This window comes from Schistocerca americana, chromosome 2, assembly GCF_021461395.2.
Source record: "Schistocerca americana isolate TAMUIC-IGC-003095 chromosome 2, iqSchAmer2.1, whole genome shotgun sequence".
NCBI lineage: Eukaryota > Metazoa > Arthropoda > Insecta > Orthoptera > Acrididae > Schistocerca > Schistocerca americana.
The window spans coordinates 236,864,742-237,153,099 of NC_060120.1; the positions used below are offsets into that span (position 1 = coordinate 236,864,742).

General features: G+C 41.1%; 2 protein-coding genes across 8 annotated transcripts in view; one reads left to right on the plus strand and one right to left on the minus strand.

Annotated features, from left to right (window-relative positions):
• The window catches only part of LOC124589075 (phosphatidylinositol N-acetylglucosaminyltransferase subunit Q), a 103,394-nt gene extending 64,194 nt beyond the window's left edge, over positions 1 to 39,200 (plus strand). The window contains exons 6-9 of one of the 4 annotated variants that reach the window (XM_047131527.1): positions 4,125 to 4,410; positions 4,516 to 4,597; positions 37,391 to 37,711; positions 38,879 to 39,200. In XM_047131527.1, the coding sequence (XP_046987483.1) occupies positions 4,125 to 4,327 (203 nt within the window). In that variant the 3' untranslated portion in view covers positions 4,328 to 4,410; positions 4,516 to 4,597; positions 37,391 to 37,711; positions 38,879 to 39,200. Of the gene's footprint in view, positions 1 to 4,124; positions 4,411 to 4,515; positions 4,766 to 37,390; positions 37,712 to 38,878 lie in introns of those variants that run through there. The other 3 variants (XM_047131526.1, XM_047131528.1, XM_047131525.1) reach the window with 3 other exon arrangements.
• A 10,825-nt stretch (positions 39,201 to 50,025) lies between these two features.
• On the minus strand, positions 50,026 to 210,867 carry LOC124589120 (nuclear distribution protein nudE-like 1-A). Of its 4 annotated transcripts, XR_006976000.1 has the most exons (10): positions 210,412 to 210,432; positions 210,220 to 210,314; positions 174,520 to 174,694; positions 146,606 to 146,742; positions 116,140 to 116,267; positions 109,550 to 109,699; positions 75,593 to 75,693; positions 71,585 to 71,676; positions 57,486 to 57,571; positions 50,564 to 50,603 (listed from the first exon to the last, which is right to left on the minus strand). XR_006976000.1 is itself a non-coding variant. In XM_047131530.1 (9 exons), exons 1-9 carry the CDS (start codon positions 210,789 to 210,791, stop codon positions 50,537 to 50,539), a joined length of 942 nt encoding a protein of 313 aa, XP_046987486.1. In that variant the 5' UTR covers positions 210,792 to 210,867; the 3' UTR covers positions 50,026 to 50,536. The 4 variants fall into 4 exon arrangements, 3 of the variants coding, with proteins under 3 accessions (XP_046987486.1, XP_046987485.1, XP_046987488.1); XM_047131530.1 differs by lacking the exons at positions 71,585 to 71,676; positions 210,412 to 210,432 and adding an exon at positions 210,789 to 210,867 and having other exon boundaries at positions 50,026 to 50,603; XM_047131529.1 differs by lacking the exon at positions 71,585 to 71,676 and having other exon boundaries at positions 50,026 to 50,603.
• Positions 210,868 to 288,358: the final 77,491 nt, after the last annotated feature.

Below are 288,358 nucleotides of genomic sequence, written 5' to 3' on the forward strand. Positions count from 1 at the left end.
CAGATAAAATGAAATATAAGAAACATATTCAGGCGACAAGTCGTTAGTTTAAATAAAGAAAATCAAGAATGTAACACTGGAATTTGCTTAATTTTTTATCTCTTCCAGGAGCTCCTCGACAGAATAGAAGGAGTGAGCCATGAGGAAACTCTTCAGTTTAGACTTAAAAGTGTTTGGGCTACTGCTAAGATTTTTTAGTTCTTGTGGTAGCTTATTGAAAATGGATGCAGCAGAATACTGCACTCCTTTCTGCACAAGAGTCAAGGAAGTGCATTCCACATGCAGATTTGATTTCTGCCTAGTATTAACTGAGTGAAAGCTGCTAACTCTTGGGAATAAGCTAATGTTGCTAACAACAAACGACATTAAAGAAAATACATACTGTGAGGGCAATGTCAAAATCTACATAAATGATTTAGGTGACAATCTGAGTAGCTGTCGTAGGTTCTTTGCAGATGAAGCTGTCGTTTGCTGTCTAGTAAAGTCATCAGAAGACCAAAACCAACTGCAAAATGATTTAGATAAGATATCTGAATGGTGAAAATTGATGATTGACCCTAAGCATTGAAGAATGTGAGGTCAACCACACGAGTGCTAAAAAGAATCCGTTAAACTTCGGTTACACGATAAATCAGTCAAATATGAAGACAGTAAATTCAACTAAATATCTTGGTATTACAGTCATGAACAACTTAAATTGGGAAGAACACACACAGAATATTGGGGGGGAGGTGAACCAAAGATTGTGTTTTATTGGCAGAACACTTAGAAGATTCAATAGATCTGTTAAAGAGACTGCCTATACTACACTTGTCCACCCTCTTCTGGTATACTGCTGCATGGTGTGGGAGCCTTACCAGATAGGATTAATGGAGTACATCGAGAAAGTTCAAAGGAGGGCACATTTGTATCATTGAGAAATAGGCAGAGAGTATCACAGTCATAATATAGGACTTTCATTGTGGCATGATCTTGTCACAAAATTTCAATCTCCAACTTTATCCTCTGAACGTGAAAATATGTTGGTGATCCCAACCTATGTAGGGAGAAATAATCATGATAATAAAATAAGGGAAATTAGAACTTGCACAGGAAGATATAGGTGTTCATTTTTTTCCTGTGCTGTTCGAAAGTGGAATAATAGAGAATTAGTGTGAAGATGTTTTGGTGAACCCTCTGGCATGCATTTAAGTGTGATTTACAGAGTAATCATGGAGATTTAGACGTAGAAACACCCAGGAGAACAGTGAAAAAAAAATGCATAACTGGTTCATAACCAACAGCTTTATCTGTAATTTTACAGCAGTTCATGTTATTTGTATCAAATAGAAATTTCACTCCAAAAAAGTACAACACAGAATTGCTTGTCAGAACTTACCATAACAAGGCGCAGTACTGAATGTGCCGATAGACATATACAGGGTGTATCATAATCAATGGTGTAAATGCATACAGTTGAAAGTGCACAAAACTAGAAGCAAAAAAGTCTCAGTAAACATAGGGTCAAAAATGCATACCTTAAAAACCACAAGCAGTTTTTCATCTTCGATACTTTGAAGCAAATGTCAGGAAGTGTTTCTGAAAGTATTTGTATGGAGTGTAGCCATGTATGGAAGTGAAACATGGACTATAAATAGTTTGGACAAGAAGAGAACAGAAGCTTTCGAAATGTGGTGCTACAGAAGAATGCTGAAGATTAGATGGGTAGATCACATAACTAATGAGGAGGTATTGAATAGGATTGGGGAGAAGAGAAGTTTGTGGCACAACTTGACTAGAAGAAGGGATCAATTGGTAGGACATGTTCTGAGGCATCAAGGGATCACCAGTTTAGCATAGGAGGGCAGCGTAGAGAGTAAAAATTGTAGAGGGAGACCAAGAGATGAATACACCAAGCAGATTCAGAAGGATGTAGGTTGCAGTAGGTACTGGGAGATGAAGAAGCTTGCACAGGATAGAGTAGTGTGGAGAGCTGCATCAAATCAGTCTCAGGACTGAAGACCACAACAACAACAACAACAACAACAACTTTGAAGCAAATCTCTTCTACTCCAAGCTCTTTTGCTTTCCATATTTTTGGAAGTGGTAATATGGACCAAAACAAAAAAAAATGTCCAGTAAACATGTGCTCTAAAATGGATGCCTTAGGAGCTATGAGCACTTGTTCATCTTCAGTACTTTGGAGCACAACTCTTCTAATGAACAAGTGCTCATAACGTTTAAGGTATGCATTTTAGAGCACATGTTTACTGGACATTTTTTCTTGTTTTGGTCCATATCACCACTTCTCAAAATATGGAAACCAAAGAGCTTGCAGTAGAAGAGATTTGCTTCACAATATCGCAGATGAAAAGTTGCTCGTAGCTTTTAAGGTACGCATTTTCAACCCTATGTTTACTGAGACTTTTTTGCTTCTAATATCATGTACTTTCAACTGTATGCATTTACACTATTAATTATGATACACCCTGTATAGATACTTTTATATGTATTCAATATAATGGAAGGAAACATTCCACGTGGGAAAAATTATATATAAAAACAAAGATGAGGTGACTTACCGAACAAAAGCGCTGGCAGGTCGATAGACACACAAACAAACACAAACATACACACATTTAAATATGTCTGCTTGTGTCTGTATGTGTGGATGGATATGTGCGTGTGTGCGAGTGTATACCTGTCCTTTTTTCCCCCTAAGGTAAGTCTTTCCACTCCCGGGATTGGAATGACTCCTTACCCTCTCCCTTAAAACCCACTTCCTTTCCTCTTCCCCTCTCCTTCCCTCTTTCCTGATGAGGCAACAGTTTGTTGCGAAAGCTTGAATTTTGTGTGTATGTTTGTGTTTGTTTGTGTGTCTATCGACCTGCCAGCGCTTTTGTTCGGTAAGTCACCTCATCTTTGTTTTTATATATAACTTTTATATGTATTTATTGACAGTAAGAAATATTTCTCTCTTGAAGATAAGCACTGGCCAGGAATACTGTCTCATAATTTTAAAAAACTTGTATTATGCTGTTATGAACAAATCAATATAACTTACCAAAAGCAGAGATCAGTAAGAATACACTGGACGAGGTTCAGGGTGTGAAGTGCATGGCCATCCAGAAGGATAATGATCTGAAGTAACACCAGTGTATGAACAAGGTATCTCTCAGTGTGGTGACCAGCAGACAGACCTGATAGCATATTTTGTGCACTTCCATCTGGTACTCTCCTATGCATAATCTTTGGGGATAATGCAGCATAATGAAAAAAGTATTTATTCTACAGAATGTGCAGTAGAAAGTTGATAAATGAACATCTTGCAGAAACCTCTTCGGCGACCTGAGTCTTACACTTGTGTGTCAATACAGGTAATCTCTAATGGTATTTATAGTTAATAACAAGAGTGAATTTAGGGACTCTGAAATTCACAAACGGACTACAAGAAGTAGAAATAATTCTAATGTTGATTGTGCATCCCTCTCTGAGGCTTAGAGTTATGTACTTTGCTACAAAAGGGTGCTGGTAGACATCAGGCATGAAACAAAAAATCTTCAAATACTAAAAACCAAAGAAAAAAAGACTAGATTGTCATTCCTGAGACAAATTATCAAAATATTTGGACTCTGCATATCACTGATATTTGTACTAGAGATTGTCTTTTTAGTATATAGATGGTTGATAGCGGTCTGCATAAAGTTATGTAAAAGCTTTGTTTGAAGTATTAGATAAAAGCAGCAGCTGAGTAGTGAGGTAGAGGGGCACAACTGTTTTCAAAGGAGCCATTTTTCTGCTAGTATAATTATATAAATTAATTTGGAAGTAGTTCCCATAATTATCCGTGTGTGTAGGTTAGCATTAGTAATAATTTGTTATTAGTATATTTTACAGAAGTAGTCATCAGCAATTGTCTCTGTGTGGTTATGTATAACAAGACTCATTCCACATTACCGAAGGCTCTGTGTACATGAATGAATTAATGAATGAACCACAGCAAATTAACTTTCTGCCTCTGTTGTATGTATGGATTTACAGTGGTGTTGAACATTTTATGTATAACAAGTAGTTTTCACAGTGTTAAATGATAATTGATATGTTTTTTATTTTAGTTTTATTTTATTTAATTTTTTAAATTTCAGGCTCCGTGCAGGTTTCAGTATGTACAGAAATATCTGGAAATGGTCCTCTCTATCTTGCTGTTGAACCAGTAATAGGTTCTTGGTGGTCAACGGTAGTTCGCGGTGTTCCTGATTCGCTGCAACGTCCACCACCTGTGCAGTGGAGTCAGCTACTCAAACACTTATGCACTGGAAGATTGGTATATCCTGTTTATATTTTCTGAAACAGATACTATGTATCTGTTATTAATGACTGAAAGTGATGATCCTGATTACAAAGACAGTACCCATCGTCTAATTTTGGAGAGTGAGTAACTGACTTATCTGAATTTCATAAAGTTCCTTTTTCATGTATAAAATAATCAGTATTTTATGAGACACTATGTGAGTTGTTAAGTCTCTGTCATTGCAGGAAGATAAGAGCTACACAGAACTGAGAAAAAAGGAACTACCGCCCACATATGCAGCTCTTTAGCAAGCATCACAGACTAAGGGTGTGTATCATTAAATGTGATGAGGTGTGATAAACCAAATTATAGATTTTGTTTATGTTTATACTGTAGAAATTAAGTTCTGTATACTGTCTACAGGACAGGAATCTATCCTCATGAGATGAAAAAGGGAATGAGAAAAGATAAATAAAGAGTAGAAATTATATGTTACATTTTGTATGTAAATACAGTCTGTGATAAAATGTGTACTTATGTTCTTCCAAAAGCTTTATTTGTAAACAGGACTACATACATTATTTAAACATCTTCCATAGTCAAAGTGGTGCAATGTAACTGAAGATAATCAAGTAGAAGCAGACATCATCATTATGTATACTCCAAGATGACTGATCGCTCTTTTAACTCATAAAAGAGAGTCTAGCAATGGAAAGTCCATGGAGGAATAACAACAGTATCAGTATGGGAAGAATAGCATACTACCCACCATATAGAGGAGGCATTGAGTTAGACAGGGGCAATGAAAAAGAATACTACAAATGTTCAGTTTCAGATGCAGAAAACACACAGGGGTGTGGTGGGACTGGGGGGGGGGGGAGGGGGAGGGGGTCATTACGGGAATCTTTGCTAGCCCCTGTCCTCCTCCTGCCTATCCCATTCCCCGCTCACCACGTCCCTCATCCCTGCACTCTCCCACAGGGAGCACTAGCATCTTCCTCCACTTCTACCATGCTATTGCCCCATGTGTTTTCCATACCCCCATTAGCTATTTCATTTAGACTGCTGCTCACCTCAGACACAGTTACAGTCAGGCTTTAGTGCCCGGACTGTGGCCATGTTTGTATGAGTTGTCCACGTATGAATGTTTGTGTGTTTTCTGCTTCTAATAAAGGACGTTATTCAAAAGCTGAACATTTCTAACAGTCTTTTTCATAGTGGCTGTCTGCAACTCAGTGCCATTCCTATGTGATGCGTAGCAATCTCTTATTTCCACAAAGACACTCTAGAAATGACTGTGTTCTATGAGAGAGCAATATGCTGCTTAGGTTCTTAGCAGAGAAAGCAAATATAACTGCAATATTTCCTGGTTGTACCATGACACCCTGAGTGCTTGCTGGGTCTCCATGATACCAGTTGTGTACGAAGGGAGGCAAATGCAATATACTGATCATTTGAAAATGGCATAGGGTGAAAGTAAGTTGTGACAATAAATATGTTTTGTGCAACTGGAAGTCAAGGCCTATCCGACTTGGGTGGCCCTGCTGGTAGCTACGCTACCATCGGCATAGCCCTTGACTTCATTGAAGCATGCAAACTGGAGGTGCAATATAGTAGTGTCTGTGAAAATTGCAACACCAAGAAGAATATGTTTGATTAAATTGAAGAACTTCATAATAAGAATTAAAAGGAAATGGAAAGATTAAAGTTAGCTGAGCTGTGTAGCTGAGGTGTTGAGTAGTAGACAAGTGCAAATGTAAGATAAAACTTTAGTAGACAAGTGCAAATGTAAGATAAAACTTGTAGCTAAGCCTTGAGACAAGTGATCTTATTGCAGAAGTCCATTATGACCTTCAGTTCACTCATATCCTCATTTCACCAGAGCACATTTCCTCCCAAATACATCTTCATCCCCGCCCCAGTCACCCGCTGCAATACCTCTTCTGTGTGGTTCTTAAAATTTACTAACCTAACCACTAAAATGTCTATTTCTACATATAATCCAATCAAAATTACTTGATAGTTTGTCTGACACTTGCCACTATAGTGTTGCCTCATCTGCTGCCAGCTAATGCTTGGTTATAGGCAACACACTAAAAGGCAGGTCACTTCACACAGGCTGTTAATGTGAAATGCAGAGCAATGTTGGAAGTGGCTGCCACAAGGTATGATAGAAATTGGAGATGCTCTGTTGACAGCTGATTTTAAGTGAGACTGAATTGTGGCAGATGATGGATTTTGTAGCACTCATGTCCTAACCCAACCACAACCTCTTGATGTGCAATGTATCCAAGCAAATGGCAGTCAGCAGTCTGTGGCAGAAATGTAATCATGATCATTTTGTTCCAGGCATTAGCAGACTTGATGCAGAAAAGTTTCAGAATATGTTTGTTCCATCTTCCACAGCAATGTTTTAATTTTAGCCATAAAAGCAAACAAATTTCTTACTGTCATTGGTTACTTGAAACTATCCTCATGCAGGCTTCACAGGATGCTGCATTGCCAACCAATGAGCAGTCCTGGCTGGCACTTAGCTGCAGATTATAGGTGACACAAGCAGATTCCAGATGAAAAAAGAATGATAGAAATAAAAATAAGAGCAAATGAGAAAGTCAATATGATGAAAATGACATGGAAAAACATTAGAAATAAGAAAAATTACATTTAAACCAATTAACTGAATGAAAAGAATAATCAAAGTCTTTTGATTAGATTAGAAAAAAAATAAAAATTTAAATTTAAAAAAAATTCACTGCATTTGATGAGATTCGAGCTTTCAACGTTCTGCACGTCAGGTTTATACGCTAAGCACTACATTGCACCATTATTCTGCAAATGCTGTTGTATTTATGAGTCTGGTGTCCCACCCACAGAAATTAATTGTCAGCCTTCAAACATTTGGTTTGATGCGATGTTGTATGAGGATAACCTAATGTAAGCTGATCTCTGTGATTATAAAAAAAAAATGTATAATTGACTCTGAATCATATCTTGTGCAAAAAGATCCAGTAGTGTCTGGTTAGTGCTGTTTATGAAAAGAGTGTATTTCATTAGCATTGTTGCATGTGTGTTTGAACTTCGTTTTTGAAGTGGATATCTACATCTACATGTATACTCTGGAAACCACAGTGAGGTGCATGACATTATGTGTGATGAAATACGAAACATAAGGGCCAGACCCATGATTTGTGATTCAAACACATCAAGAAAGAAAGCCGGATGAGGAATTGGAAGTGAACTAATTGTTGTGGCAGTTTGGCAACAGCGAACAGTTCGGGCGGGCATAACGTTGAGCACTGTGATTGGAGGGAACCAGCTACAATGCATGAAGTAATTTTAATTGGGATTTAGTTACAGTGATCGTATGGAAAGGATCTTGGCCCATGTTGATAACACTGCCCACCCAATGCACGCAGCTTAACTTAGTACACCAAAGACACCAACTACTTCCAGAATTTCCTGTGTACCATCACCACCTTGCTTCTTGCTTGTCACTGTTGACACCACCTCCCTATTCTCTAGTATCTCTCACACATTTAGTTTTGTTGCCATTGAGCTCTCCCAATGTTATGCTGATCCCAAACCCATCACTGCAGTTCTTATACAAGTGACAAACTATAGCCACCTACAGATGGCATGTGTGCAGTGATGACCATCCCCCTCGCCCAGAATGTTTCATGGTCTTGCTAAGGACTTAGCAACAAATGCTACACCTGCTTCCCTCTCCCCCCCCCCCCCCCCCCCCCTTCCTCCGAACATTTCATAAACAAATATGCACTCTATTTTCTCCCTGCCCACCTACAGAGGACCACTTTTATTACCAAATACCACTTTGGACTGGAACAGGTTAACCACATCCTTTGCCAAGCCTAGAATTTGCTTTCACCATGCCATGAAATATGATTCACAAAATTCCACTGCCCACACAATCTATGAACTATTCTGGTGCATCCTTATACCACATGTAAGCCCACCGATTTGCCAGACTGGTCTGTCATAACTTCTTTTGGTCTCTTTATGCCCTCAAAATGGTATTCTGGTGTCCAACTGATATTCTGGTGCCCAACCAATCTACAGAATATCCTGGTCTATTTGGATGCACCATACTTCCAACTCCATGCCATATGTATCATAGTCCTGTATAAGATCGAGGTGCAAGACCTGTCCCATTCACCCAGGCAGCACATCCTATTCCAGCCCTTTCACAGACAATTTTTACCTAATCAGACACTGAGCCATGTTGTGTGTTAGCTCTACTCAAACATCCCTTATATGTGAGCATGACTACAAAACAGCTGATAGAGCAAATGAATTACCACTACCGAAACTCTGGCCAAGAAGTAGTTAACTACTTATTGACAGGGCATTCTGCTGAACACATTGTGCTCAGATTCAATGAATCCACCTTCAAATGTCATTATGTAGTACATGTAACTTTTGCTGCTGCACCAGGGAGAAGACACTGGTGCCACACCTCAATCCCTTTTCTCTTGGTGCTGCTCCCTACCCAGCTCTGTTGCTCCTTGCTTAACCTCTCGCCCTACTCGTATCACAAGTGTCAGAACAACGTAGCTCTTCCTCCCTATGCTCTGAAGAAGTATGTTGTCTGAAATCTTACCTGTCTGTCCAGTCTTGTTTATGGTACTTGTCTGCTGCTCAGTACGTCTACTGTATGGAGAGTGGTTATCTTAACTCTTTCTTGTTTGCATTTCACACAGTAATTTCTGGTATCATAATTATTATACTAAAAATTAGATAAATGATGGTACACAAATGATTAGGAACACAGAATTGTACATGAGCACTGATTTTAAGGATTCAGATTCCACATGCTGCACTCAGAGCCTATAAATGTTGTGTCATGGTGTCAAAGAGGACCTGGATATGTTGCTGGACAATACCTTCTCCCGCCCCCTCCCCCCTCCAAATCACAACACCCCTCCCACCACCCTACACACACACAAAATTTGCACAAAACCCCACAAAGTGTCAACAGAAATACAGTTGCTGACCATACTTTTGGACCATTGTTTCTTGCATTTTTCATAAATGTTGATATAAGTTGCTCTGCCTATCTTTAATAACAGTTATTAATAAAAGCTAAGCTGCTAATTTCCATGGGCATATTTCTTTAGTTCTGCACAAATAATTGTTATATTCTCCAGCTGGGTGGGATCTGCAGATTATGATTGTGAATAAAATGAGTTACTTCATCTTCACCACAGGGTACTTATAAATTTCATGATTATACCACACCAGAAAAATTGCCCTCGTTGTTATTTGTAGCAGGCTGATATCTTTCCGACCTCTGAGGGTAACACATACTGTATGTCATAGGGTCATTTGTTTTCAAACATAATGCTTTAACAGGTAAAAAGCTAGTACCTTTAACAAGTAATTGTGTTATATAGCTAGAGAAGGCCAAAATGCACGCTATAAGCTCACGCAGGATGGCGTGAGGTCTGAAACAGGATACGTAATGAATGCTATAAAGAAAAGTACGTAGCTGCTGGAATACTTAACTTTAATCCACAATTGGTGAACATTGGTCTTGTTACTGTACATGCTTCATTAGATACCTAGCAAAGGATAATTGGCGCCTTGCTAGGTCGTAGCAACTGACTTAGCTGAAGGCCATGCTAACTATCTTCTCTGCAAATAAGCGAGGCTTCGTCAGTGTTGCATCGCTAGCTAAGTCGTCCATACAACTGGGGCGAGTGCTAGTAAGTCTCTTGAGACCTGCCGTGTGGTGGCGCTCGGTCTGCGATCACTGACAGTGGCGACACGCGGGTCCGACATGTACTAATGGACCGCGGCCGATTTAAAGCTACCACCTAGCAAGTGTGGTGTCTGGCGGTGACACCACATTCCTCCCCCGCAAATCGGCAAACGGTTGTAGTATAAGGCTTCCGCCTGCCGTGGGAAGGACCCCATGTTGACGTATGCGATGAGGTGGGAAGCCTAACAACAGGCAAGGCTGTGCCACCCGCACCCTGCCATTCGGTCCGAGGGGAGCTAGGAAATGCCTGAAAACCTAGTCCAGGGTGCACGTCAACATGCGGTGTATGCGCCCGTAAAGAGACAGGAGGGGCCAAAGGGTCGACCTCCATTGCGTCAGGGTACCCGACGCGTGAAGATGCCATGTGGTCCGGAGTGGGCAAGAGGTCCATGGCGGAGGACATCTGGTCACGGGAAGCGATCGGAGGCACATGACCCAGGGAGGCGCCCGGCGGTTGCAGCGACGCGTCCACTGCGGGCGGCGCCGGCGCGACGCCATGGGGCAAAATGGAAGGAAGCGTCGGTAACACCTGGGGATGAGGCGAGCCAGTAGATGGGTCCCCAGGGCGCTGACCGGACGGCACCGTCGCTGAAAGCAGACGGGGAGCGGCAGAACCTGTGTGACGACAGAGGCGCAGCTGATTTAGATGCCAACGCATCTCACCAGAGGCCCCCAAAACCAGATACATAGCGCAGCCGAGGCAGCAAAGAATGCACCCCGCAAGCCAACGCCGTGAACCTCGATAGTTGCGATAGTATACAACGTCGCCTGGAGCAAAAGCAGGTGGCTGCCGCTGCACAGGAACCTGATGCGGCGGATGCAGCAAAGACATCAAGGTTCGATGAGGACGACCGTGGAGCAACTCAGCCAGCGAGCGACCATCTCGGGGCTGAGAGCGATACGAAAACAAAAAGAGCAATAACGCGTCCTCCCGAGAATGCGACTCTTTCAACTTCAACATCTGTGACTTGAAAGTCCGGACCAGTCGTTCAGCGGCACCGTTTGACTGAGGCGAAAACGGCGTGGATGTCTGATGTTGAATACCATTGGCCTTGCAGAAGGACTGAAATTCTGCGGACATGAATTGTGGGCCATTGTTGGAAACAATAGTCTGCACACGTTCAATCACACCTTGTGATTCCAAATCGTGTAAGGTTCTTGCGACCTCATCACGCAATGCGTGGGGAACATTGCGCGCTCTGAAAAATTTCGGTTGCGCGTGTACTTTCAGTTCCAAATGTGCTTCATAGTTCTTAGCGCAACCAAGGCCCGGTGCAAAAACGTCTGCAAATTCTTCACATAGACGAGAAACACTGGCTGAAGGCACAGTCTGGTTCACTGATAGGACCTGATTGACTATTGACAAGTTAAACAACTGAAATAAATCTAAACCAAACAAGTTCACAGCAGAAGAAGAACGAAGGACGTAAAATGACACAAGTTTTGTTTGTCCCTTGTATGTTGCAAGAAGGCTGCACTGTCCTAACACAGGGAGATGCTGTCCTGGATATGTAGGTAGCGTAACATTTGCGGCACGCAACGGAGGTTTGCCCAGTTGTTTGTACGTGTCTTTATTGATCAGTGAAACTGCAGCTCCGGTATCGAGCTGGAATGGTATCACGTTGCCATTTATGTCCAAGTCTACAAAAAGTTTATTGTCCTGCTGACGACAAGAGCGACTGTCTCGTGCAATTTGAACAGACACTGGTACAGAATCACTTGCTAATTGACGTGATTTCCGGCGACGTCGACGCACACTTTTTGTGGGACGAACACAGTCACTGTTAGAGAGATTAGCACTGGGCGGAATGGAATTAAGTACATGAATTTCCATGGGGGAAGGTTCACGAGCCTGAGTATTCTTGCAGCGCGAAGCAAAGGGCCTGGAATGGTTTTTAGTGTCCATTCTGAGCTTTTTCTGGCAAACACTCTGAACATGTCCTTTTTTATTACAGAAAAAGCAAATAGCTTGGCGTGACGGGCAATCCTCACGCGAATGTCTAGTAGCACACCGCGGGCATGATTTCACTGCATTTGCTTGCTGGCGCGGGACACGTGGCTGCGCGGACGTGCGCGAGGGCTGTTTACAGTTCCGTGCAGCTCGCCCGGCGGGCCGGTTAATGTGACACACAGCTGGCGAAGTTTCAAATGATTCCTGAGCAAAGTCAAGTGTGTCTTGCCTATCCAATACGTCTATCACTTGTTGAAGGGAGGGATTGACTAGTTTCAAAATTTGCTCCCATATACGAACATCGGAAACGTTCTGTGCAATTGCATCACGTACCATAGTATCTGAATAAGGGAGTCCACATTCACACTCAAAAGCACAATCCCTAGTAAGGCCTTGCAAAGTTGCAACCCACTCCCGATTAGTTTGACCAGCCGTACGTTTTGTACGAAAGAACGTATACCTTTTTGCAACTACATTAACTGATTCCTTTAAATAGGCATCTAAAGCAGACAAAATTTCTTCATAGGACAAAGTTGCTACGTCGCGGTGGGGAAATAATTTCACTATCACACGGTACGTCTGGATGCCTACACAAGACAATAAGTGAGGCTGCCACTCGTTACCTTGAATTCTGTAGGCGGCGAGATGAAATCCAAATTGGTGTGACCACTCCGTCCAGCTTTCCATTGCCGCATCATACGGTCGAAACTGGGGTGCAACAGCATGTTGTGGCTGCGATATTGGTGAAGCGGCGGCTGCCGCATCGGTTTGCATTGCACGTTGACCCTGGACGAGCTGTCCAAGGGCATCCAATAACGCCTGCGTCTGCTGATTCTGCAAGCGATAAAATTCGGACAGTACATCTGGAGATTGTGGCGAAGCCATGACACAAATAAATTAGAGCAAGACGAACGCGAAATCCTCTTTGAAGCCTCGTCGCCACTTGTTATATAGCTAGAGAAGGCCGAAATGCACGCTATAAGCTCACGCAGGATGGCGTGAGGTCTGAAACAGGATACGTAATGAATGCTATAAAGAAAAGTACGTAGCTGCTGGAATACTTAACTTTAATCCACAATTGGTGAACATTGGTCTTGTTACTGTACATGCTTCATTAGATACCTAGCAAAGGATAATTGGCGCCTTGCTAGGTCGTAGCAACTGACTTAGCTGAAGGCCATGCTAACTATCTTCTCTGCAAATAAGCGAGGCTTCGTCAGTGTTGCATCGCTAGCTAAGTCGTCCGTACAACTGGGGCGAGTGCTAGTAAGTCTCTCAAGACCTGCCGTGTGGTGGCGCTCGGTCTGCGATTACTAACAGTGGCGCCACGTGGGTCCGACATTTACTAATGGACCGCAGCCGATTTAAAGCTACCACCTAGCAAGTGTGGTGTCTGGCGGTGACACCACAAATTGTTCTAATAAATAAGTTAAGTGATATATTAAACAATGGAAAATCCAGGATGGAAAGTAACAATACCAGAGAAGGAAAGTTGCTATTCAGCATATAGCGGAGATGCTGAGTCACGATAGGCATAACAAAAAGATTCACACAATTATAGCTTTTGGCCATTAAGGCCTTTGTCAGCAGTAGACACACGCGCACACACACACTCACACAAATGCAACTTGCACACACATCTGCAGTCTCAGAGAACTGAAATCACACTGCGAGAAGCAGCACTAGTGCATGATGAGAGTGGTGACTTGGTGGGGGTAAGGAGGAGGCTGGGGTGGGAAGAGGGAGGGATAGTATGATGGGAGTGGCAGACAGTGAAGTGTTGCAGTTTAGATGAAGGGCAGGAGAGAAGGTGCGGAGGGGGGGATGGGGTAAGTAGCAGAAAGGAGAGAAAGAAATTAAAAGACTGGGTGTGGCGGTGAAATGATGGCTGTGTACTGCTGGAATGGGAACAGGAAGGGGTCTGGATGGGTGAGGACAGTGATTAACGAAGGTTGAGGCCAGGAGGGTTAAGGGAATGTAGGATGTATTGCAGGGAGAGTTCCCACCTGCGCAATTCAGAAAAGCTGGTGTTGGTGGGAAGGATCCATATGGCACAGGCTGTGAAGCAGTCATTGAGATGAGGGATATCATGTTTGGCAGCGTGTTCAGCAACAGGGTGGTCCACTTGTTTTTTGGCCACATTTTGTCGGTGGCCGCTCGTGCAGACAGACAGCTTGTTGGTTGTCATGCCTACATAGAATGCAGCACAGTGGTTGCAGCTTACCTTGTAAATCACAAGACTGCTTTCACAGGTAGCCCTGGCTTTGATTAGAATAGGTGATGTTAGTGTCCACACTGGAGTAGGTGGTGGTAGGAGGATGTATGAGACAGGTTTAGCACCTAGGTCTATAACAGGGGTATGAGCCATGAGGTAAGGGATTGGGAGCAGGGGTTGTGTAAGGATTGACAAGTATATTGTGTAGGTTCGGTGGACAGCAGAATACCATGGTAGGAGAGGTGGGAAGGATAGTGGGCAGGACATATCTCATTTCAGGGAACGGTGAGAGGTAATTGGAATATAATTCAGTTGCTCCAGTCCCGGATGGTACTGAGTTATGATGGGAATGATCCTCTGTGGGATTTTGGGAGGTGGTGGAAGACTGGAAAGATAAGGCACGGGAGATTTGTCTTTGTACAAGGATGGGAGGATAATTACGGTCAGTGAAGGCTTCAGTGAGACCTTTGTATATTTTGAGAGGGGCTGCTCGTCACTGCAGATGCACGGGTGGCTAGGCTGTACGGGAGGGACATCTTGGTATGGAATGGGTGGCAGCTGTCGAAGTGGAGGTATTGCTGGTGGTTAGTATGTTTGATATTGACAGAGGTATTGATGTAGCCGTCTCTGAGGTCGAAGTCAACATCTAGGTAGGTGGCTTGTTCGGTTGAGTAGGACCACGTGAAGCAAATGGGAGAGAAGTTGTTGAGGTTCTGGAGGAATGTGAATAAGGTGTCCTCGACTTCAATCGAGATAGCAAAGATTACATCAATGAATCTGAACCACGTGAGGGGTTCAGGATTCTGGGTTTTTAGGAACAATTCCTCTAGATGGCCCATGGATAGTTTAGCATAGGATGGTGCCATGCGGGTGCCCATAGCCGTACCGTGGATTTGTTTGTAGGTAATGCTTTCAAAGGAGAAGTAATTGTGGGTGAGGATATAGTTGGTCATGGAGACTAGGAAGGAGGTTGTTGGTTTGGAATCCATAGGGCGTCTGTAAAGGTAGTGTTCGATAGCAGTAAGGCCATGGGCATTAGGAATGTTAGTGTACAGGGAGGTGTCATCAATAGTGACAAGCAGGGCACCGTGTGGTAAAGGGATAGGAACTCTGGAGAGTCGGCTGAGGAAATGGTTGGTATCTTTTATATAGGAGGATAGGTTTCGGGTAATAGGTTGAAGGTGTTGGTCTACGAGAGCAGAGATTCTCTCCATGGGAGCACAGGAACTGGCCACAATGGGGCATCCTGGGTGGTTGGGTTTATGGACTTTAGGAAGCATGTAGAAGGTGGGAGTGCGTGGAGTGGTAGGGGTAAGTAGAGAGATGGACTCTGGGGAGATTTTCTGGGGTGGGCCTAAGGATTTGAGTAGTGACTGGAGATCCTGCTGGATTACTGGAATGGGATCACTGTGGCATGGTTTGTAGGTGGAAGTATCTGACAGCTGATGGAGTCCTTCTGCCACGTAATCCTTCCGGTTCATAACAAAGGTGGTGGAGCCTTTGTCTGCAGGTAGGATTATAAGGTCGGGATCAGTTTTTAGTTGGTGGACTGTGGGTCTTTCTGTGGATGTAAGGTTAGTTTGCATGTTTAGGGATTTGGGGAATGATGGTGAGGCAAGGTTCGAGGTTAAGAAATTCTGGAAAGTTAACAGGGGTTGGTTTGGAGGCAGTGAGGGTGGATCACAGTTGGATGGAGGAGTCAACTGAGTTAGGCAAGGTTCAATATTGGGCTTTGGTTGAGTCTGATTCGTCTGGTTGTTGGCGAAAAAGTGTTTCCACTGTAGGGACTGGGAGAAGGAGAGAGGGTTCTAACTAGTCTTGCATGGTTGAATTTGGGAGTGGGGCAAAAGATGAGGCCTTTGGAAAGGACTGATATTTCTGTGGGACTAAGGCTTCTGGAGGAATGGTTCATAACTGTGTTGCAGGTCTGTTTAGGGCCTGGGTTCTCTGTGATGGTGGGAAGGAGTTTTGGAGGGTGAGGTAAGTGTAGTAGGTCTGCGAGACAGGGTTCCTCAGCTATGAGGTGGCATGGGGGAGGTTTGGAGGTTGTTGTGGAAGTGGTGGACAGTGGTACTCCAATGTGGGAGTAGGAAGTGAGCAGGCTGGAGAGCTTTTTGAAGTGGCGTTGTGCTTGTTGCTCAAGTTCCTGCAGGGCAAGAGTTTCAATGTGTGTTATGGGTTCCAGGAATTTGCGATTACATACCAAGAGAATTTTGCGGATGGAGAGAAGGTACTGCAAGGAGGATTGGGCTTGGTTGATACGGTTTTGCAGGACTATGTTGGTGAGGGCTAAGGACTGGCGAAATCTGAACAGGTGGAGGTCATTGTGGAAGGAGGGGTGGCAACCAGAGACGGGTAATTTGATGGTAAGGCCATTACGCAAAAATACAGCCAAATACGAGCGAAAAGTGTGAAAAGGATGAAATGGATGCACAAGGGGAAACAAAAAAGATAAAATCTGCGGAAGACAATGATAGTGGAAGGCAAAAACTCACGAAAATTGGCGAGAAGTCACAAGGTTCAAAGTAGAGAATAACTAATCATTAAAAATATGTGTATGTTACTTTGGGTAGCAGGTTTAAGGGCAGATAAGTGTAATGAAGGGGGACAGCAGATGTGACTGGACAAGGTGGATTTAGTGGGTACAAACAGGGATAGAATGGATAAAGTGTGTTGGATGGGGAGGGGTTCGTAGTTAGAGATGTAAGATCATGTGGCACTGGAAAAGTGCTGGAGATAACATGCAAAAATACGGGAACTGACACAGGAAATGTGATCAGTTTGAAGGTATAGTCTTAATTATGTCGTCGGGAGTAATGTAGGATATAAGATGCTGCACCAACAATCAGCGTGGATTTGAGGCTGTCTGTTGCGCGCAGCCAAGATGGTTGATACAGTGTGGCTCATAAGTCGAGTGAGCAGTGCAGTTCGTAAGGCAATAAGAGAAACACTGGAAAGAAAAGAAAGAGGGATGGACATTGAGTATAGCGATGCAAAAGAAAGTAGTTACAAAGGAAAGCAGCACAGGGTTTCGAACAGCAAGGATTATGTGGCAGAAGGGCTCCGTCAGCTGTCAGATACTTCCACCTACAAACCATGCCACAGTGATCCCATTCCAGTAATTCAGCAGGATCTCCAGTCACTACTCAAATCCTTAGGCCCATCCCAGAAGCTCTCCCCAGAGTCCATCTCTCTACTTACCCCTACCACTCCACGCACTCCCACCTTCTACATGCTTCCTAAAGTCCATAAACCCAACCATGCAGGATGCCCCATTGTGACTGGTTCCTGTACCCCACGGAGAGAATCTCTGCTCTCGTAGACCAATACCTTCAACCTATTACCCAGAACCTATCCTCCTATATAAAAGATACCAACCGTTTCCTTGACCAAATCTCCACAGTTCCTTCCCCGTTACCACATGGTGCCCTGCTTGTCACTATTGATGACACCTCCCTGTACACTAACGTTCCTAATGCCCAAGGCCTTACTGCTATCGAACACCACCTTTCCAGACGCCCTATGGATTCCAAATCGACAACCTGCTTCCTATAGTCTCCATGGCCAACTATATCCTCACCCACAATTACTACTCCTTTTTCTGTAATAAAAAAGGACATGTTCAGAGTGTTTGGTACGGTTATGGGCACCCGCATGGCACCATCCTATGCTAACCTATTCATGGGCCATCTACAGTAATCCTTCCTAAAAACCCAGAATCCTAAACCCCTCACCAGGTTCAGATACATTGATGACATCTTTGCTACCTGGATTGAAGACGAGGACACCTTATTCACATTCCTCCAGAACCTCAACAATTTCTCCCCTATTTTCTTCACGTGGTCCTACTCAACCAAACAAGCCACCTTCCTAGGTGTTGACTTCGACCTCAGAGATGGCTACATCAGTACCTCTGTCCATATCAAACCTACTAACCACCAGCAATACCTCCACTTCGACAGCTGCCACCCATTACATACCAAGATGTCCCTTCCGTACAGCCTAGCCACCCGTGGCCGTTACATCTGCAGTGACAAGCAGTCCCTCTCAAAATATACCGAGAGTCTCACTGAAGCCTTCACTGACCGTAATTATCCTCCCATCCTTGTACAAAGACAAATCTCCCGTGCCTTATCTTTCCAGTCTCCCACCACCTCCCAAAGTCCCACAGTCTGGCCACAGAGGAGCATTCCCCTCGTAACTCAGTACCATCCGGGACTGGAGAAACTGAATTACTTTCTCCGCCAGGGTTTCGATTACCTCTCATCGTGCCCTGAAATGAGAAATGTCCTGCCCACTATCCTTCCCACCCCTCCTACCATGGTATCCCACCGTCCACCAAACCTACACAATATACTCGTCCTTCCTTACACAACCCCTGCTCCCAATCCCTTACCTCATGGCTCATACCCCTGTGATAGACCTAGATGCAAGACATGTCCCATACATCCTCCTACCACCACCTACTCCAATCCGGTCACTAACATCACCTATCCCATCAAAGCCAGGGCTACCTGTGAAAGCAGTCATGTAATTTACAAGCTAAGCTGCAACCACTGTGCTGTGTTCTATGTAGGCATGACAATCAACAATTTGTCTGTCTGCATGAACGGCCACCGACAAACTGTGGACAAAAGACAAGTGGACCACCCTGTTGCTGAACACGCTGCCAAACATGATATACCTCATCTCAATGACTTCTTCACAGCCGGTTCCATATGGATCCTTCCCACCAACACCAGCTTTTCTGAACAGCGCAGGTGGGAACTTTCCCTGCAGTGCATCCTATGTTCCTGTAACCCTCCTGGCCTGAACTCTTGTTAGTCGCTGTCCTCACCCATCCAGACCCCTCTCTGTTCCCATTCCAGCAGTGCACAGCCGTCATTTCACCACCACACCCAGTCTTTTAATTTCTTTTTCTTTCTCTCCTTTCCGCTGCTTACCCCATCCCCCCTCCGCACCTTCTCTCCTGCCCTCCGTCTAAACTGCAACACTTCACTGTCTGCCACTCCCATCATACTATCCCTCCCCCTCCCCGCCCCAGCCTCCTCCTTACCCCCACCCAGTCACCACTTCCATCATGCACTAGTGCTGCTGCTCGCAGTGTGGTTTCAGTTCTCTGAGACTGCAGACGTGTGTGCAAGTTGCGTTTGTGTGAGTGTGTGTGAGAGTGTGTCTACTGCTGACAAAGGACTTAATGGCCGAAAGCTATAATTGTGTGAATCTTTTTGTTGTGCCTATCGTGACTCAGCATCTCCGCTATATGGTGAGTAGCAACTTTCCTTCTCTGGTTTTGTTAAGTGATATATTGTACGATCTTAGGTACCAAGAATGGAAGTTAATGTATCACTGTCCAACACACTCAGCATGTCCCACATACAGTGTACATACATTACTCAATATACTTTGTCCTTTTCAATTATTTTGTCAGCACCGCTAATGGTTTTGCCTATTTCCTCTTTTCCATTTTTTACACTGTCTAGTTCAAATGGTTGCAATGGCTCTGAGCACTATGGTACTTAACATCTGAGGTTATCAGTCTCCTAAATCTTAGAACTACTTAAACCTAACTAACCCAAGGACATCACACACACCCATGCCCGAGGCAAGATTCGAAACTGTGACCATAGCGGTCATGGGATTCCAGACTGTAGCGCCTAGAACCACTCGGCCACAATGGCTGGCCACTGTCTAGTATTAAGAGACGTTTTCCATTCTGATCTTCAGTCATAGTGCTTATTATACTACCTTTCTAACATCTTTTCTCCTTCATAACAGGTGGGAGGGAGGACTTAAGGTAAAATGATCACTCACTAATCATCTGATTGTCAATGGAACCTGAAACCCTGTACATACTTAGTTTCTTTCCTAAATGTAGAAAGAGTGTGATCACTGATCCTCACTAACTTGCTATAGTACATTTGTAGTTGTCTAAGTCAATAGTTGCTAAGTGTACTGTGTTTATACAGGGTGGAGTGGAGCAATTTCCTTATATATTTGAATTTGGCACCCTGGAGTGGCAGATGCTCCGAGGAGGGTGGGGATAGTCTTATTCGTAAAGTTGCAGCTCTGCTTGGTTTAGTTAGCATCATGGAGTGGATGAAGGTGGTGCATGTGTTCATTCTCAAGGCATACTTTTCGAATTGTCACTCTGTAATGGGACACCCTCTTCTAGCATTGTCTTTTGTAGTAGTAGTAGTAGCCGATACCAGGATTAATCTCGAATCTCGTACAGTTGAACATTATCTCAGCTGTTTCACTAAAAGAATTTCATATGATTTTGTGTACAATGTATTGTATTTCAAACTAAAATATATAAAAAGAAATTAATTTGTTACAATCAATATGTACTAATGATTAAAATTACTCTTCTTTTAGAAATATTTGAAATTATGGAATTTTTGGCATGCTTAAAATTCATATTATTAATTGCACAATCTAACGCAAATTATTAAATTTATTTTATTTCTGGATTCATTTATAATATTATGTTATAACTTGGTGATGATTCTTTTTTTGTCAAGAAAGTATGTAAACTCCTTTGCTTTGTAAACTCTTTGGAATATTGTGGGTACTGCAGAATGTAAGTAGTAGTGGGAATGCCTCTGAAGGAGAGAGACATTTTTATATGATCAACACTAACAATGTAATTTGGAATGTCGTTGTTGTGGTCTTCAGTCCAGAGACTGGTTTGATGCAGCTCTCCATGCTGCTCTATCCTGTGCAAGCTTCTTCATCTCAAAGTACTTACTGCAACCTACATCCTTCTGAATCTGCTTAGTGTATTCATCTCTTGGTCTCCCTCTACGATTTTTGCTCTCCACACTGCCATCCAATACTAGATTGGTGATCCCATGATGCCTCAGAATGTGTTCTACCAACTGATTCCTTCTTCTAGTCAAGTTGTGCCACACATTCCTCTTCTCCCCAGTTCTGTTCAGTACCTCCTCATTAGCTATGTGATCTACCCATCTAATCTTCAGCATTCTTCTGTAGCACCACATTTTGAAAGCTTCTATTTTCTTTGTGTCTAAACTATTTATCGTCCATGTTTCACTTCCATACATGGCTACACTCCACACAAATACCTTCAGAAAAGACTTCCTGACACTTTAAATCTATACTTGATGTTAACAAACTTCTCTTCTTCAGAAGTGCTTTCCTTGCCATAGTCAGTCTACATTTTATATCCTCTCTACTTCAACTATCATCAGTTATTTTGCTCCCCAAATAGCAAAACTACTTTAAGTGTCTCATTTCCTAATCTAATTCCCTCCGCATTGCCTGATTTAATTTGTCTACATTCCATTATCCTGATGTTTGTTTTGTTGATGTTCATCTTATATCCTCCATGCAAGACACTGTCCATTCTGTTTAACTGCTCGTCCAGGTCCTCTGCTGTCTCTGACGGAATTACAGTGTCATTGGCAAACCTCAAAGTTTTTATTTCTTCTCCATGGATTTTAATTCCTACTCCAAATTTTTCTTTTATTTCCTTTACTTCGTGGTCAATATATAGATTGAATAACATCAAGGAAAGGCTACAACCATGTCTCACTCCCTTCCCAACCACTGCTTCCCTTTCATGCCCTTCGACTGGTTGCTGTACAAATTGTAAATAGCCTTTTGGTCCCTGTATTTTACCCCTACCACCTTCAGCATTTGAAAGAGGGTATTCCAATCAACATTTTCAAAAGCTCTCTGTAAGTCTAGCAACACTGGAAATGTAGGTTTGCCTTTCCTTAATCTCTCTTCTAAGATAAGTCGTAGGGTCAGTGTTGCCTCACATGTTCCAACATTTCTATGGCATCCAAACTGATCTTCCCTGAGGTCGGAATATGGAATATTAAATGGAAATTGTAAGAATGGTGTGATATTTAATAATGTGACAAAGAATAAAATTCAAGAAATATACAGGCAAATCTTCATCAGTTATTTAGTCATCAGGAACCCACTATGTTAAATCAAAATTTCAACCGCAAGAATGTACCCCTAGATGTAAGAAGTGGAGCCAACAACAAGAAGAGAAAATGAAGGTAAGTAATAAGTTAGTATTTTGTATGTCTTACACCCCTCAAAGCTTTTGAAACTAATGAATACACTAAGGAAAATTTAGTAGCAATGTGTGGGAGGGTAAGATTACAAGTGTGGGTGTCAGCCGGTATCTGTTGACTGATAACGAAGTATTGTCTGTTGCATAAGAAGAAAAGAAAAAGATTTGTATCATTTGCAGTTTATATATTAATGAAGTCCCAATCAAGTAACAAAAGAAGACCTGAGAGCTGCCCAACAAAGTCAGATCAACAGTGATGAGACAATATCAACAATGACGGACCGGCTGAATTGAAAGAGTAATTTACAGTGACGATGAAGGACATCAGAAAAGATAAGTACAATGTGAAATTAATTTTTCTTGGTGGACTTGTGTGATTGCTAGGAAAATGGATAGAGATGAGGATAGTGGTGATGAAGTGAAAGCTGTACGACATAGTGTGTTTGAACCAAATGAAAGTGTAGTCAGCAAAGAAACAGTGGAAACTGATATTTTGCTGTTGATTTTAGCAAAATTAGAGGAAATGAAGATGGATAGCAATAGCAAATTTAGTGCAGTCAATGATCAGTGAATGGAAATATAAACTGAAAACAATACCAAACAGACCAACATAGAAATCAGGTTTCAGAGCTAAAAATGGGTTTTCAGATGGATTAAAAAGTGTGAATGAAAAAGTCTACACATTAGAAGATGAATTTATTGTTTTGGAAAATGAATTAGTTGCACAATCCTCACAACAGGAGAAGAATGTTAATGACAGAAGGCAGTAGAGGAAAAAATCAAACAGAACTTTAGTATTTTAGATCAGAAAATTTTAAATGTTGAAAACAGTACACTAACTAATGTAAATGTTTTAGATCAAAAAAATTCAGTAGTTCAGGAAAATTGCATTCACAACGATCTGTATGCAAATAATGGTATTGCGTGGTCCAACATTCCAATCAAAAGTTTTCCATCAGACAATTTACATCCAGTGGATTTTCTACACTACTGTAGAGATAGTTTTATGTTGGGCCTGAGCGACAACCAGAAGATAAAATTTGTTAAAAGATGTTTTGAAGGCGAAGCTCTGTCTTGGGTAAATCTAAATTTAAGTCAGTGGGAAACATACCAAAGTTTCAAAAACGTTTTTTTAAATAAATTTTGGTCAGAAGCTGAACAAGGGAGCATTAAAAGTGAATATTTGAACATTCCAAATTTTAGGAATAGAGATAGTACACTGAAACAGTTTTGTAAGAATCAACTAACACACTTTGACAATCCATTTGACAAAATGACTTTGATTGATGCACTAAAGAGGAGATTACAAGAAAGATTGCAGTGGGATTTAATACACATACCTGATGATTGCCTTGAACAATTTTTACAACATGTTGACAGGCTGGACGGGGCAGTAAAAAAAAGCATGTACCATAACAATCGAAATAATAAAGATCACAATGATAACAACTACAGAGATAATGGTAATTCCTGTCAGGGTCAAATGGTAATAGACACAGAAACTTTGAACATCAGCAGAATAGCAACAATGGGGATAACTATGGGCAATATAACAGGGAAAACAGTTATAGAGGTAACTATTTGGGAAAAGGCAGTCCACCTCAATGAAGTTCCATAATTTTGGGGTGAGGAAACACAAGTAGTACAGGAACCCCCCCCCCCCCCCCCGAATTTACACTTGCATTTAGACAATAATAACAGTATTAGTAATGTGGCATAGGTATCTGAAGTTGAACAGAAGGAACATCAGATTTCTCATTTATGTTTTGATCAAAGGTTTTGGAATACTGTGTTTAATTATAGTCATGTAGATACTAATCACAAATCAGAATGTGAGAGTAATGAGACTTTTGATGTAGTGTGTACTAATGATTTCATTTCTTTGTGAGAAAACAGTGTTATTGATATATGTAAAACAGGTGATGACTGTATTGGATCTGAATTATATACTGGGTTTTTTCTCTAAATTGAATTAGGTGCTATTTTTTATGTAGATGTGAATGAGAGCTGTGAAATGACTGAGCTTAGTAAGTCTGAGACTGGTAGTATATTGCAAATGAGTGTAAGTGAAGTGTGTGACTTTGAGGGAAATGAGACTTGTGTTGATAATGATGTTGCTGATGAAGTAATTTTGGAACAGTATGTTGTTGTTGATGATGATGATGATGAGTATCAAGTTTTTGTGGAGTTTAAGAATAATGAAGTTTCAGAGTTATTTGTGAATACAGATAAGGTAAGTGATGTACATGATGATGTAGGTGAGAGTCATGGAATACCAGTCCAGTCAAAGCAGTTTTTCATTAATGTCATGCAGAGTAATGATCCAGACAGTAAATGTGAGTTATCTGTAAGCTTAGAGAAAAAGGTGAAAACCTTTTGAAATTTGTTTGGAACCAGGTTGATGATAACATAGATAAATGTGCACTCTGGAATAAGTTAGCTGTGGTTAGTTAAAATTTGTGTCTGAATTGGTGGAATGAAGTGAAAGCTGATCTGAGTAATAAAAAGTAATTTTGACGGTAATATATTTTGTGTTCCTTCTGTAATAAGTGAAGTTAGTTGTGCTACAGAACCAGTTCAGTGTGTTCATTCTTTACCTAACAACAATTGTAATGAAGTAATGCTATGATACCAGTAAAGTTGATAAAACCCTGCAAAAACAGTGTGGATGTAGCATTTGATGAAACTGAAAGTGATCTTTTACATGTAGTGTCTAATAACAGAGATGATGATTTAGATTTTGGATGTTCTTAGATTAAGATTGATCAGTGGGAAGGGAACTGTTTGATTGATACAGGTAGTCCAATTTGTGGTACGTCTGAACAATTCAGAGAAAAAACCCAGTATAGTAAGAATTTTGTGGAAATGCCCATTGTAAAGATAAGAGGAGCTACAGGTAAGTAAAGCAAATTGATAAAATCTCAGGTACTTTTAATGTTTAGTATAAAAGGCAAAACCTTTAAAATGGTTGTTTAGTGATCCCCAGTCTGCAAGAAAATATAATTTTCGATATGGATTGGATAGAGAAAACTGAGGCTTGTTTTGAATGGAATGCTGAAGAATTGTTTATTTTGGAACCTAAAAATAATACTTAATGTGAAAACTAATTTCTGTAATTTAAACTGTGAGAAAAGTTGTAACTATTTGCAAACAATTGTGAACCAAGGTGAGTGCCAGGTGTTTGATGATAAAGATTTTGATGAGACTGAGGATCAGGATTTTGAAAGTGTTGTAGATTCTAAAGTGAGGGATGCTATGATTCTTAATGACATACAAAAGGGAAAACTTAGGAACTTGCTATGGAATTTAGAAATGTGTTTAGTGAAAAAACAGGGAAGGTGAAAGGCTATCAGTGCATACTTTACCTTAGAGATCATCATCATTTCTTTCTCAAGTTGTATAATATACCATTTTCAAAAAGGAAAGATGTAGAGAAAGAAATTCAGAAAGTGGAAACACGGGGTGTAATTGGGAGAAGTAGGAATGCTTACAATAACCCTTTAGTTGTGGTAAGTAAGAGAAATGGTGGAGTGAGAGTTGTTTTGGACTCTAGACATCTTAATAAGTTTCTTATCAGATAGAATGACCATCCCAAGAACATGGACGAGCTGTTACACAAATTTCATCAGGTAAAATATGTGGGTATTTCGGACTTGAACTCTGAATTTCACCAGATTCCACTTTAAATTAATTCTAGAAAGTATACAGCAGTTTTGTATGGAGGTAAGTGTTTTCAGTATTGTGTGGTACTATTTGGGCTAGTATTCAATGAACTGTGGGTGAAGCACGATCAACAGGGACTTACACTGAGCGAAAATAATAGTGTATTGAGAATGGCTAGCTTCTAGCTGAAATCTAGATCTGCATAATAAAATTTAAAAAGGACAACTGATTGCTGCAATCTATAATTTACAAGTCAATATAACAGTCACTGAGTGTAATCGCTTTCGGAGTGGAAGGTAACCTGATGACTTTTGAATGTGTTTTCTGAAAACTACATTGAACAACTGGTTAGACAACCCACATTCAATGGAAATATTTTAGATCTTGCAGCTACAAACAGGCCTGATCTTGTTGACAGTGTCAGTGTAGAGCTAGAGATTCATGACCATCATGTCATCACAGCAATGATGTTTACTACAGTTGGTAAATCTATCAAGAAGGCTAAGAGAATATTTATTCTAGAAAAAGCAGATAAGCAGTTGTTGGAATCCCACTTAGACAGTGAATGGACTTTATTTGGTTCCAGTATGATGGACATAGAGGAATTATGGGCAAAGTTTAAACTGATTGTAAATCAATCGCTGGAGACATATGTGCCGAGTAAGTGGATTAGGGGTGGAAAGGACCTTCTATGGTTCAATAATCAAAACTGGGAAATGCTGAGGAAACAGAGATTGTTGCACAATCAGTTCAAAAAAGAATTCATAGATATTGATGGGAAAAAATTAGCAGAATTTCAGGTGTCTGTAAGAAGACCAATGCGCCAAGCATACAACATCCAGTGTCATATCTCAGCAAACGATCTTGCCGACAACCTGAGAAAATTCTGGTCATATGCAAAATCACTAAGCTGGTTGAAAGCTTCTATCCTGTCACTTGTTGATTAGTCTGGGTTGGCAATAGAAGACAGCAAAAGGCAAGCTAAAGCTTTAAATTTCATGTTTAAGAAATCATTCATACAGGAGGATTGTACAAATTGCGAAGGTCCATGCTGATGAAATGCAGCTTCTTGCAGTAAGGCCCTGGTGCTGGTCAGATGACAACCTTGCAAAATTTCAAAAAGACTAATGTTTCCACGCTACTAATAGAAAGTCCATGTACTGTACAACAACTTTCTTTACTGTGCATGTATCAGTGTGTGAACATCAAATTACTCCATTAACAAAAACGAGATGTTCTCAAGTCAGATACGACATTGCTTGTGAACTAACTGAAACATTTTACAATCTTCCATTTATTCTTTGATTGTTGAGAAGCCCCTTGGCAAAGAACTTCTCCAGGAGGGTCCCATGGCACAGTGCACAGCATTGCTGACTCTGAGGAAGCACTGTATATTAATCAAGATGTCATAAGGCAACCTCACATCACTGCATGATGCTCCAAGTGTACCTTAAACATACAACAACATACAAAACATTTTACAATCTTCCATTTATTCTTTGATTGTTGAGAAGCCCCTTGGCAAAGAACTTCTCCAGGAGGGTCCCATGGCACAGTGCACAGCATTGCTGACTCTGAGGAAGCACAGTATATTAAGCAAGATGTCATAAGGCGACCTCACATTACTGCACGATGCTCCAAGTGTACCTTAAACATACAAATTCCCACCAAACAAAAATTGCATCATACTAAGATATCAACTATCAAACGCCAATTAAATGTTGGCCAAATCTCGTTCCAAAGACCTGCGCTTACTCAATCACACAATATTGATGAGGGTACAAAGGTTATCCAAGGGGTCATTTTTTTTAAATTATTAACAAAACTAATTCATTACATAAACAAAGATCCATGACTCAATGTCTCTTATTTGTCTCTTCTGTATACATGTAATCCTTTTCAACTAACCGTATGCGTTAAATGTGGCATTTACACCACAAATATAATAGTTCTTTTTGCACGATATGTTTAGACTTATATGTGGTAATTATGGAGTATCAATCAAATAGAGATTTGATTAATGGACCTCAAAGAAGTTCAGTAGTACATTGGATCTCAATTCTTAAATATTATTACTTGCCACTTTTTGAGATTCTAACTTATTGTCTGTAAATTAGTTTCTTAATTAGATTCAGCTTATTTAGGGATCATTACCATCACATCAATTCACTTCAGTGTACAACATTTCCAGTGGGTCAACTTTCACTGTTTCCAAGTGGCTAATCCTTTCTTATCCTCTCTGATAGTAGCTAAATATTTACATGTGTGTTCCCATATGAGAAAGAGTCTTGTTCTCTATACTTTTATTTCAGTTGTCAATACTAGAGAATAGTTTCTTCCCTTTGTAGGAGGAGGACCTTGTTTTCACCACCAGTTATATCCTAAGAACTAACTTACATTAAATTAATCAAGACTTTACTGACGCCTCCACTAACTCTGACAGTAGCATGATTTGACTGGAAATCTTTCGATCCAACTGGTGCCTGTGGATTATTATAAATCCTGCCCTCACTTAGTCATCCTGTTAGTGAACTGGTGGCGATGACTTCAGCAGGGTCTGAGCAGGTACATGGGGGCAGGGGTTTGTTAGTTATTGGGAGTTCCAACATTAGGTGTATTATGGAGCCTCTTAGGAAGATAGCATTCAGGGATGGAAAGGAAACCAATAAGTACTTGGTACATCTGCTGAGGGCCCTAATCCGAGATGTGGAGGCGGCCTTGCCTGCAGCTATCGAGCATGCAGGATGCAATTGTCTGCAAGTTGTTGTTCATATAGGCACCACTGATGCAAGTTTCATGGGTTCAGAGGCCCCCCTCAGGCTGCTAACCTCATGCACAGTGTGCAAGCAGAGCTTGCAATTTGTGTAATTGTTCCCAGAATTGACCGGGATCCTTTGATTTGGAGCTAAATGTAGGGTCTCAGCCAAAGGCTATGTCGACTTGGTGACAGTCTTGGCTGCAGATTTCTGAACCTGCAGTGTTGGATGAGGATTTGTAGGACTCCCTGTGATAGGTCAGGGATGCACTACACAAAGGAAGCAGATACTCAGATAGCAGTGTACTTGGGGAGCACACAAAGGAGTTTTTTAGGGTAGTTGGTAGTTTGAGGTACTCTGATGAACACTCGTCAGTTGATATTCAGATTGGGAAGTCAAATCATATTCAGGGTAAAGACACTTCAACTCTCAAAATTTTATCAGTAAATTGTTGAAGTTACTCATAACAGAGCTCCTGAATTTACTGCCCTCCAGGGAAGTTCTCCCACTCAAATTATGCTAGGGCCTGAGAACTGGCTCAAACCCAAAGTAGAAAGCTCCGAGATTAGCGAGTCATGAAACATTTATCACAAAGACAGATTAGAATGCTGTAGGAGGGGGACTGTTCATTGCAGTTATAAAAATTTTCTCTCTTTTGAAGTTGAAGCTGGGTGTGACAGTGAAGTTATCTGGTCGGGTATGACAGGTCTAGATGAAACCAAGTTAATTGTTGGATGTTTTTACTGGCCACCCATTTCCACTGTGATAGTTCTAGAGTCATTCAAAGAAAGTCTATGATCCAACTGGTGCCTGTGGATTATTATAAATCCTGCCCTCACTTAGTCATCCTGTTAGTGAACTGGTGGCGATGACTTCAGCAGGGTCTGAGCAGGTACATGGGGGCAGGGGTTTGTTAGTTATTGGGAGTTCCAACATTAGGTGTATTATGGAGCCTCTTAGGAAGATAGCATTCAGGGATGGAAAGGAAACCAATAAGTACTTGGTACATCTGCTGAGGGCCCTAATCCGAGATGTGGAGGCGGCCTTGCCTGCAGCTATCGAGCATGCAGGATGCAATTGTCTGCAAGTTGTTGTTCATATAGGCACCACTGATGCAAGTTTCATGGGTTCAGAGGCCCCCCTCAGGCTGCTAACCTCATGCACAGTGTGCAAGCAGAGCTTGCAATTTGTGTAATTGTTCCCAGAATTGACCGGGATCCTTTGATTTGGAGCTAAATGTAGGGTCTCAGCCAAAGGCTATGTCGACTTGGTGACAGTCTTGGCTGCAGATTTCTGAACCTGCAGTGTTGGATGAGGATTTGTAGGACTCCCTGTGATAGGTCAGGGATGCACTACACAAAGGAAGCAGATACTCAGATAGCAGTGTACTTGGGGAGCACACAAAGGAGTTTTTTAGGGTAGTTGGTAGTTTGAGGTACTCTGATGAACACTCGTCAGTTGATATTCAGATTGGGAAGTCAAATCATATTCAGGGTAAAGACACTTCAACTCTCAAAATTTTATCAGTAAATTGTTGAAGTTACTCATAACAGAGCTCCTGAATTTACTGCCCTCCAGGGAAGTTCTCCCACTCAAATTATGCTAGGGCCTGAGAACTGGCTCAAACCCAAAGTAGAAAGCTCCGAGATTAGCGAGTCATGAAACATTTATCACAAAGACAGATTAGAATGCTGTAGGAGGGGGACTGTTCATTGCAGTTATAAAAATTTTCTCTCTTTTGAAGTTGAAGCTGGGTGTGACAGTGAAGTTATCTGGTCGGGTATGACAGGTCTAGATGAAACCAAGTTAATTGTTGGATGTTTTTACTGGCCACCCATTTCCACTGTGATAGTTCTAGAGTCATTCAAAGAAAGTCTATGGTCAGTAGTGCATAAATACCCAGATCATGCAATACTAGTTGGAGGCAACTTCAAACCTACTGAGTATAGACTAGGATATCTATGGATTCATTTGCAGAGGGGCACAGACACAGTCTTGCAAAGTACATTTGAATATGTTTTCTAAAAACTGTATTGAGCAACTAGTTTGGCAGCTGACATGCTATGGAAATATCTTAGACCTTGTAGCTATGAACAGGCTGGACTTTCATCAGCAGCATCAGTATACAGACAGAGATTAATGATCATTATGTCATCGTAGTGACTATGGTTACAAAAGTTAATAAAACAGTCAAGAAGTTTAGGTGAATGTTTCTGCTGGAAAGAATGAGCAGATAAGCTGTTGTCAGCATCTCACTTAGAAAATGATTTACATCACTTAGTTCAAGTACGACAGGCATAGAGGAATTATACATAAAGTTTAAACAGATTGTAAATCGTGGTCTGGAGAACTATGTGACTAGTAAATGGACTGAGGACGGAAAAGACCCATCGTCGTTTAACAACAAAATTGGGAAAATACTGAGGAAGTGAAGGCTGTTGCACTTTCTGTACAAAAGATAATGCACAAAAGATAGCAGACAGGGTTTAGTAAAGATTTGTGCATCTGTGAATCTATGCACGAAGCATACAACTACCATTGTCATACCTTAGCAAAAGATCTGGCCGTGAACCGAGAAAATTCCGTTTCTATGTAAAATTGATAAGTGTGTCCAAGGATTCCACCCAGTCACTCATTGACTAGTTAGTGTGGCAGTTGAAGATGGCAAGATGGAAGCCAAAGTTTTAAATTTTGCATTCAAGAAATTGTTCACATATGAGAATTGTACAAACAAACTGTCATTTCGCCATCAAGCTAATTACTATTATGAACATGATAGTAATAAGCATCCATGGTGTAGAGAAACAATTGAAAGAATTGTAAACAAATAAGTCACCTGGTACTGATTCATTACCAATGCCATTTTACAAAGAGTGCTCTATGGTATTGGCCCTTTGCTTAACTTGAGTTGCGGAACAACAATTTGAGGCATGTGCCACAGAAATAACAACTAAATTCTATCCAATAATAGTGTTGGCTGTCTACAGGGCTCCTTCAGGTGACATAAAAACTTTTCTGCATTCAATGGAACTCCTTCTGTCATGGTTACTTTCAAAAGCGAAGGATATTGTAGTATTAGGTGATTTTAATATAAACTTTTTGACAGAAAATAAGAATAAAATAGACTTTGAGATTGTGATGAACTTACTCAATCTGACTTCAGTAATAAATTTCCCAACAAGAATTACATCCGAGTGCCAAACTATGATAGATAACGTTTTTTTAGATGTAAATAGACATCAGAACTATATTGTCAGGCAGGTTATAAGTGGGCTTTCAGATCATGATGGACAAATTCTCACTATTTATGACGTTAATCTGTTCAAAAAAGAATTTCCTCGATGGAAAGTCATAAGAGTAATTAATGAAAAGGCGAAAGGAACTTTCAACCACAGGTTGCAGCAAATGGATTGGTCTTTAGTATATAGCCATGATGATGTTGATACTAAATTTAACTGTTTTATAAATGAATTCTGTGCTCTTTTTGAAGAAATATTTCCCAAGAAATGGGTCAGAAACAGTGCTTCCAATTCTGTAAGCAAGCCTTGGATTACAAAAGGTATAAAACAGTCATGTAAAACCAAAAGGGAAACTTATGCTGCAATAAGATTCTGTAAAGATGTAGAAAAATGGGAACACTATAGAATATACTGTAAAATTTTGAAGAAACTAATACAGAAATCAAAAGCCCTTTATTATGAGAAGAAAATAGATAATTCTAATAATAAAATAAAAGCAATTTGGAGCATTGTAAAAAAAGAAACTGGAAGAGATGCAACAAGTAAACAAGATATAAATAATATCAGATATGAAGGTATCCTAATAGATAACCCCAAAAGGGTGGCTGAGATTTTTAATAAACACTTCCTATCAGTATCTCAACAGATTGGCTGCAAGCCCGATGTTGATGAAGCTGTAACTCTTTGTCAAGCTGTATATTCTAACACAATTTCAGAAATGCACCTTAATCCTGTCACTGTAGAAGAAATTCAAAAAATCATCATGTCTCTAAAAAGTACGAATTCTGCAGGGGTTGATAATATATCTAGTAACTTATTGAAATATTCTTGTGTGTGGATAAGGGACATTCTCTGTCATATTTTCAATGCTTCCCTTCAGAAAGGTGTTGTTCCCAGTAGACTTAAGTATGCCATTGTGAAGCCCCTGTACAAAAAGGAGGATAAAGCTGAACTAACTAACTATCGACCTATCTCTTTGCTGACAGCTTTCTCCAAAATTCTAGAAAAGCTAATACATGTAAGAATTACTGATCATCTCATGAAGAATGGAGTTCTCAGCAAAAGCCAGTTTGGCTTTCAAAAGGGCCGTTCAACAGAAGACGCAGTCTACGCACTTGCAAATGAAGTTCTAGAAACCCTTAATGAAAACATGCTAGCACTTGGTGTCTTCTGCGATTTATCCAAAGCGTTTGACTGTGTTGATCACCAGATTCTCTTGCAAAAAGCAAAATTAGTAGGAATAAGTGGTGTTGCAGGCAATTGGCTACAGTCGTACCTCCAAGACAGAAAACAAAAAGTTGTGTTGAATAGCTCGGGTGGAGTATGTGACACTTCCTCAGATTCTGAATGGAGTTCCATTACATGTGGAGTGCCCCAGGGCTCAATTCTTGGGCCACTATTATTCCTGATTTTTATAAATGATCTACCATCATGTACAAGCCTGCCGTGTAAATTTACATTATTTGCTGATGATACCACAATTTTTATGAGCAGTAGAACAGTCAACAATCTTGAGGAACTCAGTAATCACATACTCTCAGATATGGTTAATTGGTTCAAGGTGAATGGTCTCTCATTAAATTCCAGTAAGACCAGCTTTATTCAATTCTGTACAAAAACGGAAAAAGAGAGAGAGATAAGTGTGACATGTGGTAATCAACCAATAGTCAGAATGGAAACAACAAAATTTCTTGGAGTGCACATTGACAAGAAAATGAACTGGTCTTCACATATTATTGATCTCTGTAAGAGGCTTAGCTCTGCTACCTATGCTTTACGGGTTGTCACTACATGTGTTGAACCTAACACTGCAAAAGTGGCCTATTATGGCTATTTTCATTGTCTCATTGAGTACGGAATTATTTTTTGGGGCAACCAGCCATTAGCAAGGAAAGTGTTCATTGCACAGAAGCGAGCTTTAAGAATTATATGTAGATTGCGCCCAAGAGACTCTTGTAGAAATAGTTTTCGTAATCTTAAAATATACACAACTACATGCCAATATATTTTTTCTCTCATGTGTTTTGTTTGTAAAAATATAGATATATTTCAACCAAATAGTAATTATCATGAGCATAACACACGGAGGAAGAATGACATACACAGTGAACTCAGAAATTTGAGCTTGGCACAAAAGGGTGTCCATTACACTGGAGCAAAACTCTTCAATGCTCTTCCTCCCGAAATAAAGACAAAGATTCATAACAATAGCGAGTTTAAGAAAGCACTAAAAATATTTCTGCTAGAAAATGCTTTTTACAGTCTAGATGAATTTTTAACTAAATAAATTGGAATACTTTAATATTATATAATACAAGTTGACATAATGCCACTACGAATTTTATTTAACCTGAGATCTGTATCTGTGTGTGCTCCGTATCTGTTTTCTGTAGTGTTTTAATAATTCTAAGAAAATATGTATTTTCTTTTTCTATATTGCTGCCCAAAGAATTTACTGTATAAGTTTTTATATAATTATGTACTCAAATTTCTGTATATGCTATAAGATTATCAGACTGTATTTGTAAAAAACTGACTCGTTCCACGTCCTTGTGTATTCAACACAGTTGACCTATGGAACACGAAATAAATCAAATCAATCAAATCAAATCAAATCATGAATCTCTCACCCAGTGCAAAGCCCCAAGCAACTGAAAAAAGTGCAAGTTACTCATGTATACAAGAAAGATACAAGAACCTACCCACAAAATTGCAGACCAATATCCCTAACATCGGTCTGCTGCAGAATCCTTGAATATAGTCTCAGTTCAAATGGAATAAATTTCCTTGAGATCAAGACTCTTATGTTCATAAATCAGCATGATTTTTGCAAGCATCGCTTGTGCAAAACTCAGCTTACCCTTTTCTCACATGATATACTTTGAACTGTGGATGAAGGGCAAGAGGTAAATTCCATATTTCTAGATTTCAGAAAAGCATTTGACATGGTGCCCCACTGCAGACTGTTAATGAAGGTATGGATATACAGAATAGGTTCCCAGATATATGAGTGGGTTGAAGACTTCTGAAGTAATAGAACCCAGTATCTTGTCCTCTAAGGTGGGTGTTCATGAGAGACAAGGGTATTGCTGATGTATATTTTCTATATGCATAAATGATATGACAGACAGGGTAAGCAGCAGTCTGCAGTTGTTTGCTGATGGTGCTGCTGTGGTTTATGGGAAGGTGTTGTCATTGAGTGTCTATTGGAGGATACAAGATTACTTAGACAAATTTTCTGGTTGGTGTGACGTTTAGCAGCTAGCTCTAAATACAGAAAAAATGTAAATGAATTTGGATGAATAGAAAAATAAACCCATAACGTTTGGATACAGTGTTAGTAGTGTTCCATCTTGACATGGCCATGTCGGTTAAATATCTGAATGTAAATGTTGCAAAGAGAGTGAAACGGAATTAGCACGCAAGTATTGTGGTAGGAAGGCAAATGGTTGGCTTCATTTTATTGGGAGAATTTTCGGAAAGTGTGATTCACCTGTGAAGGAGACAACATATAGGACGTTAATGTGACCTATTCTTGAATACTGCTTGAGTGTTTGAAATCGACACCAGGCCTTATTAATGGAAGACACTGGAGCAATTCAGAGGTGGGGTGCTAGGTTTGTTACTGGTAGGTTCGAATAATGCGCTAGTGTTACGGAGATGCTTCAGGAACTCAAGTGAGAATTCCTAGAGGGAAGGCGATGATCATTTCGAGGAACACTGTTGACAAAATTTAGAGAACTGGCATCTGAAGCTGACCAGCAGAATAATTCTATTGCCACCGGAATAAATCTCATTTATGGTCCGTGAAGATAAGATTTGTGGAATTAGGGCTCATATGGAGGCATATAAACAGACGTTTTTCTTTTGCTCTGTTTCTGATTGGAAGAAGCAAGTAAATGACTAGTAGTGGTACCACGTACCCCCCCATCACATATTGTATAGTGACTTGCGGAGGATACATGTACATGTACATGTAGATGTAGATGTAAATGAAATCAGAACAGATTTAGAAAGTACCACTGATGTGAAATTCAGCTTGCCTTTTTCTCACATGATACACTACAAACCATGGATGGAGCACAACAGGCAGATTCCATATTCCTAGATTTCTGGAAGGCATGTGATGTGGTGCCCCACAGCAGACTGTTGAGAAATGTCTAAGCATACAGATTAGTTCCCAGATATGTGATTGCTTTTTAAGTAATAGAACACAATACATTGTCCTCGACATTGAGTGTTTTATCAGAGACAAGGGTATTGCCAGGTGTGCCCCAGGTGGCTTTTTGCTGATGATGCTTGGTGTATGGGAAGGTGTTGTTGAGTTACTGTAGGAGCATACAAGATGACTTAAGACAAAATTTGTTGTTCACTTGATGAATGGTAACTTCCTCTAAATGTAGGAAAATCTAATTTAATGTGGGTAAGTAGGAAAAACAATTATGTAACATTTGAATACAACATTAGCAGTGTGCTGCTTGACAAAGTCACATCAATTAGTCACATGGGGTAGTCATGCGGTCTGAGGCGCCTTGCCAAGGTTCGCCCGGCTCCCTCATCGGAGGTTCGAGTCCTCCCTCGGGCATGGGTGTGTGTGTGTTGTCCTTAGTGTAGGTTAGGTTAAGTAGTGTGTAAGCCTAGGGACCAAAGACCTCAGCAGTTTGGTCCCATAGGAGCTTACCACCACAGTCTCACATCGATTAAATATCTAGATGTCATCTTGCAAAGCAGTATGAAATGGAATGAGCTTATGGAGTAGGTAGTAGGAAAGGACATTAGTACAACCCGTTCCTTTTGAGTGTTTGGGATTCCCAGCACATCAGTGTAAAGGAAGATAATGAAGCTTTTCAGAGGCAAACTGCTAGATTCGTTACTGGTAGGTTCGATCAGCCCGCAAGTATTATGGAGGCCGGAGAACAATTCCACTGCCACCAACATACATTTCACAAAAGGGCCACAAAGATAAGTTGTGAGAAATTAGGTCTTATACTGAGGCTTTTAGATAGTCATTTTTCCCTTGCTCTATTTGCGAATGCAACAGGGAAGGAAACAAAATGACTAGTAGTGGTACCTGCTACCCTCTGCCATGCACCAAATGGTGACTTGTGCAGTATGTATGTAGATGTACTTCCTCCCTCATCCTTGTGTAATGTAGTGTTTTATTTTCCACACCTACATATGCTACATGAACTTGTGATCCTTGAAGTGACTGATCTCTCTTCCTCCCTCTCTTCCCTTGTCCCAACACATGCATACTTTCATAACTCATCTGTTCCTTTTCTCCTGCATTTCTGTATGTTTTTAATGTACTTGTGCATAGTTTCACACATTTATGCATGTTTTATGTGTTTGTGCATCTTTTTACCTGTCTCTGCATTTTTTTTTTTTTGCGTGTCTTTACATACTGAAATCCTCCTCCAATGGCATAACCATAAAAATTCCTTTCTCTGGACAATCTTTTCAGATTCCACCTGCCCCTGACCCTCACACATCTGGTACTGCAAAAACACATCTCCCTGGCACAGGCAACACAGAACAACCTCTGCCTCTCCACAAGATACTTTCCAGCACCTGGAAGAGCATCTCGGACACGACCTCTATAAGTTATTCAACCTGCTGATGTCTGGTCGGAGCTGCTGGTTTTAGCAGTCATTTGTGCGTGTGTGTTTGCTTGTGCGAATGTGTGTGTGTGTTTTCTTTTGCTGAAGAAGGCTTTGACCAAAAGCTGCAATGTGTAACAGTCTTTTAATTGTGCCTATCTGCAGCTCAGTGGATCATCTTTTTGGTGAGTAGCAATCAGTCCTTTTCCTAATATTGTTGATATTCTAACCTGGAGTTTCCATTGTTTGTTTTAACTTAACATATAGTGAGAAACTTTTGCAGCATAATGTTATCTATCTGTAGAAAGTTTGGTTGTAAGTGTCAGCTGAACAATTTCAGGCAGCTGCAGATGGAACACTGAATCTTCTATTCATGCAGCTGATGAAGTTATCCACTACATCACTGAAGCTATTTTAGAAGCAAGTTCATGCTCATTGATAACAGTGCTAGATGATGAAGTTTCTCGTAGCGTAGCCTAAAAGTTGATCTTAAATGATTTTTGATTAATGCTAATTTACTAAACCCTCTCTCACTTGGAAGTCACTGGTAGGGTAATGAAAATCCTGAGTGCAAAACAAAGTTCATAAAGCACAGCTTCTAACCTCAACTTATAAATTAAATCAAATTAATTATGCAAAAAAGAAATGGAAGCCCTTTGTTTTCTGTTGCCTTTGTCATATTGAAAAAAGTAGTTACACTCAGTGACTTAAACATTTGTAGTTCTTTGATAAGATTATCATTCAGGTCATCAGAATAAGTTTACATTAATTTCTCAATCGTATCACTTCCATCCAGTGTTGTATTTATTCTGATCAAAAGTGGCACAAATATCCTCATTTCTTCATACCAAGAACCCATCTGAGAAACAATCTTGTCTCTGACTATCTCAAAAACCTCTTTTTGAAACTGTTCTTCTTCAGTTTCATCTGGGAGTTTGTCACATTCTCTACTGCTGCCCACACCAGATTCATCAATGAAAGCTTTCCTTTTGCTTTCTTTCTTTTTTGAAAAAAAAAAAACTGTCTCATTCCCAATTTTAGTAACCTCTTTTAACTCTGATTAAGAATTCAAACCATAGAGCTATTACATTCTTATGTATGGTAATTATAAGATCTTCAACACTTTTCATTTCAGTATCAAGGGAAAAATCTTTTGGCTTCAGAATCAGACTTCATACTTTATATGATCCATTCAAGTGAATCAATGTTTCAAACTTGGAGAAATAATTGATTAACTCTTTATTTCTGCTATTCCAACACGAGACAAACTGTATTGACTTTTTGTGTATTTTAGAGCTTCTATTCTGGTAATTTTTCTGCTGTAAGTTTCACTTCCTTAATTTTTGTTTCAGAAAGGCCATGAAGAGACTGACTGCCAGTGCATTTTAATAATCCTTTCCATCACCATGGGCTGGCACAAAAGAAATTGTACAGCTGGTGCCGACAGCTGAAGAATATGCTGATTACTTCATTACTTCTTGTGGCATGCAATCCTATGAAGTTCAGAGTATGAACTGCACATGGAGAAAAAGCTACCATGGATAATGTCTCTAACTTTTTCTTGCACACTTTTTATTTGCCCTGCCATATTTGATCCATTATCAAAGCACTGACTACAACAGGGCTGTAAATCAGTTTCATTTTTATTAAATACAGCTATGATAGCATTACTAATTGCATCACAAGTCTTTTTCTGCAAATCAAAATATTCCAGAAACCTCTTATAAATTTCCCATTTATTTTCCTTCTTGTTAAAAAAAATACCTTAAAATCAGATCTAAGACACATCTGGAGTAACATCACAAAAACGTGAAAAAAAAAAAAAAACAGAGCTTTCTACCTTTCTTCTTAGATTGTCTTAGATATATTGTCCCCACACACAGGTAAAAGCTCATTCAGTGCTCTTTGAGATAAATAGTGAGCTATCTTTTCGTATTTTTTTTTAACATAAATTGTATATTCTCTAAAAAACGGTCATTTTTAGTCAAAAACTCAGTTAAGCCCAAGAAGTTACCATTATCTGGGTCTCTTAACTAGTGGCTACTTCCCCTGAAAGACAACTTTCATGCGACTACAAAGATAGTAACATACAAAAATTCTTTTTTACAGCTCACATAAAAAGTCTGAAAGTCTGTTTCAGCAACAGTTTCTGGAACATGGAATGCTACCGACTAGGCTTTGTTCATAACATCTCAATGCTAATTTCTAAGCAACATTCTTGTGAGCAGGAAGAATAGAGTATAGCTCTTTCCAAGTTGTGTGTGTGCAACAGAATTTTTCTGGCTGTCACTCCACAATAACCAATCGTACAATGGAAACTCCACATAGGAATACCAACAATGTAGGAAAAGATAAATTGCTACTTACCATAAACAAGACACATTAAGTTGCAGACAGGCACAATTAAACGACACTTACACAAAGCTTTTGGGCACAGCCTTCATCAGCAAAAGAGAAACAGAGAAGTACATCATTCATACATACAGGCTAGCACACCTCACAAACACACGACTGCCAAGAGCTGCTGGTGGTCATATGTGCGTGAAGTGCGCTGAGCAAGTGTGTGTGAATGGTGTGTGATTCTCAGTGTCTCTTTTGTTGATAAAGGCTGTGGCCCAAAGCTTTGTGTAAGTGTCTTTTAATTGTGCCTGTCTGTAACTTCTTGTGTCTTCTTTACAGTAAGTAGCAATTTATCTTTTCCTAAATTGCTGACACACTAACCAGGCTCTTTCTTATTTCACATTTGTTGTTAGAGCATTTGGAATGCAAGTGATGCTTGGTAAATTTTCTACTTCGTTTGTCTATACAGTACTGACCTGTTAAAGGTCAGTATTTGAAATGGCCATTCTAACAATTTTATCTCTATTGCTCTTATTAAATGGATGTGGCCATTGCCCAGGATCACTTAGATTCCAGTCACAGTCACTACATTCTAAGGGTTACTTACATTCAGTACTGGACTAGCTGTTGGCAAAAAGTAGCTACCTATTGGTTTTCTTAATCTTCTCTTGGTCTTTCACAAATTTTTCATTGCATTTAAATTTTCTGATCAGTTCTGTACATCAGATTTATGGGCATGAACCCACTTTATCGTGGAAATAAATAATTAAAATACCTACAAAAATATTTTACATGAATAAGGGAAGTTTTAAATAACAGTGAAAGTAAGAGTAATACATTGTTTTTTTTTTTAATTCTGTAATTTATTTCAGATTAAAAGCAATATAAAGAAAATTGCCTGATAGATTCAGATACCTGCAGTAATTGCACGAGCATATAAGCCTAACTTTTCCAAAACCAACAGCTTGCATACTGCCTTACTCCTAATGCTAACTGAATAAATGAAAATAAGCTTGCAGTTAAAACTGAAACACACCATGTGTACAACACTAGCTCTCTGACAATAGAGCCAAGTGCGAAAACAATGGTTGTCAGTATTGTTGCCAACACCACTTTTATGAAAATAGCAAAGCCACAATGCTATAGTCTCTAAATTCCTGTTGGCTTATTATCAATGGAATAAACACTAGTCTTGTCACAAAAGCAGTTTTAGACAGTTGCTCAATCCATATTTAAATAATATTTAATCTCTAGAAATGTTATGATTGTTTGTCGCTGACAAATTTGCCAATGCTACATGTGGAGATTTATCATTTAATTGGCATTAGTAGTGTTCAGTCATTGCCACAGGCGATTATCAATATGTATTGTAAAACTGATTTCAACATTTAGACAGCTATAGCTTGTCCAGCCACTGATTTCAGTTGCCTGAGACTGCAGTCATGTGTGTGAGTTGGGTTTGCGTGTGTGTGTGTGTGTGTGTGTGTCTATTGTTGACGAAGGCCAGTGGCCGAAAGCTTAAATTGTTAGAGTCTTTTTGTTGTGCCTATCTGCGACTAAGCATCTCCGCTATATTGTGAGTAGCAACTTTCCTTCTCATAATATTGTTACAGTCCATCCTGGATTTTCCATTGTTTGAAAATATGAGAGAAGATATACTATATATAAAAACAAAGCTGCTTGCTGCTTGTGTCTGTATGTGTGGATGGATATGTGCGTGTGTGCGAGTGTATACCTGTCCTTTTTTCCCCCTAAGGTAAGTCTTTCCGCTCCCGGGATTGGAATGACTCCTTACCCTCTCCCTTAAAACCCACTTCCTTTCGTCTTCCCCCCTCCTTCCCTCTTTCCTGATGAGGCAACAGTTTGTTGCGAAAGCTTGAATTTTGTGTGTATGTTTGTGTTTGTTTGTGTGTCTATCGACCTGCCAGCGCTTTCGTTCGGTAAGTCACCTCATCTTTGTTTTTATATATAATTTTTCCCACGTGGAATGTTTCCTTCTATTATAGAGAAGATATACTGTTGGAAAAGCCTTGATTTCATAAAAATATTTCAGACTGAAATGCCAAAAAAATAATAACCTATTCCATGAGAGACGTTTTGTCAATAAATAGCACCTGGCATATAGGGAGAGAGAGCTGGCTAAAGATGAGGTTGGCTTAGAGGAGACATGAGTAGAAATCGGCTGTGAGGAAGTAAGCCCATTTGTGCCAAGGTGTCTGTAGTTCTGAGGGACCTTTATCACGAAGTCTAAATCACTGACACCATGAGTATGAAATAATTGTTTAGGACACAAGCTGCACACATGGTTTATGCATCGGCATATGGGTCAAGGTTCAGTCTTCATATGAGAGGTAATCATTCAGTTAAGGATGTTGTAGATGGCAATGTAGAAGTGATAATCTGGCAAAAAATGTTGTATTGAATTTTTGAGTAATTTTAAACAATTCTGACGTATTGCACTAGAAATTTACTGAAGAACTCAAATAATATTTTTTGGACTAGGATCTGCCTGGTTTAACTCTTTCGTTGCCACGTTTGTCCTAGCAGTGCATCTGCCTTGGCAGCATGGTGTGCCTCACACCAGTCTCACATATATTTATTATTTCTGTCACACAGTGTACAGTGTGCCCACTGCACTAAATGATTATTGCCTGACAGAAACAAGTCTTTACACTCAAGGAAAAGGTTATATTTCATCACTTCTTTTGGGTATGGTACAGTTCAAAAGATGCATACCTTGTGGCTTTGATATTGGGGAAGGCTGTGACATTTATTGAATGGAACGAACCTACATTTGTGGGGCGGGTCAATATCACACTATAGCCAAAAGTTTACACATTGTATTTTCTATCAACTGCTAAAGAACACTAAAAGCTAACTCCAAGATAAAATCTATAGATAGCATATTTATCTGCTAACGTCACATTTTCTGACACTTTGTCACAACAAATTGCACTAAAAGATGTAGTTTTGCAGAGGCGTTTAATGCTGTGAATGATACCTTCACTGCATTCTTAATGTTTTTCATATTTTTAGTTCACCTAACATGTTTAATGTTTCATGTGTGCTCGATACGCAGCATTTATGAGGTCGCACGACGAAAGAGTGATGTTTCTGTGATGTCACGTGTCTTGTTCTGTGATTTTTGGATGAATAAATAAACGCTGAATTGTGATCAAATCAAGCAGTGATGAAGAAAATGATCTTCATTGGCCCATATTACCCAGCATTTTCACACATTGGTACAAACTCTCTCCTGAGAAATAGAGCTCTTATATACAAATAATGTCAGATATTACAGAACATGTTTCTATTAAATTAATAAAAAATTTCCACAAACGTTTCGAAAATGTGAAGGTGAATAAAAGAAATTTGGAGACCGCAGGAAGCGAACCCATGAACTTCCACATAACTCCCGGTTCTTGACTATACTGCCATAACCTCTCTGATATGTCATTAACTGACATTTTATTACAAAAAACTGTACCAAGAACATGTTTATAAATACTTGTACAAAACCAATCAAGTATGGGCTTCAATAAAACCCAATATGGTGTCTCTCAAGTTCTATTTGTGATGTACGTGTGATGAAGGACAGGCAGGCTGAAGCGATTAAGCCTTCGGGAGGCGCATAAGAGCTGTACTCTTGTAGAAGTCATGCCCCCAAACCTCTGCTACATACGGCTAAACCAGCATTGCAAGCACACACAATATCAACAGTTCCAAAAATATTGACTGTTGTTATGTAAATTTATGTGGAAAATAATTAAGATCCATCCTGATAATTTAAATTCTGTAATACATTATTGAGAAGTGTGTTTCAATATATACATTGTTGGGGGAAAAATTCACAACACCAAGGAGTGATGCCACTTAAAGAGAAGTTGGTAGGCATGTTTATACAGTTGAAACATGATGTCCATTCATATTTTGCACCAGTTGCATAAGAGTTTCACTTTTAGTGCCACTATGAGGATGCAAATCAGGTTTGCTTTAAATGCATGCTGTAACAGTAGTGAGTGTTAGTTACCTTTGAGATTGGACATGCTGAGTTGATGTTAGTCAAGAATGCTTTGGAGGTGACAAAGATGTCATTATCAACACCTCACTGAGTTTTAATGAGGTCACATAACAGAGCTATGAGAAACTGCATGCAGGGATGTGGCTGTTGTGCATGATTGTTGGCAGTGGTGGTCACTAGAATGTACAGTCGCAAGAAGATTGGGCTCTCATGGCCACGCGGCACTACGGAGAGGGAAGACCATTCTGTTCGGCATGTGGCTATGGCACATCATACAGCATCTGCAGCATTCGCACCACAGTGACACAAATTGGTTACCTCAAGGACAGCTCTCCACCCGACGTCCTGTATCGTGCATTCCACTGACCCCAAACCATCGCCATTTGCGACTTCAGTGGAGTCAAGTGAGGGTTAATTGTACAGCAGGATGGCGGTCTGTTGTGTTTTTTGACGAAACCTGGTTCTGCCTGATGAAATCTGGTTCTGCCTCAGTGCCAGTGATGGCTGTGTGTTGTTTAGAGGGCCAGTTGAGGACCTGCAGCCAACCTGTGTGCATGCAAGACACACAGGAACTACATCTGGAGTTATGGTATGGGGTGCGATTTCATATGACAGCAGGAGCACTCTTGTGGTTATCCCATACACCCTAACTGCAATTTGTACATCAGTCTAGTGATTTGACATGTTGTGCTGCCATTCAGGAACAACATTCTCAGGGGTGTTTTCCTACGGGATAACACTTGCCCAAATACTGCTGTTGTAAACCCAACATACTCTACAGTGTGTCGACATGTTGCCTTGGCCTGCTCAGTCACCAGATCTGTCTCCAGTTGAGTACATATGGGATGTCATCGGATGACAACTCCAGTGTCATCCACAAACATCATTAACTGTCCATGTATTGATCAACCAAGTCCAACAGGCATGGAACTCCCACAACCTGACATCCTGCATCTGTACAATACAAGACATACATCTTTGCATACTTACATTCAACATTCTGGCTGGTACACCGATTGTTAATGTACCAGCATTTCACATTTGGAATGGCTTAACTTGCAGTTACATTAACCTGTGATCTTGTAACGTTAATCAATTAAATATGTTACCTAGACAAATGTCATTTCCAGAATTTCATTACTCTACATTATTATTATTATTTTATTTATTTATTTTTGGTGTAGTAATTTTTTTTCCATCAGTGTATTTTGGGGTGGCTCTGACTCAGAACCTTTAACTAGGAACAGCATTTGGTTCAAAACGAGGAACAACACGCAATCACACATCAAATTGTTTATTGTAAATTACACATCTTCTCACAAGACTGTTTTCTTTTTCAGTTGATTAAATGCCTTTTGGAAACTGCCTTCCTCAGTTTGCAGAGGGCTTTTCTGTTTTCAATAAGTGGCCTCCTGGTTTTGTTCTTCCTTAGTGATGTTACTCTAAAATTTCATGAACAGCTCGCATGCTATCTGTCCAAAAAATTTCAAGACTGTATTAGCAGAAAAAAATAGAGAAAAGTTAAATGGTTTTAATGCTTCAGATCTCCTACATACTTACCCCCCTCCTCTCTCTCTCTCTCTCTCTCTCTCTCTCTCACACACACACACACACACACACACACGTGTATAATGTATGTAACTGTCAGAAAGGTCCTTCTTTGGGAGGATGGTCAGTTCAACTCGTGCCTCACATCTGCAGCTTCTTTGATTTGGCAAACCATCAGACATCCATTCTACACTGTCATAGGTTCATAGTTTATGGTTTCCTGTATACATGTGACTGAAGAAAGTGGATTGATTTCTATCACTCTTTCTGGTGTGTTCATGACTTCTAATTCTGAAATTTCTCCATTTCTGTTATATAAATTTTATCTCACTCTTGATGTTTGATTTTGTATATACCTGAATTTGTGTGGACTGATAATTTTGTTTACCCTGAGTGAACCTGTGCTTTTAGATTCCCTTTGGTTCAGCAGGCTATTCTAAGTCCTGTATTTTTCAGTAATGCATTTAATTTGTTGGATATATTTCCTGTGTATGATGTAGATATGTATAAGATTTTCTGTATTACTGGTGAAACTATGGGACCTCAAGAATACAAATTGTATCCCTAAGGGGCCCCATTATGTCCCTAACATTGAAACTCCCAGCTACCAGTAATCCTACCCTCTGTGAATTCCCAGATCTTGCAGGCCAAGAGGCTTCCTCTGATACAGGACAAGTGACTGCACCTGGCTCAGCTACACATAGTGTCTGAAACTTGTTTGTCAGGTGAACCAGTGAGGCCTTTTGATCCCCACCCCACCACCACCACCACCACCACTACCGGACAGACTTTCGATGTGCGCTCCACCTTGAGACAATGTCTAGCTCGATCTAGGGTCACTTTGAAACCAGTCATTAAAAAAAAGGTGCATATTGGAGATAAAATAATAACAAAAGATAATGAACTGTCCTGAAATGGTCTTTGCTTGTTTTCTTCTTTTAGCTTTATTTCGTATTTGTTGGGAAACAACAAAATTTTTACACTGGTGAATACAGTGCTACTCTGATTTAAGGTTTTTTTGACATTATCTTTAGGTTTTGCATTCAATTTGATAATTATAAAATCTACAGTACACTGATTTCAAATCTGTAGCATGCGAGAACTGTGCATTGCATTCTACCAGTGTCACAGTGAGTGTGGAGTCAAGAGAGCTCATTCAGAATAAACATTTTTTATTCAGAATGACTTCTGTACAATAGATCAATGTCGGCATCCTGATGGCCTGTGGTATCAAGGATGCTGCGTGCAACAATTGCTGTGGGGGTAAGAACAACAGTCGCTGTGGGAGTAAAAACCATCTATCCATCACAGTTCTAGAGACGTGATGTCAACCGAGATGTGTGAAGAAATGTCGCACCATGCATGAAGTTTTAACACATTTATTCTTTACTACACTCCTGAATTAGTCAACTTATGTAAATCCCTTACATGTGGCAGCACTTTTGACAGCTTTCAACAGTAAAGCACAAACAGCTGAAGGCAAAAGTAGTCTATGTCTGTAGAGCTCTGAAGAGGTGTTGCCATAAAAGCATTTACAAAATCACATTGTAGATACGCGAAGCAGATGCATCCAGTGTACAGAAATTGTCCGGGATATGATGCTAAAAAACCCAGTTCATTTTTTGTTTCTGTTTCTAATAGAAAATTGGCAAAATGAATATCCAGACAACGACAGCTTTATTGTGAAGTTTAAGTTGGAGTACAGCACTGGGAACCTTTTGACCACCATCCTGAAGAGTTCAGCTTCTCCCTTCTAGACATAAACATGGTCACTACCAGGAAACAAAACATTTCATCCACACATTTCCTTGTGAAAATTTCCCAGGATATTTCAGTTATCTGTTAGTGTAAAGTTCACATCTGAATTTGATGAATCAAAACTGTGAATCAGAGACCACAGCTCCTTTTTCTGCCACTTTTTCTTTGGAAAGCAAGTGCAAGAAACATGAACAATAATTTTCTCAGCCTACAGATGATAAATGGCCACGTTAATCATAACAAAAAACAAAACAAAAAAATTAAATTAATCCTGTCACTATTCATAAGTAATTTCTTATTTCAACATTTGACAATCTGCACTTGCACATCTTCAAACTGCTTTGTAACACACCCTTGCAATGTAATCCACTAAGTGTGAAAGGCAACTAAGAAAGCTTCTTGTGACATCTATTAGTGGTATTAATGAAGTTATTTGTACGACTAACAACAACATGAAGGACTGTATGTTTTGTTGTTTATTCACATTGTGATGAAATATTGAAATCTATATCCCACATTCGCACTATTAGTGGTATTGACTTCTGCCTCATGTGTTCACTGTGGTGACAAAATTCATGGGATACCTTGTAATTGGTGTCGAATTCTTTCACCTGGCATAGTGCAGCAACTCACTATAGCATGGACTCAACGTGTCGCTGAAGTCCCCTGCAGAAATAATGAGCTATGCTGCCCCTATAGTTGTCCATAACTACGAAAGTGTTGCTGGTGCAGGACTTTTTGGAAGAACTGATCTCTTGGTTATGTCCCATAAATGTTACATGGAATTCATGTCATGGCTAAATCATTTGCTCAAACTGTCCAGAAAGTTCTACAAACGCATTGCAAACAATTGTGGCCCAGTGACATGGCACTCTGTCATCTGTAAAAAATTCTATTGTTGTTTTGGAACATAAAGTCCATGAATGGCTGCAAATGATCCCCAAGTAACCAGAGGACCCAGTCCATTTCAAGTAAACACAATCCACCACCAGCTTGCTTGGGGCCTTGTTAACAACCTGGGTCCATGGCTTCATGGTGTCTGCACCACACTCGAACCATACTATCAGCTCTTACCAACTGAAATCAGGACTTATCTGATCAGGCCACAGTTTTCCAGTCACCAGGGGTCCAACTGATATGGTCACGAGCCCATGAGAGGCACTGCAGATGATGTGCTGTAAGCAAAAGCACTTGGGTCGATTATCTGCTGCTGTAGCCTATTAATGCCAAATTTTCTTGCACTGTCTTAACAGGTACATTTTTCGTATGTTCCACTGTGGTTATTTCATGCAGTATTGGTTGCCTGTTAGCAATGACGACTCTGGGCAAACGCCTGCTCTTGGTCATTGAGTGAAGGCTGTTGGCCACTTTGTCCGCAGTGACAGGTAATGTCTGAAATTTGGTATTCTTGGTACACCTTTGACACTGTGAATCTCGGATTATCGAATTCTCTAATGATTTCCAAAATGGAATGTTCCATTTGTCTAGCTCCAACCACCCTTCCGTGTTCAAAGTCTGCTAATTCCATTTGTGTAGTGATAATCACATTGGAAACCTTTCCACATTAAACACCCGAGTACAAATGACTACTACTCCAATGCACTGCTCTTTTATACCTTGTGTACACAATACTACTGCCATCCATAAATATGCATGTTGCTATCTCATGACTTGTCACCTCAGTGTATGTCACAGGCAGTTAAAAGGTTAAACATTACTACTCATTGCCTGTTGGTATGCTAATTCTAGCATTTGCTCTTCGTATTTTACAGTATTCAACTGAGCTAAGATTTGTTTGATGAAATTAGTCAAAACTGGTTTCCTCTATCAAAAGTGTATGCAGGCTATCTGCTGAATTCCAGTAACTTCTATTACTTCCTCTGTGTGCAATTTTATTATAACATTAATATTCAGATGTATATAAAATCAACTGCCCCTTTAAAAAATTACAGGTAGCCGGAGCAGACTGACTGCCCTGTAAGGAGAATTGCAGTGGCTGGAAATTCAGAATTTTTGCACTGTGAAAATTTGGCATGGGAAGCAAAAATAAGTTGCAGTTCTTACTGAGTAAGGCTACCAATAGAATCCTTTTAATCTGTAGCTATTACAATGAAAGGAACCCACAAGACAAGGTTCAGAGACTCTTGTTTTAGGTTAATGTAAAGGGAAAAAACAAAGGTTTGCTTCAAATCAATCATCTTTAATGAGAATAACAGTACAGCCTACAAATGAATATGGAGTAATGGCCACTTGTGTAAGCGTACTGCTTTGCTGTAGTGATGATCAATCACTGTAATTTAAAAAGCTAATTCGTCAGTTAAAAAAGAAACATGTCCAGCAAATGCAGAAGTAATTGTATCTAAATAAACAGCAAAAATCACATAAATATTAAAACATTACACTCTGAATAGGAAAAGAAACAAAAATTAATATCCAAACTCAAGAGATTTTTTTAAAAAGATAAAGCAAGCATGTTTAATTTTTAGACAGCACTATAGTTGCAATACAAGTACATTTAAAATATTTGTTTGCAGTGATTTATTATAAGTTTCCTTGGCTGAATTTGTACTTTCACTATTGTAGACACTTTCCTCTCCCCCCCCCCCCCCCCCCCCCCCAAATATGGTTTATTACCCTCCATTTGCATGGGATGTTATCTGATTATATCCTGATTTAATTTTTTGAGAGGGTCAATCCTTACCTTTCAAAAATATCACATAAGATTATCTGTGATCTTCAAAATTTATCACAAAATTACAACTGCCAGAGCTGCAATGTTGTTCACTTTATTTATTTCATATTTTTAATTTTTTTTTTTTTTTTTAATTTTTGCTTACAGTCCTAAATACTACTAGATTTCATCATACTTTAATACAATATTGTTAAATTTACATATCAATACTACCACAGTTAATAATGTATTTGAATTCAGTTATCTTAAACAAGGCAATAAGATTTTGCACAGAACAATCAGTACTGTCAAATCTTTCCTTCAAATAAAATATTATTATTATTATTGTGATTTTTTAAATTTTTTTTACAAAAAATTTCTGCTGCTTCACAGAATATATTTACAAACGATCATATTAAAGCTGCTTGTTGCGTACTTCTTGTAAAGGAAATCTGTGATGAAAACCCTGAATATAACTGAATTACTATTTCAGAGCAGAAGACTAGTGCAAAATTGCACACTGTAATTAACAAAATGATTGTAAATGTTTCTGAAGAAAGTACACATGTGCAAAAATTTGTGTGCGGGCAAAAGAACAGCCTGCAAAGATCTACACAGCTTTTGTCGTAGCAGCACAGATACTTCTTTAACATCTCAGCAGGCATTAGGATTTCATGCTCGCAGGTAGCTATGAATACTTGGTGATGCCGGTGTAGCAGTTCGTCCTATGCGCCTCCCTCTGAAATGAAAAAGTACATTCACTACAGCCTTATACACAAAGATACATCCACACAGAGGTTTAATCACATTTTTTATAGTTTGATATTGCCTATCAAATCTGTACACTACATGTTACTGTCTACACGAAATAACATTCAAATAGTGGGGGCAGATAATGAAGGAGTCTAGATAGTATAAAACCCTGAATTCTGAATTGTGTGTTAAGGGCTTATTTGACCTAGGTTATTGTATGTACATCTACTAGTGCTAAGCATTCACGGTTCTGTAAAATAATTAATGAAGTTTGTATGTACCTTTTCTTTTTCTTCATTCTATATTTTTTTTCCATTTCTGTTAACAATGCTTATCTTGTATTGAAATGGAATGGCTTTATGGGTACAAAAGCACTGTAATGTAATATGTCACAGTGGAGTTTTGGTCCATTAGGAAAATTAATACATGTGAAAATGTGAAGAGACTGCTGAGAAGTGATGGTGAGTTATGTGGAGTAGCAACCATGAGTGGAGTTGAATACCATGAATAAAATGGATTGTTGTCATGAGTTGCAGCGCCTCCAGTGGTGAATACTGTTGAAAACGAAATATCGTTACAAATGATTATTCATATCCAGCCGATTCAGATGCCATAGTTTCTTCATATCTGATAAAACAGGATTCCATGCTTTACTTAGCGAGTATCCATTATCACGATGAATGATATTATCTGCTTGTCTGATTTCGATAGATTCTTTTAAAACACAATCCCAGTACCACGAAGCATTTGCAACTACTTGCATCTCATTGTATAGCATCCTGTGTCCCTCTGTAAGGCAATGCTCAGCCACTGCAGATTTATCTGGTTGTAATAATCGCGTATGGCGATGATGTTCAATACGCCTGTTGTTGTCGTTATGAATAGTTTGGCCAATGTAAATTTTCCCGCACTCACACAGAATTTTGTAAACGCCAGACTTCCTCAAACCTAAATCATCTTTAACAGAGCCAAGAAGTACTATAATCTTAGCTGGTGGACGAAAAACACATCTGATCTCATAATTCTTCAAAAGTCTACCTATCTTGGTGGACAGATTCCCAGCATATGGAGGGAAAGCCACAGACCTAAAGGTGTCTTCAGAAGGTTCAGGTAGAGGTCCAAACTCAAAAGCACATCGAATCTGTCGATCCATATAGCCGTTATTATTGAACATGTCCTTAAGATGCTGCAGCTCCTGTGGTAAATTCTCAGCATCCGAGACAGCATATGCTCGTTTAACCAAGGTCCGAAGGACTCCTGTACATTGAAAAGGTAGATGGCAACTGGCAGCATGTAAATAGCTGTCAGTATGAGTCAGTTTCCTGTAAACACTGTGTCCTAGAGTTCCGTCTTCTTTTCTATAAACTAGTACATCCAAAAAGGGCAACTCTCCCTCCTTTTCAATTTCAATCGTGAATATGATGTTTAGACAGGATGATGATTAGACAGGAGGTTTCTCACCTTTTTCATCAGTCTTGGCTTCCACAAAGTAACATTTCTTCAACTGAACGAGCAGCTATTCAGTCTATTAGAGAGGACCGTGAACTGTTAATTTTACCATCAGACAAAGGTAATGCTATCATTTTAATCTCAAAGGCAAATTATGTGAATAAGATGTATGATTTACTTAAAGATATGTCATATCGTATAGTACAGAAGGATCCCACGGATCGCATAAAACGGACTACGATTTCACTTCTGAAGAAGTGTTCCTTACCTGAGGACACTATCAAAAAACTACGTCCTGGTGTGGCCGTTCCACCTAGATTATACAGTTTGCCAAAGATCCTTAAGGATGGGGTCCCATTGTGCCCTATTGTTTCTAATTTGGGTGCACCAACTTACGACTTAGCAAAATATTTAGTGTCGGCTCTCAGCCCTCATGTGGGTAAATGTAAACACCATATTTCCAATTCCGTGGATTTTATTCAGCGTTTAAAGTTGCTTCATCTTTGTCCCTCTGATTTACTTGTTAGTTTTGATGTGGTGTCACATTTTACTCGGGTCCCTCTTGAAGAGTCATTAATTTTAATTAATGAAAAACTTGATAAGGAAATGATGAAACTCTGGTGTCCACCTATTTTTTATTTGATGACAAATATTTTGAACAAACCGGCGGTGTCGCTATGGGGAGTCCTTTATCCCCCATAGTCGCTAATCTTTTTATGGAGGACTTTGAGGATATGGTCCTGAAAGCGTCTTTTTTGAAGCCTTCGTGTTTTCTGAGATATGTTTCTTGTTTGGCGACATGGAATAGACTCTTTGCACCGGTTATTGGACCATTTTAATTGTCTTCATCCAAACATCAAATTAACAATGGAAATTGAAAAGGGGGGAAAATTACCTTTTTTGGATGTACTAGTTATAGGAAAGAAGACAGCTATACACATAACAGAATGACAAGCGGTCACCGCAACTACGTCAGTCAATGTTACAGTGGTGATCGCTGCACAAGTCGCTGTAATTTCCTGGTGAAGTTCCTCCAGTGCGTGTGTAGCTTACATCAACAGACGTTACCTTTCATAGTCCCCCCCCCAAATTAAAGTCCCGAAAAACTGTCATCCAGGAAAGCTCGTATGGCTAGGTGGTGCCCCGTCCCGTTGGTAGAAGACCTCTTCATCAGCTCCCTAAAGCACATGTATACCTGGCAAAACTGATGTGCTTAATATTTCCAGGTACACTTCTCCAGTGACAGTAGTGTCCAAGAAAAAAAGTCCCACTAAGCCCCTAGATGATAGTCCACACCACACATGAACCCCTGGTAGATTGACCGCTTTATGCATATAAACATGCAGATTTTCAGGTGCCCAGTACGCATTGTTATGCCGATTCACAGTTCCATTAAGTTCACATTGTGCCTCATCACTCCACACAACCTTCATCACAAATTGTTCGTCATCAGTTATCATTTGCTGATACCACACACAAAACTGCATTCGGCGATCAGAATCATCAACATTAATCGCATGCAGTAATCATGAAATGTAAGCTTTCCATTTTGCAGCTTTCGGAATTCTAACTCCCACTTTACGTGCACATTGCGTAGCAAACTTCTGTGGAGAATTAACAAACATTTCCAACATGAGAGCTGATGAAGTAGGACTTGTAGTTGTACACTGTCTTCCTGATCTCCTTTTGTGAATATCATTAATTGTTCCTTGCAATTAAAACTTGTCAATGATGTGTTTAATTGTTAGGTGGGTTGACGGTTCTGTTTCAAACTTCCACCTCCACTGACATTGCACTTCAATGCCATTATCAAACTTGAAAAACCACTTCACGATACATTTTCGTTGCTCGAATGTCAAGCATGCTCCAGTCATCTTGTTTTTTCAATATCGAGATGAAAGTACTAACATATGTTGATCCAAAGACCATACTAAAACACAATCTTATCTCAAATCGAATGACAATATCGCTATCTCGACAGCGTCTGACAAAAAGTGTATACATTTTTCTGGCAGACTCTATATTAACCATGCCTCTTTTCTGGCTCAGGTGGTGATTTGAGAGTTTGTACAGGTATCGGTCCATGTGTGTCGGTTTTTGACACATGTTTGTTCCAGGTTTTCATCATCCTTTGTGACAAGCACATCTAGAAATGGTAGTTGTTTGGCCTTTTTCTACTTCCATGGTAAATTTTATGTTGGCATAGAGGCTATTCAAGCATCTCAGCAAGTCACCATGGCTCCACACCTTAGGTTTACAAGGTGCCAAGTCCAGTGCCTGTGCTTCAAATTGTTCCATGAAGAAGCTACCACCACAGCTTTTCACAGAAGTTGCCATTCCACATGAAATAGCTTGTGGTGAGACATGTATGAAAGAGCTTGGTGATGTCTTGCGGGAAAATGAAACCACTGTGCTCCAGAGAGTCAATGAGTGGCAGTTCGGCAGTTATATTAGAAGTACAACAGTCAAACACCCGGTGAAGTGACACATCGGAAAAAGAAATGTTGGGTATGGCTTTCCTACCATACATTCCCAAATTGACAGACAGAATCGGCCGTATATTGCGCAAACACGGCGTAACGACTATTTACAATGTTGGTAACATACTGCATACCATGCACATGCAGAAAGGTTTAAGTTGGAACGACTGGACGATCAATCAACACCATGATCACAGAACATAAGCGACATTGCAGGTTGGGGCAGGTGGAGAAATTGGCTGTGTGAGGCTTACATGAAAGTTTTGGGTGTAGAGAAGAGCTATCACATGTTTGTTCAGAGAAGCTATAGAAATACACAAACATGAGAAAAGCTTTAACAAGAAAGAAGAAAGCCTCAAGGTAAATGGATTCTGGATTCCTGTGCTGCAGCTAACGACCATTGGAGGTAGTAAGAGGAGAACTGCACTGGAAATGATGTGGAGAAGCCCTTGGACGTTTATGTGAAATGTACATATAATCTGCAGCCATGAGCTCACCTCCATTCCACTACCAGCAATGGAGGGTGAAGTTTTGACAATGCCACCTGCTCATCCTGCCGAAACGTCAGAAAAATCATCCGTCAAACCTTGGCTGAAGAACCCGAGACAGAAGCCTATAGGCATTTAGTCAAGAAGTGGTGGTCCCAAAAGCCTTTAACAATTTTGTATTGTCAAAAGTATTCACATATCACTTATAAACCTGACTCTTTTAATTCACCATCATTTAAAATAGTTATACTTTGAACATAATAGTATCAACTGCCCCAATCCACTTTCCTAAAAGAAGTTACCGTATTTACTGGAATCTAAGCCGCAGTTTTTTTCCGGTTTTTGTAATCCAAAAAAACTGCCTGCGGCTTAGAATCGAGGCTTGCTTTGCAGGCACTAAGATAAATACTGCATTTTCATACATTATCCAACGAAGTAAATACAAATTCCGTATTGTTCATCTTCGAATGTAGCAGCATTTCAATGTACTACGAAAATCCGACTGGCAAGACTGTTTGGGGTTTTTGTCAATATGGCCAACTCTACATTCTGAATTTTTTCCTACCTGTGAGAAGAGATGGTTGCTAATAGGAACTTTTATAAATTGTGAATCACATGCAGTATGAATAATACGAATATAAACATTTTGACATGTATTCTTTCATGTTTGCTGCTACCTCATTTAAATCCTGTCTGCCTAATAAACTACGAAACTAGAGTGAGACAACAGCAAATGCGGAAGAATATACATATCATGTCATGTTTATATTCGTATTATTCTTATGCCTAATAGTGATACAGTCAGAAATAAAGCACGGCAATTGAATAGATTTTTAAATCTAAGATGACTCTAATTTCTGTGCGGAAAGTAATGTGCTAAAGAAGCGTCTGCAAAGATTTTCAAACGGAGAAAAATTTTAGCTAAACTCTCGTTCAGAACATCTTCTATCATACTCAGTCTGTTATTTGGTTCTTGTTGATCATTATCAAAGAAAGCAGCAGTGTAAGTAACAACAAGTAGCAGTCTCTTTGCCATTGTTTTACTAATGAGACAATTCCTCTCTCTCTCTCTCTCTCTTTTCTCTCTTTTTTTTCATTGTAAGCGGTGGTAGTGCGCACAAAAGCAAGCCATGCCGCGAGTGGCGACAGGCCGTAAACACTCATTATCAGAATGTGACAAACAACGCATGACACGGTACAGTAATGCATTTTCAGCTTAGAGTGACGTAAACACCTATAACGAAGAGAACGGCACTTATGAGATCAAAGAAAAATAAGCAATCAATTCAAACCAGACGAAGCACGTGAAAAAGGAAAGGTACCCGAATAAATATGAACGAAGCGTCTGACGCATAGCAATGGCTACCTGGTAAAGCTTAACTGCTAAGCTTACGACTCGAACCAAACTACTGTAGCTGTATCGTCATTCATTCGACCTAAATTGTGTCTCATATTAAAATGGACCAACTTTGTTTCGATTTGGAGGTGCGGCCTTAAACTTTTCTCTCCCCTTGAATTTCGAGTCTTAAATTTCAGGTGTGGCTTAGATTAGGGAAAATTTTTTTCCCTTGATTTCGAGTCTCATTTTTGAGGTGCGGCTTAGATTCGAGTAAATACGGTACCCATCAATCCTGTTGTTGTCGTCATGGTCTTCGACCCAAAAACTGGCTTCTCACAAATGGTGAGCAAAAGAATTCCGTAATAGAAAATAAATGGCTTGTTATCCATGTTGTTATTTAATCTCTGTAGTGGGGTTGAGAAAAAAAAAAACCACTGTGGACATCTCATTAAGGCTGAAGTAGAAGAAATCATGAATAAATGTTGCAGGATGCTGGTAGGACTGTCAATTTGGACTAGTCAGAAAAAGAACAAGTCCATAAACAGCTACCCCAGAGTGTATACAGACAGACCCATGTTAGTACTATTATGTTATAATTCAGGCCAATGTACATTACGCGTCTGCATCAGTTTCACAGCAGATAACCAGTCGAATGTCAGTTATAACTGACATAAAGTACACTGATTTATCTGTTTGTTATAATCTTACACAGTCCTTAACTTCTAATGAGAGCAGCTTTGTCCTTTTCTATTAGCTTACAACTTCCCGAATTCTGAACAACGAGCCTCCAATGTTTTTCTACAGGTTTACTACAATATTTGCAATATTCAAAACGTGAACGTTGTGTACCATATTCATCTCACTGATGCTTGTTAGTATGTTCATATTTTTCACAAGACATCTTTAATAAACCTGTAAGTTAGGAATACCAGTTTTACTACCTACTTAACTAACACTATGATACTGTAAGAGTGTCTAGATACATGATCTGCAGAAAGATGACTGCTTTATGCTTCAAATGTTACTATTAATTTTAATTTCAAAATATAAGTTTAGTTCAAAAGAATAAATTATCATAACATTTTGAAAAAGTTATAAAATTTAGACTTCACCTGTAAGGCTCTCGGTTTGTTGCATCACTGAGATGTATGTTGTCTCTGGCAATATTGCGAGAAGCTGTTAATTTTGATTCAATAGACTGAAATCAAAATGAACCATTGATTCAACACACATTTTATATGACAGTCAAAAATAATTATGAAATAAAAATGATACAGAACAATTTGTAATTTAAGTCTGTTAAACTTTTTTTCTCACTGCTCTCTCTACAACAGGAAAATAAACTGTCTTACAAGCATTTGATTTTAATTCCAGACAACATATTTCAGTAAAATGGATGAGTCCTGCTGAAAATACCTCACATTATTTGCTGTACCTGTACATATTACTAAATTAAAGCCCTTTGCTGCATTTTTCAGTCTGTATGTGAAGGTTAAACCTAGAAATTACTGTAGGGGTTTTGATACAGTTTTCACCAATAGGTAGATTGACTCAGAGGAAAATTTGTATACATAATTTGTAACTATAGGATTAATGAGTGTGTAAATATTGTTATCTGTGCCATATTTAACTGACGTTTGGAGTGACATCTTGTGGCAATGATGGAAGCTACGAGCTGATCAACTATGGAGGAAATGGTATTTGGGGGGGGGAGGGGGGGGGGCAAAGCAGCAAACAGTCACTGCAACTCCAGAGAGTAGTGAAGCTTGACCAGAGTCTACACACATCTATATACATATTAGAAATTAAAGTCTCCCACCATGTTTTTCTGTCAGCATGTGAAGGCTAATCTCAGTGTCTGCTGTAGGGATTTTAATATAATTTTCACTAGTAGATAAATTGATTCAGGAAGAAGATTTGTGTATATAATTTATGCCGCTACAACAAAGATGGTAAAGAGGCAGAGATATTTAGTGCTGCCCATGTGAAGCTGAAGCAGGTCACTAGTTATGTTACAATTTAAGATTGTTAAGATTGTCTTGTTATTCACATCAAAAGTCCAATTATATTTGAATGTGCACCGCAACAATGATTATGAAAATTACATTTGGGATCTTACCTAATAGAATAAACAAACAATTTAAGACACATTGTAAGTACTACATCTTGTCTTCTTAAATTATGTCTATTTACCTTATAATTTATGGTAATGGAAAATCCTTGACAGAATAAACAACTTAAGGAATAAATGTAACAACCCACTGAACAGCTGTGATGCTGAATCATCACTAGGTAAATGAACGTGTGTGTGTGTGTGTGTGTGTGTGTGTGTGTGTGTGTGTGTGCGCACGCTGATCATCCTCAAACCATTAAATGTCTCCTTTAGCGATCTGCAGAGACAGTGAACAGAGTCAGACCTATGCCTGAAGGCACATTTGTTGACTTCAGCAGTTGACGAATGTGCATTCTGGCATATGTAGGACTCTGTCAGTCTAGGATAACCAGCACACGACACTGTGCGACATGTATCTCTTTCTACAGTACTATTATCTTACTATCTACAAGGATAACTCCCATGCATTTCTCTTGAAAGCCGCAAACATTAGGCTATTTGGAAGGAAAACACACATTTGCTTTGGACTGAAAAACTGTGGGTTTCATCTCGAAAGAAATGCATGTATAGATGCTTCCGTTAATACAATGGCGACAATGAATTAAAATAGTGGCCCAAATATAATCACATATTATAAATCATGTGCCTTTATCAACCCTCATAAGACAATTGTGCTACAGCAGTACTCTTCAAATTATCGCATAAAAAAGCAAAGGTTGGAAGTGCTACTCCGTAATTCTGTTCTGCTAGTTAATAAATGATCTGAAATGTGTTGCTTGATGCTTACCAGATGGGCTACTAGTAGAAATGGTTCTGTGGAGAGATGTTTGATGCCGTAAAATTTCCACAATATTTAATTGGCGCAGCTGACTGACATCTTCGGGTGCAGCAAACACACTGCAGAGCTGTTTACCAAAGCATCCTATTTATGCCATTCTACAATGAAAACGTGCAGGTGTGAACGTGTCAAATTCAGTGACCAGTAGTAGAGAAGCTGCAAATCTCCATTGCTTCTTTAACACTCTCCACACCAAGCCCATAAAATTTATGGGCTACTGGACTTCTGAAAATCGCCAAGCCTGTAGAATTTATGGGGTATAGTGTTTTCATGAAGTATCATCTCTTTGACGTCTTTGGACGGTGGTATGGGCTTCCAGGGGTCTTAGTTCAGGCTTGCGTTCACAGATGGCGCAAGAAGTATCTTCTCTTAGCGATGTTTGAGGAGTAATAATTCTTCACACCAACATTGGCATGCAGCGCTTTATTCGCGCCAACACCGGCACATGGCGAATTGTAGGTTGTGAGCTTTGTTCGATACGGCATGGAGAGGTCTTTCCGATCAGGAAATAAGTGACTTACTCATGATGGAAGAGGTTGTAGATGACACAGAGAGTGAAGAATAGGATGAGGAAGAGAATGGCATTTTTGAAGGTATATGAATTACATTAAAAAGGTATATGAATTATTACTTATACATTAAGTGGTGTTGTTACTATTTATGCAAAAAACTTATGCTCTGTCATGCATTTTGTTATGCTTTGCGGCAACCACACTGTCACAGGCTATATTATTCCTTTCAGTTGACGATCTGAACGAAAGTAGCTCATCAGAACGGGCTGGAAGTGATGACGAATTTCAGTACACACCACTTGATGTTCCCGCTGCTGACGTTGACGTCTGGAGCAGAGCTGATTTTTTTTACCATCTTTGCCTATCAACACAATGCCGAGAAAAATACTTGCAGACATCAATTCTGCAAATTCGGTATTCAACTGTGCTATAGTGTTTCTTACGAACGAAGATATCAGAGACTTGAAAGCAGAAACAAATCCATGTGCAGTGCAAACAATTAAAAGAAACGCAGTAAAAATGAACTGAGACTTCATTCATTATTGAGTTCATGGAACCCAGTTATGTTGACTGAAATTAGATGTTTCTTGGGCATCGTTTTCCATATGTGCATTTCCAGAAGGCCAAGAATGGCAGATCACTGGTGCTCTAATCCAGTTGTAAGTTGCAATTTTTGTCCACATATAATGAGTCATTTGCGGTATAATCAGACACTTTCTTGCTTACATCTCACTGATAATTGTAAGCAAAAAAAGCCAGGAGGAGGAGGATTTCATCCACTCTTCAAAATCCTTCCTTATTACAACAGACTGAGGGAATGTTGTATTCGAGCATATTGTCCATCAGAAAAACTTACCACAGATGAAGGTATATGCCCATTTCAAGGTCGTGTAAGTTTTTCGAGTGTACATACAGAACAAACCTCACAAGCTGTGCACTGTTGCAGAGGCAAGCAGTGGTTATGTCCTCAATTTGAAGTGTATGCTGGAAAGCAGGTGCTCGACAACGCATCATCGGCAGTTATGTTGAGGGTCCTGTCTGAAGGCAATCTGTTGCATAAAGGCCACACTGTGTACTTACACAGATTTTATTCGAGTCCAGATCTGTTTCAGCGGTTGGCTCAAGCAGGAAATAGTGCTGCAGGCACTGTGAGCAATTCAAGGAGAGCAATGCCCAAAGATTTAGTAGCAACTAAACTACAGAAGGGAGAAATGACATACAGACGTAGAGGTAATGTGTTGGCAACGAAATAGAAGGACAAGAGAGATGTGTATTCATTATCAACTAGACATATGGCATCATTTGGTACACACACAAAAAGGGATCGTACATTTGTACTGAAGCCACTTCAAGTTCTAGATTACAATTGCAACAAGGCTGGGGTCGACCTAGCAGACCAACGCTTACAGTACAATGCATTTCGACACAGGACAATAAAATGGTGGAGGAAGATGTATTTTCACCTGCTGCTTATGGGAGTGTCAAATTCATTCTTGTCGTACAATTTGGTGCACCAAAAGAAAATGACAATCACTGACTTTTTGATAACACCTGCAGCTGAGTTCACTCAGGAGGAAGCACAACAAGTCACTGGTACAATTGTACAAAGTGGAACTGTGGGCAGATTATCACAAAGGCATTTTCTGCAGCACATACCATCAACATCCAAAAAGTGTGCTGCAAGTGTGTGCCATGTATGCAGCTCCAGGAGCAAGAAAGGAACTGGAAAAGCTTCCCACAAAGAAACGCGGTACCAATGTGAGCAGTGTGGTGTTGCATTGTGTATGGAACCTTGTTTCAAAATATACCACACAAAGAAACCTTATGATTCTGTGTGAGAACTGAGTTGAGGAATATAAAGAGTGTATATAAATAAAATATTTGCTGTATTTTATTTGAATATATGACTTTTTTAAATTTACGAAAACATGGCAGTTAATTATGTGATTACCTTCAAACTCTATTAAATACAACATAAACATCTCACCATAATTTAAAAGTAGAAGGAAATAGAATTTAAATGGTTGGCTATTTGTCAACATATATTAACGAATGCTACCCCACAGCAGGTCTCTAAATATTGACAAAATTGTCTGGTTTCTGGAGCCGGGTACATAGAATAGGGCTGGAACTGAGAGTGTTAATAGCACTTGTCCAGTATGAACAAGATATTTTGGTGTTTTAATAGCCCATATTGCGCCCCATCCTGAATCAAAGCTTGGCCACTGCAGATTTCTCTGGCTGGTCCAGAAGTGTTCAACACATCTGTCTTCCACAGTGCAAAAAGTCTGTCCAATGTGTGACATCCTGCAGTTACAGGGAATCTTCCAGACACCAGGCTTTCTCAAATCAAAATTTTATTTCATTGGGCCAAGGAGTTTTGTTGTTGGACAAAAGATGCATTTAACTTTATATTTCTTCAGTAATCTTCATATCACCAAAGAAATACTGCCATAGTATTGCACGATGACCATTCCTCTTTGTTTTCTCTTTCTTCCAGCTCTTCACTTTATCTATCATGTGCCGAATGCCCATTCAGAATATCCATTCTGTAAGAATATGGTACGAAGTAGGCATAGATGGTTAGATAAACTGTCTGAATCTGATATGGCCGTCCCCTGTGGACCAACGTCCTAAGCATGTCACTTCACTGTTTAGGACGGTGACAGTCGGTGGCCTTTAAGGATAAGTTTGTATGTGTAGGTTTATGTACACAGTGTGACCCAGGATGCCATCCTCTTTCTCCGCACCAAAATATCCAGCAGCTATAGTTCACCATTTTTCCATTTCCACTATAAACTTGACATCTGAATGAAGATAATGTAAAAAAGCATCCAGTGATCAATTGCTGTGGGGCCAGATTACAAAGGTGTCACCCCCATATCACCAAAAGCACACAGGTTTCAAAACGACTGAATGGAGTGCTCTCACTTCAAAATTTTGCATAAAAAGATTAGCCACAACAGGCGATAAGGGAAGACCCATTGCAAACCTGTCAGTCTATTAAAAGTATTGGTCACTGAATAAAAATTCGGTATAGGTGAGCACATGCTTTAATAAAAAACAAGTTTCCCTTTTCGCCAATGAGTAATACTGATTCCTACAGTGGCACTCAAATGAAAACTGACACCACGTCAAAACTAATGAGAATATCTTATGGTGCCAGTCGTAAGTTCTTGTGCAGATTAACAAAGTCTTTTGAGTTGTGGCTGTGGTGCTCACATTTTCCTACCAAAGTATTCAATTGGGCTCCCAGAAATCTCTGGATAAGAAATCCAATTCCCACAGAGTCTGATGAATCCTCTCCCTCACCACTGCATGGGCAGCTCATTTTTTAATTCTGTTGGTGGCTGCAGAGTTTATAAAGTATGTTATCTTAGGGAAGGTTGGAATAATTCTAAGATCTCGGGACTGTAATAAGAATGCAAGGATACACAGCAGCAATCTATTCTTCTTATTCCTAAGTTTATCAAACTTATTCAATTCTTTCAATGTCTCCTCCCCATATAGATACAGAATGTGTTGCCTGAGACTTCCCTGATGAACTAGTTGTAGGAATGGTACTTGGGGGAGACATCAGATGTCGTAGTGTAATTCCCATAATATTTTACTAGTGCAACTGACTGACATTTTCAGGTGTGGCGACACACTGCTGAGCTGCGACTGAAACCTCCTATTTATTCCAGTCTAAGAAGAAAATCTGCCAGTGTGAATTTTATAACTTCGGTTATCAACAGCAAGGATTTCCTGATTGATAGCAGAAGTGACAGCTATGCCACCTGTCAGACAAAGAACTAATAGTATTGGCACACACAATCATAGTGTGTGCTGCCATCACCTGCTGCAGTGCGCTCTGGCTGGAGTCACATGCCGATATACAGAGTGGGGCAAATAAAAGTGGCCTGGAGAAGTGGATGATTGGAAGTGAATTTGTGGCAGCATTAATAAAGGAGGAAAAAGACCTACAGTTACCTCCAACAGGATGGAGCAACTGCCCATACAGCCGGCCAAACCTTGGAGCGCATTTACACACAATCTTCACCCCTGACAAGAGCTGTTAGCAGAGGTCAGTCTGGTTGCAGCCCTGACTGTCCACCCAGGTCCTCTGATCTGTCAGTATGTGATTACTCTGTGTGGAGAGCCCTCAAGTCTAAGGTGTGTCACAGTGAGCCTCACTGTCTTCAAGAACTGCAGCAGAACATTTTGGATGTGACTGTAATAATTCCAGCGATCCAGCTTTGATTCACCTTGAGCAACTTGCTGACCAGGGCCCAAAAGTTCTGAGAGGTGAAAGGAGATCACTGAGATCACTTTCAACATCAGCTTTAGTACTGTATTTCCTTTCTTCTGCCGTGTTTCTTTGTACTTTGGAACTCTCTTCTCTGGGCCACTTTTAATTGTCCACCCTCTACATGTCTGCCCACACTTGCTGTTGTCACCCGAATACCTATGTTGCCACTGAAGTATCATCCTTGTGTGACAAACAGTTCCCTTTTGTAGTCGCTGTGATTTTAACATGGCCACTGCTGGATCCCACACTGTGCTAAGTTGGTATCTCGTGTCTCTATTCAGCAGATTTGTCGAGCTATGAATTTCCATCACTTCTTTAATAATACTGTCCCAGTGCTAAGGTGTTGACGAGAGAATTTTGGCAGTAGTCCATACTGTGGGAATTTCATTTGGCTGGAGCACCATTTTGACAATGATCTGAAGTACTCATAAAAAATACATTAAAACCATGGATTTTCAAAACGAAGGTATGTCAGACCCTGGCATGTCATCTAATGTTGAAGATGTATAAAAACTGTTCTATTGCTTTCCATTCAATGTGTATTTGTACATAAAATATGAGTGTACATCTCAATTCCTTAATAAAAGTTATACGATCCAGAAAAAAATCTACTTTCTACACAAATAAAAAGTTGTGTCGTCATGTCAAAAACAAAATAAATGCAATATAATTGTACTTAAAAAGACTGTACTTACAAAAACTGGATTATTTATGGTTCAGTAACATTGAGCCTCAAGCAATAAATTATTAATTATGATTAAAAGGATACACAAAAGGGAGAAAATATTGTATAAATACAACAGAGATTGCAAAAGGCTGCAAATAAAACAAAGTTGCAGGAGTTTAGATTCCACAAACAAGTAGAGTACTGTGTGATAGAAAATTCAAAACGAAGCAGTGAATATTGTTTCGTTAATGGTGCTCCCAATAAAACACTGATTAGTTAGGAAATTCATTGCAGTTATAAGCAGTGGCTGGAAGAGCACAAACATAAACAACAGGTGCAAGGAAAAGGGGAAGGTAAAAATAAATAAATAAATAAATGTGTGCAAGGAAATAAAGCTGATGCACAAGCCAGAATTCAGTAAACTGACCAGATTAAGACTTTGAGCAAGAGGAGTGGTACCCAAATCAAAAACATATATTGACACAAGAACTGTCTTCTTCAATGCCGTTAATGTATACGATTCTAGGAAAACAGTATGCATAGATTGACTAATTATTTATTTAAAACTATTCTGAAACTCTCGTGGAAAGAATATGTAATCCCAACAATGAAAGAGGGAATGATGAGAACATGGTTGACAAAATGACAGGGAAAAATACATAATTGCTAGATTTTGAAACTAACACTGATAAAGAGAAAAAGAAATGAGAAAGGGAATTCTAAGAGATAAGAACACCAGACTATAGAGATGTCAGCTCTGTTCCTATTGTCCTCATTTGACAAATGGCCATAGAGATTGGTGCTCTCATGGCCCACATATTTTTAGTGTCTTATTGCAAATCATTACCATTCTTTCACATTTAAAATTCCCCTCACTGCTTGATCTCTATGTCATCATCTTTTCTTCCTTCTACTATATTTCTAACTTTTTTGTAATTCCATCTTTCACAAAAATGTGTTCAACCATCTCTTACACCTATACATATGGCAATTATTTACACTTTGATGAACTAAACAGCTCTTCTTTCAGAGCACATTTATAGTCAACTAGATTTTTCATTTTGTCAGTGAAACCAGTAGTCTCATTCAGCTGCCCATCGATTTTTCACTTTTTTCTCATCTGAATTTCTAAGGGAGGGTCTCCTTTTAATGCTACTGTCTTTAATGCTATATACTTTTTACATTCTGAGGCAAGGCTTTCAGTGGATAATTTTCTTTGCACCAGCTAGTTTTAGTTTTGTTATCAGCAAGTTCCGTGGGTCAAAAATGTAATTCTCATTATGATACGAAATGGGCCAGGTAGTTTATGATTGTAATACATTTTCTCAGTAAAAATATGAAAATATGCTCACTGTTCACCTAGTAGTCTTTTACTAATCCAAAGCAACATTTATTCTTCATACATATGCTGATTTACACTTAACTCTATGTGAAACCTCACTTCCTCTCTATTGCTCATATTATATGACTTTTGGAATTTCTGGTAAGTGTGGCCATTTTATCTGTTTTTATGTGAGCATTATACAAAGTTTCCAGAATGAGATTTTCACTCTGCACCGGAGTGTGCGCTGATATGAAACTTCCTGGCAGATTAAAACTGTGTGCCCGACCGAGACTCGAACTCGGGACCTTCGCCTTTTGCAGGCAAGTGCTCTACTGGCAGAAGTAAAGCTGTCAGGACCGGGCGCGAGTCGTGCTTCGGTAGCTCAGATGGTAGAGCACTTGCCCGCGAAAGGCAAAGGTCCCGAGTTTGAGTCTCGGTCGGGCACACAGTTTTAATCTGCTAGGAAGTTTCATTATACAAAGTTCTTTATTGATGACAATAACTTCTCTACTAAAGTGTCACTGATACACTCGCACTTTGTCAAAAATTGTTGCAGTCACAAAATAGTTGAAAAATTATTACAGGGTTTGTACACATTTTGCAGTCCCCCTGCCTTCTGTCACTGACATCTTTATTTTTTGTATCTTGAGCTCAAATATTGCATAGCTTAGTTTTTTCTGTAGGGACCATCTGTGTGAAATTTTATTCAAACTGGAAATGGTAAATTTTATTCAAACTGGAAATGATCACTAGTCCACTTGATGTAGAATAATCATCTAGACAGACTTGTGCCCTTTGTCCTTTTCAAGAGCAATACGATGTATTGAAAGTTTTCCACACTACTCCATTCCAAGTGTTTCAAATGTTGTTACTGTTGAAAATATGCAGTTGCACATGAGATTGGTAATGAAGCACATATGTATTTTAAAAGTTGAACAGTGATTTCAGACACAAGAAGAAGTGTTACATGATAAAAATGAAGGACTGGAGCAAACTATTATACAACAAAATTAACACAAAAAATAGAGATGCTGCCAAAAATGGTAACTTTGTGGAGAAATAATATCATCAGTATATTAGAATCATACACATGCTCTTCTATGAGATAATTCCACACACATTTTAAAATTCAATATTTTATGCTGTGAGTAGTTTAAAGGTAATATTAATCACTTTAATTTCAAAGCCTCATCTGTATCTCTCATCAACTTACATCAGTATTTGTGAGTGAGATTTCAGCATTACACAGTTTAATACTGTAATTAACTACCAATTACTGTTCACTATCTATTTAGTTTTCATTTTGATACCATATACTGCCTTGTCTAATCTTCTCATTCTTGGATGTAGTACTATATACTCTTGATGCTGCAACCTTAACATTTTTCATTTTGTTCCCATTTCCTCTGATACTCTGTATCTCATCTTAATATTTACATATAATCCCTTCGTCTCAGTTATACTAAGTGCACACAATTTCTCTAGTGGTTCAGTTTCACCCAATTTTCCCAAACTAAGTTCTGTACTTATACATACATTTTTTTATTTCTTGGAATTGTTATCTCTTACATCATTCTCATTTTATCTCACTACAACCATTTCAGTAATCCATTTACTTCACTACTAACTCGTATCTGCATAAACTTTTCCCTCTGTTCCTCTTTTTTTCAGGCTCTCATACATCTGGATGAAAATACAAAACTCACAAGTACTGTACAACAGTAAACAGCGTATTTTTAAGTTAGGCACAATAATGAAGCACACCAGCCTCAGATTTATCTGTGTCTCTGAAGAGATGTTTGAATTTTCCCCTCTTAAACACACAAACTAAGAACTTGCATATTGCAAAGCAGTTATTCTAACAGTTTTTTCTGCAGCTGCCGCCACACACTGCACAAAGTTTAGCAGGATTGCCACAAGTTTCCCCAAGTGAAAATCCCTGATTGCCAGACAAGTTTTAGCATTTTTCCCTGACAAATTTTGAGATATCAAGGGTACCGTATTTACTCGAATATAAGCCGCACTTTTTATTCGGTTTTTGTAATACAAAAAACCACCTGTGGCTTAGAATCGAGTGCAAAGTAAGCCGAAGTTCTGAAAAATGTTGGTAGGTGCCGCCACAACTAACTTCTGCCGTCAAATATATGTAGCGCTGCACAGGCATGCTTTGCAGGTACAAAGATAAATACTCTGCGTAAAATAAAAAAAAAAAAGAAAGGGGGGGGGGGGGGGGGGGAGACGAGCTTTTTTTTCTCCGCCACAAGTTTCGACCACAGCATTTTCCTACATTATCCAACGAAGTAAATACAAATTCCGTATTGTTCATCTTCGAATGTAGCAGCATTTCAATGTACTACGAAAATCCGACTGGCAAGACTGTTTGCGATGTTTGTCAGTGTGGCCAACTCTACGTTCTGAGTTTTTTTTTCCTACCTGTGAGAAGAGATGGTTATTAATAGGAACTTTTATGAATTGTGAACCACATGCAGTATTCTCTTCACCATAAGAATAATACGAATATAAACATTTTGCCATGTATTCTTTCATGTTTGCTGCTATCTCATTTAAATCCTGTCTGCCTAACAAACTACTAAACTAGAGTGAGACAACAGCAAACACGGAAGAATGTACATATCATGTCATGTTTATATTCGTATTATTCTTATGCCTAATACTGATACCGTCAGAAATAAAGTACGGCAATTGAATAGATCTTTAAATCTAAGATGACTCTAATTTCTGTGCAGAATGTAATGTACTAAAGAGGCATCTGCAACGATTTTCAAACGGAAATTTTTTTTCGCTAAACTCTCCTTCAGAACATCTTCTATCACACACAGTCTGTTATTTGGTCTTTGTTGATCATTATCAAAGAAAGCAGCAGTGTAAGTAATAACAAATAGCAGTCTCTTGCCATTGTTTCGCTAATGATACAATTCCTCCCTTTTTTTACTGTAAGCGGCGATAGCGCGCACAAAAGCAAGCCATGCCGCAAGCGGCGACAGGTCATGAACACTCAATATCAGAATGCAACCAACAGTGCATGATGCAGTACAGTAATGCATTTTAAGCTTAGAGTGACGTAAACACCTATTACAAAGAGAACGACACTTATGAGATCAAAGAAAAATAAGCAATCAATTCAAACCAGACGAAGCACATGAAAAAGGAAGGGTACCCGTATAAATATGGACGGAGCGCCTGACGCATAGCAATGGCTACCTGGTAAAGCTTAATTGCTAAGCTTACGACTCGAACCAAACTACTGTAGCTGTATCGTCGTTCATTCGACCAAAAATGTGTCTCATATTACAATGGACCAACTTTGTTTCGATTTGGAGGTGCAGCCTAAAACTTTTCTCTCCCCTTGAATTTCGAGTCTCAAATTTCAGGTGCGGCTTAAATTCGGGAATTTTTTTTTTCCCTTGAATTCGAGTCTCATTTTTCAGGTGCGGCTTAGATTCGAGTGTGGCTTAGATTCGAGTAAATACGGTAAGTTGACAAAAAAAGTAAACTTTCGTATTTCTAAACGTGTGAGTGAAAATCTTAAGTACTAACATCAACCTCTTTTGTAATGAACTGGTTTTAGATGGAGAAAGCAATCCAAATGGTATATATGTTTCATTAAGACCACTGATGTTATTTTATTTCAATAAAGTGAAACACATTTGGTGACAAAAATACACATTTTGTTGGAGTCGTGAGACAGATTTAAAATACCTTACCTGCTTTCAGAAATAACCTAAGAAAAAAGTAGGCCTCTTGAAAGAAATGTATAAGGTGGGGAAGAGTTGTGTAAACCAACACTATAGGTAACGACCAATAAAATGTTGGTTCTACTATGTTCATTATTGTCAGTTATTGCCCACGGTATTGTGTAATTTTTCTTACAAGAAAGACATGAGTAAATAGCGTACAAACTGCCAGCGACTGCCACAATTTTCTTCTCCTTATCGTCCATACATTCTAATATATAAACTACTTTTGAAGTGCCAAAATGTACTAGAATAAATAAAATGTCTACAAAATGCCACACTGTACAATGTACATGCGGTGAGACAGTCGCAATTCCTGAAATCCATCGCCTGTGGGCTCTGGCCTGCCGAGGAACACCACAGTCCTGGGTCCATGGATATAACCCGCCGCATTACGCCACAAACAGACAGACCCAGCCTGCGGGCAGATCGGTGAGACTATATCCGACAGGCAGGGGCCACACACTAGTGGGAAACTATGGGCTTCAGATTGGCAGGCCTGATCCATTACAGATACCTACAGAAATGGCCTGCAGATTTGGTCTGTCATGGAAGCCCACTCATGTGGTCAGCTTATTCATGTATCACAGACACCATGATGAAATGAGATTGCGGTGATCACCCACACAACAGATAACTTGCGTAATATTCTGAGAATCAATACTAATGAGGATAGGTAGCAACTCAACTCACTGTAAAGATGATCACTGAGCCATAGATAGGCACTCTGTCTTTTCTATCACACTCTCACAATGAAATTTTTGGCCATAGCCTTTGACTGAAAATGAGAGTGTACACACATTCACACAATCACTCAGACACAACTCATGCACACATGACCGTTGTCTTCGGCCGCTGCATCAACAAATCAGCTCCAAACAAACCACTCCTCATGCCCCTCTACCTCTCATCGGCTGCTGCTAAGCTAGCAGCAAGTAGTGGTGGCAGCAAACACTGACTGTAAGCTGAGGGGAGGGGAGGGGTGGGGTGGGGTGGGGAGGGAAGGGGAGAATCAGTAAGAAAGAGAGAGTAGGGAAGCTGTGCATGTACTAAGCTGCACCCAGCCAGCGACAAAGCATGACATTTCAGTAAGCAACAATTTCATGCTACTGAGACAAAAATGAAAATTTTCCAGTTTTTTTTTTTCCAAATTACCCTGATTTTTCCCTGATACATTTGAAATTCCCTGATTTCCTATTAACAGTCAGCAGTTAATACGAAAGAACAAACATTTTTTGTGGTATTAAGTGGTAACAGTACTTTACACACCCATACAAACACTCAATTTTTTTTTTACAATAAATAATAAATGCCCTTGAAGATGTAGTGACATAACAGACAAGAGCTCGTTATTCCTATTGTTCCTTCATTAATAAAGGCTAAGGTAAAAAGCTAGTCTGAATAGTAGCATTCCCCAGATCATCAAAATTATAAGTTCAATATTTCATAAACAACTCACTGAAATTTTCTTTTCTTTCACTTACTGAATATACCTTGATTCAAGTCTTAATAGTCTAATATTTTTCCTAAAATTCCCTATTTTTAGGTTATGGGAATTATGCTTATGCAGTTTGTGGGAGTACAGAACAACACACCAGTTTGTCGAGTTGTTACTTATTTGCATTATATCACAGGATTAGTAAGGAAGCAATTATGCCAGGTAACTTCACAGAAAACGCAATGTGTATAGACATGCAGCAAACTAACAGACCTAAACTACCGCCGCTGGAGTGAGCATGGTGAGGTACGTCGGCTACACACACATCTGAGCTTGTCACAGTCTGAGCACAACCATTTCTCAAGCTGTCAACAGAACAACACGAAAACTAACCACTGCAACTACTGTAATATCCACTTTACATTATTCATGTATAAACAAACAACTCTTACAATGGGCACTGCTTACCTCTCATTAACTTATGTAAATGTGGCCAGGACAGATGAAATAGAAATGTTTTTCATGTAATTTGAAAGTTCCAGTTACATTCTCTGTCCTGGACTAAGCAGTAACTCTTCTACAGTGTCTCTCAAAATGTAAAGTGGCATTTACAAATGAAAAGCAATCTACAGAAACTTTGCAATCACATATAAATATTTCTAATAAATGCAGACATATCCACTACATTTTAAAATTACACAGCAAATTGGTAAGTGCCATGAACACTTTCAATATAAACAGGAAGAGAGATGGTTATTGGTAAATCAATAAGAAAACAAGCTTTATCTAGTAAATGCGTGCTGTTTTTCCTTCTCTCCCCTTGCATCCTACCCATATTTCTCCCTTACATAGTCTACATCATCATGCATCTAGAAAAAATACACATTTTGGAAAAATTAGAACATGCAACAAAGGCTGGCAAAATCCTCTCACAATTAACTATTTTTAAATTAGGTGTGAATGTCAAACTAATAACACCAATATGTCTACATGCGCTGCTGGTCAACAAATTGTACAACTAATAACAAACCAAAAAAAGAAAATAAATATCACCCGTTCTGCAACTATCATTTGTTACCAGCAACCCAGTTTGCAACTTCTTAGACCAGCATCAGGCAATAACCAAATGCTGCAAACCCCAGATAAAATGATGTGTGGCCTTTTTTATACAATCTTTCCTTAGTAAGAAATATGTATCTGTATCACAAATATTTATGTAAGTCAATTTATCTGTGCTTGTGACCTTTAGTTATCACTTCATCACAAAAAAAAAAAAAAAAAAGATGATTTGTAAATCAATAATAGCTGCAGAACACCATGAAAGTATTTCCTTTGTTTGTTGTTTATGTGACGTTCTGTCAAGTACGTACAGAGAATTAAGTCATACAGCACTGAAATTTGGGCTTCAGCATTGGTGGTCAACATCAATACTTAAGACAGATCTCTAAGTTCAATAACAGCAAGTAAAAAGATAAAACACATATTAATATTAACTACAGTAATTTAGCCTAAAATTTAATTTCTATGGACTCAATGTGATGTTTCGCCGAGGGGGGGGGGGGGGGGGGGGGGGGGGGGGGGGGACCTTCGAAATTTTAAGAGCTGGGGGAATCGGCGATTGGACAGAGCAGAAGCTCCAAACAAATGGGAAATGGTTGGATGATAAAGCAAAGAAAGCAATGAGGGATAATTCTCACTCTTTTCAATTTGTTAAACTTTTATGACTTCCATAAAGACTTGCTATTCAGTACCTCCTTTCATTTATACACATGTAACTGTATTATCTTCCACACACTCAAAGCCCTACCTTTCTCTTACTATTACCAACAGTCTTCTTGTCACAATAACAGTCTTAATGCCTAACTTAAAATATTCTACATATTTTGTCCTTTTCCATTTCCAAGAGAGTTACCTTCAGATATAGTCTCACATTTTAAATAAAATATCCATATGAATAATTATTATAACTCTCAGATTTATGCAAGGAATCCAAACTGAATGCACTGAATCTATGGCATAGCAATTGTGAAATTCAAGTACAGTCAGGTGAATGTACTGCTGACATAATGATGAATCCATGCTTTGTATACAAACATGTTAAGCCAATAAAAGTGTGCTTCAACTCTGCCAAACATAATTTTGAAATTTCCTCCTTCAAGTACTTTTGGTCCTGAGCAAACAGATACGCACATAGCTTCTTCACCTGCAGAACATCATTCAGGGGATATAAGAAATCTTTCTTATGAGATATGTACACTATCTCAACACGATACTGTGGATTTTTGTGCTACCATTCCTCCAGATCAAATCTCACTCAGGAATCGATAACACACAAAATCTGCAAATACATTCACCCTGTAATAAAAGATCTTTACAGCTGGCACAAGGTTTGTATGAACTTCTGCTTTTTCTGAGTAAGCATCTAATGCTTTATGAACATTATGAAACCTCATTTATTAGCTGTAACAGTAAGGCATATTTTCAAAATTATATTGCTGCTATGCTTCTGTATATGGCTTTATGAATTTGTCTCTGTTGATCCATCATGGATCTGGTTAAGTAATTGTCAGTATCAATGGTATTCTCCAACAGCCATGTAACTGAGATGTCATTTTATTTTATTTTGAAGGCTACCAGTTTCAGTATTCCACTATGCCATCTTCAGGCCCCTACATAACAAAAGATTGTACATGTAGTATATGTCAGGGTGAACAAGGCAAGCTTACATAAAGTACAGGGTAATCATGAAAGTACTTAAAGCTACAAAATGAAAGTAGTGGCATTCAACCAAATCACTGGGTAATCTATGAAGTACAATAATATGTATATTTACGGCCTTCATAGATTAGTGTGTGACATTTTACTTTAAATGAAGATATGTCCTTATATATGCTAGGGGTTTCCTTATCTGTAAGATTTATACAAGATTTTATACTTATAATAATAATAAGCTTTGTTTCAGTGGAACTCCCGATTGTGTACTGTCTAGTTCATATCTTTATAATGTGTCATGTTGGTTGTATGAAAATGGTGACTGGTAACAGTACTATGTTACATTAAATGAAAATAACAACCTCCAGCTGCTTAACCAAATACATTCTGCTATGCAGACTGTAACTGTATAATGCTATTCTACAACAGAGACCACACAGGCTGAAATTATCTGGCTCAGTTTTTGTTATTAGTATTTTAAACGAACTTAATCAATGGTGTACAATGATTTTGCAACTTTAACTTTTTGATGGACTGTTCTTTGCCATTGCATACAAACTTTCCTTCACCATAACTTTCATGAAGATCTGTCCAATACAATTACTTTCTGCAGTTCACAACACCTGCAATGGAGTAATAGTATAGAGTAAACTGTGTATTACGACATCATAAAAAGGGAAAGGGAGAAGATATTTTCCAGCGTTGAAAGATACAGAATCAACGAGAAGGAAGTTGTAAGATTATATGTAGAACACTTGTTTCATTACAGACTGAGAAACACTGATGGAAAACCACAAGCATGTGGTCTTATGAAATAAATGTATTCTATAATCATTAAATCTAAATACAAGACAATGAAACTAATTGTGAGTTCTTGTGATCAGACCTGCATGAAGTACATGTCTTTGCATTCTGTTTTCCCACGTAATGAAGTCTTGTGTAACATCATGCCAATGATTTAACATTAGAGTAAGCTTTTGTTTAATAAACACTAATTTAACAATGGTGCAGCAAAGTTACAAGCATCTGAGGTCCATAGTAGTACTGCGTCCGTAACAGTATTCAAATTATAAAGTTAATAGCTCCACTTTCAAAATTTTTATCAATAGTGCTCCAATCTGTATACTGTTTTTATTTGCCCAAAAGTAAGATAGCAAACCACTTCTTTTTCTACTATCTTGGAAAGCAGCTAGCAAAGAGCTTACCACTAAACGAAGTCCATTTTCTCATTAATTAATCCATGTCAAATGTTTCTACAAACACAAGAAGGAGAAAGACAGCAGGTACTAGGATAATATAAGTTAGCAACACACTGAAGTGCCACTTCACTTAATCTTACTACTAGTAAATCACTTCCGTCACGATTTATGCTGACTGTATGCATCAATACTAAGTACACAACTTCCCCTGATCGCACAAAAAACATCATACAAATGTAATGTTCTATAAAAGAGGATTACGGCCAATACACTAGTTCGAGATAGAGAACTTGACCTTTGATTAACATCTATTTTTTATAAAAGCTACTCCAAATTTTACGGTAAGTCAATAAAACAAAGACAAACTCACGCCAATATTGCGAAGCAGGTCATGGACCATGTTCATTCCAAGAATCCTATTGGAAGGTGCGAGTGGTGTTACGGTTGTTTGATTTCCAACGGTCTGAGCCACTGTTAAACAAACAAACAAAATGATTAGTATTTTTTCATTTTGGTGGGATTATTTCCAGTGACGAATTCCAGATATAAATAAGGCATGATATTCATTTCTCAGCTAATCAGTTAAACAAAAGAGACTTTTCAGTTGAATAATTCAGATTTTGAATGAAAGAAGAAGAGATAGAGTATAAATCCAGACTGAGAATATATGGAGAAGGAAATTGTCCACGTCTTTTTCAAAGTGACCATTTTGGCGTTTGGCTTAAGTGGAAAATTTAAATCTGGATGACCACAGCGAGTTTGAACCATCGTCCTTCTCCATGTGACTCCAGTGCCATCTCACTCAGTTATAGGATTAAATCATAATATAATGTTTTTCATAACATTCAACATCCACATAGCTGTATGATTAGGTGCTAATGTGTGACATTTTAATGCTGTTAATGTATATCCTATGGCTAAAGGTGTATCAATATAGAGTAATGGCAATCTTCAAATCCCTTTATTCTTATTCTGTTTAACTGCCCACTGTCCTCACAAGACAGATACTCGTGTAACAACTTATTTTAGATTTGTCCTCAAATTGAGCTTACTCTGTCATTTATTCCACTACGTTTGTGCAATAATGAGATTCGTTGTATCACAGTCACTTTAGCTGTTCTTGGTGTTGTCTGTAAACATTTTTGTAATATTATATCCATTCTCATCAAGTTAACTTTGAAGGGCAAATGTTTTATTTCACCTTAAAAAATTCATGATGTCAATGTAATGCCTACCTCTTTTTGAAAAAAGATATCCTAGAAGACGGCAAAATTGTTCCACTTAACCAATGTAGTAACAATATACACACTAAACAGTTTAAATATATTTATAACACAAACACAGTCAACCAATTGTACAATAAATTGGGAATATTCAAAAAACTAGTGAAGTGGTAGATTGCAGCAGAAGCAATATGAAACTATTTACAGTTCCAACTAAAATTCTAACAAACAAGTTAACCTTTGCATGCTGTTTGTTAAAACTGAAAAAAAAAAAAAAAAATCTGGATACTAGAAAGGAAAGATGGAAATATTACACAGTAACAGTAATGGTATTTCACTGAGATGATTAAAACTCAAATATGGAAGTGTGTGTGTGCGTCGCGCACCTGTGTGCGTCGTGCACCTGTGTGCGTCGCGCAACTGCGTGCGTATGTTACATACAATATCTGTCAATAATTTTATGATACTTGTTAATGACTGCATTTTCTCTCTGTTTACATACAAAGATACTCCTGTTTTTAATTAGACAATAATGTTACATTTTTACATTGTTAAAGATTTGCTACACACATCAAGTGCACAGAGGTGTCTTGCAACTGACAACAACATAGCATATGAAATGAGCTATATTGACAATACAAGAACTCCCGTTTAACTTCAATTTCCAGTTTGCTACTGTAAAATGCTCTCTTTGCTCTTCTAGAAGATGTAACAGTTGTGTAATGCACAAACAAGGTAATCACACTTTCAATTTTATAGCATATCAAATAAGAAGGATGAAAATGATAACAGTGTAATGGACTGAATTTATTAAGTATACCTTCTGAAGACAGAGCAAAAGCAACAAAAAAAGTTCATTTTAAAGCTAAATACACGTCACAAAAAACCTTCATTTTCATAACAATGTATATTATCACAGGTTGCTGCACTGTTTGGACAGCCCACAAACTCAACACCAACACATTGTGATTCTCTCTCCTTCAGCCATCATCAGACATAATTAACATCCACTTTTATGTCCCTATAAACTTTGTGCACACCCACTCATACAGCCCCCCCCCCCCCCACACACACACACACGAAGAGAGAGAGAGAGAGAGAGAGAGAGAAGGGGGGAGACTTATTTCTAATTGTCCTTAGCAGGTGTTTTCTTTGGAGTTATTAGACATTTCATGAGCATGAAGACATCTAGCACACTACAACATGGTCATTTCAGCTAAGGAACACAGTGTTATCTCATGAGCACTGTACCAGTTGTACCAATTACACCAAATACAACATTCAATGGCTGGAGCAATGGCACATTAGTTCAAAATGTTGAACACTGCTTATATGGGTGCTGGATAAATATTTAATAGCCACCAGATGTAATGCAACTGCTTTATTGACATGTTTTGAATACACTCATCATCAGAATATCTGGAAAGATTACAAAAATCAGTAGCAGCACAGTACAGTAGCTGAAAGACAAACAAGCAAATAGACTAAAGATTGCATGGATAGTGTAGACCAGACTTAGACAGATTGATCAAAACAGAAACACAATAATTATGCTTTGATACCGCGTATGTTTGATAATTTATGTAAACTGGAGCATGTTCACACTTTCAAAAGTTTGATCTTTTACACCTCCTCTGTCTTCCATTTCACGATAACCGACTGTGCTAAGTGACTGTTCACCATCAACAATAACAGCCTTATATCCAATAGCTACCAAGTAACAGTCAGTATGTTGGTCCCACAATTAAGTTCCTGGCATACAACAGTCTATATACAGACAAATCTTGAACACTGAAAATGTTTTTGTTGTCGTTGCTGCTGTTGCTGCTGCTGCTGCTGCTGTCGTCGTCGTCGTTGCTGTTGCTATTTTGACTTCATCATCTCTGCGTAACTACTGCTACATCCATCCACTTGAAACTACTACTGTATTCAAGCCTTGATCTCCCCTCTACAATTTTCACCACCCATGCTTCCTTCCATTATCAAATTGAGAATTCCTTGATGCCTCAGGATGTGTCCTACCAATTGATCCCTTTTTTTAGGCAATTTGTGCCATAAACTTCATTTACCAAATTCAATTCAGCCTCACCTCATTAGTTGTGTGTTCTACTCAGCTACTCTTGAGATTTCTTTTGGAGCACCGCATTTAAAAATGTTTCAGAAAAGCTTTTTGTGCAATTCCCACTCTACTTTTTACACCTCTAACTCAGATGTCAACTATTTCAGTGTCCAAATAGCATAACTCCACTCCTGTTTACCATCTCATTTCCTGTCCAAATTCCCTCAGCCTTGCTTGATTTAGTTAAGACTACACTCCTGGTTGTGTCACACAGTATTACAATGTCATCAGCGAACCTTAAGACTTTTACCTATTCTCCCTGAACTTGAAATCCTTTTCTCCTTGGTTTCCTCATTTACTGCTTCCTCAATGTGCAGGCAAACAACACCAGGGATAGGCTACAAACCTCACTCCCTTCTCAACTACTGCTCCCTTTCATTTTCTTTGACTCCCATAAATGCAGTCTGGTTTCCAAATAAGTTGCAGATAACCTTTTCCTCCCTGTACCTTCAGAATATCAGTTTTGTACAGTCAGCATTGTCAAAAGCTTTTTCAAAGTTTATAAATGCTATAGACGTAGGTCTGCCTTTCATCAGTCTATATTCCATGATAAGTCATAGGGCCAGCACTGTCTCAAGCAGTCCTACATTTCTCCAGAGCTGAAGTCAGCTTCTACCTGTTTTTTCCATTCTTCTGTAAATAATTCGTGTCAGTATTCTGACTTATTAAAATGATGGTTTGGCAGTATTCACACCTGACAGCACCTGCCTTCTTTGGAATTGGAATCATTATGTTCTTCTTACAGTCTGGGGGTATTTTGCCTGTCTCATACATCCTGTACATCAGGTGTATTTAACCCAGTTACCTTTTGTAACTTTGACCGCCTCCTAAATGGTATAAACAGTGGGTGTACTGCTGGGGTGACTTGGCACATTAGGGGTCTATGTTGCGTGCTGGGTAGAGAGATGCAAAAAGTTATCACATACTCCTGTCATATGGCTGCACTCACAACAGTGAGATCCAGATTGTATCCACAGTTCCACAGACCACTGTTAAAAGAAGTGGGAAGTTTGCTGTTATGTATTAAGGACAGTTGGCTTGATTCTGCTCACATAATTACAGCTTCACCATCTTCATTGTTTTCACTATATCCCCATAGCCAGCTACAGCTACTGAAAAAACTGACAATAACATCAATATTTTCATGTCGTGCTGAAGCCCAGTTAGGAAGGTGGATAGGAACACACTGAGATTTATAGATAGATGTTATGACACAGTTTGATAGTTCAACAAATAAGAGTTCTAAATCATTGTTTGTGGTGATAGCAGACATTATATTTTGTTCAAAAGCGTTGCCACACTTCTCACAAGGCTTTTTAGCTACCAAGTGCATTCCTGGTAGTTTTGGCTGCGCCACGCAGAGAGGCTGTGCAGTTTGAGGTGCTATGTCACGGATTGCGCGGCCCCTCCCACCGGAGGTTCGAGTCCTCCCTCGGACGTGTGTGTGTGTGTGTGTGTGTGTGTGTGTGTGTGTGTGTTCTTAGCATAAGTTAGTTTAAGTAGTGTGTAAGTCTATGGACTGGTGACCTCAGCAGTTTGGTCCCTTAGGAATTTACACACATTTGAACTTTTGGTTGCCTTTGGTTGCTACTCCCGTATGTTTCTTGAAAATAGAGAACATTACACTTTCGTGTTTGACACTGTGCTTTACAATAATCACCTAGAACAATGACAAATCCCAAAAATTTGGAGGAAGGCTAAAGTTGTAGCAATACTGAAACCTGGTAAGAGCCAAGGAATTTCAGACCAATCACTCTTCTATTTCGTCTGTATAAAATTTTGGAAAGAATGCTTCTGAACTGCATAACATAATTCCACAGCAAGCTGGATTCAGCCCAAAGTAAAAATGTTGTGCACAGACACTTCATAGTGACAAGGAATGGGTTTCATCATGGTGATATTACTGGAAGGGGTTTCCCTGATCTCTCTTTGGTGTATGACACTGTACATCATCACTGAAAATATAAAGTTAGTGGATAGATAAACAATCGCACCAAGTGGCAACAGGAGCAAGCATATATAAAGGCAATGAAATTTGCAAGTTTTCAGAGCCAGTGGGTACTTCTTGTGGCAGAAGGGTTGAAGGGGAAGGAGGAGGGCTGAAGGAAAAGGACTGGCTAAGTTTAGGAAATGGAGAGAATTGAGAAAAGTCGCCCAGAACCCAGAGTCAGGGAGATTTACCGGACAGGACGAGAAGGAAACAACTGCACTGGACGAGATTTGAAAACCTGAGGTGGAAGATAGGGTAATACATAAGACAGAGATTTACTGCCCACAAACAGATTTCTTGTGCCATATCCCCACACACCCTCTATCCTCCCACCAAACCCTTTGTAACTCAAAACTACCCCACACTGGTACAACTGAACCACATCTTTTGCCATGACTTCATTTACCTAACATCATTCCCCGAAATGAGGGACATCCTACCCAAGGTCTCTCCCTAAAGTGATGCCCATTGGACATTCAACTTCAAAACATCCTAGTCCATCCCTAAGCCACTCCCAAACCCAACCTCTAGCAAAAGGGATCATATCCCTGTGGAAGACCCAGGTGCAAGGCCTGCCCAATCTACCCACCCAGCACTTCCTACTCCAGTCCTGTCATAGGTTTATCCTACCCATTAGAGATCATACAACCTGCGAAAACAGTCGTGTGCAGTTACTGCACAGCTTTTTATATTGGCATGATTTTCCACCAGGATGGATGGCCACTGTCAAACTGTGACGACAAGCACAGTGGACCACCCTGTGGTGCAATATGCAGCTGAACATAACATGCTTGATTTCAACGGCTGCTTCACAACTGAGGTCACCTAGTTCCTCCATATCACCAGCTTTTCTGAACTGCACAGGTGGGAGTAATCCTAACAAACCATTCTCCGCTCCTGAAATCATCCTGGCGTCAACCTACAGTAACCTACTGTCCCCACACCCTCCAAAAAACAGTTTCCGCCCCCTCTGCCCTGACTTGTCACCTCCTCCTAATTCACATCCCTCACCCTCACTGTACACCACTCTCTGCCAATACATCTGCCAGTCTGCTCCTCTTCTTTTCCATCCCCTCCCCCCAACCCCTACAGCCTTCTGATGCTGTGCCTGGCAGCCTTTTGTCCAGACATGATCTAGTCCTTGCGTGATCTGCCATGCAATGCTGACTTCACTTACACCCTGCTATCCCTTCCCGTTCCCCATCCCACTCTGGATTGCTGCTTTCATTCAACACAGCATAGTTGCATTCTGGCCAGAGCAGCCACAGATAGCAATCATGTGCGCATGTGGTGTGCTTGCTTGTGTATTTTCTCGTTTTTAAAGGAGAGTCTCGCTGTTATGTGTAACAATCTTTTCATCATGCCTATCTGCAACTCAACATGTCAGCTTTACGGTAAGTTGCAAATACCCTTTCATAATGCTGTTAACTTAAAAGTGACATCGATTTGCATTTACAAACAAACAATCAATGTTCTTTAAATTCAAGAGACATTAGTATCCTGTCAGTTGCAAAGCACTGAAACTGAACCATATATCGCAGTCTTGGCCACTAAATTAAGTACCGGTAATCTAGTCAATAATAGCTGAAAAGATTTCAGGACAGATGGAGGAGGTGGGAGTCTTGAAATGAGGAATGGGCACTATTTACTGAGTATCTCAAAGTTACCAAGGAACAGATTCTTTTCACACCACTGAGTAAGAGTGTTAGTGAATGAATAGGAAGATTATTAAGAACTAAGGAACATCTCACTTTTCACGGCAATCAACACCTTATACACTTTAAAGTCCAGCATTCTCTAGAAGTAGATATGGAATCATAACCCTGTTGTTTCTTTACATTTTGAGAGTTCTGCTGCACTCTCCATTCTTTTTAACAGTGAAGAAATACTCTCAAGTGCATGTAGGAGCCCTGGTATCATCTACACTACTTTGTTGCTCTGTCACATCCAATCAACTCACTGAAGGAAGTTTCAACTACGCAAAACGACCCGTTCAACACAATTCCATGCCAACTGTGAAAAGTCATGGGTTCCACAAAGCATCTTCAATGTGGCAACAACTATTCTCAGATGGTGCTTGGATACTATTAATTACGCTGTGTGTGTGTGTGTGTGTAAAACAAAAAGCTGCAATGAAAATGATGTGATAATGCTGTCTTCATAAATCATAATTATGACACAGCAAAATGGCTGATGTCACCTTGTTGTGTATTCCACTTTAGTATGTGTCTGTAATGCCACAAACATGAAGCACTACTGAGAAATGACTGCTAATAGGAAATAATTGACAGGTTTAAGCAGAATGTTTGTGACTATACAGTAAAATTTCATTTTTGGTCTTTTAAAAGTACTAAGACATTTTTCAATTGTACATCCAGAGCTGTGTTTCACACAATGAAGGTGCAAAATTTACTGCATCATTATGAGATGAATTCAGTATCGCATAAAACCAGCCAGTATGTTGTGATTCAAGTGATTTTACTAAAGGCGAGCACAGAGTCACTAATGGGTTATCAAGGGAGAACTTTGACACTTGGTCTTCCCATTTACTATCAGAATATTTTTGCTAAAATTCTGCACTAGGGTAGCTGGTAATACTTGCTGTTCTGGTAGAAGAATGTGTGCCTGGATTTTACTTGAAAATAACATTTACCTGGCTGCGTATTGCTGCTAATGAAACCTGAGTTGGAACATCACGATAGGGTCTCTTTCCTGACAGGAGGAGGAGGAGGAGGAGGAGGAGGAGGAGGAGGATGGGACACTTCGTTTTGTACAGCACCATAGGAGAATGTCAGAAGGAGATTCTGCTGTATATTTGATACTTAACTCACAAGCCAGTTTCAAAATAGTCATTCACGGTTCTTGCAGGTTCAAATATGAATTACATTGTACCTTCTAAAGATTACTTCGACCCTCTTTAATCAGGAACAGAAATGGTTGATTTCACCATTGCAAACACTTCCAAAAAGCATACAATTTAACAGTTTTAAATGACCAATGACACGATCACATCACAGCGAGGGCACAACTACAAGGCACAAGAGGCAGGGTTTGATGATGCTGAAATACACCAAACTGATCTGCATGGTGAGGTGTGAGGACTGCCATCCAAACTATAGCTTGTTAGATTTAGATTTGTTAATCTTTTCCCACTTACAGCACTCACTGTTTAGCTTGCTTTTCCAACCACCACTCAACATGTACCCATTGTCTTTACTAAATTATAGCCACTGATATGGAGTTCTAGTGCCTTGGATAATGAGAGCCTTCTGGATGGTATAACATAAGTTTCACACTTAAGCTTAAACCCTTTCATCGAGTTATGTTCTGTCAGCAGGAGATTTCTGCTTTCTGTACTGAGTATACTCAGCAAATCTGACTTTTGTGATTACCAACAAATTCCCAAAGCACACAGGGTGACCCAAGAGGAATGGTCTATTTTCAGTGAGATAACAGGAACAATCATTTTTGCTTCAAATGATCTAGGAAACAGACTCTGAAATGGGTACCTTAAAAGTTATGAGCACCACTTCATCTTTAATGTGGCGAACCACATCTCTTCTACCTAAAAAGTGCTCATAGCTCTTGGGGTATGCATTTTAGAGCCCTTGTTTACTAAGACTTTGAATGATTGTTCCTGCCGTGAGCCCTTGTTTACTAAGACTTTAAATGATCTCTGAATATTGACTATTCCTCCTGTCATACCCTATATCGTAAACTTCTGCAACTCATGGCCCTGGTTGTCCCATGTAGGCTGTAATATTACCATCACTGTTTTTTTTTGGCAGTTGACACATTAGCCAAATTCCGCCCCTGACAAAGTTCTGCTGCAAGTTGTGCTGCCAACAACTGGAGGGGCAAAATTTGTTTGTGATTATATATAAGTTGAGCAAGAATCTGTGTGCATATGCTGTAAACATAGACTTTATTTCACTCCATATATAGCCGCTTGGCCTAAACACACTTTTAAGATATTTCATTTCAGAATGCAGATGTTTGTCCATCAGAATCTTCGATATAACTCTCTTTTATGTAGGTTGATGAAAGCTATTTGTTAAGGGACACACAAGTGCGTGTGTGTGTGTGTGTGTGTGTGTGTGTGTGTGTGTGAACACGATATGCCCAAGCGAGGCATTTATTTAGCACAGCCAAAAAAAACATTCAAACTTCAGAAGTCTTTCACGCAAAGATATTGTTCTAACAGAATTCATACACACTCATATCCACATCACAATCATAAATGCTGCCTGCCGTACAGTTACTCATTTCAGACCTAGTATAAAGTTCTTATGAAGCCAGTAAAATTTCTGGTACACTACACAACTTCATGACAACTGTACATTCTTTGTAGAGGATGTTTTGTAAGAATAAAGATTTATTTATATATTTTTAATTCTCTGTAACTGCCAAACAGCCTTTGATGTAAGTTTATAGACATTTAAGTCAAGGGTAAGTGAGCAAATATATATATATATATATATATATATATATATATATATATATATAAAAAAACAAAGATGATGTGACTTACCAAATGAAAGTGCTGGCAGGTCGACAGACACACAAACACACACACAAAATTCAACCTTTCGCAACAAACTGTTGCCTCATCAGGAAAGAGGGAAGGAGAGGGAAAGACGAAAGGAAGTGGGTTTTAAGGGAGAGGGTAAGGAGTCATTCCAATCCCGGGAGCGGAAAGACTTACCTTAGGGGGATAAAAGGACAGGTATACACTCGCGTGCACACACACACACACACACACACACACACACACACACACACACACACACATGTCCATCCACACATATACAGACACAAGCAGACATATTTAAAGACAAAGAGTTTGGGCAGAGATGTTGGTCGAGGCAGAAGTGCAGAGGCAAAGATGTTGTTGAATGACATGTGAGGTATGAGTGGCGGCAACTTGAAATTAGCGGAGATTGAGGCCTGGCGGATGACGAGAAGAGAGGATATATTGAAGAGCAAGTTCCCATCTCCGGAGTTCGGATAGGTTGGTGTTTGTGGGAAGTATCCCGATGACCCGGACGGTGTAACACTGTGCCAAGATGTGCTGGTCATGCACCAAGGCATGTTTAGCCACAGGGTGATCCTCATTACCAACAAACACTGTCTGCCTGTGTCCATTCATGCGAATGGACAGTTTGTTGCTGGTCATTCCCACATAGAATGCGTCACAGTGTAGGCAGGTCAGTTGGTAGATCACGTGGGTGCTCTCACACGTGGCTCTGCCTTTGATCGTGTACACCCTCCGGGTTACAGGACTGGAGTAGGTGGTGGTGGGAGGGTGCATGGGACAGGTTTTACACCGGGGGCGGTTACAAGGGTAGGAGTCAGAGGGTAGGGAAGGTGGTTTGGGGATTTCATAGGGATGAACTAAGAGGTTACGAAGGTTAGGTGGACGGCGGAAAGACACTCTTGGTGGAGTGGGGAGGATTTCATGAAGGATGGATCTCATTTCAGGGCAGGATTTGAGGAAGTCGTATCCCTGCTGGAGAGCCACATTCAGAATCTGATCCAGTCCCGGAAAGTATCCTGTCACAAGTGGGGCACTTTTGTGGTTCTTCTGTGGGAGGTTCTGGGTTTGAGAGGATGAGGAAGTGGCTCTGGTTATTTGCTTCTGTACCAGGTCGGGAGGGTAGTTGCGGGATGCGAAAGCTGTTGTCAGGTTGTTGGTGTAATGCTTCAGGGATTCCCGACCGGAGCAGATTCGTTTGCCACGAAGACCTAGGCTGTAGGGAAGGGACCGTTTGATGTGGAATGGGTGGCAGCTGTCGTAATGGAGGTACTGTTGCTTGTTGGTGGGTTTGATGTGGACGGACGTGTGAAGCTGGCCATTGGACAGGTGGAGGTCAACATCAAGGAAAGTGGCATGGGATTTGGAGTAGGACCAGGTGAATCTGATGGAACCAAAGGAGTTGAGGTTGGAGAGGAAATTCTGGAGTTCTTCTTCACTGTGAGTCCAGATCATGAAGATGTCATCAATAAATCTGTACCAAACTTTGGGTTGGCAAGCCTGGGTAACCAAGAAGGCTTCCTCTAAGCGACCCATGAATAGGTTGGCGTACGAAGGGGTCATCCTGGTACCCATGGCTGTTCCCTTTAATTGTTGGTATGTCTGGCCTTCAAAAGTGAAGAAGTTGTGGGTCAGGATGAAGCTGGCTAAGGTAATGAGGAAAGAGGTTTTAGGTAGGGTGGCAGGTGATCGGCGTGAAAGGAAGTGCTCCATCGCAGCGAGGCCCTGGATGTGCGGGATATTTGTGTATAAGGAGTGGAAAGACTTACCTTAGGGGGAAAAAAGGACGGGTAGACACTCGCGCGCACACGCACACGCGCGCACACTCACACACGCGCACACGCACACACACACACACACACGCACACACACACACACACACACACACACACACACGCACACACACACACACACACGCGCACACACACATATATCTCCAGACACAAGCAGACATATTTAAAGACAAACTCTTTGTCTTTAAATATGTCTGCTTGTGTCTGTATATGTGTGGATGGATGTGACTTACCAAATGAAAGCACTGGCAGGTTGATAGACACACAAACAAACAAACAAACAAACAAACACAAACATACACACAAAATTCAAGCTTTCGCAACCAACGGTTGCTTCATCAGGAAAGAGGGTAGGAGAGGGAAAGACGAAAGGATGTGGGTTTTAAGGGAGAGGGTAAGGAGTCATTCCAATCCTGGGAGCGGGATCTTTCGCACTCCCGGGATTGGAATGACTCCTTACCCTCTCCCTTAAAACCCACATCCTTTCGTCTTTCCCTCTCCTTCCCTCTTTCCTGATGAAGCAACCGTTGGTTGCGAAAGCTTGAATTTTGTGTGTATGTTTGTGTGTCTATCAACCTGCCAGTGCTTTCGTTTGGTAAGTCACATCTTCTTTGTTTTTAGATATATTTTTTCCACGAGACACACACACACACACAAAACTAAAGTAAAACTTAGCCCTCTGCATCTCGAGCAAGTGTAACACACATTAAAATAGCACCAGTCAGTCACTTGTACAGAACCAAGTTAACCAGACACTCTACATTTGCTGGTTGTATATTATCACAAACCTATTCATCTGTAAAACACTCATCACCAATTTCCAGCAGTACATTTTACCTATGTTCATGAGTTGAAACTTAACTATTAGAAGAGAATTCGAGTATGCATTTCACCTGGCTAATCCTGCCTTCATGCTGAGGTTTATTTAGTTTTGCAATAGCCTTCAATTATAACACTACAGTGTAGATGTTGCTTCTCTATGGCATAATTTTTCAGAACCACTTGAAAATGGTGTAATATAAAGGTCAAAACCAGTAGTGGACTCAAAATTTCTCAACAGCAACTGGAGTAATTTTTCATTAACTTACATTAACTGAAACACTGAATGCTTATAAGCCAACTCCCGCAAGGGGGTGGGGGGGTTGGGGGGGGGAGGGGGGGGGGGGAGAAGAACACCGATAGATTCATATTAGCCTGTTCTTCGTTTGTTTCCTCCACTAAATATAAAAGAAAATATAACTCTGGTTCAATCTTAAATTGAATATGTTCCAGTTATTCCTGTGCAATGTGCAAGAGTAGTGCTTTGATTTGTCAGCTAGCTCCAAGCTGATACCTGCCTCCTTTTGGTAAACTAACAGGCAGGCCGACTCATTCGACAAACTATCTGTCTATCTTTCATCTCATTTATTCTTTCTAATTTCTGTACATTATTGAGATCAAAGTAATCTATCACACAATACTAATTTCAGTTCAAAAACACACTGATTCTTTTTGCCTAAGCTTCCTCAAATCACAACCATGAGTATGATTAATACTATCAGTGAAAGCTGGCCTCCCCTATTCATTTTCAGTTGCTAGCAGTTTATTTAGAGCAAAAGAAATGGTAAGATTTTAGTTTCTTCAGCTGCTACTATACCAACCAACATGCAATAATTTAATTACTGCATCAAAAATTCTGTTCCTTCTGCTGTCCAAGGATTATTTTATTCAAAAGGGTAAATTTTCATGATTACTAAGTGGTGGAACAGTCACAGTACAATTATTTATCATTGCTAATTCTTTAATTGCCAGAGATACCTGTCCAATTTTTTAATTCATTACTTAATAATGAAAGGTACTCTGATGCAAAACAGACTATGAGGACTGTCCACCACTCACCTTTAGCAAAGAGGCAGGAACACCACCTTGCTGAACAGCCAAAGTAAGTAATTTTTCTGTGGAACTAGGATAGGTAAGAAAGTGGGAAGAGACAGCTTATGAAGGAGAGTGACAAAAGCTGGAAAGCAAAAAATGATGATGAAATGAGAATTAAAAAGTTAAAGGGTCTGAGAGGTCCAGAAGCAACTAGACAGATGGAGGAAAGTGAGAAAGGAAGGTCTGGAGCCTGGGAAACATGTTATGCCTTAACAGTAAGCTGTGTGCCAGTTCCACTGAAAGCCACATGACATGGCAGTGTTATGCATAACTCTACTTCTAAAATAATTCCTATCAACATTTTTGTGCTGCTTCAAAGTGGTTAAAAAATGGCCATCCCGAAACCATCAAAGCTGCTATAAAGCATATTTATTTACTTATTTACTAGTGGTATCAGTGAAGCAACCATTTTTAAGTTATCTACATATTAACAAAAATGTGTAAGAAACAAGGCATGGCAAAATAATTCACAATGAACTATTATACTTAGCAGATAAATATACCACTACATCAGGTTAAAGGAAGTCAAGTACCATACATAGTTATTATCAGTAGCAGCTTCTAAATGATATATATAGATAAACACAACCTAACATGTGTACCTTTCACTTATGTGGTCCATTTTCCTACTGTCATTAAAGTAAACAAATTGACAGTCCACTGCATTGTCTCACCAAAGTTGTCTCATAAACTGACAATTGAATCAGCAGGTGTGTGTTCTCATATGAGTGCAGTGATATTGCTTACAAGTTACGGTAATAGAGCGTGCGCACACACATACACACACACACATGCACTTTTGTCTCTGGATGGCTAAGACCCAAATGCAACAGTCTGAGGTGTGCAATGATCTTTACTGGGGTGTGCAGTGGGGGTACAGAGGAGTCGTAGGGTGAAGAGGTGGAGGAACAGCATGGTAGGGGTTAGAGATGATGATAGTGCAGCACGCAAGATTTTGCGGGGATGTGGTAGGGACAGGATAGTGTGTTACTAGATGCAGCATCGGGAGGCTGTGCTGGGGATAGGGGTAAATGGGACAGGAGGAAATAGAGAAGGGAAAGTACTACACATGTGTGTACTGCTGTGATAGAAGGTAGCTGTGTGTGTCTGTGGGGGGAGGTGGGGGGGGGCTGAAATGGGTGGTGGGGGGGGGGCTGAAATGGGAAGTAAGTAGGGAAGTGTGGGTAGCCAGGTGAAGGACAGACTGACAGACTACAGAAGGTCAAGGCCAGAGGGAGGGTGGGGGCAAAGCAACCCAGTGCTACGGCAACCGAATCACATTCTCCTACAGAATACCATCTACCTCTTGTCATGCCCTGAAATTACAACTATCCTCTCTTCCCTTGCCACAATGGTATGTCACCATGCACCGAACCTATTCAATATCCCCGTCCATTCCTGCAAACAACATCTACCCCCCCCCCTCCCCCCCCCCCCCCCCCACCATGGCTCATATCCTAGCAATAAACTTAAGTGCAAGATCTGTCCCATACATCCTCTCACTACCACTTCCTCCAGTCCTATTATCGGCATCATCTGTAAAACCCCCTCCTCACCCACTACCCTGCCCACTGCTCAACTCAGGGAAGATCACTGCTCACCTGAGATGCAATTGCAGTTGGAGCTTAGGTGCCCAGAGGCAATGGTGGCCATGAGAGAGAGAGAGAGAGAGAGAGAGAGAGAGAGAGAGAGAGAGAGCTGTTGCATAAGTCTGGTTGAGGACTTAGTATTTGGCATGTTCAATAAGAAATGTGACACAATTCTTCACTGCCAACTTCAGTTGAAAAATGCAGAATTTGCTATGCAAAATTATGGAATACCTCTGTCTCATCCCCTATAGATCGATGAAGTTCCAATAGGTGGTAGCGCAACATATAGCCTTCCAAATGGCATCTGTAATAGATGTGCATTCCATTTAGACAGCTCTCTCTGAGTTCTTTTGGCAGAAAACCAGAGCATCAGAGGTATTCATAGGTGCTTGCAGAATGTCTACAGAGACCTGGCAGCAGAACAAAAGTGGAATGAGTTGCTGGCAAGGCATCTGCCATCAACACAATAAGGTAATGCAAACCTGTTCGATACCTGGGGTGCCGGATGGCCACATACAGCTGTGACTCCTCCAATGTTGCAACATGCGGACACACTCACTTGAGGTGATCCGTGATCAATGGATCACAATCAAACACCTTGCTACACAACCAGACACCTCTGTTGCCAGTGTTCAAAAATCTTCATTGGACTGTTCTTTCTCATCCACCATAAAGACCACATCTAACACCTCCCAACTTGCATCTGTTTGGCCCAATGAAGGATGCACTCCATGGGAAGTAGTACGTGGATGACGAGTAGGTTATTGATGCAGCAAGACATTGGCTCCAGCGTCGACCAGTAGATTGGCACTATGGCAGTATACAGGCTGTCCCAGTAATGTGGCACAAGGCCGTTGTACTGAAAGTTTGAACATATTCAAAAATAGGTTTTATGGCCAAAAGCGTGGGAAATAAAATGGTGTACTGGAATTCTGAATAAAACCAACCTGCTTATAGAAAAACATCTGTTTGATTATTTATTGAATGCCCCCTCATACAATATTGAAATGTTTTGAACTTTGCTGTATAATCTTATATAATCTTGGTATTTTTTCATTATGTAAATAAAATTGCATACAATTTTATATTCTCTTTGGTACCACATGATTCAGTCCAGCCTAGTTTTTAGAATGTACATTTTAAGGCTTGATGGTCCATGGGACTTTCTCTGTTTTACTAATTTTATTGGTTGTCCCCAATGACAGACACAGATATTGTAAATTATGTATGTGCAATGAAGCTACAATGTAACTGGATAGTCTTTCTTTCTCATCCTGTTCATTAAGTGTACCCTGACCCGTGGTTATGGCGACTTTCCCAAAATCTACCCCTTTTCCTACACCTCTCCAGTCCTTTTCCTTAACCTCTCTTCCTTCTCCTTCAATCCTTCTGCCAGGAGGAGGAGCCACTGGCTCTGAAAGCTTGCATAACTATAACCTGTTTTTGTGTGTGTGTGTTCTGCCACCACTTGACGAGTAGATTTTTTATCTATCCAATTATGTTATATTGTCAAAAATTGATTGTTTTCATTGTTATATTAGTCAATCTTATGAAGCTACAATTGATTACCCTAACTAGTCAGTATATTTGCAATTTGGCTTGCTTTTTAGGATGAGAAACAGTTCGTAGCAAAAGATGTTGATTCTGCTTATGCTGTTTAATGTCACATTCTCACTCACATCAGGAAATGCTGTTTGCTTGCACTTTTTGAAATATTTCATTTAGCACTGTTGATTCCAGCCTAATCCGATGCTGCTTTGTGGAAATATGCATTTCCTGAAGTGAAACACAACACAAAACAGCATCAATACGGTTTGTTTTCATCTTTCTGATTAAATACAAGGGATAGGCAAAACAATATGAACAGTGGTAGTAATGGGATGGTTGCGTCTGACGGTCACCAACACAGGTATGGCACGTATTGCACTGGACTGCGCGTGTTCAGTATGGACTAGGTATCATTGCAGGTGGTGTACGAGTAGTGCACACTTTGTATTTGCATTCAGAGGCGGTCAACATGCAATGAAAGTCCTAACAGAGTTAGAAAGAGGGCAGACTGTGGGGGCCTGATTAGCTGGAGCATCAGTAACCTAGATAGCCAACTTACTGACTGTTTCAAAAGCAACTATTTCGACAGTCATGACAACCTACACAAAACATGGAAAGACATCATTGTACGAAAGTAATAGTGGACACAAACCAAAATTAAATGACAGAGATCATCTTACACTAACACGAATTGTGTCAAAACAACACAAAACTAAGGCAGCTAAAGTGACTGTAGAGCTTAATAGCCATCTTCGAGATCCCGTACCTATTGATACTGTCCGCCAAGAACTCCATAAAGCGAGTATTCATGGTCGAGCCGCTTTACCATTAGCGATGACAACCAACACAAAGACGTGTAAAAAAATGGTGTCGGGAGTATAAATCCTGGACGGCTGATCAATGGAAACAAGTCATTGTTTTCATTATTTCCAACATCGGACTGGGTTTAGGTCTGGAGAACACCAAAAGAAGCCTACAGTCATGATTGCTTGATTCCAATGGTTAAGCATGGAGGCAGAAGTGTGATGGCATGGGCAGCCAGACCATGTATTCTGCTGGTTCCATCATTACCCTGAAAGGGCGTGTTACAGCCAACAATTATGTGAACATTTTAGGTGATCAGCTGCACCCCATGATTAAAATGTTGTTCCCAACAATGATGCTACATTTCAGGATGATAATACTCCTGGTCACAAGGCCAAGACAGTACAATCATGGTATGAGGAGCATGCAACTGAACTGTAGCATCTTTCCTGGCCAACACAGTCCCCGGACTTTAACATTTTCGAACCCTTGTGGGTGGTACTGGAGTACAGACTCCACAGCAGATTTCCACATCCTCGTCATTACAGGACTTACAAGAGGTTCTCATTGAAGAATGGCATAACTTTCCACTGGAGACTATAAAATGATTATATGCCATTATTCCAAGAAGAATCGCAGCTGTATTAAGGGCAAATAGGGGTCCAACACCTTATTCATAAACCATTCCCAAGTAAGTAAAGATGACCACATTATTTTGCCTATATCCTGTGCGTAGTGTTACCACCTTAACTGCTAATTTTTCCTTTAAGCTAAAAATATTTTCTTCCACTGCGATTTGTCATTTGTTGGTAACAATACACAAAACACACATGACATATTTAGCCATGCAAACAAACAATGGTGATCCTACACCATGTTGTGTTTCACACCAAGGAATAATAAAGCAATGTGGAATTAGGCCAGAATCAACAGAGCCAAATGAAGGAATAACTCAAAACTGTGCAAGCAGATTACGTTTCCTGATATGAGTGAAAACTGGACATAAAATAAAGTAAGTAAAGTAACATCTTTTGCAATGAACTGTTTTTAGAAGTAGAAAGCATGCCAAGTTGTAAATGTCTTTCATTACAAACCACTGACAATATTTTGTTTCAATAAAACTAAATTTGTTTGGTGACAAAAGTACACATTTTCTTGTATATGCAAAGACGTATTTAAAATGCCTTCAATAATTGTAAACAATGTAAGGAAAAGATAGAGTGCTACTTACCATAAAGATTAAGTGACGTTACAGACACACATGATTAAAAGACATTTACATTTTTAATTTGTCTGTCTGCAACTACCACGTGTCATCTCCATGGTAATTAGTAAGCTATCTTTTCATTACACTGTTTATATTCCAGTCTGGAGTCCATTGTTCACTACTTGTGAAACAGCTACTGGCAATATGGCCACACAAATTAAAAATTTAATAGTAAAATGTATAAGAAAATGAAAACATTTGTAAGTGAAAGGTCCTTAGGTTTGTGTGTGTATCTATGATGTATATACATACATATATTATGTTTTTAATATCTTTACATACAGTATTTTAACTATTTCGTTTAGACGCTGCAACTGATGATAATTATGTACTTGATGGCCAGGAAACTTCCTTTAAACTGAAGTAATGGTAAACATATCTGCTGTACACAACAGTCCACTGTAATTATTCTGACAAGTACTATTTCATATACATTTCCATTAATACGCCCATGACCTGAAGATGAGCGCTTGTCCAAAACTGGCTGTCAACAAATAAATATGCACTACAGCAGCTTCTGGTGGTTGCATGTTGCTGTTTTTTTCACATTACCTTTGACAAAATGGCAGCACAAGATTGATCTTGCACTTTCCCTGTTTTCAACAATTTGCTGGTTCAGCTTGATCTCCATCAATGTGTTGGATACTATGGCCCAGACCCTCTGCTGAACAAACTAATCCTCAAAAATCGATATCCACAAATTTGATGGTTCCATGTGAACCACTGTCCACAATTAACCGTAATTCCACAACCTCATTTCCAAACATTCATAATTATCTCTATTTATTTATTATTCATGTATTTGATACTTCTTTGATCCTCCTCTTACCTTCTTTTTGGCCACTTATTTTTTCCTGTTTCCTGCTGTCCCAGTTTCCCCCGTGTATGGTTCGATTTACGCTCCCTTCTATAATCTTCTTCTCCATCATATTCTCAACATAAAGATGAATAGCAACCGTGGCTGTTTAATACTTAGTCACTGATAATGTTCTCGGAATTCCATATGCACAATAAAATGAGGCTATCCACATACTTTAAATCCTTTGTCTGTTTACCTTCCCCTTCCTACCGGCAACATATACACATGACAGACAGTATGACTTCCGTTAAAATTCTTCACACTAACTACTCCTGTCTGCCAACATATATGGTGACAATTGCCTAATCCTTTTAACATTTTCTTCCAATTTCATTTCTTATTATTACAATTTCAATTATTACACTCAGTTAATATCAGGGTTTTTTCAGTTTTCTACTTTTCTTTAATCTAAAGCCAATTCACATTTTCAGAATGGTATTCATTCGTGTATAACGGTGTGCCATTTGATGTGATATACAATCAAATTACCACCTTCTTTCTCTACATCAACACTGTCTTTGTGGATGCTGTGTTCTTTGAAATGTCACGTAATGTGACTTTTAAATATATAGAAAATAATAGACTGAGAGAAAACTAAAATAAAAAGCTTAGAAGAGGAACTTGGAGCTAAGCATAAAAAAAATTGGCTCAAGCTTTATGCAGAAATGGCCATTAGCAAGTTTATGTTTTAAATAATAACCTGGAACTTTGTCACTTTTATACCTGTAATGCCCACACACAAAACATGCTTCATTTCCAGCTAGGAGTTATATCAAATTAATGTTATTCTGTCCACAAAAAATATGATCTTTATGTAATTTCATATTTAGAAATCATGCAATCTAGGAGAAGCACAGTTCAACCATAATTAACACTACCACTACAGGGAAACACCCAGAAAGAAAGAAAGAAAACAAGTTGAAAGGAAGAATTCTGTATTTGTCAACAGAAAGCACCATGTACAAGCACATAAGTTACATGATTAAAAAGGCATATTACAGGATTTCATGAAATTTCTGTACAACGGTCTAGCACTAACGTTATGAACAAAACAATGAGAGGAAAACATGCTGATCCAAACAAAGAAACAACATACATTTCCATCTGTAATATTACACTGATATACAATAATCATAATTTTCTATACACATTAACTGTACAGTTTACGAATAGCTATATAGAATATAAAAACTTAATTTTTTCTCTCTCGTAACAATAGCGAATGCTGCTAAATCATAAGCTATTTTCATCATCATCATCACTAAAAACATTATAATCTATTATTACACTGTGCCAACATTATGCCACACAATAAGCAAATATGCTGACTAACGTCACTTTCCACTCATTAGCCTCTTAATTATATCTAATCATAAATGGACCTGACAAAATATTATCATACGCATACTGATCTTTCATTTTACAGTGAGTATTCACCTTAAACAAGAAACTATTCCCAATGGCTCTATCTACAACTCACATATTCCTAATATATTTTGGAACTGGTAAACTACCAATTAAAGTTTATGTTCTGATTCTGTCAATTCAACTGTAGCATTTATTTCATTCTTAGAAATAATAACTTACCCTGGATCATCAGTTGTAATTATGTTTTTCCTGATATAAAGGGCCTTTGATTAAGAGAGATACCTTTTTAAATTGCAGTTCCTGTTTATAATATATTTCTGTGTACTCCCAAGTGTAAAAATACCTAGCACGATATGCCGTTTCACCATACAGTGACTCATGCTGAATGTTTAGAAATCATTAAAAAAATTTGCCGAAGTTGCAGCTCACTTGTGGTTGCTCAGCAATTGTTTAGCAGAGAACTGTATCACCGTCACTGTTTCTCTATTCAGGCTACACGTCACAATGTGGCCAAATTTGAGTGGGATTTTACTTAACACGACCAGAAGTCGCCAGGAAGGCGATATAAAGCATGAAGTGAGGACCTTTCCTGAGGACACTATTGCAGCAGTAGCAGCCAGTATGGAGGAAGAGCCGCTAATGGTGGACAGAGTGATTATCAACTGGAGCCACTGTGCGTGTCAGTGTGTTCAAAGCTGTGGCGGACATTTGAACAAATTGTGTTCAGAACATAACTGCAATGACTAAGCTACAAAATAAAACACAATTGACTTCGACACACTGAGTGGGTGTTTTTCTCTCTTTTTTTTCTCAAATTTTAATAAGTATCACTCTTAATGAAAGACCTTTGAGCAAAATTTCACTTAGTGACAAAATGAATAGTTTTCCACTGAAGGGAAAAGTGAGTTACCTCAATGGAAATTTTACACCTCACAAAAGAAGCATCAGGCATATGGAAGAGAGAAAAATAAGAACTTTTTTTTACCCACATTGCTGTATACAACAAACAACCTGTAAAGAGCAACAGGGTGAGCGATGGACTCACAGAGGAGTGTAGTATGAGTCGGAAGTATGTATATAATTAGGAAAATCAACAAGTATCAAAGAGATAATTGGTCAACTGATCAAATCAAAGGGAGTTATTGAGAAAAAAAGGATTCCTAGATTGTTCACAAATATGTATGTGACACCAAACAGCACATTGGAAACAAGGTACCGTGATTTAAGCTTCTAAAAGTATTGCAGGAACACGTGGTTTAACTCTCTTAGCCTCATACAAGCGGATATCAAACTATAAAGAGGTAGATAAAAAAATAAAATAAAAAATAAATAAATAAAAAATTTAAAAAATAAAAAAATATGCCTGTTGGCTTCAGTCTCAGTTCTTCGGCCAATATTTGTTTGATAACTTTTCTGCATTTCGCCAACACGAGTGGCTGGCATTTAAAAATTTCACCCTTCACTGCTGGTGATGGCCACCGAACCCAAAACAGAAGCCAACAAGTAATTTGTTAATAAGTGGTCATGAAAGCTTTAACAAATCTGAAGTAAAAAGACCTTTAGATTTTTTTCAGCTTGCAGAGAAATATTAGGGACATGGTAAAGGGTCTTTGGATAGTCTTGATTTCACACAAAATTTTATTCTGTGGTCAGAAGTAAGGTTTTGGCTGTATTGTCGCTGCTGGACTAACTGACAATATGGTAAGCAGACTAAAGACATTTTATCACATCAGTTTATGTTTCATAACATCTTTTATGACGACTACGGCATTTAATGTAGAAGTAAGCAGAAAATAAAGTGGAGCACTCCCTCCTCTTCATTGCAATAACAAATGAGCTACAAAAATTAAATCATGGGTTAACTGATAACAACACGTAAGTAGAATCCGTGCAGAGTAACGTGGCTAGTAGATGCCGCACATGGGGAGTGCGGCGGTAGTGCAGCAGGGGAAATGCAGAGCACTGGTGGGCAGTGCCATTCTAAACTGAAGCCTACGTTCACATTTTTTGTAAATATTAAATGGAGTCCCTCCACACCCTCACTTGCATGGTGACCATTCAAAAAGATCTGTCATCTCTGCTTTGGATAGTATCTGAATCAGGTGTGAGAGGGGTGTGTGTGTGTGTGTGTGTGTGTGTGTGTGTGTGTGTGTGTGTGTGTGTGAGAGAGAGAGAGAGAGAGAGAGAGAGAGAGAGAGAGAGAGATATCTATTTTTGACAAAGGCCTTGTTGGCCAAACGCTTATTTGTGACAGTCTTTTTGTTGTGCCTATCTGCAACTCAGCATCTCTGCTATATGGTGAGTGGCAAGTTTCCTTTCATAATACTGTTACAATCCATCCTAGATTTTCCATTGTTTGGTCAGTATCTAAAAATAGTTCTGGCGAAAATCCAGTGATTTATTTTTGCCTGACTTGTTAATCATCTGCAACTTTCAGAAAGGTGTCATGAGTGGCAAATTTTGAGTAAAACCGACACATCTCTCTTTTTGCCATCAAAATTAGTGTCTGTTACCAAAACACAGTGGAGTTTACCGTGTTTCACCTCACTAACATGTTATGCAGATGTAATTGCATGAGAATTCTGAAACAGTGGCTTATTAAGTGAATAACTGAGGAAGAGTAAGGTTAATATCTTACGAAAAAGCACACCCTTGGTACAAAATAAACATGTAATGTATTCACTTATGTTATTCCAAAAACCATAGCATTTCTCGCTTCACCAGCTATCGATGATCATTAAAAATTATATTCTTTAATTGAAAAAGTCTGTAGTTTGTGGATTAACAACAGACAAAATGAAGTTTCATATAGTAACCATATCGCAAAATACTCTCCTCTCTGCATGCTATCATTTGCCAAAACCTCATTTCAATATTTCAAACTGTTTATGAAATATGAGGAATGTTGTGGACATTCCACTCTGGCTTTATTGCTTAAGCGGTGTGATCATAAATGAGTATGCTACATTACATCAATTTTCTCAAGATTGGTGGTAGATAGAGATCTGCACCCAAGTCTAAAGAAAAATTCAATATGTTAGCTAAATTTAATATACTCAAACACATCATGTACCACCAAATGCAAAATCATAGTGACCCCATTTTTCATTGCGAAATTTTTCGAATTTTGCACAGTGTCTTACTTCCATATAAATATCATAATAACTATTACCATTAACAAAATGGTGGGCACATTGTAACTTGCCCAATACTTTGGAAAAAAAATTGGTCACTGCGCATTTGCCACCTTATCCTGTGTGGACTCTACTGTCAGCTGATGACATATTTGAGTGCAATCAAAAAGAGAACTTAAAAAACGGATCATTTCTTCTACAGAGGCAGCAAATTAGTCTGTAATTTTGTTCAGTCAAGCTAAATGTGAGAAAAGAAATGGGCAGCTGGGTAGTTCCATTGTGATGGTAAGGAAACAAGTGAATAATAATAATAATAATAATAATAAAGTACAACAAGGATGGACCAAACAAGACTGGCCAACCAACTTCTCAAATACTGGAAGAGCAGGAAGACCGTGACACCATGGCTGATAGAAGTAAAGACAGACACCCAGGGACTGAACATAACTGAAAGTGGCATTAGAAACTGAGCACTTTTCAGAAGGATACTAAAAGAAAAGATGTTTCAGGACAGATTACCCCGAAAAAAGACCGGCTCATTTTGGACAAGGGAGGGAAAGGAGAAACATAGCCAGAGAATGCGGGATTACTCTCTCCGGGCTGAAAAGTTGAATATCTTAGTCCTTAGCTGGCCCACTTGAAAGAAGAAGAAAGTAAAATATCTGAAAAGTGTGTCGGTGAAGGTTAATAGGAAAGGAAAGGCATAATTATACTATTTCGTACATGGGATCTGTTTTTGTAGTGTGTCATTTTAGGAAAAACTTTTTTTGCAGTTTATTATACAAAACAAAAATTGAAGTTTTATATATTTTGCAGTAGCAAAGATGTGCCAGAACCTATATATCACGCAAGATCCTTTTTTTTTTTTTTCTTTTTCACATATTCTGACCCTGTGATAGTAGATCATGGTACAAGCTGCTACATAATTCTTGAGAGTAACTGAAATACTGAACTTTTTCCCAGGTTAAGTATGCCTTAAAGATTATATTCTATACACCATGATGCAGAATTAATTGCTGAAATACTTTCTTTGCCTTCATTTGGGTATTTGAATCACCAATAATGTCACCATCTCATACTAATCAGACAAAAATTTATAGTCAAAAGTCTATGCTAAAAGATATTAAGGTCTATTAGTTTCTATCTAGTTAATACCTGTCTTGTTGCAAATGTCATCTTTGGTTCCAAGTAAATTAAAGGACTTTGGCAGTCACGCTGCTCTGGACAGTTCTCAAAAGTATTAAGAAACAACATGTCAGGTACAAATTACTGTTCATATAGCCACATTCTGTTCAAGGAAATTCAAATAAAATTTTGTGGTGGGCTGCAGAATGTCCCAATGACAAAGCAAAATATTTTAAGTACAAGCCAGAGTGAATAGAGTATGATTTATTCATTGTAGTAAAAGATATAATTAATTTACAACACATCTTTATACATGAAACTAGCATTATATTCTACATTTTTTTGGAAATTCTGTACCCTCAATGAACTGCTTTAAATATAACATTAATGAGGTGGTCACTTTAACGATTCAACAAGACAAAATACTAACGAGAATTCATTACGTTTACAAAAACAGTAACTACTGACAAAGATAGCTATAGTCCTGCCGAAACACTGACTGAAAAAAGTTCATGTTATAACAAAAATTATAGGAAATACCACTGAGGCATAACCACTTTATCATGTAACTACTCAAACAGCATAATCATATTGAATGTGTTTACATATACAGATTAAAGAATATTAATCAGAAAAATATGCTTCTATACAAGGGCAGAAGTAATGATAAATGCATTCTTCTTATGAAAATACCAGTTAAATACCCAACTGAAGCCGAAAACACATATCTACAAATGACTACTGACAAGGGGTAGGCCTCAGACAAGGCCAACCGATTCGGCTCAGATTTGGCAGGTCGCTTGTGTACAGCCTAAAACGAAGGAATCTAAGATATTTTGGGTCAACACCCCCACGTTTTTTAGAAAATCACCCCTAAAGGTTACGGCGAGCGATCGACTCAAAATTGGTGGGATCGATAGATAATTGTAAATAGAGCATTTTTCATCATGAGGTATGGGGTCCGAAAACGCATACTTTTCCAGAAATCGAGGTAAGAAACTTTTACAACTGTCGCATCTGTACCCACATGGTCAACGCCTGTCGCCGACAGCACAGATAGCGCAACGGCCAAGGTAACTGGCTCGTAATCGGTAAACCCGGGTTCGAATCTCGAAGAAAACTGGCAGATGTTATTCTTTTCGTTTGTATTTTTCCATATCTCAATTGATAGGGATAGGAGGGTTAATAAGTTAAGTAAATCAATAAGGAAAGATAATAATAAGGTAGGCAAACTAATTTCCCAAACGCCGTGAGTTAATAAACTATTAAACTTTTAACCATTGTCACATGAAAACAGCTCCGAGTAAAAGTGCTGCGACTTCCTCATGAGGGATCACAGATAGTCAACCGTGCGACGCTTGTTTACAGCGAGGAGAGTTATTTTGTCCTGGCTGCCTTTTCGTCATATCATAGGGAAGGAACAGTGTAGCTGTTGAAAGATTGCATTCATCAGATGCTCTTGGTGCCGTGTGTATATTTGTCTCGAATGTTCATATGACAAGTACCATCCATCTAGTTGTTCGAAGAAAAGTGAGGACATGTAACAGTGACTGGAAGAGCCACTGTAAAGTGACCTGGAGTAACATTTTATTTGCCTACCTTATTATCCTTGTTGATTTACTTACCTTATTAACCCTCCTAGCCCTATCAACTGAGAAAAAAAAACCAAAAGAATAACATCCACTACGTTCCTTCGAGATTCGCAGCCAGTTACCTTCGCCGTTGCGCTATCGGTGCTGTCGGCGAAGAGCGTTGACCATGTGGGTACAGAAGCGGCAGTTGTAAAAGTTTCTTACCTCGATTTCTGGAAAAGTATGCGTTTTCGGACCCCATACCTGATGATGAAAAATGCTCTGTTTACAATTATCTATCGATCCCACCAATTTTGAGTCGATCGGTCGTCATAACCTTTAGGGGTGATTTTCTCAAAAACGCGGGGGTGTTGACCCAAAATATCTTAGATTCCTTCGTTTTAGTTTGTACACAAGCGACCTGCCAAATCTGAGCCGAATTGGTTGGCCGTGTCTGAGGCCTTCCCCTTGTGAGAGAATGATGAAAAATATGCATATATATTTTCAAATACTAATTCTGTAAGTGATTTAGTAATATATATAACTTAACTACAATTAACAAGATTCTGAGCCATGGCAAGAGAACAAAAATGACAGCACATCATCGTCCACTGCAACATTCTATTCAGACAACCAATGGGAATCAACAACAAATACAGGTTTTGCATTTACTTCTTTATGAAAGTAAGTGATAGAACCTTTTTTTTTAGAATTATTAAATGTCAGCAGACATTTCTTGAGGGAAGAAGTATTACTTAATGCAGGCATTAAGATTCCTTATTATGAGGTTACAGTCACTTTTAACCGAATCACTTTAAACTTTTTCAGATCACTGCAAAAATGTGAAGTGTAAGCAAATTTTTAACATTTAGAATATTAGCCAATTGTTAATCTGTAAGGCACACACAATAGTTTGATAGTTTACCAAGAAAATCTGCTTCCCCTTTGTAAGTACGGCAAACACTATAATTGCCTCTGTACTTCCGCCTCGACTGACATCTCTGCCCAAACTCTTCGCCTTTACAAATGTCTGCTTGTGTCTGTGTATGTGCGGATGGATGTGTGCGCGCGCGCGCGCGAGCGAGTGTATACCTGTCCTTTTTTCCCCCTAAGGTAAGTCTTTCCGCTCCCGGGATTGGAACGACTCCTTACCCTCTCCCTTAAAACCCACATCCTTTCGTCTTTCCCTCTCCTTCCCCCTTTCCTGATGCAGCAACCGTTGGTTACAACAGCTTGAATTTTGTGTGTATGTTTGTGTGTCTATCAACCTGCCAGCACTTTCGTTTGGTAAGTCACATCATCTTTGTTTTTAGATATATTTTTCCCATGTGGACTGTTTCCCTCTATTATAAACACTATAATTAGTATGACTTTCTGTTTTACGGTAATGAAAATTTTTGTTTTCACTTAAACAAAAAAAATCCCAAATATCTGCTAATATAACTACGCAATGATTCCACCTACAGACAAATTCGACTTCGCTGGCTAATCAATGGTAAATACTGACAAATTCTCAAATTCTATGAACTGATGAACTGTACTGATTATCTGGCTTTCCCATGTAAAAGAAAAGTACTCAAACAAAATTGTACAGCCGCTACTTCAACGGTAACTCATATTTTTTTATTGTCTATCATCATCAGAATCCAATTCACATCAACTGCAAGACAAAGGCCTCCTCCAAACTTAACTGACTTTCCATGCAAAGTCCACGAGATGTACATACTATCATCAAAAGGTAAAATCTCAGTCCATTTAGGGTCAATAAGCAACATGGTTGCAAGTTAGTGCAAACAAATAATGTTTTCCACAATCAACTATGTAATAGCTTCCCTTAGCACCATTTGTGTTTCATTCTCATTTGCTATTATATTCTGACACTAATGCCACTGTCTTAAAGCTACACATGTAATGCCAACTACTGAAGGTCAAGTTGAATGGAGAACCAACAGCACAAAAACACATTAGAATGAAAGTTACATGAGCTGACACTCCTCTGACTACTGTCTCCACTGCATTCACATCTAGTACCATGATCACACTGCCTCAGAATACAATTAGTACCAATACTATTACAAATTTGTCCACAATCACTTTCTCAATTTTAAATTTGATCAAGAATACATCAAACTACTAATGTGAGAGAATTTCTTCAACAAGTCACATTCTCACTTTCTGCACAATTTCAATCTCAGATAAACACTGTTTATTATTCGAAATACAAATTAAAAAATAGCTTTCCAGCTATTGATTCTAATGGAAAGCAGCCATTTCAATTGCCTTGTGCCCATGATAGACTGCTGTGGACCACTAAAACCAGAGACCTCTGGTATCAGGGCTTGGTTATCATTGTCTTTGTCAATGTCATCCCACAGAAGGGTTGAGGCTGTACTATGTCTTTTTTTGGTTACTGTGCTGCTTTCATTGTGTACCCCAAAACAAGACTGTCCTGGTCCATTAGCATATTTCTTACAGTTGCAATTTCTATGTTTTGCTTCTCTTCTGAGATAAGAGTTAAATCTATAACCCTTATATGAAACCCTGGGGCACTTAACAACAGGTAGTGTTTCACACATTTCTTTTCCCATGGGATTGTATGGCTGGCTGAATCTACAAGAAGGGAAGAAAGGAAATCTGTAAATGATGAACTAAGTACTTTCATTATTTTGATGTTGGTTCAGAAACATCATGCACCAATATTGACTGTAAGGCAATGGCAGCCAGAAAGTAGCACACAAAACTAAAGACTAATAGAGGAGATGTATGTTAACTGGAGACTCTTGTCAATTGCATTACTATTAAACTAATGACAAAGATACCACTGTAGAAATGGTAAAACATGGGAGGATATACCAAATTTGTTCACATGAAGACAATAACTTTTTAGGATAAATAGTCAAAAAATTTCTTCTAAAACTCAGAATCCTCGCAAACTATTTGGTAACATCCTCAAGAGAGCAATTTTTCTCCAGCCTAAATATTCCACTACTTTCAATCAATTAACATAGTAGCAGTAAAATTCTTTCTCACTAAAAAGAAGGTTCTGAAGTTAAAATTGCATGGTACATGTTCAGCACTTATTAACAGAGTAAGAAATCCCCCCCCAGCCTCCTGACACTGCACCTGGCAGCCTTGTCTTGCCGCCTTCTGGTCCCTGCAACCTCCGACAGACAGCACTCTTCTCTCTCCCAGACCAGAACCCTACTATCCGTTCCCCATCCTTGTCCTACTCCAGATTGCTGCTTTTCTTCAGCCCAACAGCTGCAGCCTGGCCTGAGCGGGTGGTGGTGGTGGTGGTGGTGGTGGTGGTGGTGGTGTGGTGTGGCGTGTGTGTGTGTGTTTCCCTTTCTTTTCTGAAGAAGGCTTTGGCTCGAAGCTCTGTGTAACAGTTCAGTTTGTTGTGCTTATCTGCTACTCAATTTGCTATCTTTACAGTGAGTAGCAATCTATCCTTTTCATAAGTAGCAATCTATCCTTTTCATAACTATTGATATTGCAAAAATATTTTTTTTTTAGTTTTCAAATTTGATATTTCATAGATGATGTGGTTGAAAGACTTTCTGTTTTAATTTGGATCCACTCATGTACAAATGCCTTACAGCATCTCAACACAGAAATGTATTTATCTCGCACATCTCTGTGCAACTGAGAACAATAAAGATACATTGTGCATACAAATAACCATTAAGGAGAAGACAGAATAGCGAGAATCCTACTTCTTTCACTATCATAAGTTCCATCCATTACGAAGTGTCCTATATCGACTCCAGCAACACATTCCAGTTATTTACCTTCCTTCCTTATTACCATCACCCCCCCCCCCCCACCCGCCCCCTACGTGTGTGTGTGTGTGTGTGTGTGTGTAACTTGTAATGGACACCTACACTAGGACATCAGAAGACCACAATTCACTGTTTCAAACAGCTTTTTTAAACACGTACCGTGGAAGACAACTGCTAATAGTGCCAGAAAAAAACAAAGTCAGTCGTCACTTAGTTGGAAATTGGAACCATGTGAATCCATTATTTGTTACAAGTACAAGAAGACAAGCAGTGAAGGTTATTGGTTGAAGATTATGAAAACTACATTAACCTCATGAGGAAATCAATTTATTTCCAACATTGGTGATTGAAATACAAACTATTAAATTACTTCTATGATGAGACAATAATACTGATAAAGAATAACTCAAACAATCAAAAAAATTAGATCAGTGTGATAGGATGATCAAATGTCTCAAAAGTTGGAAGAATAAACACGGAAGCCAAGAGATGTAACATTACATCAATCCATTTTACTGTGGGTCAGTTATCCTACTTTTTTTCTGTTACTGATACAAACAAGGAGGAAAACACACACACACACACACACACACAAACACAAACACAAACACAAACACAAACACAAACACAAACACACACACACACACACACACACACACACACACACACACAACAAATTCCAATGCAATTCTCCACTAAGGTTATACAGTGTCTATCCAACCCATCCTCCAAGTAAACTCTTCTTAAGAAATACGGAATACTGAAATCATAAAACTACCTTACAACTGAAGAAATGACCCTTCTAAATTAACAATCCAACTAAGCTATAAGAGAAAACAAATCAATATAACCACAACAAATTGTAAAATGACAGGCAGAGTATCTGGAGCTCACCTGTTACAGAAAATGTGATTAAATTAGCATCATTTAGTTAGCAGATGTGAAGAGACTTCTACAGGGTCTAATCGAGAACAATTTGGATGTGATGGTCAATATGGAAACCTATTTGAACAGATGGTTTCAATGTGCCCCATTATCAATAAGTACAGTTAGTTCTCTGAACAAATAAAATTGAATCAAAACATAACAACTTATTGTTTTACTGAAACAGTAACAACTAACCGAGCATGGTAGTATACACTGCATGGGAATGATATACCGTAACTAAGGACAGATTTTCTTTCTGTGGTAGTGACTCAAGAAAAAGGAATGAGCTTACTGTGAAGGTGTACCACAATAAACTGGTTACCTGCAAGTTTCACAGGTGCCCTACATCAAAAAGCATGCCTTAGCACACATAGCATACAACATAAGAAAAATAACGTAAGTACTGTGTTAAGAAGGTTATTTAATCATAACACACATTGGAATGGTGCAAGACAGTCTGAGGGTGGGCAACTCTTGAAATATTCTCCAAGATAATTAAACAGTGCTTACAGCAATTTGATAAAGCACTCTAAGGGAAGAGTCAATTGAAAGTTACAGTAGAATACTAATTGCATATCATATTTATCGCGAGCGAATTTAGTGTGAACTCGGTAATAAAGGAATAAGACAAAAATGAATTATTGGTACAGGAATAAGAATGTGTTGATATCTGCAGTAAAAAGGAGGCTGTATGACTAATTGTAACAATAAACTTATCATTTAGAAATTTATAACTGGGTCAAAACTTCATCTGAAACTTTTCCACAGGATTGTTGGGCAACTTCACCCACACAAATTACTGCACAATAACATTTGCTGACACACCTCCTGCTGGTGGAAAATTGTAACATTTAAGAAATGATCCTTTGTTACTAGCCTGGTTCGAAATACAAAATTTAAAATTAATCTCATACAAGGTACCTCTGCAAAAAGACTTCATGAAATCCAAAGTAAAACTGTAGTAAGTCATACAAAAAGTGGAATGAGCATTCCTCTAATCACTCTTCATGTATTAAAGATTGTAATTAAAATAATAGATAAAATATTGCCATGAATCATTTATGCAATAAGGGTATTTGTTAATAAAGCATAAAAAACCAAATATGTTTCTATCTGTGAGAACGAGAAATGAAGTAGGGCGATGACTGTATGAAGTGTGAACATGAATAGTGATGTCTAGCTTCCTAGCTGCACATACAGGAAGCTGCACATACATTGGGTCATTAAAGTGGAGAACACAACATAAAACTTTAAATATAAAAAAGAGAAGAAGAAGCTAGGATTCAGAAGAAAAAGAACAAGAAGAAGATGAAGGTCCACTACTTAAAATATTGCAATTATCCTTTGCATAAATCATGCACAAAAAACATCACACCAGTAGGTCATTAAAACCCCAGGTAAAAATGGCTTATGTGAAAATTAGCAATCCTCTTGGTTGCTCTAACCATTCTAATACTTCAATTATTCACAATCACTAACAAATGAGCCTGCTTTAATCACATGCTATTAAAAATCCATATACATAAATATCAATTTCTATGGATAATATATTGTCATCACAATCTCCATAAAATTCTGCTATTTACACATGCATAAACATGCAACAAGTGTCCAAATAAATACATTTACAGTGATTGCAGACACATTTGTACAACAATCTTACTGTACATACAATATTTTACTGTACGATAAATCACAGCACTAAAAATACCTGATATGGAAAAAAAGGTATTTGCCAGTTGATGTGTTATTGCCACTTACTTGTTTCTAGAACATACTAAAAGACAAAGACATCCAAAAGGTAACTATATTCAAAGTTTCAGATGGAACAGCATGACACAAATTCTTTTGGGTCCAGAACACTTATTTTCTGGAGTATAACTATCTGTCAGTGATTGTATGGAACTACACTATGCACAGAGAAAGGTTTACAGCCCTCTAGTACAATTAACCTATTAGATTGTCACTGCAGTTCAGATTTCACTTAACCACTATAAAATTCAGCTGATTTATCTATGTCTCCATAATACTAAACAAAAAATCTTTGGAAACTAAATTACAGTTTATTTTTTACTAACATGCAGCAGGGATGAGAGAAAAAAAAAATTACAAGCTTACAGGGGCAAGGAAGGAACCATTAAGGCCATTAAATCTGAGTGGATGATATGTCAGTACTCACCTGATATGCAGAAAATGATGAATCCAAATAGCTTGAAAACTCTGAGCATCAATTTTGTTCCCACTGTTCTATAATAACTGAACATGCGATTTCATCATCAAAACCAAATGTGTATATCTTTCTTCAGTTTATATTCATGATGATTAGTTACAAAGCTCAAAGGTTTCAAGCTTTTTATTTTTTTCACTGTTTCTGGTTGCATCACTCATACAACAGCAATCATCTCTTATTAACAAATTCTCCCACCCACCAAGATCTTATTAAAGGATGTGAAACATTAGAAAGACAGTTTCTAAAGTCTAGAACCTAGTTACTTAAAATACATATCACATGTATTCAGGCTTTTAAAAATGTTATTACATAATTTACAAGGATAAAAATCAGGTAGGCAACTGCGAATCTACCATTTGGTTACACTGAAAGACAACTGTTCGAGCATGTTGAAAGACCAACACACTACAACTTAGAGGACGGCAAGATAGCTCACAGCTAACAATAATCAGTTGCTAGTCAGAAGGAACTGCTGAGGAAGGCCTTGTACGCATGCAATTCAAGAAACGGCCCAATGATCGAGTACGCGTCAAGGAGGCGTTCAGCTTACTTTTGAGTGGGGAACCTTGAACTGCAGTGGTTTGTGTCTGCATCTCCACTTTTAACCGATTGGAATCTAGTGGAGAGCCCGGGAAAACAGACTTGTCATTGTCGAAAACAGGGCCAATGCGTTCCCTTGCTTTCAGTTCATGTGTCAGATCTGAAACAGAAAAGAAGGAAAATTATTTACAGTATGAAGATCACTCTTTTCTTGCAATTTTTTTATTGTAAAAATTTTTAGTTCCCTGAATGCAATAACTGAAATACATAAATGCATTAAACTCTGCCTAATACGTACAATACTTTGCCTTTGCTGTGTGATGATGTTATGACCTAACTTCTAACAGAACAGTAAGAGAGAGGTTCTCGAACTAACTTAAAACAAGATACGTGTGACCTGAGGATATTACTTTAATGTTAGTTTCCAAAATGATACCAACTTTACACTTTTGAGCATAGTGTTAGCTTCTTTACACTCTATCAAGAACGTAGAGCAAAAGCTTAGCATGTTGAGATTTCACATGAATTTTGGTTGCATGTTGAGATTTCATGTGGGTAGTTTTGGTTTCTATGAGTAGAAAAAATCCATTTTTTTACACTGTTTGTGTAGTGTTTACATTTAGGTATCACATAACCCGTATCTATGCTTGAAGGTCTTAAATAGTATACAGCTTCATAAGTGGTTTAAAAATTGAAACAGGTTTCAAACATTGCCAGTTGTTATTTACAAGTATGGACTTAAAAACAATTTATATACTTTCAGGTAACATGTATTCCAAAAAAATGGAAAGGAGAGATCAGTGTTAAGGGCATTATAAAACAAGATTTCAACTTCATAGGCATTCTTTTAATCAGCCCCTCTACCAAATCTGTGTCCATCTTCCACAAGACATAGTCCTGAAATTCAGTTATAATGCAGTGGGTTTCGCTGACAAGGTTCTATCAATTTTAAGTTTGAACAAATCCTTCAATGGCTGTCAGGGTGAAAAACTTCATGAGGACCGAATAACCCAGAAGTTTGATTACACGAACGTCTTCAGAATATGGGTTCTGGTCTTCTTAACCAACCTTCTCTCACATCCCAATAATTGTCTCAATTCTTAATGCAACCAGTGTTGGGTTTGATTGCTGCTGACAATATCATATCTGACAGTTGCTAGCAACTTTACTCTGCTATTATTGCTGTGTTGTTCAACAACCTACTGTGCCAGACTGAAGTCCTATTTCCTCCAAGAACACGATCAAAGTTAATCGTAAAATTCATTCTTGCTTCCAGTTTATTTTATTCAAATAGATAATCAGTTTATATCAGACTGACAAAGGGCTCCTTCGGCATTAACTGAATTCAAAAGCCAAAACTAGTTATCTGTTCAAATAAAATAAAACATGACTACCACCATCGTTCTCCTCCAAAGGTCAAAGCAAACTTATTACATGTTAGTGCCAAAGTTGTCACACAGAGCATAAAACTGGGTAACAACAAGTTATTGGTAGATTATAAATAACTTAAATGAGTAAAGGGGTCAGAGGTTGTAGCCGATGTAAGGACATGGGGAGTGAAAGGGAGGATTATAGAATGTGGGAGACAGAATAGCAATGTGGCAATAGTGCTTGTTCTGTTCATAGGCATGTGGTAGCACCGCACTATGTGAGTAACATGATGGGAAGAGGTAGGCAGAATAGAGAAAGAGGGAGAAAATACTGCGATATCTAACTGTGACACACTGCACTGTATACCCAGTGCAGCAGTGATGCGAGTGCTGTGCCACATTTTAACTGAAATATGAAGCATCAGCCATCACATCTTGCCAAACTATGGCATGAAGTGAATGGTCTGAAGAGGTCTTTGACCCACGTCAGACGGGGGCCAAAACTATTAGAATTACAACAAAGTGTCAGGCCAAAACTAAGTTGGATATTTGCAGCCAGAATGCTAAGCCACAGTGCATCACTACAACAGTAGTTCTAATGCTTTGTGACGCAATATGCCAATGTTCAGGTCAATGTACCTGCACTGTACACTACATCTCAAAGACAAAACTTTTACAGGGTGTATATGTGGACAGGGGGTGGGGGAACCCTTGATTTTTTTCAGGATTGTTGCCAGAGTGCGCCAGATGCCAGGCATCACCACACTTGCGCAGCTAAAATGACACAGGAAGCCCGTATGTTAAAACATTAAAAGATCTTACATTATGTCATGAAAGAAACAAGACATCAGAGGGTAATTCAAGAAGTGTACATTTGCATGTCCAGATTCGGATGTAAATTTTCTTGGAGTGCCAGTACTGAATTATCTCGTGTTTGGTTCTTTATTATGGCATAATGCCATACATGCTATAAGATGAAAATATGCATTTTTGAAATGCAGCGAACAGTTGAAACTAGCCAATAGCGAGGAATTAAACACTCCGCTTCAAATAAATTGACTGCCTCAGCAGAAAAGATTAATAAAAGCCAAATTTACTTAGCAAACCAACAAAAATAACTTCATTGTTCTGCAAGGCAATTAATGCTTGACTGTCAGAAAGGTGGAAATAAAATAAAGTCTGAAACTATTAACATATGTTAGCCTTCCGTAATTATGTGAATTTATTTTAATTCACTTGATAGCTCCCGGCCACAGAAATCCGCTTTGTTTTCAATTGACGTGAGGGCAATAAACGAAGAGGAAACAGCAAAATTAGTAAATGTAAACATCGGACATGTGGAGACTATCCACCTCCCCCCTACAACTGAGACTGATCTATGCATCAGCACCGGATCCCCCCCCTCGAGTGTTTGAGATAGGATGCACAAAAATGAAATAAAATGAAAAATGTAAGTTCATTTTGTAGCGCACATCTTTCAGAACAGTCTAATGCATAAAACGTGTTCGAGGAAATGTAAGACACGTTATTTGGTCTTAACTGTGCCAAAGTGCAGTGCCACGCCTCTGCACACAGCATGAAAAAATGAAATGTCGTGACCTGATACTGAATAGGTGTTAATACAAACAGTACCCAAGACTGGCGTGGTTTCTTGATCTGATTACGTGTATTTTGTCACTGTCTGCTAGAGGAAACGAAACAGGCCTGTCTAATATGGCAGCAATTGTAACACACACTAAACAAATGAGGCTGTTTTCGCATGAACGGTCCCTTTTTTTTTTTTTTAACACAACAGAATATAATTCACAAAGTACCAGTATCAAATGCCTATTAGGCTTACTACAAGCAAAAAGCTTTATGTTCAGAAATAGTTTCACATTTCATTCATATGCTCCAGCTTCTCAAGCATGACATCGAAAAGTAGCAGTACAGAATTTTTTTTACAAATTTGGAATAGTCATATTCTTCCATAATTTGTGTGATGTCCTCATTTCTTCTCCTTCCTCATTCTAACGAAGGATCTTGTCATCACTAATTCTGTAACTATTCCTGCACAGTGTCAAAACTTATTCTCCTATTAACTTCACTAACCCTGCCACAATCAACAGCTTAGTTATATCGCATTTATTCTCTGGTTAGGTTATTACGTGTTCGTACAATGCGTTTTCCACGCTATTCCCAAAATAGAACTTAGGTGGCTGTTACCAGGGTCTCTTCAACTGGCCGTTACTAGTGTAGCGGTCTGGCCAAATCAAAATTTCATTTTCTTGGATACACCAAGAAGATAATACATAATCTTTCTTACCTGTTATTCATGTTAGTTGTTTATTTCCACTCTGGTAGTCTGAATCCATGGACTTCACTGGTAATTATAACAACGCTGATCATTCCCAAACCCAGTCAGCCACCTAAACAAACAGCAATTGGCATTCACCCGTTCGGCTTTATTCCACTCAACTCTTACAGCCCCGTCCCCTTCTGTCTGCAGGAAAGTTTCTTTCTAGATGCGACAGGGATTCCCCTGGCAGAGACATGACGTACACTATGCACGTATCCAAAAATCAACTAACGATTCTTTATAAATTATAGAGTGCAGCAATCAGTCTCCTTTTTTGCAGGCTTTATTTGGCAAATCCAGTGCCTAGCCATTATCAATGCACTATTTTCTACTCTCTATTCATGTCAGTTCCCTGTTGTCCTGGAGTCAGTCACAGTCCTTTGAACCAAAGAACTATGACTGGCTCCTAAACAACAGGGAACTGACATGAATTGAGATTAGAAAATAGGGCACTGATAATGGCTAGGCACTAGCCGAAATCTGGACGGAGGGAAGGAGAGAGAGGAGGGGGGGGGGGGGGGGGGCGCAACTGCTCGCTGTGCTCTATAATTCATAAATCATATCACAGTTGCTGAGTGCACCAATTTTCCTAATGGAAGGTAACCTGATGAACTTATGATTCATTCAGAAAGAAACTTAGAATATGTTCAAAAACCAACAGGGATTTGTTTCAAAATCATATGAATAATCGATAGACCAACATGTTCTGGATACTAGGTACTTTGTGAAACTAGGTTTTTTTCTCCCAAGAAAATAAATTTGCCCCCCCCCCCCCCCCCCACCCCTTGAATCTGCCGCCCAGGTCAGACACCCCAGTTTGCCCCCAGTGAATCTGACAGCTTGCGTGCGCCAGTAAAATTTTTCCGGGTGGCACCTTGCTGCTACTGCTAATACAGCAAACAACATCTACACTTCTGCAGCCAGAAGTGGGAGAACGTCCAACACATGCGCGACTCAACGCCTACGTGCATTAGCCCGTTCGCAACTCCTCAAACGAATCTAATGTCAACAGTTGTGACATCACCCTCATCAGAGGCAGCTTGTTGTTATGAAGCATTGCACAGTCTTCCTAAATCCTTTGACACATTTTGCTGTTGATAGACGCTTGTATGAGCACTGTGTTTTGTTGCTGTATATACGCATTTCCATTGCAACTTAAGTTTTATTTTCCTTTTTTTCTCTTGTTCATGTTTTATTGCTGCAATATTATTCTGCAGTAGGGGGATACAGTAATATCCTTTGTTAGAGTGTTGTTTTTTACCAGTCGAAATTACAAAAATTTAATTTAAAAAAGCCCGGGTTTTTCCTGGCTTTCTCACGGATGAAAAAATTCCTGGGTTATTCCCAGATCTCCTGGGTCGTTTACACCCTGTTTTATTACTTACATGCAAACTGACCATACTCCTGGAGTCAATGCACCAAGATACGAAATCAGGCTTTGGCCTTAATCTCATATACAGAGTTTACATCAGAGAATGCTTTGTCATGTCATTCATACACATTATAAAAATTGTGTGTGTATGTGTGTGTGTGTGTGTGTGTGTGTGTGTGTGTGTGTGTGTGTTCCACATCTCCTCCTAAACCAATGGGCTGATTTCAACCAAACTTCATACACATATCCCTTGCAGTCAGGCAACAATCACTGTGGTGGTAAGAACTCCTGCTTATCAAAGGTTTGGGAGTGGAGATGAAAAAGAAGCATAATGTGATGCCTTGAACTCCCAGAATTTATTCACAGAACATTTGTGAATGAGAGCACTTACCAACTTGCGACGAACTTCACATGTAATTTCAAACCTTTACAAATTTTTTCCTTGTGGACAACCCCTACAAAATGATTAGGAAAAAAAAGGTTTGTAGCTTACTTCCTTTCCACTATTCAATCAGTAGAAGCTCCACATAAGATATGATGATATAAATTATTACTTCTTTACTACTAACTTTTTTCACAACGCATTTTGCAGACAGTATACAACATAGCACTGAATGTAACTGCAAAATTATATCATTGTACAACACGCCATTCAGAGGATATGCCATCAAACACTGAGATGTGTGAAAACTGACACATCATGTGTGACTTTTAAATTTATTACTTTGTGGCTACACACCACATTTGCAACATATTTGGCACACAGTTTCCACGTATGCCACTGAATGTATCTGGAAAAAAAAAAAAAAAATTTCGTTGTACGACACAATTCAGGAGATATGACAGCATAAACATTAAGCAGAAGCCAACTGCTGCATGGTACAGATGTGGATGCTCAGCTATAAATAAATACCTGAGCAATGCTGGATTTCTCTGCCACTCTTCAATAAACAAAGTAATACATTTAACTCTGAAATTTATTTGCCCTTTTCCAGTACATTCAACTTTTCGAGCATTGAGTACAGACCTGCTACTCCAACTGATCACAGCCAATTAATTACCTTTTATGGATCATAACATCTTACATGCACATGCCTACCTCAACATCAAGGAATGCACTGCACAAAACACCCCCATCGAACAGACGGATTATTATCAACAATATCTCATAAAATTTTTGAGTGACTTTGAATTTAACCCAAATCATTCACACACCATCTGGAGACAAAAAACAGTGCACAACAATTGCTAAATCCTTGCCAGAGAAACTCTTCCACAACCAAGTTTCCACTCCCAAGTCCAGTTTAAATGTTACCGGAGGAATATGCTGTGGAAGACTATGCTACAGAGGATCATTTGATTATTTTCTGCAGCAATGAAACACATAAACTTGCTTTAATGGTGCAAAAATACTGTACAATGTCTCAAGGCAAAGCAAAATGTCACACATCCCGGTGAGATCATGTATAAGATATTTTAAAGAGACTTACTGGTGAAAGAGAGAAAATATGACAACTAACCTCTTTTTTCATCTTTCAACCTCTGGACCATTGCTAGAAGTTCTTCGTGTTCACACTCCAAGAGGGCATCTCTCTCTATCTGGGCATTTAATTTGAGTTCAGTCTCTCCCTTTGACATGCTCATTGCCCTGCATGAAAACAAATCTGGTCAGAACAACAACAATGATATTGAAAGACAGACATATATAGAAAACTAGAAGATCGTAAACATAACGTGTTTTAAAAGCAGGAGACAAAAATCAGAAATTGTATTTGTAAGTGTACACATAAAACACAAAACAAGAAACATTATTTTGTGAAAAAATGATCCATTGACTATTAGCTATGAGGGGTGTTCAATAAGTAATGAATTAATTTTTTTCTCATTTAGTTTCACCTGAAAAATGTGAAATTTGTTGTGGGACATCGTGAAATATTCCAGCTTCAGCCTCTATAGTTTCATAAAGTTCAGATAGGTGGCAGTAACAGAGGTGCGTTTCAAACAGAACTCTCCCCGAGTTTCTTCTGGTGGAAAACCAGAACATCGCAGATATTCAAAGGTGCTTGCAGAATGCCTACAGACTTGGCAGTGAACAAAAGCATAGTGAGCCATTGGGCAAGGCAACTGTCGTCATCGCAACAAGGTCGTGCAAACCTGTTTGATCTTCTGTGTCCCGGCCAGCCGCACACGTCCGAGACTCCTGCAATGTTGGGACATGCGGATGCTCTCATCCGAAGTGATCAACATATCACAATAAAACATCTCGCTGCTCAACCAGACATTGTCATTGGTAGTGCTGAACTCTCTTCCACCAGTTGGGGTACTCAAAGGTGTGTGTGCCCATTGAGTTTCTTGCTGCCTAGCGGAAGACCATACAGAGCACTGAAGAACCGTCTGTATGGAATTGCTTGTATATTATGAGGCTGATCATGACAATTTTTTGTCAAGCATCATCATAGGCGATGAAACATGTGTTCATCACTTTGAACTGGAAACAAAACAGCAGTCTGTGGAGTGGCACCACACTATCTCTCCTCTGAAGAAATAGTTCAAAGTCACACCCTAACCAGTAAAGTCATGGCGACTGTCTTGTGGAAATCTGTAGGGGTTATTCCGTTTGATGTCCTCCCTCACAGTGCAACGATCAACTCTGGTGTGCATTGTACTACTCTCAGAAAATGGAAGAAACGACTTTAATGTGCTCATCACCACAAATATGCTAACGAACTTCATAACAAAGCCTCAGACACATCTCCGCACCCAAGAGCGGCTCACAAAACTTCATTGAACTGTTCTTCCTCATCCACAGTACAACTTCCAAGTTTCATTTCTTTGCCCAAATGATGACTGGAAGGTGGTTGATGCAGCAAGATGTTGGCTCTGTCGTCTACCAGTAGTGTGATACCATACTGGCATACAGTCTCCACAGTAAAGCGGCATAAAGCCATCGCACTGATTAAAGATTATGTGGAAAAATAGGCTTTACAGCCAAAAGCATGGGGAATAATATGTTGCATTGGCATCATGCATAAAACAAACCTGCTTTCAGAAAAAAAAGTGTTGCATTACTTACTGAATGACCCCTGTATATGTCTGTTACACCAAACGAATCATCTGCAGCTACCTATCAGTTCCCCAACATTGTGTTAAACTGTCAGCCTCTAATCGCAAAGCAGCAACGGAGTATTATAAATCTTCTGCTTTCATAGTGCATCGCACGTTCTAGTATCTATAGGAAGTGGAAGCATCACACTAATACCTCGGAACACCATCTCTAATCATAATGGGGTCAATTCAACAACGAAGAGCACAACAAGTTTCTTCAGGTACACTAAGACTACCTGGAGCCACTTATTGGTGAATAGATTCCCCACAGCTACCATATTATGGGGATAAAAAACGCTACATTTCAGATGATATTACAAATAGACCCAGACATTTTGTACGGATTAAGACTGGGTGATTTAGCAGGTCAGTCAAAGTAGAGCAGGGTGCCAGACAGGTCATAAAACCAGGAAAGTGTGCCTGTGAACACAGCTGCTGTCATCTTGGAAGATGGGAGAGTTCACAGAATATTTTTGGACACTCCGAATGCTGACATAAATATCCCGGATCATGCTCATAGTATACTGAATGACTGATCTAGAGGCATGGTAGTGAAAACACACCCAAAACATCACAGACCCACTTTTGGCCTGAACCACACCCTCTGTATGCTGTGTGTCAAACACTTTGTAGGGATATTGGTGCACTCTTTAACTTGAATCATTTTAAAAGAAGCAAAATCATGATTTGTCAGAACATGCTACATGCCTGCAGTCAAACAGTTTCTATGTTGTCCGGCCTACTGAAGATGAGCAGCTTTGTGTACTGCCATCATCAACAGCTTTCTGCAAAGTACTGGACTTCAAATGTTCATTGCATGTTCACAATACTTGCTGAGAAAGGGACCGAGATGGACCTGCAAACACTGAGAGCTGCAATTCCAGCCATTTAGGATCACTTTACAACCACTGTTCTTATTACAAATAATGAGGTTATGAAGTTGAACTTTCAGTGGGGTGGTGACAACGTTTAGTATATATCTTAACTACAATGACAAATCTTTCTTGCTCAGTAGTTTTGTGCAAAACCCTCACAGTCCTTTTGTGCAAAACCCTCACAGTCCTTTTGTGCAAAACCCTCACAGTCCTTTTGTGCAAAACCCTCACAGTCCTTTTGTGCAAAACCCTCACAGTCCTTTTGTGCAAAACCCTCACAGTCGTTTTGTGCAAAACCCTCACAGTCGTTTTGTGCAAAACCCTCACAGTCGTTTTGTGCAAAACCCTCACAGTCGTTTTGTGCAAAACCCTCACAGTCGTTTTGTGCAAAACCCTCACAGTCGTTTTGTGCAAAACCCTCACAGTCGTTTTGTGCAAAACCCTCACAGTCGTTTTGTGCAAAACCCTCACAGTCGTTTTGTGCAAAACCCTCACAGTCGTTTTGTGCAAAACCCTCACAGTCGTTTTGTGCAAAACCCTCACAGTCGTTTTGTGCAAAACCCTCACAGTCGTTTTGTGCAAAACCCTCACAGTCGTTTTGTGCAAAAACCTCATGGACCTGGAAAAATTTTACCATCACCTAAACACATTAAATTGGATCTAATGAATCAGTCTGTGAAAGCCTTAAGGTGGAGAATATTTCAAGTATCTCTGTGAGTACTTCCTCCTCTATCAGAAGCGAAATTTAAAGAATTTTCGTACATCCATCTTCAAATGGATTTTGGGACAACAGCTGATGAATATACATGAAGCAACAAATAATACAGTCAGTTGTTTGACTTTATTTTTTATTTAATTGTGACTATATACAGTCAACATAACATCAGCATCACTTATCCAACAATGTAATGTCATAATGAGAATTGTACCCACATGAAACAAATCGCGTTAGCTACTGGTATATTGAACCACATGAAATTGCATCAGTTTGTGTTACCAATAAAAACCTAAATCCAAAAAAGAACCATAATTACATATGTATTTACTGATGAAAACCAAGTAGCTGAAACAATAGGTGTACTGTTCAGTAACAGCAGTAAATCACATTTATTGAATAAGGTACAACAAAACATACATAGTTCAGTTAGACAAATTGAATCATACAGTGGAACCAACTAAACAGGGTAGTAATGAGGTCCACTGTTACTATGGAATAACATCTGTGATTATGGTTCTTTTATGGTTTTATGATTCTGCTGGTAGCAAGAACAGATATATTTCTTATAGCATAATACAACAAAACATACATAGTTCAGTTAGACAAATTGAATCATACAGTGGAACCATCTAAACAGGGTAGTAATGAGGTCCACTGTTACTATGGAATAACATCTGTGATTATGGTTCTTTTATGGTTTTATGATTCTGCTTGTAGCAAGAACAGATATATTTCTTATAGCATAATACACTGTCCTGTCACACTACCTGTCGAAAAACTGAATACCCATTTCTTGCAGCTCGGAATGCTGTGGAAAATGCAGAAAGAGAGTCAGTGAGGATCCGAAAGGTATTGACAGGGATATAGAGCCATGTCGACTTCAGTGCCATGGTCAGTCGCGCTAGGTTTCTCGAGTGAGGATCCATGGTGCAAACAGCTCGATTAAGGTGGTCCCACAGAATCTCGATTGGGTTTAAATCCAGGGAGATTGGTGCCCTGAGGAGTATCGTAAACTCATCCTTGTGCTCTTCAAATCATGAACATACACTACGAGCTGTCTGGCACACTGCACTGTCCTGCTGGTAAATGCCGCCATGCTGCATGTAGGAGTGGACATGGCCCCAAGGATAGATACATAACTGTTGACCTACTGTGCCTTCCAGAATGATGATATCCATGGAAACCATGAAAACATTCCCCAGACTGTGATGCACCCTTCTCCAGCCTGAACCCTTCCGATGATTGTTGCAGGGTGTTTGCATTCAGACTTTCTCATCGTACAAGCCAACTGTCATCTTTCATCTGAAAAGACCACCTATCATCACTCAGTGGACGTCCAGTTGCAGTATTGTTGCACAAATTCCAGCCTTTGTTGCCAATGAACAGCAGTCAGCATGGATGTGTGAACCCGGTGCTTGCTGCAGAGGGCCATATGCACCAATGTATGCTGAAAGGTTATTGAGGAGACACTGTTGACAGCCCCTCGATTCATCTGGGCAATCAGTTGCTCAACAATTTTACTTCTCTTTGCCAGTAAACATCTCCAGACTCTGTTCCTGCTGTCATCTATGGCACGAGTAAACCACAGTTGCCTCATCGTTGGTGTTGGATAGCGCCATTTTGTTGCACTCTGTTTACCACCTTGGTTAATGCGTACAAACAGTTTACAAACTTAGCCATTTCGGAAATGCTTCCACCCTTGGCCCAAAAGCCAATGATCATGCCCTTTTGGGCTTCAGATAAATCTGTCCATTACCTAATTACGGAAATAACTGCATTGTTTTCTGTGTCCCACCAACATGCTTTATAGAGTGCTGCCACCTTTCTTCCGTGAGTGGTTATGTTACATTGATGTCGAACACGGGCATTGGTCATATTAATGTGACTGGACCTTGTATTAGGCAACCAACGTACGTTTGCTTCAAATTAGTTACTATTAATCTTATGATGCTGCATATATCCTGTTGTTGGGTCATGGACTTTATATGTTATTCTACAGATAGGATTCCTTGTTACTACACTATTTTGATGTTTCTACTATGTGACACAATTTGCCTAACTGAACTACACACGTTTTAATAAATGTTTATGCCTTACTCAATATATGTGAGTAGCTGCTGCTCTTACCCAGCAATAGACCTATCATTTTAGCCATTTGGTTTTCAGCAGTAAATACATTAGTACATAAGCTTCTGTTATGGTTTTGGATTTCATGGGCAACATGCACTGGTATAATTTAATTTGGTGCAACATACCACTAGCTAACATAATTTTTCATTGACGGAACTGAAGCTTTCATACCATAATATTACACGAGGTGGAGTTAGCAAATTAGAATTAAAATGAATGAAAATTATAATTTGCTAATAACACCCTCCACAATATAATGGTATGTAAGTTCCAGTTCCATTAATCACGTATTATTTTAGCTCCTTGTGCCTCATCCATTGAGTCATTTATCAACAATGTAGGAAAAAACAGACTTATTTACATAAAGACATGTCAAGTTGCAGACAGGCACAATTAAAACACACCTACTTACAGCTTTCAGCCACAGCCTTCATCAGTAAAAGAGGACACACATCATTCACACACACACAAGCAAGCAAGCACACTTCACGCACACACAACTGCCAACTCCAGCATCTCGGGCCAACATGTGAGAAGCTGGAGTTGGTGGTTGTGTGCGAGTGATGTACACTTGCCGATGAGTGTCAATGGTGTGGGTCCACTTTTATTGATGAAGACTGCAACCGAAAGCTTTACGTACGTGTCTTTAATTGTGCCCATCTGCAACTTAACATGTCCTCTTTACGGCAGATAGCAATCTGTCTTTTCCTGCATTGTTGAGTTTCTATTGAGTAGTTTTTGTCATGTAACTTTGTTTCGCATAGGTTCTACTGATATTATGATGTTGCATTTTTCAAATAAATGATGCTAATGTTGTATCACCTGTATCTAGGGGGGTGTACATACCACCAAACCTGGTCAAATTAAATAAATAATTAATACAGACACATAGATGACAGTTTTATTGCTTAACAAAAACTGAAATGTCTTCTTTGGATTGGAAATTTGAAAAAGATTATCAACTGAATCGCTTGTTTTTAAAAGGTGACAATTCAGTTTGATAAAATATTCAGCAGGAGGAAGGCACATTCGTCAACCTTTTTAACAATTTAATGGCAAATTTCTTTCTGCTGTGTGAAACAGTTCATTTGCTGGAATGTTTCAGTCTAATATTACCTAGTTTGAAAAATATTTGTAGCTGCAATGGTGACTTATCACATGGAGTTATCCCCTTTCAGCAATAAACGAGGTGGCAAATATATTATAAGGTACTCCTTTAAATTACATGAAAAAGTAAAAACATATATTTAACGAATGACAGTATTTTGAGTGCAATAAATGTGAGGTAAAGTATATATGTCTGTCTGGAGTTTACTATTACACAGAAAAAGTACATTAAAATGATAAACAAATGACTAACAGTTTCCCAGTGCTTTTGAACCTAAACCAATGTCCAACAGATATGTTTACTGTTATCTTTATAACTTCAAGTGTTCACGCAAGTCCCCTAAGTTCATAAAAGAAATGATTGGTTCTAGTCACTTTTGAGTCAGCATCATCCACTTCTGTTACTGTATAAAAGGATCCATCAGATATGTCTCTTGTTTTTGCTGCACAAACTTTAAAGCAACCAATGCAGCTAGATTCAGTGACACATGACGTATACTGATCTGGACTGAGAACTCAGTCACACATTCATTACTTCCTTTTCATGATGCCCAAGTGACAGTCAAGTGATTGAACGTAAGAGTGTCCTCCAATTAGGAATCACAGGTAGACTCCATTAAATTTGCCGCTGTTTATTAATAAAAATAACCTTTCAATACAACCACGATTGTGATTTTGACATTCCAATTGTTTCAGCACGATTCCAAGCCTGCCACAACTTTATAAACATGACAGCTTCTTGAATTGTCCCCTATTAGAAATAACTCCAGATTTAAATCTGCTCTACACAAGCACAAAAGGCAATTATGGCCTCCCATTTTCATTCCAATTGATGCATCTGTATCTCCAACAACAGAAACTGACAAAATCTGCATTTTCAAACAATGGAAAATCAAGGATGAAATAATGACAATTTTATGAAAACGGCAGATTGCTATACACCATATAGTGAAGAGTTGCGAACAGGCACAACAAAGAGACTGCTCTGCTACACGTATGAACTATCGAACAAAACCAACTTCTTCCTCCAACATAGAAAACACACACACACACACACACACACACACACACACACACACACACATGCGCGTGCATGGGCACGACTACTGTCACTAACCACTGAGGCTGGACAGTGAGCAACTGTGCCTGATGGGAGAAGCTATCTGGATGGCACAGGGAGGAGAAGTTTGGTGCAAGGAGGGGGAAGGATAGCAGTGTAGGTGTAAAGGTGTGTGTAGAGCTGCTTGTGGGAGCATGCAGTGGTGTGACGGGGACAGAGTAAGGCCACTAGGTGCAGTTGGGGTCTCTACGGGGATTTTGGAGGTGGGGTGGGTGGGGGGAAGGAAAGGAGACATGTAAAGGAGGGTAAAAAGGGAGAGATTAATGTGTGAGTTGGTGAAATAGAAGGCTGTGTAGTGCTGGAATGGGCAGAAGGAAGGGGATAGGTGGGGGAAAGACAGGGACTAGTGAAGGCTGAGGCCATGAGGGGGTAATGGAATGTAGGATACATTGCAGGAAGAGTTCCCACCAGTGCAACTGAGAAACTTTGGTGTTGGGTGTTATGAAGCACCCAGACTTCATAGGCTGTGAAGCAGTCACTGAAGTGAAGCCTGTAATGTTGGGCAGCATTTTCAGCCACTGGGTGATCCAGCTGTCTCTTGGCCACATTTTGTCAGAGGCCATTCATGCGGATGGACAGCTTGTTGGTTGTCACGCCCACGTAAAGTCGAGCAGAGTGGTTGCAGCTTAGTTTGTAGATCATGTGAATGCTTTCACAGGTAGCCCACCTATCATGGGTGGGCGATGTTTGCGACCGGACTGGAGAAGGTGGTGGAAGGATAGTGAATGGGCAAGTCTTGCATTTAGGTCTATTACAAGGATATGAGCTATAGGCAAGGGGTTGGGAGCATGGAGTGGAGCAGGGATGGTCCGTTGTTTGGTTTGGAGGAGGGGACTAAACAGTGAGGTCATCGATCCCATCAGATTAGGGAAGAATGGTGAAGGAAATTGGCCTTGCTCTTTCAAGGAACCATCCTGGCATTTGCATGAAGCAATTTAGGGAAGTCACAGAATACTTAAATAAGGATGGCTAGACAAGAGTTAAACTGTCATCCTCTCAGATGTGAGTCCAGCTTGCTAACCACTGCGCCACTTCACTTGGCGAACAGGGATGGACATGAATATGGTGCATGTTCGGTGGGCGACCACTGTGGGAGGGGCAGGACAAATAGTTCGTAGGAAACTCCTCATTTCTGGGCACGACGAAGGACAGTCAAAACCCTAACAGAGAAGTTGATTCAGCTGCTCCAGTCCTGTGTGGTACTGAGTCACAAGGGGAGTGCTCCTTTGTGACCAGACAGTGGAATGTGGGAGGTGATAGGTGACTGGAGAGACAAGGCATGGGAGATCTGTTTCTGTACAGCGTTTGGTGTATAATTTGTCTGTGAAGGACCCAGTGAGATCTTTGCTACTAGCCATAGGTATTAGGGATACCTTTAATATGGGCCACAAGTGCTCTAGCCTGAATGGAAGGGACTTCTTGGTACTGAATGAGTGGCAGGTGTCAAAGTGTAGTTATTGCTGGTGGTTGGTATGAGTATGGAGCTACTGATGTGGCCATCTTGAAGGTGGAGGTCAACATCAAGGGAGATGGCTTGCTGGGTTGAGGAGGACCAGATGCTTGGAGGAATGAGGATAGGATGACCTCACCCTCGATACATATCGAATATGTCAACAATGAGTCTGAACTAGATGAGGGGTTTGGGATTCTGGGCAATGAGGAAAAGATTCCTCTAGATGATCCACGAATGAGTTAGCATATGATGGTGCCATACGACTGTCATTGCTATACCATATACTTGTCTGTAGGAGATGCCTTCAAAGATGAAGTAATAGTGGGTGAGGATATTGGTCGTGATGACCAGGAAGGAGGTTGTAGGTTTGGAATCACTCAGGCCTAGCAGCAAGCTCATGGGCATTAGGGATGTTAGTGTACAAGGAGGTGACACCAAATGAGAGTCAGTGCAAGAAATGGTTGGAGTCTTTGATGTAGGGGGGTAGGTTATGGGTAATAACTTGAAGGGGTTGGTCCATGACAGCAGAGATACACTTGCTGGGAGCACTGTAACGAGCCACAATGGGGGCATCCTAGGTGGTTGGGTTTATTGTTAGGAAGCACGTAAAAGGTAGGAGTAGAGGCAATGATATGGGGGGTAGAGGGAGGAAGTGGGGGGAGCAGACAGGGGGGGGCGAGACAGGGGTAGGGGGAGGGGGGTAGACAGAGGGAGGGGGGTAGACGGAGGGAGGGGGTGTGCGGAGGGAGGGGGGAGACGGAGGGAGGGAGGGGGGGAGACGGAGGGAGGGAGGGAGGGAGACGGAGGGAGGGAGGGGGGGAGACGGAGGGAGGGAGGGGGGGAGACGGAGGGAGGGAGGGGGGGACGGAGGGAGGGAGGGGGGGACGGAGGGAGGGAGGGGGGGACGGAGGGAGGGAGGGGGGGACGGAGGGAGGGAGGGGGGGCGGAGGGAGGGGGGGCGGAGGGAGGGGGGGCGGAGGGAGGGAGGGAGGGAGGGAGGGGGGGACGGAGGGAGGGAGGGAGGAGACGGAGGGAGGGAGGGGGGGAGACGTAGGGAGGGAGGGGGGGAGACGGAGGGAGGGGAAATAGAGTAAGGGAGGGCGGACACGGATAGGGGTAGAGAGGGAGATAGGGAGATGGATAGGGGTGGAGAGGGAGAGCAAAGGGTGGGGAAGAGGGGGCAAAGGGTGGGGGAGACAGAGGGGGAAGAGGGAGCAAAGGGTGGGGGAGAGGGTGGGGGTGGCAGGTGGAGACGGTGGAGAGTGGGAGGTGGAAGGGGATGGAGGGAGGGGTTGGCAGTGGGGGAGAGAGGGGCTGGTGGAGGAGAGAGGGGGTGGCAGTGGGAGGGAGAGGGTGCGGGGGTGGGGGAGAGAGGGGGCGGGAGGTGGCTATAGGGGGAGGGGGAGGTTGCGGTAGGGGGAGGGAGCAGGAGGTAGCAGTGGGGGTGGGGGGTGGTAGGTGGCGGTGGGGGGAGGCAAGCGAGAGGTGGTGGTGGGGGAGGGCGGAGGGGGAACGGGAGGTGGTGGTGGGGGAGGGCGGAGGGGGAACGGGAGGTGGTGGTGGGGGAGGGAGGGAGGTTGCGTGGGGAGGGGGAAGGGTGGGAGGCGGCGGGGAAGGGAGGGAGGTGGCGAGGGGGAGTGAGTGAGTGGGGAGGCGAGGGGGGGGAGGAGGGAGGGAGGCGAGGGGGGGAGGAGGGAGGGAGGCGAGGGGGGGAGGAGGGAGGGAGGCGAGGGGGGGGAGGGAGGGAGGCGAGGCGGGGGGGAGGGAGGGAGGCGAGGGGGGAGGAGGGAGGGAGGCGAGGGGGGGAGGGGGGAGGGAGGCGAGGGGGGGAGGGGGGAGGGAGGCGAGGGGGGAGGGGGAGGGAGGCGAGGGGGGGAGGGGGAGGGAGGCGAGGGGGGGAGGGGGTAGTGAGGCGAGGGGGGGGGGGGGGAGGGAGTGAGGCGAGGGGGGGGAGGGAGTGAGGCGAGGGGGGGGGGGAGGGAGGGAGGCGAGGCGGGGGGGAGGGAGGGAGGCGAGGCGGGGGGAGGGAGGGAGGCGAGGCGGGGGGGGAGGGAGGGAGGCGAGGCAGGGGGGAGGGAGGGAGGCGAGGCGGGGGGGAGGGAGGGAGGCGAGGCGGGGGGGAGGGAGAGAGGCGAGGCGGGGGGGAGGGAGAGAGGCGAGGGGGGGAGGGAGAGAGGCGAGGGGGGGAGGGAGAGAGGCGAGGGGGGGAGGGAGAGAGGCGAGGGGGGGAGGGAGAGAGGCGAGGGGGGGAGGGAGAGAGGCGAGGGGGGGAGGGAGAGAGGCGAGGGGGGGAGGGAGAGAGGCGAGGGGGGGAGGGAGAGAGGCGAGGGGGGGAGGGAGAGAGGCGAGGGGGGGAGGGAGAGAGGCGAGGGGGGGAGGGAGAGAGGCGAGGGGGGGAGGGAGAGAGGCGAGGGGGGGAGGGAGAGAGGCGAGGGGGGGAGGGAGAGAGGCGAGGGGGGGAGGGAGAGAGGCGAGGGGGGGAGGGAGAGAGGCGAGGGGGGGAGGGAGAGAGGCGAGGGGGGGAGGGAGAGAGGCGAGGGGGGGAGGGAGAGAGGCGAGGGGGGGAGGGAGAGAGGCGAGGGGGGGAGGGAGAGAGGCGAGGGGGGAGGGAGAGAGGCGAGGGGGGGGAGGGAGAGAGGCGAGGGGGGGGAGGGAGAGAGGCGAGGGGGGGGGGAGGGAGAGAGGCGAGGGGGGGGGGGGGAGGGAGAGAGGCGAGGGGGGGGGGGGGGAGGGAGAGAGGCGAGGGGGGGGGGGGGGAGGGAGAGAGGCGAGGGGGGGGGGGAGGGAGAGAGGCGAGGGGGGGGGAGGGAGAGAGGTGAGGGGGGGGGAGGGAGAGAGGCGAGGGGGGGGGGAGGGAGAGAGGCGAGGGGGGGGGGAGGGAGAGAGGCGAGGGGGGGGGGAGGGAGAGAGGCGAGGGGGGGGGGGGGAGGGAGAGAGGCGAGGGGGGGGGAGGGAGAGAGGCGAGGGGGGGGGAGGGAGAGAGGCGAGGGGGGGAGGGAGAGAGGCGAGGGGGGGAGGGAGAGAGGCGAGGGGGGGAGGGAGAGAGGCGAGGGGGGGAGGGAGAGAGGCGAGGGGGGGAGGGAGAGAGGCGAGGGGGGGAGGGAGAGAGGCGAGGGGGGGTGGGAGAGAGGCGAGGGGGGGTGGGAGAGAGGCGAGGGGGGGAGGGAGAGAGGCGAGGGGGGGAGGGAGAGAGGCGAGGGGGGGAGGGAGAGAGGCGAGGGGGGGAGGGAGAGAGGCGAGGGGGGGAGGGAGAGAGGCGAGGGGGGGAGGGAGAGAGGCGAGGGGGGGAGGGAGAGAGGCGAGGGGGGGAGGGAGAGAGGCGAGGGGGGGAGGGAGAGAGGCGAGGGGGGGAGGGAGAGAGGCGAGGGGGGGAGGGAGAGAGGCGAGGGGGGGAGGGAGAGAGGCGAGGGGGGGAGGGAGAGAGGCGAGGGGGGGAGGGAGAGAGGCGAGGGGGGGAGGGAGAGAGGCGAGGGGGGGAGGGAGAGAGGCGAGGGGGGGAGGGAGAGAGGCGAGGGGGGGAGGGAGAGAGGCGAGGGGGGGAGGGAGAGAGGCGAGGGGGGGAGGGAGAGAGGCGAGGGGGGGAGGGAGAGAGGCGAGGGGGGGAGGGAGAGAGGCGAGGGGGGGAGGGAGAGAGGCGAGGGGGGGAGGGAGAGAGGCGAGGGGGGAGGGAGAGAGGCGAGGGGGAGGGAGAGAGGCGAGGGGGAGGGAGAGAGGCGAGGGGGAGGGAGAGAGGCGAGGGGGAGGGAGAGAGGCGAGGGGGAGGGAGAGAGGCGAGGGGGAGGGAGAGAGGCGAGGGGGAGGGAGAGAGGCGAGGGGGAGGGAGAGAGGCGAGGGGGAGGGAGAGAGGCGAGGGGGAGGGAGAGAGGCGAGGGGGAGGGAGAGAGGCGAGGGGGAGGGAGAGAGGCGAGGGGGAGGGAGAGAGGCGAGGGGGAGGGAGAGAGGCGAGGGGGAGGGAGAGAGGCGAGGGGGAGGGAGAGAGGCGAGGGGGAGGGAGAGAGGCGAGGGGGAGGGAGAGAGGCGAGGGGGAGGGAGAGAGGCGAGGGGGAGGGAGAGAGGCGAGGGGGAGGGAGAGAGGCGAGGGGGAGGGAGAGAGGCGAGGGGGAGGGAGAGAGGCGAGGGGGAGGGAGAGAGGCGAGGGGGAGGGAGAGAGGCGAGGGGGAGGGAGAGAGGCGAGGGGGAGGGAGAGAGGCGAGGGGGAGGGAGAGAGGCGAGGGGGAGGGAGAGAGGCGAGGGGGAGGGAGAGAGGCGAGGGGGAGGGAGAGAGGCGAGGGGGAGGGAGAGAGGCGAGGGGGAGGGAGAGAGGCGAGGGGGAGGGAGAGAGGCGAGGGGGAGGGAGAGAGGCGAGGGGGAGGGAGAGAGGCGAGGGGGAGGGAGAGAGGCGAGGGGGAGGGAGAGAGGCGAGGGGGAGGGAGAGAGGCGGCGAGGGGGAGGGAGGGAGGCGGCGAGGGGGAGGGAGGGAGGCGGCGAGGGGGAGGGAGGGAGGCGGCGAGGGGGAGGGAGGGAGGCGGCGAGGGGGAGGGAGGGAGGCGGCGAGGGGGAGGGAGGGAGGCGGCGAGGGGGAGGGAGGGAGGCGGCGAGGGGGAGGGAGGGAGGCGGCGAGGGGGAGGGAGGGAGGCGGCGAGGGGGAGGGAGGGAGGCGGCGAGGGGGAGGGAGGGAGGCGGGGAGGGAAGGAGGAGGCGAGGGGGGAGGGAGGGAGAGAGAGAGAGAGAGTGTGTGTGTGTGTGTGTGTGTGTGTGTGTGTGTGTGTGTGTGTGTGAGAGAGAGAGAGAGAGAGAGAGAGAAAGGGGGCGGAGGGGATATAGTGTCGCGATAACCTGCTTAGGTGGTGGATGCAGTTCTCTCAGCAGATGCCGAATGCTTTGTGGACTGATGGTAAAGCAAGATTTGTCATTAAAAACTCTCAAATGTTAATAGGGGAAGATATGAGAGCAAAGGGGTGGATCACGGTTCGATAGGAGGAGTGAACTGAGTCAGGCAGAGTTCAACATTGGTTTTTGGTCGAGTCTGGTTGGTAGGGTTGGTGGTGAGAAAATGTTTCCAATGTAGGTATCTGGAAAAGGATAGAAGGCCTTTAACAAGTCTAGCATGATGGCATGGGAAGGTACGACCTTCGGAAAGAACTGATAGTTCTGTGGGACAAAGGTTTTAGGAGGAAAGTGTCACGACTGTATTTCGTGTCTGTTTGGATTCAAAACTCTGTATGGTGGTGGGAGGGAATTTCTGAGGAAGTGGTAAATGTAGCAAGGCAGGGTTTGTTGGTCATGAGGGTCCAAGGCAGAAGCAAGAGGTTAACAGGTTGGACTATTTCTTGAGGTGGCATGGTGTGTACTGCTCTAGTTCCTTGGGAGGTGGGGGGGGGGGGGCAAGAATTTCAGTGGGAGAGATGGGAGAGAGGAATTTGGAATTACAGAGTAGAAGAATTTTATGGATGGAGAAGAGATACTGCAAGGAAGTTTGGGCCTGATTTACACGATTTTGCAAAATTAGGCTGATTAGGACTGTGCACTGGCAGAATCTGAACAGATGGAGGTCATTGTGAAATGAGAGATTGCAGTCAGACATGGGTAATTTGATGTTAAGACCAAGCGGGGGGGGGGGGGGGGGGGGGATTCACGAGCCATGCAGGAACAGTATGTGGGACTGGGTTTTGGCTACGGACAAGGAAAATTTCCTGTACTGGTGCAGATGGAAGGAGAAAGGATCCATGATGGATTAAAAACACAAACTACGTAAATATACATGCGAAAAAAACGCAAATATTCAAAATACGTAAAAATACATGGGGAAAAAAATCACAAAAAAGACAGAATTGATGAAGTATGGGGGGAAAGGGTGGAACCTGGGGGAGAAGGGCCAATAGTGAAAGGTAAAAAATGAACCAAAATCGATGTGAAAACACAATAAGATCATAGACAAAAATAAATAATAAGATGAGAATGTGGGTTTCAGGGCAGTGAACACATATGTATGAAGAGGAGGGACAGCAGATGCGATTGTATTAGATGTGGTTAGGATGCGCATACTGGAATAACAGAAGAGAATGGGAGGGGAGTGGGGTTAGGGAAATGGGTGGTCGGTAGATCGAGGTTCAACAAGTTTGTGTGACACAAGAATGTACAGCAAAAACAGGCGATAATTATCGAAAGTGAGGCAGGAAGATGAGCAATTTGAAGGTCTAAGATTAATTATGTCAGTGGCAGTATTGTCTTCTTGAGATGCTGCATCAACAATCAGCGTAGTCATGTAGCTGTGTGTTGTTCACAGACAATATGGTTGATACAGTGTGAATCACAAGTCAGAACAGGGCAGTTCAGGTAAAACACAGGAAAGAAGAGAAATAAAAGGGTGGATATTGAGTAAAGTAATGCAATAGAGAACACTAACCAAAGAAAACAGCACTGTGTTGCAGGATAGAAGAATACTTACGCAAAATATAAAGTTCAGGATTGAATAACTACAATATTGTAAATATAGATTGCTGCTCACCATATACAGGAGAAGTTCAGTCGCAGACAGACACAAGAGAAAGACTGCTAAACATGTGAGCTTTTGACCAAAATGCCTTCAACTTAAATAGAAAACACACACACACACACACACACACACACACACACACACACACACACACACACACTTGTAGAATGCAGCACAGTGGTTGTTCTGCAACCTGCAGCTCTGCAATCCTAAATGCCTGTATACTAGGTATCACAATGAAGCGCTCTTCCTCCAGGAATTAGAGCAGCAAGCACATCACCTAAAACACTGTCCAATCTCTTCACTTTGAACTCCCGCCTTGGGCTACCATTATCCACCACTTCCACAACTTCAAAGACCTCCCTCAAATCCCCTCATAGCTGAAAAACCCTGCTTCACAGATCTACTACATTTATGACACTCTAAGAAACTGTTTCCCACCATCATACAGAATCCAGAACATAAAAGGACCCAAAAAAGTCATGAACCTTTCCTCCAATAGCTTATTCCCACAGAAATATCAGTCCCTTCCAAAGGCTTTACCTTCAATCATCATACTAGCCTTGTTAAAAAGACCTTCTCTCAATCCCTACAGTGGCATAGTTTCTTGCCACCAACCCTACCAATCAAACTCAACTCAAAGCCAGTGATGAACCCTGCGTGACTTCACTCCTCCCCCCACTGCCCCTAATCATCCCCTATTGACATTCCAGAATTTTGTTAACCTCAAACCTTGCCTCACCATCATTCCACAAAGTATTCAACATGGAAATTAACCTCACATCTGCAGAGTGAACTGCATCCCCCAACTACATATCTGATCCCAACCTTTATATATATATATATATATATTCTGGCCAGTTACAGTGCTCTCACTGAGGGAATCTCTGATCTCAACACCTTCAGGCTATTACCCATAACCTGTGCTCCTACCTCAAAGACACCAAACACTTCATGCACCAATTCTCCACACCTCCTGTTTCTTAGCATATGGCGGCCTGTTCATCACTATTGATGGCACCTGTCTCTACACTAACTCCCTAACGCCAATAGCCCTGTTGCTATGCCCAACTGATTCTAAACCTACACACTCCTTCCTGATCACCACGACCAATATGTCCTCACCCCACAATTACTTCATCTTCGAAGGCATCACCTACAAACAAATCTGTGATACAACAATGGCACTTGTATGGCACCGCCCTCTGTAAACCTTTTCATGGGTCATCTAGATTAATCTATCTTACCCAGAATCCTAAACCCTTCACCTGGTTCAGATTCATTGATGGTCATCTTTGTGATCTCGATTGAGGGTGAAGACATCCTATCCACATTCCTACAGAAACTCAACACCTTTTCCCCATTCACTTCACCTGGTCCTCTTCATCCAACAAGCCACCTCCATTGATGTTTACCACCTTAAGACGGTGACATCAGTAACTCTGAACATATCAAACTTATCAACCACCAGAAATACCTCCACTTCAACAACTGCCATTCATTCTGTACCAAGAAGTACATTCCGTACGGGCTAGCCACCTCTACTACTGCATCTGCACTGAAAAGCAATCCCTCTCCAAGTATACAAAAGGCCCCACTGAGGCCTCCACAGGCCCAAAATTATCCTATAAACTTTGTACAGAAACAGATCTCCCATGCCTTCTCTCTTGAGTCACCTACCAACTCCCACATCCCACTGTCCAGGCACAAAGGAGCATTCCCCTCGTGACTCAGTACCACACAGGACTGCAGCAGCAGAATCACATTCTCTGTCAGGGTTTCGATTACCTCTCATTGTGCCCTAAAATGAGGAGTATCGTACCAACTACTTGTCGCGCCCTTCCTGGTGGTATTCTGCCATCCACTGAACCTATGCAATATCCTTGCCCATTCCTATTCCACCCCTGCTCCCAACCCCTTCCCTCATGGATAATATGCCTGTAATAGATTTAGATGCAAGATCTGCCCTGTACATTCTCCCACCACCACCACCACCACCACCACCACCACCTACTCCAGCCTGGTCACAAGGATCACCCATCTTATCAGAGGCAGGGTTAACTGTGAAAGCAGTTATGTGATCTACGAACTAATCTGCAATGACTGTGCCGAATTCTATGTGAAAATGAAAACCAGCAAGCTGTCTGACCATACGAATGGAGAGCAACAAAATTTGGCCAAGAGAGAGCTGGACCACCCAGTAGCTGAAAATGCTGCCCAGCATCACGTGCTTCATTTCAATGATTGCTTTACAGCCTGTACCATCTGGATCCTTCCTGTCACACCAGAGTTTCTGAATTACAATGGTGGGAACTTTCCTTGCAATATATCCTATATTCTTGTAACCTCCCTGGCATCAACCTTTGCCAGTCTCTCTCTTTCTCCCACCTATTCCATTCCCTGCTCCCACTCCAGCACTGCACACCCACACTCACCCACTGGTCTCTTCCCTGTTTTTACCCTTCTCTCCTTTTCTGCTCTCCCCCCTCCTTCCCTCTATCCAATCACCTCAAAGCTCCCCACTGCACTTAGCAGCTTTATTCTGTTCCTACCATGCTCCTGTGTGCTCCCACAACCAGTACTACACTCTCCCCCACTGCTATCCAGCTATCCTTTCCCCTCCTCACCCCAACCTTATCCTCCCTGTATCACGCAGATAGCTCCTCCATCAGGCACAGTTGTTCGCAGTCCGGCACTGGTGGCTAGTGACAGTGGTTGTGTGTGTGTGTGTGTGTGTGTGTGTGTGTGTGTGTGTGTGTGTGTTTTAGAAGAAGTTGTTTTACAAAAGCTCATATGTACAGCAGACTCTGTACCTGTCTGCGATTTAACATCTCCTCTTAATGTTGAGAAGCAATCTATCATTTCCATAATAAAGTCTGCATTTTCAATTTTTGAGCAGTTATCCTCTTTTAGTATTAGCAATTCAATTCCAACTTTGAGACAAAGATGAGTGTGAGTTATGGAGGATTGGTGTCACTCAAGGTGGTGGTTATTAAATTCTTTGAACCTATTGTCTTACTGTAAATGTAACTGCTGTTCAATTCATTATAAACAGCACTGATGGGAAAAAAGAACTGCAACACCAACAAGGAACTGTGTGACATGAACAAAAGTTGGTGTGTGTCTTTCTACATCTGAGATGATACCTATTCAAATTTCGGGCCAGTCCCATAAGAGTGGTGTTTGTAGAACCGTTCTGAAGATGTAAATCATGTTTGCCTGAAACACACACTGTACCAGTTATGAGTTATTGGTTACTTCCGAGAGTGAACGTGCCGAGCTGTAGATAGTCCAGAATGCCTTCACAATGATAAAGATACCATTATCAACACCTCACCAAGTCTGAACAAGGTCAGGAAATAGGGCTATGAGAAGCTGGATGCTCTTTCTACAATACTGCAGAACAACTTGGTAGGGATATAGCCACTGCAGATGATTGCTGGTAGCAGTGGTCATGGTAATGTATACTCAGAAGAAGAACGGGTTTCAGACAGCCACATGGCACTATCAAAAGGGAAGACCATTGTGTTCGGCGTATGACTCCGGCGCATCGTACTTCACCTGCAGCAACAATCTGAGCAGCAGTTGGGCACAACAGTAACACAACAAACTATTACAAATCGGTTACTTCAAGGACAACTCCGTGCCAGATGCCCTGCACAGGGCATTTCGCTGACACCAAACCACCAGTTTGCGATTTCAGTGGTGTCAAGCGAGAGCTCATTGGAGGGCAGAATGGAGACCCATTGTTTTTTCTAATGAAAGCTACAGCCTCGGTGCCAGTGATGGCTGTGTGATGGTTAGGAGGCCAGTTGAGAGCCTGCAACCATCCTGTCTGCATCCTGGACACAGTGGACCTACACCTGGAGTTAGGGGCTGGGGTGCAATTAAGTATGAGAGCAGGAGCACTCTCGTGGTTATTCTATGCACCCTGACTGCAAATTTGTATGTCACGCTGTCGATTTGACCTGTTGTGCTGCCATTAATGAACAGCATTCCAGTGGGTGTTTTCCAACAGATAACATTTGCCCACATACTGCTGCCGTAACCCAACATGCTGTAAAGGATATCACCATGTTGTCTTGGGCCACTGATTCAGCAGGTCTTTCTTCAATTGAGCATATATGGGGCATCATCAGACGACAACTCCAGCGTTATCCACAACCAGCATTGACTATCCCTGTATTGACCACCCTAGTGCAACACCCATGAAACTTCATCCCACAGACTGACATCTACAACCTGTAGAACACAATGCATAAACACTTGCATTAAACATTCTGGCTGTTTTTATTACTGCACCGGCATTTGCCATTTGCAACGGCTTTTCTCGTGCTTACATTAACTTGTGATCTGGCGATGTTAATCCGCTATTTCCTGGGCTGGCCTCTGTGTCTCCTACCTTCAAGTTCCTTGTAAAGCCATTTAATAACTGTTCTCATTTGATCTATCCTCTTTATATGGCCAAACCATGTCAACCTTGGAGTGATCTCTCAGTATTTGTCGGCATGACAGATTGATGATATACTTCCAGGTGTTCGGCTGAGTTGTTTCTATTTTATGCACAATATTTCAAAGACCAATGGCTGAGTTGAAATATTGTGCACAAAACCGATACAACAACTCAGCCAAATAACACCCACAAGCACACCATTAGTTCCGTCATGCTTTATGTTTTCATATAGTGGTTGATTCACTTGTGCTTTTTTACACTCATAATTCCATATCTCATTTATTCTTCCAGACCTTTTTAAGCACTGACCCGAAGAATATCATTTCTTCGGCCTGGAGACTACCACTGTCTCTACTGTTGATGGTAGAAGTTTGAAGGGCATATGTAATGCTGGCAAAAATATGCCTAATAAAGGGTTTTCTTGGTTCTTATAAGAATTGGTTGTCCCACTTCTGTTCTAAATGTATTGCTGATTTACATGCCAGTCTTAGCATCTACAGTTACAATACTATCAAAGTACTGAAAGTAGTAAACTGTTTCTGGCTTCTCTCTATCCAGATTGTTGTTTACATGTAATCTTTGTTTGGTTTGTGACATCACACCTGTTTTTGTGTGGTTGATTTTTAGGCCAAACTGCTTTAGTTGGTGGTTCCATGTGTTTAATTTTTGTTGCATTACTTCTGTGCTTCTATGCATAACATCAACTGCAGAGCAAACATGTTGCATTCGTATGGGCTTTTTGTTTCCTCTCTTCTTCATTTCATCCATGACAGTGATGGAAAGGATCTGTAACAATGCACCGTCCTGAAAAACGCACCATTCTGTTGCACCCTTGTGCTTGTGGGAAACAAGTCAGAATAGCCATCTCTTATCTGGATGTAACTCTGGCAGTGGGTGTACAACACATTTACTTTGCTGAAAAAGAGAGAACACATATCTCCTTACAAGGCATTCCCATCATTTGCCCTGAGGTGAGGTGTCAATCTAGAACGATAAGGATAATGTCTTTTCCTTTTTCCCAGTATTTTTCTGTTATCATTGTAATGCCAAAACTGTGGTGTGTTGTCGTCTAAAGCCATTCAAGCTGTTATTCAAAGATGTTTTTTGAACAGTATTCAATATTTTTCTACATAAATTTAAGTCCGGAGTGTGAGTCCTCTATAGTTGTCATACTTCTGCCCGTTTCCTTTCAAGACGACAATAACTTTCATCCAGTCTATTAGGACTTTCCAAATGGGGTTTACTAACCTATACTGTACAGCTTGTGGAGTCCACAATTTCCAGCAGATTTGATAATTTTTGCAGTATTTCATCTATGTCTGATGATTTGCCTTTGTTCATGCTCTTAAAGGCATTTTCCTCTTCAAGACAGTGGCATGTAACTCCTCTCTTTCTCAGAGTTTCTGATTTTCCTATTTCTTTCTCTATCAGTTCTATTTTAACATACCATATTTCTGTGAATATAGGCCACACTTGAACTCTTTTAACATGAGACTTTAGTAAAAAGTAAATCTCAAATATAGGCCACACTACTAAATTTATGAGAAAGTTCACTTCCATGGTACACTGAGTTGCACCTCTCCTCTCCCTCCCTCCCTTCTTCAAATCCTGCATAACTAAGAGTTACACTTCCAACTCTTCATGGTCCTCATAATCACCGTTTTCATTAAGAACATTCTGTGTGCTTGAGGTTCAGATAAATCAGGCACTACACCTCCAATTATACGTACTACTACTACTACTACTACTACTACTACTACTATGTACATGATACACATACTGAATTATGTTGGCAAATCTGTAAAACAATCAAGCAGCACTGAGTAATATTATGCTGTGTCTTTGGGCCTATACGGAAAGGAATAGCATGTAAAAGAAATACTTCACCAATGGAATTTTCAGTTCTGTATGACTGAGTTTGACAACGTGCGCAATGAAATTATCTATTTGTTTATCACAGAACTACAATACCACAAAAACTGCCTCAAGCTTACGAAAACAGTCTGAAAATTTCCAGCATTACATTATCCAACGTTAGTGCCACATTTTTTATTTACATTCCCAAACAGGGAATGCAGACCAATACCAGTCAATTTTCATATGTTGAACGTTGAAAAGTTTTACAGCAAATAATGTAGGGGAACATAGGGTGCAAATATGTACATGTGGTGCTGAAAAGCACAGTGATGTTTAGCATTGACGACAACTGCCACTGTATGTGGCTTTTAATTGGAAAATCCTCCCCAAGGGAGAAACTCCCCCAGCTGATATTACTATAACAGCCGTAACTTTTAACAGTACTAATTTCAGCTCACAAAGTATGTGTAGGTGTCATTTTGAGATTGACGATTTATGATCTGAGAACAAAAATACTGACTACAGGCCACACCATGATTCGTCAAATAAAAATTTGAAACAGAAGAGTGGCCTTTCTTCACACAAATACAGTATCTTTGTACAAAATAATACTTCATCTCTTTCTGTTATGTCCTCATGTTGTCATGTAACGGCTCCATAGCTTTTTTCTTTTTTGAGCAAATGTATTCCCATGACTATGTACAGCAGTCTCTTGTTGTTTTTAGTCTTCTTGCAGTTTCTCAGAAACCTCTGTCCAACAGTTTTCTTTTTCAAATCACTCTTCATTCTTCTCTAGTTTTTATCTAATTCTTTAAGCCTACCTATGTTCTTTTCTGTACCTTTCTAGTTCTCCTTATCTCTCTCTCTCTCTCTCTCTCTCTCTCTCGATTACACACTGACAGGAATTTTGTCCACTTTTCTTCTCCAGTTGCCAATTCATTTCTGGGTAACTCTTCACAAAGTCTTCTTTTAATATTTCTTCCATTTCTCAGATTTTTCCAATACCCATATTTTTATTTTTGGTTTGCACCTTCTTCCTACCTTACCTTAATTCTTAGAGTGACACTAAGCAGTCTGTGACTGTCAAAATTTCCACATGGAGAACTTTCGCCTCTGTGAATGAGGCCTGGCTTCTTCATTATTAGAGATGACATTACCAAAGATTTCTGTTACCCATGGCAAATATACCCAGTGGTTTTGTAGCTAGTGTATTTCCTCAAATAGGTGTCCCTAATTATGAAATTAATCCTCAGACAGATGTCTAGAAGGTATTCACCTTCTCTGTTCCTGGTTTGAAAGCCACTACGGGACAAGTGAACTTTCATACCATACCTGGTCCTCACCAACTTGGACATTCAGATCTTCCAATTATATTGTCTTCCTGTATAAGTTCTTTCACATCCCCAATCTGTTGATTGCATGCAGTGCGTAACCCTGAACAATAATCAGGATCTCTCCATTTACCTTTCTTCATTGTTTTAACTATTGTCTCTTTGACATATGCTACATCACAGATATAATCTGCAGTCTTACTGACAAATTCTGCACCATTACATGATCCTTTGTCTCACTCAGTCCTAAGACCTCATTCTTCCTTATTTCCATAATATATTATAGTACTAGAATGAAAAATGCTATCGTTGCAGAAAAGAAAGGTGACTATGTCCTGGGCAGAGTTAGGAATATAAAAGACATTTTGACTTATCTGGCAGCTACAAAGACATTTAGATCACAACATCTAAACACGATTGAAGTTTTTCAGTTGTTGTATTAGTACCTATGTCATTTTACATAACACATCATGTGAAGTACAGTAACATGACATATGATGTCATTCATGTAAGATGACACACGCCATCATGTCATCCAACATTTCATTTGTCACGTCGTACAATATGACATGGTGTGTCATTGAAGTTTAGGAAACAATCTTCCCCACTCGGAGATATTTCCTATTATAGGTCCTCACCCACTCCTATTGTAGATGTGTTCCGCTCCCCAGAAGCACATAAATGTGTGTGTATATCTGTTTTTATACCTCTCATCACCCACGTCTCAGGTTTGGGAGAGAAATGGTCCCATCAGAGTCTACGCAGTCAATTCATGAAAGAATTACGTTTTACATTTAGTTAGACTTTAAAACATCATATCTCTACAACGAATAAAGAACATTGGACAAAAAAGTATCATTTTTACCTTTATCAATTTATCTATCTTAGTGCTAAATTCAAACCGATTCATAGAAGTTAAGTATAGAAGTGGTGCACTTCAAAAACCTCCCAGAAAAATGTGTTTTCTTGTAGATAAAATGCAAAGCAAGCAAGATTCTTTCATACAGTTGAAACTTAACTTAAACCCAAATACAATACACTGGTGGACCAAATTCAAACTATGAATCTTGCTCCAGTGTGGAGTTATTTAACAGTGACTGTTTTTGCAATTTTAGCTCCATTAAAATCTTTTGCAAAAGCAATTGATTGATTCATACAATTTGCATGGGCACCAGCTAGAATTCATCATTCAAACCTTGCTTAATATACTGTAACACAGCTACAGTAAGATGTTTGAATGGCTATACAAATGGCCAGGGGTCTGGGCTAAACCAAAACAGGAACCGAGTAGAAGACCCCATCCAAACCACGATTCTAAGTGTGGTCTTTTCATACATATTTGTTACAACACTGCCATGCTGTAAAAATATACCACACCATGCCATTTGATTCCTTTTATCAAATTTTATCAAATTAATGCCTACTCCATTTTCTCATAGGCTCTTCTGACAGCTTCGGAACTGTCTGTCTGGAGTGCACTAGTTAGTAATTCTGGCAAGAGCAGACAAAGACAGTGGTCAAGTGTGTGAGGTGTGCTTGCTTGTGTGTCTGCTCTCCATTCTTTTCTGAAGAAGCTTCTGGCCGAAAGCTCTCTGAGTAACAGTCTATTCGTTGAGCCTGCCTACAATACACTGTGTCATCTTTACGGTGAGTAGCAATCTACCCTTTTCGTAACTGTCAACATTTCAACCTGAAAATTCCATTTATGTAAATAAAAATTTAAATGCTCATTTGCTCACGAACTTATATCCCGGGAAGTTCTTCATAGATTCCTTTGGAATTGTTGCATTTGAATACGCTTGTCTTTTATATACCTGGGGTGGAGTGCCAAATATTTGTGTGTGTGTGTGTGTGTGTGTGTGTGTGTGTGTGTGTGTGTGTGCGCATGTATAGTTAATAAAAATGTAATATGTATAATAGATTTATACACCTTATGGTGCCCCAAAGTTATATAACACACACATAATCAAATGCAATGCTGTGTCAAAATTTCAAAGGACTTTGTGAACAATTTTCAGAGATTTAAGATTTTGAAGAAAACTTTTACTTCTACACAAATAAAAATGTAAATGAACATTTATTCAAAATCTCTTATCTCCTAAAGTTCTTCACCAATATCTTTGAAATTTTGTCACAATGTTGCACTTTAATGTGTGTGTGTTTTCATATACCTATTTGTAATATATATAATACAAAGATGAATGTGTAATATTTACAGGGGAAACATAATTACCAAATATCTCAAAAGGTTTTTGACTGATTTACTTCAAATTTTTACACAATACTTTGTTGACTATTTGGACAGACACTGGTTACGTACTTTTAATGTATGTGATAGTTAAACATACGTAACATATAAAGCAGAAACTTTCTAACCAAAAATCTCAAAAGTACTTGACCAATTTACTTCTAATGTTTACACAATATATCAATAAACATATGTACATGTTTAGGACATGTATTCGATATGTAATAGTGAAACATTGTTAGCAAACAGGAAAGATTTATTTATGGTTTATTGCCTTTGATTAGACTGCACTACTACAGAATTTGAATTTGCAGTAACAATAAACCATGCTCAAGATTGGGGGGGGGGGGGGGGGGGGATAGGAGATGGGCAGGATGTGAGAGGAAATGGACACAAAGTGGAAAGGAGGACATCAACAAAGAGGGGGAGGTGGACAGAGATAGGAGGGAGAAGGAGATTAGGACTTATAACCAATTCCCGTACATTATAGAAATGTTAACTCCTTGTGCCAAGTTGGAAAATTAAAAATCGTCACTGATATCATGAAGAAACACAAAATTGTAATCATGGCTCTTCAAGAAATCAGAAACAGTGATCAAGACCCTACGGAATCGGAGGGATACCGACTTTATAAAGAAATCCCTGGAAGAAAAATCATGAAAAACTGTCCCTTTGAAATCTGCAAATAAGACACACACACACACACACACAATTATCAATGCACATGCTCCCACCAATTAGAAAAATAATACTCTGAAGAACAAAGAAGAAACACAGAAATTTTGGGATTTCCTGGATCAAGTCTTAATCAACAGTCCTCCATCGAACATAAAAATTCTCCTTGGCAACTTCAATGCTCAACTGTGGCAAGAAAGAAGATACAGAGATATCACTGGAAAATGGCCAGTACATAAATGGACCAAAAATGGTCAAAGGTTAATTGGTACTTGTAGAAATCCTAACTTGGTCTCAAAATCAACACGTTTTAAAAGAAAACCTCACAAATTAAAAACCTGGAAAAATCTTGATTTCCGAAAGGGCAAATGGCAACTGGACCATGTATGTATGGATAAATTTCACCATCGTGAAATCTCCAACATCAAAGTTTTAAAGGGTAAAGACTCAGGGTCAGACAACCATGTTGAGAAGATCAAAATAAAATTAACACCAATGGTAAAGAAAAGATCTCAGAAAAAAATTGGAAGAAAATTCAACCCAACCATCTTAACAAAAAATGAGGAATACACTAGGAAATCAGATGAAGGATCTATCAACTATAACACACTAGAAGAATTAACCACCAAATCAAAATCCATAGCAGAAGAGTTGGATCCAATAAATCCCAGGGAGAAACATGTGGTGGAATGAAGAATGTGACCAGGCTTTAGAAAGAAGACACCAAGCTTGGATAAAGTACCAACCCCAAAAGTCTGAAGAATCACATCTATAACTAATTAAACAAAGAAAGTCGACCCATAAAATCAGCAGGCAGACAAAATGCAAACATCTTAAAAATACCCTAAAAAAGATAGAAGAGAACTTCCAGAAGAAAGTCGGGAGATTACTACAAAATGTTTGGGAGATATCTCTCAGCTTAAGTGTTGGGGACTCATAATTTTTAAGATAAGTCAGGAAAGTTGGCACATAGTAATCGAGAAAATGCAAAGATCCTTGCAGAGACCATAAACAAAATTTTAAATTGTGATGACCCACTGGAAAAATTTCAAGTAGACACTGAAGCACCTATTTTAACCACCCCAGACTTAATAGATCCTCCAACTATCAATGAGGTAGAGATCGCAATTCAGGAACTAAAAAATGACAAGGCATGTGGCAAAGACCATGTATTAGCAGAAATCTGGAAGAATACTGGAAAACCTGCAGTCACAAATCTCTACCAACATTTAATTGAAATGTGGATCACAGAGAAAATTCCAAAGCACTGGACCTCAGGAAAAACCCATCCATTATTTAAAAAAGGAGATGGAATAAACCCAGATAATTACAGAGGAATAACCCTTCTGGACTGCAGGTACAGCATTTTCTCCTGCATAATTTACAATAGGATCAAAAACATTCTGGAACCACAGCTTGGAGAATATCAAGGAGGATTTCGACCATACAAAAGCCGCTCAGACCAAATTCTTAGCCTGAAACTAATAATGGAGTATTACAAGTATAGAAACAAACAGTTAATCATCTCATTCATAGATTTAAAAAAATCATATTATAGTGTTCATAGAACCACACTTCTAAAAATCCTTAGAGCATATGGCCTCCATCCCAAACTGGTAAGATTCATTCCGCTAACTTTAACCAACACGAATTCAAAGGTCAAGTTTAGAGGAGAAATGTCAAAAGCTTTCACAATAAAAACAGGACTCAGACAAGGTGATAGATTGTCCCCTTTGCTTTTCAATGTGGTCCTCTACCACATCACGACCATCTGGCAAAAATAAAACCCATCTAAAATCAAAATTGGTGGAAAACCAGCAATAAGAGGAAACTGCCTTGGGTTTGCTGACGATTTGGCTCTCTTAGCCCTTGACATGGAAGAAGTTCATGCTCAGATCACAAGTCTCCAGAAAATTGCTTCAAAAAAAAAAAAAAAAAATAGGATTACTAATATCCTCTGAGGAAACTGAAATCATGCCTATGAAACCTCTTTGCATAGATAAAATCTTCATAAATGACCAAGCAATTAACATAGTTCAACAATTTAAATATCTTTGAGAAATTATTTCGCACAACTTGGGTGAGAAAGCAACATGGATAAATAGAACCAACAAAATGAAAAAGGCACTATTTCTAACCTGGTCAACATATAATAAATTACAAAACTATAACTCTCCTAGAAGCAACTTGCGCTTGTGAAACTCTGTTCCAAATGAAAAATGAAGAACAACCGATCAACTCCTCAAGACCGAACGAAGAATTATCAGAACATGCATCAATAAAAAATACCAGGTTGATGGAGTCTGGAGAATCCTCCGTAATAAAACTGTCTATTGTGAGACTGACCCAATCACCAGCACAATGCAGAAGAAAAGAATCTCTTATTTCTTTCATGTCTTACGACTGCCTTACAACTGGATTTTAAAACAATTAGTGATGAGAAGGCTCAGAAAGAAGACAGGAGGACAGTGAGTCAAAGAAATTCAGCAAGATCTTGAAGCAGTCGGTCTCGTAATTATTGATGCAGAGAACACTCTCCTTATGAATCATAAATTTCCAGCAGAAATGACGCACAGAAGATTGGTAGAGATTTCAGACAAGTTAAGAAAATTGCATTTGGAATGAATGAAAAGTACTGGGCTGAGTGCAAGAAGCAAGTAGTCCAATCTTCAAAAAGAAAGTGAACATGGAATGACTCAAGTGGTCCAATGTGGCCAATCAAGATAATAATAATAGAAATGTGTACTTTCTCTCTCTCTCTCTCTCTCTCTCTCTCTCTCTCTCTCTCTCTCTCTCTTTTAAACATTTAAAAATGATGATCTGTCAGTTGAATTAAAAAAACAAATGATGCAATAATCTATTTATACTGGCTGTGCAACCGTGTCAAGAATATGTTTTTTGTTACAAGAGGTAATTTTTAAAAATAATCATCATACAAACATTTAAAACCCAAGTTATTGCTGCACTACACACAAAATAACACAGATGAAGATTTCAATTAAATAAGGCATTGTAAATAAAATTAAATTCAAGCAAAATGAGGAACAGAACTAATGAAAACTATGATGTGGATGAAAATATAAAATGATAATATGAAATTATTATTATTATCATCTTGATTGGCCACATTACAATAATTAAATTAAATGCACAAATATTTCAGAGAAACAAGAATGACAAAGACAAAAATTATAGCAAATCGAAAAGTTAATATGATGATTAATATCGCATGAAAAAGAATAGAAATTAAAAAAACATTACATATAAAACAATGAAGTAAATAAAAATAAAACATTTTGATAAAGATTAAAAAATAAAAAAAGTCTGAAGCATGTGACGGAGTTCGAACCCACAACCTTTTGTACATAAGCCACATATCTTAACCACTAAGTTACGGCATCACTCTGCACAATGTGGTTATTTTTAAGGCTCTAGTCTGTACAAACCATCACATTAATTTCTTTTTCATCAATTTTTCATAAACAAAGAGCCCAATGGCAGCAAGATGTGTGAAGTCTTTCCTTCTCATCCCGCACAGTAAGTCTCCCCCGACCTGCAGTTTTGGGCAACTATCCCAAAATCTACCCCTTTTCCTAGACACCTCTAGTCCTTTTCCTTCACCCTTCTTCCTTGCCCTTAGACCCTGCTGCCTGAGGGAGGAGCCACTGGCTCTGAAAGCTTGACAATCACATCAGTCTTTTATGTGTGTGTTCTGCCACCACTTCGTGAGTAGATTTTCTTATCCATCAAATTAAATAATTTTAACATTATTTTTCACAGTACTATTATAAGAATCTTGTGATATTTTAACATCTCTAGAACCTGCCTGTCTGAGCTTCTCATTAAGCTTAATTTCAATCAATTTTGGACGACTAAACACCGATATTAGCCTAAACAAGAAGTACTCCCAAAAGTTTCAGTGCCCAATCAACCACACAATCAAAAGCGGTTGGCATTCATCCGTTCGGCCTTACTCTGCTCAGCTCATATAGTCCTTTTTGTCTGAAGGTAAGTTTGTTTCTACATGCGACGAGGATTTCCCTGACAGAGACATCATGTACACTATGCAAGCATTCAGAAATCAACTTAGAATGTGTTCAAAAACTGACAGGGATGGGTTTCAAAGTCATATGAATAATTGACAGACTAACGTGCACTGGATGCTAGTCGCTTTGTGAAACAAGGTTTCCCCCCCCCCCCTCAAGAATATCAATTGCCCCCCCCCCCCCCCCTCCCCCCTTGCTCTAGCATCCCCAACAATCATGAGAACAGAACAAGATGCCTATTCACATGTTAAGCATATTTTGGATGAATGTAATTTACTACTCACTGACCATTAGGTTGAAACAAATAAAAGAAGAACCTTTATGGAAGGGAATGTGGGGTGGCAAAATTACAAGCATAGAAACTATAAATAATGGATGTAAAACATCTCTTACCTCAAAGCTCTTTCAAGATCATCATTCCTTTGTTCCAGTTCTCTTGTCCTCTTCATCAGCTCTTGCTTGTGTGCTTCCAATTTTGAGAGTTGTGTATCCTTGGAATCACATTGCCTCTGTAACTGATCTATTCGATCCTGTGGCAGAAGTTAAGTACTGATAGACATAATATTAAAACTGGAAGAACTTAAAATTACACCTTCACATGTATGACAATCAAAACTAGAAACATACTGTATGCCAGTAGACATAGAAAATCATAGTAAGACACAAAACAATGTACTCAATTTTTGAACAAAAATATTAAAAAAAAGTATTTACTTGGAAGCAACAGACAAAAGCTTGTTTCATCTTGGAGAGGGAGATTAAACAATGGGCATAAAAGAATTAGATGTCATTAAATGGAACATTTTCCGTGTGCAAATGAGTCATAATGTGAAAAATCAAATGTAGTTTCTTGATCTTCAGCCTAAAGACTAGTTTGGCACAGCTTCATTGCTCTATCCTGTGCAACCTACATCCATTTGAACCTGCTTACTGTATTTCTTTATCATCCTCTACAACTTTAATTCCCCACACTTGCCTCCAACCCTAAACTGATGATTCCTTGCTGTCTCAGAATGTGTCCTGTCCACTAATCTCTTCTTTTAGTTAAGTTATGCCACAAAGTTCTTTTCTCCCCAGTTTCATTCCGTACTATCTCATTGGTTACATGACCTACCACTCTAATCTTCGGCATCCTTCTGTAACAGTAGTTTTCAAAAATTTCTATTCTCTTCTTGTCCCAACTTTTTATCATCCAAATCTCACTTCCATACAAGGCAACATTCCAGGCAAACACCTTCAGAAATTACTTTCTCTTCTTGAGAAACACTTTCCTTGACACTGCTAGTCTATATTTTATGTCCTCTCTACTTGGTCATCACTAGTTATTTTATGGCACAAACGGCAAAACTCATTCACTACTTTTAGTCTCACTTTTTCTAATCTAATTCCCTCAGCACTTCTTGATTTAATTTGACTTCCATTAGCCTTGTTTTGGTTTTGTTGATGTTCATCTTATATCCTCCTTTCAAGACCGTGTCAACTCCATTCAACCGCTATTTCAAGTCGCTGGCTGTCTCTGGCAAAATTACAATGTCAACAGGAAATTTCAAAAAATTTATTTCTTCTTCTTGAATTTTAATTCCTTCTCCAATTTTTCTTTATCACTTTCTCAATGTACAGATTAAACAACACAGCACTGAAAAGTTAATAAACAATTTGAAAAGGATTAGTGAATACTGTGGCATATTATGGCATTAGCTGCATCTAAACATTCTTCAGAAATGAAGTTCACTCATATGTGGCCCCTCATCCAATAGAACAGAACAGAATATACTTGAGACAGGACACAAAGATGGTGTGATGGGTGGATGCAAGAGATAGGTCTGCTACTTGTCTTTCTCTCTCATGGATGTGACTGCTGGTGCAAGAGTTGCAAAGCAGAATAAGTGAAAGTTGTATTTGTGTAACGTTAGCCATCACAAGCTGAAGACATGCTTTGTTGATGCTCTGTGATTTTCAAATTTTTGGTGGTGGTACACTAATGCTGTAGTGTTCATCTTTGGCAAGCAAGTATAGGTGGTGTCGCAATATCGGCTTAGTAAAAAATCCATGCAGCTCATAGATTTAGTTACATATATATGCAACTTCCAAATTTTCCTTTCTTAGAGGCCACTTGTGGTAACTAGGTTTGATTCAAAATAATAAATTCTAATGTTTTTTCTTTTTGTGTCGTCTCAGCATAATCTTTTATCAATTGTGTGAACACTCACTTGCATCTTGATATCCTGTGTATTTTTGAACATTTGCTATTTCTGTGAAAAACTCTTACCATATCATCGATCACAAAATTAATTCGTGCTTTTTAGGAACTTTTAGCCAACATCCTTGTACAAAACCTATCATTCCCGAATTTCATTGGATACTTTCATAAAATAAAAGATATATTGTCGAGAACTTTCAGAAACGAATACCGTATTTACTCGAATCTAAGCCGCACCTTTTTTTCCGGTTTTTGTAATCCAAAAAACCGCCTGCGGCTTAGAATCGAGCGCAAAGTAAGCGGTAGTTCTGAAAAATGTTGGTAGGTGCCGCCACAACTAACTTCTGCCGTCGAATATATGTAGCGCTAAACAGGCTTGCTTTGCAGGCACAAAGATAAATACCGGCGCCAAAACCTCTGCGTCAGTAAATAAATTTAAAAAAAGGTGGAAGAAGAGCTTTTTTCTCCGCCCCGAGTTTCGACCACTGCATTTTCATACGTTATACAACGAAGTAAATACAAATTACGTATTCTTCATCTCCGAATACAGCAGCATTTCAATGTACTGAGAAAATCCGACTGGCAGGACTGTTCGGGGTTTTTGTCAATATGGCCAACTCTACATTCTGAATTTTTTCCTACCGGTGAGAAGAGATGGTTGCTAATAGGAACTTTTATGAATTGTGAATCACATGCAGTATTCGCTTCACCATAAGAATAATACGAATATAAACATTTTGCGATGTATTCTTTCGCGTTTGCTGCTATCTCATTTAAATCCTGACTGCCTAATAAACTACGAAACTAGAGTGAGACAACAGCAAACGCGGAAGAATATACATATCATGTCATGTTTATATTCGTATTATTCTTATGGCTAATAGTGATACAGTCAGAAATGAAGCACGGCAATTGACTAGATTTTTAAATCTAAGATGACTCTAATTTCTGTGCAGAAGGTAATGTGATGTACTAAAGAGGCGTCTGCAAAGATTTTCAAATGGGGAAAAATTTTCGCTAAACTCTCGTGCAGAACATCTATCATACGCAGTCTGTTATTAGGTTCTTGTTGATCATTATCAAAGAAAGCAGCAGTGTAAGTAACAACAAATAGCAGTCTCTTGCCATGGTTTCGCTAATGAGACGATTCCTCTCTTTTTTAAAAAAATAATTGAAAGCGGCGGTAGCGCGCAGAAAAGCAAGCCATGCCGCGAGCGGCAACAGGCCGTAAACACGCACTATCAGAATGCGGCAAACAATGCATGACACAGTACAGTAATGCATTTTCAGCTTAGAGTGACGTAAACACCTATAACAAAAAATGGCGCTTATCAGATAAAAGAAAAATAAGGAATCCATTCAAACCAGACGAAGCACGTGAAAAAGGAAGGGTACCCGTATAAATACGGACGGAGCGCCTGACGCATAGCAATGGCTACCTGGTAAAGCTTAACTGCTAAGCTTACGACTCGAACCAAACTACTGTAGCTGTATCGTCATTCATTCGACCTAAATTGTGTCTCATATTAAAATGGACCAACTTTGTTTCGATTTGGAGGTGCGGCCTAAAACTTTTCTCTCCTCTTGAATTTCGAGTCTCAAATTTCAGGTGCGGCTTAGTTCCGGGAAATTTTTTTTTCCTAGATTTCGAGTCTCATTTTTCAGGTGCGGCTTAGATTCGAGTGCGGCTTAGATTCGAGTAAATACGGTAAGCATACGTGTCTACTGCTGGCATAATAGGTATCATTTTGGTTGTTAATCGCATCACTTCTAGAATATAAAAGCCATAAATTACATGAGAATCAGAAAACTTGGTTTTAAGTTACTTGTTTACTGTTCTGCAAAATACTGCGTCAGTGACAGTGCAGCTTCACCATATATGCTGGTCTCGGGTATGTGATGAGTTAGTTGCTATTCATAAAGAGCTGGAAACTGCCTTGACTGCTGACAACCATCAAGCAATAGGAAGCTGCTGTGAATGGGTGTGTTGGGAGGGCTACTGATCCTGTAGATACTGTTCTCTCTACGGAAAGTACAGGATTTATCAGTATCTTTCACTTGACTGAGGGTGGCATGTCAATTGTAGGTGTAGGTGCCCTGAACAGGTGAAACAGGCTCAAGGGATGAACAGGATGTTAAACCCAGACTCCTCCCCAACAAGTTTGAGGAGTTGTCTTACACTGAAACAGTGGGATTCACTTCTCCTATTGAAAAACATGATGTGTCCTGTGTATCAAGGGAGGCAAATATAAATGGGTAGGAATTAATTAACCATTGGCAATTGAAATGAGTGGTGAATATTGGTACTCCTTAGGGAAATGTCAGCAAAGAATGGGAAGGAACAGCATGTGTATCTGTGTTTATGCCAGGGGACATAATTCATCATGTTGAACAGGCTATTCAGGAAGACACTGACCTAACAGGGTGCAACAACCTGCAGATTGTGGTGCACATTAGGACAAATGATGACTGTCATCTGGGCTCCGATGTCATACTTTGACCATTCCAGCTACTGGCAGAGAAGGCTGAGAATACCAGCTTTGCTCATGGCGTTTCAATGAAGCTCATAATATGCATCATTATTCCCAGAACTCATTGTGGTCACCTGGTTCTGAGTCAAGTGGAAGGTTTGAACCAGAGAGTGCGAAGATTCTGCGATTTCCTAGACTTGCACCACAGGGTTAAGACCTGTCCACATAACGACAGCTGTAAGAAGCATTGCAGTATCAGTGTAAGATCCAAAGAAATGCCAGCTGCCTCCCCAAACAAACACACACACACACACACACACACACACACACAGTTGAGAGTACTAAAATTCCAGTGATTAATTGCTGACGTATTCACAAGAAAGGGTCAGAGTTTGAAGTCGTCCTAAAAAGCACTGAAGCTCACCTAATGCTAAGTACAGAGAGTGGATTAAAAGATGAAATTGATGGCAATGAGATTTTCGAGAAAATTCAAGGCGTTTATCGAAAGGATTGGCTAATGGGGAGTGGAGGTGGTGTATTTTTTGTAGTAGACAAGAAATTCCAATTCACAGAAATAGAATTTAAGATTGCGTACATGATTGTTTAGGCAAAACTCAGCATCAGGGGTGAGCACAAAATTGTAGTTGATTCTCTATCAGTCACCAGTCTCAATCCCTGATGTAAGCAAGAACTTCAGAGAAAATCTCAGCTCATCAGTACTTAAGTTTCCCAATCACTCTGTAGTCGTGGGAAGAGACTTTAACCACCCAACAATCAAGTGGGATAATTACCATTTTGTTAGTAGTGTCACAAAGCATCCTGCAAAACACTACTAAATGCCTTCTCTGACAACTAAGTACAACAGATAGTCCGGAACATGACTCAGGACGGATCTAATGGCAACAAACAGACCCGACCTCTTTGAGGATGTCCACATTGAAACTAATATCAGTGAGTATGACACAGTTGTGGCAAGAATGATTACTACAGTAAGAAGGGCACCCAAAACACATAACGGGAACTTGGTAAAGAAGCAGTAGTAACCTATCACATTTAGTGCTGGAGATGAACATGTAGAATAATTGTGGCTCAAAAACAGTTGACCAAGCTCTTCATTGGTATGTACTGAGAAGAACCAGTTCATGACGGAAGGGACCTTCCATGGTAGTCACTGTAAATAAACTTCTAAAGAAGCAGAGACTACTGCATAATATGTGCAAAACAAAGCATGGAGCTATAACTAGGCAAACTGATGGAATCTCTGTCAGATTCTGTACTGAATTTGCGGCTGAGTTAGTCCCTCTCCTAACTATAATCTATCAGACTCCTCTAACACAAAACCATGCCCAGTTCTTCAAAAAAGGCACAGGTCACACCCATTTACAAGTAGGGTAGTAGAAGTGATCCACAAAACTACCGTCCAGTAGCCAGGACCTCAATTTACTGTAGAATCTTATAACATATTCTGAGCTCAAACATAATGAGGTAGCTTGAATAGAATGACTTCCTCAATGTCAACTAGCATGGATTTTGAAAACATCGACCATTAGAAACCCAACTCACCCTTTTTTCACATAACATAGTGAAAGTTTTGGAGCAAGGCAATTAGAGAGATGCTGTGCTTCTCGATTTCCGAAAGGTATTTGACTTAGTACTACACCTACGCTTATTGTCAAACGTATGATCATATGGAGTATCAAGTGAAATTTGTGACTAGATTGAGGACTTTTTGGTAGGGAGGACGCAACACGTTATCTTGGATGGAAAGTCATCATCAGATGTATGAGTAATTCTGGGAGTGCCCCAGGAAAATGTGTTGGGACCTTTACTGTTCATGTCGTATATTAAAGACCTTGCTGACAATACCAATAGCAAAATCAGGCTTTTTGCAGATGCAGTTATCTATAATGAAGTAATATCTGAAAGAAGCTGCATAGATATTCAGTTTATTGGTAGAATACTAGGCAAGAGCAATCAATCTACAAAGAAGACTGCTTACAAAACACTCATGTGACCAGTTCTAGAATATTACTCAAGTGTGTGGGACATGTACCAGATGGGACTAACAGGGGATATTTTACATATACAGAGATGGACAACTTAAAATAAAGTGATACAAGTTCCGCCGTTCCCATAGATAAGTGGCCAATTCACAGTGGTAATAAGAGAGCCATGGAAGTGATTCAATGAATGTGTCTTCTTTTTCAAAAGCACATAGTTCTAATCAGAAAAAGAGATTCGAATTTAATCAAAGTGCACTCTTCTTTCACAACTTCCTCTATTCTGTTAGCTCTAAATGCAAAACCGTAAGTATCAAGCTGATTATCTCACTTTAGGATTTAGCAGAATTCTTACCAATAATAAGGAATGATCAATTTTGTTTGGAGATTTTAGCTAACGATAGCTTTAAGTCTATAAAACTAAAGAGACACTTGCAGGCAAAATGTCCAGACTATGTAAGTAAACCCATCAAATTTTTTAAGTGTCATAGGGAACAACTAAAAGATATTTCAGATTCATCAAAGAAGAAAGTCTTAATAACATCCATAAAGGTATTCTACATAGTTGCAAAATTCAAATCCCTACACAATATTGGTGAAAAATTAGATCCTCCTGCAGCCGGCAAAATGAGTAAAATCAAACAAAGAGAAAGGTTTGAGAAGTTTGAAGTCAATACCACTACAGCACTGACATGAAAAATAAATTGGTACCGTGTCTCCCTGACAGCCCAAAATTTGCTCTGCAACTCGATGACAGAACTGATATCGGAAATCTTTCCAGCTTCTTGTTTTTGTACGCTGCTACTACGAAAATTAAATGCAGGAGAACCTCCTATTTTGTAAATCTCTGGAAGGGAGGACTATAGGCAAAGACATTTTCTTTCTTGTGAATGAATTCCTTCTTTGTTGACAACAATGTCATGGACAATTTGTGTTGGTGTTATGTACCAATCAGGTGGCACCATTTACTGGAACTAGAAAGGAGTTCATGACCAGAGTGTTTGCTGTTTGTCCTCCTGTGAATTCACACACTGCATAGTACACACGGAGACATTGGCTTCTAAAATAGTTCCACTGGAAGTCAACGAAGTGTTAAAACGATCCTGTCAGTGCTATAAATTTGGTGAAAGTGTGAGCTTTACACATTAGGTTATTTTCCATTCTTTGCCAGGAGATAGGTTCCACTTGTAATTCACTTCTACTGCACTTGGAGATATGTTGGTTGTCTCGTGGTTGAAGTTCATTGCATTGTGGAGTTGAAGGTTGAACTTCGTCTTTTCCAACTGAACAGCAACCCATTACATGCAGCTCACTTTCTGGATGAAAAATTGCTTTTAATGTTGTGCTACATGGCTATCTTTTTTGGAGAAATTGACTAATCTTAACATATCACCTAAAGGCCGAAATAGTAATTATTCTAAGCAAGAAATCGCTTGTGTTTAACAGAAAACTTAGACAGATGAAGAAGGATAACTGTGAAATGTTTTCTTGTCTGAATAGTGTCATGGAGGAAAAGGAGTTGGATGATAATAAACGTAATAGAATTGGTGTAGTACATCTCAAAAATCTTCATCAACAATTTGGGAAAAAATTTCCAGAACTTTCACCTGAGTATGACTGGATCCACAATCCATTTAATATGATCATAACAGACGACTTTTCAACATTACAGCAGGAGGAGCTAATATAACTCTTAACTCTCAAGTGATAGAACACTTTGAAATAAATTTAAATCTCAGTCTCCTGCAAATTTTTGGGCACAGACTCAAAATAAAAATCCCAATTTAGCAAGGAGAGCAACAACGTGTTATTACCCTTCACAAAACTTACTGGCATTAATCAGGATGAAACATCAGTCTCAAATGCAGCTGGAAAGGGACCTGTGAGTTGCTGTTTTACAAATCCAACCAAGACTGGATCCACTTTCCTCTTATAAAGAAGCACACACAGCACACTAAATGTGCAAATGTAAAAATTTCTGAATTTTGAACCGTTTATATTTTCACTCTTGTTCACTTCCTTTTTTGGATGATCAGGTTGAATATAACAGTACTAAAACCAGCATTTAAATGTTGAATATTGTTCTATTGATATTTATACGTCATGATTTTTCACACACCACAACTTTTAAATGAATTAAAAACATTACAGACAGAAAGTGTTCAATTTTAACAAACGAATCTGTGAACCAATCTGTAAAACAATATGTAGTAAGTACTTAGATTTGCTCAATTCCATAGTTATTTATAAAAAAGTTCTATTTGTCATCTTGCATCACATTATACACAGTACAAATGTAAGATAACATGGGAAAAAACCTCTCAAGTGCTCAAATGAAACACACTTGTCACTACTACTACTACTACTACTACTAGTAGTAGTAGTAGTACTGCTATTGTTATCGTTGTAACTGATATTTTCAATAATTACACAGAAGTAAATAGATATTGTGAACTGTTTTCATGCCAAGAATAAGAAGTGCTGAGGAAGGTAAGCCGAACGGGGGCGGGGGGGAGGGGGGGCGGGGTAAATAATGTTTCAGAAGAGCGCACAATGGAAAAAAGTTCGCGAACCACTGGCCTAAGCAACATGCTATTATGAATTTCCACTTCTATGGGAATGAGACAGTGAAAAACATTCACAAAAGCCTGAAGAACATGTATGGGGGTGATCATAGTGCATCAGACATGAGGCAACAATGTCTCTGGTGAAATTGGGCACACCAATATTTGGGACCTCCTGCGCAGTGGCAGACCAAGTGCAATACACACCTCTGTTTTTGGCTGACAAATGCTTAACAGTGAATGATGTGTCAATCAGAGTAGGAGTAGGAGAAGCGAGTGTGTACAGAATATAGAGACAATAGAAGCTGAAATAAGTTTGCACTAGGTAGATTTGAGAATGTTGACGGATGCGCCACAAAGAATCATGGGTGAACTAGATTGAAACACCCAACCTATAGGCCTGGTCTGAGACAGCGTGATTACCAGCTCTTTGGTAAACTGAAGGAATCTCTTTGTAGAATGAGAACTGAAAATTGTTTCAGTTTTGTTTTAGGGCACAAAAACAACTAGGGTCATATGCGCCCATGTCAGAACTGTAGAACACGAAGACAAAGAGAGGAGTTAAAAACGACTACACGTTAATCCCAATCCATGGAAGAGACGACAGCTAAAAACAGCGACATGGAGAAAGGTCTATAAAATACAGCATAAATGGAGGTCCTGAACCAGAGATTAAACGTCCTCCGTCATATTGCTACGACAGATAAAAACTAAAATGCGGTCGACAGCCGGTGCATCATTTGCTACAACAACTGATAACTCAGATGGCAAACACAAATGAGACTGTAAGTGATTAAAAAAGGGCTTTCTGCCAGCCAATGGTGGACCTTCAAAGGTTGAGGGCAATGTGCAGAAAGTAGTGTGAGAGCATTACTTAACAAATGGCGATGGCTAAAATGACAGTGCCTGATATGCAACCTAAGATGATCTCCTCACAGTGAGAGGGTCGAGAAGAGATCATCCAAGCCACTGGGAAAGGCTTAATAACCCAGAGCTTGTTCCCATGAAGGGAGGACCAGTGGTGATGCCAAAGTGACACCACCTGCTGACAGACAGCAACACAGAGAGCATCGGAGGAAATGTAAGAAGTAGTGGGCTGAGGTACGAGGACTGCAGCCTAGGCAGCAGCATCAGTCGCCTCGTTTCCTGTCAGACCAATGTGTCCAAGAACCCACATAAACATCACAATGCCTCCACAAGTGTGAGCAAATGACAGCTTTCCTGAAAACGTTGCACCAAGGGATGGACTGTGTAAGCAAACAGAGGCTTTGAAGGGCACAGAGGGTCGGAGCAGATGAAGCAATTGAAAGCCTGTGTCACCGGGTGTAATGTGTGGCCTGACAGAGGGTGAAGAGCTCTGCTGTAAATACTGAGCAGTGTTCCTGAAGCCAATACTGAAAAGCATCAATGCCAAAGACAAAGGCACAGTCATGGTTAGTCCGAGAGCTATCAGTAAACACAAAGGTACTATCACGAAGTTCCATGTGAAGGTTGTGAAACTGAAGGCGATAGACGAAGGCTGGAGTAGTGTCCTTAGGAAGCAAATGAAGGCCATGGTGAACATGGGCCGCTGCACGCAGCCAAGGTAGTGAGGTGTTCACACCTATCGGGAAAGTGGCAGGTAGCGTGAAGTTAAGCTCCCAAAGCAAGAGTCGAAAGCGAACTCCAGGAGGTAACAGAGAAGAGGGATGCGCCCTATACTGGCGATTAAAGTTGTTGAAGAAGGAGGCATATGATTGGTGGCCGCACTTGGCAGACAAATGACATGCCTATGTGCTGAGGAGAAAGTCACAGCGGTAGGACAGCGGTAGTTCAGCAGCTTCTGCATACAGACTTTCAACCGGGCTAGCGTAAATGGCGCCAGTAGCCAAAGGGATACCACAATAGTGGATGGTGTTGAGACAGCGTAAGATGGACGGACGTGCAGATGCATAAACAAAACACCCATAGTCTAGTTTCGAACGGACAAGGGACCAGTACAAACGGAGGAGGTTGATTCGATCTGCTCCACTGGAATTACCACTAAAGACACGTAGGACACTGAGGGACCGCATACAGCGGGCTGCCAGGTAAGACTCATGAGAGGACCAAGAAGTTTCCCAACAAGCATGAGTGACAGGAATTTCATAGTTTCAATGATTTGAAGAGCAACAGGTCCAAGATATAAAGGTGGTGGAAGAAACCAATTGTGCTGCCAGAAATTCATAGAACCGGTTTTGTCATGGAAAAATGAATGACAATGCTGACACTCCATGAGTAAAGACGATCGAGACATCGCTGAAGATGCTGCTCAATGAGACAAGTCCATGGACAACTGCAATAGATGACAAATTGTCAATGAAAAGGGAGCCAGAGATGCTTGTGGGAGACAATCCATTATAGGGTTAATGGTAATAACAAAAATGATGAAGCTCAGAGTGGCACCTGAGGCACATCATTTTCCTGGATAAAGGTGTCTGACAAGGCAGAAACCACACGTGCCTTGAAAGCTCGATCTTTTAAAAATTCCTGAAGGAAACTGGGCATACAGTCACAGAAGCTCCACATGTAGAGTGTATGAATGATACCACTCTTCCAGCATGTGTCATATGCTTTCTCCAAATCAAAAACCACGGCCACAGTCTGGAATTTCCACAGAAGACCATTCGTGACATGGGTGGACAAAGTGACAAGATGGTCAACTGCAGTGGCTAGTTAATTGCGATACTTGAGCCACGATACCACCTGGGCATGAATCATACATTCTATCACCTTACACACACAGCTGATGAGAGAAATAGGTCAGTAGCTAGAAGGAAGATGTTTGTCCTTACCGAGCTTAGGTACGGGTGTGACAGTGGGTTCATGGCGGCGTCTGGGAAACGTACCCTCTGCCCACATGCAGTTGTACATATGAAGGAGAAAGTGCTTGCCCATGAGAGAAAAGTGCTGCGACCTCTGAATGTGAAAATCGTCCAGCCCTGGGGCGGAGCATCTGGATGAAGTGAGAGCATGATCTAGTTCCAACATAGTATATAATATATTGAGATCCAGACAAGGTGGCAGCTGACCATCTGCTCCAAGGTCTTTCCCTTGATGTTTGCTTTGTGGGATGCCCAACTGCATGGTCATCAGCATCCGTACAAAATCACCTCGGCGGCTGCCGAGTGCCAGCCTTCAAAGACTCACGCCTACAGGACGCAGAAGCTGGAGAATCCTGCTCCATGAGATCCACAGAGGTGTCAACTTCCTCCTTCTGCTGGTCTACAGAGTCCAGAGCAGAAAAACGATTATCAGTGCGCACCGGCGACACGGAGGTCGGCCGGTCGAGTGTATCACGTGGCGACACTGTCGAAGAAGATATACAATCCCGCAAAGGAGAAGACAATTTACCTTTACTTGTTTTCTTGGGGCCTTTCCAGTTGACAGCAGAAGACTCAGATGTGTCTTGGCTGGAGGGACTTAGGATGTCTTCATGTGAGTATTCCTTCTGTCCTTTCCACCCTGCCAGTTGTGTGGCAGGTGACTTAGCAGCGTGAGGCAAAAGTTTGGTGGCTTGTTGCACAGCTAGAGGAGGAGACAGCGATGCTATCATGACACTGGGTGATTTTACAACCACGATGCTGAATTTGAGGTTGCATGTCTGCGTGGCCATGTCCTTCATGGAGCAAGATGTAGCAAGAATAGTACTGTAAGTGCCAGATGGTAGAAAGCACGATTTGCGACTAGCCAATAACTTGTGAGTGACAGGGTAAGGCACTTTCTCCTTTACCCTGATCTCCTAGACAGCCCACTCACCGAGATACACAGGACATCTCAAGGAGGCAGCATGGTCACTACTGCAGTTAATACAACAGGAAGAAAGGTTTGTTTGTGGGGGGTTGAAGGGACCAGACTACAAAGGTCATCGGTCCCTTTTTCCACGACCATGAAGCACTCACAAGGGATAAAAAACAAGCAACGGAGATGACAAGGGATGACACAGAACAAGAAAGACACAGACAAAAGGAATTAAAAGCATGGAGTGTGACAGTGGTTGGCCGATCATGGAAACAAAAAAGGAAAAGCCAACCACCAAAATACATACTAAAAAACCCAATCTAAAACCGTAGGCCAAATGTCAGACTCAACAAAAAAAAAAGGACAAACCCTTAGATCGAGTGATAAAAGCCCCCTACACGAATAAAACTCAAAACTAAGTCTGTCATTGCAGCGTCATCCGTTAAAAGTGCAGGGAGCATATCAGGCAGCACAAGCCTGCCTGAGCGCAGTTAAAGGCGAACAGGCCAACAAGATATGGACCACCGTCAACACTGATCCACAGCGACACAGAGGAAGGTCCTCAGGGCACAAGAAATGACCATGTGTCAACCAGGTGTGCACAATGCATAGCCGGCATAGAACAACTGAGTCCTTGCAGGAGGCTCGCAAGGAGGAGCGCCACACACCTGTAGTCTCCTTCACGACCCGAAGTTTGTTGGGTGAAGGCACAGTGCGCCATTTATCACCCCAGGTGCCAAGGACCTTCTGCCGCAAAACTGACTGGAGATCACACTCCAATGCCCGTGCACCGACAGCCTGTTTGGCCAGCATGCCAATACGTTCATTACCCGGGATGCCGACATGACACAGGGTCCAAACAAAGACCACAGAGCGGCCGCAACGGGCAAGAGTATGGAGGGACTCCTGGATAGCCATCACCAGACGAGAGCGAGGGAAACACTGGTCAATAGCTTGTAAACCACTCATGGAGTCACTACAGATAATGAAGGACTCACTTGAGCAGGAGCAGATATACTCTAGGGTGCGAGAGATGGCGATAAGCTCTGCAGTGAAAACACTGCAGCCAGTCAGCAATGAGCATTGTTCTGAATGATCCCCAAGAGTAATAGCATAACCAATGTGACCAGCAACCAATGAACCATCGGTATAGGCCACGTCAGAGCCATGAAACACAGCAAGGACGGAAAGACAGTGGCAGCAGAGGGCCTCAGGAGGGACTGAGTCCTTCGGGCCCTGTGACAAATCCAGCCGAAGGCATGGGCAGGGCACACACTATGGGGGTATACATATATGAGCCCGGAAAAGAGGTGAGAGAGGGAAAAACTCAAGCCCAGAGAGAAGAGCCCGGATGCGAACCGCCATCTTACGCCTTGACAGGGGCCGCCATTCTGGAAGATCGACGACCAAGTCGGGAAACAGGAGACGGTAATTTGGATGTCCAGACAAGCTACAAACATGTGCAGCATAAGCGGCCAGTAGACGTAGGTGCCGGATCTGCAATGGAGGGACACCAGCCTCCACAAGTATGCTGTTTACAGGGCTTGTGCAGGAAGCTCCAGTTTCGAGTCAGATGCTGCAGTGAAGTATGGGGTCAAACAACCGCAACACGGAAGGTGAGGTCGAACCATAAGCCAGGCTCCCGTAACCGCGACAGGGCTGAATCAATGCCTGATACAGTCATAGAAGGCTAGACCGATAGGCACCCCAGCTGGTGTGACTCAAGCAACGAAGAGCGTTAAGACGGCACCAGCATGTTTGTTTAAGCTGCCGAATATGAGGGAGCCACATCAACCGGGTATCCAAAAGCAAGCCCAAAAAACGGTGCTTCTCCACCACAGCAAGAGGTTCGCCGTCAAGGTAAAGCTGTGGCTCAGGTTGAACAGAGCGACGCCGGCAGAAATGCATGACGCAGGTCTCAGCAGCCGAGAACTGGAAGCCGTGTGTGACGGCCCAAGACTGCGCCCTGTGGATAGCACCCTGTAGCTGCCGTTCAGCAACCACAATGCCTGTGGAGCTATAGTACAGGCAAAAGTCATGAGCATACAAAGAAGCCGATACAGACGTTCCCACAGCTGCAGCTAGCCAATTGATAGCAGCTAAAAAGAGGCAGACACTCAGGACAGAGCCTTGCAGTACCCCAATCTACTGGACTCGGGAGGAACTATGAGAGGAACCAACTTGCACATGGAAGGAACGAAGTGGCAGAAAATTCTGAATAAAAATCAGGAGCAGGCTCCTAAGACCCCACCCGCGAAGCGTGGTGAGGATGTGATGTTGCCATGTGGTATCGTACGCCTTCCGCATGTCAAAAAAGACGTCAACCAGATGCTGACGATGGGAAAATGCCTTACGGATGGCAGACTCCAGGCAAACCAGATTTACTGTTGCAAAGGGCTGACTGTCTTCAGTATGTGAAACCACAAGGAACCATGGTACAGCTGGGAGGGCCTTTTAATCAGGAGCGTCATTCCATTTACATTTGGTAGATATTGACTGCGAAGGAGATGATTGACTCACCGTAAGAAAATCACCAATAACTGTCAGCATCTATTATGGCGTGCTCCTTCCAACTGGGGGGAGGGGCCCTCAGAGTGGGTGCGCACCCGCCTTAGGTGATTGTTTACACCTTAGGTGACAACTCCCGAACACCTGACAGAGGTACTAATCGGCAATTTGGGAAGGTAGCGGCCCAGGCAATCACCCCTCCCTGGGCCTGGCCTCTACCAGGGGGGTGCATACAAACCTCACATGTCGACCCAGGGCTGGGAATTATGTGTCACTCAGTCACCTGTAATGCATCACACGCATGGGCCAGCCTTCAGGAGTGCACGGAGAGGAAGAAGAAAAAGAGGAACCTCAGATGCCGAATTGGAGGAAGGATAGGAGAAGGTGGACGAAGAAAGAAAAAAGGAATGAAAAACAGCAGTGGGACTGTTCTTATATCACCTACTGAAAATATGGAACAGATTCCCGAAAACATCCCAGATATGTTCCCGACGGGAGGGGAAACTGAATAGTAAGAGGACAGACATGCAGCACGAAAGGGAAAAGATGCTGCAAAGGCTGGGGGCCCCTGGTAGCCAAGCACACAAAGCCGCCAAAGAGCGGCGAGACCCTAGGGGGGGGGGGGGGGGGTACTGAAAATGATGATTACCTTGTGAAGGCTGCTACACCATGGCTAAACATGCTGGTTCTGACTTCTACCATGCAGGTACACAGGCCTTAGTTCCACACTGACATAAGGCAGTTGAAAGGGACGGAGCTTATGTGAAAAAATGACACTGTGTCAAAAATGTTTCAACATACAGTAAAAATATCAAAGGCCTGGGAAATAAATTGTGTATTTCTAATGAAGTGCCCCCTCTTAATAGTGTCAGCGGCATTGAGAATCAGCTAAAATCAATAAAACTGAACAAACCTCAGGTCTGTTAAATGACATCTTGCTATACGATGAGCTGCACGTACAAATTAATTGCGAGACTTTGTATTTTCGAGCATAAAGCCCACTGTCAGTGGCATCTGATACAGAGGACAAACAAACAATTGCACACACATCGATATCTACAACATAACATCTGTGTACATAACAGTAGAAACGTAAGTTCACTTAGTATGTACCTCTATATCAAAATCAATGTTTATCTCAAAACATATAACCCAATCTACATATAAAATAAATTCTCTGCTATATTAAAATCATTGTTTATCTGCAAAACATAGCATGCAATTGATATTTAAATGACCAAGTCTTTGTGGTTACAATAGGGTATAACATGTGTCCTACTTCCAGTACACAGGTTGTCATTCATACATGTTACAATATTTTCAAATCTCCAACTCTTGATGAAATCCCTGTCAGATTCTATACCCAATATGCGGCTGAGGTAACCTCTCTTTTAACCATAACACAGCAAAAACCCCGTTATATAAATATTGTGTCCAGTGGCACGAAGGAAGCACAGGTCACACCCACCTACAAGAAGGGCAGCAGAAGTGGTCCACTAAACTACCATCCAATATCCTTCACATCCATTCATTGTAGAATCTTAGAACATATTTTGAGCTAAAATGTAATGAGGTATCTCTGACAGAATGACCTCTATGCTAACAAGCACAGATTCTGAAAACATCAATCTTATGAAAAAACATTTGCTTTTCTTTATTACATACTGAAAGCCCCAGTTCAAATAAGTCTGATGAGTACAGTGTTTCTTGACTTCCAAAAGGCATTTAGCTTGGTACCACAGAAACACATATTATCGAAAGAATAATCACATGGGGTACCAATCTCGTTCAAATTTTTCAAACAATGGAAAATCCAGGATGGAATAGGGTGTGTGTGTGTGTGTGTGTGTGTGTGTGTGTGTGTGCGTACTGTTGACAAAGGCCATTGGCCAAAAGCTTTAAGTGTGAAAATCTCTTTGTTGTGCCTATCTGCAAATGGGTCTGAGCACTATGGGACTTAGCTTCTGAGGTCATCAGTCCCCTAGAACTAAGAACTACTTAAACCTAACTAACCTAAGGACGTCACACACATCCATGCCCGAAGCAGGATTCGAACCTGCGACCGTAGCGGTCGAGCGGTTCCAGACTGTAGCGCCTAGAACCGCTCGGTCACTCCGGCCGGCGCCTATCTGCAACTTAGTATCTCTGCTATATGGTGAGTAGCAACTTTCCTTCTCATAGTTCAAATTTTTTGTAGCTGATGTAGTTATGTGTAATGAAAAATAAAAACTGCACAAATATTCGGTCAGAACTTTAAGTTAAAAGTGGTGGAGAGATTGGCAAGTTGCTTTAAATGTTCTGAAATGTAAAATTTTGCTCTTTACAAAGCGAAAAATTTAGTATTGTACAATTACAATATCAATAATTCACAATTAGAATTGGTCAGCTCACCCCAAAAACTGGGTATAACAATTCGTAGGGATGTGAAATGGAATGACTACATAGAACCAATCATAGGTAAAGCAGGTGACTGACTCTGGCTCCTTGGCAGAATACTAGGGAAATGCAATCAGTCTACAAAGGAGTTTGCATACAAGATACTTGTGCAACCAAGCCTGTACCAAACAGAACAAATAGGAGATATTGAATACTTACAGATAAGAGCAGCACAAATGGTCAAAGGTTTGTTTGACCCATAGGAAAGTGTCACAAAGATACTGAAAGAACTGACCTGAGACATTTTAAGACAGATGCAAACTATCTCCTGAAATATCTAAATTGAAGGTGGAGGGGGCGGGGGCAGGGACTACTGATGTCAGCTGCACCAGAATTTTACACAGAATCAGGGACACTGATTGAACATGTGGGCTGGACCGAGATTCAAACCTTTGATCTCCTGTTTAATAGGCAGTTGAATTAACCACTGCGCCACCTGGACACAGAGTTTATCACAACTACGCCGACTGTCTCGGCACGCCTCTCGGCTGACCCACACTCCAGCTAGCACCAATTACCTGCATCTCCCTGTCCAGTCCTCCACGCTCGCTACAGTGAGATTCCTGCAGGAGGTCAGAGATAATTGTGTATCCGCAATGAAGAAGGTAGATTTGTTGCCCATTAAGGCGAATCAATTATATGAATGAGTGGTGTCTGTTCTTTAGGACACCTCATGAAAGTCTACTTAGAAAATTTCTAGAACCAACTTTAAGTGATGGAACTAGGACCATACAACCCAGCTTCCCCCCCCCCCCCCCCCCCCCCCACGTATAGTTCCCATAGAGATTGCGAAGGCAAAATTATACTAATTACAGCCCCCAAAGAGGCATTTAAGGAAGCATTCTATCTGTACTCCATATGGAAATGGGATGGGAAAAAAAGCCCTAATAATGGGATGGGAAAAAAGCCCTAATAACTGGTGCAGTGGGAAGTACACTCTGGCACACACTTCACAGTGATCTGTGGACTACAAATATAAAGGTGGATGTTAACAAGGATACTTCATATGTTGAGCAGGCAGGAAAATGCAGATATGGAAACATTTTATGCAATGAGTGAAACACAATCAAAGCCCTTGTAGATGGTGTGGTTCAGTTGTTCTAGTGAACAGATGTTACACTATATGATCAAAAGTATGCAGACACCTGGCTGAAAATGACTTCCAAGTTCGTGGCGCCCTCCATCGGTAATGCTGGAACTCAATATGGTGTTGGCCCACCCTTAGCCTTGAGACAGCTTCCACTCTCACAGCCATACATTCTGTCAGGTACTGGAAGGTTTCTTGGGGGAATGGCAGCCCATTCTTCACGGATTGCTGTACTGAGGAGGGGCATCGATGTCGATCGGTGAGGCCTGGCACGAAGTCGGTGTTCCAAAACATCCCAAAGGTGTTCTATAGGATTCAGGTCAGGACTCTGCGGGCCAATCCATTACAGGGATGTTATTGCCGTACAACCATTCCGCCACAGACCATGCATCATGAACATGTGCTCGACTGTGTTGAAAGATGCAATCGCCACCCCCGAATTGCTCTTTGACAGTGGGAAGGAAGGAGCTTCTTCAAACATCAATGTAGGCAGCGCTGTGAGTGCTATGGAAAAAAACCAAGTGATGCACGCCCCCTCCATGAAAAACATGACCACACCATAACACCACCGCCTCAGAATTTTACTGTTGGCACTACACACAATGGCAGATGACGTTCACCAGGCATTTGCTGTACCCACACCCTGCCACAGAATTGCCACATTGTGTACCGTGATTAGTCACTCCACATAACGTTTTTCCACTGTTCAATCATCCAATTTTTACACTCCTTACACCAAGTGAGGCGTCGTTTGGCATTTACCGGAGTGATGTGTGGCTTACGAGCAGCAGCTCGACCATGAAATCCAAGTTTTCTCACCTCCCACCCAACTGTCACAGTACTTCCAGTGGATCCTGATTCAGTTTGGAATTACTGTGTGATGGTCTGGATAGATGTCTGCCTATTACACATTACGACCCCATTAAACGGCCAGCGGTCAACAGACGATGTCGACCTGCACACTTATTGTGCTGTATGTGTCCCTTCACGTTTTCACTCCACTATCACATTGGACCTAGGGATGCCTAGGAGTGGAAATCTCGCACACAGACGTATCACACAAGTGACACCCAATCACCTGACCATGTCCGAAGCCCGTGAGTTTTGTGGAGCGCCCCATTCTGCTCTTTCACGATGTCTAATTATTACTGAGGTCATTGATATGGAGTACCTGGCAGTATGTGGCAACACAATGCACCTAATATGAATAACATATGTTTTGGGGGGCATCCGGATACTTCTGATCACATAATGTATGTGTAATATCACAGGGATGGGGAAATACAGTAATAACATAAATGAAGATCAGAATGCAATGCTCAAGGCACTTTAACCTTTTGAACAATTTTCCCCACACTTTAACAAGCAACAGCTAGTGACCAACAATAAGTCTTTAGTGGACTGTCAGTCTTCCTGCTGAAAATTAGTGAATTATGAACTTCTTATATATATATATATATATATATATATATATATATATATATATATATATATATATATATAGAGAGAGAGAGAGAGAGAGAGAGAGAGAGAGAGAGATGAGGTGACTTACCGAACAAAAGCGCTGGCAGGTCGATAGACACACAAACAAACACAAACACACACACAAAATTCAAGCTTTCGCAACAAACTGTTGCCTCATCAGGAAAGAGGGAAGGAGAGGGGAAGACGAAAGGAAGTGGGTTTTAAAGGAGAGGGTAAGGAGTCATTCCAATCCCGGGAGCGGAAAGACTTACCTTAGGGGGAAAAAAGGACAGGTATACACTCACACACACGCACATATCCATCCACACATACAGACACAAGCAGACATCTGTATGTGTGGATGGATATGTGCGTGTGTGCGAGTGTATACCTGTCCTTTTTTCCCCCTAAGGTAAGTCTTTCCGCTCCCGGGATTGGAATGACTCCTTACCCTCTCCTTTAAAACCCACTTCCTTTCGTCTTCCCCTCTCCTTCCCTCTTTCCTGATGAGGCAACAGTTTGTTGCGAAAGCTTGAATTTTGTGTGTGTGTTTGTGTGTCTATCGACCTGCCAGCGCTTTTGTTCGGTAAGTCACCTCATCTTTGTTTCATATATAATTTTTCCCACGTGGAATGTTTCCTTCCATTATATATATATATATATATATATATATATATATATATATATATATATATATATATATATATTCACGAAGTTATCAGCCTCTAAACTTACCAAAAATATCAAATATGGAAAATATTGCCTATTTTTGACATCACCTCTCTTAAACTTGACACAACACATTTTACAGTCTCTGACACCTCTGAAAATTTATCAGAAACATTTATTTTGATTTTGGTATCGTTTGAGTAAAGATGCAATTTTTGTTTTGTTTTATCAATACATTTAAACGCAGTTTATTATTTGGTGGCCAATGAAATTTCTGTTCCCCTTTTCCTTTCAAAATGCATTAGAAGAATTGTTGCCCCAATATATTCTTTGTTATACTGAATTATAGTAACCAATGACTTAAGGATTTCTAGACAGATTACTGCTCTAAACTATAGTTAATTGAAACTTCTCACAATGATTAGTGGATTAGTGATATTCAGGTGAAAGAAGATCAATTACATCCTGGGTCACTCCATGCCGAGCAGTCTAGAGGTTCCTACACGAACATAGAGCATTTTGATAAAATTTTGTATGAACATTTGCACATGTTCCCAAGAAACACCGGTAAAGTTTCATGACCACCAATTCAGTACCCCTCCCCCCACCCCCCCACAGTGCAGTTACCAACAGTGCGCCTCTGAGTTCTCAGCAACATATTTTTGAAAGAAACTAAACTTGGCCATCTTGCACAACTTCTTGCACTCTCATAAGCAAAATAATAATAGAAAATATTTCTTTAATAATTGTCATATGGATAATTTGAAGCAAAATCGACAGAAAAAAAGTGCTTGAAAAAAATATGAAGTTTACTTTCTCATTTTTCTGGAGGTAATTGTGGAATAAGCCTGAAACTTTGCAAGTAATAACTTACCAATAGAAGGGTCTTAGAAGATAAATTTTAATTCTCCTAGTGCTTCCCAATAATTTATAAATTTGGGACAAAGTTGATAATTTATGTAAAAACACCAAAATTGGTATCTTTAGTCCACTTTTACAAAAAAAAAGGGCTTCTGCAAACTCTTTTAAATCATTCTCATTAAATAGACAACATTCTAATCCACTTAAAAAACTACATTTGGTTTTGCAAGTGGGAAAAATTATATATAAAATCAAAGATGAGGTGACTTACCGAACGAAAGCACTGGCAGGTTGATAGACACACAAACAAACACAAACACACACACAAAATTCAAGCTTTCGCAACAAACTGTTGCCTCATCAGGAAAGAGGGAAGGAGAGGGGAAGACGAAAGGAAGTGGGTTTTAAGGGAGAGGGTAAGGAGTCATTCCAATCCCGGGAGCGGAAAGACTTACCTTAGGGGGAAAAAAGGACAGGTATACACTCGCACACACGCACATATCCATCCACACATACAGACACAAGCAGACATATTTAAAGACAAAGAGTTTGGGCAGAGATGTCAGTCGAGGCAGAAGTGTAGAGGCAAAGAAGTTGTTGAAAGACAGGTGAGGTATGAGTGGCGGCAACTTGAAATTAGTGATTGAGGCCTGGCGGATGACGAGAAGAGAGGATATACTGAAGGGCAAGTTCCCATCTCCGGAGTTCGGATAGGTTGGTGTTGGTGGGAAGTATCCAGATAACCCGGACGGTGTAACACTGTGCCAAGATGTGCTGGCTGTGCACCAAGGCATGTTTAGCCACAGGGTGATCCTCATTACCAACAAACACTGTCTGCCTGTGTCCATTCATGCGAATGGACAGTTTGTTGCTGGTCATTCCCACATAGAATGCATCACAGTGTAGGCAGGTCAGTTGGTAAATCACGTGGGTGCTTTCACACGTGGCTCTGCCTTTGATCGTGTACACCTTCCGGGTTACAGGACTGGAGTAGGTGGTGGTGGGAGGGTGCATGGGACAGGTTTTGCATCGGGGGCGGTTACAAGGATAGGAGCCAGAGGGTAGGGAAGGTGGTTTGGGGATTTCATAGGGATGAACTAACAGGTTACGAAGGTTAGGTGGACGGCGGAAAGACACTATTGGCGGAGTGGGGAGGATTTCATGAAGGATGGATCTCATTTCAGGGCAGGATTTGAGGAAGTCGTATCCCTGCTGGAGAGCCACATTCAGAGTCTGGTCCAGTCCCGGAAAGTATCCTGTCACAAGTGGGGCACTTTTGTGTTTTTTCTGTGGGGGATTCTGGGTTTGAGGGGACGAGGAAGTGGCTCTGGTTATTTGCTTCTGTACCAGGTCGGGAGGGTAGTTGCGGGATGCGAAAGCTGTTTTCAGGTTGTTGGTGTACTGATTCAGGGATTCCGGACTGGAGCAGATTCGTTTGCCACGAAGACCTAGGCTGTAGGGAAGGGACCGTTTGATGTGGAATGGGTGGCAGCTGTCATAATGGAGGTACTGTTGCTTGTTGGTGGGTTTGATGTGGACGGACGTGTGAAGTTGGCCATTGGACAGGTGGAGGTCAACGTCGAGGAAAGTGGCATGGGATTTGGAATAGGACCAGGTGAATCTGATGGAACCAAAGGAGTTGAGGTTGGAGAGGAAATTCTGGAGTTCTTCTTCACTGCGAGTCCAGATCATAAAGATGTCATCAATAAATCTGTACCAAACTTTGGGTTGGCAGACTTGGGTAACCAAGAAGGCTTCCTCTAAGCGACCCATGAATAGGTTGGCATACGAGGGGGCCATCCTGGTACCCATGGCTGTTCCCTTTAATTGTTGGTATGTCTGGCCTTCAAAAGTGAAGAAGTTGTGGGTCAGGATGAAGCTGGCTAAGGTAATGAGGAAAGAGGTTTTAGGTAGGGTGGTAGGTGATCGGCGTGAAAGGAAATGCTCCATCGCAGCGAGGCCCTGGACGTGCGGAATATTTGTGTATAAGGACGTGGCATCAATGGTTACAAGGATGGTTTCCGGGGGTAACAGATTGGGTAAGGATTCCAGGCGTTCAAGAAAGTGGTTGGTGTCTTTGATGAAGGATGGGAGACTGCATGTAATGGGTTGAAGGTGTTGATCTACGTAGGCAGAGATACGCTCTGTGGGGGCTTGGTAACCAGCTACAATGGGGGGGCCAGGATGATTGGGTTTGTGGATTTTAGGAAGAAGGTAGAAGGTAGGGGTGCGGGGTGTCGGTGGGGTCAGGAGGTTGATGGAGTCAGGTGAAAGGTTTTGCAGGGGGCCTAAGGTTCTGAGGATTCCTTGAAGCTCCGCCTGGACATCGGGAATGGGGTTACCTTGGCAAACTTTGTATGTGGTGTTGTCTGAAAGCTGACGCAGTCCCTCAGCCACATACTCCCGACGATCAAGTACCACGGTTGTGGAACCCTTGTCCGCCGTAAGAATGACGATGGATCGGTCAGCTTCCAGATCACCTCACCTGTCTTTCAACAACTTCTTTGCCTCTACACTTCTGCCTCGACTGACATCTCTGCCTAAACTCTTTGTCTTTAAATATGTCTGCTTGTGTCTGTATGTGTGGATGGATATGTGCGTGTGTGGGAGTGTATACCTGTCCTTTTTTCCCCCTAAGGTAAGTCTTTCCGCTCCCAGGATTGGAATGACTCCTTACCCTCTCCCTTAAAACCCACTTCCTTTCGTCTTCCCCTCTCCTTCCCTCTTTCCTGATGAGGCAACAGTTTGTTGCGAAAGCTTGAATTTTGTGTGTATGTTTGTGTGTCTATCGACCTGCCAGCGCTTTCGTTCGGTAAGTCACCTCATCTTTGATTTTTTTTTAATATATATATATATATATATATATATATATATATATATATATATATATATATATATATATATATATATATATATATATATATATATATATATATATATATATAAAGGAAGAAGGAGGTGGAGGCCCGCTGAAGAAGCACCCATATTCCTCTGGTACTCAAATTAAATTTGGCATCTTTTATTTGTTCTAAAATTGTTTAGTGTTCTCTGAGGAAGGTAATATCTTAAGTCCTCATGGCTTGGAAGTGAGATCGAGGCAGAGGTCAAAGAACGTAAAAAAGGGATTCTTTTTGCCACGACTCCTCTCTGTTTGTCCCCCCCCCCCCCTACAATAACTACAGAATCAAACTGGTTATAAATCTTTAATATTTAATTGTGAATTACCAAGGTACTAGAGACCATGGTAGTAAAACTGTTGCATAACATCTGCACCGCAAATCATATACGCTGCCTTCAAGCTTCACACCATTGCCACATTGTTTAAATTTTTGTGAAGTTCATAACAGTCTGTTTAGCATAATTTGGAAAGGGTTCATGGTACAGACAATTCTGAGTATCATTTTTTACTGTGAAATGCTACTGATATGCTAGTTTAATTCGGGGGGGGGGGGGGGGGGGTAAAGTATACAATACTTTGTAATTGCATAGTTCGTGGTTCCTATCAAACACTAGTGTACTGATGAAAAATTGCGTAAATGTGTTGCTATGGTCAATGATGGCTTAACCACTGTGGGTTTCTTTTAAATTGAGAAAACCAGCATCCCCATTGCCATAGGGGCCACACCCGATAGGTGTGCAACAGCAGCCAAGTGTGGTTCTCTCTCTCACTACTGATAAGGGTTTCTTTAAACAGATCTCAAATCTAATTTATTTAAGTTTCAGAGGCCAAAGCTACAAGAGATCTCTTTTACGGTCCTAAGCTTACGTTTACTTCAAGCTTCCTGACTTTTTAGTTTCATTAATCTGCTGTTAAATATCATGAGGAAAACTATACTGCCGGCCCAACATGTCACTGATGATGCTGTAATGTGCAATAATGTGCTGTTCCAGAATGCAGCACTCATTTCTTGATGACCTATAAAATATATGTGCTCTGTCATATGAGTGCAAAGCACTTAGAAAGGCAGCCTTCTGTTCAGTGGAAGGCATGCAGATATTTCCAATCCACCACTCTTTTTCATAAAAAAGCACGCAGCATGTTGTTCTGGCTGGAAGTTGTGATGCCGATGTATGTCCTTCACTACTATCGCTAATTTTGGTCAGAAAAGATGATGCGCCATTTGATACTACTGACCTGAGTTGTTGCTTCATCAATTGGCAAAAATGACATTTAACTTGCTTTCATCAGCAATAAATAAATCAAACAAAATAAAGTGTCACAAGAAGAGAAGTTTAAAAAATGGGCATAGTCTAGCAGGAACTAAAGAAAATTATCATTATTTGTCAACTGTTGAAACAACAATTCAGGTCAGCTGAGTTTCAAATGATGCATTGTCTTTTCTGACTCATTACCTAAGCCTCATTAAATATGGAGATTTATCATGAAAAAAAAAATTTCAGTATGTTTGAAAAGAGACTGTGTGCCATGAACACCACCTTCTGATCTTCATGGGTGTTAGTTCCACATTCTGTTAATGTGACGAGTTGTAGGATCCCACCTCTATTAGTTTAAGAATAATGGCCTGCCAAACTGGAAGAGTTTTTGCCCATTTTCAGCTGCACAGAAAGTTGACCATACAAAAACAGCTCTATTAGTTACAAGTTACAGAGGAAGCAAACACTTGGTGTAATCTTATGCATGTCTCTTAGGTACATTCTCTACAAATTTCCTCAAAACTGACACTGGTCGAGATGGCAGTATCTTTCAGATTGCAACACTTATGAAATGCAAAAAGTCACAACTAAATTTCATATTTATAAGCATTTTGGGTGTATTTAAGAAAGAACTAATAGCTGAAAGCTGTTTCCAGTATGAAACAAATAATTCTATTTAGCATACTGGGTGTGTAAGAATGTCTAATATTTTCACACATGTAGCAGCAGTGAGATGCCTGCTAACTGATCCATTTAACTGCAACAGCACATATACATTCATTTAGCAAGTAGGTAGGTATGATTTTTATGTGCTGCGACACAAATAGGAAACAATATAAGACTGTAGACTGTTTCAACGCATACAGATATACAAAACGAACAGAATCATCCAACCTTTGCTATTGTTTATGGCAACATTATAAAGACAGAGACTATAGCAAAACAAACAAAGGACTGAGGTAAACCAAGATTTGCTGGACTAGGAAGCACATGTTCTACAGGCTGCCTAAGAATAACCAACAGTATTCAAAGCATCGGCATAGCATGTGCTAAATTTTCCAGTACAGCACGGAAGGTACTTCATATGTAGTTTATATATAAAGTCTTCAAAGTCTGTAGGCTCTTTAATATGATATTACATGGCCTATGGCTGACCTTTGCTGATACATTGTTGAACAACTGAGAATTCATTATCTGTACTCCAATCTTGTTTGTAGATGAGACGACATTTAGAAGTGACGGAAGAACAAATTTTCACCACCAAAATGTATGGAAAAACAAAAATGCTCATGGTACAATTGAGGCCACACACCAGCAGTTTCAGATGTTGTGGGTTGCTGTGTGGGTTGGAACTTTAGGTGTTGCCCGGAGTCTGGTTTACACAGAATAATTTGAAAACACTCCAATGCTTGCAATAGAATGTGCCTCTGCTAAAAGAGGTAGCGTATGAGTTATGAATCACGGGAATCCAGCACATCTGCATCCCACTGCAGGCACACTGGATGTTATCTACCATGATGGATACATTGGAAATAGGAACAGGAGGATCAGCTGTTTGGACCACACAACACTCCCCCCCCCCCTTTTTCTCCACCTCTCATGCGATACTATCTGGTTTTGTTTGAAAGAGTGCAACAGTCTGTGACCTGATACACATATGCATGCACGTATGAAAGTAAGTGGAAGGCATATTGAACATCAGTTTGTGACTTGCGAACTTTGTAAAATGGTCTTTCTTTAAAAATACAACAATGAAGGATTTTTAGCCAAATCTGTTTATATAGTTTTTTCCTTCTTTTGGTCAGAGGAACCCACACCCAAAGTTTATTTAAAGTGTTCCTGATACACCCTGTAAATGTCACAAAGTAATTTCCACATGAGGTGTCCTTTCCTTGCAACTTCTGCCAAGTTTCTGCAAGTTTTATTCAGTTGTCCTCTTTAAACAGACAATGCCATTTGAAGCTTGGAAATTAAAGCTCACTGTGTATCAGTAACCAACTTCATAGTAACATTTTATACCTGTGGGCCAACACAGTTCACAGAATTGTATCCAACGGCATAAATTTTGTAACAGTTGTAGGTTTAGTTTCAAAAAAATCTCTAGTCTCTAGCAACTTATTTCCAAAAACTTACACGTAGCCTTTCATTTTCTATTTGCCATCTATTACAAAGTGCTTCTCGTTCCCTGTTTGTTTTCTCCGACTGGTCAAGTGCAGTCTCCAGTTCCTTCTCCAATTGGCGCGAGTTTTCTTGGAAGTCTTCAAAATCGTGCTCTACTCTCTGAACATCTTGCCTAGACTCTTCCAACCTTTTAAAAACAGTAAAAACAATCAATTATTTACAATATCCAACAGTGACAAAGTGCATTTACAAAGTGTTATATATTCAATACTTCAAAATAAGCTAAAAGTGGAAAAGACCAATCCAATATGATTTTGATTCAACACTATCCTGTGTTACAATTAAACGCATGGCATTACACCATGTGCCTGAATGTTCCACCAACTTTCAATGATAGGAATTCATGCCATCATCGTGGAGCCATCGAAGCAACAGAGTTTGCACCTGTACACTGCACTCACAAAAAGCAATGAGAAATACAAATTGATATAATTTTTATTTATTTGTCACTGCACTGATTATTTCAAGTTAATGCAAATCTACAATACATGGTTGATGTGTCTATATTTCTTTACCAATAAGCAACCTAGGGAAGACCGTTGGAGGGTTATGCCATCACAAATCGAGTTCTATATGATGTAGTATTCATTGACTCTGCTTTCAGAGATATGCACCACAAATGGGCAATACAAAGTCAACATAGTACAGTTACTGTACTTCTCATAAGGATTCTAACCAGAGAAATAAGATTTACATTTCAGCTTGGCAGCAAGCAGCAGTAAATGACCACCAGAGTGATGTGGTAAGATAGCCAGTGTGTGGAGTGGCACACGGCACGCATTTAGCTTGCAATTTCTGATGGAACAAACACAGTCTAATGAAACAGTGCCACCAAACTGACATGATGTATTAGGTTGGTGCAGAAGTTCGTAATGTTTTTCCGTAAGTTTAATAAACACAAGATACACACAACACCGATTTTAGTCATCAATAATAAATTCTTCAATGTTTACAACAGCCTGCCAATGCTGGGGCAACTTTTTGATTCTGCGACTATAAATTATGTCGTTTTGAGGCTAAGAACTCACTGTGCCATATTTGGAGTGTATTTTCATCCAGAAAGGAACTTCCTTGAAGGTTGTTCACCAGAAAGTGAAAAAGGTAAAAATCTGGGGGCAAAAGATCAGCTAAAAAAGTGGATGTGGAGTGATTTCCAAACCCATTTCCTGTATAACATTTTCTGTCAGTCTAATAAAATCCGGGCGGATGTTATCACGGAGTGGCGTCACTTCACACAGACTTCCTGGTATTTATTCTTGGATTGTGTCTGCAAGACATCTCAGTTGTTGACAAAAGGTCAGTAATGATGAGTAAACCTCAGGGAAGCAATTCATAGTATGCCACACCATTGCTGTTCCACCAGATCAATAACATCATCTTTTGTGGTTCAAAAAATGGCTCTGAGCACTATGGGACTCAACATCTTAGGTCATAAGTCCCCTAGAACTTAGAACTACTTAAACCTAACTAACCTAAGGACATCACACACACCCATGCCCGAGGCAGGATTCGAACCTGCGACCGTAGCCCATCTTTTGTGGATGTGCACGTCTTTGTACAGAGATTGTTGCTTAGTTTGGGCTCAATCATTCCTTTCTTTTCCTTATGTTAACATAAAGACTCCATTTTTTTGTCACCAATAACAATGCGGGACAGCAATCGTCAGTGCTGTTCAAAAGCTTTTGTACAGAGATTGCTGCTTAGTTTGGGCTCAATCATTCCTTTCTTTTCCTTATGTTAACATAAAGACTCCATTTTTTTGTCACCAATAACAATGCGGGACAGCAATCGTCAGTGCTGTTCAAAAGCTAACAGATGACAAGCAAGCAGAAGTGAACATGTTGCCAACCACTAAATTTTGTGATTATGGCTTAGAGCATGTATTTTACACACACACACACACACACACACACACACACACACACACACTTTTTGAACTTTCTCCACAGCATGTAAATGTCACATGACGGTGCAATGACCACAGTGCATCACCTTTGCAAGTTGTCGAGTACATTGACGTGGATCACTGAGATTTGAGGACGAAGGTGTTTAAATGCATTAATCCTCAAAAGTCATCCTGAATGTGGAGGCACACTAATGTCAAAACAATCCACCTTAAAACAAGAAAACCCTTTTCTTGCAGTGTTCTGTCCAATGTTGGAAATGTTCCAATTTCTCCACCTGGCACTCCCATTTTATAGCATACATAGCTCCACTCACTATCTCCTAATGACAAAATGTAACTCAAATAGCAACAGTAAACTACAAGCAAAAAAATGGCTATTGATAAATAGCAACCAAAATACCATCATGCAAAACAAAAACACTACAAACTTATGCACCGACCTAATAACTGAGTCATATGACATGCCAAGACCCTGCCAGATGATTGCAGTGTGCTCCACTTTTGCCTTATGCCACATCTATGCTAGTGATAATTTATAAAAATTGTTGCTTTGGTCATGCAATTGTCTGTACCCAGGAAAATGAGAAACAGTACCGAGTTCAATGTTCATTTTGTTGGTCTTGTGGAGAAATATCCATGTATTTACAATCATAGAAGTACCATACATGAAAGCATGTGATTCCTTTAATTTGTATTTGGAAGAGAAAAAAGGTAATACAACTTGATAAAAACACATACGATTGTTTGCTATGAAACATGTCTGTAATTTTTATACTGATTTGCTGGAGCTAATGTAATAGATCCTTTCCGTATGCCACTAAAGATATACGATGGTTGGAACTTAAATAGTGGCAACTATTTATTCACAACTGATACAAAAGAGTCACATGTTTATACCTTTAGCAGTCTACTGCCTTTCAAATCTCTGGAATAGTTCTGAAGCGAATGCCACGAAGTGGTTCCTTCATCTTCAGAATCAAATCAGTCACAAGGACTTAAGTTTGGGGAGTATAGTGGATGGTACAATACTTCCCAGTCCCATTGGCCAAACAGAGCAGCCACAGCTTGCAAAGAATGCGCCCAAGCACTGTCATGCAAAATGATGGGTGGGTTGCATAGACAGTGTCGCCATTTCTTTCGCAAACCGGGTTGCAGGTGATGGTGACTGATTTGATTTCGAAGACAGAGGAACCACTTCGTGGCATTCCCTTCAGAACTGTTCCAGAGATTCGACAGGCAGTAGACCGCTCCACTTGCATCATCAACAGAACACGCTCTGTTAACGGTATACTACGCCTTCCACATCATTGGCAATTGGTTCTACACAACCCTGGTGACTACTTTGAAGGACAGTAACAGGTGCAAACATGTAACTCTTTTATATTGGTTGTGAATAAATAGTTGCCACTATTTAAGTTCCAACCCTCATACATTGTTCTGAAAAGATAACACTTACACTAAGAAAGAAATTACACAGCTGATTTCTCAACTGTGCATAGTTTATAGGTTAATGGTCTTCTGTCTTTTAATGTGAATTAACAACAGGGTGGTCTACACTGTGCTGCACATATGACAGAATATTGCCACCATGAATCTGTACAAAATTATGAAACACACAGTTTGACCTACAACATCAATTTTATTCATATTATAATTTACTGAGGTATCCAACACCCAGATCTCCCAAACTAACATACCAAAAGAACATTGCAAATACGTTCTTCCCCCAGATAATTAGTAATTAAATATATTCCATTCATTAGTTAATCAGCTACGATGAAATGGTCTCATTAAATGTTTTGTGTGAGGAAAAGCTTCACCCACAGCAAAATAAAAAGGAAATCTGCAGTGTTCTCCTGACAAAGGTATTAGGAACCTAAAGTGGTAATGTGCCTGCAAATGCTTTACCAAAAGAACTTTCTTTTACTACCCTCCCATCACTAGTGTGGCCATACTCCCCAACAGTCAACTGATAAAAATAATTCATCTGTATCTGGAACAGCTAACAAGACTAGGAATTGTAATTATAAAATTCTGATTCAGATTTAGCAAGAGTTTTAATTCTGAATTCTTTCCATCAAAACTATCAATACACTTTGGGTAATTCCGTAGTTTCCAGCAACAATCAGCTGTTTTCTTCCAGATTCACTGAGTTGGTGTCAATAAATACTCAGACTTCACATTTTTTTATCTTGCCTTTGACATTTCAGCCACAGTTCTTCAAATGGTTGTGTTTTCTCAGCAAACATCAAAGGAAAGAGGGACACATATTCAACTGTTAAAACATCTTAAAAGAATCACATTCATTCAAATTTGTATGCCAGTAAGAATTTACCCAACAATGTTTTTTAAACTTTTGTTGATTAGCATTAATACAGTTGAACAAAATCAGAACATCTACACTGTCCAACGACAACGCGGTACCACATTACTAATGCCGAATCACTTCTACTGCATTAACTCACAAGCATGCCACACCGCTGCCATGAATCTTCCAGTCCACATCAGTTGGCAGGTAATGTTGGTGGGTACCTTGCATAAGAACTACCTAGTGACACCCCACCTCTCCTTGCACTTTTCACACTTCATGTGCAACATATGCACATTATGTGCACCAAAATACTCCTCACATATTGTCTATTATCTAAAACATCTTTTCTGTCTTTACCTTCCAGTACTATTTTACAAAAATAATCTTAAACGTGGTGCGAGCAGGGACATCGAACTACACTACAGATTAATTGGTTATCACAACCATTATTTTGCAGTTTCATTCATTGGCTTCACCAATTCACAATAAAACTGACATCTTTCAGGCTAACCTAGCTTCATGTTCTGCTACAGATTTATTCCCAAGGAGGGGCTGATATCACACACTAGCCATGATCACCAATAAATTGAAAAGCAATGTGGGAAGAGAATCAATGTTTGATGGTTCCCATTTTCAAAACCAACAGTTGGCACCTTTAACAGAGCAAGAACATATATATCACTCAGTTTCACACAACATACAAAATACAGCACCCAGGAATGGTTACTTTGTTGCTGCTCCTTTACAGTATAATTCGGTAAGTGAAATTGTCAAACAGATTATTTATCCAAATTATTTCCAGTTCTGTTTATTTATGACTATATTTGCTTCAGAATAAAGTTAGTGACAGCTAACTGTGTACAGGCCAGCTATTGTAACAACAATCAATACTAAGAATGTGTTGATCTGTATTTGTCATCATTATGAGGTGGCTCGATTACCTCAGGAGGTTATTACCAGTTTGTTGCACAAGACACCAGTAACTGGGAACATAACCATTGCAATTAGTTTCTGTCATGTACTGTATTTCTCTAGGTGAAACATTTATTTTAAACAACAGTGATGCAAGCAACAAAAGTGCATGAAAAACTGCTAACAAATAACGCAAAGCAAACATAGTAATACATGTTGTTGTTGTTGGTGATGTGTTTACAAGGACTAAACATCTCTATTACTAGTCACTTGTTCCATTGGAAATTCATGTGAACTGAAACGAAATGAGGAAAGGAGAAGTCAGCTCCACGGTCTTTAACCTGTTCGTCATGGATGAAAATCTGCAGGCCAGTAGCTTAAGACAGATAGTTAAACATGAGATATAACCCAGGCAGCAGAAACTGCAACTGGTCACAGGGAACAGATGCTTGTGTAGAAGCAAACACAGCTGGAGGGACCTCGTGGTGAGGAAGTGCACCCTCTGTACCCGCCCTACAGCTGCATTGCTGAAGGATGCACCAAGGAGGATCATCACATTCAGTATGACTAAAGTGGGATGAGAAAAAGAAGACTTGTACATGCCAGAGAGCTTATACCTTAAACAGTTACGTAAATAATGTATGTACATAAAAAATTAAAAATGTATGACACTGCAGGGAGTGAAAGTAGTGGGATGATGTTCTGGGCACAGGCTGCACAAGAGATGCTGCCCTTGTTCCCACCCCTGATACCAAACACTGAGGTGCATTAAATTTTATTATATCCACTTTCCCTTAGGAAATGTACAACTTTTTTAGCTACTATCACACTGCCTACAAGTATCTGGGGTAGGGAGGTTCATGGCTTGTCTAATATTAGCAAGCAGACACACACTGTGAGAATATGGACTATAGTGTGAGGACTACCATAGCTGCATTGGTATGGTCCTCTTGACGTAAAATAACCTTGTGGGAAAGTTTGGTGCGGCCGATATGTAGCTGGCACAGAATGATTGCATCTTTCTGGGAGGCTCGAAGAGCAGTATGTCATGCCTTTGTGATTCGCACGACTGCCTACAGTTTGTTGTGGGCCATTGTATACTGCCATTCCTCATTGCAAGATTTCAAAATTTGTCTCAGTTACAATTGTAGGTCTGTGCCCAGTACTCAGAGTTCAAGTTTTTCTCCTGTGGTTGCTTCAAGCTAACTTGCTAGTGAGTTCATTTAGCAGTACAGCAACTTGGCTCAGTATCCAGATGAATTTTATGGCTTTGGAACTTTGGAAGTCAACTAATGTGTCTTGGATGTTGGTAACCAAAAAATTTCTGGGATAGTGCTGCTATATTTCTTGTAGGCAGTTCACGAGCTCACTACAAACCAGGAAGTTCTTCATAGTGGGGTTTTTGATGTGTTGAAAAGCCCAAAATATAGCTACAGGCTCTGCAGTGTATAAGCTGCTTGCACTCAGCAGAGAACACTTTTCTGTGCCCCCTTGTCTATGCAAAAGCATAAACAACTCGCCTATCACTGAGTTTGTGCAAATGCATTTCTAATGGGATGGTTGTGGAGAACTGAATCTTCGAGTGACTGGTTACCTAGGTAAAGTTCCAGAGTTGACAAAACTGTGTGAAGAGAGTTTTTGTGGGAGAATATTGATACATATGGCTCAGTGACCAATTTTGTATTTTCTGTGTGGTTTCCCCATGAAGTGCACAGCACTGCGCAATGATGTTGAACTGTTATACAGTTGAAAGTCATCCACATGCAGTAACAGACTTTGGGTCCCACGGCAGTCATGATGTCATCGACAGCAATGACAAAGATGTTTAGGCTTGAAACCAATCACCGACGGACTCAATTTTCTGTAAACACTGGCTGCAGAGGGTTGAAACTATCTTGACTCAAAACACTTGGAGGGATAGTAAATTCTCTTGCAAAGCAGGGAGACAGTAATGGCACCAGGTGGTAATGGATACTTTCTGCAGATCAAAACATTGATCAGCTGTTGGTAATGTGTGAAAGTGCACTGCAGATCCCAGACAAATCAGCTATTTTGTGGTGGAAAAGAGTGCCCAAAAACCGCTACGAAAATGTAACAAATTTCCTCTGGCTTACAGGCACCAACGCAGGCTTTTGTTGACTATGATTTTAAATAAATTACATTGTTCATTCATGAAAGAGATTGACCAATAATTAGTCAAAATTTGTGGGCATTTTCCTGGTTTTAGAATAGCAATATTAATACTCTGCTGCCACTGAGAAGGAAATTCCTCGTTTCGCCTAATATGATTAACTAACTCAAGCAAGTGTTTAAGCTTTTGATTGTGGACTTTATGGGGTCCAGGGACTGTGTCTCATGCTGCTCGAGCAGCAGAGCTCCCACTCACTAAACGGGTCACTGTACAATTTATGACCTTGCATATGGAAGAATAAGTAGTTTCACTCTGACAGGCATTTCCAGGTAAGGAAATTAGGATGATAGTGCATGGCGTTACTTCAGCAAAGTGTGCCACGAAACACTGAGCAATGACCAGGGGATCAATAAATGTCATCGCTGACGGACATGCCAGGGACTAATGCGCATGGCTGGTGGCCGCAAATACACTGTAGCTTAGTCCATGCTTGCGACGATGGTGTGTGGGCACTCATAGATAGCACATACTGTTCCCAACACTACTGATTTTTTTTCTTAAAAACCGTTCCTTGATTTGAAGTATCTGGAATTGTATTAAAGGCTTCATAGAAAGATGGCTTTTGTGTTGTTGAAGCACCTTTCTACACTCTCTGATAGCTGCAGCTATTTCTTTAGACCAACACAACACAGGTTTCCAGTGCAAAAGGCCCAAAGATAATTGTTTCTGTACTGTGTGTAATCATGTCAATAGTATCTCGTACCACTCCTTCGATATCCTCTTGGCTGGCTTCAAAAGTTGCTTTGGAGGTGAAAGGTTACAGAGTTGGCTTTCCAAAGTGACCAAAGCGGGGCTTATTTCACTGAGATGCTTCTGCTTCAAATGGAGTGCCAATAACAGAGACTATACTTATTCAGCATTTGATCATGAGAGCACCTAGCAACTTCCAATAAATTTTAAACATATTTTCAAATGTTTTTTTACACATTTCCTTGCTTGTACACTTAACGTTAATTATTTTACACATTAACTCATTTTAAATATCATCATGACACTTTTTCAATTACAAGCAATATGTCCTGTGGACACATTCTCTCTGTATAACGCAGTCATTTCCATTGCCATCTGCATCCTCATGTCGCCAAGCATTGCTGATTCTTCCTCCTTTTGGGGGGATTTTCGCGCCCCCATGCCAAGAGATTGGCCTGAAACACTGTCTGCTCAGCCACAGTTTTTTTACAAAGCCATTGGCACAACTACAGTCAAGCTGGTGTAAGGAGATCACTGACAACTAAAGTGTTGACACCAGCTTTCAACAGTGAAGTGCAAATGGCTGCAGATGAGACAATAGCTTTCCATAGAGCTCCAACAAAAATGAGGCACTGCCATACAGATGTTTACAGTTTCATGTTACATGATTCATTAGGTAGTAGCGCGAGGATGCCACATCCAGCCCACTACAACTGTCTGAGATCTTCTTGCGCCACCTCTACTATAGGGCAGTCTTCGGGCACCACTGCTGATGATTTTAATTCAAAATGTGGCTGATTTCTGACCCGGGGCCCCGAACATTTTGACTACTAGTCAAAGACACTACACCTGTACAATGGAGTTAAGGCAGACAGATAGATTGATTGATTGGTTGGTTGGTTGGTTGGTTGGTTGGTGGAGGGGAATAAGCAGTGCCGTCATCAGTCTCATGACCTAAGGTGCCAGAAATCAAGGGAGGAACAACACAAACAGCACAGTCCAATCAAGGGGAAGGGAAAAGGGGCAAACACAGAGGTAAATTACAGTTCTGTTGTTTATGGTGGGTGTGATAAGATATCCTGTGAAACTTTACCAAATGCCCTCTCTGAAGACTACCTAGAACAGATAGTTAGGACCTTACTCATGACGTAAATATATTGGATCTAATGGCAAGGCAACAAATGGACCTGACCTCTTTGAGGATTTCCACACGACAACTGGTATCAGTGACCATGACACTATTGTGGCAACAATGATTACCAAAATACAAAAGACAACTAAAACATGCAAGAAACTAGATAAAAAAAGTCCGTAGTATCATATCTCAATGAGGAACCTGAAACTTTCAGCACAGGGCAGGACCATGTAGAGGAACTCTGGCCCATGTTTAAAAGAATAGTTGACCTTGCACTGAACTGATATGTGCCCAAGTAGAGCAGTTCATATTGAGAGGGAACCACCATAGTTTACAGTCACTGCAAAGAAACTGCTAAAGAAACAGGGATTACTGCATAATAGTCATAAAATAAAGCATAGGGCTATAGATATAGAGAAGCTGAATGAAACATGTTTGGCTGTCAAGACAGCAATGCATGATGCCTTCAATGACTCCATAGCAAAATACTGTCAAGTGACCTTTCACAGAACCCAATGAAATTCTGGTAATATGTAGGGGCTGTTAGTGCACCAAAGTTGTGTGTCCAGTCACTAGTGAATGAGACAGGAACTGAAACTGAGGATAGCGACGCAAAAGCTGAAATGTTTAACTCCATTTTCAAATATTCCTTTACAGAGGAAAATCGACGACAATTGCCCCAATTTAATCTTCATACCACGAAAAAGGTGAATGAAATAAGTATTAGTGTCAGTGGTATTGATATACAGCTGAAATGGTTAAAACTGAACAAAGCTTCAGGTCCATTGGGCTCGCTGTCAGATTCTGTACTGAATTTGCGGCTGAGTTAGCCCCTCTCCTAACTATAATCTATCATAGATACCTCGAACAAAAACCGAGCCCAGTTCTTCGAAAAAGGCACAGGTCACAGTTGTCTACAAGAAGGGTAGCAGACGGTCCACAAAACTACTATCCAATATTCATGACATCAATTTGTTGCAAAATCTTAGAACATATTATGAGCTCAAATATAATGAGGTACCTTGAACAGAAGGCCAATGCCAACCAGCATGGATTTTGAAAACACCTATCATGAGAAACCCCACTCACACTTTTATCACAACATATTGAAAGTTTTGCACCAAACAAACAGGTAGAAGCTGCATGTTTTGATTTCTGGAAAGCATTTGACTCAGTACTACACCTACGCTTACTGCGAAAAGTATGATCATATGGAGTAACAAGTGAAATTTGTGACTGGACTGTGGACTTTTTGGTAGGGAGGACACAATATGTTATTTTGGATGGATAGTCATTGTCAGATGTACGAGTAACTTAGGGTGTGCTCCAGGGAAGTGTGTTGAGACCCTTGCTGTTCATGTCATATATTAATGACCTTGTGGACAATATTAATAGCAAAATCAGGCTTTCTGCAGATGATGCAATTATCTATAATGAAGTAATATCTGAAAGAAGCTACATAAATATTCGGTCAGATCTTGTTAAGATTTCAAAGTTATACAGGGATTGGCAACTTGCTCTAAATGTTCAGAAATGTAAAATTTCGCACTTCACAAAACGAGATAATGTAGTATCCAATGACTATAATATCAATGAGTCACCACTGGAATTGGCCAACTCATACAAATACCTGGGTGGAACACTTTGTAGGGTTACGAAATGGAATGATCAAATACAGTCATAGGTAAAGTAGGTGGTAGACCAGCTTATTGATCAATTACTGGGAAGTGCAATCAATCTACAAAGAAGATTGCTCACAAATAACTCGTGTGACCAGTTCTAGAATACTGCCGAAAGTGTGTGGGACCCTTACCAGATAGGACTAACGGGGGATATTGAACATGTACAGAGAAGGGCAGCATGAATGGTCACAGGTTTGTTTAATCCGTGGGAGAGTGGCACAGAAATACTGTAGAACTCAACTGGAAGACTCTTGAAGATAAACATAAACGATCCTGAGAAAGTCAGTTAACAAAATTTCAGGACTTGGCTTTAAATGATTACTCTAGATACATACAACAATCCCCTACTTATCACTCACATAGGGATTGTGATTAGAATAATTGCTGCATGCACAGAGGCATTCAAACAAGCATTCTTCCCACACTCCATACATGAATGGAACACAAAGAAACCCTAATAACTGGTACAACAGGACATACCTTCTGCCAAGCACCTCATGTTGGTTTGAAGAAAAGAGATGTCGCTGTAGCAAAGGAACATTACGACACCTGGAAGAGTAAAGAACAGGACAGGGGCAGGCGAATTTAAGGAGAGCATGTGTGCCCCAGAAATGCTATGCACAGTGGGACACCAGCACTGCCATGGACGTGTCCTGATTACCACACCATACCATAACCACAACACAACGGGGACAACAGGGGAACAACACACAAGAAAAGTAGAAACACAACTGCACAAAACACCACATAAAATGTAGGGAAAAAGGTGGGGAGAAACTGGCTGGTGTAGAGGCAAGGTGAAGGCCTCCATAACCAATGTTGTGCTAACTGAGGGACTCCAATTCCTGGGGAAAATTCAAGGAATTACACATTGGACGACAAACCTCATTCGAGAAGAAAATCAAGGACAGTTGTAACAATGCGAGGACTGTCCACTAATGCCTGGGACAAGAAAGGTGGGACGACGTATTTAATGCAAAGGGCCAAAGGAGGGGGCAATCCAGCAAAATATGGATCACCATGAGGGAAGCCCCATACCTACAAAGGGGAGAGCGGCTCATTTAGAGAAAAAAAAAAAAAAAAAAAAAAAAAAAAAAAAAAAGAAAAACATGGGTCAAGCTAGTATGCTCGAGACAAAGATGGCAGAGGTTGGTAGATTCCGACCATGAGAGGTGGGAAGACCACCACATGGTGAGACTCTCCTTGATTGTGCAAACTTTATCAGACAGGGAGTATAGCATCCCAAGAGTCGACCGACGACTGGGCAAAAAGAGATTTGATGTAAAGCCGCAAAGGGGTCAGGGAGCCATACAATCAGCAAGTTCATTACCTGGTATACTTGCATGGCCAGGAGCCCAAAGGAAATCAACTGAATAAGCAGCATCAACATGATCAGCGAGAAGTTAGGGGATGTCTGAGACTAAGAGGTGGCAGGAAAAACACTGAGTGATACCTGAAGGCTACTAGTTGAGTCCATACATAACAAAACTCTGATGGAGGAGGACCGTTTAATAAAGCAGAGGGCCTGACAGATGGACATCTGTTCCACAGCACACACCCCACACATGGCAGGCGAAAGGTGGTTCCGTGCCAACACAAGATGTGATGGCATATTCTGCATGATCAGCAGATTTACAGCCACTAGTGTAGAAAACAATGACATTCTGAAATTCCTGCAAGAGCATTTGGAACAGACAATTGAACATAAGACTGCAGAAGACATCCATCTGAATTTGGGGCCGAAGAACTAACCAAAGAGGAGGGGGGATGCAGGAGAGAATATAGGGAAGAGGACAAGGAGGGAAGATGGAGATCACAGCAGAGATACACGAGGCAGAGCTCAATTGGTAAGCCAATCCAAGGGCAGACAATGGCCTGAAGCTGCGACAAGAATAGGAGGGGTGTTCAGGGGAAGAGAGGATAGTGACGGCATGGGAAACCAGGAGCTGGGACCACTGAATCGAAACGGGAGGGATCCCAGCCTCAACCAGAAGACCATCAACAGGACTAGTGCAAAAGGCACTGGTGACTGAACAGATACCACAATCGTGAACCAGGTTAAAGAGGGGCAGCTGATCCATAAACTTGACAACCACAGTCCAGAGAAGAAAGAACTAATGCTCAGTACAGGCAAAGAAGAGTCACACTACCCGTGCCCTGAGACGTGTGTGCATGGAAGCAAAGGAATCTGAGCTTACCAAAACAGCCAACCTTCAGATGATGGTAATGGGCAACCAAGTAAGCTTATTGTCAAAAAGAAGACCCAGGAAACAGAACTGAGGAACCACAATCAGGTGTTGCGCATAGATGTAGAGTTCTGGAGCAAGATGTACCACAGTACAGCGACAGAAATGCACCACCCTCGACTTAACGGGGGAATTTAAAACTGTGCAAGACTGTCCACGTTGATGCATGCTGGATGGCACCCTGGAGCTGTCGTTCTGCAGAGGCTACCGAGTGGGAGCTAGCCCAAATACAGAAATCATCCACATACAGAGCAGGGGTGACCAATCGTCTGGCAGAGGCCCCAAGTCCATTAATAGCAATGAGAAAAAGATTGGCACTTAATATGGAGCTCTGTGAAATGCCACTCTCCTGAGTCCATGGAGAGCTGAGAACGGTGCCAGCCCAAACTCTGAATCTGAACCTACATCTACATGATTACTCTGCTATTCACAATAAAGTGCCTGGCAGAAGGTTCAATGAACCACCATCAAGCTGTCTATGTACTGTTCCACTCTCGAACAGCACGCGGGAAAAACGAGCACTTAAATTTTTCTGTGTGAGCCCTGATTTCTCTTATTTTATCATGATGATCATTTCCCCCTACGTAGGTGGGTGCCAAAAGAATGTTTTCGCAATCAGAGGAGAAAACTGGTGATTGAAATTTCATGAGAAGATCCCGACGCAAAGAAAAACGCCTTGTTTTAATGACTGCCACTCCAATTCACGTATCATGTCTGTGACACTATCTCCCCTACTCTGCGATTATACAAAACGAGCTGCCATTCTTTGTACTTTTTCGATGTCATTCGTCAGTCCCACCTGATGCGGATCCCACACCGCACAGCAATACTCCAGAATAAGGCGGACAAGCGTGGTGTAAGCAGTCTCTTTAGTAGACCTGTTGCACCTTCTAAGTGTTCTGCCAATCAATCGCAGACTTTGGTTTCCTCTACCCACAATATTACCTATGTGATCGTTCCAATTTAAGTTATTTGTAATTGTAATCCCTAAGTATTTAGTTGAATTTACAGCCTTCAGATTTGCATGACTTACAGCGTAATTGAAATTTAGCTGATTTCTTTTAGTACTCATGTGAATAACTTCACACTTTTCTTTATTCAGGGTCTATTGTCACTTTTCACACCATACAGATATGTTATCTAAATCTTTTGCAAATAGTTTTGATCATCTGATGACTTTACAAGACGTAAATGACAGCATCATCAGTAAACAATCTAAGACGGCTACTCAGATTGTCTCGTATGTTGTTAATATAGATCAGGAACAATAGAGGGCCTATAACACTTCCTTGGGGAATGCCGGATATTATGACTTTCCGTCTATTACTACGAACTGTGACCTTTCTGACAGGATATCACGAATTCAGTCACACAACCGAGGCGATACTCTGTAGGCACGCAGTTTGGTAAGAAGGCACTTAAACGGTGTCGAAAGCCTTCTGGAAATCTTAAAATATGGAATCAATTTGACATCCCCTGTCGATAGCACTTATTACTTCATAAATATAAAGAGCTAGTTGTGATTCACAAGAACGATATTTTATGAAACCGTCCTACTATGTGTCAATAAATCGTTTTCTTCGACATACTTCATAATGTTCGAATGCAGTATATGTTCCAAAACCCTACTGGAAATCGATGTTAGTGATACAGGCCTGTAATTCAGCGGATTACTTCTACTTCCCTTTTTGGGTATTGGTGTGACTTGAGCAATTTTCTAGTCTTTAGGTACGTATCTTTCTGTGAGTGAGTGGTTGTATATAATTCCTAAATATGGAGCTATTTTATCAGCATACTCTGAGAGGAACCTGACTGGTATACAGTCTGGACCGGAGGCCTTGTCTTCATTAAGTGATTTACGCTGCTTCGTTACTCCGAGGATATCTACTTCTATGTTTCTCATCTTGGCAGTTGTTCTTGACTGGAATTTAGGAATATTTACTTTGTCTTCTTTGGTGAAGGGGTTTCGGAAAACTGTGTTTAATAACTCTGCTTTAGTGGCACTGTTGTCACAGGGTGTGTACATGGACAAGGAAAAAAAATTCCCGGATTTTTCCCGGTTGAAAATACACTTTTTCCCGGGTGAAAATATACTTTTTCCCGGGTGAAAATACACATTTACAGTGCCAAGCAAAACCATACTGTCACTTAACATGGAAAAACTTATCAATTCTCTGAATGTTTATGGTTTTATACACTGACATAGAATTTCCCGGCACTTTAGAAAATGAAACTAAGGGGGGAAAAAACATGTTTTGGAAAGATCTTGATGTGCAGCAACATGCACACTGCATATTTTCGTGGTACAAAGGTATAAATTCGAATTCCACCAAACACCACATGTCACTATCCAAAGCATAGAAATCTAGATTGTGACGTGGTTTTGTAAGCCAGTCATATAATGATCTTTTTTGCGCGTTTTACACTTTAAGATACATCAAACAAATGTGTCAGTACAATTTTTAATAACGACGTAAATGTCCGATCTTCTGCGGTCAAAATTCTCCTAGAAGGTTGACCTCAAAGAGTTGATTTTTAAATGAGAGTCAAACGCTCTGTGATTTAAGAAATTCATCGTACATTCTCGCACATAGTTCATCTTGTGTAAAAGGAAATTTACTTTGAAAGTAACGCTTTTCAAACCACCATTCGCAATATTTTCATGTGACCTGTTAGAAATTGGTTCGCTTCAGCAGTTGCAGAGAGCGCCCGATAACAGGTGCCACTGCGCTTGCGCAGCTACGATGAGGCAGGAAGCCCGCATGTCGTACGTGTAAAACATTAAAAGACCTTGCATTATGTCCTAAAAGAAACAAGGCATCAGAGGATACTTCAAGAGCATCGGAATTTCGTGAACTATACTAAAATGCATAATTCGGCTTAAAGTGCACATTCTTATGTCGATTTGTATGTAATTTTTCTTGAACTACCAGTACTGTATTATCTCATGTTTGGTTGTTTATTATGGCATAATGCCATATGAGCTAGAAGATGGAAAACGTGCACTTGAAATGCAACGAACAGTTCAAACTAGCCAACCGTGTGAAATTAAACACCTTGTTTCAAATAAATTGACTGCCTCAGCGCAAAAGATTAATAAAAGCCAAATCTCTTTAGCAAACCGACAAAAATAACTGCATTTTGCTGCAAGGCGATTAATGCTTGACTGTCAGAAAGGTGGAAATAAAACCTGAAACCGAAACCAATAACATATTTTAGATTTCCGTAATTATGCGAACGTATTTTAATTCATTTGATACCTCCCGGCCACAGAAATCCGCTTTGTTTTCATTTAATATGAGAGCAATAAATGAAGAGGAAACAGCAAAATCACTAAATGTAAACACGGGTCATGTGGAGACTCCCCACTACAACTCAGACTGCTCTGTTGATTAGCCCCGGATCTCTGATATTTCCGAATCAGGGCAATATTATATAGTGGCGCCCAGCTACACATCTGTAGCCAGAAGCGGGAGAAAGTACTACTCTTATGCGTCTCAACTGCTCAAACGAATCTAATGTAAACAGCTGTCACGTCACGCTCATCGGAGGCAATTTCTTGTTAGGAAGCATTGCATAGTCTCCCCAAAGCCTTTGACACACTTCGTTGTAGGCAAACTTTTGTATGGGCACTGTGTTTTATTGTTATATATGGCGTATTTCCTTTGCAACTTAAGTTTTATTTTCGTTTTTTTTCCTCTCATTCTCATTTTGTTGCTGCAGTATTATTCTGCAGAAGCGGGATGCAGTCATACCATTTGTTAGAGTATTGATTCTTACCAGTCAAAAATCACAAAAATTTAACTGAAAACCAAAACAATGAAAAATTTCTGGAATTCTAAAAAATTCCCAGGTTTTTTCCGGTTTTCTCCCGGATGAAAAAATTCTCGGGTTTTTCCCAGATGTCCCGGGTCGTATACACCCTGCATCAGAGACTTCACCGTTGTTATTGCACAGTGAAGGTATTGATTACGTCTTGCCACTGATGTGCCCTTTATTTATGACCAGAATCTCTTTGGGTTTTCTGTCAGGTTTCGAGACAGAATTTCTGTTGTGGAAATTATTAAAAGCGCCATATTTCGAACTTCTGTAAAACTTTTGTCAATCTTGGGAATTTTGCGTTCTTTTAAAACATTCCACAACTTTTCTACACTTACATGATCAGATCAGAAGGAGTGAAGACTGTCTCTTAAATAGGGGTTAACAGCATTATATCAGCTTTTTTAAATAGATATACTTTGCGTTTCTTTTTGATGGTTGTAGATGTTACGGTATTCAGCCTAGCAGGAACTGCCTTGTGGTCACTAATCCCTGTATTCGTCACAATACTCGCTATTTGTCCAGGATTATTTGTTGCTAAAAGGCCAAGTCTGCTTTCACAACCATTTACGCTTCGAGTGGGCTCATGAACTAATTGTTCAAAATAATTTTCTGAGAAAGCATTCAGTACAATTTCGGATGACATTTTATGCCTGCCGCTGGCTTTAAACGTATAATTTTTCCAGCATATCGAGAATAGATTAAAGTCACCACCGACTATAATTGTATGAGCGGGGTACTTATTTGAAATGAGATTCATATTTTCTTTGAACCGTTCAGTAACTATATCTTCTGAGTCAGGGGTCGGTAAAATGATCCAATTAATAATTTAGTCCGACTGTCAGGTATAAACTCTACCCATACTATTTCACACGAACTATCTACCTCAATTTCGCTACAAGGCAAACTATCTCTGACAGCAATACATACTATACCACCAACTGGATTTAATCTATGCTTTCTGAACACTGTTAGATCAGCTTAACTTATTTCCAACTTTAGCCAGCTCTCTGTATCTACAACTATTTGAGCTTCAGTGCTTTCTATTAGGGCTTGGAGCTCTGGTTCCTTCCCAACACAGCTACGACAATTTACAACTACACTACCAATCGTTTCTACAACTACCTTACTGTGTTTTACCTGTCCACTCTGTCCACTTTTAGACTGATTACCTTCTGTGGTTCCCTGAGACCCTCTAACCTAAGAAACCGCCCAGTCCCTTCCACACAGCCCCTGCTACCCATGGAGCCGCCTCCTGTGTGTAGTGGACTCCTGACCTATTAAGCGGAACCCGTAAACCCACCACCCAATGGCACAAGTCAATGAATCTGCAGCCTACACGGTCACAGAACTGCCTGAGCCTCTGATTCAGACCCTTCACTCGGCTCTGCACCAAAGGACCACAGTCAGTTCTATCGACAATGCTGCAGGTGGTGAGCTCCGCCTTAATCTCGGAAGCAAGACTGGCAGTCTTTACATTTCCACTAGCAGCCCGAAAACAGACAGAATCTGCTCCGATCCAAAGCGACACATTCATTGGTACTGACATGAGCCACCACCTGCAGTTGGCTGCACCCTGTACTCTTCATGGCATTCGAAAGCACCCTTTCCACATCCAGAATGACTCCCCCCGGAATGCACACGGAGTGCCCACTAGCTTCCTTCCCCTCATTGGCAGCCCTGTTCCTAAGGGGCCCCATTACACCCCAAATGCTGGAGCTCCAAACTACCAGCAAACCCACCCTCTGTGAATGCCCAGACCATGCGGGCTGAGAAGCTTCCTCTGGAACAGGTTGGACGACTGCATCTGGCTCAGAGACATCGTCAGCCACAGATAATGCCCAAAACCTATTCTTCAAATGAACCGGGGAGGCCCTACGATCAGCCCCTCGGAAAGTTTCTCGCTGCCTGCCAGACTTTGGAATGATCTCCCACTCGACCACGGGTGATGGGTCAACCTCAGTGCAGGCAGTACCCGGGATGGCCACAGCAGTGGACCAATCGGAGGACACGTGGGACATGCTCGATGTCCCTCGCATCCCCGCATTCGATCCCCCACAGTGACAGCCCTTGGCAGCAGCCTCAAGCTGTGTGACAGAAGCCAAAGCAGCCTGGAGCTGTGAGCGAAGGGTCGCCAACTCAGCTCGCATCTGTACACAACAATCACAGTTCCTAACCATTACTGCAGTCGCTCCTGTTTGAAGCTCGTAAAAATATGTAACAAGCAAACGGTGTACTCGCCTTATTAGTAGCAGGAACTAGCGGTGCTGCTCTCGCTGATGGTCTAATCGAAACTGAGATATAATGACCAGCAGCAGAGGAGATGGCGAATAAAAATAGAGAGGAGACCCAAATAACCAACTCATGGGGTGTAAGGAGGACATCATGGCACAAAGCTATGCCGTAGGCCTTACAAAGATCAAAGAAAACTGCGACAAGATGGCAGCACTGAGAAAAGGCCTGCCAAAATACAGTTTTCAATTGAAGCAGATGACTGATCGGAGACCGTCCCTCCCGGAAGCCGCACGTGTAAGGAGATAGAACGTCCCAAGATTCAAGGACCCAACTGTTCTAGTAACTTGCTGGAGACATTGGTCAGGCTGACTGGCTAATAAATATCAAGGGAAGATGCATCCTAGCCAGGATTAATGACAGGAACCACAATACTGTTTCTCCACTGAGAGGGGAAAATGCCATGGAGCCAAAGAGATATTCTCATTGTGGAGGACTGAGGTATTGCAGAAGTTGGTGATGGACGGAATCAGGGCCAGCAGCTGAATCGTGGGAAGAAGAGAGGGCCAGCAGTTGAATCGTGGGAAGAAGAGAGGGCCAACAGTTGAATCGTGGGAAGAAGAGAGGGCCAGAAGCAGCTCCCATTCATTAAAAGGTTAAATCTAGGATTCTGCCTGACAAGGGGTAAAACGTAAGCAGGAAGCTTCAGCCCACTGTTTCTGGAGTAAGAAGGCGGCTGGATAGGAGGCTGACGCAGAAGCCATTGCAAAATGGGGTGCGAGGTGCTCCACAAAAACTGATAGATCCATACAAAGGGCATTTGGAAGAACAAGGTCCAGAACGGAAGACTGCCACTGATGACCTTTAACCTTGGAGGGGGCGTTTTGAAGCCCACACCCATAACAAACAAATAGAAGAACCTGAATAGGAGACAAAAGCATTCCCAGTGAACCCACTTGCTCTGTTTGATTAAGTAATGGGGTTTGGCACGAAGACATTTAAAGGTTTGGGAGGACAGGCGCCGCTTAAGATGCTGCAAGGTGCGATGATGATCACAGATGGCAGTGGCAGTGGCTGAGTGCTCCACCATGGCTGACAGCCAATGGCGAACAGCAATGCCAGCAGCACAGATTATCTTCTCAAAGAGATAACATACGATTTCATCAATACAACCTGACAAATAATATGTAAAAACAACCTGGCAGGTGTATAGAGACCAATTAGCATGATGTAAAGCCCAGTGGGGTAAATTGGTCATCAGGAGGTGGGAAGGGAATGAGACAAACAATGGGAAGTGGTCACTACCAAAGAGATCATAGTGTGATGACCAATGTAAGGAAGTAGGGGTGGGGCAGTTGGTTGGCTGGTTGGTTTGTGTGATTGAAGGGACCAGACTACTACAGCCATTGGTCCCTTTTTCCATGAACTTTAAACACCCACAAGGAATAAAAACAAACAATGGAGATGACAAGAGATGACACAGGACAAGAAAGACACACACAGAGACCAGACAAAAGGAATTAAAATAACACCGAGTGTGACAGTGGTTGGACGACCACAGAAACAAAAAAGGAAAAGCCAACCACCAAGAAACACACTAAAAACCCCAGTCAAAAATCATAGTCCAAAGGCCAGACTCAACACAAAAAAAAGGACAAACACTTAGATCATGTGATGAAAACCCCCCTGCACGAATAAAACTCAAAGCTAAATCTGCCATCGCAACGTCATCTGATAAAAGTGCAGGAAGCGTATCAGGCAGCGCAAACGTCTACCTGAGCGGTGTTAAAAGCGGGTAGTCCAACAAGATGTGGACCACAGTCAAAGCTTACCCGCAGCGACATAAAAGTGGTCCTCACGGTACAATAAATAGCTGTGCATCATTGAGGTGTGGCCAATGCACAGCCGGCAGAGGACAACAGAGTCCCTGCGAGAAACCCGCAAGGAGGAGCGCCACTCATCAGTAGCCTCCTTGATAGCCCGAAGTTTGTTGGGTGAAGGAAAGGTGCACCATTCTCCACCCCAGGTGCGAAGTACCTTCTGCCGTAAAACTGACCTGAGGTCACTCTCTGAAAGACGAATCTCCAAGACTGGTGCATCGACAGCCTGTTTGGCCAGCGTGTCAACACGTTCATTTCCCGGGATGCCAACATGACCCAGGGCCCACACAATGACCACAGAGCGGCCACAACAGGCAAGAGTATCGAGGGACTCCTAGATAGCCATCACCAGACGAGAGCGAGGGAAATACTGGTCAATAGCTCAAAAACCGCTCAGGGAGTCACTACAGATAACGAAGGACTCACCTGAGCAAGTGCAGATATACTCTAGGGCACGAGAGATGGCGACCAATTCGGCAGTGAAAACACTGCAGCCAGCCAGCAATGAGTGTTGTTCATAATGATCCCCTAAAGTAAGAGCATAACCGACACGACCAGCAACCATCGAACTGTCAGTATAGACAACGTCAGAGTCTCGAAACGCAGCAAGGATTGAAAGTAAGCCGCAGCGGAGGGCCTCAGGAGGGACTGAGTCCTTCGGGCCCTGTGCCAAATCGAGCAAAAGGCATGGGTGGGGCACATACCACAGGGGTGTACGCAGAGGGGCCCGGAAAAGAGGTAGAAGACGAAAAACCTCAAGCCTAGAGAGAAGAGCTCTGATGCGAACCGCGATCTTACACCGCGACCAGGGCCGCCGTTCTGGAAGATGGACGACCAACTGAGGGAACAGGAGACGATAATTGGGATGCCCGGGCAAGCTACAAAAGTGTGTAGCACAAGCGGCCAGTAATCATTGGCACCGGAATCGCAATGGAGGGACACCTGCCTCCACAAGTATGCTGTTGACAGGGTTCGTCCGGAAAGCTTCAGTGGCGAGTCGAATCCCGCTGTGAAGGATGGAGTCCAGCAACCACAATGCAGAAGGGGATGCCGAATCATAAGCCAGGCTCCAGTAATCTAGACGGGACTGAATTAATGCCTGGTACAGCTGTAGAAGGGTAGACCGATCGGCATCCCAGCTGGTGTGACTCAAGCAATGGAGAGTGCCAGCACGTTTGTTTAAGCCGCAGAATATGAGGCAGCCAAGTCAACCGGGTATCCAAAACCAATCCCAAAAACCGATGCGTCTCCACCGTAGCAAGATGTTTGCTGTCAAGATAAAGCCGTGGCTCAGGGTGCACAGCGCGTCGCCGGCAGAAATGCATAACGCAGGTCTTGGCATCCGAAAACTGGAAGCCATGCCCTACAGCACAAGACTGTGCCTTTTGGATAGCACCCAGCAGCTGCTGTTTAGCTGCTGCAATGCCAGTGGAGCTATAGTATAGGCAGAAGTCGTCAGCATACAAGGAAGCTGAGACAGACGTTCCCGCCACCGCAGCGAGCCCATTAATTGCAATCAAAAAGAGGCAGGCACTTAAGACAGATCCTTGCAGTACCCCACTCTCCTGAACTCGGGAGGACCTATAGGAGGCTGCAACTTGCACACGGAAGGAACGAAGGGACAAAAAATTTTGTACAAAAATTGGGAGCAGACCCCAACCATGAAGCATAAAGAGGATGTGATGTCGCCATGTTGTATTGTATGCCTTCAGCATATCAAAAAAGACGGCGACCAGATGCTGATGGCGAGCAAATGCCGTACAGATGGCAGACTCCAGGCAAACCCGATTATCGGCGGCAGAGCGGCCCTTACGGAACCCAACCTGAGATGGAGCCAGAAGGCCCCGAGACTCAAGTAGCCAACTCAACCTCCGGCTCACCATGCATTTGAGCAACTTGCAAAGAACGTTGGTGAGGCTAATGAGGCGGTAGCTGTCCACCTCCAGTGGGTTCTTGCCAGGTTTCAATATGGGGATTAAGACACTTTCCTGCCATTGCGACGGGAACTCACCCTCAACCCAGATACGGTTGAAAAGGTCTAGGAGGCGTCGCTGGCAGTCCACTGAGAGGTGTTTGAGCATCTGACAGTGGATGCGATCTGGTCCGGGAGCCGTATCAGAGCAAGCGGCTGGGGCACTTTGGAATTCCCACTCACTGAATGGAGCATTGTACGATTCAGGGTGGTGCGTGTAAAATGAAAGGCTCCGACGTTCCAACTGCTCTTTCAGGGAGCCAAAGGCCAATGGGTAATTCGCAGAAGCAGAACTCTTGAGCAAAATATTCCGCTAAAAGTTTTGCTATTGTGTCTGAGCCAGTACAGACTGCTCCATTCAATGAAAGTGCAGGTACGCTGACGGGGGTCCGACAGCCATAGAGTCACCTAATCTTGGCCCAAACCTGTGATGGAGAGGTACGGAGGCCAATGGTGGAGACATACCTTTCCCAGCACTACTGCTTGCATTGGCGAATGAGGCGGCGGGCTCGCGCACGGAGCCATTTAAAGGCGATGAGGTGTTCCAATGAGGGATGCCGCTTGTGATGCTGGAGTGCCCGCCTGTGATCTTTAATTGCCTCAGTGATCTCAGGCGACCACCAAGACACAGTCCTCCGCCAGGGGGACCCAGAAGAACACGGAATGGCAGATTCTGCGGCAGTAACGATGCCGGTGGTGACCGAGTGAACCACCGCATCAATGGCGTCATTGGAAAGAGACTCAACAGTGGCAATGGAGGAGAACAAGTCCCAGTCAGCCTTATTCATAGCCCATCTGCAGGGGCGCCTAGAAGAGTGATGCTGTGGCAGTGACAAGTAGTCATGAACACTCCATTGGACAGATGGTAATAGGCTAGGGCTGCAGATCGAAAGGTCGATAGCTGAGTACATGCCATGCGCCACAATGAAATGTGTGAAGGCACCATTATTTAAAAGAGTTAGGTCGAGCTGTGCCAACACTTTATCGACGATGCTGCCTCAGCCTGTTGCCACTGATCCACCCCACAGAGGGTTATGGGTGTTGAAGTCGCCCAGTAACGGAAAAGGTGGCAGCAATTGGCTATCAGTGCAACCAGGACATGCTGCGGGACATCACCTCCAGTAGAAGATAGAGACTACAGATAGTAACAGCCCGAGGCATCCAAACCCAAACAGCGACAGCCACTAAAGGTGTTTGTAGAGGGACAGACTCACTGTAAAGGGAGTGAAGGACGTAGGTACAGACACCACCAGATACCCTCTCATAAGCTGCCCGGTTCTCATAATAACCCCAATAGCCACGGAGGGCGGGGGTTTGCATCACCAGAAACCAAGTTTCCTGAAGAGCAATGCAGAGGAAAGGGTGAAGGCTGAGAAGTTGTCGGAGCTCAGCAAGATGGTGGAAAAAACCGCTGCAGTTCCACTGGAGGATGACATTGTCCATAGATGAGAAAGGCGTGAAGTGACCGAGGAGGCAGATTACGCCACTGGGTCACCTGCTGCCACCAATTGAGTACCTGTGCGAGTGGCATCCATTGTGTCTGAGAGTCCGGTAGATCTAGGTCCTCAGCGGACATCAGAACCTCTACCTCGCCCTCAGACGCAGAGCTTGTAGGTTGTGGTGGGGTGGTGCCACCACAAGTTCCTTTGTCTTAGAGGTCTTCTTCTTCGACTTTTCTCGCTACTCCTTGGGTTTCACTGGCTGGGAGGACTTCACTGATTCAGTCTCCGGGAAAAAGGAGGATCGCAAAGCCCTATGACCAGCTGCTTGTGGGGACTTATGCCACTGCCGGGCATCATCCTCCCCACTTGTGGAAACCTGGGAAGGGAGGAACCCAAGGGACCCCTTGCAAGCGAGAGGAGCTGAAGAAGTTGGACACTTCTCTGGTTTTAGAAGCAGGGACGGATGTCCCTGGTGTGTGTGTGTGTGTGTGTGTGTGTGTGTGTGTGTGTGTGTGTGTGTGTGTGTGTGTGTGTGTGGTGGGGGAGGGGGGTTGCTCCCAAGGAAGGTGGCGCAGGAGCAACAGGGTGGGTAGTGGCTCCCCATGTGCAACGGGACATGTGGAGTTGTATGGCTTGGTGAGTTGACTGGAATTCGCTGAAGTGATGGTGCTATCACGGTTGTCGTAGCGGCAGCATATGAGGAACTCATTCGCACAGTATGGAGTCGTTCATATTTCCTCTTAGCATCAGCATAGGTCAGTCGGTCCCGGGTCTCATATTCCACGATTTTCTGCTCTTTCTGTAAGATCCTGCAGTCTGGTGAGCAAGGTGAATGATGCTCTCCGCAGTTGACACAGACAGGAGGCATGGCACATGGAGTATTGGGATGTGATGGGTGTCCGCAATCTCAACAGGTGAGGCTGGAAGTACAGTGGGAAGACATATGGCCTAACTTCCAGCACTTAAAGCACTGCATCGGGGGAGGCAGCTTAACACAGCGGCAGACCATCACCTTGACCTTCTCTGGTAATGTATCACACTCGAAGGCCAAGATGAAGGCACCGGTTGCAATCTGATTATCCTTCGGACCCCACGCGCCGGACGAAATGAACACCTCGACGCTCTAAATTGACGCACAGCTGATCATCAGACGCAAAAGAAGGTCCCTATGGAAAATAATACCCTGGACCATATTTAAACTCTTATGGGGTGTGCTGGTAATTGAAACATCCCCCAACTTGTCACAAGCAATTAACCTTCATGACTGGGCAGAGGATGCCGTTTTTATCAATACTGATCCCGAGCACGTTTTGGACAAGCCCTCCACTTCCCCAAACTTGTCTTCTAAATTCTCTATGAGGAACTGAGGCTTCGTTGACATGAAAGACTCCCCGTCAGCTCTTGTACAAACTAGGAACCGGGGTGAATAAGTGTCACTGCCATCCTGAGCCTTGCGTTCCTCCCACGGTGTGGCCAGGGAGGGGAACAATTCGGGATCATATTTCTGAGCATCGAATTGAGCCCGAGAACACTTACAGACTGCTGGCGGCTGGGCACCAGCAAGAGATGATGTACCATGCTTCATTGCGGGTCATCCGCCCTGATGCCACCCACTCCAACCAAGGGCCCTCCCCATGGGCACCACCCAGTCTCAGGAAGGGCCACGTGGCAGGATGGCCATTGCCGGGAGTCCCGAAGCCCCAGGGAGATAGGCATCTACTCCTTGGCATACGTGGGGAATTAACGGTGCAGGCATCAGCAGAGCGATCCCTGTGTTGTCAGGGGGCTACAACCAACAGGGTACATGGCAGCCCCACCACAATGGACTGGCTACCGTGCTGGATATTAGGTGCACAGGAGTCCATGGCCAACGTCTCCGCAAAAAGCAACACTGCACAGTGCATGGTGGAAATCGCACCCAGGAATGTATCCTCGCCCAAGAGATGGAGAATGAGCAGGACGGAAATGCGGCAACGAGAAAGCTGGCTAAAGGTCTCAATGCACGATGGACCACCATGTAAGGCGCCCTTCCACAATTGGCTCGCTCTTTGGAAGAATTTGGGAATATGGAGGTCAAACCCGAGAGGGGACCATTATATATAGGCCGAAACGTTTGAGACTCCTTTTAGTCACCTCTTAAGACAGGCAGGAATACAACAGGCCTACTCTAACCCCCGGACCGGAAGGGGGGGGGGGGGGGGGAGGAGTGGGCAAAAGATCATTAAGAAGGCACAGGACGTGGTCTGCAAGAAATTGATCAATGAGGAGTCTCTGACTAGATGAAAAAGCACTGCCCCACAAAGGGGCCCAAGGCGGAGGAGGAAGGGAGGGAGGGGGAGTTGCTGGAGGAGGGCAGTTAGGGAAGCAGGTGTAGGAGGCCTGTCAGGAGGGAGATAGAGATTGCGAACTGTGACTGTGGGGTCAATGTGGACCTGGACAGCAACTGCTTCCAATGCAGTACAAAGGGGTATCCATGCACTAACAACGTCCGTACAGACAAATGTGCAAATGCCATCGGTAGCCCTCAAGGAGCCAACCCAGTTCCGACAAAGCACGCAACCTATGAAGGATCAGTGAGTGAGCATCTGTAAAATGAGATTCCTGGAGAACACAAGCTACTGAGCAAACGGGAATAATGGGTTACAACTTGGGGAGTTGATGGAGAACAGGCTGGAGCCAATCTCTCTGCCATGTCATCATCTGTCAAAAAACTAAGATAGGGTGAAACCCATAAATAAGAGGTCAGAGTCCAGTTGCGAACAGGGCGAAGGCATCCCTGGGGGCACCGAAGGGGGGGGGGGGGGGGGGGGGAGACTATGTTCTTACACCTCCATAAGTCGAGGGGGGCAGGGGTGTAGAGAGAGCAGGCTTCCACAAGATCCACAACTGAATGTGAGCAAGTGACCTTGGTGCACAGAGACTGTGTGTCCTGTAGATGAGTTGTGGTAGCTGGCTTCTGGCCTGAGAGATGCTGGAGGTAGGGGTCCTGGGAGGTACCCCATCACTGGTGGGTGCCAAAGAAGGTGGACACTTCTCCAGATGGGGAGGGGGAGTGGCACCCAGAGGGGAGGGGAGTAAGTCTGAAGTGCAGGTGAGGTTGAGAGGAGAGGGGGGGGGGGGGGGGGGGGTGGGACTGGGATAAGGAAGAAGGATGAGGGGGAAAGGACATAACAGAGGCATAGTTAGAAGTCACTGACACTAGTGAAGTCAGTCATATTTCTGACAACAAGAGACTTATACTCCCGTGTCTTCTTTTCCTTCCTATAACCCCGGCAATCTAGGCAGTGTGGAGAGTGACGGCCGTGACAATTAACATATACGGGCAGCAGAACACAGTGTCCCCTCTTGGAGCAGGTGTCCATATTCACTGCGTAGTAGGTCCACCGTGCAGCAGGAAATTGTGCCTAAAATGCAAGCACCAAAAGCACCTCATTTGTAGCATGGGATGTACAGCTTTATGTTAGACTGGTAATAGATAACCTTGACCTTCTCTGGTAGAGTATCTCCCTCAAACGCTTGAATAAAGGCACTGGTGTCGGTGTGATTGTCTTTATGACCTTCCTAACCATATCGAACAATATGAATGCCCGGTCATTCCAAAAGAAGTTTGAAGGATGAGATCCCTATGAAAAATGACTCCCTGCACCATATTCAAAGATTGATGTGGAGTAATCAACAACTGGGCTTCACCAAGATGATACAAGCATGGAGGGCTGCAATTAGGCGGCAGAACAAGTTTTGATCAACAGTGAAACCTATCGCACCTTAGTGAGACACACAACTTCACCAAACTTGTCTCAATATTTTCCACAAAAAATAATGGCTTTGTAGCAGTGAATGTGTCCCTGTCTGTCCTAGTACAGACCATGCAGTGCAGAAAGTGTATCACCACAAGTCAGCGAGCCTGACCCTCCTCCTACTGTGTGTTCAAGGAAGGCAAGGCTGCCAGGTCATAAGAAGCAGCATTAAATGATCCATTACCAACTAAAGAGACACCTGCAGAAGAACAGCCAGTTTTCTGGAGCTTTAAATGTTTCATACGCAAACTATACGCCCCGATATCACCCACCCCGATCAGTGCCTCTCCCCACGGGCACCACCCACCCACAGATATGGCTGTTTGGCACGGTGGCTGTTGCTGGAAGTTCCGACGCTTTAGAATGACAAGCAACCACTCCTAGGCATACATGGACAGGCACCAGCTTAGGTATCAGATGTCTGATCCCTATGTTGTCAGGGAACTCAGCCAGATGGTTACGTAACAGCCCCACCACATGGACTGGCTATACATACTGGTGACCTAGCGGGGTGGAGGTGGACTATGGGCAAGGAGAGGGGAGCGGGGGGTCAAAGCTGTAGATAGGGAGGGAGTTCTTCACCAAACGGCTCACATTATAGAGAAAAAAATTTAGAAGTGGAGCTCAGACACCAAAGGGGGATCAGAAACATCAAAAAGGAATGACCAAAAAGAAAAGGCGAGGGGAACAAAATCTTAAGGAATACAGAGAACGTGTTGGACAGCCAGACCCACATAAGTAAGGATACCAAGAGAGGGAAAGGAGGGGGCACATGGAAAGCTCGGGGCCCCATGTGCGCCATGCACGAACTCACGAAAGACCAGCGAGTTCCCTGGGAGGTCTGACAATGAAGACTCATACTGCCACATGTTTTCATATTTCTTCATTGTCTCACTACTCTTCATTAATCAGAGTGATCTCGCATTGATCTTTCTCATTGCAAATCAGTATGACATAACATCTAAGATCTCTGATCTGAATTTGTCGTCTTCACCAATTTACAGACTAATGTCACCACAACCTACAAATAATAGACACCGAAACACACTGTTAATGTTTTGTTCAATTTCTGTTAACTCACATAAGACATCACATGCTACATAATCATTATGTTGTGAGACGAAGCAAACATACAGTTTTGGCAGGTTCAGTTGATTCAAATTTTCACACATAATGATATATAAAGTGACAAATATAATATTCTATCAGAGTTAGTATTTACAATTGCTTTTACATTCTTCTCAAAAGAAGTGGGGGTAGAATAAAGGTTTAAGTTAATGACAGCAGAAAATATAGCAAACGGGAAAAAAGATTAGGACATAACATCTCACTAAAGATGGGGTCATTACACATTGAGCATAAGCACATATATGATGGTGGTGGTGTTTTCATAAGTGATTAAGAAAACTCACAAAACAATTTTAATCTGCATGGCCAGATGAGGATTCAAACCACTGCACTCCTGAATTCAAGTTGAGCATCTTACCACAGTATCATCTTTCTGGATTATACAAGTTTAAATTAATGTCACTGCAGAAAGGAACTGAGTTTGTTGGTAGGTTAAGGGTAACTATATCAAACCTTAAGCAGAGAATATTTATTCAAATAGGTACTGACATTTAATCTAGGCCTAATGAATTCCATGCAATACAATGCTGGCATGATTACAACTTCAACAAATAACTCTACAACATGGACGAGTGTCAATTAGGAGAACAAAATTTTCAAAATGTTAAGGATTTCACATCAAGATGAAGTACAGAAGCGGCACGAAAATGTCAAGAATCCATGAATGTCCTGTGCAGGTCACAAATAACTGCTACAAGGATGAGGCAGATGCTTGATAATCCCTTATTGTTCATTTATGTCATACATGGAAGTAAAAGTGCAGTTATAAACTCCCTTTCTGCTTTTTCACATGAACAATATGTTGTGACAACCAGCAACATTCTAAAGATAAATGCAAATCATCCTCATCTGACAATTACTACTGATCACAGAACACTTTCAACTGAAGTTTGTGATGTCATCAGCCTGCTTTGACCCACAATGTAGTAGTTTTGTGTTGTGTGATGTCACTGCGGTGGAATGTATTACAAATAGACCGGGTTTGGGCATGTCTGAGTATATGATGGCACTCTTTAGTATTTAATTTTTAAGTTCCTAAATTATTTTGTGTCCTGTTAGTGAGTCATTCTTGAATGCAGTTTTTGAGAACAATAAAGAACTTTTGCAGTTTGTTAGTGAATTATTTTGATATTGGCAGTTATGGGCAATAGAATAGTTTTTGGGTTTGGAATTATTAGTGTGGCAAGCTGCTCATGGTTAGAAATTTAATTTTATGTTTCATTTTTGTTACCTATGGATACAACAACAAAGTTAATGAGTAGATCCCTGGAAGTCACAATGGTGAACAACAAGTTGACCATTATTAAATTCCTACAGTTATTCAGTTCAACTGTGGTGTATGAGGTGTTACATTTGTAGGGAATGTACGAGATTGAGCAAAGTTTGTGGATCTTGACTACAGACCAGTACACGGGGTATTGTCGGCGGAACAGTTTATGACCTTGTACCCGGAGTGATTCCTGGTTTGGGAAGTCTACACTGGCAATCCAAAACACTGTGTTGATACATTATTTTTTTCTTTTGCTAGATTCCTAGATTTGTGTGTCAGCTGACTTTGGTTCATGAGTATGGTTTTTTTTTTATGTTATGTGTACCTATGAGCACAGTTGTTAGGTTCTTGTCTATTGAAATTTCTGTTAATGTAATTTTTTTATGAATTTTTGGATTGTATTGCTAGCTGTTGGTAATTATGTTGGCCTGTAATTGCTAGGTATCATGGAATGATTTGCCTAGATTTTCAATGCAAGTCATATGGGCAAGTTTCATTTTTGTGGTACTGCAGACTTAATGGGTCAGGTGAAGTGTTGGACAACGGATTTGTCAAATTTTGTGGACTCTGTCTGAACTACATAGGTCAAGTGAAATTTTCTACACAGCACTGGGTTTTATAAGTACGTGTGTGTTCGTGGCATCATTAATTTTGTTTCAGCTATACATGTCAAGTGAAATTCCCAATCTAATGTTTTTTCAGGCATTTTTATTGTTGTTTTGTTGATTGATGAGCATTTCATTTGCTTGATTTTTGCTTTAGTATTTGTTCTGGTATGTTATCATAATTAGAATTGCCATGTATTTAGTTTTCTTCTGACCACACATCCAAATTCTTGTGATTGTCCTATCAGTTTCATGTTATTTCTGAAATCAAATTTTTTCTCATCTTATTTGTGCCTGTCCGTGTGTGTAACGAGTGACATCATTGTCCCCAAATTGCATAAGACTGAAATAGGAGTGTCTGCCATCATCTTGACATCACAGGTCAAAGCTGACAGGAGGTACCCAATTAGATAACCATTGAGCAGTAAAGACAGTGAAAGAAATAAGATCTCCTACAATGATCGATCTCAGACACGTAATATCCACAATGGTTGAGGTAATAATTATTCTGTCCCAGAATAGGCCTATATACCTAACTGGTTAATTTGCGATAGTGACTGTATTGACAAGCTGACCTGTAGAAATAGCCTGGGGTCTAGGTTTGATGGGAAGCAGAAAATTTGGTAGTGAATTGCAGAAGCCCATGAATGTGAATACAAAATAAAGGTGCTGGTGGCAGATTAAGCTGTTGCAGAGCCCAAGATCTACCACACATTCACTCTATAATTAACACAATTTTCACTAAAACTAACTAAAACCACAAGCCTAAATTTGAGTGAAGCTCTATTACACAGACAACTCTCTCATGAGTAATTTGTTGTATTTTATGTGCCTAGAGGCCCACATCGCACATCAACTGAGAAAAATGCAAGTGAAGGCTACTGCAAAGAGTTCTGTTTTCAACAGTCTGTTATATCATAGTGGATAAACTTACAGTAGCACAAATGTTCCGACGAGATTCTCTAAAAGTATGCAAAACACAAGCTTTTAAGAACTCTTACGTATTAAATCTGTGTGCTTGTGTGTATGAATGTGTGTACTTCCTGGTATAAGTGCCGGAACTCGAAAGCTAGTGATAACTGTTTTCTGCAATGTGTGTGTGTGGGCCGCGCAACAGTCTGCTATTGAGAAGTGGTTGCCTTTCCCTTATGTTAAAGATAAATAATTGAAATACCTAATTAAATGAAGAAATTCAGAAACATTTTTCTTATACTGCCTGATCTAAAGAATAAAATTAACAATTATATTGGGGGGGGGGGGGGGGGGGGGGGCATTGGGGACATTTAAACAGATTTTATATTCTTAACTTTTTCCTATGAGACTTTTTTGCAGGGAGAACTATTAGCTACTATAATATGTTGGGCAACTTTTAAATTTTTTTCCACAGTTCATAGTAATGAACAGAAAGTCAAATAATACATCTCAGTTGAAGCACACTTTAGCTGAAATGTACGACTGCAATGAGGTGCTTTATAACAGTGGACAAGGTACCTTCCAACGCCTAAATGAAAGACCATTTTTAAAACCAACTCAACATTTGGGCCTCTCCTATCGATGCAATGTGCTTATAATAAATTTCTGTTTACGAATGCAGCAAAAGTAATGAAAAAAGAAAAAAAAAAATAGAACTGCCCGTTTAATTTTATTTTTTCATTTCTGTCTAGTTATTAATTTCTGTCTTCTGTATTTAATCGCCAATTAAATTTGTGAAACAACTGCAGGATATGGGGTTGGGGGGGGGGGGGGGGGGGGACACAAATCAAGAGACAACAGACTGGGGAAAAAACATCACTCAATATTGGAGGGGGGGGGGGGGGGGGGGGGGGAGAAATCCGGCACAATCCTACAACATCCACCATAAGATCACAATATCTCAAACTTGAGGTAACCTACATAGCTCAACACCATACCAGGGCAGCGACCAACACACACACACACACACACACACACACACACACACACACACAAAGAAGAAGAAGAGCCAGTATACCAATCTAAACTTAACCAATATAGATCAACCCTCGGCAGGATACCACTAAATCCCTATGTAACTCAACCCTAGACCAAGACATCAATATCCTCCCCCCCCCCCCACATTTACAAAAGAGTTTCCAAATCTCCAGTTAACCTATACATCAACTAGACCAGGATACCAATAGCCTAAACCACTAGAGCACACCATCTCTTTTTATACTGTGCCCTGTACAACATTTCATTTCCACCTGAAAACAAACACACCACGGCTCAATGACGGCACGCAACACACCGCACCGCAACTATGTCACAGATCAAAGCAGACGGGTGGTATCATACAACCAAGTATGCCCGTCGAAACCATTTATTGACTGTCCTTACATAATCATCATTTTAAATCCATATTTTCAAAAGCAGAAGGTTCATCAAATGTAACTTTTCTTGCAGCACTGCATTCATTTTTTTTCCAAAATTCATTTTCTTTAAGCCCGGCATTAAGTTTTTTTCCAGCCTTTTAAAGGTATACAGTTCAATTCGGCTTTTGTCTGTAAGTTAATACTGATGATTTCAATCTCTCTCATTTACCAGCTTTTTACTTTTTGCTGCTTTTTTTTTAAATGGCCAGACATCCTCATCCTCATCTCCAAATGTCTCACACTTAAACTTGCTTAAAATTAATTTATTTTTTCCCAGTTGTAGCCATAGGATTACAGTTCTAAAAATCTGTATTTTCTTTGTTTGTAATACATTTTGCACATCTATATAAGTCATTTGTTTATAATACTATTATTTGCAATTCTGTCAACACTACAGTGAGAAAAATCCTTTACTTGCTATGACTAGTTTCTGACAGAACGCCCATTATCAGCCTGTCACTTTCATAAGTATTGACACACACACACACACACACACACACACACACACACACACACAAATTTGCAAATAACCACAATTGACAATCATGAGTGACATGTACAAACTCTACAGTGTATTATCAGTACTTCTTGCCAACCAACACAAGAACAGTTGTCCTGGTGATGTTTGGCCAGAAGCACTGATAATACACTGTAGATGGGTAAGGATTTATCTCACCATAACTTTGACAAGACTTCAAATAATAGTTTTAATAAAGGTAAGTTGCTGACCCATTTCTCCTGTATCCTGCTGGAGGTTCATAAACTTGTTTAAGAGTCAGGCCATTGTTCATCTTCTTAACTTTTACTAATGTTAAGATGAAGCTGCCCATTGCAGACCACTATTTATTGATCGAAAAATATTAACTGTAATTAAATTTTACACTTACATTGTTCTCTGTAGACAAAGAATAACATGTCAGAATAATCAACTGCACAGATTCGCATTCTCATGGCATTAGAAATAACAGGCATATTGATGTACCATAGTGTAGACTGTCTGAGTCAATTAACGGCTACAATGTGGTGGGTATGAAAACGTTCACCAAACTGCCTCTAGAATGGATAGGACCTCCATTCACCTTATCTAAGCACAGACTATACAGTTGATTAGTCAATAATCCTCTTTACTTAGTTAATGAATTTTATGAATGTGAAAAGGTGACAGCATAGTGCAAATTCTTTGGAGAGAGTACCACAACTTTTTTTTAACATTGTTAATGCAAGACACTTTGTTCAAATTGTAATTATTTGACATTATTGGAAACATATTGTAGTTTTAACGTTTACAAACTAATTTCATTTTGTGTACATGTATTTATATACATTTGTAACTTTACTTGTCTACTGCCGCAACAATTTAATGATAGTAAAATTTTGTTTAGGTATTACTTATATTCTTCATCTGCAGTAAAAGTTAGGCGACTTTTATACATCACTGATAACACGTTGGCAGTGTTAATGTCTGATTACTATTACTCTATTTAACACCCACATAGAAATAAAACAGAACTATACACCCTGTACAGATTTTCAGCTGCAGAAATAAATTATTTAGATGTGCTGGAGGTACACTGCAACAGTGATGAAATCCACCCCCAATGGTTTATTCAAAATTTGCCTTATTTGTAGCCATTACACTTACAGTTCAGTTAATTCTTTAGGCACGTTGTGAAAGTGGTTTATAACATATCTTAAAGGATTCTTACTCAATTGAGCCAATCAATCCAATTTAACTTAATACTATGTGCCAGAAAGGCATTAATAAAAACGGAACTTGGCACTCCATGAAACTGTATTTAGCCCTACTTACTAACTGTCCTCTTCTGGATATTAATGGAGAGAAACCCACTGTCAGGTATTGTGGTACTGTGAGATTTTATATAATCAATTACAAAGAAGTTCTAATGTGGAGAAATTCAAACTGTCGAGAGGTGCCCTCCTCCTACTCCCTCCGCCACCCTCCCATCCTAAGGAAGTTCAACATGTTATAAAAGTTGAAATGGTATAATACTAGAAATTTCCATTCAAACGATAAAATACTTACTCTTGCCTCAACTGGTGTATAACATTTTTAAGAAAATCGATGTCTTCACTATTGTCTATGGCGTCTCGCTGTTCCATCGCATCGCACATTGCATCCTAGAAAAGAAAAAATATACTAACTCAATATAACTGGAGAACTAACGTTGAGGATTTTAATCTTCTTTTGGCATATTTAACTTTACGGAGGTCTTACAGACATGCGAAACAAGACACTGTAGGTACAAAATCACAACCCCAACAACAAATTAGTAAGGGTGTCGTCTCATAGCCCCAATGCGTCAGCCAGCACGAAGTGGTGACATGAAGATCTCACAACAGATGACAACGCACTTACGTCCTAGTACACACTGCCTAAAATCAAATACTGTATCTGCTCTAATGTCCCTACGGAAGAAACTATTAAATTGCTAAAAATCAAAACAAATAGATCAACACATACGTCACTTCTAATACCTACGAACACGCCAGTTCTTTACCATTCACACGTAAATCAATATAAAGGATGACGTAGGCTGCGAAATTATTCTAAATATACACTTCGAAATCAAAACAAATTTAAATTACACTAACCATATTCCCAACATATATTCACACAAAACCGTTAACAGCACATAATTATATCGATTGTTTCTGTTATCGTTCTATGTTGTACGACCATCATCTCTCGAGTCTCGAAGTAGGCTAGGCTATAAATCGAAGAAAATATATATTCAGTCGTGTTGAAATCTGTAGTTGTTATAAATTAAAGATTGTGGAGGGAGAACACAATCAGCCACAAATACTCATTTAAACGTATAAACATTTTTAAATCCCTGTATAAGCAATGTAGGGTTACTTTATCCTTGCTGGATTTTATAAACTCCACGGCTGCTATTCTGTTAAGGGTTGTAGAGGAGAACGCAATTAGCTACAAACAGTAAGAGTACTTGTTGCTGGTTGCGCTGCCCTTGAAAATGCTTAAATGTATATTTAGTCATGATATAAATTGGTATAGTAGGCCTTTTAGTGCGGGACAGGTTTTACAAGAATACCCAAAGTAAGAATTTTCACATTATTAATTGATCTATGTTGTCTTCTGCAGATTCAGGTCTTGAATAAATCATAAGATGTTTATTACATCACAGATAACAATGCTGAGGCCTGTAAGTGGCTTAAAGATACCATAGCGTGTGTTATCTCGTAAGGATGTCGTTGCTGAGGACATCTATCTTCATACACTGCAAACCGCTGTCAAATGCATGTCAGATCGTACTTCCCATTATAAGAGCATCTTCCCGTTGTATTCATGTATGGAACGCTAGAAGATCACTTAAACGCCTCTGTATGAGCTATAAGTAGTCTAATCTAGTCCACGCGGTTCCTACAGGAGCGATACATAGGGCATTTTAGTCATAGGGCATTTTACTGTCTTCCTGGATTCATCACTTAAATTTGGTTCTTGAAACTTTCTAAGCATGTTCTCATGGGATAATTTGCGTCTATCTTCAAGTGTTTATGGTTCACTGTTTTCAGCATCTCCGTAACACTCTCCTATGGGTCAAAGAAACCTATGACTATTGACACTGCTTGTTTGCATACGTATGTTCAATATTCGTTGTTAGTCTATTTGGTATGGCTTCCACACACTTGAGCAACGTTCTAGGATACGTCGCACCAGAGCTTCTAACCACTCTCTTATACAGACTAATTGTATCTGTCTACTATTCTACCGTATAGAGCTGTACCACAACCTATAATTTCATTTTCCTGGCCCGAACAAGTGACAGTGTGGTTGTGATCGCCGAGTGTGTAATCACTTTGCTAGGCACCGCACATGATAACTCAAAATTTGTGATGTTTGCCCCCTCTCTGAACAGACGGAAGAAGTCAGTGGCATTATTCTATCACCACCTGCACACAACAAATATGATGCAGCTGAATTAGCAATGCTTCAACGGATTGCATGCACCCCTGAGCAATAGGTGTACCAGCGATTTATGATGTACAGCTCACCAAGGAGTCGCCTATGAAATTGTGACGTTGATTACATTTGCTAGCAGATCCTACTGTTATGTCAGAGCCAACAGTTTGGACGTAAACTTCCGCCTCAGCACAGCTCTCAACGGCTGCACATGAGGTAGAACCTTTAAACAAAAATGTGGCCCTAGCAGACAGATAGTATTAGGTAATACAACACTGGCAGCATATGAATTTGGAAAAACTCGATGCCATCCGACCTTACGTGAACCTGACATCATGGGCCCTCTCCAAGTGCCAATCCTCCGATTGCATGTGGCAGCACACTGCTTGCACCAAAAGCTCTGCCAGCTGATTCTCCCTCCCCTTGGCTACAACGCTGTTGGTGTCACGTCTGGTGGTACAGTGCAGCCGCTCACAACTTCCAGTGGTCTTGCAAGTCGACTCTCTCTCAATAAAAAAAAAGGATGCCTGTATGTCCATGATTGTTATACAGACATATACTTCCTTATCGACAAGGGTTCGATGCATACAAAATACCTCATCAGATGATTGAACTGCACTCTAAAAATGTCGATCTGCACCTCCATGCAGCTGACAACACCAGTATCCATGTGCATATGGATCTGGCTGAACAATTTACTGATGAGCTATGCTGCACTTGGGCCTTTTACTTAGGTGATGTAGCTGAACCCATGAAAGAGTCAACTTCCGCCATAAATTCAGCCCCTCCCCAGCCTCTGTGATGACACACATTGATTCACAGTGACTACACTTCACTAATGATGATCTGCAATGATGAGTACATGAGACATCCCTTGCACTCGCACATGAGTGCGACCAACTCCAACGAATGTCACAAATCGCAGTGGCAATGGCACATGCAGCCACATCTCAAACAGACAGCCATGCCCCAAAGCTGCAGCTTGTAGGCACCGCAACACACGGCGCATTTCTGTCAAAGGAATCAGGTTAGTATGGTTCTGGCTCTGAGCACTATGCGACTTAACTTCTGACGTCATCAGTCCCCTAGAACTTAGAACTACTTAAACCTAACTAACCTAAGGACATCACACACATCCATGCCCGAGGCAGGATTCGAACCTGCGACCGTAGCGGTCGCTCGGTTCCAGACTGTAGCGCCTAGAACCGCACGGCCACTGAGGCCGGCAGTATGGTTCTATCTGCCTTGCTGAATCCACTTCTGCAATTGCATTCTGGCTCCTTGAACAACACACCACAAATTAGACTCTACATGTGCTCCATTAGGAATGACAAGCCTCCACATCAACATGACCCGCAGGTCCATTATTCGCCAATTCATTGTGCCTCACACTAGCTTTCCTTCAGGTAGCAACAGACAAGATGTTGCAAGTGGGCATCCTCCACGCTTCGGACATCACTTTGGTGTCATCCATACAATTAGTACAACCAAGATGGTTCCATGAGATTCTGTGGGGACTACAGGTCTCTTAATTCTCGCATGATTCGTAACAGCTACCCCATGCCAAAATTCGAGATTTCACACATTTGCAGCTATGATTTTTAGTGTGATTGACTGCTGAAAAGCATATTATCATATCCCTTTGGCTTATTCAGGTTCCTGGTAATGTCATACGGGGTGAAAAATGCGGCGCAAATATGTCAGTGTTTTATTGGTGGAGTATTTTTGGAGATTGATTGTTGTTAAACGCATCTTGACGACATTTTGATTTTCTCTGCTGACTCCCAAAGCTACGAATGACACCTCCAACTTGTTCTCACTGTCCTCTCTGACACAGGGGTGATTATCAATGAAGACAAATCACAATTGTGGAAGCACAAAGTTTCATTCCTTGGACATACTCTCAACACAGAGAAGATCACCCCACCTCCAGACCATGATGACTTTGTCCACCAGCTGCAGCCACAACAAACTTACCACAACCTTCACCAGTTCTGTATCCTGAACTTCCACGGTCAAAATTTAATTCACACAGTGCGATATCAGGCACCGCTGACTGGCATGCAGCCAGCCCCTCACACAAGGGAAACGAAAACTACTATGGACTGCAGACATTTGAGCGGCAATCACCTGCTCTAAGAAATATCTTGTGAATGCAGTCTCACTGACATATCCTATACTGGATGCTCAAATGTGATACAACTGACGCCAATTACTCAGCTGTTGGGGCAATCCTCCAGCAAGAGGTGGCAGGTGCTATACAGCCCCTCAGATTCTTCTCCGGGAAACTAACAATATCCCAAACAAGAAGGTCAGCATTCGACTGTGAATTACTAACAGTATACGAGGCTGTACGATATTTTCAGGAAGATATAGTGGGACATCATGTCATTATTCACACTGACCACAAACCACTGGCAGACACCACCTGACACCCATCAGCCATCAGCCCAAGGCAGTTCCATCATTGTGCCCTGATTGCTCATATTCGACTGAGGCCCGGTACTTGCTTGAGGCAGATAACTATGTGGCCAACTAACTTTCTCGAGCACAGATGATCTGTATCACATTCGACTACAGCAGATGAACAATAGTGGGACCTGACAGTTCAAGCTTTACTCACGAACAATTTTTCCAATCCCAGAATGGAAGAGTGATCAATTCCAGGGTCATAGATCAGTGTCCTTCGCAATGTGTCGCAAAATAAGATATAGTCAATCCCATCCATATCAATGCAGCAGGCAACCCTGGTGTTCAACTCATGACCTGGCTTGTCACAGGGCACTTTGTTTGCCCAAGTGTCAGATGCAACTGCCGTGAGTGGACGCATGTGTGCCTCAATGTTCAAACAAAGCAAGGGAGCCGACATACGCAGACACCCCTTGGCAGTTTAGAAATGCCACATGGGTGCTTTCGCCATGTCCATTTAGACCTTGCGGGGCCTCTACCAGAATCGGAAGGGTACAAATACCCTCTCTCAGTGATTGACTGAGTTTCGCACTGGGTAGAGGCTGTTCTTCTGACATACACTGAAGAGCCAAGGAAACTGGTACACCTGTCTAATATCATGTAGGGTCGCCATGAGCATGCAGAAGTGCCGCAACATGATGTGGCATGGACTCGACTAATGTCTGAAGTAGTGCTGGAGGGAACTGACACCATGAATCCTGCAGGGCGTCCATAAATGCGTAAGAGTACGAGGGAGTGGAAATCTCTTCTGAACAGCTCGTTGCAAGACATCCAAAACATTCTCAATAATGTTCACGTTTGGGAAGTTTGATGTCCAGAGGAAGTGTTTTAACTCAGAGTAGTGTTTCTGGAGCCACTCTGTAGTAATTCTGGACGTGGGTGGTGTTGCATTGTCCTCCTGGAATTACCCAAGTCCGTCGGAATGCACAATGAATATGAATGGATGCAGGTGATCAGACAGGATGCTTACGTAAATGTCACATGTCAGAGTCGTATCTAGACATATCAGGAGTCCCATATCACTCCAACTGCACATGCCCCACACCATTACAGAGCCTTCACCAGCTTGAACAGTCTCCTGCTCACATACAGGGTCCATGGATTCATGAAGTTGTCTGTATACAAGTGCAGGTCATTCTGCTCGATGCAATTTGAAATAAGACTCGTCAGATCAGGCAACTTGTTTCCAGTCACAACAGACCAAATTGGTGTTGATGGGCCCAGGCGAGGCATAAAGTTTTTTTCGTGCTGTCATCAAGGGAACACGAGTGGACCCTCAGCTCTGAAAGCCCATATTGATGATGTTTCGTTGAATTGTTCACACGCTGATACTTGTTGAATCTGCAGCAATTTGTGGAAGGGTTGCACATCTGTCACGTTGAGTGATTCTCTTCAGTCGTCGTTGGTCCCGTTTTTGCAGGATCGTTTTCCGGATGCACCAATGTTGGAGATTTCATGTTTTGCCGAATTCCTGATATTCACGGTATACTCGTGAAATGGTCATACAGGGAAATCCTCACTTCGTCACTATCCCAGAGATGCTGTGTCCCATTGCTCATGTGCAGACTATAAAATAACGTTCAAACTCACTTAAATCTTGATAACCTGCCATTGTAGCAGTAGTAACCGATCTAACAACTGCGCCAGTTACTTATTGTCTTATATAGGCATTGCTGACCGCAGCACCAGATTCTGCCAGTTTACATATCTCCGTACTTGAATATGCATGCCTATACCAGTTTCTTTGGCGATTCAGTGTGTGTATCACTGTGGAGTCAGCAGCCAAGGCCTTAATAATGGCATGGAGTCACTGAAGATAAGAATTTCACACACTATAAAATCTCAAAATATGCATGCATTCCTGCACTGTCAAACTACTATACATATATGATCAAGTGAAAAATTCATTAAAATATGCCACTGTCAAGTTTGCTCTTTGCGTCTACTCCCCCTTGCCTTTGATCATGACTGCCAGTGACAGACACGTGGCTCCTAACTTTGTTATTGTATAGAATAATTTAGAGAAGTTTGTCTTAATGTTAATTAAATCCTGTTGCACATATTTGCACATCTCTGATACATATGGCATCATCTGGTGAGAAACTGTTTACTACCTAAAACTGAAGAAGTATTTACTTATGAATGAACAATTGAAGTATTCATTTTATTGGAATTAAAGACATATCAATTTTATTTTATGCCGATTTAATAGCATCAAAATTCTCAGATTAGAAGATAGCAACCTCGAACCAAATACTCCATCTAATAAGAATGGGCTGAGGGGGCAATGGTAACTTCGGTAGACTCTCCTTCCAGATGATTTTGGAAATACCTATACAAAACAAAATATCATTTTAAAATGACTAATTTATTTTTACAGCTTTGGTATTAATAAAACTTACATATCCCTAAATTTTACACATACTTCTGTAGTTGAGAATATCAAATTATTGACATTGTCATAATTAGACCATATTGCTTTGCAACACAATGATGTCCATGAGCAAGAAGTATAATACATTTTACATTTGGTTAGAATATTTTAATTACTTTCCCAGCCTGTGTACACAGAGCAGCATCACTTAACAGTAAAAGCACCCTTCCTTCGATTTGATTATTTGGCTACAAAATAACTAAAATGTGAGAAGCACTTTCTCAGAAAATGTTTTATAAGAAAAGAGACTTTAATGACAATAAAATAATTATTTCAAATGTTATTTAATTACAATATCTGATTAAAACTTACGCAATTCTTCAACAAAGAAACTAGCAGTTGTGGAGTTATTTGCGCCGGCCGTTGTGGCTGAGCGTTCTAGGCCCTTCAGTCTGGAACCACGCGACCACTACGATCACAGGTTCGAATCCTGCTTCGGGCATGGATGTGTGTGATGTCCTTAGGTTAGTTAGGTTTAAGTAGTTCTAAGTTCGAGGGGACTGATGACCTCAGATGTTAAGTCCCATAGTGCTTAGAGCCATTTGAACCATTTTTTGATTATTTTCTTGTTTCAGGACTTTACAGATGCTGCACTAGTGTCTGCCCTAGACGACGGAAAACGAAATTTTATCTAAATTCAATGAAGGCGCGGTTGGGCGATGAAATATGGGGCCGCTGGCAGAGTGTGGTAACATACGACAACCAGCAGGCCAGGCAAGGTAAACATGGCACTTGCGGGTGCGGAACTGCGACGGCGGTATTGCACGCACGATTTGTTTCGAGTGGAGCAACAATGAGGCAGGAAACTGCAGCGTTGCTTTAAGTTATTGCGATGTATGAGGCGGGGCACTAGGCCAGAGCCAAGAGTGGCTGACATGTGGGAATTTATCCCTGCCATAGTTTCTGTTTCTCTCTCTGACACTACGTCAGAACCGAGGGAGAAACCAATATAAATAGACAGGTAATTTTAGCTTGACAGTGTGTACCAGGCCAGTCGAGCGTCGGGACGGATCTGTGCTGGTCTACACTTATAGGGGCCAGTCTGGCAGCAATGTTATAAGTATTCGGCATAAACTTGTACATTGTTTCAACGTACTTGTTCGGGCTATATTCCGCCTCTGGGGACATAACGCTGGGGCCAGATGGAACGGCAGCCTGGAACTTGGAGATCGCATGGTCTACCTGAAAGAGAGCAGTGACAGCAGTCTGCAGTGGGTACAGGAGGGGCTTGGTTCCACTCTAGTCTACGGGCCACGTTCACTTCCCATCTGGCGTACTGCGGTCCGGGTGTGGCATACGCTGCGGGAGGCGCAGCAACACTGCAGCAGTGCCAGGGACAGTGGCGGGTGTTACCATCTGGCAAGCACCACTAGCGGCAAGTTGCAACACCGCATCCAGGAGGGCGTGGGGCCGAGTCCAGTCCTGTCCTGGGAGCAGCGGCGGCCTGAGGGCCACCGGTGACCAGTACATCCACCTTCATCCCATGGTCGGACAGAGCAGGCCAAACAGGGCGGAGGGTGACGAGGACCAGAGACTGTAGCAGTCTCCAGAATTGCGGGCAGCAGCGCGGTGCAAGTCACGACACATCAGCAGGCTGCGACTGGGGAGAACGCGGCCGACTTCCAGCAGAGTGGCACTGATGACAGCAGCAGCAGCGTCAGCATACCATGAGTTGCTGAGCCGGTTGGACTCACAGGACAGCACTGTGGGCGGCACGCTGAAACTATGCTGCACCCATTGAATACTATAAATTAGCTTAATAAAGAAATGCTACTGAATACCGCTGTATCACTCTGCACTGCCCCTTGACGCTCTTGAACTTGCTCGGCCTCCTGATGAAATACGGCGTGGTGGGTCCCGGATTCAGTTCGGCCATCTGGAGTTCCGAGTTCGACACCCCAACCCCGCGGCACAGCACACTGGCTGGGGTCGACCAGGCAAGTCCACAGTTAATTTTACTACAATAAGGGTAGCAACATAGTGGCCCACAGGAGCAGTTGTTTCATCTGCAGGAGGAGAAGGTGCAGATTAGTGCTCAACGTCCTGTTGACAATGAGTCATTAAAGACGGAGTGCAAGCTCCGATTAGGGGAGGATGGGGAAGGAAATCGGTCATGCTCTTTCGAAAGAACCACCCTGGCTTTTGCCTGTAGCAATTTAAGGAAATCACGGAAAACCTAAATCAGGCTGGCCAGATGCGCCCTCCTGAGTGTGGGTCCAGTGTGCTAATCACTGTGCCACCTCTCTCAGTGTTTCGTGTACAGATATTCATATGTTTGAATTCCCCAAGTCCTCACTAATTTTATCCATTACATGGTTAGCAAAAGAACTATTGTGTGGTTTCAGTTGCCTGAGACTGCAGTGTGTGAGTTGCGTTTGTGTGAGTGTGTGTGTGCATGCGTATATGTGCCTAGTGCTGCCGAAGGCCTTAATGGCCGAAAGCTTTAATTGTGAGAATCTTTTTGTTGTGCGTATCTGCGACTCGGCACCTCCACTATATGGTGAGTAGCAACTTTCCTTCTCATAATTGTTACATTCTATCTTGGATTTTTTATTGTTTGAAAATAGTTTTCTTTTTCTTCTACACAGTATTAAATTTATTTTGGAAAATATATTTTGTAGGCTAACCTGATTATAAGATTTTGGGATATAATTTTTTCTCTGCGTTCTTCCTTAAGAGTTTGGTTTCTGAGTTTCTCAAGTGGCATATTAGCTCCTACAGAAGCATTGCAATAATCCTTGTAAAAATTATTTTGTGGTGCTTTAGGTGTGGGAGCAGTAATAAATGACTGGATTTGGTGTGTTGCAGATTCTTTTCTTTCTGCATTTTTGTAATATCTGACTCAGATGTGACAAGCTGATCGACTCGAAATTTTTTTATCTTAAGTTGCAAAAGATATCCGGTAGTAGAGACACGATTTTTAAGCAAACTAGCGTTGTTATTTAACCCATCATTTTAAATAAATTTTGTAATGTTTTGCAAAGAGCAAGTGCCACACAATCACAGAATACAACAATTTCATATGATCTAATAAAAGCCTTTCCGGTTATCCACTGTGTAAGGAGAACATTTCTGGACTTCTAATTTGAGGCATATTAGAAGTACATAAACACATGTAAACAGAATAACACTACTTACGTGGTTGACATACAAATTCGATGACAGTTTGGCGAATGATTTCAGTTTCAGAAGAATCTAAATTGCCAGTGAGGTTTGTTCAAATTTCCCAAGACCACTTTGCAGCTGTGTCATTGTCATATCAGCTGCGGTACGTGTATTAGATGGCTTCTGGCAACACCACAGTACACTCGGTGCAGTAAGTGGACGAAATCACTGTGGGCGATCGTAAGAATCTTTGCTGCTGTCGGTATTGTTACGGTTGTTATGTACAGTTGTTGTTTAATTTTCTGTGCTGTTCATTTTACTATGCATGTGGAATAAAGTTCATTACCGAATACTGAATGGCATTGTTGTGAGCACTAGAACAAGTTAGCATTTCCATATATGTGACCCAAGAAAAGTAAAAGAAGCAAAGAATTACAATGGACCTGGTGACACATCTGAATGGAGCAAGACCTACCGCTTGGCTCCGGAACAATATCCAAGTCCTTTAATTCGCCACAAAACGACAGATGTAAATATGCAAGAAGGGAGTATGACACACACGTGAATGGAAATTTTAAGCTTCCTGATTTCTGGTTGACGAAACCTCATCTCTTGTTCATGCAAGTCGAATGCATATTTCAGTAGTTTCGGGAGTTCAGTACCACAGATTAATTTAGTATTGCGGTTTCACATCTGGATTTAGAGGTGATTGAGAAAACTGAAGAAATCTTGTTGCACTAAAGGAAGCTGCTGTACGGCACTACACATTGTCACCAGAATAGTAATTAAAAACACTTTCGTAGATGAATAAATGGGCGATGAAACCTTGTGACATTTGCTCAGAAGTAGATATATACTAGCAGGTCCATAATTTCTACGTGAACGGTCATTACGCATATAATGCCTTCGCAAACTGCTAACAACCATCCGAGCAGTCATTGCACGCAAATAGATGTGCCTTTGTGATAGTTAGCAAAGAAGGCAGACACCATTGCAAACAGTATAAGTGAGGTTTCCATGTGTGCTAAAACCAGTGGGAATCAAGATGTGGGCGCAGGAACGGTCAAGGAAGTGGAATCTCACATCACTGGCCCCTTAACATGCACAAATAGTTTGCAACAACAGCACGCATCAAACGAAGCCATTATGGAGCAACCAGTAACACAAGTGGGCAGAACTAAATATGCAGGTAGCCACACACAAACAGCAACTATGATGTACCAGGTGGAAAAATAGGAAGACTGTTATGCGCCAAGACTCACCGTAACGGTGGTGCTCGTATTATAAGCGTTTAGGCAACTCAACATCTCAGTGTGCTTAACCATACAATTACCCCATTTCGCCGCGCGGAGTGGCCGCGGGGTTTGAGGTGGCATGTCACGGATTGCGTGGCCCCCTCCCGCTGAAGGTTCCAGTCCTACCCCAGGCATGGGTGTGTGTGTTGTTCCAAGCATACGTTAGTTTAAGTAGTGTGTAAGTCTAGGGACCGATGAGCTCAGCAGTTAGGTTCCTTAGGAATTCAGACACATTTACCCAAATTCAAAGACAGGCACTAGAGGGCCCTAACATCCATCGAGAACAGGATATGTGCACAAACCAGAGTGGGAGAAGAAGAACATACGCAAACGCCATGTTAGCAGCAGTCAACCAGTCATACCGATTGTTTATACAGGACCAGTTATCAGGTGACACGTTTCTTGTCGATGATGATTCGGAAGTTAGTGTCTGACTAACAGCTGCTCGTGGTACACTGGTAGCAACAAGACAACATACACTTACTGCAGCCAAGGATTCCAGGACCACTACCTACAGCATGGACTTCCATGTTTGCACACGTGGCTGATTGCATAGTCAAAGCATACTTCCTACTTCATTATCGGCTCATGCCCGACTTGGTAAGTCATCAATCAGTATCAGTATACAAAGGACGGACACCCCGCACCATGCCTTCTGCATTAGAGCAAACGTAATGCGATGTGCCTGTGGCTTTTTGCACGAAGATGTCTGGCGTTGCTACAGTGTCATCCGCGCTGGAGTGTATTAAATTGTTTACATACCAACAACAATGCGAGGTGCATACACGTGCGTCATGCAGGAAGAACTCTGGGCTTCGGCTCACGTACAGTAGGAAAAATCATGGCGCCTCGGAGAAGTCATCTTTCATATTCTACTTCTGTGCCACCAGGAAACGCTCACACTATGCTCAGTGTCACATCCACACGACATAAAATCAACCCACTGCATTCCGCCCACGACATCTGCATCCAGAGTAGCTACTTGCAGCACGTGCAGAGTTCGACCTGAGGAGGTATTGTGACCAGGTCGGATAGTAAGTGGGCTTCGCCGATCCACATCATTTGGCTAAAGGACTCTTGGAGAATATATGGAGATTGTTATGTCTTAACAGATGCAAAATTACAGATCGCTATCCTTTACCCAATGTAACTGATTTTAACAGCACCATCAGTAATGCAACAATATTCAGCTTGATAAATTGTGCTCAGGCATATTCAGAAATTCATTCGCCTTGTATAAGTACCATTTTATGCCATTTGGTCTCACGAATGTAGCACAAACTTGGCAGTGGTTCATGCATGAAGTGCTTGGAGAATTGTCATTTGTTTCTCGCTGCATGGATGACATTCATGTGTTTTCATATACAGTTAAACGGTATGCAGCACACTTGTGGCAGATTTTCAGTCGCCTACAGGAGTATGGCACAATAGTCAATGTAGCAAAGTGTGTGTTGGAAAAACGCAAAGTTAAATTCGTGGGACACTTGATCTCCCTGCAGAATTGTCGCCACTGCCAGACTGCATAAAACCATTACGACAGATGCCTCTTCCCAAAACTTACGAGGGAGTTCACAGATTCTCAGGCATGCTGAACGATTATTGACGGCACCTACATCACCTAGCTGCGGTCCAAGAGCTGCTCACAGCATTACTCAACGGCAAGAACACTGCAGGCAATCGTAAGCTACTGTGGCTCCCAAGACTGAATTTCCCTTGGCACTTAGGGTAGATGCAAGCCAAACAGCCGTGAGAGCAACATTGCAACAGAAAGACAACGGCAACTGGCGCCACTTGAATTTTTTTCTAAGAGCCTGACTCGACAAGAGCAGATGACCACGAGTTGCTTGCTGTTTATTTAGCAATGAAACATTTTCAATCTTCCTTCGAAGGGAGACATTTCACAGTTTTTACTGATCACAAGCCACTGGTAGCCATGGTTCAGTGCGACAGTGAACACTACTCAGATCGAGTACATTTCACAGTTCTCAAGTGATATGCAGCACATGGCAGTAAAAGACAATTTGGCTGCAGACTGCCTGTTTCGGAACTGCACCAGTGTAAACTCTGTTCCTTGGGCAGAGACAGTGCTTCTTCATTTGAATATTGGTGGTATGTTCCTTTGGGACCATACTGCTGAGGTCGTCGGTCCCTAGGCTTACATACTACTTAAGGTAACTTAAACTAACTTAAGCTAAGGACAACACACACAGCCACGCCCGAGGGAGGACTCGAACCTCCGACAGGGGAAGCTGCGCGAACCATTGCAAGGTGCCCGAGACCGCACGGTTACCCAGCGCGGCTCTCAGAGACAGCGCTAAAACAACGAGAGGATCTCCATTTACGCAGTTTCATACAGAAGCAGCGAACAGCACTGCAGCTCACGTGTGTACCAATCATTATATTTGATGTGGCGTTGCTACAGGGAAGCGGCGACTCTACATACCTGAACAATACCATAGAGAAGTTTTCGACACCCTGCATAACTTAGCACATACAGGAGTCCGAACGAAGTCTTGTGGCCAGGAGTGCAGAAAGATTATCGCACGTGGGCATGTACATACTGGATTTGCCAGCATAATAAGGTCAGCAGTCACGTTTCCGTGCTTGTAGCACATTTGGCTACGTCGTTCGCCAGATCGTCGCACATAGACTTGTACATCATAGGGCCACTACCATCCTCTGCCGGACAACGTTGTTTACTAACTATGATCGATCGTTTCACCGGGTGGCCAGTGATTGTCGCGATACAGGGACATATACACTGAATCGCTTGCGAAAGCGTTGCTGCACACTTGGTTCTCCAGGTTTGGTGTACCGCAAGACATAACTGCAGATCGCGGGAAACAATTTGAAAGCTAACTCTTCAGTGAAGCAATGGAATAGTGGAGCGATGCCATCTTACACTCAAAACTGCCCTGATGTGCAGTTCATCATCGTGATAGGCGCATTGCCAGCGGTTCTACTCGGGTTTGTTAACAGCAGTGAAGGAGGACATCCAGTAGTCATCAGCACAAATTGTGTACGGCGAACAGCTGAGGGTTCCAGGACAATAATTTGATCCACCAAGGACCCACACAATGAGTCGGTACCATTCCCGTGAAAAAGACCGCCTGCATAATGCTACTGCTCTGTGACTGACTGCTGTGTTCGGAGCAAGGGCGCCAAAACGTTAAAGTATAGTTGTTACTATTAGTTAAACTACTCATTGGAATGACTTCACTTTTTAATCACTCAGTCTTAGAATACTCGTTTATTCAGCATACCACTCCTGTCAGACATGGAGACTAGCAGGTGTTTAGCATTAAGACTTAGCAAAAATGACCCACTTGTGGATCAGGAATGTTCAGCAAGAAAGGAAGAATGAATCGATTGTTGGCGTTAACAACGATCATCCTCATTTACCACCTCTGCATTACTGTAGATGACGTGTCACTGAGCGCATTTGTTCTGTGCATGCAGTACACGTGAGGAACCTAGTTGTTTCCACTGAACTGTGTGGAATACGAAGGTTCTGTTATAGTTCACTAACCTGCCGTCTTCAAGTTGATGTCCCCAGTGCAGAAAACAGCACGCAGGTCGAAGGTTCTTTATCCTGAGGCTGAAACTGACTTTTAGCGAGGTTCTGTTCTGAAATACGAGGTGCATTCAAGTTCTAAGGCCTCCGATTTTTTTTCTCCGGTCTGGAAAGATATAGAAACATGCGCATTGCTTTAAAATGAGGCCTCGTTCATTGTCAATACGTCCCAGAGATGGCAGCACCGTACGGCAGATGGAATTTTACCGCCAGCGGCGAAAATGAGAACTGTTTTAAATACTTAAAATGGCGACGTTTTCCTTACTTGAACAGTGTGCAATAATTCGTTTTCTGAATTTGCGTGGTGTGAAACCAATTGAAATTCATCGACAGTTGAAGGAGACATGTGGTGATGGAGCTATGGATGTGTCGAAAGTGCGTTCGTGGGTGCGACAGTTTAATGAAAGCAGAACATCGTGTGACAACAAACCAAAACAACCTCGGGCTCGCACAAGCCGGTCTGACGACATGATCGAGAAAGTGGAGAGAATTGTTTTGGGAGATCGCCGAATGACTGTTGAACAGATCGCCTCCAGAGTTGGCATTTCTGTGGGTTCTGTGCACACAATCCTGCATGACCACCTGAAAATGCGAAAAGTGTCATCCAGGTGGGTGCCACGAATGCTGACGGACGACCACACAGCTGCCCCTGTGGCATGTTGCGAAGCAATGATGACGCGCAACGACAGCATGAATGGGACTTTCTTTTCGTCAGTTGTGACAATGGATGAGGCGTGGATGCCATTTTTTAATCCAGAAACAAAGCACAGATTCACCGCCACCAAAAAAATTTCGGGTAACCGCCAGTGCTGAAAAAATGATGTTGTCCATGTTCTGGGACAGCGAGGGCGTAATCCTTACCCATTGCGTTCCAAAGGGCACTACGGTAACAGGTGCATCCTACGAAAATGTTTTGAAGAACAAATTCCTTCCTGCACTGCAACAAAAACGTCCGGGAAGGGCTGCGCGTGTGCTGTTTCACCAAGACAACGCACCCGCACATCGAGCTAACGTTACGCAACAGTTTCTTCGTGATAACAACTCTGAAGTGATTCCTCATGCTCCCTACTCACCTGACCTGGCTCCTAGTGACTTTTGGCTTTTTCCAATAATGAAAGACACTCTCCGCGGCCGCACATTCACCAGCCGTGCTGCTATTGCCTCAGCGATTTTCCAGTGGTCAAAACAGACTCCTAAAGAAGCCTTCGCCGCTGCCATGGAATCATGGCGTCAGCGTTGTGAAAAATGTGTACGTCTGCAGGGCGATTACGTCGAGAAGTAACGCCAGTTTCATCGATTTCGGGTGAGTAGTTAATTAGAAAAAAAATCGGAGGCCTTAGAACTTGAATGCACCTCGTAATGTATCACTTCTTTGGGCTGCCACTGGCGTATTTTAAAATAGCCACACGAGAAGACTACATGATCATAACACAACACCCTCTGATACAGCAAAGTCCATGATTAAACACAATGTTTACGAAAATGTATCTTTACACTATTTGTGGCACGTGTTTGTGCCTCGTGACTACCGGAGTGAATCTTTTAATACCGAATACTGGCAAACACATCCTGCCACAGACAAGATGACTGTACATCTCGACTGCCTAATCCAGAGTGACGAACAGGAACTTAAATAAATATTGGAAACACATCCTACGACAGACAACGTGTCTGTTCTTCTCGACTGCCTAATCCAGAGTGACGAACAACCCGAAGCACTGCATGCGCCATACCAGAAAAGGCATGACCCGAACGCTTCCGAAGTGCTTCGTCTGCAATTTCGTCAGTCTTTTGTTTTTGATTTAAATTGTTTTTAATAATTCTAAAATGACTGATTGATAGTCAGCTGTTGAGAGATATTTATATAAAAAAAGTGAAGTCATTCCAATGAGTAGTTTAACTAATAATAATAACTATACTTTAACGTTTTGGCGCCCTTGCTCCGAACACAGCAGTCAGTCACAGAGCAATAGCATTATGCAGGCGGTCTTTCTCACGGGAATGGTACCGAATCTAACATCTGTCACTGGTACCTCACACGACATTTCGTCATCTATATACTTCTTGCATCTCCACTGCTCTGGGAACAACTTCTTGGAGCCTAATATGATGGCTGACTAAGCCAGAAATATTACAAATGATGTTATGTGTCCTCCCCTCACTTCGCCATATTTAGGACAAAACAGAGTAATCACACATGGGAACCACAATTTCGAGGCTGAAAAAGGCAGCAAGCAGGAGACAGTGTCAACAAAACGACTCAAGTCTGTATATACCGACGGAGGCACGTTCCCTTCGCATACTACAATATCGCAATTCAACAAGGAGGCAGAGCCTTTAGCACTGGTAAAAGACACCAAAGCGTCTACCTCAGATCGGGAGCAGCCGTTTTCTCGAGAACCGGCAGGCAAACCAAGTGACGGTTCCCTCACTTACCGCGAGCACCTGTTTCAAAGAGGGTGGGAGTGGGCGCCTGATGTGGCGACGGCACAGTACATTTCCCCCTGACAAGTGGACGAAATCATCGCGGATGATAACAAGCGTCTTTGTCGCTGTCAACATAGTTTCTGTAGTTAAGTACAGTTGTTTAGTTTTCTATGCTTTACCTTTTACCATGCTTGCAGAATAAAGTTCATTTCTGAATACTGAACGACATTTATTGTGAACGCTAGAACAAGTTAGCGTTCCCAAAGGATAAATTTCCATTGCCGCGGAATCGAAGAGTTGCCAGTAATTGATGTGGATAAATAATTTTTTTGTTATGGAAAGGTGCACACGACCGACAGTTGGTGACCAACAGAAATGTCAGTGAATGAACGCACACATCAGACAGCTTTTGGAAACGCGCACACGACCGACAGTTTTTGGATAGCTATGAATGAAGATGAATGCAGAACAACTGCAATGCATGGCTATATATCTGAGATACTGACGAAGAAGACGAAAATGACAGTTCTGGGTCCATCCATTTGTCAACAAACGAGTACTTAAGGGGTAATTACATCTATTATACGAGGATTTATGTGAGCATCCTGAAAAGTTCTTCAACTATTATTGTACGCCCATAAGTTCATCAATGAGCTGCTGTGCATACTGAGCACAAAAATATTGCATCAAGATACTGCAGTGAGGAAATATGTATCAATGGAACAGTAGTTGTCAGTTATATTAAGGTAAGCAAACTTCTTATTTTTATCATACATACCACGTTTATTACGGCGTATCTTACATAATGGCTCAATTTTCATCTACATATCCCAACTCCAAAATTCGCAGCTGTTAGTTGATTCTGTTAGTAAGAGGATTCCGATGATATATGGCCATGCCGTTGACCCCAGGAACTGGTTGATTGTCCAGCTATGTTGGATGTAGCAGCTGTAGGTACGCCTTGTTGTTGGACGAACACACTAGTGGATGGAGGTATCTGCATAGTGTTTGATGGTGTGTGCTGAAATATTCCTGACCCGTGGTTTGAAACCCAATGAGACTGCCTAAATCTTACAACAGCGCTCACAATTTCTATTCTCAACAATAACTTTTGTTCATGATTCTACTTTTTGAAAGAGGGAATGAGCGAGAGCGGAAAATACCCTTCTTCATCAACTGCTCTTGGCATACTTTGATTGTGACCAGAGCGGAAAATACCCTTCTTCATCAACTGCTCTTGGCATACTTTGATTGTGACCCTTATTTCCTTCTTTAAGGATCTGAAAAATCTCTGTATTGTAGTTTCTTTTTTCACTTTCTTTGATTTGAAGAAACGCTACTTTGATTATTTGGTTATCTCAGATTCGTCTATGTTCTGGTTACCTTCTGGTAATGACGTTTATGATGTTTGTGAATGGGACATTAGGAACAGTAGTTGGTCGAAATAGATGTACTTTCGCCTTTTATTTATAGAGATTCCCGAGGATGCTTTATCCTGCAGAGCTAGTTCTCAGGCCTCATATAAAGCAGCTACAGAGGAAACCCTGTCTTTTCTGCAATTCAGTACCTCCAACACAAGATATACGTCAGTATCTATTTGTTTTTCTTTCCTTTATTTCATATGTAATTTGTAATGGGGGGGGTTCCTTCATATCTTTACATTAACAATATTTACTTGCTGCATCAATTATATGCAGAATTGTTTTTGAACAGTGTCACGCTCTTTAGGAAATCTTGAAGGAGTCACACATACTGTCTCCAACAGAGAAATCATGACTGGACATTTCAAATGATTTTTATGAAAAGATCACTTTTCCCAAATGCTTAGGAACCATTGATGGTAAGCATATATGCATAAAAATTCAGCCTACATCAGGTTCACACTATTTCGATTATAAACGGTATTTCTCTGTGATAGTCTTAGCTGTGGTGAACTCAGATTTCTGCTTCACACATATTGTTATGGTAGCTTACGGCAAATCTAGCGACTCTAATGTGTTTCAAAGTCCATCTCTTGGAAATACGATTAGCTCTAGGTCGCTTAAATATACCAACAGTCAACAATTATCTCATGATGAACATGATGAACTTATGCCATTTTTTTTCATAGGAGATGGGAGATCTACAGCATCAGGGCACGTTTTGACACCATATCCTCATCGACAGTTGCATATGAAGAAATTTTTAACCATAGATTATCTAGTGCAGGATGTCTGTGGAATGCACGCTTGAAATTTTAGCTAGTAAATAAAGGATATTCACAGAAGCTTAGACATTGGTCTGGAACATTCTGTTCATATAATTGAAGCAGCAGGTGTTATACACTACTTTGAGGATACATTATATAAACTGCTATTTCAGAGTATCTCATTGCAGGGCACAAGAGGTACAAACAGCGGATTGCAGTTTATGGATTATTTCGCCATTTACTTTACAAGATAAAGTGTAGCAAAGTAATAAATTACACAGCTTCTATTTATCCTTCAACCTTAAACCATTCCAGCTACCAAGCATTCCACACATACTTCCTCCCACAGTTTGTTCTTTGTGTTTCTGTCATGGCATTTCATGCTGGAAGTATTAGACAAAGGACAACTTTTGTGCACTCCAGTAATCAGCCTCTCTCAAATGTATCCATTGTTGACACATTGCTTCAACACAGCATGATTTCTAACTGACGGTCATTTAAATGGTTGTGTTTCATTGTCATCACCGCAATCGGATCAGGTCGAGTAGATGGGAAAATAGACCATGTCTCATCTCTTTTGTCGGCCTGACTATTTTGTAGGCCATGGGCTTGCTTCTATTAGAATACATAACGTAATAGAATAGTCTGTGACTGACAGTTGTATGCACATTCCCTATCACTCGCACTCTGCAGGAGGCCATCGCTAAGATTCTGAGAAAGTCATGCTATTGTGGGAATCATAATTTCCTATTTGTATTATTACCTCCAGCCCCCTCTCCATGCTTCAATCTCGATTTCTGAAGTAAAAATAAGGATCATAAAAATCGAAAAACTGAGGCCTCTACTCAGAACCACTGCAATATGAATTTAAACTAAAAATAATGTATGTTATATGCACAATTAAATTAAAATTGCCTTATACAAGCGTTATGTATGTTTTTATCTCCAAAAACGTCAAAATATGCAAATATGCATAGAACAAGAGTACATATTTAGAATCAGAAATTAATTAAATGGATAAGTACTCAGTTTGAGGAATGTCCAATGATTTCATGAAAACACGCATTTGCAGGGAATTCTCGTCTTTAGATATCACATTTTGGTAGTCCAGACAACATCACCATGGGTCAGGGGTACCATGGCATCACATCACAAAGGTCATTATCGGATGGTGTCCAAAATATAGACGAATCTCAGATAACCAAGTAACCATGAGCCAGGGGCGCCACTTCGAATCGGCACTCTTCACTTCCCTCTGCAACTTCTGTGCCATCTCCCACCATCACACCATGGCATGCCATTCCCATAATAATGCCCAATGCCCTCGTGGAACAATGGCACTGCACAAAGAAAACAACACTCATGTGGCATGAGAGTGCAGTGACTGAGGTCCTCCTGTGGGTGCTTCTCAGAGCATGCACAGTTTCTAGAATAAGCTACATGCCTCGCTCACAGAGATCCTCACACTGTCAGTAGACTCTGTGTTGCTGATTTCTACACCAGACACATCAGATATCCACACGAAGGTGTAGTGGGTCAAAACCCACATTCACATTTCATTGGTGCCTTCTCCATCTGCACAATCTGCCCCAATACCATTCAAAAACAAGTGACTCAGAGATTGGACACATGTAATACAGAATGATGACACAGTACGGCCGACATTACAGCCTCCATGCAGCAACCCATTCTGAGTGTTAAAATGCAGACGCCACAATTCCAATATTGATATCAATGGTAACCCTACAATGGTCTCTATTAACAGACTAAAACTCACGTGGGCCGTTGTCACCAAGGAGGATATGAAAAACCTTTTTGATAACTATGATCTGAACGTCTCTCATATGACCAGATTGTGACCTGCTGAACCAGAGATGCTCACAGTCGATGTCAGGCTTCCAACCACACAAAGTCGCAGTCAACCTTGTCGACAATGAAATCTGGGCGGAAGGAACACATGCTACCCTGCACTCCACAACCAAGATGATTGCTGCTAGCCTCAGTAGGAGCTTGTGCTTACCGACAACTGCAAATTGCATGATGGTGTCTTTACAACTCTCCTGGCAGGTGTATTCATGATCACTCTACTGTTTACCACTCCAAAGAACTAGTAAGTGGGCACATTAGGTATACTTTGGGGGGGGGGGGGTAAATTATGTCCCTCCAGGGGCGTAGAAGATAATGAGAATAATGAAAATATGTTGACAGACGAAAAGGAGATCCATATTTCTGCAACCATAATGGAAATTGATGAAAAGGGACAACTGAAAAAAGTGTGTAAAGAATTAAGAAGGGTGCAAAACCAAGAAGACAATCTGAGGTTAGTAAAAAGTTATTAGGTGGCCCAGCTTGTGCTAAAGTTGCCGAATATAATAACGCACATCAGGGGACTTTATTCCACAGGAGAAAAAATACAGATTGTCAATGGAAGGTTTGCTTTCCTGAACAACATGTTAACTTATCAATTGATTATATGCATAAAGGGTTTGTGCATTATGGGGCCAGAAAATATGTAGCCAAAGTTAGCGAAAGAGGGAGTTTTGATAATATGTGGAGGCATTTAAAAGAAAGGGGTGAAATGTGTACAGATGCCAAACAGTCAGGGCAAATAATAAAATAATTCAAGGCCAAATGTATAGTGTTGAGCCACAAAATAAATTGGACCTTGTAGCCTGTGATATTTTTCGGTACATTACCTGTGTCTCGAGGTGGTTATGCAGACAGAACTAAACAGAAAGAACTACAATGTAGTTAAGAATTTTGAGCACCAGATTTCAGTAGTGCACAGAGACATTCAAGAAGCAGGTCAAGAGAATGTTTTTGTAAATTGTTATGTTTATTTCTTGGGGCTATTTTGTTTACTTATGTTTGTACAGTTTTGTATATGCTTTTAGTATTGTAAATGATGTGTGAATGTGGTCTAAAGTAATTATGTAGATCATTGTTCTACTGTCGAACGCTGTATGAACTAGTGTGAGGAAGTTTTAAGACAGTGTGGATGCAGACGATGGGGCATTTTGTGTCACAACATGTTAAGTAAGTTTATAGTAAAAGGGAAACTAATTCGAGTGCAGATAGAAATAGTTAATAATGTAAAGTATAAACAAAATATCACGATGTTAAATATTTATTTTGGAAAAAATTATAGTTCGAAAGTGTGTTATTTGTTGATTGGTTAGTCATGGAAAGCACAGACTAATGTGGGAGAGTAATGTTTTTCTATTGGCCTTAAAGAAAACTGACCAATTAGAAGGGAGTATTCTTCATGCATCTTTTCTCATGGAGATATAGAATGCTTCAGAAGTCTAAGGGAGTTGGAGCTCAGCCTTTCAATGGTACGCTCGTGTGTAGCATGAGCTCCGAAGGAAATTATACTTTGCGGGTTTTAGCTGTGCTGCAGACCTCAAAAGTTCTTTAAAGTGAAGGCATATTTCTTTTGATGTGTTCTTTTTTTAGAAAGTACAGATTTTTTCAGTAATGTGGTGTATCATAAAAGACAATAATTTCACGTGGCATACTGAGCAGATCGGTGACTAAAAACTTGAGTGCATTAGACAGTGATAAACTTAATTGTGTGACGAGAACTTTCATTTAAGAACAATCCATGCTTAGTAGCTGTTCATATTTCAGGAAATACATTACCATAAACTAGATAACGTGAATGAAAGGGTTTGTGCATGACTGCATTAGAATGAGCATGGGCTTGCAAGTGAATGTGTACCTTATCAAGGTTCCAAATATATGGAAAGTATTCCTGTGTTTTCACCTTTCCTTCAAAATTAAGACCTTTTCCCAATTCCTTGAATAGTTACATTGTATGCAGCTTGGTGAGAGTTGCAGTACGGTACTATTGGGACAAAGGCAGCATCAACCCACATTGCATTGCTGCCAAATTTATTCAAGGTGGTGGATCCAAGATGGCGGCGTTAGATGTGGGAACATCGCAATAACGTCATGGCGGGAAAATAGGTTACTTGGGCTACCTCCACTAACCTAAGTCATCTGACCACCTCCTCTTCCTTGGAATTGGCAGCAAAAGGACAGCCTATGTTGGGCTGCTGGATAAGATGGACGGAATCTTTATTTTGCAGGCAGTCTTTATTTAAACAATTTGAGTTGTCATAGGTAGTAGCTCCATCCAGTGTGTTCACCATGCGGTTCAGAGTCCAACTGACCTAGGACATAGTACTGCCACCAGAGGGTAGTATCGTCCCATGGCGGTCTGGGGGGGGGGGGGGGGGGAGGGGAATGGTTGAAAAAGGACTCAGCCATTGCTAGGCTGCTGGAGAAGACGGCATGTACATTATTTATTTCGGAACAATTTATTTAAGGATGGATTTCAAGTAGTTTATTTTGTTACACTAGATTAGATTAGGTTAGATTTACATTCATTCTAACTGGTCCGTAATGAGGAGGTCCTGTGAGATGTAGAACATGTCGGAAAAACAATAATACATGACAAATATTTACAACTAAAACAAATAAGGTAATGTTCCTTCCACAGGTCCCAAATGGAATGTCGTCATTTTTTGTTTTAAAAGTGAACACAATATGAGAGGATCATTTTACAAAACTCATGTACTAAGATCGTGTTAATGCGGTGTTTATTCTTTAAACGTTAAGATCTTTGAATTGTTGAAGGGAAATGGAAATTTGTGATGTATATTTTGTTTTAACTTAACTGTGTGCTAAAATAATGGAACTTTATTAAATACGTCTGTTTACGAAAACGAAATTGTATGTAAAGAACTGGTTCATACCTAGGAAAATTATATGATGTAACTTAAAAGATGTAGGGAACCCCCTCCACTACAGAAGAGACTTGGCACACGAGAAAAGGTGAAAGTTCTGGTCAATCTGTTGGGCAAGAGAAGGAGTTAGTCAGTCAGTCAGTGGCCAGCAGTTGTGTAGTCAATACTGCATGTGCCAAGTGAGGAATTCAGAAACCGAATTTATGATGGAATGGCCTCGGATGTGGTTCCAGCTGTAAAATGGTGCTCTCTCATTTGGAATTGCTCTAAAAATGACTAATATGTCGCCAAGATGAATTAAACAGAGCATAAATCCGCCAGAGGTGAGACCAGATAGCCGCCATGTGCTTGCCTCCAACCATTGCGTCACTGCTTCACCAACTTTAGAGATCAGTTATGTACACCAGTAAGATCCACTATTCTTTTGTGTGCTTTTGCAATAATAATTCAAGTGTTGCAAAATTCGTGTTTGAACTTTGAAACTGTTCTATTCATGATACCAAGCAGGGTCCTTTCCTAACCTGTTTAAGACCGAGTATCCTGTTTATGAAATAACACTAACTTGTTTCTATTTAAATGTGCCTAAGTTTCAGATTTAAAGCATATAAAAGCTGCTAGTTAAATCAATTGTTTCACAGATAAAGAGAGGGACACATTGTTTGGAACTTGTTAAAAAGCTTTATTTTGCTTTGAATTGCTACTACGTTGACTGTGCCAAAGTTTGTTGGTAAAGAGTATAAATGTTGATAGTTAAAATCACTTGCTTCTCAAGTAATGAAAAAGGCACATATTGCTAAACCTATTTGAAACCTTACTTTACCTTGAACTTATTTCTGAAGTGAAATAAGAGTATTATCAGTGTAGATTGCTGTAGGGCATTGAAAGATAAATAATGTCTAGCAGGGATGGAAGTCAGTACTAATGTGATGAAAATTGTTTCTGAAATTTGTACATAGTTGCTTATAAAGGAAGGGACAGTTTAAGGGCCCCACTTTAATTTTTACTAGTAGGAAAAAGTCAAACTGAATATGGTTCTTGCTAAAGAAATCCGAAACATTTCCACAGTAGAGTGAACATGAAATATGTTAGTACAGTCTTATCTTGTTGCATTTGTGATTTCTACGTGTTAGTCAAACTTGAACTCTTGCCATGTGCCACTTAATCTCATGATGTCTTTGAGAACAATTTTGTGCTGAATTAATTAATGGTTGAGGTAGTAATTATAGTTAACAGGAGTAAAGTGTAAAGTCTCTTTTACATTTCCGTGATTACTAATCTATGCAGTTAATAGCTACTGTTATCTACTGTGCAGTTCGCCTGGTAGTTGTGTGTGTTCATTGCACTTTACTAAGAGAGAAGTTACGAAAGTCCCTTTTGCATGAGTATATTTAAATCCATTGAGAATAATGTTTTCACATTATTATGCCTAATTAGGCTGGCGACCGTTTTTTTCAATTGCAAAAACTTTCTCTACTTTCATTGTTTTCTAAATTATGGTCTTTCTGCTTTCTACTAATTGCCATAGTACGAAATTCATGTTCAATACCCTCTGTCCACTAGGTTAACACATCGTCAATTTAAAAATTCCTCCCTGAGGGTAAATATACTGTAGATTTATGTCATACTTGGCATTTAACATTCTGCAGTTGTGTTATTCACTGAATTTAAAATTTAAAAAAGTGTTTTTATTTATAAGGTAATAAACATATAATAGAACTACTACAATACTTATTTACAATGAACACATTATTGCACTGAAATGGTGCAGAAGTTGGAATGCACTTTATATATATATATACATCTAAAAACAAAGATGATGTGACTTACCAAACTTGGCCTTTACAAATGTCTGCTTGTGTCTGTGTATGAGCGGATGGGTATGTGTGTGTGTGCGAGTGTATACCTGTCCTTTTTTCCCCCTAAGGTAAGTCTTTCCGCTCCCAGGATTGGAATGACTCCTTACCCTCTCCCTTAAAACACACATCCTTTCGTCTTTCCCTCTCCTTCCCTCTTCCCTGACGAAGCAACTGTCGGTTGCGGAAGCTTGAATTTTGTGTGTATGTTTGTGTTTGTTTGTGTGTCTATCGACCTGCCAGCACTTTCGTTTGGTAAGTCACATCATCTTTGTTTTTAGATATATTTTTCCCACGTGGAATGTTTCTCTCTGTTATATTCATATCATTAATTTGAACCCAACAATTACGTTTGTTATTGTCACTGTTGCATTTCGAAATCTTTCCTGTCATCTTATTTTCTCTTTCTGTTTTTGCAAGTAGTTTCACTTTGTATTCACCGTCTCCTCGTTACCGAATCTACCATACAATTTCATCCCGCGTATATATACTCAATAATACGTAACCCACTTCCAAACCATAACCAAAAATTTTTTTTCCGCTTTCAACACTACCGCTGCTATAAAATCCACCGTTTCCAGTTCACAAACAGTTCCTTTCAGCTATTAAACAGCCATTTCGGCTAGTTCTAATAACTTTCGCCTTTTTTTTCATTTCCGTTTTTCCCACATCACTGATCTTTTTTAGCCGCTTCCCACAGGTTTTAGCGTCATTATTTCTTCGTCAGACAGTTGTTAGCCTCATTTTCACAATCTGCCACCACAAAACCACTCCTTTTAATACATTTGCACGCAGTTTTTTCGAAATTTTCCCGAATTGCTCCACCCTTTAACGTGTTTTGGCGGCAACACAACCACCTAACCCTTGTGCACATCGTTGTCTACCAACCCAAGTTCACCACAGGATCAACAAGCCCAGCTATAACCAACACTTTTTCGCCTTTTTTCACACCAGATCTCCAGTTGCTTTCCAGTTCACCTTTATCTCTCCCCATATATTTATATTTTTATTTTCATTTTCATTTCAGCCTCATGTTTGGCCTTTACAAATGTCTGCTTGTGTCTGTGTATGTGCGGATGGATATGTGTGTGTGTGTGTGCGAGTGTATACCTGTCCTTTTTTCCCCCTAAGGTAAGTCTTACCGCTCCCGGGATTGGAATGACTCCTTACCCTCTCCCTTAAAATACACATCCTTTCGTCTTTCCCTCTCCTTCCCTCTTTCCTGACGAAGCAACCGTTGGTTGCGAAAGCTTGAATTTTGTGTGTATGTTTGTGTTTGTTTGTGTGTCTATCGACCTGCCATCACTTTCGTTTGGTAAGTCACATCATCTTTGTTTTTAGATATATTTTTCCCACGTGGAATGATTGCCCCTATTATAACCATATATATATATATATATAATAGAGGGAAACATTCCACGTGGGAAAAATATATCTAAAAACAAAGATGATGTGATTTACCAAACGAAAGTGATGGCAGGTCGATAGACATATATATATATATATATATATATATATATATATATATATATATATATATATATATAGTCAAAATATGCAGGTATAATTCTCTGCAAACACGCTTTCTATTGCACAGCCTATAGACCTATTCACAAAATAACGCAACAGACACACCCACTACTTGTGAAACTGTCAAAATTAATGCATATTTAACCTTCTGCCAACACGCTCACAACGCTTAAACAGCAAAAATAATGCAGAGCACAAACACTCATTGCACATAAAATTGCTTTCAGACTATCATCAATCGCGAACTTTCCTCTAGAGAGGCCCCAAGGCTCTCACATCGGGATGGCGCGAGAACAGCGAGTACGTCAGTCCACCAACGAGACACCTCTTGGCCAGGAGCGTGTGTTTACCGTTGCTTGCGCAATGAAGCATAGCCTTTCTACCTGCGGTCCAGCGCTGAGAGAGATGTTTGGATAGCAGCTCACCCTCACAGACGCAGCTAAAAGGTTCTCAATGTCATACTGATCTCACAAGTCTATGTAAATAACAGCCAAGCCTCCTCTGAATGCGCTATAGAAATCTGTTGCAATGCTTCCCAGAATAGCAGAGGGTGCATTCTCGATTGCGATCCTAATGGGACACGCGCGATACCTCCAGCTTCGTACGTGTTTATCTAGCCACCATGTGTACCTGCCGGTCAAGCACGGGACTAATTGCCAAGCGAGAGATGTCTACGTAGCGACTCACCTGCGCAGGTGCAGCTAAAAGGCTGTCAGTGTTACACTGATGTCTCATGTATATGTAAATAACAGCCAAGTCTCCCTCTGGACCCAATATAGACATCTTCTGCAATGCTTTCAGAAACTGTTAACGAAAATAGTTCAGAACAGCACCAAATGCATCCTTCCTGTTGCTCCTAACGGCAGAGCCCGTCCATCAAACATCAGCCCCTCATGGACATCGTAAAGTGTCGCAGAAATACTTAATGGTCGTTTTTGTTGTTGATGTAGGAGCTTTCGTGATGTCTCAGCTTGTCTGCATGGAAATTCTTGCCCTAACAGGAGCTGTTTACGAAGATAGCTCAGAATAACACCAAATGCATTCTTCCTGATGGTGCTAATGAGACATCCCTTGCTACCCTTCCTGGGAAGTGTAATGTCCTGCTTTCAACATAAGTCTCAGAAACGGTAAACGTTCTTACCGCTATGTACAGACTCCTGTGTTCCAGCACAAAGGATGTCTTGTGACTGAATGAAGCATTCTGACTGGCTCTTACTGAATTTACCCGCTAAACTGCTACTGCTGCCAGTGCGAGAGCACTGTTCACCATTTTTTTTTCTGCAGACAAGACTTTCAGCAGCAAAACTATTTTGTACAGATCGCCATATTGCACTGGCTGTTAAACCATGCAAAAGTGGTCTACAGATTGTCAAATACAGAAAGACACTGAGTACAGAAGATTGAATATTAAAGGGTGAAACCGATTTCCAACCCAGTAATATATCATCATGTACCATATTGATGTAGTAAACATACAATTCGTATCCTGCTCCATACAAAATCACCCCTCTTACATCATCCATACAGCTACCGACCGCCAGACACTCATACATATACCACGAAGACAGACAGCATAAGCACATGCACCGTAGGTATACTCCTCGCAGCACTAGATATTTCCCATAAGACCTGGTGGTCATTCACCACAGCCAACGGTCACAAGTGATCCACCCCCGACATGTGACCAGAGCTCTCTCAGCGTACCGAAGTCACTCTCCAAACTGTTGTTCAAAGTCGGGGTCGGTTCCCCTCGCCACAAAGGGGTTACGGTTTCTGGCCCTGACCTGTTTGCTTCCTTGCTTTCTACACCCATCTCCAGATTCTGGGATTACAAGAACATATATAATTTCACATAGTTTGCCAGAATATCATACAATTTTCGCGATACTTCTCGATATCAAGCACACAGCAGTATTGATTGCATTGCAGTATCGCTTTCGCAGCATAATTCTGAAGATATAGACCGGAAATTATTTCTCTAGAAACTCGAAGCTATAGCGATGTGGAGCTTTCTGTAAACCATTGAGTAACTAGAAACTGATCTCGTGTGCAAAGACCTTTACATGAAACCTCGAACAAAATAGAGGAAACTGATATTTCCACTCGCGAATACCTATGTCAGTGATATAAAAGATTCCAAATCATCCTTATAATCTACAAAGTCAACTAAGGTGTTTCTCATGTCTAGAGAACCATCCGCAGCTCGTGGTCTCGAGGTCACGTTCTCGCTTCCTGAGCACGGGGTCCCAGGTTCGATTCCCGGTGAGGTTAGGGATCTTTACCTGCCTCGAAATGACTGGATGTTTCTGTTGTCCTCATCATTTCAGCCTCATTCATGAAAGTGGCAGCTTTGACTGAGCAAAGATTGGGAATTTGTACAGGTGCTGATAACCGAGCAGTTGAGCACCCCACAAATCAAACATCATCATAATCATCATCTAGAGAACCAGGAAATGTGTCCTCCACCCGTCTTTCACCTGATAGATGCGCACGACACAATCGATCTTCTTTCAACCAAACAAGGATGGGCATTACCTCCAAATGAAGTGGTTTTTCCAGACAAATAGCGCGACACTGAATATAGACGGCGATCGCCGGAGTGTATATTATCAGATCAACAGTGCGGTTACACGTCGCCGACGGTGCAACCTAGCAATAAAATTACCGAATTTGGAAAGTAATTTGGCTAAGTAATGTGGTATGAAACCGGTATTTGCATCTCCCTCATGCTGCCGCTAAATATTTCTCCAGTATTTGTAACGCATTCTGTCTCAATGCCACGTCAGAGGTTCGGTGATATATCCACTGGGTTATAGGCGATGGTTGATTGATAAGGATAAAAAAACAGTAGATGGTGCGCTGATTGAGGTAGTGAGAAATGTACACTAGCTTTTCAGACCTCTAGTGCTAAGCTTTCCTGTAGCAATGATGTCTATGATTTGTAATCAAGTCTTTCCATTCAACCACATACCTGTGTTGTATCCGATGGAGAAGTCTTTTAATGATTACAGCCACTAGTGAATCATATTTCTGGCACTCTTATATATCGAAATGAGACACTGTAGGGAAGCAGCCTACTCACGCTGTAGTAAATTCACATCAGTCTTTCCATTGTGTGCCAGCCAGTCCGCTGTAACTAGCTCTGACGTTATATATGTTGCGCAATACTTTAAAAATCAAGCAAATTACCTAAAACATTTCTAGCATGTCAGGAGTAATACTAAAGTAATGTGTGTTGAATATCAGTCCGATAACTTTAGCCATTTTCGAAATTTGGACGTTTTTCTGTAAAAATCATTGGCGCAACAGAAAAGAGCTAGAGAGTTAAAAATTTATAATTAGATTCATTTTTCATAATTATTTAATAAAAACAGTCTTCTGGATCTCACAAATTAAGATTTTAGTGGAAATTCATGATTTTCTGGTTTTCGTCTCAAAACTTAAGGAAGCAAGACAGATTAAGTAGGCTAATAAATAAGGCTAGGATGTTTATATTTAAATAGAATGGAGATCCGCTATCACCATAAGGATGTGAGAAGTTTCATTTGAATACCTATAAAACTATAGCGATAGCGTATCTCCAAAGGGCCAGTTCAGAGCTCGTCTACTGCGTGCAGTGTAATTAAATTAATTCTCTCGCCCAAAATATTTAACTTAGCCACGTCAAAATTTTATTATCAATACTTACCTGCGTGCTGAATGCACATTTAAATTAAGAGCTTCATCGGCCATCAGCAAGAGAAGCTATGATTTATTAGGTAACTTAAAGTGGTGCATTACTAGCCCAGCGGCTAGTCGGGAGAGCCGATTTGATCCAGGCGTTCCCTTAGCCGTCCGCACCGCGGCTTTATATATAAGAACACTGCGCGAAGAAGGAAGGCCCCAGTTCTCTACAGACGCTGAATAGCACGTCATCTGTGTCGGGAGTCGCGTCGCGTCGGTATCATTGCTACAAACAGCCTCGGATGCCGTATTAAGTTACTCGAGATACGCGTAACCATGAAATCATTTGCGAGTGAAGTGTTAATTCTGGGTTGACTTTAATTATCGATCTTCAGTTTGCGTATTGTCGTATTTTCACGTGCCGTCGCGAGACAAACATTCTACTTTTATTTAGCGTGGCGTTTGATGAAACTAATCATCAAATTATGGCGAGCATTCATTTAAACATTTAATTTGGACATTTATAGTTGCATCAGCGCATTAGACTCTGAACTGCTCTGTTAGTTAGATTGTGTGGATTCTTTTGTTTTCATCTGTGACTTTCAGAATACAGAACGTTTTTTCACGACCGTTTTTGATTATAAATCCCAGACAATCTCCTAATTCATCAGAGCTATAAGTTGTAACGATAAGTGTATTCTCAGATGAAGTGGGCACTGGGAATTCTAATTACAGGCTTCACATTTTGCTAATCACTTTCTGGTTGCCAATATTGTAGTTAGAGAGCCAGTGTTGAGAACAGCGAAAGACAGCATAAATAACATTCTAAATAATAGGAACTGGTTTAACATTCTACAAACCTAACATCTATATAAACAACATAAAATTGACATAATTCCACCCGCCGCCCCACATATGGTGCAACAGCCGGGAAATGAAGTGTTTCTACATTCAAACATTTATGCAACAGTAAAAATTCCACCCGCCGCCCCACAACACCTTTTCTGAACCTACCTGCTACCGTAAAATTTTAGATAGTCCTTATGCCTCTTGCAACTGCTGCCATTTCTGTAGCTTTGTGCATGTGATCATTCCAGTTTAAGTAGCAACTGAGCAGAAGTCAGAGAGAACTGTACCTATCACCTGCTGCAACCCATGCAGAAACAGAGTGACCTGAGTTATTGCGACAGGACCATGTTTTCACCATTCAGTGGAAATGGGAACATTTTGTCGTGGCTCCAACAACAGTGTACGATGCGTAAGGTCAGTGCCAAACGAAGCCTGCTCCTGCAACACGAGGTAGTATAAAAGACAGTATGGCAACTGGGGAAGGACAAAGATTTTGCGACTGCATTTTGGTGCGTCCCCAAACTACATACAGGTACTTCAATCCGAAGCAGATCTGCATCCCTCAAGGCCCTTTCACGTCTATCACACCAAAATGCTATTATCGTTATTCTGTACCGTCCAACAGAGAAAAATTACGAACTATAGAAGCTCCACTGACTTCATCTGATACAGAACTCGATAAGATATTTCCCGCATCTCTCTCCTCCCATATATTGAAAACAAATACAGTCTGCATCCCGACATCGAGTTCATGTGACGATCCTATTAAGTATACAGGTATTGTCCCATTGCACAGACCAATGTAAAGTTACTTCGCCAGTACTGTAGGAGGATGACCGTATCCCACAGACTATACTATAAGTCGCAAGAGACGCTCCCTGTGGCCCTGTGCCGTTGTTTTTGTCTGCTGCAACAGCTTTGTACACTGCCACACATTTTGTTTTTTCCACCATGACTTTGAGGTCTGTGTCAGGTTCTAAACTGACATTAACACATTCTGATCCATTGCTCCTCACAGAAAACTAGACTTCGCATGGTGTAAATCATGTTGTTACTGCTGCTACCTTAACACACCACACACACTGGATGATTTTAAATAAAAGACAGTTACAGCATAAGGAAACTGGAAGAGTTTAGCGGCATTGTGGATAGTTTCTAAACTGTTGTCCGAAGGTGACTGACGACCTCTACATTTAAACTCATTTGTCACAGTGATGGAATAGCTAATGGTTCTGAGTTCCGTTTCGACTGATTCATCATATTGCAGTCATGTACGTGATAACTGTTTCAGTGCTAGCCATCCCCAGAATGTGTCGCCCGTCCACCAAAACTCTTTCTTCATCTCAAACAAGCGATGTCAGTCAATCATTATGTGGTAACCAACAGCATACCCGTGGGTGCATGAGATGGAAAAGACACTGTCGATTTACCGTAATATCACGGTTGATAGTGGGAACAATTTTACAGTAATTTCAACACAGACCAATGATGCGACAGCATGTTTCCCAATTTCAGTATCATCGCTAAACCATCCCTCCTCTACTTTGCAGCCCTCTCGCGGTGTCCGGAGCAAGTATGGTGGGTCTGACACACCGGTGTCAATGTGTTCTGTTTTCCATTTCCAGGAGTGTAGTAAGTACATAAATATACAAATATTTACAATTAATCATTACATGAGATAGTTACATTGTTGTCATACAGAACTAAATGAAAAATATAGTAAATTTTTACATTACATTCAATATCATTGTGCTGACATGTGAATTACATCACGGTCTCCAATTGTAGTGTTACCTTTATTATCTTCTCCTCATTAGCTATTGAAACAACCTCGCTTTGTAATGTAATTTTAATTTTCACCCAAAGGCACATTCAACACAGCGCGGAAAAATACACGTCTTTCGTATCAAGACAAGAGAGAGAGAGTCATCAATTAGTTCTTAAAAAACAAAAACCTACGCAAAAGTAAAAAGAACAAAATTATTTATAAAATCGGTCGCTGGCGCAGCGCTCTTCTGCGTGCGCGATCGTAAATTATATCTTTGTATTGGCGGAGGCGCGGAAGTCAAAGTACCATTACAACTCTCTGTGATCCTTTAACGCAGATGCATCCAAGTTTAGAGTCAGATGGTTCTCTGTTTTCCAGAAAAGCGCCAAATACAGTAGTCAACTCGCATATATAACTTTTACCTCAATAGACGTACAGTAAGATGCTGCCTGGACGATGAAAAGTTACTGTTTCCCTTGTTCCCTTCGCTTCCATGTCGACGTTTTCTCGGATTCCTCTTGCTGTAGCATACTTATTCCCATGTACAAGAATTGTTCTGCGCCAACCAGAAGACACGCAAGTAGTTCCTCAATTTCCCACATTTCGGGGTATTTTCCCTCAATTTATAAATATTTTCCGTCATTTTTCGCAATTCTATCGATTTTATGTCACCTCTACCCATGCGATCATGACATCACCTCTCGTTCCGTGTCCTAAAATTGCTTGTAAATGTAGTACAGTTGCCAACACCTAGCGCAAATGCACTATTTTTCTGATCGGGCGGCATAGTATAGCACTGCACTCGATTGCATCCAGTCGCCTCCACCCACATATTTTACATTTGCAGTGCGTTTGCTCCGTTTTCTGTATGTCTGCGTGTACGCAGTGGACGGCAAAATTTCTCAAGTTGAGAATAAGTGCCAACAATCCATTAAAACTGTAAAAATTGAATTAACAGATGCCTTGAAAAAAGTTGCTATTGGAATCAAAAAAGGGTAGATTTGATAAAAGGAAGTGCCCAGAAAGTAGGGGTCAAAATAGCGGCAGTAGAGTCTATATGTGTAAATGATCACAAATTGCTAGACAGTAAAATCATTTCTGAATATGCCACATATATGAATGAAGTAAAAAGTGTGTCTGACCAATGGGGTGTGTCTGAAGAAAATGTTCTTCAGCTAACTAACCGGGTAGAAGAGGTTGAAAATAAGTTGGATGAGCATAGCAGTAGATTATGCCCAGTTGAAACTAACCTCAGACATGGAGCTAACAGCAGTGGGCGTAGTTTTGTAGCATAATCGTCTGAAATATCATATGTCGCTAACAGGCAGTTTTTACGTTTTCATCCAACAGGAAATGTACCTCCAAAAGAATTTTGAAATGACTTTGAAGGTGTTCTACCTAGTTTGTGGTAAGACAAACAAAAAATGGGGTTTACTACTTCTAAATTCTTGGGAGAGGCTAGAATTTGGGGGATTATCGCTATTGAACAGTACGATATTCTAGATAAATTTAAAGAGGCGTTTTTTAAGGAACATTGGGGCAAGCAAAAACAAATGGAGTTGCTAAATAGCTTCTGGGCCGGAGAAAAGTTTAATCTCAGAAAGGAAAGCGTAAGAAAGTTTGCGTTAAAGTGGATGATAATTTTGTCATATTTAAGCAATTAATTCGAGCCAGAACAAATTGTTGTGGACCTGGAAGGTAAACTGCGCATGAACTGGCGAAACAAAATTATTGCAGCTCCGAGGGATGAGTTCATAAATTCATTAGTTATTTGGAGAGAGTTGAGAAGTTGTTGCATGAGGAGGAGCATGAAAATCGTAATGTAAGACCACCAAATAATGCACAACAGCGGTAGAATGTAAACGTTAACAGAATTGCGTGTACCGTGGAAACATCAGGAGCAGAGGTTCCGGGAGGTGGCGTTATCCAGCAAATGATAGGCGAAATAATGGGGAGCAGGTGCAGAATTACAGATCGTATTCTCCGGTGCGAGAGGATGATGTTGCGCCAAGGCGACAGTAAGTGGGGGTAAAAGTAAGAAATGGTACAGAATCCCAGAATCCGTTAAACTAAATCCGTCCCTGAAAGGGCTAGCGTTTATGAGACTGGAACCCTCTAGCAAAATCCTTTGTACGTGTTAGAACTAAGCAGACACGGATTATAAGTGAAGAGCAGAAGAAGGTAGTAACAAGAGACGAAACTAGTTACATAAAAATCTGTACATTTAACGGAGGTTTAGAGGATGTTTTGGACAGAAATTAAAAAAATATATGCACTGTGTTGCAGACGGAATGGGTGATGTATTAGCGGAAAATGTGACAGAACCTGATTAGCAGAAAGTCTTTAGTAACCAAGCTGAAGTCAAGTCATTTTCTGGGGAAGGAGAAAGTACAGGAGCTGCAGAATTACGGGAGATTAGTGATGTCAGTCTCTATAAATGACGACATTTGTGAGGCTATAAGGGAGATGCAGGAAAATGGTGACCAAAATGGGGGTCAGTCAATTAATTGTGGAGAAAAGGGCCGGCCGTAGTGACCGAGCGGTTCTAGGCGCTACAGTCTGGAACCGCGCGACCTCTACGGGTCAGGTTCGAATCCTACCTCGGGCATGGATGTGTGTGATGTCCTTAGGTTAGTTAGGTTTAAGTAGTTCTAAGTTCTAGGGGACTAATGACCTCAGAAGTTAAGTCCCATAGTGCTCAGAGCCATTTGAACCATTTTGAAAAAAGGAAGAGAGGAAAGGCAGAACGGCGAAACGCTGGAAAAAATTTGAGCTGTCATTAGTGGACAGAATAGTCAGTATGGGGGAGAAAAGTGATGAGGATAATTCTGCAAGAATCTGTGAATTTCTGGAAACAGGGAAGGTTTCGATAGAAGGGAGGTTGTGAACTATTTGTTGGAGGAGGGTTCTGACACTAGCAATGAAAGTAAGGTGTTGAGTCAGCCAGTAATTAGTCTGCAAATGTGTAACGAAGAAGTACAGTGTTTAGCTTATGGTGGCACTGATTTATGTGCTGTTAGAAAAAGTTGGCTAGAATCGTTGCCAAATAGATATGAACTTGTAATAATGCCAGTAATGGGGGTGCAAATAATTGAAGCTACAGGGAAAGTTAAAAAACCCATTAACACGTAGTTCTGTTGCCAGTGAAAATAAATGGTGTGCAAGGACTCATAACTTCTTTATAATCCCTGATCTATGTATAAAAATCCTAACTGGCGTAAATTTCTTTAATTAGTACAAAGGGAGATTAAATTTTAATTAAAATGTAGTAATTTTTAAATACATGGGAAAGATGTGGTTGTACCATTTCTTCGAAAAAATAATTTGACCAAAGAAGAAGTAGCCAGTATACCAATTAGGTATTGTAGAAGGATGGAAGACTTAGAGGGCTACTTTGAGTATGGGGATGATGTGGGGGTGGACCATGAGGAAATGAAGTTGGTACAAGAAAAAAATAGAACAAAAAGTAAAAGAGGTGCCAGACTTAGAGGAGCATCAAAGGGACAAATTAAAAGAAGTGCAACTAGATCACAAAAATGTTTGCTCTTATCAACGTGGCTTAGTCAAGGAATACGAACGCTACTTAAATATAAAAGATGACATTCCTTTTTTCAAAAAACCAATACCTACCGCTGAACGACACAGGGAAGCTGTTAGAGATCTCATACAGAATATGATTAAATGGGGAACTGTTGAAAAGGCTGTGAACATATATAACAATCCGATGATTGTAGTAACTAAAAAAGATGGATCTGTAAGATTAGTGCTGGACGCTAAGGCTTCAAATAATGTACTCTTGCAAGAAAGTGATCAGCCAGAAAACATCGATGAGTTACTACAAAAATTTAAGGGATCTAATTACTTTACATCCATGGATGTGACGTTTCGTTATTTGAATCTGCCGTTGGCCCATGAAACTGGACAATATACTGATTTTTTATTTGAAGGCAAAAGTTATCATAAAACCCTCTGGTTTAAATATAAGTGTGTGTGCATTTGTCAGAGCTATGTCACAACTGCTGAGGGATGAACTACTAAAGAAAATAACAGTGTATGTAGATGCTGATATAATTTCGACTGCCACATGGGAAGCACATTGTGTTTTGATAAATAAAGTTTTGGACGCTGTTGAAAAAGGGGGGCTAAAATTGAAATTGGGAAAACTGATTATGCTAAGAAAGAATTAAAATTTTTAGGTCACACTATTATTGGGAAAGGGACGATGCCAGACCCAGAAAAAATAAAGGCTATTCAAGAATAGAAAGCACCAAACAGTAAAAAGAATTTAAAACAAATAGTCACATTATTTGGATTTTAAAGGTGTTTTGTACCAGGGCAATAAACTAATGCACCATGTTTAAGAAATCTCTTGAAAAAAGATGTACCCTACAAATGGACCAATGAATGTGAAATTGCATTTGAGGAACTAAAGAACGTCTTATGTGAAAGCCAAATACTTCATCATCCCGATTTTTCCAAACCTTGATGGTTAATGGCGGATGTGTGTGGATACTGTATTGTAGTAGAGCTGTTTCAAGTGTATGAAGAAAGAGGCGAAGAGATTCATAAAACTAATGCATCTGCGAACAAATCGTTGCAAAAATCTCGCCCACCCCTCCCCCCCCCCCCCCCCCCCCCCCCCCCCGCGCCCTCCGTTTTGCGATGGAGAACAACTGTATTTGACGACAATGCATCTCCTATAATCAAGCATCTATAAAAATACGAAAGCACAATTGCTTTCCACGAAAATAGGCGCAGTCCATTTTCTTTTAGTTTTCTGGACAAAATCGGTATAGTTTTTACGTTCAACTGCAGGATACAATTCATAACTCGTTATTTTGTGACAACCAACGAAGTGTACTGTAGCCGATTACAGGTGATCAGCAAAGACATGTCCACCCTAAGAAAAATCAGGAGAAAAAGCTTCGACTATTTTGCTGCGAAAGCTACCGATCACCGTAGAACTTCCTCATTATTTCGAAACCGTCACTGGACTAAAGAAAAAAAAACAAGAATTTAAACTCCAAGAAAAGACATCTATATTCAACAATGTCTTTCAGCTTGATGGACGAATTACATTACCTGAGAGCGTCTCTCGCTTTCACTGGCTGCAAATAAACTATCATACACGTGTGTATTACAAACATTTCAGTCACGTGAAATAACATTAGAGAATACAATCTTTCACGCCTTTGGCTCACATGTCGGAAAAAACACAATCATTTTGCGTTCGACAACAACAAGCTATAATTGAAGAGGGTGCTGCTCTTTTGTGCACTATGGCAGCTGCCCTTTTACCAATGCAGTGCTATATCACACTAGCGTTCACAAACAAATTGGCAGAATCTCTCTCGCCCTGTGTAGGAGGGAGATTGAAATTTCGTTGAAAGATACCGCCGCAACGAAAAAAAAAGGACACGCCTGTCAATAATCAATCATTGCATGGTGCCCTAACCATCTCTTCCACCCAACAGGCGACACGTCATTGTTACCAAATGGAAAGGCTAATTAATTTAATTGATCATGAGAGTCACTTTACATGGCCAGTAATTTTTTTTCAGCCACCGGATTACACTTACCAGGTAGGTCAAAAGGGAATCCATGGAGGGATGATGATGCTCTTTTCGAGGAACGCTACTGAGAAACAACATTTGAAGCTGATCGTAGAGGGATTCTACAAACATTTCGAGAAAGGACAGTGCTATTGAAAGCACGATCGTAGCAACTATGTTACCGTCATCCTGCATAAAAAGCGGTCCTGAGTCTACAGGCACAAACATGTCACTGATCGCATTACGATTTCTGGTAGAAAAGCCGTCTGTGATTTGGAATCATATCTATCCATTCAACCATGTGCTTGCATTAGATCCTGTAGAGACGTCTTTTAATGATAACACCACAGATGTATGATATTCGTGCCACACTCATTTCTCGAAATGAGTCACCTTTTCCGAACCTATCTGCTAAGAATCCCGTACAGCATTATATCTAAGACCTACTGCATCCCATGGAGAAACAGAATGAGGTTAGTTAATGCGACAGGACCACGTTGCGACCCCTCGGTGGAAATGGGAACATATTGTCGTAGCTCCGCCAACCATGTACAATGTGTGAGGCCAGTGGCAAACAAAGATTTCCCTTGCCATACGAGGTAGTAGAAAAGATAGTAGAAGTAGTTACAGTGGTGTTTCTTGAATTAATTAGGAAGACTCCACATCATCCAGGGCATGGAAGAAGAACATGAATTTTCCTACTGCATTGCAATGCATCTCCCAACTACATACAGGTACTGCAAAAAAGAAGAACTATGTCTTTCAGGGTGCATTAATTTCCATCACCCAAACACTCTCTCCCAGCTCTGTATTTTGTACCATCCAACAGAGAAAACCTATGAACTGTAAAACCTCCACTAACTTCATCGATTAGAGAACTCGATATGATATTACAGCGTCCCTTTATTCTGATATATCTGAAACAGATATAGTCTGCACTCTAGCATTGTCCATGTGTGGCGAACCTATTAAATATAGAGGTATTGGTTCATTGGAGCAGGTGGCTCATGATCGAAGCCACTTCCACAGACCGGTGTGATGTTTTGTCATCTCTACTATAGGAATACCATATCCAACAGACTTATCAATCATACAAGAGCATTCCTGCATTGTTCTTTCATAAGCCGTTAATACATTGTTTTTCTGTTGCAACACATCCAATCAGTGTACAACGCCAGACACTTCGTTTTTTCTACCATGACTTGGAGGTCTGTGTCAGCTGCTGTTAAACTGACATATACACATTTGGCTCTTTTGGCTCTCACAGAAAGCTGAAATTCACATGGCGTAAACTATACAGCTACCACAACACAGATATAAAACACAGAGGCGATGGTTCTCCTTGATAAAAATGTGGAAGAGATTGCAACAACCGGAAACTGGATGAGTTTTCGGAATTGTAGAGCGCTTCCAACAGCTATTAGAAGCCTGTACAGTTAATCTCATCTTCCCCTTCGACAGGGTAGCGGATGTTACAGTGTTCCATTTCGAAAAGCATTGTTCCCTCATTTTGTAGTCATGCTGTTCCTGTGCCAGAGGGTGCTGTTCACAGCACGCGAGAAGTAGTATAAATAAAAAGAGGTACCGTTGTCTTATTGGTCAAAAATAAATAAAAAATAAAAATAAAAACATGTGGAGGGCGTCGCAGCATATGGAAATAGGACAAGTCTGCAACATTGGGGAACTCTTCCAAATAACTGTATGAAGATGATGACCTCTACATTTAATCCCACGCTCCACAGCGACAAGTAGCAGATATCAAATGTTCCGCCAAGGCTCCCCCCATCTCAACCAAGTGGTGTCAGTCATTCATTATGCAGTAATCAACAGTGTACCCAGTGGAGGGACAGGAAGGAGAAAGACACCACTGATATGGGACAATGTCCTGTAATACACACTGCAGTTGATAGCGAGATCAATTTTAGCAATTTTACCTGTTGTTCCGGAATATCAATGCCAGTCAACGACGTGGCAGATCAGTTCTCGATTTCTGCATCATCGCTAAATCACCCATCCACTACTTTGCATGTTCCATATACTAGACTGCGAATGCAGATAAATGACTGTACAGTGCATCCATGGGATAACATACATCAAAGTGTATCAGTTGTCCCGTAATTTAAACGCGAACCAGTGAAACAGGAGAATGCTTCCCAGTATCTGCATCATCGCTACATCACCCATCCACTAATTTGCAATTACTTTATACTAGATTGTGCATGCAGATAGATGACTTTGCAGTACATCAATTCGATCATATACACCAAAGTTCTCCAGAGAGCATTCTATAACGATGCAAAGAGGTTTTCTACATATTTCCAGCACGTCGATCATAGTGCAATATTTGTGATTAAGACTGGTCATCATTCCCTGTGTGGATGGGTGCCACAGAGTGTTGACGCATTCGGAGGATACATTCGGAGATTACAGATGCCTCCCACATTGTCTTTGACCAATCCTTCCTGCAACACTAATCTTGCCCAGACGAGTGCATGTCAAGGAAGGTCGCACCTCTTATCGGTGTAAAATAAACATGAGAGTATTGCGGTTAAGAAGAAACGTGTGGTTTATACATGATGGGCGTACACAAGTACGGATTTTGAAACATTTCATGTAAATCAACTGTGCGATCATTTCCATGTCTGGAGTCAGTACCAGGAAGGTTCCAGAGTGAGAGAAATGATCATAGTACATAACGCACACTCCAATGATTACACGGTTCTACACCTAAAAATGCTATATTGTTAAAGCTATATGGTTTTCGAAATATTACTCGTATGGAATTCAACACTCTCAATACTCTAATGGAGAATATATTTGTCCAACATCAGACATACAACCACCCCACAGGTATATTACTCCATTCACTATGGTGACAAATTTTAAAATGATGGAATTACTTCCTTCTACACTTTTGTGATATCCTAGGAAGGCATCGTCAATGTGCATCCACAGCTCGAGCTGCTTATAAACCAAGTAGAACGAAATCTGGAGAATGTTGTTCTGTCGCTTAGGACATTAATGGATTTTATTAATCTCTTTTTAAGTCAGAAACGTACGTACACTCAATCACACATCCCACATCAGTAGTGCATATCACATTAGTAATAGTATATCGATTCTGACAGATGGGGCTATGTTTCACTAGGAAATAGACCGAAGAATAACTGACTTGTATATTTTCGGTAGCTACACATTGAGGGACCACACATACACTAATGCAGGAAAATGCACACGAAGAAGCAGCAACTTCTTGCAAGGGAGTAAGACAAAGGAGATGTAACAGTCTTGTTGCTGTTTACAGTAGCATCACCACAGCTCTGGTAGCGTTCATCTTGCACAAAGAAGTCATGGTGTTTTGTTAGATAGTTTTGATCATGTGTAGGATAATACAGGAATTTCAGCCTAACACCAGATCTCTCGAGTACACCCTCTCACACTATTAAAGGTGATATATGTGACATCGATCCACTCTCCTACAGAATACTGTTGGGAATGGTTTAAGTCTGATAAACGCAATGATTCTTCTTGTTAATACTTAAGGAATAACACTGATTGTGAGAACCAGCCGAAATTCGGAAATGTATATTCTATGTGATCAAAAGTATCCCGACACCCCCAAAAATATACGTTTTTCTTATTAGGTGCACTGTGCTGCCACCTACTGCAGCGACCTCAGTAGTCATTAGACATCGTGACAGAGCAGAATGGGGCGCTCTGTGGAACTCACGGACTTTGAACATGGTCAGGTGATTGGGTGTCAGTTGTGTCATACGTCTGTACGCGAGATTTCCACACTCCTAAACATCCCTAGGTCCACTGGTTCTGATGTGATAGTGAAGTGGAAACGTGAAGGGACACGCAAAATAGTGGAATTGGGATGATATGTGCCATCATCGTGGATCTTTAAGTGTATAAAATTAGGCATGGTAGGCACAGCAGGATGGTGGCGAAAATCGACAATAACGTTACGAAATATCGGTAATATAACAAACAGTAAAGACGTTACGCTCTTGCTGTTTAGATGTGCTTACATCTTCTACTGAATCGCTTCGCGAAGTATTTTTCGCATTGTCGAAAATAACGTACACGCGGTTGAAATCGAGACTTCGCCATTGGCAATATGACTGCATTGTCTCTATATGTATGTGTGTTATGCTGCCAGCGGTTGACGGTTGTGGTTAGAAAGCATGACTTGCTAACTGTTCGACTACAAATTGCGCTGCCGGGGTTGCGGAAACTCTAAGTACGGGTTCTCTCGCGGTACAGGATGCTATGTGCATTCGACACACTGTCAACTAGCGAATAACTTATTACTAGGATTAAAAAAACCTGAAACCTTCAGTTTGCAGATGTCCTGACGTGGTTGTCGGGGGGCTTATTAGAGATGGGTGATGTACACAAAAGTAGGAAGCTCGTTTAGTAAGCATTAAAAGCATATACTTATGGGGAAAAAGAATGTCAGAGCATCGCAGAAATCACCTCTGTACACATGTCAACTCCCTGTTGCAGATCCATGCAGGGTAGAGCGGAACTCAGACGGGGCGCTGATGACCACGATGTTGAGCGCCCAAGAAACCATCATCATCGTCATCATCATCGAAGTCAGACGAATGTGTAGAACTTTGCCAGGCTTTGCGTCACTACATGAGTCTGCAGACATGCTCTCTGGTGTGTGGTAGCAGTACATGATCTTGCTTGCAGACTTTGAGTCTACAATCAGCACCACTCGCTTAGTCTCTTCTAAGTATGAGGCGAGTGTTACTATACTTTTCATGACCTTTCTGTCCAAAATGGGTGTATGTAGATCATCAGAAAGAGGGGAATTCTTAGGGTTTTTTAGAAGCCAGGCGTATAGGACAAGCAAATATCGTCGTATAAAATAAAACAACGCATGGGCATGCCTGCAATATGACCAAATACCTATGGTAAAATATCTAAGAATATGACAAAAGACATAAAATCCATAAAAATCGACAAAAACCTGGCATAATTACAACACATTGATGGGAAATACGTAAAATGGATGGAATAACGACGAAATATATAAAACTACGAAAAAACTTGCAAAATTACTTAAACTGACTGAGAATGAATAAAATTAGAGAAAAAGTACCCTGAAATGCAGGGGACTGAGGAGGGTTGTGTGTGTGGGGGGGGGGGGGGGGGGGGGTTGCCTGGTCACTCAAAACCGAGAAAAGCTTAAAAATTATGCTCTGGCTGCATTCACTTTTAACGCTCCCCCTGTAAACTACATGGGTTTTCGCAACATACACTCGAACAAAGGCGACATATGTAATACACAGAGGTGTCATATTAAACCAAGCAAGAGATATGCATCCCGACCCATAACTGTGTTTTCACACATGAAGTCGAATATATATATTTCCGAATTACGGCTGGTTCTCTCAAGCAGTGTTATTCCTTAAGTATTAAAGAGAAGAATAATTACGTTTATCAGACTTAAACAACTCCCTACGCTGTTCGGTAGGAGAGTGGATCGATGTCACATGTATCACCTTTAATGGTGTGAGAGAGTGTACTCTAGAGATCTGGTGTTAGGATGAAATTGCTGTATTATCCTACATATGATCAAAACTATCCAACATAACACCATGACTTCTTTGTGCAAGAGGAATACTACCAGAACTGTGGTGATGCTACTGTAAACAGCAACAAGACTGCTACATCTCCTTTGTCTTACTCTCTCGCAAGAATTCGCTGCTTCTTCGTGTGCATTTTCCTGCAGCAGTGTGTGTGTGGTACCTCAATGTGTCAGCTACCGAAAATATACAAGTCAGTTATTCTTCGGTCTATTTCCTAGTGAGACATAGCCCCATCTGTCAGAATCGATATACTACTACTAATGTGATATGCATTACTGACATGGGACGTGTCATTGAGGTGTACATACGTTTCCAACATAAAAAGATGTATAAAATCCATTAATGTCCTAAGAGACAGAACAACAGTCTCCAGACTTCGTTCTACTTGGTTTATAAGCAGCTTGAGCTGTGGATACACACTGACGATGCCTTCCTAGGATACAGGAATAGTGTAGAAGGAGGTAGTTTTATCAGTTTAAAATTTGGCACCATAATGAAGGGTGTAATATTCTTACAGGGTGATTGTATGTCTGATGTTGGACAAATATATCCTCCATTAGAGTATTAAGGGCACTGCATTCCGCACGACTAACACTTCTGAAAACATACGGCTTTAACAACATAGCAATTTTAGGTGCAGAACCATGTAATCATTGGAGTGTGCGTTTATTATCTACGATCATATCTCTCATGGCGGGACCTTCCTGGTTCTGACTCTGGACAGTGGAATAATGCTTCTGAATTCATTGTACGGTTCACTTACATGAAATGTTTCAAACTCCACATGTGTGGACCTCCATCATGTATAAACCACACGTTTTGTCTTAACTGTCTGTTATAGCAATGCAACACTTTCATGTCTGCTATAAGCCGATAAAAGGTGGTTTCCTCCTTAACATGCACCTATCTGGGAAGATCTTGTGCTTTTGGACTGGCGCCGTAGGAAAGATTAGCTGTTGCGGGAAGGATTGTTCAAGGACAATGTGGGAGGGATCTGTCAATCTCCGAATTTATGCTACAAATGCGACAACACTCTGTGGGACCCATCCACACAGGGAAAGATGACCAGTCGTAATCGTAAATTCTGTATTATGATCGATGTACTGGAAATATGTAGAAAACCTCTTTGCATCGATATAGGATGCTCTCTGGAGCACTTTGGTGTATATGATCGAATTGACGAACTGTAAAGTCATCTATCTGAATGCACAATATAGTATACAGTAATTGCAAATTAGTGGATGGGTGATTTAGCGATGATGCAGATACTGGGAAGCATTCTCCTGTTTCACTGGCTGGCGCTTAAACTACGGGACAACTGATACACTTTGATGTATGTTATCCCATGGATGCACTGTACAGTCATTTATCTGCATTCGCAGTCTAGTATATGGAACATGGAAAGTACTGGATGGGTGATTTAGCGATGATGCAGAAATCGAGAACTGATCTGCCACGTCGTTGACTGGCGTTGATGTTCCGGAACAACAGGTAAAATTGCTAAAATTGATCTCGCTATTAGCTGTGGTGTGTATTACAGTACATCGTCCCATATCAAAGGTGTCTTTCCCATCTCGTCCGTCCACTGGATACACTGTTGATTACTGCATAATGAAAATGAAATGATCGTATGGCATTTATTGGCCAGGATATCCCTTTCGAGGTTCGGCCGCCGTATTGCAAGTCTTTTTAGTTCACGCCACTTTGGCGACTTGCGTGTCAATGATGATGAAAATGATGATGAAAGACACACAACACCCAGTCCCCTGCCGCATAATAACTGACTGACAGAACTTGCTTGACGTGGAGGGAGCCTTGGCGGAACATTTGATATCTGCTACTTGTCGCTGTGGAGCATGGGATTAAATGTAGAGGTCATCACCTTCATACAGTTGTTTGGAAGAGTTCCTCAATGTTGCAGACTTGCCCTATTTCCATATGCTGAGACGCCCTCCACATGTTTTTATTTTTACTTTTTTATTTTTTGAAGTATTTGATAACAGTACCTCTTTTTATTTGTACTACTTCGCGCATGTTGTGAACAGCACCTTCTAACACAGGAACAGTAATCATGTACATGACTACAAAATAAGGGAACGATGCTTTTCGAAATGGAACAGCGAGGCAGCCGCTACCATGTCGACGGGGAAGATGAGATTAAGTGTAAAGGTCATCACCTTCGAATAGCTTTTGGAAACACTCTACAGTACCGCAAACTCTTCCAGTTTCCATATGTTGCAATCTCTTCCACATTTTTGTCAGCTAGAACCATCGCCTCTATGTTTTTCCTATACCAGCCAGTGTGTTGTGGCAGATGTATAGTTGTCATCATGTGATGTTCAGCTTTCCGTGAGAGCCAAAGGATCCAAATGTGTTAATGTCGGTTTAGCAGCAGCTGACACAGACCTCCAGGTCATAGTAGAAAAAATAAAGTGTATGGTGGTATACACTGATTGGATGTGTTACACCAGAAAAAACAATGTATTAACTGCTTATGAAGGAATGCAGGAATGGTCTAGTATGATTGATAAGTCTGTTGGATATGGTCCTCCTAAAGTAGAGGTGACAAAACATCACACCGGTCTGTGGAAGTGACTTCGATCATGATCCACCTGCTCCAACGAACCAATATCTGTATATTTAATAGGATCTCCACACATGGTCAATGCTAGAACACACACAGTATTTGTTTTAGACATATCAGAATACAGGGACGCTGTAATATCGTATCGAGTTCTATAATCGATGAAGTTAGTGGAGATTTTACAAAAATGGTTCAAATGGCTCTGACCACTATGGGACTTAACTTCTGAAGTCATCAGTCCCCTAGAACATAGAACTACTTAAACCTAACTAACCTAAGGACATCACACACATCCATGCCCGAGGCAGGATTCGAACCTGCGACCGTAGCGGTCGTGCGGCTCCAGACTGTAGCGCCTAGAACCGCTCGGCCACTCAGGCCGGGCGGAGATTTTACAGTTCAAAGGTTTTCTCTGTTGAATGGTACAAAATACCGAGGTGGGAGAGAATGTTTGGGTGATGGAAATGAATGCACCCTGAAAGACGTAGTTCTCCTTTTTACTGCAGTACCCAAGAAACACCACTGTAACTGCTCGTACTATCTTTTCTACTTCCTCGTGTGGCAAGGGAAAGCTTCATTTGCCACTGGCCTTACACACTGTACATGGTTGGTGGAGCTACAGCAATATGTTCCCATTTCCACCAAGGGGTCACAATGTGGTCCTGTCGCATTAACTAACCTCATTCTGTTTCTCCATGGGATGCAGTAGGTCTTAGATATAATGCTGTACGGGATTCTTAGCAGATAGGTTCGGAAAAGGTGACTCATTTCGAGAAATGAGTGTGACACGAATATCATACATCTGTGGTGTTATCATTAAAAGACGTCTCTACAGGATCTAATGCAAGCACATGGTTGAATGGATAGATATGATTCCAAATCACAGACAGCTTTTCTACCAGAAATCGTAATGCGATCAGTGACCTGTGTGTGCCTATATACTTAAGACCGCTTTTTATGCGGGATGACGGTAACATGGTTGTTATGTAGTGCTTTCAGTAGCATTGTCCTTTCGCGAAATGTTTGTTGTGGCCTGTAGAATCCCTCTGTGGTCAGCTTCAAATGTTATTTCTCAGTAGTGTTCCTCAAAAAGAACATCATCATACCTCCATGGGTTCCCATTTGACATACCTGGTAAGTGTAATTCGATTGCTGAAAAAAAAAAATTACGCGCCATGTAAAGTGACTCTCATAATCAATTTAATTAATTAGCGTTTCAATTTGGTAACAACGACATGCCGATTGGTGGGTGGAAGAGGTGGCTAGCGCATCATGGAATGATTCTTGACAGGCGTTTCCTTTTTTTTCGTCGCGGCGATATCTTTTAACGAAATTTCAATCTCCATCCTACACAGGGCAAGATAGATTCTCACTATTTGTTTCGTAAACGCTCTTGTGATATAGCATTGCAATGGCAAAAGGGCAGCTGCAATAGTGTACAAAAGAGCAACCCCCTCTCGAATTATAGCTTGTTGTTGTCGAATGTAAAATGATTGTGTTTTTGTGTTTTTTTCCGACATGTGAGCCAATGGCTGAAAGACTGTATTCTCTAATGTTATTTCACGTGGCTGAAATGTTTGTAATACACAAGTGTTGATAGTTTATTTGTAGCCACTGAAAGGGAGAGAGACTCTCAGGTCATGTAATTTATCCATCAAGCTGAAAGAAATTGTTGAATATAAATGTCTTTTTTTGGAGTTCTTGTTTATTCTTTACTCCAATGACGGTTTCGAAATAATGGTGACATTCTACAGTGATCGGTAGTTTTTGCAGCAAAATAGTCGAGGCTTTTTTTCCTGATTTTACTTAGGGTGGACATGTCTCTGCCGATCATCTGTAATCGGCGACGGTACACTTCGCTGGATGTCGCAAAATAACGAGATGTGAGTTGTGTCCTGCAGTTGAAAGTAAATGCTATACTGATTTTCCTCATAAAATTAAAAGATGGACTGCGCCTTTTGTCATTGAAAGAGGATATTTATTATCGTCACAATTGTGTTTTCGTTTTTTAATAGGTGCTTGATTGTAGGAGATGCATTGATGTCAAATACAATTGTTCTCCATCGCAGGACAGCGGGCACAAGGTGGGGGGTCGAAGCTACTGTGGGTGGTCGCCCGACACGCCGCTCTTCGACGAGAGGTGTGGTGGTGCTGCTAAATTTCCTTTTTGTGTTGGTGGCGAAGGGTTGTCGCCTCAAGGCACGCCGTATTCCGCGAGCGATAGCGGAGGATAGCAGAAGGCCTGGTGAGACCAGTGACTGCACATGGGTGGCAGTGTGCTATAGAAAAAGCGCTTGGCGGAGCTGCTAGCCATTTGAAAAAGCGATCTGGAGCATTCGTTTTTGTTCCAGAGAGGTCCAATCCTTCCCAGAAATACATTTAACAGATTGCAAAAGAGAGTTGCGTTGATGATTAGTACAATTCCTCTCCATCACAGAACGGTGGGCTGCTGGGCGCGAGGGGGATGTGTCTACTGTGGGCGGTCGCCAGACACAGCCGCGTTCTAACCAGGGGGTGACATGTGGGGGCTGTATCGCTATAATTTAGATGAACAAGTAGCACTTGGGGCAGCCATCCTTTTATCTCCTATTGTTTAGTTGACTGTACATGCTATTGTGTTGGTGAAAGAGTGTTGCCTCGTGGTAGTCAGCGCGCATGACGAAATAGGGAGGGTGGTAGAGCGCAAAGCATAGCAGAGCAGCTGGCGGTTTGAAAAAGCCTGTGTTCTCCCCCTAGGTGGATGGATGGAGGGAGGGAAAGAGGGAAGGGATGAGAGGAGGTAAGAGGGCCTCGGTTTTCGGCAGTTTGTGGGCGCCTCTCGAGCAGAACGCACATTCAAATACTGCCCCTTCTGTAGTCTTTTGGGATGACGGTTTTCCCCACTACATGTGTTGCATTATGACCCATTCATCACGAGTGCTGGTTTTTTCACGAAAATTTTGAAGTGTAATTGGAACTGTGACACATTTTTTTTCCATTAGTTGTGGTAGCGTGTCTTGGCTTCTGTTACCTCGACTGCAGGGTGGTTTTTAAGGAGGCGTCTGTAGTGAACTCTGCCTTCAAACAACTATATATACTGTCCTCAGCTGTATGCTTACAGGTAATACACTTTTGAAACTCCTCTCTCTCCAAAACCATCATCTCGTCAGTTGAACATATTTCCAGCCACCAGCTTGTAGGTGAAGGGTAGAGTTTGAATGTGTCTGTCAATAGTTGCGAGTGGTACTGCGAAATTTTTTCCCAGCAGGATAACACTAATTATATTGTATCATCAGTTTTTGAGCTGTATTGCGATTTTAGGCCTTCCTTGTGTAGCACTATGGATGTAGTCGTGTAATTAGTCCCAACCTTTATGATTAATTACAATAATTAGGACCTATCTTTACTTCATTTTCTCGACCAAAATAAATAAGTTACACTAACCTAATCTTCCTCTCCCGCATCTGAACGGTTTCCATGTGTTAGGCGTTGCACTTGGGCCTTGCATCCAGTAGAACCAGGGTCCGAGTCCCAGAAGGGGCAGCGCCATTTTTAATTTCCTGTCTATTCCAAGTGCGTCTTATGGTATAATTGTGTTAGGGTGGTGCACTTGGGCTTTCCATCCAGAGGACCAGGGTTCGAGTTACAGAAATGGTACTGCCAATTTTTATTTCCCACCAATTCCTGTGGGGGCAGGGGATGTCAACACAGCCCTGGGACAAAGAAATTCCAGCCAAAATTCGAAATTTCTGCCAAAATTCGAAATTACTGCCAAAATTCGAAATTTCAGCCAAAATTCGCACCTATAGCGTAGGTAGCGTAGGGGAAGGGAGGAGGATGAAGAGGAGGGATGAAGCTGTGGCCCACGAAGATTCAGAGAAAAACACATGACGTCATCCTGGGGTGGTGGTGGGCATGGTCGGGGGTGGTAGTGGGTGTGGTGAGGGGGGAATTAACTGGTCAATTTAATTAATTTACATATCGATTTGACATCAAAAGTGTCCTCATGCTCCACTTCTCTATTTACCACACCATCATCTGTTTCATTAAAATTCACACTCATTTCAGTCTTATCTTTTGAAATGCACATCATTGTTTTATTGTTGCAGTCTATTACTGTGTGGTATTTCAATAACCAATCTAAGCGAATAATTATGTCGATACTCAAATCTGGCATGACAATGAATTCATGTTCAAATAGTTCTCCTTGAATTTCAAAACAGACAAGTATTTGATAGGTTATAGATTTGCTCCTCTTTCCGGTTGCACCGATTATTTCGACTCTCATTAGAGACATTACTACTAATCCTGGTTTTCTTTTCAACAAATCGACAATGTTTCTGGACATTACACTTAGTTCTGTCCCCGTATCAGTTTAAATGTGCATTTGTAGGCCGTACATATTGACAGACATTATTCTGTCTGCACTTATCTGTGTTTAGTTCTTGGTTTTCCCATAACAAGTCCTCATCCACATCAAGGTCATTCCAGAGAAATCCGTCCTGCTCTGTACCGGTAGCGGCTTATCTGGCGTTTTTTTTTTTTTTAATTTTCTGTTCTTGGACATTATTAATATTTATCTGCCCTCCTGCGACTGTTGACGCCGTTTTGACATCAACACTGTAACCTTTTTGTCAGTTTCTTCAGTTAACAAACCGTCTATTACCAGCAATTCGCTAACTATCAACTCAGGTAAATTTTGGTTGGAAAGGAGGTCGCAATCTTCCGAATTTCTTGGAGAAATGTGTTCTGTTTCTGCCTCCAATTTTTCTTCCAGGCCTACGCAATCCATACCACTCTCATCTGACTGTATGATGTCAGCCTTAACCACACAGATGTTGTAATCTACATGTCTTTCAATTAGTCGTACCCAGTCATCATCGGCAAACTCGTCCTCTTCAGAAATTTCGCCTTGGTTTTCTTCAGGACCAGCGTCGTTCGGCTGTCTATATTAATTACTACAACATTTGGACAAGGCTTCCTCTTCGGTACAGAGCTTTCCGTTTCTTCATAAAAACTAATTTCATGCAGGTTCAGAACCATCAAATATTGTCGCCGTTAGCACACCTCCCATACTCTCCTCCTCCCGAACAGGCCATAAAGGCCGAACGGTACCGACCGACCGCCGTGTCATCCTCAGCCCATAGACGTCACTGGATGCGGATATGTAGGGGCATGTGGTCAGCACACCGCTCTCACGGCCATGTGTCAGTTTCCGAGACCGGAGCCGCTACTTCTCAATCAAGTAACTCCTCAGTTTGCCTCACAAGGGCTGAGTGCACCCCTCTTGCCAACAGCGCTCGGCAGACCGGATGGTCACCCATCGAAGTACTAGCCCCGCCCGACAACGCTTTAACTTCGATGATCTGATGGGAACCGTTGTTACCACTGCGGCAAGGCCATAGGCACACCTCCCCATACAATCCCCTACAATTCTTCAGTTCGTCATACATCCGACTGAAATAACCTTGCCGTACCTTCTCGCTTTCCGCGATAACGGAAGTTTTATGTGATATCGGCTTTTTTAATTCGACCAGCGAATCACACTGTATTGGAGCCTGCGGTACCGTTGTTGCTTTAACAGTGGCCGCCTCTTCCCTAATGACCCGTAATCTGTTTTTACCGTTATTACGGACAATGACCGTTTTGTCGACTGCCTTTTCAACTTCAGTTATTGTTACCACGATTTAGTTACTCGCTCTGTCTTCTTGCACATTCTCCCATTACTGAGTTATCCATTCGGATCTGTCATAGCGACATTGCCTAGACTTTCTTCTGGGCCGCCAATATCTTCCCATGCCTGGTGGCCCCGAAATCGGCGCGGCTAATGCTTTTCTTGATTAAGTACGACAGGCCTTTTATATCAGGCTGTGGCAATCGCTGATTTTGCTTCCACCGACTATCATTCTTTGGAGAACCACGTACCACATTAACTTGATACTGGCTTCTGTCATTTCTACTATTATTGCTCCCACTATAACTGTTATTGTTATAGTGATGTGAGTTACTATTACCATGGTGTTGGTTACCATTATTACCATAGTTATTGTTATTATGATTGTTGCTGTTGTGGTAATTGTTGCTATTACCACGGCTTTTAAAACTTTCGCTGTTATTCCGCCAATCATTCCCATTCTACCTATTCTAAAAATGCAGACAATATACAATTCAATCTGTCGATCACGCAAATATTCTTATTTGCGGATCGAATTTCTTTGCAGAATTCTTTCATTGAGCCGCTCGTAGGATTCTGACACTACGAAATCGCGCCATACATTCTCCTGCTTCTGCTCTGACCAATATTCTTTCAAGAAGGCATTCTTCTTAAGTTCCTTAAAGCTCAAATTCACAGCATCAAGCTTTAAGACCCATCGTTTTACGTTTAGCCTCACCGGCTAGCAAGTCGACTACACCGTAATTTTTCTCTTATCGGACCACGATTCAGGCAATACCCTTCAGCAATTTTTTATGAGATCAGGTAGCTTGCAATCCACCCAGCTTTTTGAGGGGATCGAAACGCTCTCCTTCACTAAGATTCCAGTATTATGTGTGTGGCATGACACATAATGCAGCTTTCGACTAATCTTTTTTCTAGCTTGGTTACTTCTGTAACTACTTCGTAAGTGGTCGTCGCTAACGTTTCCACATCCCTCTTTTTCTCATCACGCGTTGTCAGCTGCTTCTTCAACTCTAGTATCTACGTCTGATACTAAAGTTTGCAAATTCGTAACCTTTTCCTATCGTCTTTTCGCGCTAATTCTACGTTTTCAGTCACCTTATTTTCAATAATGGGATCAACATTATGTTCCAGTTTGAGTTCGATCCTCTCTACTTCCTTCTCTAAACGACTATTTGTGCTTCCTATTTTTCACTGTACCTTCGTCATGTCCTACTTAAGATTATCGATTTTGGTATTCATTTCCGTTATTTTTTCTTGATTTCAACTACTTCCGTATGAAGAACTCCTATATTATTATGTGGAATAATTTTATACTGCTGCAGTCACAAGCGTTTCAGCAGCATGCTGCCATCATCAGGTGCATTATACAGTTACTTATACATCAGCTGATAGGTTATGTACAGTCATGCTCAAAAGTATCCGAACGACCTGAATTGCATTTCGCCTGATTCGCATGCAACCCAAATAACGCAGCTGTCTAGCAGATCCTCTAATCGCTCCTTGGTACAGTCTCTTGACTATTGAAAATGGTTCCAACAAGTCACCACTAGAAAACACTGCTCTGTAACGCAATAACTCGAGATGTAAAGTAGCACCACGATATAAGAAATATCAGGGAACACTTTATCACAGATATGACCGTCCTTAAGACTTCTAAGCTCATATTTATTGCAATAAATGACATACCTGAAATGTTACCACTCTCATTATTACGTCAGATAGATAATGCACGTAGTAAGTTCGTCGCAATCATGATTTCCTCTTCAAAGTAACATGCCGTACTTGTTATTTAACACAAGATGACATTAAAAATTTAAGTTATTCACGAGCAGCTAGTTGAGAATATGTATGAACTCCAAATGACACGACGAACCGCCTCGTTCTGCACATGGATTCAAACCCAGATCATGCAGACTAAGATTTCGTGACTGACGGAAACTAACAGTCATTCCTGACTAGGCATCCAGAGAGTGATATACCTCGATTTTAGACAGTATCAGTTAGCAGATATCAACTTTAAATTACATGACGTACATTTTTAACCTACGCGAATTCCTACCCAGCATCTATTGTCCCTGTTAAGGGACTACGAGAGATGTTAAATGTTGCTTCTTCACAAGTAACTTACTCGAAACGGCGTGAGGTAAAGCTTTGTGTTGGACAGGGATTCGAACCCAGAACCTAATAGGATTGTTATCGAAGCACAATCAACTGTGACATATCGGATTTTTTCGGCAGTAGCTACATGTTTTAACTGAAATGACGAGACGAAACATCAATTTTTTTCTTTCCAGGACTCCAACCCGGCACCTATCGCTGTTATATTACAGAGAAAACGAACGTTAAAAATGGATTTCTTACACCGGCAGCGCCATGTGAGCATTTTCAAACTAGAAATAATATGACGAAGAGTTCAGTGCTGACTGGGAATCGAACCCCACACATATCGTTGTTGACTACACACTAAGAGACGTCAGCTACCCAATTTTTCTCCACCAGCAGCTCGGAATAATATCCTTGAATATCTCTCAAATAGTTCTGTGTCTCACTCGGAGTCAACAATATCAGATATCGTTAGTGTTGACAACGAATGAAAATGAATTAAAAATCAAAATTATTATCCACCAGCAGATAGGTGTTCTCATGCTAGAGCTTGATAATACATAATGAAAGCTTTAGTGCCGGGCCAGGATTCGAACCCATTCACGCGCAATATGTGGAGATGTTGAGGAATCTGCAGTTTTGAACAAACAACAAATAGTAGTAGAGCTGTATTGTCACGAAAGGATCAAATTCCAGTTAAGGGCGGTCTGAGTTGCATTCCCAGTTCAGAACAAATTTTATCGACATACAGAAGCTCAAATAAAAGATGTAATAAGTGTCCAGTGACCCTATAGAGCGTTTGTTTCGTCACTAGAAATAAATAACTAGTATAAGAAAGGTTACTGGTGATAGAGTTCCCACATTTCGGCACTCCTGACTTTATTGTGGTTCAACATAACGTCTGCTTGGTAGAGAAGGAATATCATGTTTAATGTGAATTTCAGACTGCAATACCGTTATACCTTCTTCACTTGGCTTGGCCAGAAGAGAATAGAATCTGTCTCTCCCTATTACAAATCATCAGCAGAAGTTGGAATCGAACCCAAACCAACATCACAGGAACATATCATCAATCCAACAGACCACAAAATCCCCTTGCGTGAGACATGTTTTTCTATGATAACAACGTTGCGGCACACTCGATGAGAATTCTGACACACAGGCTCCCTGTCGTGGTTAGCAGCGTTTTCAGTACATTCATTTACTTGGTTGACCGAATCGCCATGAACTAGCTGCCTCGGCTACCCAGTGCATACATTCAACTCCATTTTGTAATCACCGAAATAAAATCATGTAACTGCCACCTACACAGGACTGCCAACAGTGTAGGATGCAGAATTTTAAATAGGAAGTGTTCTTTTCCATTTGAGGTACTCTACTGCGCTATCTGTTTGTTGGAAACGTCGTGCAGTGCAAAAGAAAAGCTGTAACTGTCTGTCTCTCAGAAGTCTAGATCCGGCCATATGCATTATCTCACAGCACTGTGGAATGCGGAAGTTCTGGAGGATATGTTATTGACTTCTGGAGCTGCAGTAGTTACATCACAGCTAGTAGCGTATCGGTCAGCGTCGCGCACCATGGATAACACCTCCCGAGTTGTATTACAGTCACTGTTACATTTTTTTAAACGCAATTCTGCTGTCTGCTGAAGTTATCAGTTTAATGGAACTTTGAACATAATTCCCTTCACTTCTCAACCCAAAATAGCCGCATGTGGAAAAAGGGATAGCTTCTGTAACATTTTGTTCTTTTCAGGTCTAATAGACGGCCAGGCAGCAGATGTATCTCGAAGCTTTTGTATTATGCATGTGGAGAACGCATTGTGCCAAAATAGTCAGAAAAGTATTCTCTACATTAGATATCGTCTGGTAGTGACATTTTATTCTTCTTGAAACCTTGTTTGACAGCTTTCACTCACAACAAATTTTCTACATGCGTGTAATCAATAAATTGCATGTGTAAAGTCAGATTTTTATAGATAACATCAAAGAATTCGCATACATCGTTGATGATTAATTTATCTCTCATGTTTAGTATTGTTTTAACAACACTAAAAGAAACTCTACGAAAATTGTGCAACGTATTATAAGAAATTAAATATAACTACCCACGATAACCTTATGACGAAAGTCTGTTTTAATAAAATTGAGTATCTGTACACAAGCGTGCCTCTATCGGCACGAATTAGTAAAATACTACGCACTTAGATTTCGATTGGGTCTGTGGTTAATTGGTATGCTGTGTCATACTCAACAGGTATGCAAATGTGGCATTTCATAAATAAAGTTATGTTTTCCTAGAAACCCAAAATTTGCTTGTCAGCAGCTGAAAGAAGCGTTACCTGTTGTGCAGCATTGTAAGTTTTTCACCATTGCACTATGAGCCGTAAGTATTTTCTTGCGATTTCCTTATCGATGATTGATCTGACTGCTTGTAGCTCTTTTAGAGGAGGGATAAAAACGTTACAGTCAGCGAGACTGGAAACGCGAACCATAACAGACGCTTTTTCACCGGTCAGCACCTCACCACAGAGCTAGTGAAGAGGTGTATCTCGGACCTTCCTGTTATGAGGCCAGTAGTGGCTCGAACTCGGAAACCGCTATTTAAAGGACGAGATTAGTTGCGATTTCCACGTGAAACGACTTTCCTGGGCTGAAAACCGTAAATTTACAATCTTTTGTTACACCTCAAGCGATAATAACTGAGATTATTCAATGGAAATGACAGGAAAAATCAAGTGAACTTTGAGGCTTAGGCCGGCCGAAGTGGCCGTGCGGTTAAAGGCGCTGCAGTCTGAAGCCGCAAGACCGCTACGGTCGCAGGTTCGAATCCTGCCTCGGGCATGGATGTTTGTGATGTCCTTAGGTTAGTTAGGTTTAACTAGTTCTAAGTTCTAGGGGACTAATGACCTCAGCAGTTGAGTCCCATAGTGCTCAGAGCCATTTGAACCATTTGAGGCTTAATTCCGTGCACACCAGGAAGTAACTCATCGATCACAGAGTTGCCAAACATACCTTGCCTTGTTGCCAAATCTCAGTTATAGTACCAGCAGGAAGAAGACGAACTGACGTTATCCTATAGTGGGCTGGGAAGTGCCCATAATTGGCGTCTCAAAGACGTGGCTGCTACAGCGTGGAATACGTAATGCGTCTGATTCGCATTTTTGTAACTAGGTTTAGGGACTGGAAGTTACTAATAATACTCAGAACTGACTGCAAACTAAGCATCATAAATCAGTAACTCTCATAGTTGTTTTTACATTTCTTTCGTGACTGTACTCAAAACTAAGAAACTCATTCACCGACGTTTTCATGCCTCGCCGACAGTCGATCACACCAAACAAATAAAAAAAAAAGAATGTGTGTGTGAGAGAGAAAGAGAGAGCGAGAGAGAGAAAGAGAGAGAGAGAGAGAGAGAGAGTATGAGAGAGAGAGAAAAAAAATAAAAAATAATGAGAGAGAGGGTAAGAAGTTGTTGTAAATAAATTGAATACCGGTATGTAAGGAAATCTTTCATTAAAATGACACGTTCCACATCATTACGAAATGTCGTATTCGTGATCTATGGAATAAGTATTAATCTAATCTAATCTAATCATATCACTAGCCATGAAGAGTCATGAATTACCGAAATGTTTGCCAATATCAGTAACCAAATCTAAACTTGAAAATAAAAGACGACAGTTTTTGTAATAAACTGGGACTAATATCAACACCCTTTCATCACTGTTAACTAACAACGAAAGATGTCTAAGATAGCTCCATTATGAAGTAACAAAGTGAGTATTCATTTAAAGATGAAGCGCATGATGTGAATTTCTGTGACGGAGATACGAACCCAACACGTAATCGGATTGTTAACTAAGTAAAATCAAATGTTACGTATCGGTTTTCTTACCAGCTGCTAGGTGTTTGAATCTAAAATAAGGATATAAATTTTTGTGCCTGAGCGACAATCGAACCGTATTGCTATCGTTCTTATTTATCGTCCACGATTGAACTATACTGTTCCAAGAGATTCAGATCCTCGAAAGTGGAAATACGAATTCGAATCACAGTCCAGCACCAAATTTTTCAAAGTCTCTAGTTCGTTCAAGTACAAGTAAAATAAGAGCCCTGTTCCTTTAAATGGCTATCGGTTCATCAAATAAAATGAAATGTTCTAATGTAAGTAAGTTTACTGGCGGTAGTATTCCTGTTTGCCATGACCTCCACCTATGTCATTTCCCAAAGTAAACCGGCTCTGTCCAGTTGGGAATGAAGGAACGTGATGTTTAATGCGGATTCTGGATTATAACGTCTTTCTCTACGGATTACCAGAGGTCAAGTAAATCTGTCTGTGCCTCTTAAAAGTAAATGCCTGAACCCACGCAGTGCACTTGTGATAGTTCGTTCCACCAGACCATTGTGGCCACATTGCCCAGCCCCAGGAGTGTGCTGTAACGGATGATGCGCTTAGCTTAAAAAATTAGTCACGATGGAAAAAATGCGAGTCTATTAAATGGTTAAGTAGAAGCAAGCTTCTGACGCAGAGATTATGCTATTCTCACGTCAGCAGGATTTAAGGACTCTTCTAGGCATCATAGCCTCGATGTGAAGCCATTTTGAAATTTTCACTAATTAAAGAAATTCCTTAGTTCGAGAAAATCCACTGTGAAGTGTGAAGTTACCGGATTATTCGATTATTACCGTCATTATTACTATCATTTTCTTCATACCGCTGCTGGAACACAAGTGGTTGAAGATCGTTTAAGGCCTTTTGGTCATTATAGATGTAGTTGCCCAAGAACAGGTTCTTTCCCTGTCTAACGAATCCTTTTCATGTTAATATCAAACGTCAGCAATTACTCGTAGATTACATCAAAACTAGTTGATGAAGATGTCACTTGATAACAAAAACGCGTTGCTTTTCTTCATTTACTTGCGCCTAGAAATGGCTGTCGAATACTGCCAAGCCAAAAGCCATGGATCTTACTGCCTTCCGATATACGTCGCTGTTAGTTCTTCCATATGATTTGGTCGACGTGACCTGTTTCAAGTCGTGTATGACAGAGAATGTTTTGAGAATGTTGATAATCATTTTGAATATTTAGCTACAGGAACACTACTTGTAATGCCTCTAAGACAAAATACTTACCCAGTGCCATCAGACGAAAAGATCAACCTGACACAAACTGTGGGAAGTTTGTTTTACAACCTTCGTACCTGGATAAAGAGCTTTTACTATTTGAGATATCTGTGAACGTTGCTGCGTAAGACGATTTAAGAATAAACTAAATTCCTTCAGCTACGCCAATGTGTAAAGAAATCGTCTTAAAGGCACTAAATCGGGGTTTGTGAATCGTTTACCGGCCGTACTCTGCCGCATTTCGCTGGTTGGAAGGCAAAAAGCTTACTAACAAATTTCACAGAAGGAAAAGGGGGACGAAATGTCTCCCACTGGAACGTCGTGTTGTTTTATTTAAATGACTACAAAATCAGGTAAAACGAACAGTGAGGTTGTCAATATAAGCACATTACTGTTGTCAGTATGATGTTGCACCGCCCAGGGCCTGTAATGATAAAGGGCCCGTTTAGGTCAGGCATCTTGTATAATGTATACAGAAGTGGAAGAGAGAGCACCACTAAATTCTACTATCCGTATGCATTGCATACACACAGAAATTACTGTTACAGTGTACTTATTGAGCCCAATGAGTGAAATGCATATTTTCCGGTGAGAAAGAGCACTGGCAAACAGTCTACGCTACATTAGGTTACTTAAACTGCTGTCACTCTGAGCTTGAATTTATGGTCAGCGTAAGGACAATGAGTCGGATGCGGGTTTTGTAACTGTGAAGTACTTTCCTACTTTATAGAAGCGAATATTAAATTTGAACTAACTTAGCGAAAATTTTGAACTTTGATAGCTTAGAATGAAAATCTTTCTGTTAATTGCAATAGAAAACAATTGTTTTCTAAAACATTCTCTGTCGTACACAACTTGAAACAGGTCACATCGACCAAATCATTTGGAAGAACTAACAGCGACGAATATCGGAAGGCTTTTGGTTTGGCAGTATTCCACAGCCATTTCTAGGCGCAAGTAAATGAAGAAAGGCAGCGCGTTTTTGTTATCAAGTAACGTCTTCATCAATTACTTTAGTTTTAATACAATCTACGAGTAATTGCTGATGTTTGATATTAACATGAAAAGGATTCCGTAGATAGGGAAAGAACCTGATCTTGGGCAACTACTTCTATAATGAACAAAAGGCCTTAAACGATCTTGAAGCACATGTGTTACAGCAGCGGTATGAAGAAAATGATAGTAGTAATGACGGTAATCATCCGCTACAGCACACTCCTGGGGCTGGGAAATGTGGCCACAATGGTCTGATGGAACGAACTACCACAAGTGCAATGCGTGGGTTCAGGCATTTACTTTTAAGAGGCACAAACAGATTTACTTTACCTCTGGTAACCTCAAAAGAAAGACGTTATAATCCAGAATCCGCATTAAACATCACGTTCCTTCATTCCCAACTGGACATAGACAAATGTAATGTATTGCGAATACATAGAAAGAAGGATCCTTTATTGTATGATTATATGATAGCGGAACAAACACTGGTAGCAGTTACTTCTGTAAAATATCTGGGAGTATGCGTGCGGAACGATTTGAAGTGGAATGATCATATAAAATTAATTGTTGGTAAGGCGGGTACCAGGTTGAGATTCATTGGGAGAGTGCTTAGAAAATGTAGTCCATCAACAAAGGAGGTGGCTTACAAAACACTCGTTCGACCTATACTTGAGTATTGCTCATCAGTGTGGGATCCGTACCAGATCGGTCTGACGGAGGAGATAGAGAAGATCCAAAGAAGAGCAGCGCGTTTCGTCACAGGGTTATTTGGTAACCGTGATAGCGTTACGGAGATGTTTAATAAACTCAAGTGGCAGACTCTGCAAGAGAGGCGCTCTGCATCGCGGTGTAGCTTGCTCGCCAGGTTTCGAGAGGGTGCGTTTCTGGATGAGGTATCGAATATATTGCTTCCCCCTACTTATACCTCCCGAGGAGATCACGAATGTAAAATTAGAGAGATTAGAGCGTGGCACGGAGGCTTTCAGACAGTCGTTCTTCCCGCGAACCATACGCGACTGGAACAGGAAAGGGAGGTAATGACAGTGGCACGTAAAGTGCCCTCCGCCACACACCGTTGGGTGGCTTGCGGAGTATCAATGTAGATGTAGATGTAGACAGAGCCGGTTTACTTTGGGAAATGACATAGGCGAAGGTCATGGCAAACAGAAATACTGTCGCCAGTAAACTTACTTACATTAGAACATTTCAATTTATTTGCTGAACCGATAGCCATTTAAAGGAACAGGGCTCTTATTTTACTTGTACTTGAACGAACTAGAGACTGAAAAATTTGGTGCTGGACTGTGATTCGAATTCGTATCTCCTCATTCGCGGATCTGAATCTCTCGGAACAGTATAGTTCAATCATTTCGTTCCTTTTCCCAAGACAGAAATCTTCTCTAGGTATCCTTCAAAGGTAAGCATGTAGGTCCGAATCCTGATCCAGTACACAAATATTCATAATTTCATTTCAAGCATTGTCACGTGCACACCGGTATACTAATGAAAAGTAACGTGCATTTTTAATGTCTGTTCATGTGTTGCCAACAATTTCTTGTCAATCACGCACACATCTTACTGTTGGTGAGTAAGCAATTGCTACTTAAGCTATATTCGTGGGCGATAAAGAAGAACGATGGCAGTGCGGTTCGATTGTCGCTCAGGCACAAAAATTTGTATCCTTATTTTAGATTCAAACACCTAGCAGCTGGTAAGAAAACCTATACGTAACATATGATTTTACTTAGTTAACAGTCCGATTACGTGTTGGGTTCGTATCTCCGTCACAGAACTGCACATCATGGACTTCATCTTTAAATCCATACACACTTTGTTACTTCATAATGGAGTTATCTTAGACATCTTTCGTGGTTAGTTAACAGGGATGAAAGGGTCTTGATATTAGTCCCAGTTTATTACAAAAACTGTCGTCTTTTATTTTCAAGTTTACATTTGGTTACTGATATTGGCGAAAATTTCGGTAATTCATGACTCTTCATGGCTAGTCGGCAATACGATATGATTAGATTAGATTAATACTTATTCCATAGATCACGAATACGACGTTTCGTAATGATGTGGAACGTGTCATTTTAATGAAAGATTTCCTTATATACCGGTATTCAATTTATTTACAACAATTTTTTACCCTCTCTCTCATAATTTTTTTATTTTTTTCTCTCTCTCTCACTCTTACTCTCTCTCTCTCTCTCTCTTTCTCTCTACCTCTCTCTCTCTCTCTCTCTCTCTCTCTCTCTCACACACACACACACACACATTATTTTTTTTGGTGTGATCGACTATCGGCGAGGCACGAAAACGTCAGTGAATGAGTTTCTTAGTTTTGAGTACAGTTACGAAAGAAATGTAAAAACAACTATGAGAGTTACTGATTTATGATGCTTAGTTTGCAGTCAGTTCTGAATATGATTAGTAACTATGCTCCAGACCGTAAACCTAGTTACAGAAATGCGAATCAGACGCATTACGTATTCCACGCCGTAGCAGCTGCATCTGTAGGATCACATCGGTTCGTCTTCTTCCTGCTGGTACTATAACTGAGATTTGGCAACAAGCCAAGGTATGTTTGGCAACTCTGTGATCGATGAGTTACTTCCTGGTGTGCATGGAATTAAGCCTCAAAGTTCACTTGATTTTTCCTGTCATTTCCATTGAATCGCTTGCGGTGTAACAAAAGATTGTAAATTTACGGTTTTCAGCCCAGGAAAGTCGTTTCACGTGGAAATCGCAACTAATCTCGTCCTTTAAATAGCGGTTTCCGAGTTCGAGCCACTACTGGCCTCATAACAGGAAGGTCCGAGATACACCTCTTCACTAGCTCTGTGGTGAGGTGCTGACCGGTGAAAAAGTGTCTGTTATCGTTCGCGTTTCCAGTCTCGCTGACTGTAACGTTTTTATTCCTCCTCTAAAAGAGCTACAAGCAGTCAGATCAATCATCGATAAGGAAATCGCAAGAAAATACTTTCGGCTCATAGTGCAATGGTGAAAAACTTGCAATGCTGCACAACAGGTAACGCTTCTTTCAGCTGCTGACAAGCAAATTTTGGGTTTCTAGGAAAACATAACTTCATTTATGAAATGCCACATTTGCATACCTGTTGAGTATGACACAGTATACAAATTAACCACAGACCCAATCGAAATCTAAGTGCGTAGTATTTTACTAATTCGTGCCGATAGAGGCACGCTTGTGTACAGATAGTCAGTTTTATTAGAACAGACTTTCCTCGTAAGGTTATCGTGGGTAGTTTTATTTAATTTCTTATTATACAGTGCACAATTTTCATAACGTTTCTTTTAGTGTTGTTAAAACAATACTAAACATGAGAGATAAATTAATCATCAACGATATATGCGAATTCTCTGATGTTATCTATAAAAGTCTGACATTACACATGCAATTTATTGATTACACGCACGTAGAAAACTTGTGAGTGAAAGCTGTCAAACAAGGTTTCAAGAAGAATAAAATGTCACTACCAGACGATATCTAATGTAGAAAATACTTTTCTGACTATTTTGGCACAATGCGTTCTCCACATACATAATATAAAAGCTTCGAGATACATCTGCTGCCTGGCCGTCTATTAGACCTGAAAAGAACAAAATGTTGCAGAAGTTATCCCTTTTTCCACATGCGGCTATTTTGGGTTGAGAAGTGAAGGGAATTATGTTCAAAGTTCCATTAAACTGATAACTTCAGCAGACAGCAGAATTGCGTTTAAAAAAATGTAACAGTGACTGTAATACAACTCGGGAGGTGTTATCCATGGTGCGCGACGCTGACCGATACGCTACTAGCTGTGATGTAACTACTGCAGCTCCAGAAGTCAATAACATATCCTCCAGAACTTCCGCATTCCACAGTGCTGTGAGATAATGCATATGGCCGGATCTAGACTTCTGAGAGACAGACAGTTACAGCTTTTCTTTTGCACTGCACGACGTTTCCAACAAACAGATAGCGCAGTAGAGTACCTCAAATGGAAAAGAACACTTCCTATTTAAAATTCTGCATCCTACACTGTTGGCAGTCCTGTGTAGGTGGCAGTTACATGATTTTATTTCGGTGATTACAAAATGGAGTTGAATGTATGCACTGGATAGCCGAGGCAGCTAGTTCATGGCGATTCGGTCAACCAAGTAAATGAATGTACTGAAAATGCTGCTAACGATGACAGGGAGCCTGTGTGTCAGAATTCTCATCGAGTGTGACGCAACGTTGTTATGAGAGAAAAACATGTCTCGTAGAAGGGGATTTTGTGGTCTGTTGGATTGATGATATGTTCCTGTGATGTTGGTTTGGGTTCGATTCCAACTTCTGCTGATGATTTGTAATACGGAGAGACAGATTCTATTCTCTTCTGGCCAAGCCAAGTGAAGAAGGTATAACGGTATTGCAGTCTGAAATTCACATTAAACATGATATTCCTTCTCTACCAAGCAGACGTTATGTTGAACCACAATAAAGTCAGGAGTGCCGAAATGTGGGAACTCTATCACCAGTAACCTTTCTTATACTAGTTATTTATTTCTAGTGACGAAACAAACGCTCTATAGGGTCACTGGACACTTATTACATCTTTTATTTGAGCTTCTGTATGTCGATAAAATTTGTTCTGAACTGGGAATGCAACTCAGACCGCCCTTAACTGGAATTTGATCCTTTCGTGACAATACAGCTCTACTACTATTTGTTGTTTGTTCAAAACTGCAGATTCCTCAACATCTCCACATATTGCGCGTGAATGGGTTCGAATCCTGGCCCGGCACTAAAGCTTTCATTATGTATTATCAAGCTCTAGCATGAGAACACCTATCTGCTGGTGGATAATAATTATGATTTTTAATTCATTTTCATTCGTTGTCAACACTAACGATATCTGATATTGTTGACTCCGAGTGAGACACAGAACTATTTGAGAGATCACTGTAAGTTCAAGGATATTATTCCGAGCTGCTGGTGGAGAAAAATTGGGTAGCTGACGTCTCTTAGTGTGTAGTCAACAACGATATGTGTGGGGTTCGATTCCCAGTCAGCACTGAACTCTTCGTCATATTATTTCTAGTTCGAAAATGCTCACATGCCGCTGCCGGTGTAAGAAATCCATTTTTAACGTTCGTTTTCTCTGTAATATAACAGCGATAGGTGCCGGGTTGGAGTCCTGGAAAGAAAAAAATTGATGTTTCGTCTCGTCATTTCAGTTAAAACATGTAGCTACTGCCGAAAAAATCCGATATGTCACAGTTGATTGTGCTTCGATAACAATCCTATTAGGTTCTGGGTTCGAATCCCTGTCCAACACAAAGCTTTACCTCACGCCATTTCAAGTAAGTTACTTGTGAAGGAGCAATATTTAACATCTCTCATAGTTCCATAACGGGGACAATAGATGCTGGGTAGGAATTCGCGTAGGTTAAAAATGTACGTCATGTAATTTAAAGTTGATATCTGCTAACTGATACTGTCTAAAATCGAGGTATATCACTCTCTGGATGCCTAGTCAGGAATGACTGTTAGTTTCCGTCTGTCACGAAATCTTAGGCTGCATGATCTGGGTTTGAATCCATGTGCAGAACGAGGGGGTTCGTCGTGTCATTTGAAGTTCATACATATTCTCAACTAGCTGCTCGTGAATAACTTAAATTTTTAATGTCATTTTGTGTTAAATAACAAGTACGGTATGTTACTTTGAAGAGGAAATCATGATTACGACGAACCTACTACGTGCATTACCTATCTGACGTGATAATGAGAGTGGTAACATTTCAGGTATGTCATTTATTGCAATAAATATGAGCTTAGAAGCCTTAAGGACGGTCTTATCTGTGATAAGTGTTCCCTGATATTTCTAGTATCGTGGTGCTACTTTACATCTTGAGTTATTGCGTTACAGAGCAGTGTTTTCCAGTGGTGACTTGTTGGGACCATTTTCAATAGTCAAACGACTGTACCAAGGAGTGATTAGAGGACCTGCTAGACAGCTGCGTTATTTGGGTTGCATGCGAATCAGGCGAAATGCAATTCAGGTCGTTCGGATACTTTTGAGCACGACTGTACATTAGCTGAGTGTGTGTGTGTGTGTGTGTGTGAAATCTTATGGGACGTAACTGCTAAGGTCATCAGTCTCTAAGCTTACACACCACTTAACCTAAATTATCCTAAGGACAAACACACACACCCATACCCGAGGGAGGACTCGAATCTCTGCTGGTACCAGCCGCACAGTCCATGACTGCAGCGCCTGAGACCGCTTGGCTAATCCCGCGCGGCCATTAGCTGTGTGTGCCAGTGGGGTTAAGAATCGAAAAATAAACCTGTGTGGAAGGATAAATCTGTTACAGGGTGTACTTTATGTGAATAGCATTATTAGGTAATATACAGGGTGTTTATAAATGAATATCGGAGTTTTAACGCTTTATAATATTTATTACATTAAACTAACAGTTGTAAATGATATGTCAAATGAAAGAGCAACTCAAAGAGTTGTGTTTGGCACCAGTATGCATGCGCAGCGCGCAATGTTTCCGCCGCAATCCGCCGATTGGTTGAACTTCACTGTACCCAAGCGCTGGATAGGCCGAAAGGGGTCCAATGACAGAGTTTGCTTTGCATGGCCTCCACATTCACTTGACCTAACGCCATGCGATTTTTTCCTTCGGGGCTTCATCAAGGATCTTGTGTATGTGCTTCCGCTACCAGCAGACCTCCCTGAATTAAGAAACCGGATTGAAGCAGCTGTTGTTACAATCACTGAAGACACACTTATCAACATTTTGGAAGAACTCGGCTATAGACTTGATGTGTGCCGTGTGACAAATGGTGCTCACATTGAACATTTATAAGGTTCTTGGTAAAACTGTCTGAGTTGCTCTTTCATTTGACATATCATTTATAACTGTAAGTTTAATATAATAAATATTATAAAGCGTTAAAACCCCGATACTCATTTATAAACACGCTCCATATTAGTGCGTTTACTTACATTTTTCTTGACGATTTCATTTTCTGACACACAGAGCACAGTAACAGGTAAATCACAACTTAGCATTTTCACAAACATCTGTTTACAACTTTCCAAAGAGTTTTGATATCTAAGATAAACTACTTACAATTTCAAAGACTATTTACAACTTTCAAGAGAGTTATAGAATCTAAGCTAAACTACTTACAATTTCAGAGACAGTAATATATACCTGTAGTGAAGATGAAAACTTTTATCTAGATGTATTGGCAATATGGAGAATGTTACATGGATACTTAATGGAAACTATACACTGAGGAAATTTATAGAACGTAACCCACGAAAAACACAACACTAGAGACAAAAGGGGACTGCCGTAGAAACATTGTAACTTCAGATTACAAATAAAACATGTTTGTTGTTGCTAAAGTCGATATGTTGGGTGGAGCCGATAATGTTGATCGATGCCGTTACAGATCCCCCTCATACTCCTGCCCCCTCCCCCAGAGCAGGACACTACATTGTGAGGAGGTCTGATCCCATACTTAGTCCCACGGTAATAATGATGAGGGATGGAGAAGTCTGCCACAGCGGGACTGAGGAAAGTCGACGTCGGCAATGTTCGAGTTGTGTGGATATGTCGCAAGTCCCAGTGTCGTACCTGTCATATCAGCATGAAGGTCCACATCAGAAGGGTTGGGGGTGGGAAAGGTTGAGGTAAGAGCATCGGAAAGGTTGTCATCCTCCTCTCCCATTAGCACCCAAACACATTTTAACCAGTGGGCAGTTACTGTTGAAGGTTTGTTTTTACTAGTATTTGGAATGCTTATTTTACCTGTTGGAGTACTTCGTATGGGATAGCGTATGATTGCTGAAGCGCAGCATGGACTGTATAGTCGTGTAGCATTACATAGGAGCAATCATTTAGTCTTCTGTGGATGATAATTGGTCGTAACCCATGAGTGTGAAGTAAGGGTATGACGGTGTTGCTAATGTAATGTTGGATGTTATTTACCACCGAAAGTAATTCTGCAAGCAGCAGTCTGCTAAGAGAGTAAGGCATTCACTTTACAGCACCTTCGCAAGTGGTGATTTTAGATCAACTTTGTATGCTGCCCAGGTACTAGCAGAACTCAGGGTAGTGTGTCTGTCCAATGGGTGTCATGGGATATTAAAGCAGCTGTCAATGTCTGACGCCATCTTTCCATCAACCTGCTGCTTTGTGGGTCGTAGGCCATTGTGTGAAATCGTTGCATGCTGCATAGTTTGCACAACTTGGCAAAGAGAAGAGATTCAATTGGTTGGTTGTTATAGATAGGGGGCAACTGATTGGGAAATCTAAATGTTTAGGAAAGCCCATGCCACTGATTCAGCTGTGCTGTTGATAACTGATAGAATGTAATTCTAACCTTTGGACTCAAGCAAGGGTCAACTAAGTCCAGATGTACATGCTGTTAATGTCATTTTGGTACGGTGAAGGTGGCTTATTGGAGGACACTTGCCATCTGGTCTTGCTACGCTGGCAATAAACAGGCCTGCACCCATTTCCTGTAGTCTGCTTTAACTGCTGGCCAAATAAAACATTGTCTAATGAGACTTGTGGTGGGGTAATTCGCGGGGTGTGATAGATTGAAAGCTATCAAAAACTAATTTCCTAAATCGCATTAGAATCATTGGGTGTGTAATGCCCTGTGATGGGTCGCACCATAGTTTAATGTGAGTGTCAGGTAACCACATTTGTCTGAGCTGTAGGTCTGTGTTGGGTCATCAAAGAGTTCATGCAAATATCTCTCTTGTCCTCATGCATTTGCTTGGTCCTTGTAGTCGATAATAGCATGCACATGGCCCATGAAGTTTGCTCAGGTGCTGAATGCGTTGAGAACTGTGCGATGAGGACTAGATGCCAGAAGTGGCGGTTTGACATGTATGACTTTGAAGTGCATTTATGAAGAGATGGTGGTTTGTGAGATGTATGAGGTGACAACCCTCAATATCCTCCCTGAAATATTCTACTGCCTCATAGATCATGAGTAGTTTGGGGTCGTATGCTGATTACAGTCTTTGCGCTCCCTCTAATTTATGTGAGAAAAACGTAAGGGTTGTTGTATGCAGTTAACTGTTTGCTGTAGGACTGCACCAATGACAGTGTCACTAGCCTTAGCGGTGACTGACAGGTAGGCCACTGGCGAGGGGTGGGCCAAGATCATGACTCTCTGTAACGACTGTCCGATTATCATGAAAGCTTATGAAATTTTTTCTGACCAAAGAACAGTTCGGTTTCATTTGATATTGGCTCTGGAAAGAGCATTGGTGAGGGGTGCCTAGATTGCAGCTGCCTGTTGGACGTGGTACAACATATGTCATCTAAATAGGCAAAAGCAAAAGGAAGTGGTATCAAAATCGAATCAATGAAACATTGCCAAATCTGTGCAGCATTTTTTAAACAATAGGGCATGAAGCAGTATTCGAAAAGGCCAAAAGGTATAATGATTGCCATTTTAGAAATGTCTGGTAGGTGCATTTGAATTTGGTGATATGCCTTTGAAGACAAAAAAATGGCTCTGAGCACTATGGGACTCAACTGCTGTGGTCATAAGTCCCCTAGAACTTAGAACTACTTAAACATAACTAACCTAAGGAGATCACACACATCCAGGCCCAAGGCAGGATTCGAACCTGCGACCGTAGCGGTCGCGCGGTTCCGGACTGGAGCGCCTAGAACCGCTCGGCCATACAGGCCAGCTAGACATGGATCATTCCTAGGAATCTGCATAGCTCCTTCTAGGTAGTAAGCTTCGAAGTGTGCTGTATGAGTTCCATCCTCCTTTCTGTTGGCCTGATCCCTGCTGATGAAGTGAACTGTCCTAGAAATGTTAAGTAAGTAAGTAATATTTTTCAGTACTGACAATAACACAAGGATTTTCTAAGGTAAGGATAAACTGTTGGATATGATCTTCATGCTCGTTGAGTGTAGGGGGAACATCAGTATGTCGTCCAGGTATGGGAAACAAAATGATTATTATCATAGGGTTGCGTCGATGAATCTCTGCCACATTCAGGCCGCATTTTGTAATCTGCATGGTATGAACAGATATCCAAATAATCTAAAGGACGTGATAACGGCATTTTAGTCAAGTTTCCCGTCGCCATTGGTATTTGCAACTATGCTTTCCGGCAGTCTATGACGCTGAAGATCGTTGTACCTGATGGTGAGTGTGCGAAGTCTGAATAATAGGTATTGGGCGATGGTTGGGGATTGTCCAAGTGCTTAATGCCCTATAGTCCCCACATATTCGGAATGTACTGTCTTTTTTGCGTACCATATGTAATGATGAAGCCCAAGAACTGTTTGAAGGGCGGATGATGTCCTTGTTAAGCAACTCGCCTAGTGTGGATTGGGCAGTTTGTAATTTGTCAGTGGAGAGGCAGCGTGCTTAGCTCTTGTTCTACATAGTTGGGGAGGGCAAATATTGTAGTCACCTGTTGCACAAACATTAATTACACAGCCACTTGTTTCACTGGTAGCTGTGTGAACTGCTGTGCCAAGGTGGCTTAGTGGCTAACGCACCTGCCTAATTAGCAGGAGACCCAGGTTGAATTCCTGACCTTGGTACAGATTTTCACTCGCCGCTTCAGTCTATATAAATAAAATCATACCTGAGTGAGACCAGTAAAGTCTCTGAAACTGTGACATTTTATTTGTATAAGTACTTGCTCCTGGGTTTTAGGCTGTATCCCCCATTTACGTTTGATGCTGAGATGCTATTCCAGAACATGGAGAGCCTTGATACTTCTGTTCGTGTGTAAGGGGAAATTTAAAGTAGACTGGAGCAGCAGTTAGAATTTGCATTGAGGAGGGAGGCACGCCAGGGTAATCCATGCAGCTGTATGGACCGTTGCCAAGGTGGCTTAGTGGCTAACGCACCTGCCTAATACGGCTGGCTGGTGTTAGCCGGCTGGTCAGGCAGCAGCAACTGGCCAAGACACAAGCAGCAACGGGGTAGTAACCGATTTTGTGACTTTTACGAGTTCCTAACCAGGAGAGAATTGTATAGTGTCATCTGTCTGCTTTTGTAATTTAATTTCTTGAGTTTCCACATGTTAATTTAATATTTAAATACACAGTTCTCGCATTTTCATTTGTGTCGGAAAGTATACCGATTTTGTGACACAATACAAGTTCCTAATCAGGAGCGAATTATTTACTCTTACCTGAGTGCTTTGGTAATTCAGTTTTTGAATCTCTGCACGTTAACCTAATTTATTAGACACAGTTCTTGTGTTTTCCTCCATGTCTGCAGTAGAGCTCCACAGCGTGTGTCATTAGTCCCTGTTTGTCTGTGTAGCGTAGTTTTCCATTGTCTTTAGTAAGATTGGGGACGGTGATTGCTGTGTGCACGTACCAGCCGAGTTGGTGACATTTTGCTCTCAGCTGCAGACTGTGATGACTTCGGTTACACAGCTTGAAACTGTAGTGGATAGGCGTCTCTGTTGTGGGATGGCCATGAAGATCCAATGGATGTCCGCTGATCGGTCTGCACCAGTGGCCAGCCCAGTTACTGCTCACACTGAGGCTGACCCCTACCCGTTGTAAGTAGGCTGTTTAGTTTTTATATTGGTAACGCCACGTAGCGCTCTGTATGTGCTGTGTGCAGTCTGTGGCTGGTTTGCATTGTTGTTGGAATATCTGCCATTGTAGTGTTGGGCAGCTGGATGTTAACAGCGCGTAGCGTTGCGCAGTTGGAGGTGAGCCGCCAGCGGTGGTGGATGTGGGGAGACAGATGGCGGAGTTTTGAAATTTGTAAGACTGGATGTCACGAACTGCTATACATATTATGACTATTAATGTAAATACATTGTTTGTTCTCTATTAAAATCTTTCATTTGCTAACTATGCCTATCAGTAGTTAGTACCTTCCGTAGTTTGAATCTTTTATTTAGCTGGCAGTAGTGGCGCTCGCTGTATTGCAGTAGTTTGAGTAACGAAGATTTTTGTGAGGTAAGTGATTTGTGAAAGGTATAGGTTAATGTTAGTCAGGGCCATTCTTTTGTAGGGATTATTGAAAGTCAGATTGTGTTGCGCTAAAAAAAATATTGTGTGTTAGTTTAAGCACAGTCATGTATAATTGTTCAAAGGGGACGTTTCATATGTCGACCCTTAGCCGAGGATACCTCACTGGAATCTTCTGATTTTTTTCTTGCAGTTTGTGTAATTAGTGTAGATTTTGTTTATTGCTAGCGCGTAATTGTAGAGAGAATCTCCTTTGTAGTTGCAGTCTTTCATTGTTGTACAGTAAAATAGGTGTGGCACGCATGTAAATTTGCACCAAGTATTTCGCAGCTGCGCTTGCAATTAACTAGATATTTTTTTCAGTGCTATGTTAATGTGTTTTCTTATTTTGCTCTTCAAATTGTGCTTTTCTGTGTTGTCGTGTGAAATATTGTGACAATGATGGCGTGTGAAAAACGTAACACTAGGCTCCAAAGTAAACTGAGAAATAATAGTGACGACGAGCGTAGCTTATCAGCGCCGCCGAGTAATGAATTAACTAATGTTCAAAGTAGTAATTTGGTAATTGTGCATAGGGAAATGGAGCGGGAGGCAAATAATGCTGTAGGCAGTGAAACAATTAGTGAACAGGGAAGCATTATCGATCGATCGGTCGGCAACAGCTCGCCTCAGGATTCCGAAATGACAGGACACAATGTTGCAAATACTGTAGACTCAGGTTTTGGGTTCTCACCGTTTTCTCAAATGAGTCAAGACACATTTTCCGCTTGTCAAAATGTGAATGTTGCCGGTGCAAATTCAGTGCCGAAAAGCACTGAAGAACATGTTTCAGACACCAGTGCATTGTTATTACAGTTCATGCAACAAATGAGACAAAGGCTACAAAAGTTTGACACAATGGAACAAAATCTTCAAAAGTTAGACACAACGCTTGAACACAATCAGAAACAAATGGGACAAAATCTTCAAAAGTTAGATGCAATGGAACAAAATCTTCACACCACGCTTGAACAAACACGTGAAGATTTAACTACTGAGTTACATAAAATCGAATCGAAATGTCAAAAAGTCTGTAACGACGTAAAAACACAAATTTGTGAGCATTTCCAACCTACTTTTTCGCGTCATGAAAATGCATTACAGAATCACGAAGCAACCATAAAGGAACTGCAAACTATTGTTCACGAAAATCACTACATCTTGCAAGCTAAAATTGACTCAGCTGCATCTACCGATTCGGTTGTGCAGCTTGCAAAAACTCAGAAAAACTTAAAAGACACAGTAAATACGATTTCAACACAAATGGACACTCTGAAACCCTGTTCAGAAAAACACACAGAGGAAATAATTTCACTAAAGGATAAAGTAGCCGAACTTTCAGATCAGTTCACTAACTTATCTACAAAGGTAGATGATGATCTGAATGACACAAGACCTGTAGCCTTCACGGACACTGAAGAGTATGAACAAATTAGAAAATTCAAACAAAATCAAAATCAAATCAATACACAGTATAAAAGAGAAATCCGGGAAGTACAAGATCAGTTGGCACAAGTAATACAAGAATTACATATTTCAGAGGACGCTCGCGCTCCAATATGGGAAGAGGGACATAGAAATACGGAACAACCACAAAATAATAACACAGGAAACTTCGGAAATTATGAAAGAAATTGGCAAGGCGCATTGGATTTTGAGATGGAACCGCCGAAACGAAGTAACAATGAGCGATGTGCGACTCACCAACACCATGATTTTGACTATAAGCTGTTCATTACTACACGTAAATTCAAAACATTTAAGAATTCTGACGACGACATTCATCCACAAGCATGGCTTCATCAATTCTCTCATTGTTTTCCTCCCAAGTGGTCACTGGAGCACAGGTTAGAATTTATGTGTGGCTACTTAGAGAATGAACCAGCTGTAAGAATGCGATCGGTCATTCACGATTGTCACAGTGAAGGAGAATTTTTATCATGCCTTCCTCTCAGCATATTGGTCTCAAGCTACACAAGACCGAGTAAAACATAACATCATAATGATGAAACATTTCGAACGATCTGAATTTTCCAGTCTTGTGAAATATTTTGAAGACATGTTGCACATGAATCAGTACCTGTCAAACCCATACAGCCCCTCAGAACTCATCCGCATTTGCTTAATCAAATTACCAGAACATTTAAGAAATATTATTTTGGCAGGACGTTGCAAAGACGACATTGAAGCTTTTCAGGGACTCTTACAAGAATTAGAAATTGACACAGACAGTAGCAGGATGCGAAAACAGGAAAACAATCACTACAGGTCACATCCGCCACAATTCCGTGACGACAGAAACAATAACTGGACACAACAAGTCTATTCTTACAACGCAAATCGTGACCAAAACAGGCACCACCCGTATGACAACCGTTGGCAGAGTAGCAATAATTACAGGGAAAGATCACCTCTCCGCAGTAATGACTATCACAGAGACAATCAGAGAAACAGACAATATGGGAACAAAAACAATTATTATGAAGGGAGACAGAATAACTTCAGACGCAACAGTTCAGCGCGCAGTTACGATTCCGGGAGAAATTCTCCACCACATGACCGACAAACAAGAAACTATGTAAACTACCGACAAAACTACAGACCCGAATTCCATCAGAACTGGCGAGCTTCAAACAGGGCAGGGCCTTCTCGTCAAGGTGAATTTGTAGAAGTTAGGCCTCCTAATCCCAATAACGACGCGCGCCAACAAAGTGAAAGACAATGACTTGCACCGCAGGCAGCCACGTTCGCCGGCTGGCTGGGAGAAAAATAACATAGCTAACCTTGAGAAAAATTCCAGTATTCTTTATCGACGTATACCACATGATAATTGCGTTAAAGTTGAAACTCTGCGTACTAAGGAGAGCAAAGGGTTACACCACATTTCACATGTAAAACCGTGTATTGAAAGATAATCTGTTTTTTAACTTAGTCTTTGCCATAAAACTTTTCACTTCACGCTACTAGTATGCTTGTCAGACCAAAGACCTTGTAAAAAATAACTAGACTCACTTATGGCGCTGCAATCGCGGGATAATTTGAACCTTCGGCTGGACGCCATTATAGTGGTTGTAGTCTGATGTGTTGTGTCGTATTGTTGTTTATGAAGACACTTATTCAACGTTGTATATTTGTTGGGGCGTACATACAGTATTTGTTACTCGTAATTCTACTGTCTGTACGTTCCAATCAAAAGAAGTACAATGGTGAAGAGTTGTGCAGCGATTAATTGTACAAATAAATTCGAGAAAGGAACGAATATTACATTTCACAGGTATGTGGATATTTTAAGTTGTTTTGTATGTCAGTGCACTTGCTTAATAAATGTTTTTGTAACACGGTATTAGCATAATGTCTGTGCATCTATTTGCAAGTTTCCTTTCTCAAAACCACAGCTGTTACAAAAATGGTTACACGCTGTCAGGAGGCAAGATTTCCGACCGACAGAATAACTTTTTATATGTTCTGATCATTTTGAAGAAAGTTGGCTGATCGGTAGTGTTTTCATGGTCTAGGTTAGGTTGAAACTTGATAATTTGGTCGTGAGTTGCCAAAGCACTATGCCATATATAACACACTTCTCGTCATAAAATCTAAAGCAAGGTAGAGTCAGAAAATATCTATTAATATAGTGGGAAAATCTTCGAGTATTTTGATGCATTTTGCGTACATCTATCGTAAATGAACTAAGAAAAATGCTAGCGGTCCAGTACATAACGTTTAGCAATGGCAGATTCCATGTAGTACGTAAGATAAATTCATAAACAGTGACTAGTTGCTGTTTGTTCATAAATTAAAAGATATATTGTAGTAACGTATTTAAATGAGGCATTATGCTTGTGACCCAACTCAAGGGAAGGCATTTTATAACCAAAAGCGATGTATAAACGTTCGAACTCCGCGCGTCAGTTTACCACTATAATGGCCGCCAGCCAGCTATTCAATTTTTCCGCTCTTCACAGTCGACCACTCGTGCGGGCGTGGGGTTCTGTGTCAGACTTAGAATCTGTTAACATGCAACAATGTTTGAAGTTAAATATCCAGTCAAGAACCAAGAGAACTTATAGAAACAGAAATTACGAATGCATTGTTATAGTGAACAGTCGTCACAGTGTTATTGTGTGTGTACATTCTTGCTTGTTAGTTGCACGATTACGTAACGACTATAAGGCTTACATACTTAGAACATATACTGGTACTGCTAATGAGATTTTAATGCAACAATTTGGTTTACTTGAAAATACATTCTGGATTTAAAGTACTTTCTGTGAGATACCAGACGACACAGTGGTTAGTTTTTGTGACAACTACACGGTTTTATCATGACGCTACTAATGAGTGACAATTTAGAATGTTGCTTTTGCGGTGTTTCTGTTTTATATCTGCACAGTTTTTCTGCATTATTCTGGAAAGTAAAACATGTTTTAGTAGTAACTTTTGTGGTATAGCTACAAGGAGACAGCCTTTTCTGTAGCACAACAATACGTCACAGCACAGTACTTTCTTCATTGCGGCAATAAGCATAATAACTAAGATATCTATACGCAAAGCATTTCACTTTTGTTTATCATGAGGTAAGTACATTGACTTCTGCAGAGCTTAGCTTTCGGAGGACGATAACTACGACACTTCCACAGAGATTATGTTGCAACAAGACGCACAGTTTAGTGC

Bases quoted from the DNA above. Each gene is read 5' to 3' on its own strand.
- LOC124589120 (XM_047131529.1), bottom strand. The intron at 174,695-210,219 runs GTAAGTATTTTA...TGTTTTTAAAAG, and splicing joins ATACACCAGTTGAGGCAAGA to GTTGGAAGAGTCTAGGCAAG. The intron at 116,268-146,605 runs GTAAGAGATGTT...GTTTTCATGCAG, and splicing joins GATCTTGAAAGAGCTTTGAG to GGCAATGAGCATGTCAAAGG.